The sequence below is a fragment of the Anomalospiza imberbis genome, chromosome 2, assembly GCF_031753505.1.
Source record: "Anomalospiza imberbis isolate Cuckoo-Finch-1a 21T00152 chromosome 2, ASM3175350v1, whole genome shotgun sequence".
Taxonomy (NCBI): Eukaryota; Metazoa; Chordata; class Aves; order Passeriformes; family Viduidae; genus Anomalospiza; species Anomalospiza imberbis.
This window is the reverse complement of record NC_089682.1, coordinates 40,725,899-40,951,361: the sequence shown is the minus strand read 5'-3', so window position 1 is coordinate 40,951,361 and position 225,463 is coordinate 40,725,899. Positions and strand designations below refer to the sequence as shown.

General features: G+C 40.0%; 2 protein-coding genes and 1 pseudogene across 13 annotated transcripts; 2 read left to right on the top strand and 1 right to left on the bottom strand.

Moving 5' to 3' along the window:
• Positions 1-11,685: 11,685 nt before the first annotated feature.
• SAMSN1 (SAM domain, SH3 domain and nuclear localization signals 1) lies at positions 11,686-172,904 on the top strand. 12 transcript variants are annotated; one of them, XM_068180622.1, is made up of 19 exons: positions 11,686-11,747; positions 19,331-19,570; positions 90,832-90,968; positions 99,569-99,706; positions 105,846-105,886; positions 106,609-106,674; positions 108,291-108,328; positions 109,792-109,878; positions 113,705-113,772; positions 117,257-117,325; positions 120,320-120,443; positions 121,695-122,071; positions 154,824-154,895; positions 155,478-155,633; positions 157,583-157,703; positions 159,101-159,252; positions 161,271-161,477; positions 163,010-163,160; positions 171,658-172,904. In XM_068180622.1, exons 3-19 carry the CDS (start codon positions 90,945-90,947, stop codon positions 171,861-171,863), a joined length of 2,097 nt encoding a protein of 698 aa, XP_068036723.1. In that variant the 5' UTR covers positions 11,686-11,747; positions 19,331-19,570; positions 90,832-90,944; the 3' UTR covers positions 171,864-172,904. The 12 variants fall into 12 exon arrangements, with proteins under 12 accessions (XP_068036723.1, XP_068036725.1, XP_068036722.1 ...); XM_068180624.1 differs by lacking the exons at positions 11,686-11,747; positions 19,331-19,570 and adding an exon at positions 30,944-31,094; XM_068180621.1 differs by lacking the exons at positions 11,686-11,747; positions 19,331-19,570 and adding an exon at positions 59,590-59,841.
• Positions 172,905-201,278: 28,374 nt separating this feature from the next.
• HSPA13 (heat shock protein family A (Hsp70) member 13) lies at positions 201,279-207,581 on the top strand. The gene is made up of 5 exons (XM_068180620.1): positions 201,279-201,386; positions 202,834-203,174; positions 204,832-205,045; positions 205,622-205,789; positions 206,738-207,581. The coding sequence occupies exons 1-5, from the start codon at positions 201,362-201,364 to the stop codon at positions 207,406-207,408; spliced, it is 1,419 nt and encodes a 472-aa protein (XP_068036721.1). The 5' UTR covers positions 201,279-201,361; the 3' UTR covers positions 207,409-207,581.
• Positions 207,582-211,893: 4,312 nt separating this feature from the next.
• Positions 211,894-224,613, bottom strand: LOC137468522 (uncharacterized; annotated as a pseudogene).
• Between the last annotated feature and the right edge of the window lie 850 nt (positions 224,614-225,463).

The following is a 225,463-nucleotide window of genomic DNA, read 5'->3' as shown; positions in this document are numbered from 1 at the left end:
TCAGGCATTCTTGTGATTAGCTCCTGGTTCTTGCATGTGGCTTTGCCAGGGCAGGGCCTGAGCCTGTGTCTCTGTTCCAGGGAAACCAGAGGTCTCTTGCAACTGTGGGCTTTTGAATCTGCCTATCTAAATCCAATGTATTCCCAATGAATCTGCATCATTTACCACTTGAGAGATCTTTTTTAAAGCCAAGTTAGTAGCACCTGCACCCGGGGTATGTAGAGAGCATGCAAGCTTTGCAAAGGAGGAGTAATATATCTTTTTATGCTTTTTTTAATCAGGCCATCATCTGGTTTTGTAGAAAAACAATTAGTTCCAGGACAGAAGACAATGATCCAGTGGAAGGCACAGCACCATGGTCTGTCTCTAGAGCCTGCAGCTGTCCAGTCCCATGCCTCATGGAGCCCTTTAGGGAAACCAGGTATCTGCAGGAGCAGTGTGCAAGCATTCATAACATGGATATTTTCAAACCTTTATGATTTGCTGAAGGAGCTTCTGTTTATGCTCCTATTAAAAAAAAAAAATTAAAAAAAAAAAGAGGACCCTTGTGCAGCAAGGGTTTGTACCTGACATGGTGTAACATGTAACAGCTACATTGCAGGGAGCAGGGATTTTACCAGGAGGGGGATTTTAAGTTAATTCATTAACTCCTACTGCAAGCACACGGGTGTAGCTTGAAGCAGAGGAGCAGGCTCTGTTGCTGTACCATATTTGTGTTGACCATCAGGTTGTGGGTCAGGATGAGTCCTTGCTGGTGCTAAATTTCCAGTATTTTCTTCTGCGAAGTTGTTTATTCAAAAATACATATAACCAGGGCTGTTGGAGTGTGTGTCAGGGCCCTGGCACCACGACAGGCTGTCACTGTCCCTTGCCTCCCTCATGGCAGAGCCGATGCTGCTCCTGGGCCGCCTCTGCCCCCTGTGGAGATGGTGGGACAGGACTGGCCATGAGGCCCTGCCATGTCCTGCTGTAGTGGCCCTGTGCCATGGTGGGAGTAGGAAAAATAATGTCTGTTGTGCACTCAGATGAGGCAATTCTCCTTGTTCAGGAGGAGCACACAGGAGGGGCCCAGGCAGGGCATTTGATGGTGGCATCTGAGAGCCATATATATTCCAAACATCTAGAAAATATATGGAATTTGCATGCAAGATGTGCACTATCCACTGACATACCTTTGTAAATCCAAAAGTGGAGGGGGGTGGGGGGAACAAGCCCAAGCTGAAGAAGAGGAACTTTCCAAACATTTCAAATGCATTTTTAAAAAGCAGACCTACTGTGTCTCCTGATGAGTTCTGACTCGCCTGAAGTCTCCTCATACAAATTGTGTCAGCTCTGCCAAGAGCTGAGATTATTTTGGGCCTGCCTGGATCATGTCAAAGCCGTTTGCAGCCTCTTACCCTGGCGCCAAGTGCACCGATGTGCTGCCCTGGCTGGGGCATGCCGCTGCCCTGACCCGGTCAGGTGTGATGCACTCACTAAAACCAAACAGGTGCTAGGTGTGGGCACTTCCTCCTGTCCTGGGAGAACAGAAGGACTGTGCCATGTCACAGGAGAGGGCTCTGGGAGCCAGGACTCTTGGGGGCACTTGGGCATTGCTCAGAAAGGAGGAGATGGGACGTGAGGAGAGTGCTTCTGCTGATGGCAGCTCTCCTCCGCCAATGACTCAATAAAATCTGGCAGCCAGCTGGATCACCACCAACACAGTGTCTTGAGGTATTGCTAGGACAAAGTAAAAATACTGTGACTGGTGTGGCATCTACACTGTGCCACATCTACGAGCTACTCAGAGTCAAGGTAGTCTAAGGAAATGTGAACCTGCTGGAGCTGTCATGGAGAAATTTGGAGTAAGATGCCAGCACAATACAGGAGACAGTGCATAAGCTCATGCTGGCTTCCAGCTAAGGGTTCCACAGCCCTTTCAGCAAGGTATGGCATGTCTGGAGAAATGGCAGCACAGCCATCAGTGTCACCCTCTGGGGGGGAACCTCAGCCACTCCACCAAGCAAGCACGTGACAGAGACGAAAGGCAGCAAAGGGAGCGGAGGTTTCTGAACGTCTGAAACTGCCGTTCTTTTTTCACGCTGGCGAAGCTGAAGCCTGCACAACTGCCTCTGCAGAGAAACACAGAAATCCCTCGCAAGGAAATCTTATGCTAAGAGTTGGCGTGTGCCGCGGAGCAGAGATGCCGACAGACAGCTCCCGGGAAGTGAATGGGAGCACCACACGGGAGCAGCAACATCTGCCCACCAGGATCCAAGATCTGGGGCCATGTTTTCCAGCAAATGACACAGACTGACACAGTTTGGGCAGCTGCCTCTGCGAATGGGGAGCCTTCAAAGATGCTCATCTCTCTCCTGCAATTGGACAGCCCAATCATGTGTGACTCCTAGTGGCTGATCTTTCCTCAAACACTTGGTTTCCATCCCTGCAAATGGACTTGGTGCTCTGATAGCCTGCCAGCTGTTCAGTTTTAAGGCAACAAGCACGTTGCAAGTAGTATTTTTTTACATGTGCTCGTTTCAATATGTTCAGATGTGAAAGTACTTAACTGCATAATGCCCCAGATGTCTGAAGGCCTCTTGGGGATGAGAGCATGCGCTGGTGATATTGTAGCCTGGAACAGTGTTTTTTGTGTGCATTAGGAATGGCTAAAATTAGCAATGAAAATTTAGGGCAGGAAACCACCTACCCAGAGAAGATATCGACTGCAGACAGACCCATGCACAATAATTCTGAAAATTGAGAAATATTTGACATCCAGATAAAATGAAGATAAGTCTGAAACTCAGCCACTCAAAAACCAAGTTAAAGTAGGTCAGTGAGTTTAGACCCAGCACTGCAGTTTGAACAACTCACAGAAAGTATCTGCATATTTTTCAAAACATAGGCACTGCCTAAAGCCATTGCTTTGCAGCAGATCCAGAGTCGACTGAACATCCAAAAGCCTAATCCAAGACCTTCCAATGCTGCAATAACATTGAAAATGAGACTAAATCATCATCCTTTTTTACGAATTGTTCAGTCAGGGGAAAAAATTTAAAAGGGTTAAGCTTCAGCTGACACATGCCCTACTTCTCATGTGAGCTTACTAGGAGCAGCAGCAGGAATACATCTCTGTGAGAGCAAGCCAAGCATGAAGCTTGGTTTTGGCCTTGGAGTCATACTGTTATGGGCCATTTTGGGGTTTGTGGAGTCCACAGTACTTCCCCCAGCTCAGTCCGCCCACCAGCTTCTTCCTTCAAGGGCAGAGCCTGCCCACAGCCAGGGCTACCACAAACCTGCCCTTTGACAAGGCTGATTTGCTGTTGGAGTGTGGAGAAGAAAAGGCAGCAAGTGTTGAGTGTCCCCTGGGCAGTGTAGCTTAGCTCCAGGGTGATAATGGCTCTCTCAGCAGGGCACCCAGAAATGCAGCAGGCTGGGACAATCCCATCAGAAACAACTGCACTGGTCACCTTTAGGAAAATGTGCAGCAGGAGTCCTGCTTCCTCACCCAGGTCCAATGCTAGTAATAAAAGTAGTTAATTTGTTACTGGGGAAGAGCAGCAGCATCGGCCAGTTATTGGGGCTGGCACATGACTTCTCACTTTTTGTGTCGGTATTTCCTCTCTCCTGAAAACACAGAAGCTTCTGGTTCTGGCATGCCATTTCTCTGCAGGTTTTCAACACATAATATGAGAGTTCACTTAAAAAAAAACTAATAATAATAATAAATACAAAAGACAGAAAAATCACCCCAGCCAGAATAAAGTAACATCAAGTAACTGGCTAGAATCCTTAATCTCTCTTGATAGCATGGGAAAGCTTGTACAGACTTTCACAGTGAGTGACTCAGGTTGGTATTTAAATTTATTTGAGAAGAAATCACCCTAAAAATATAAGTGAAGACTGATGCAGTTTTCTAGGTTAGGTCTGCCTTATTTAGTGAGCCTCATTACATGTTCAATGACATAAAACCAGGTGGCAGTTGACACACTAAACCAGTCTAAACAGGTCACAGTCTGCTCCAATGTCAATCATTTGCCTGGGGTCAGGAAGTAAAAGTAGGCCATGACTTCATTTCTAAAAGCATCAGATTCAGTTTTGTTCCTTGTTAGTTTTGCTCAGCTCCTGTGTTGAAGTGCAGTGGTCACATCCATCCTGGAGAAGTAGCTGAACCTGAGGCTGTGTCTTCCTAGGAATCCACTGCGTGGGTTTGCTGCCGCTCCTCACTGGGCAGTGTCCACCCCTGCCTTTTCTGGCTGCTGAGGGGGTGGTTCTTTGTTATCCCTCTTGCCTTGAGCAAAAATCATTGCAAATTTCACAGAGCAGCTCTCTCAAACAGCTCGTTCCATGTGTGCCAAAGGTACACAGATTCACGAAATGCAGTCACTGGGATAAAAGTCTTGGCTAATAGGCTGGCATCAAGATCTCTCCTTTGGTTCACATCAGCTGATTGATACCTCTGGTGCCTCTTTTTTCAGTTAGCAGAGTAACTACAATAACATATCTTTTTGCTAAAATAGTTTCCGAAAATATATTGTGTACAGCAGCAAGGAAAAGCTGGTGCTGTGGAAAACAACAGCTTTTGTAAAACTGCATTTTCTGTGGAAAAAAGGCACAGACTTATTTCAGTGGGCAATAGTTAACAGTGCAATCCTACCAGATCATTCCTTGCTTTCCTATCTCCAAGTAGAAGCTCCATAGGAAAAAAAAATAATCTTTGAAGTAGGAAAAACCAAAATACAACATTTTACTTTCTTTTCGCCTCCAATTCAGCTGTAAGGCCAGGAATTAGAGGGCAGGGTATTCAGTGCCATGCTGAAGTGCAGAGAGAGCAGTGGTAGGTCGACAGAGATCCAGCCCCAGAGTTCTGCACTGGGGACATACCCCAGTCTGAGATTCCTTTAGAGTGCAGCACCACTCACACTGTGAGATATTCCACCATGGCAGTGCTGCTTTTGCCAGGTGTTTTGGAGGCTTTAGTAATAAAAACATAGGCAACTGCTGAATCAAGTGAAAATTCATCACAATCCTTTTAGATAAGATGCTGTAGGACCCTTGACACAAGTCTTTCAGTGATAAATTTCTATTATGTGTTAAATAAAATTACTTAGAATCATATTCCAATTTTTAATTTCAGGCAGCTGTGTGGATCATCAACATTCCTAAAGGATCTGAGGTAAATTCAATTACTGAGAAATGTTTCACCTGATATAGAAAAGTTGAGTGGTGTGCATTACATTATTAGATGTTTTTTTATTGATTTCTGAGGGGCTATCCTATTAAAGTTTTTTAATCCTTCTAAAGACTGCCTCAGGTTTTTGAGAAGCACTTTGGGTCTGAACAGCTATGCTAAAGGAGTGATTTCTTTGGTCTTAGTATGAGAAAAAAAAAATCAGCATTTTAAAATTTGTCACCAGTTGGAAGCTGAGATTTAAATTTGAGAAGGGTCAGATCTGGATTAAATATTTTAGATGTACTTCTCAATAGAAAAGTGTGAACAAGCAGAAAAATTCTGAGACAGATCATGGATAGAAAAGAAAATATTGCTGTGCAAATATTAAGAGAGAAATGTGCTGAAAACTAAGATGGAAACTTTCTCGACTCTGATACTTACTGAAGCATAAACTGGACTTTAGTGGTATCTTCCATTAATTGTTGCCTGTACAATAATTCTGTGTGGACCAGTAATTTTGGTATAATATAATGCCACTTGTTTTAGCCATTCATATGGTGTCTTTTCTTGTGGCTGGTTCAAAGTACAACTTTACATACCAGACAAAAATTAATTCTCCAGTTCCATATGTCTGAATACAAACTTGAGACTGAATCAGAAGCAGTTAAAAGTAAAATTCAAGTCCTGAGATCTCAGAAAGAAACTTGTGCTTCACAGATTCATAGATGCATTCTAGTTTTGCCAAGTAATATAGTTCTAGTGCTTGCCATTGGGTGGTAAAATAAATATGTGATCTGTTTTGTTTGGTTTTGGTTTCATTATGATTTATTTATCTGTTTGTTTGGGTTTTTTAGGAGTACTTTTTAGACTTGTTTGTGAATCTCCAAAGCAGGCTAAAGTTGGCTGTGGGAATATTTGGTGGAGACTGCAGACTAAAGTGAGATTGTTTTCCCAGTGGAAATGTTGATTACTCATTTTTCTTGTTTTCCTTCCTAGGAGCTCTCTCCAAGGTTATGTATTTTAGGATCAGAAGTGTAATTGTATCCTCAGAGCATATCAGCTCAGTTTATGTAGGGAGCATCATGGCATGTGTCATATGAACTCACTGGTCAAATGCTGTCTAATGCTGGTCTGCTTTAGTTCAGATTATCAGTAGTTTGCAAGTATAAGACCATGATCTTTGCTGTCGTTCAATAGATATCTAAACCAGAGATCACCAAACCTGTTTCTTAGTTATCCTGCTGTGCACCACATAGGCTTCTTAGCAGCAGAAACAAAAAGTACTCAAATTTGTTGAGTTTGTTGTTTTGCAGAAATTAGCAGTGCTGTGTTTTAAGCTACAGAACAACTGGAAAATAACTAGTCATATTCTATTAACAGAAGCACATTTTCTAGGATAAAACTGAGAACTCAGCCTTGTAACCACAGCTTAGCATCTAACACTGAGAAATCAGGATAAGTTTAAATAAGTTCTTTAATAAAACTGAAAGTGTATATGAACAGAATGTCACAGCTTCTGGAAATATCACAGCTGTACATATTTTCAATGTAAAGCATTATTTTCTTAGAATAATATAATTAAAGTATAAGGAGGAAATATGTTCTACTGAAAAATCTATTTTTAGCTTCAAAGAAATTTAAATTGAAGAGGTAGAAAACATGATGTCACTGATGGCATTCTCCAGAGCCCTTACAATTCAACAGGAAGTTCTGGATTGAATACAGTCAACCACAGCAAATGTGAAAGCTTGGAATGAAAATGCCCCCATAAACAAAGAAATACGATGTCTGATACTTGTGCATGCCAGAAAATTACTGTCTGTGGGGATTTTGAAAAATATTACTTTTTAATTTTTTTATTACTATGTTTTATACCTATTTTTCAGGCTCCATGCTTTTAATTGCAGCCCAGTGATTCAATTAAGAGAGAGGAATTCTAATGTGTTCAAACATTTCATTAAAATCTGTTAACTCTTCACATAACTGAAAAAAAATACCTAAGTTGAAATTACTTTTATGTATTCAGGCAGTCTCCTGAAATGCATTGCCATTGTGGGCAAGTTCCTGTAACTGTTATTGAACCAGGTTACTCTTTATTTCAGTTCACATTGTGTTAATATTTCATTTCTAGAACTGGTTCAAACCTATGTATTTTGATGTATCTAGTAGTGAAATCTCCAGTTAAGCAGAGGGGCTGAAATAACCAATATTTACATTGACAGAGGAATGCAGGAAAGTTTCCTTGTAATACTGGCTGTCGTGAGTTTTATTAACCTTTACTTCCCTTTTGTAGCCAGGTGACACTGCTTATTCACTGCACAATCTAAATTAAACAGCAGCTGGTTGGCTCCCACCAGCTTATTCTGTATAAGCATTTCAAAACTCATCACTTTCCATATGTTTCACGCTGAATTTTAAGCACAGGAATGTCCGTCTCAGCCTAGATACTTCCAGTCACACCTTCCTGGTATAGAAAGTCCTGGTTAATAATTTAATCACAAATATACTTCTTCTACATCCCTATTTTCTGTTGTTCTTCTCAATTCCTTAGACAAAAAAAAACCAAACCAAAACAAACAAACAAACAAAAAAAACCCACAAAAAAACTCACAAAAAAAACCCACAAAACAAACCACCAAAATCAAACCAAACCAACAAAAAAGGGTGTTGGGGGCAAAAAATGTATTTGTCCTTATTTAAAAAAAATCTGTCAGAAGTAAGACCACAGCAGAAACATAAAATAGTCAGGTGTGTGCTAGGAGGAAATGCATTCTGTCTGTTTTTTTTTTCCTTAAAAAATGACATTTTTTGTGTTTACAGGTTACTCTTGCCCTGATTAGCCATATATCTTAGTGAACTCACTGAACATACATAGTAAGATCTCATTTATCTAGATTACAGGTGAAAGTTTAGAAAATTGAGACTTTTAATAGAGTCAGCAGCAAAAGGCCAGAAGTGTCTTTGTGCTCCCCAGGCAGTGGGATAGTGAGCCATGCTGTACAGGTGAGAGGGGCAAATACCTCTTCCCTGTTTGCTGTGCAGTGTGAACGCACTCGAATCTGCTCCTAAACCCACAGCTTCAGGTTTTTCTATTTCAGCAGAATATGTAGTTTAGCTGTGGCTGATATTTTCTCATGCTGTCTCATTGTTTTTGTGGGTTTTCAAGGCTATTCAGCAAGAGAGAAAGTAAATTAAGAAGCTTTTCCTAGAAGGGTGTTCCTTTTTCCCAGGGTTACCTGCATCAAATAGCAGATTAATTTGAAGAGGCAGTGGAGCCATAGTGGCTAATTTGCACAATCATGAGTGAACACTTTGATTGTTTCTTGTTCTTCTGATGAATCATTAAATTATTTAGGTTGGAAAGGACTTTAAGGATCACCTGGTTCCGAGCCCTTGCCAAGGGCAGGGACACCATTCACTAGACTAGGATGCTCAGAGCCCCATCCAACCTGGCCTTGGACACTCCCAGGGATGGCGCAGCCACAGCTCCTCTGGCCAAGCTTTGCCAGGGCCTCACCACCCTCACAGAGAACAATTTATTCGCAATATCAAATCTAAATCCATCCTCTTTCAGTTTGAAGCCATTGTCCCCTGTCCTGTCACCACAAGTTTTGTAAGAAGCCCCTCTCCATCTCTCCTGCGGGCTCCCTTCAGGCCCTGGGAGGTGCTTTAAGGTCTTGTCTTTATCAGGCTGAACAACCTGGGTTCTCTCAGCCTTTCCTCAGAGGAGAGAGGCTCCAGATGCTGACAGGGCTGTGGCTGTGCAGCCCAGCTGAAGAGAAGGTGCAGGGGCATGTTGTCAATGTATTTAAGTATCTGCAAAAAGGTACAAAGACAACAGCATCAGGTTCTTGTCAGTGATGCCCAGTACCAGGCCAAGAGGCAGCGTGCACAAATTGAAGCACAGGAGGTTTCCCTTCAAGAGTGTTGAAGCTTTTTTACTGTGAGGGTGACATAGCAATGGCACAGGTTACCCATTGAAGTTGTGGAATCGCCATTCTTGGAGATATTAAAAATTCTTCTGGGCACAGTGCTGGGGAGTCTGCTCTAGATAGACTTACTGTTTACCACCCTTTTATTGTTAAATTTTGGAAATTTGGGGTTGTTTTCCCACAACAGGTCCCATACAATAAAATAAAATAAGATATAGCTTTTTTTTTTTTTTTTTTTTCATTTCTAGAATGGGCTTTTCTGATTTTAGTTTTTCTCAGTTATTAAATTAAAAGTATTATGGTTGGTTTATCTCTCAGTCTATGACATTTCAGAAATGAAGATCATTCAGCTGCAGGTCTGTTACATCAGCAGAGACAATGGCAGTACAATAGTATCTCGTCTCAGGCTGTAACATGAATCCTGAGCTTGATCTGTAGCTCACTGAAGATAAATGGAGAATGCCTGCTGAGTATGCTCAGACCTGAATGGGAATCTGAATTAAATTCAATACACAGAGAAAGATAAGATAACTTCTTCTTCTGTTTTTTTTTTTTTTTTTTTTTAACAGCTTTGCCCACTGAGTAAAAGTCACTTTTCATTCACCAGCTTTTAGGTGCATAGCCTTAAAAAGAACATGACTTATTTTATCATCACCAATTAAATTACTTAGCTTATGATGCTCCTGAATGTGAATGTAGAGAGTCTAGTTGTTAACTTTCTCACAGTATTTAACAAAAATTTAGCATGTATTCCATGTGTCAGAGACACTTAGCCTGAATGCTGGGTTTTTTTTTACTGAGTAACTTCTGAGTAATTTGTAAGAAGAGATAAACACTGAAGTTAGGATCTGTAAAATACCATGGCATAAAAGAGCCAAGCTCCTCATTACGAAGAATATCAGCCCTATATTTTTGATACATGTCTAAGTTCTATAATGATTTCAGTCTACATTTGAAAATGCCTAGAAGACTTTATTAGCACCTTATCTGTTTCAGTGCATCCTAGGTTTTGCTTAAATATGTCTGCTTCTGTTGATACTCTGCTTAAAGGCCAATAGAGTAGTTTTTCATTTGAAACAAGTTCTAAAATTTAAATCAGGAAATGACCTCTTCTTCATTTTCTGTCAACTTTAGAAAAAGTCTATAGAAGAAATTATATAACCTAGATTCACAGTTACAAGAAGATTAATAGTAATATTTTGTATTCAAGGGAGGGTGGTGTTATATAATATTTCAAAGCTGCTGAACAAAGCAACTTGATAATGGAGGTAATATGAAGTGAAATAGCCAAGATTTAAAGAAACAGATGGAATGGTGCTGTTAAAGTCACCAGGAAGGCTGCATCTCTAGAGAGAGCCTTAGAAAGGAACTAGGCCATCAAACTGAAGCTCTCAGCTTCATCTTTAATAGATAAGAAGCTCCTTTTGCAAAAATCAGTGTAGCATAGTTAAATTTGGTCTCTGGTAATTATAGTGGCTGAAGTTCCCTCTGTTAGGGATCTCTTCCATGCTTTCTCCTATTTATGCTTGTGCTGCCCTGCTCTCATGCCCTTCTGCCTTTATCCTTCCACCCTCCAAAACAACACCTGAGTTGACTGGTTAGATATGGTGCCCAAGGAAGACCAATAAGGGGCATAATGGTCATATTTAATATCTAGAACAATAACAGCTAAGGTGTATGGAGGAACTATCAAGAGCAGCCTCAGGTTTTGCAAAGGTTTTTTTTTTTTTTTTTTTTTTTTTACTGTTTTTCCAAACAGTATTTGATAATTTACATGTAGCTTATGGGATCTGAGTTTTTAAGCCTAGTCTGGTCAGGAAGCACTGATAAGCTTTTGGGACCCACCTACAGTACTAAAAACTCTGCAGGTCCTTACAAAAGAGCGACTAGGTATCATAACACTTACTGAGCCCAGAAGAACACAAAGCAGAGACTGTAGAAGAATTACAAGGGAAGATCAGTGCAAAAGTGAAATACTGAAAATCAAAGATAGAAAATAGGTGGAAAAAATCCCCAGAGAAGGAACAGGCATACTGCTTCTGTTGCTGCCTTTTCCAATAAAAAAGAGTAATAACCATTTTTTACTTGATTTCCACCTGACAAGATGACAAAAGAGCACTTGGAATGACTGTGACAAGAGCCTATGTGCCCCAAACCCTTACTAATTCATGTATTGATTTTTTTTAGAAAAAAAAAGTCTAGACTTTCATATGTCTGGTAAATGTTAATCAGTGACTTGAATTAGCAGCTGCTTACTCTTATATGCATACAGAGATGTGATAGTCTTAACTAGAGGGATTTGCAGCCTTATTACTTTTTATCTCTTTTGGAAAATTTTAAATTGGGTGTTGAAACTGCAGTGAACCTTATTAAATACCTTCCCTATCCCCATTGGATGCCTTAAGTGCACAGTAGTTCTTTTGTGCTGCTGCAAGAGGGATGAAAGATTTAGAAGCCCCAAACCTGTCCAGAAGGCAGCAGGCACATGCAGATCTGGAGAGGGTGCTTTCTCATTTGTAACAATGCCAACGCTTTATTGTGGTGCCTTGGAAGCATCTCTAGGTATTGATTCTGAAAAAGGTTGGCATAGGTTCAGCCCCAGTGAAAGCAACAGAGTCAGCTTATCCAGCTTGCTTTTGAGGACTTCAGCCATCTATCAAGTAAGCAGGTTTTGTATATCTAAATGAATAATTCCTGTACAGCAAACTGTACAGCAACGCTTAGCTTAATCCCAGAGCTGTTAATCTAACATATATTTCACAGTTAACACTTTTTTTCTTTTTTTCCTCCTTCAAAATGGATGTTCAGTGACTTCTTGCTTTGGGATTCGGGTTCTAACTTTAAGCAACTGATTTTTATTTTCAGAGAAGCTGTCAGCCCATTCATTATCAGTCACATGCCCCCTGCCATTGCGCCTGTGGATCTTTTCCCTTCTCTGGCTCACGCTGCGTAACCTCCTTTCCCTCCTACGTCACAGGCACTGCAATCCTTTTCCTTTTCTGGTCCATGCCCTGCAATAATCCCCTGCTAACGCACCAGCTCTCACTAAGAGAATAAGCCCTGCCACCCCCAAGCTCAAGCAGCTGCCTCAATAATACCACATGATGGGAGATTACACGCTTAAAATATAGTTCAGTCTTAGCTTTTTCTTGCTCATTCTAATTCAAGCCCTTCCTTGTGAGTTGTGACATGTCCCAAATCCCTGCCTCAGGCCTACAACCCTTTGGCCTGTTTTTTAGGGTGATCTGACTCCATACTGGACTTCCCACAAGTCCCCAGGTTGCTGGGAGGCACACGCCTCCTGATGTGCCCTCAGCTGCCGCATTACCACGTCCTTTGCTGAGGTACAGCCTTCAAAATAAGGCTGTGCCTTGGTGCAGCACTTAGAGCCCCCCAAAAGTGCAAAACAATAATCAAAACAAGTTGCATTTTCCTGTCCTGCAGTCCCAAAATGCAGCTGGTTATTAACCTTCTTGTTTACCTCTGAAGAGTTGAGTGTGTGCATCTGTGTGTCCATGTTTATCTAGCTGGGAAACTCACAGCGTTTTCAGTAAGTTTGGGAAGCATAAATCTTTGCATAATGTTTCTATTGGACCTGAAATACAGCAAGCAGGTTGATATATGTGATTGTCTTGGTAAGAAATGGGGTCCCTGAACAGCTGTGACACAAAAACTCTAAGTTCATGTGCACGTACTGGGGTAGATTGGTGCTGTTTCATAAATTCTTTTAGTACTGAAACAATTTTAGAAATTTGATAAAATGCTTCTTTTCATCTCTTAATTTTTAAACTGTTACTTTTCCTTGGACTCTGAAGCTTGGCAAGCAGATACTTTAGGTTGCAGAATTGTGTAGTGAGGCTTTGATTCATCATGCAGTCAGAGATCCATAAAACACTATTTTTTTCCTTCTGCAAAGAATCTAATATGGTTTTTTGGGGGTTGTTTGTTTGTTTGTTTGGGGGGTTTTGGTTGTTGGTTCTTTGTTTTTGGTAGGTTTTGTTTTGATTGGTTGGTTGTTTTTGTGTTTTTAACTGAAATAGAGTTATATAATAAAAGCAAAGTTATGCAGGATGCCTGAATCCACTATGTGTTCTCCTATACAACATTGAGAGGGATATTTTGCTCTGCGATATGCTAACTGTAAAATGAGAGTATTAGTTCTTGCCTTCTTTAGTAAGTCTATTTGAGGCAAGATAAATGTGAAGGGATAATTATACATTATTACTGTGATAACACTGTTCTTTTTAATGTATGTTTTCATGAAAGACTTCCTAAAAATCTCATTGTTATTCCACTGAATCATTCACTAGCCTTTTCTCTGTTAAAATATGGGGGTCTTTTCATTTTTTTACAAGACAGTATGATTTTACTCCCCACTTTCTGGTGGGGACTTTCCACCACTGCTGAACTGAAGGGGAGAAAGAACAGATTTCTTTCTGAGCATGCTTTTCTTGGCAGGCTCAGGTGGATACAATCTGGAATAACAGAGAAGAGTCTTAGGGTGGAATTAATTTTCTTTTTATTTGGCTATCTAAAAATTTGCTGTCCAAAGTTAATTGTACAGCTAAATACTTTCTAGTGAGTATTGAAGTCAGCTGTCAGTCTTCCTCATAGTCTGGTTATGCTTTTGGAGTCTGTTATAGAAACATTTTCAGAGATCCAACATAATGTGTGTTTTTCACATATGAAAAGAATGAGTTTTCTTTCTACTGCAGGGTTGTGATTTTTAGTTTTTTTAACTTGGGTGTACAAGTTTCTGTCTTTAAAAAGCATAAGTGGTTTTAGAGGTAGTAGAAATAATTCATCACAAATAGTAATGTAAGGGAGGGCTAGAGCATAAAATTATTTCTTCTTGTGATTTCATTTTGTTGGAACCAAAAGTATGGCTAGCCAAGAGACAGTTATTCCCTCCCCACTTGATAGCTACAAACAACTGAAAATTCAGTGGCATTTATTCACAGACATGGACAGAATATTGGGAAGTTTTGTTTGGATGGATTTTCTGAGATGTAAAAGCTTTTAGCTGGATTTTGCTCTAAGTTTGAGCTGGGGTGAGTTAATTTTAAGGGCATCAGGTGACAAAAGGTCAAAAAGTGAGGTCTGTTCTGTTTGTTGGTGTCTCTAGACTAGAACATGGCACAATTTAGGACCAGGGTTAAGTTCTAATGTCAGAAGGCAAAAGCTGGACTGTGATCTTTATGCATTGCTGGGTTTTATTACCCTGAATGGGACTATATGTGAAATACCATGGCTTGTTTAAGCCTGGCTGACTCCTTTGAAGCATTAGTAGAACACCAACTGTGCTTCTTTCAGGGTGCTACATGAGCTTGCAGTTGAATTTTATGGACTGTTGGGTGCAGAAGCTTGATCATCCACTCTGACAGCTGTATGGAAACTCCACAGGTCCAACATAATTTCTTCCTCATTTTAGATGGCAAAATATGTGGCACAGGAAAGGGCTGCATGGTTGAATGAATCATAACCACAAGAAGTTTCTAACTGAGATCTATTTTTCCTGACTCCTACTCCATGGCCATGTCTTCCCTTACTCCACTGCCATGCTGTCATAATGTGCCATGTAGGCTTTGTTATTAAGACAATGCTATTATGAAAGAAATCCAATTAGAAAATGGAAATCCTCCCCTTTAACCCTGTTAGAAATTCATATGAAAGGTAGCGAGAGGCACTGTAACCCCTATACTGTAAGTTTTTAAAAATACGCTTTATTCCTGGATTTATTGACAAATGCTATCAAGTAGATTTGAGATGGACAAGAGAAAAAGTAAGAAATTATCAATATAATATCAGGCCAGTCAGTTCTTAAGACCGTGATTTGCTGAAAGACATCTGTAATGTTACTTGAAGTCTCAGTTTTTAAACCAGATATTTAAGATTTTAGATTTAAAATGAGCCTGAGGCTGTGCTTAGCCAGGGGCTGCAAACACCACCATGCATGTTTAAGATGCTGCTGCCCACTGCACCCAAGCTGAATCAGAGAGCAGAGCTTCCTCAGAAGGGGTATGAATTCTCTCAAATTGCCTGGGTATAAAGCTAGCTGGATTGGCTTAAACTGCAGTTAAAAGCAGCTAATGCATTAGATAATTGTGTTTATGTTACTGTGGTGCAAGTCATGGGAGACAGTTTAATGTTTATGAGACAGCTGAAATATTTTAGGCAAATCAATAAAAGCAATAACAATAGTCATTAAACTTCTTACCAAGTATGCAGAGACTTCAAAAATTCTCAGAATTATTTTGTGCTGAAATATTCAGTCAGGATTGGCAGGAACAGAAAACTACTGCTGGATTGCAATGGAACTTCTACAAACATGTATATGGCATCTAGATTAATACCAAATAAGTCCTTCATTATTAATGCTACCATGATGAACACCAAAGTTATTAATAAAGTTTAGAACAACTCTCAGACAGTGCCAGCAAAAGGATGACAGTTCAATACAAAAAGATGATTTTCAATATGAAAAAAATCTATGTCAGATTAAAATTCATATTAGAAAGAACAGAAGGATATGACTAAAACTGAAAACCCCCACTGTTCTCTAAAAGGTGCTGCAGCCTGCTCCTTTCTGGTGAGGGTGACATACATGTTTGTGCAGTTCAAGGGGCAGTCTGCATGGACAGAGGTGGGAGCTGTACACTGTATTCAGCAGGACCAAATTTGGATCCACCCAGGGATCACTGGCAGCATCGCTATGTACAAGGAATGCATTTCTAAATTCTGCCAAATATGGTTCCTTATAACTCAAATAACAGAAAAAAAGAAACCAGCTCAGACCTTGAATCAATAACTGTGCAGATGGCACGTGGGGGTAGTACTTGAGAAAGTTTTTCTTACAAGTTTCTTTGCGTATCATACCCCCATAGACTTTCTTTTACCTCAGTAGCCTTCTCACCTTTGCCTCTAATTTGCCGCAGTTTATTTAAAGGATTAAATTTAATTGGAATAAGAGATTATCTGAGGATTTGTTTTAAACTATAACCTAGGAAAGTTTGTGTGAAAATGAAGTGCGTTTTGAAAATACAGTCACATATTTAAATTGCTGACAAAGGTTATTAGAATTTGGTGGAGTCATGTGGCAGATAATTGATCAGCTGATCAATGACAACAATGAACTGGTGGAGCTGCCACAAACCAGGCATATCCACTGGGCTGTAAGAGAAAAGACAATGTTTGGATGTTTGTTATTTGCAAGTAGAGAAGTGCAAGGATACAAGAGAGTTTGATCCAGCACACCGAGGGGATTCTTACAGGTAAAGAGATATGGAAGAGGCCACAGAATCTGAGTCACTTTTCCTGCCCTGCATTTGAAAACATGTCCTCTGCAGTGGCACCCAGAGCCAGGGGGAGGGGAGGCTGGCTCAGAGCCTAGGGCTTGGCTCAGCATGTGCTATCTCATCCCAGTTCCGAGTGAACATCCTGCCACTGCTGATCCTCAGGTCACCGTGACCCCAGCCTCTATTTATTGCCATGCTGTTTGGTTGGCTCTTGGAACCACGTGGCCATGATGTATGTGATCTGCTGTTAAAAGGAAAGATTGTATGGGTTGGGCCCTGTTATGTCCTGGCTGGGCACTGACCCAATCATCCACTTTTTCCCTGCCATCCTCTGCATGGTTATTTGGGCTCCTCACAGCCATCAGAGTGTGGATCTGTAATCAATAAACTCATAGCTACCCTGTTGTGCTCCCACATTTTACGTGACAGTGTGGAACTGCACAACTTTTTCTGGGAATCTTTTCACCTATATCCAACCTTCTCAGAATACAGTACTCCTGACAAATTTTTCCCATTTTTCTAATCACCAGTGAAAACTTAGTTGCCTCTGTGTGATGAGTGTTGGGAGCTAAGCCTCTCCCCAAAGGGAGCTGCCAGGCTGGGAAAGCATAAGCGACAAGTGGATGAACTGCAGTAAAATAAACACCATGATCCAATTATAGTCCTATTCTAGGAATATGTACTTAAACATTTTTAACTATGTTACTGGAAAATGAAGGTGAATATCCAGAGACAGTAGAACTTAACATGCAATGAGTACTTTATTTAATGGATGTAAATTTTCTATGTCCATGGAATAGCTCAGTGAAATCTGTGATGTCCTTTAAAGCATTCATTGTTCAGAATTATTTGACAAAGCATAAGTTACATGTTTCTCATTTAAATAAAGCTTTCAATGAGATTTTTCAGTACTTTTTTCTGAACACCTATTACTTAAATGTGAAAGGTAAATTATGCTATATTGAATTATCCTCTGATCAGACAGCTGTTGCAGGCAAGACACTCCCCCATGATTGTAATTTCTTTTTTTTATCTATAAGACTGCTTTTCAAGCTATTTAAACACAATTTCATATGTATCTGTACAGTTTACACTGCACAGAAATTGAATTGGAATAAATTTTAAAACATTTTTAAATAGTTGCAGGTTTAACCCCTGTCCAACAAATGTCCTAAGCTTCACCCTGTATAATAGGAAATACAATCTGGGGCACAGAGGAGAAGCAAGATATGAGAGAGATCATTATGAGCTCCCATAAACAGCTCACGAGATAACTCCTGTGACCCATTGCTGCAGTTCAGCCAGATGGGCAATGTTAGTGCAGTGGAACTATTTCTGAACCAGCAAACAACTTTTCAGCAAAATCCAAATTCTCTCTATGTATTATTTTGTTTTTTTTTTTTTAAAGTTTCCTTTCTTTTGAGAAACTGGAAACATGGCTTGCATCTGCATTTTTATCAAAGGTGATGTCTTTCCATGGAAGAAAACTGGCTTCATGGTCATGGTGATAGGGCCTTCCTTATGTAGACTACAGGAAAAAAAGAGGCATTAACTGAGTTTTTAAAGTTCCAAAGCTGCTCTATAAAATCCTTCTTCTTTTCAAACTGGTATTGAACCCAAATAGCCTAATTGTCTCAGCAAATATGCAGCTGAAAGTGGTCTGCTGATGGTGTAAAGACCTAAAAAGCTTGGCTTTGCCACTTGAGCTAGTTCTGACTCCCTGGGTGAAATCTACCAACAAAATTAAATCTCTAAGGAAAAAGAATAATTTATGTTATTTGCACCAGAGATTCTACTGCAAAATATTCATGTAATGAAATTTTTTCTCTGTGTTACATGAGAGATCTTTTTTTAGACTATAGTCTTTGAGAATCAGCAATGAAGTTTTATTAAATTGAAGGGTGAAGCCTTTTAAAAGCAAATTTCAGTCCAGAAAGGAGCTTAAAGAGCTTGCTTTTTGTTGGGATAGCTGAATCACAGGATACCAAGCTCAGGACAGCAAACCCTGCTGTGAGAGAAGATGTATTGGATCAGGGTTGGATTTATGGCACTGTGGTTTGTGCCCCTCCTAATTCACCTGTATCATGGACAGAGCAAACTCACCTTTGTCTAAAAAGTGGTATGTGGGCATAGAGTGAGATGCAGCTGCAGCAATATACTTTTGTTTAAGTAAAAGTACTAGCAGCAGAAATGTTCCAAGAGAAATACTGGAGTAGAAGTTATGACTGCAAACAATGGCAGATGGGATGATAACACAGCCACTTTGAATTCCTATGTTTAGTGGTCTACAAGGAAATAATTTGACTTTAAAAAAATCCAATGTCAGTGGAGTTTTTTCCAAGTCACCACATTCACTGACCTTTGCACTGAGTGTTGTCTGTGAGCCTCTGAGATGGGGCACATGCAGCATGTGGAGTCCCATGTCATTTTGGTCATCATTCTCTGCTTGACATTCCTTATGTTCCTAAGTATGCCCCAGATTAATGAGGCATTTGTTCTCAATCAAGAAGCTATTTAAGAATACATTTTTAATTATAATGAGTTGTGTATGATTAATTATTTCTACATGGCTTACTCATATTTTGGATAATTCAAAGCAGAATTTTTTTTTCCACTGGGCACTCCCAAATCTTATCAGAATTCGTATTAGTTATCACCCTTTATTTATCGAAGTGAATTGTCTCCATGAGATGCTGTGAACTTTGAGAAATTTGCCTGGAGCTCTTTGCTATAATGACCTTCAGCGTTCTTTGTAAAAGGAAAGAGAGGACTAACACACAAACTGGTTTCAAAAGAAGTGTGTTTAAGTTAATTTGCAGGGGGTTTTGAAAGACCCCATTGTTTTAGGACTGCTCATCCCACAGATGTTTCTGATGGGAGTATGTAATAATTTTTATATTGTTCTGTCCTCATCCTTCCCTTGTTCTGTGCTCATTCTTCTCTTTTAGGTCACATGTGTCTTTAGAAGAAACTGTGTTTCAATGGCCAGTACATTCCAAGCTGGACCAAGTTGTTCCCTCCATGTGTGCTCCCTGCATGAGGGATGAGAGTCGGGCCATGTGTTTTCATTTGCAAAGCTTGCTCCAGACTTTTTTCACACTCTGAAAAATTTCCATTTGTTGCTGTTCTTGAAAGGACAAATGTTTAGTACTTTAGGGGCCTGGGACTTGAGGGATTACTTGAAAACTGTGAGTTTTATGACCTTTCATTTCTCTTGGTGTCATAGGACATAATTTTGGCATGCAACTGTGAGCCTAATGGTGGTCAGTACACCAGATTCAAAGCTCAGGCAATTCTGTACTCATAAGGGGAGAAGGGATTTTCTCTCCTCTGAATTAGTAAATCATCAAATTAAAATGAGTCCTACCATTCATATAAGATTTGTTGTTTGTGGCTGCAGAGATTGCAAATGAATCACCTACTGAAGGATTTGGGTGCAGAAGGGGAGGCTCTTTCCCTTTTCACATCACCTTTGTCTGCAGCTATCAGAGAGATAATCTGATCATCTCCTTACAAGACACATCATCCTTTTAATGAGTCCATCCCAGTAAAATAATAGACATGAAAATGCTACAATAAAAGAATAGTAAGACCCCAAAGTGCTTGTTAGAGCTTTCTGTAGATGCTTTGCTCTTCACTGTGACTGAGTTTTTTCACAAGTTTTGTGTGAAATGTACTGTGGGCAGCTGGCATCCAGCTATTTTTCTTGGCTCTTTCCATTTTAGATGAGCAGGAGCTGCATTATGAGGCAAGATCCATTTGTTCAAAAGGACCCATTAGGTCTAATCTTAGGGGCTATAGCATCAGATTATGTGCTGTCTGTGGGTGGCTTTCTTGTAGCATATGGTGATTGAATCTATGTTCTCTCCTTCTCTTCTCATACTGAATATGTCATGAGGAGCAGCAAATCCAGAAGAGCTTTCTCTGTTGGAAAGACATTCAAATTACTTTGATTTTTCCTAATATCTATCATGGCAGCATGTTCCCGCAGGGCAAGGGACAGTGCTTTGTCAGTTGGGCTTACAGTAAAAGGGCACAAGTGGTGCAGAATGACTTAGCAGAGAATGAGAAGGAGGAAAAGCAAATGAAACAAACCATACTAGAGTCACGACAAAGTGCAGAGATGATGAAAACATCCAGTACCTGCCCCCTGCCCCACCCCTCAGTACAGTGTGTCATTCAGGGCTCTTCTCACCAGTGCCAGTGACTCATTTTGGAGAAATTTCAAAAGTTAGCATCTTTCCCTGTTCCTCAGTGGGGAGGTCACCACCCTAGATGCAAAGGTAACAGAACTGAATGTGTCATTGCATATAAGCTACCAAAGATTGTTGCTGATTGGTTTTAATTTAAACTTCTGCATAGTACATTAATACACAGGGCAGGAGAATGAGGCAGCAGGAGGGTGGAAACACTTGGCTGTATTGCCAGCCAGGAGAGCAGGTGGGAAGTGTAACCCTCTAATCCTCCCAGTGCAACTTGATGGCACTCTTGGGTCAGAGCTCTTGTTCTAGAAAGCACTTCTCCTACCCTGGTCAGAGGGTGAATTTTGCATTCAGAAGTGCTTCTGTATAGATGCATGCCTGGGAAGGGGGTGGCATGATGGCAAGAATGAGTAAAGAAATACTTTGAAGTACTGGTTTTGGACTCTGTGGCTACAAATGCACTAGCAAAAAACCCCCAACAACCCAGTTTCAAAAGAGTACAGTATGTGTTAGCAGTTTTGTATGGGAAGTTTCTTTTGCTGCAAAGAAAAAGAATATTTTAGCCTGAAGGTTAAGACACAGCAAAAGCCTGTTTTAGTTAGTCCATAGAAACATGGAGTAGCTACAGTTAAAACAAAAGGGTATATGTGGAGACTGATAGAGAAGCAAAAGTGAACTAGAATAGTTCATATCTCACTGAGTCTGAAAGTGTATGCTCCATTTAAAATGGTAATTTATGGATGTCTGATTGCCAGGTATTCAATTTGGTCCTGGAATCACTTGAACTCACATTATATTTATGAAACAGTCATGCTTCACACAAATATTGTCAGTGTCAGCTGTATTGAACAGTCTGTGCTTTTTTTTTTTTTTCTGTATTAAGCATAATTATAATTAGTTGAGTAAAATGGCAATTATGTCCAAAAGGGACCTCTTCCAATAAAAAATTACGCAATGCTACCTATTGCAAGTCTCATAAGTGGCTCCATAATCAGATTCAGTCATCCTTTCCTCTGTCTCGATGGCCTGTAACCTACAGAATCTGTTGTTAATTTGTGAGTTTGTGGTCTGAATGGAGCTTGCTGAGAGGGTCATGCAGAGTTAAAGCCAAGCACCCTCTTCAGAGGGCCTGGTAAAAACACAGCAGGGCTGGCCTGACTAGACCCTTGCCTAAGGTCAGCATCTTTAGCTGAACTTTGGAACTGTTGGACCTAGTAAAGTAGTTCTGCCAGAATAGCAAATATTTCCTGCTGAACTGAACTTGAAAGAGCTCAAGAGTTGGTCACGTAAAGGAGGGAGAAAACGTTTATCAGAATAATCAAGAAAAGCTTATCTTTGTTCTGGTCTTCATCTGACAGTGTAAACAAGGGACCAAAATGATAAAAAAGAGATGCTTGTATTTATGCTTGATGAATGATAGGTTAAATGGAATATCAGGTCATGCAAAGTCTGTAGTAAAATTCAAAACTGAAAGAGTAATTTAGAAACCTGCAGGTTCATTGCAAAGTGCATTTTACAAACACAGTGGTGAATATTGGTCTCTGAGAAAGATCTGGAAATGCGAAGTGTGGGTTACATCCCAGTTAAAGAAATTTCAGAGTGGACCTAACTTTAAAAGCTAATTTTTCAAAACTGAGTAGTCCTCCCAAGCATGGGTCAGGTGGGGTAGAATGATCTTGAGTTCTCTTCTGAGAGTGAGATGGGCAGACCTAAAGCTTTCCAAGTGTATTGGTTTTGCTGAGGTTTGTATCAAAGAACAGAGTCACAGGTATTGGTCAGAGCAACTCTTTCAGGTACACAGTGAGGGGCTTTCTGCTTGTGGGTACAGCAAGCCTGAAATGCTGAGATTCAACTTCTTCATAAATGAAGCAGGACTGGGAAATGAGCTGTTCTGGGAATATTTGAACTTTAATAAGCTGATCTTCAATAAAAACGCCGCTCACACCATTGCAATCCAAAACTCACATTATAAGAGATTCCCTAAGGAAGGCCCAAATTAGAATGTGTTGTTTTTCAAGATTTTCAAATTCATGCATAGCAATCTACTATCTTCCAAGCCAAGGGCATTTCCTATTTCAGTTGCATAAATACTTATCCTAGCCATTAGACACGGGACAAATACTAAAAACAAAAGTAACCTTTTTGTTGGCTTTTCCTCTTTTTGGAAACCTTCGACCCACACCAATTAATATCAGATGCTTTGCACCTATTGAATACCCCCCAGGGAACTCCCATAGCTCAAATCTCAACTGTGTTATACAAAACCAGATATATTTCAGATTAGCTGGTTTTTAGATTTTCTAGCAGCATAGATTCCAAAGGGTCAGCAGGGGGATCTTTGTTTTAGAGAGTGAAGATAGTAAGAACACCTATGCTTGACACATTCCCTGTTGTCAGAAGTGTGAACTTGAGCTTGTGTGAAATACACTGTGCAAAAAGTCCTGCTGGAGAAACATCTGCCACAAATGCTTCAGTAGGGAAAAGATACTGCCTGTCTGAAAAATGTAGAACAAATTCTCAAATGCAGCATGTTGCTGTTTAACAGATATACGTGGCCTTAGGGACCCATGTGGCTCCATTACTCGTCCAAAGTTCAAAATAAAGAGAAAAATAAGTTTTGACAGTCACTTCTGAGGGAAGTGATAACAGATCAAAGGACTTGCTTTTATTGCGATATTTTCATCATTGTGGAAAAGAATCACTTTGGACTTTAGCTGCTGTTTGAAATCTTTACCTTTTAATAAGTGAACTCTGTAAATGTAGCTCAGAGAACAAAGGTTCCTCTTTTACAGTTAAACTTTTAACCCTTGAGGTTGAATTGGTGGAGACCAGAGGGAAAATCCACTGTGTTTTCACTGAACTTTTTACCCTTTGAAAAAAGCTGAACAAGTTTAAAGTTCATACACTGAGCAAGAGGTCTCTACTGGGGATTTCTGGTATTATTAACTTCCTGACCTCAGATAATTAAAAGGGAAGAGTGGAGGCAGTACAGACTTTGACTCAACTTTGAACTTTTAACCTCTTGAGGAACGTTTTTAGTGTTCAAGTGGTACACACAGTAAACTGTCTTATTAACTTTCTTTAACCCACGGACACGAAAACTGTCAACAGGCCAAAATTATCCTTTGTCCTTTATGTCATATTTCTATTTGTGCAGCAGTTAAAACTCTAGGGGGATATTGTTTAGATACAAAAAGTGACAGAGACAACTCCTTCCCAGGAACTGGCAAGTACAGTAGGCAAGCAAAGGGAGAAGCAGCCATGAATCTGTGGGCGCTGCAGCAGGGTTGGTAATTCAGACTCTGCTGGGTTTTACCTTTAGGACATACACTAGTGTTTTAGTGTTGCCCTTCAGCAAAATTTTCCTTACACTCTGTAAGGTGTTTCATGTCTCTTTCCAACTGGGCTTTGCTTCCTCAAGCATTGAAAACAGTGATACTCAGCAGCCCAGGAGATGATGGATTTATTGACTAGGAAATAATCAAATAAGTAGCATTGTGAATTCTGTATTTAAGAACACAAATTTTACTTCCTTGTGGCTACAATATAAATAAAAGAAAAAAAATCTTTACTTCTTGTCTTAGCAAGATGGAGATTATCTGTGATCAGTTTTTTGTCAGGGATACTATTTACTAAGAACTAGTCTGGGGAAAAATGTGAGCAGATGTAAAATTTTCACTTTAAATTCCTAGCATTAGTGTTATTGGGGTGTAAAATAGAATTGTGAATCCATGTAGTCAGAGGTAAAAGAACTTAGCTGAAAGAAACTACAGAGAATATTGGATGAAATTATTTCCTGAAAGAGAAAGCTGTAAGCTTCTGGGACAAAATGTCAATATCCTCTCAATTTTTAACCACAAGAATGAAAGAACACAAGTGAGTTTATGTCTTAAAGTTCTCTAAACATTTATTGAATACTATGGTGTGTCCAATCATAACCATTTTTTGTTATCTCCACTAGGAACTCAACAGTGTTCAGTGTAAATTGTAGCATTCATTTCTGGTTTTTTTAGCTGCAAAAACACAATCAGAAAAATAGTGCAAAATGTCTTTTGGAAGCAGATGTGCCAGAGCATGAAATTGCTTTATTAAGATTATTAGATTAACAGAAAAATCTTGGGGCTGGCTAGATGTTGTGGCAAGTATGGATGCATGCACCTTGAAAGTGTTGAATGTGGAAGATTTTTTAAACCTCTTGTTTAAAGTCAGCCAAACACTGAAAAAAACCCACACAAATTAATTTGTTGTGTACGGCATCATCCTGTATGTCCCAGAGAAAAATTGAAAATTTAGGCAAAAATGTTCTTCTACTTGGAAAGGCACTGATTAGCCTGGTTTTCTATGCTTTTGCATTGCTTTTCTACTGTTTAAAAATATTGTCTACATTACCAGGTAATGTGACACAGTTCAAATAGGTCTGTGAAGTGAAACTGTGAATTGGCTAAAACCTGATGTTTGTGCTGTATTAGTCAAAAACCATAGTGAAAGGAAAAATACTTGAGTTACTACACATAAGAAAATTAATTTCTGTTTCTCAAATGTAGATTTAAACATAAATTTTCTCATGTCCTGGATGGGGACATGACCACCTCTTCAGGGCACAGTGGACAGGAGATAGAGACCTGCATATGAAATCCAGCTTTCTTCTGTTCCACTTGCAGAGTAAAGTGAATCCTTTCCTTGTGCCTTGGCCTCAGAGGAGAGCATGAAAACCATGGCAAAGTCTCATCCTTGGCTGGGCTGGTCCATCCCCTGCTGCACCAGCAGCATTGAGCAATCCACATGCTGTGCGGGATCTCCCTGCTCCCTTTGCAACTTTTAGCTCTGAAGGTCTTCCAGTTTTTCAGCTGCAAGGTAGGAGGCTTTAAAGTCTGGTCACCAGGCCAAAGTGATAATTTTTTCATGTGGATTGCAAAAATCACTCCTAGAACAAAGTCTCAAGTCCTCCAGACAAGCTTAAATCCATGATAAAAATTATGAGGTTAGTAAGAACATGTATCCTAGCAGGTTACCCAGATTTTATTTGTTTTTCAGCACAGACACAACAGTGTGATTTTCCCTGATCCAGATCACTGAACTGCTCTAGTGCAGTTTTTCCCAAAAGCATTCAGCTTGTGGTATGGGCTTGGCACGGAAAATTTCAGCTGGAGCTAGACAGGAGAAGTTTGGCAAAGTTACAGGCAATTGATAGCAGGGTGTTCATCATAACAAGCATTGGGAAACCTTGCTAGCAGCCCCTCCTGCAATCTCACAGTTCCCACACGGAGACAGAACATGTAAAATCAGCGTGAGTGTATTTGCATGTGAGCGTGGGGATGGATGGAAAGTGTCCACGTGCACATGAGCTTGTGTGTACTGCACACAGAGAGCTCTCAGGAGGTAATTATATAATACAGGAAGATATCATTGGGACTAAATTACACTGGGGATTTTTTTTTTTCCTGAATGGAGAATACAGATATTATAGAAAGAGATAAAATATAAGCCAAATAATTATTATCATCTTTATTTAAGTGGAGAGCAGAAGTTGGATGGTTTCAGTATGACAATATGTCAGGATAAAATTTTCAAAGTAGAAGTGTTGTCAGTCCTGCACTCAACCCATAGGTCAGTACCTTTATCCCATGCTGAATGAATGTAGCTCTTCTTTTCACTGCTTTCTGCATGGGTGTGTGATGTACAGAGTTTATAAAAATTGGAAAGCAAAATTCTCACCTGGCCCTGCACATTGAAACAAGAATGAAAGAGGAATCCTGGCAAATGTCACATCCCACACATTCTGCCCTTGAGTCCTTCAAAGCCAAATGTCCAAGGCTCAAATGTATTGCGTGGAAGGAAGGAAGAGGAATTAAAAAACCTGCCCTAGCCTGCAAAGGGATTCTTACAGCCTAATTCTGGTCAAGGTGAAGGACAGAAAGGAGATATAACTGAATTAAAAACCCTGGTTAGGCATTCGGGGGGGATAGCACACTACTTACTAGAGCCAAATGGGAAGGCCACCCCTAGCTCTGGGCAGGTTAGTCAGGGTGTGAGTAAGGGCAGTGACAACTGGCAGTGACACTTCTGTCCTTTCCTGGCACAGTTCTGCCCCGCCTGCAGCTGCCCTTGGCTGCTTCAAGGGATGCCTTAAGGAGCTGGAACAGAGGCTAGACGAAGTTAAGGGGAATAAAGAGGATGTTTATTGAAGAGCCTTCAAAGGCCACACCCTGGCTGTACCGGAGCCACAGTCGTGGCTCTGCCCGGATGGCTCCAAGATGAAAGCAAAAGAGGGCTTGGTCACAAGATCTCACACTTTTATAAGTTTTGGTCCATTAGCATATTGGAGCTACTTGTCCAATTACAGCTTTAGCACATGAAGTCCCATCCTTCTTGTCTTTCTCTCTTCAGTCCACTGTTGTTTATGCTCTTGGGCTTGAGATCTGGATCAGTTGTCCTTGGGTCCCCATCGAGAGAAGGAATTGTTTTGTCTACCTATTCTGTGAAGAGAGCTTACTGTCCCTTAATATGGAGCTCAGACCCACATACCAAAGCAGCACAGAATCTGGAAAAAAAAAAGCTAAAACCCAGGCAGCACAAGCATGGCTCAGAGGGGCTGTCTGATAGTTGAAGGCCAAACCCCAAGTCTGTAGTAGTACTTGATCCTATTAAAACTTTCTTCTGCAAGATTCTTTCACTGATGGCCTGTGGTACCTGCTTTACCTCTGCAGCCTTGGGAAGACCCTGATTTACAGTGCCAACAGGAGGAGTGATTTCAAGGAGTGCAAAGGAAAAAGCTTTGGCAATAAAAAGGAGCTATTCAGGAAACTGAGGAAGTGATTCCTTGGCACCCAGAAATCTTCTGAAGGTGTGGGTTTCATCTCCTCATTGTGTTTCTCAAAGGCAAGCTTAGAAAATCTCACCTTGGCTCATTTTTATTCCTCAGCTGTTGCTCTCTTAGATTACATGTAAGTCCAATAACATGCAAAGATTTGTCTGTAGTGACTACTATTTATGCCAGGTTAGCTGATGGATGTGTGTGTGTCTGTTTTTATTAGTTTATGACTCTGCAGAGCAGACATCTGAATGTCCACAGGGATGAAGAAGACATGATCCCTGATGAAAACTGCTTGCAATCAAATTTGGGAATTGATCATGAAGGATGACAGGACACACTGGTGAATAGATGTATGCTGAGTAGGAGTTTTATTAGAAAAACAGACTCCATGCTTATTAAAGCCTTCTTTCTTTATGGTGTGCTGGAAAAAGGTTTCTGTTTGGTTGGGGTTTGTTCCCATGTCAGTAGGTCTGTGGGATTGATCCATTGCTACAGGCATTAAAAATGATGTGCCTTAAGTTTGTGAAGTAGCCAAGCAGATACTGGTGTACAAATCAAAGGAAACTTTAAATTTAAGATTGAAGGCCATCCTACAAAGCTGAACTTCTCATAAGCCAACACCACATTGAAAAAGTTCTCTCCTGTTACTCCTTCTCTTCTGTGCCATGGTTGTATGCCCAACAGTTTAACAGAAGAGCATTCCAATCAGGTTACCAACTACATTTCAGACCTTGTTGGCTAAGCTGCCTTCTGGCAGAGGAATCTTCCTCCCTTGAATGGTATTTTCTTGCCAGGAAAGGAGAGCATATTACACTCCACTGCGTAAACTACAGAACCATACAGAGGAGGAACCCATTAATGGTCTTTTTTGTCTTCATGTCCAAATTTCTTATAATTTGCTTTTTTTTTTTCTCATAGCAGTGGGACTTCTTACACAGAATAAAGATCAAAGTATATTTTTGTATCATGCCTTGTGCCTAACCAAAGCCAGATAATGAAATGTATTACTTCTTGTGTTCTTTGGTGAAGTTCCTTAGGTGGGCCAAAAGACAGGTGACTTTATTTTAGAAGAATATAGTGGTTAAATCAGAGGTGCTAGTGAATAGGAAAACAAATAGCAAAAGAAGTGTTCAGGCTTCAAAGAAAGATATTTTTAATAGAAAATGAACAAATCACAGCTGATCAGATTTTTGTTCTTATAAAAAATTGATTTGTTTCACAGTCTCGTATTTTTTTTTAAAGCGTCTTAAGGCATAAGTGCATAGCCTAATTCATACGATAAAATGCTAAAATCTGAGCCTAAAATCCTACCTTACTGGCTATAGGATCATCAGCTTTATTAAGATTATTTGCTGGATGTTGCACTAAAGGAATACCTGTTTGGATGTGTGGGATTTCTGATGTTTATTACTATTCCCAAGGTTTCATTTTTTGACCTCCCACAAAAGTCAAATCAAAGTACAAAACAGTTGTCTGTGACCATGGTGAGGATACCACAAAATCAATGGTCACAAGTAGTACAGAAAAGATTATATCAATTCTATGCTACTGGAAAATTGCTGCTAGTAGCTCAGAAATATGTGCTTTATTTCCTCTTGTAAAGGACCCTTTTTATATTCCAGAAATACATAATTATAATGAATTAATATTTATCTAGCATCACACATTGTCAAAGTCAGAGAAGAAGCAAATGAAATAATTGATGTTTTGTAAGTTCTCACTATTTAAGGAAATTAAGGTAAATGGTAGTAAAAGAGAAAGTTCAACAAAATCAAAAAGAGGAGCTGTGAGTCTGAGCCAGTGAAAGAACATCAGGAGTCATCATTTGGCTGGAATTCTGGCTGTATCCCAGCTTTCCCTCCCAAGAAATGCAGATTCACTCTCCTTTTAAAGCACATTACTACCTAAGCAAAAAAATCCTCTCATCTCTGCTAGTCACAGTTGTAAATTTGACATGCTTGCTTTGCTGGCGGATACACACCACGTTTAGCATTTAACAAAGTGCATTCATGTTGGGCCATAAGGTGTTTTTGTAAACAAGCACCCTGTCCACTGAAGAATGGTCATTTCAGTGCTATAAGGGAATTCATGTTTTGTTTCTAAGCACTGATACACCTAATGTAAACAGCCTTCCCCAAGGAAGAAAGAGGAAAAGGAATACAGAAAGCACTGTATGAAAACTTTGTTAGGATCACCCCAAGCCTGCCTTTTCTCCCAGAGGTGATGGGCCCAGCCTTGCACCCTCCTGAGTGTGCTGCCATTTTCTCCTTTTAGGGTAGCAAACCCTGATCTGTAAAGTTCAGGGTGGCACAGGAGCCGCAGCCGGTTCCAGGAATCTGCTGCCACTCCCCGGGTCAGCTCAATGTTGCTTTCATCAGAAGTGTCACTGCAATGGGGAGAACTTGTTATAACGAGTTTCAGGAGGCACTGACATAATCAGGTCAGCTGGAGGTGCATAAACAAGGGAGAAGGGAACAAAACCCATTGAGAAATGTATATGTTTCTATCCTGTTCCTGGGAGACATGAAGTAAAAAGCCTTTGCTCTCACCTGCTGGCATGGCATCCATGCTTCTACCTTTTCTCTTTCTGGCTGTAAGGCATTTTCATCACTGCAACCTGACAATCCAAGGATGTTTTCATCCATTGCTTGGATCTCAGGCAAATCTTCCCTCTCTTCTTGTTGTTATCATGGCAGGCAGATTTTTTTAATAGTCTGCTTAATGGTGATATACCCCCCACTGTGGGGATATCCATCAGTGAGACAGAGAGAGGACAGGCTCTCTCCAGAGGCTGCGAGGCCGCTGGGAGGGAAGAAGAGGGAATTTAAGGGAATATTGTATGTCACAGGAATATCTAGAAAGCTTGTGTCTCTGATGATGAAAATATTACTAGGCTTTTGTATATTTCTCCTCTTGTGAGCCAGTTGACAGTTATTCATGACAACCACAATCTGAAGAGAACCAGAGAAAAATACCATGTTATGTAATTTGCAAATGGAGATGACACATGTTAATCTGAACTTTGGTTGATTATAGAACACTCTGCTATTAAAAATAAGGCAGAAAAATACTTTTTCATTTAAAAAATAGTCTAAAGGCATTGAAATTTCTGAAGAATCTTCTTTCCTGTTGTGACATAACAGGTATCAGAAGCAGGGCCTGCAGTCTTGGCTGGAAGACGAAGCACTCTGGATTTATGGGACATTTAGAGTACATACATGGAAACATGCATGGCAATGTTTAACACAGTCTCTTGCTATATTACTATAAGGTAAGTGATTGAATGAAGAAGAAAGATGGCAGATTCTGTCCCTTATGCTGCCACTCTTTCTGAGCAAATAATTTTTCCTCCGGATGGAAAGAGCTTGGAAAATACAAAAAGGAGTCTTCATCAGTCCCATCTCCTTTAGAAATCCAAGTTAACAAACAAAGGAAGAGGCTTGTTGTAAGAGGAAAATGGAAAACACATTTTGTTCATGAGAAAGCTGCTTTTTTGTGACCTACTGCAGCACCTGTGAGAACTCCTGGTTTAAAGGGACCAGTTTTAGGCAGCCCTCTTGGGGAAAGCTCGTGATGCTCTGCAAAGAAGGTGCAGTTGCCAGGCTGGGTACTGTGGCCTTCTATTTACAGCTGGAGACTGTCTTTGACAGTAGTGGGTGAAGATCTGCAGGGGTTTTGGATAAGACTGATGTCCTTGTAAGTACAATCTCCTGCTTCTGGCAAGAGAGTGGCAGTATATCACTCTCTGTATTTGGATTATTACCATGCTTTCTACCTACTTACACTTCACTTGCAATTTTGGATAAATAGAGCCATCATGTTCATTTTATGCCCCAAGGTTTTGTCTGGTACAGCTGTGTAGTATTAACAGCTGCTGGTTTTTGTGACAGAAGTGGCTGCATTTTAGGAATAGGCAGTGAGATTTTTGCTGTACTGTTTGTTCAGCCAGTTTGTGCAGCACTCTGTAGATCCAGGTGTGTAAAATAGTACTTAATATTATTTATCTTACAATTATGGTAATAATAGTTTGATAAAAAAAAGATTATGATGTATGTTTTGATGTGCAGTTCATTACTGGTTTCTTATACAATATGAAGAAAATCTCAGGCTCATGTTGCTGAGCCTCATTGAACAAAACTGCAGATCTAAAAATTAGATTTCTATTCTGCAGCTTAGTCATTAAAATAAAAAAAAAATGCTCTATTACTTGTATTTACATTCTTGCTGCAAAACAGGTCACCTTGCCCTTTGAGTTGTTTTCCACAGAATGGGCCAAATCTGTTCCCAGGGTGACTCCTTTGACTCCAGCAGGGTTGCACAAGAGATGACTGTAGTTCATAATTCTGCAAAATAACTCTATTTTGATTGGAGATATAAAGTTAGTATTTGGGTGGAGTCTTATTCTTGCTTTCTTCTTTTTTTTTTTCTTTTTTTTTTTTTTCTTTTTCTTTTTTTCCCACTGACATTAACTGGAGCTGGAATAGACATTGTTTAGTTGAAAAAAAAGGAAAAAAATGTATTTGATCTGCTTTCTAGCTATTTTACAGTACACATAAGACTGTAAATGACAGCAAAATCAGAAGATAAAATAAATATAGTGTGTTAGCTGTGCCTTCCTCTGTGATATCGTTCCATGCTGAAAACTCAAATACAATTCTGCTACAAACACAGGAAAGGAATAGGGTTCCTTTGGCTTACTCCTTGTCTGAGAACACTGGGAAACTGGGCAAGGATTGGCAGTGGGAGGGGACATGAGCATCCCTCAGAGCAGGCATGAAGAGAGCCTGGTGTGAGTTTGAGCACCCACAGGAGCCTGCTGGGAGAGGCTGAGGGCAGCAGAAACCCTTTTCTGCCTCGCACAGTGGGACACTGTGGCAGGGAACTGGCAACTTTCGGTGCAGGAGGGCAGTAGAAAAAGGCACGAAGGAGAGGGATAGAACAAATGAGAACACAAATATGATGAATTAGAGACTTTCTAGAGATTATGGGATTGAGAGAAAGGTCCGAGGTGCCTGAGGATGAGACAGTGCAACTTCTTTTGTACAGAGATTGGAAGAGATGACTGGAGCCACCCATCCAGTGCTGCAGGACCACTTTCTGTGGACAACTGATTTAATCCCACTGCCTCTGCATGAGAGAAACTCGCCAAGACAGTCATCTTCCCATTGTCTTGTCTCCAATTACTTTGCCATAGACAGGGACCTGCAGTGCCCCAGACTGTGTCTGGTGGCAAATAAATAAATCTGATTGACTAGTGCTGTGAACATTAATTCTCTGGGAGTAGCAACAGCGTGGCATTGCCCTTTGTACATGCAAGGACCAGTAAAAAATATGCTATAGCACTTTTCTTCCTGATGTTTAGCTGGAAGTAACATTAAAGACCTCAGCTCCTCCCAGCAGGTCATTAAGCCCCAGGAAATACCCTGTCCCTCTATGGTTATTGCTTCATTATTTTCAGCTCTGTAATCTAATTTGCAGTTAGACTCTGTGTTGATTCTAGCTGCCATATCATAACATTTGCAGCACAGGAAACGTGACGCAGGGCTGCCTCTGCTGACGTCTAAACCTTTTGGTGAAAAGGACCTTTTTACAAGCCTGCAGCTTCAGGAAATCACTCATTTTCTAGAAAGCCTGAAACCTTTAATGTTCTGGAGAATTCACTTTCTCCTGTTTTCTTGCAAAAACGTTTGATGGAGTTTGCAGTGCACAACCGAGTAATGGAGGATCTTTCATTATGTATGTGCCATTCCTCTTTCGTTTTAAAGCAGGATGTTAGAGAAATATGTCACACAGATGAGCTGTTAACATATTCATTCTATTTTAATTAATTATAACATATGCTTCAGGTGTTCTAGAAAACAAGGAAATAAACCCATAGCTATGAAGGGAAGCTATCTGAATATAGGAATTGCAAATGAGATAAATTAACAGTTGAAGCATTTAAAGCTTGAAATATTATTAAATAAGGGCATAAATCAGGTAGTTTTATTTCAAAAAGAAATAACAGGTTTTTTGCAACATCTACTACCTAATTGGTTTCTCCAAAAATCTCCAAAATCTAACAGGAAATTAGAGCCACAGGGAGCTGTCTGCTCGAGGTATGTCTCATCAAGACTCTCATTTTTATGTCTGGAATTGTTTGACAAAATGCAGGGACAACACATACAGTTCATAGTATGTGATGCTTTTGAGCTCAAAGGTTCATATGGATGCATATTAGTCATGAGAGCCTGTGGGAGGGCACTCAATCTGAAAAAAAGCAAAAAGGGAAAGAATGTGAAGGGGTCCCTGAAGTGTAAGTCTCCAGGAAAAGCCCTCAGAAAAGGCACTGGAGGAAATAATCTAGACAATGAGATGAGACTGTGGGAAACATGTAGAAATCAGTGATCGGCAGTCTAGAGAATACATTTTGGGCTAATATCCTTAATAAGTAGAAAGTATTGCAAGCAAAGTTTTATTATGGTTTTCTTGTGGCCCTTTTTTTTCCAGCCCTTTCATGAATACCTCTGAACCTTGGCTTCAAACCAGGTTAAATAAACCTTCCTATTGTTTTGCTACAGGTCTGTCTTGTGTCAAGGTGCACTGGGACTAAGGTGAGGGCCTGAGCCTGCAGCTGGCGGGGGTCAGGGTTCATAGGGGCAGAGGAGGGGTGGGGGCCCTGTTCTGTGTGTACCGAGGGGCTCTGGAAGTTTTGTGCAGATGCTCTGAAGCTTGGATTGCCACATGCTGGGGTCTGAGGCATTGTTCATGGCTGGGGAGGGAAAAGCTCCTTCACTGCAGCGTGTGAGGGTACAGGGGACAGTGGAATGTGTGGAACAGAGGGTTCTGGGCTGCTGGACTCAGCTGAGCAGGACAACCCCCAAACTCTGTGTACCCTTCAGCCTACCTCGTCCTAGGGATATGGATTATGGCAATGTGTGGAAGAGTTATTCCTGCTCTCTCCTGTCCTTCTTTGTCACATAGCTCTGCAGAGCTTTGTGAGCCTGCAAGCCACAGCAGCCCTTCTGCCAGGAGGATTGTGGTCATCCCCATAGCAGGGAATTCCAGGGGCTGGTGTAATTTCACCAAAGTGGTGTGAGCTAGCGAACTGTCACAATGAAAAACATAATAGCTGTCTTGAATTTTCTCAGAGCTGTTGTACAAATGCATGTGTGTAGAGGGGAGAAAAGAAAAATTTCTATTAGCCTCCATATCCCCTCCACAGGAAAATGATTGCTGTGATGTCCAGATCACCTCCTCTCTCTGCTCCCCAGCCCCTGGCCAATGATTTTGGTGGGTCCACAATAGTATGAAGTAGTCATGGCATTGTAGTTGCTAAGCCTTTCCCAAGCAGTGCTGTGACAACAAGGCCAGCGCTTTGATTTAAACATTTTTTTTCCTTGTAATAGAGCTAAGTGAACTAATTCAGTGTAAATGAGACTGAAATGGATGTGTAAATATAACTCCATTGTTGCATAGAAATATTGCATTATTTCAAGTCCACTCTTGTTTGTACAAGTTCTTCTCTTAGGGGAAAATATTTTTCTGACAAATATCTCAAATATCTAACTCCGCTTGGCTGACTCAAATGAATAGGCAGATTTATGGTCTCCGTCTGGATTCATTCTTAGACTTAGAAACTCTGACTGAAGTCACTGGGAGACCTTTGATCCATTAGTAATGCAGGATCAGATCCTTCTCCATGGAAAGGATATAACAAAGGGTGAGGAAATGGCAGCCTCCCCTTATTTCATCACACAGCATGGTGACTCTTTTCTGTGATCAGACACAAACGTGGTGATTCAGGAAGAAGGGCCGGAATGCTTAGAAGAAAGGTTGCAAACAGAAGATATTCAAATGACAGCTGGAAGAAGGGGACAATGCTGATATAATTGGAGTAGACAAAGGATGTTCACTTTGTGACACATTTTGAGAAACATCCAGGAAAATTTGTTATGCCAAAGCGGGTTCATGGTTCAGTGGAAATGCCATCTTCCGATGGGGAAGTAAGCAGAACAGGCAGTGTGCTCTGATCAGACAAAGGAACAAAAATAGTTCAGGGTTCCACAGCAGATAGATGTATACAGGTTCAGATAAATTATTAGGATAAAAGCCCTGCTAAGTATGCACAGTGCTTTCCTTTGGTGGTTGTTCCACTGAGAAATGACTACACACTACTGCTGGTTTGCTCTTGGAGGGGTCTTAATTCCCTCCACAAGCAGCAATATTCAGATGATCTGCCTCCAGAAGTTGGCTCTTACAATCTAGAGACTCTCTGTGTTTATTTTGGTATTTAAAATCCATGGTAAGAAGGCATGGTGAAGCCTGTTCATGCTTTGAGCAGCGTCTGGTGACATGGGAGCTATTGGGATTTATATACTCAAATACTGTTAGTTCTGCCATGGCAGTCTCATATAACAGTATGCTATCACAAATGCAGTCCTTGGTTTAAGGAAAAGAGGTTTGCACAAGAGGATATTTTTTTTTAATTTTAAGCTTTTTATTAGAAAAAATATGTATTTCCTCACTCAAGCTGCAACGACTTCCACAAGGTTTTGAGGGCTTGAATAACATATTTGAGATGGCTTATCTGTTTGTTGGTGATCAAAGGTGTGTATGCTGACATGTATGTCTGCACACACACACTCACATATATAAATTAGTGTATGAGCTCTACAAGTAGTCTCATGTCATATATGTGTGTGTCTGTTCATGAGTGCAGGCATATCTGTATGTATTTTACTTTGTTCAAAGGTGGGTTATGTTCCTTTAATTGTCTGGACTGAAATCCTGGGAGAAAGGATATGTTTGTTATTGGTGGTATGAGTAGCTGAACCTGCCCAGGGGTGCACAGTCCCAGGGAGAGGCTGGAGAGGAAGTATTCACAAAGCTCTCTTCAGAGGAATAAAAACATTATTCCGTGCAAGAGCAGGAATTTTCAGTGCTCAAAAAATCACTGAGTACCTGAAATAAAGACTGAAAGCAGGACCTACCTTTAAGGATGGCCCAGGTAGAAGAGGGAGAACTTGGTACACTTGGTAAACAGCCTTCTTATGGCTAAGATTGTTTTCTGTCTAAAACGTTAATGGTTCTATTTTAATAACACCTGGTGGAGTTGAGCATTTTTAGGTTTTAGGGTACCTGAATAGGTCTAGGCACATTGACCTCAATTCTGCTGTCCAGCTTGGGCCACACAGTACTTCTTAGATACGAGTCCAGTAGTTTGTATTAAATGATTAATAACTTTCATGTGGGTATTGAACGTGTTCTGAAAGGCATCAGAAGGAGGAAAATCTGCCACAGGCCTGCACAGAGTACTGACTGATGTCACTTTCAACACTCTGTTCTTTATTCCTGACTGGCATTAGATGTTATTAAGATCTCAGCCTTTAGTTTGGTTTTTTTTTTTATTATTTTTTATACTTTTATTTGCTAAATTGATGAACCTCTATGTTAAAAGTACCTTCTTTCCAGTAAAGTGGCTTAAAGTGTATTCAGATCTGCTCCTTATCTCGTCCAAAAGAGAGATAAAATAGTCTCTTAGTGTAAGGCGTCTTCTCTTGCTGTTGCTTGATGTAAACCTGGTTTTTTTAAAAGAGTTATAGATGTAATTTCCATTATTTTTATGGCACAGCATAGACTCTGGTGGTTTGATTTGCCAGATCTCAGCCAGCCCTAGAAGTGTGTGCTGGTTGTTCACTCATCTAAGTGGATTCTTCCATGAGGTGATCCTCTATGTCAGCTTGCCCTCTGAGATGTGTAGCACATTTGTTTTACAGCTGAACCAGCAAGGCTTTGTGTTTTGAGCAAAGGAATACCCTTAGCCATGGCACTAAAAGTTTTGAATGATGATGCTTTTACCCTGGAATGTGTTCTTATGCAAACTCTTTCCAGGAGCTTCTTCTCTTCCTTTTAAATAGGAAAGTAACTCCTTCTGAACATGCCATCTTTCACACAAAATCTTAAGCTGGCTCACAAGTAACACAAAGAGGCTTCAGTGTCCTGACTGAGGTATCCATTTAAGTGCTGCTTTATCCTTTAATAAACAGTCCAATATCCACTGGCTCCTTTGTTAGACTGGAGAAAAATATATTCTTTACACTTCCCTTCTCTTTTATAAAGTAGCTGTTGCTGGCATCACTTTGAGTATTTTGAACTTTCCATTGTGACAGACTACTGAAGTTTTCAGTGGAGGTACCTGCAGCACAGATTGAGGCAGATTTGGCTGAATAAATTGTCTCGTGCGACACACATCTGGTAGAAGCTGCAATCTAATTTGCAGTGTTATTAAAGTGATATTAGGTGTGTCAGAAAACAGCACACAATATATCTAATTTGGGGAAAAGCTATCCCTTTAATTTCTTTAATGCAATTGGTCTGTGCAGGTGCATAAGATGCTTCTGTGCATGTCACCCTCACAGAATTGATCTCTTGGTATTAAATATTTGGCTCCAAGTGGCTTAGGGTTGAAAAACCAAGTAAATCACTAGCTAAAACAAGAAGTAACAGTTTGAAAACAGCATTTGTTCCTTCTAATCTGCACATTTGACCTTGAATATGCCTCTAAGTCAAGCAACATTCTTAAGAGATGGTGGCAGGATGTAGGTTTATTTCTTATGATGACATTCTAGGCTGCTCTGAACCGTGTTTCTGTGTGGTAAGCCAAACTTATTCTTGGAGTAACACCATTTTAGTCAATGGATGCATTTGGCCCATTAACTTTAGCCTGCCATAAAGTCAAGGTCAAAAGGATACTCTTATGCAAAGCAGAATCACTGTAGGTGTGCTACTAATCACTGAGGATTTGGATGAAGATATTCCTGACTTCAGTGAACCTTCATATGGCTTTTCAGCTTTATTTTTTTTTAATAGCAAAATTATAATGATTTCATTCTCCTATTTCTACAGAGAAATCATAGTTTAATCTATTAGCATGAAGTGGTGAAACTTCATTGGAAATGCAGTTGTTTCTTAAGTGTTTTAGTAATTCTGAGTGTGTGATTGCTAAGCAATGATAGTTCCAATTACAGTATCATAAACTGCCTATGGGCAAAATGGTAGATTGTATGTGAACTTTCCAGTATTACTGTTTGGGCTTGGAAATTCTTTTAAACCTTTATGTTTCAAAGTAAAATAAGTTCAAAATATCTATGTAGGACTGGACCCCATTCACCCTATTCCTGTAAGTAGATGACAGGGAGTCAGTGGGAGCACTTGGTGGAATATGATGACATCAGTTATCCTCAGGGTCCTGAATCTAATTTTAAGTGGCATTTTAAAATTACTATTTTTATAATATGTTATGTTATGTCTGAACAAAATTACTAATATACTTCCAGTATTCTGATGACCCCATGACATGGGTAAATAAAAGGGGTTTTCTCCTTCAAAATTAACACTTCTTACTTTTCTTTTATTTTGCTTAGACTCAACATTATTGGATTTTATCTGTAAATACTTTATAGTCTGTTTTTTATATACCTACATATATATAAATAAATGAAAGCAAATTATTTCATTCATAAAGCAATGCAGCTCATCACTATATTTAATTACAATGTTCTGAACTGAAATACATAGCCAGTGGGAATAGGTCTATTGATTAAAAACCAGGGTAGCTTCTGTTTAGTCTGTTGGAGTCTCTTCCTTTTTTTCCTAATTACTGTGTGTAGGAGAGGTCAGTCTGATTGCATTATAAAATTAGGTTAAGAGACAGTATTTCTGTCACTGAATTGTATGTGATCCATTTCTTAAGAAAAGACACAGTAGAATAATTTAACTCTAAATTCAGAGCACTTTGCTGTGCCTGGCATTAAGAGTTTTTATTCTGTCCTTCAGATTCCTCGTTGCAAACCCAAGGATGCCTGAGAAACCAAGAACACAAGAAACTAATATTCATATGAGTGTAAATAGTCTGGTTTGTGTGATGCACTGGCCTTCCATTTGAGGGAAATTTGCTATGGAAATTAAAATGGATGTTTTGAGATCATAAAGAAGCAGGAGGAACATCATGAGGATTTTATAGGAGTGGATCTCATAATAGTATTTGAAAATTATATATCTTCTTGAGGACAACGTCTCTTATCTAACAGCCTGGTTGTGCTCTCTGAGCATCCCCAGCAGGGAGAAAAGTGGACTGAGAGTTGCTGAACTCCATGGACATGGATTGCTGCAAGTTCATCAAAAAGGTGACTCCTTTGTGGCTACTGTTTTTGTTTTGTACTGCAGTCAGGTTTATACTTGTCTGATGAAATATGCTAACTAATGAAACACAACAGTGTTGGTAGATTAATAAATAGGATAGTAAGATTTCCCAAGAAGACTTTACTTATTGCTGGTTCTCAATAATTTATAAATTGATAAAAAATAGCTGGAAAGGATCTTGAAGGGTCTTTCCCTCTGTCCTGAGCCTGGGTCACTCCTACTTAAAGCACTCTAAGAGATGCTTTCTCAGGTCTGTTCTTAAAAATTGCCAGCATGAGGACTTAGTGGCCCATCCAGAGAATGTGCCTTTACACTTGGAAAAAAGAAGCTTTCCCTGGGAGCCAAAATTTACTTGGTGCAATTTAAGCCCATTATTTTTGTCCTCTCCAAAATGGATAAGAAGAACAGTTTATTCCCCTCTTTTTTCATAGCAACTTTTGACCTAAGAGAAAGCTGTTATCATGTCACCTCTTAGTCCTCAGTTCTCTAGGCTAAACTAACCTGGTTCTTTCTGGACTCTCCCAAGGGTCATGCTTGCCAGAATTCCAATTATTCAAGAAGTGTTAGGTGAAATTTCTACTGGCTTTGGGAACTGAGTTACATCTGCGCTGCAAAAACCTTATATTTGCAAAGCATCTAGACTTAAACCAGCTATTTTTACATAAATGCCTTGTAATCCATGTCCATGTCTAGATGTGTTTGCTTAAAAGTAACAGTGGTACATCTTAGCCATGACCCTGTGTATCCACACTGGTGGGAGCACTCAGCCTTTGACCTGTGTGCTTTAGAAATGTGCATGGGACAGATGGGTATCTGGAATACACACGTGACATAACATCTGCTGGTGAATAAAGATTGTTATAAAGACAGAAGATAAGGCTGGGAATGTGTTTGCAAGTACTCAACCAGTGCTGCATATATGGCAGTGCACCAAGTAAAAAAAGGCCTTGAAAACAGTACCGAAACAATTTTTAAAAAAGTGTCCCTATTCTCCTTGAGCAATTAAGAGAATGTAAATGTTTCTGCCATCTCTGCTAGGATATGAAGAGCTGAAGGAAAGAGCATGAAATACGATCACTCATCTAGAAGACAAAATATCGATGACACTGGTAGATCTTCTCTTTGGGTTATTTTGCCATTCCTTTAATTCCTCTGCAGTATTGAAGTATTCATCTAAGCCAGCCACTGTACAGTGCCTTTTTGAGTAGTAAATAAGAGCTTTTAGAGTTCAAATCACCTAATCATATTTAGATATCTATTTCTGGATGAAATGAATTGCTGCTGAACCACTTTTTTCCGCTCCATTAAATTTAACTGAGTCTAGGTGACTAATTCAAATGAGTAGACTGCCTAAGTTTCCAATTATGCTCCTTAATGGGATTTTCTTTAGATCCTCTAGGATCTAGGGCAGAAAGTCCATGTTGTGGCCTCTTTAAAAGAAAGCACTGAAAAGATGACGAGCAATCACTGGGAATTGAGTTGTGTGGCTCCATTGCTCAGCAGATGGAAGATCTGACACTGGCATGACTCCAAGGGGAAGTCTGCCATGGGTGAAACATAGTTCAGGACAGGGGAATTGTACTGTCTCTTTCCAAAGAGAAAGGGAGCAGGAGTCAAAAGCAAATATAAGGGAGACCTTCAAAGACTCTTCAGGAGAGGACAGAAAAATAAAGGACGGCTTAAGGAACATCTTTGGTGGAGACAGCAGGAGAGAAGCCAGATGTTTAGGAAAGACCACTGGGAAGACAATCAGAAAATTGCTCCTATTTTACCAAGTTCCTCAGGCAGAGAAGTCCTAAAGAGGAGTATGCAGGAATGAAGAGGAATAGGTAGGAATTTCCTCTGAACTTCTACTGACTTCAGAAGTATTGACAGCTGCTGGAGAGGAAGAACTGGAACAGAGATTGCAAATGAGGTATACACACAGTGTTCTTTGTTCTTGTTAGGGAGAAATGGACTCTTGAGGTTGTGCTTAAGTGACTGCAAAGTGTGAGAGATGGGAACTCTGTGCAAGAGATGGAGGACTAATTGATTCGAGTTCAGCTGAAAGCTTGAAAATTACCTGGATAGCTAGAAGAAAATTGAAACTGTGCTACAGAAGGGGAAACAGCCTACAATAATACCTTTGTCCTAAAGCCTGAGTTCCATAAATCATCCTCCCTCAGGAGCAGCTTTGGAGAGTAGTGGTTGCTGAGAGCTGGCTCTAAGGTGCAACTCTTTCCATGTCACTTTTTTCCTTCCTGTTTCTGTGGCACTGTTTACCTGTATCTTTAGCCAGTTGCATTGTACTTTTTCTGGGCTCAAATATGTGTTCAGACATTATGAACTGAAGTCAGGGCCCTGAAGCCCATTCCTTCTTGCTGTTATTATCTGGAGATAGAGCAAGTTCAAGAGCAGTTGTACATCTAGATAGGTAATTCTGACTCAAGACAAGTGTTCTTGAACTCCTACTAACTACAACTGATAACTTTTTTACCAACAAAAATGGAGTAGGTCCCACTTATCTACATCACTTTTTGGTAAGTACAAAAGTATAGCTTTATTCAAATCTTATGTGTGACTCTGAAGAAAAGTTTGTTCTGGTTCTGGCTTGTCATTCCATTTTGATTGGTAAGGGTATGATACAGAAATTTCTCTAAGTTTTGGATTGCTACCTTTCTCAACCTAATAATTGGGTAATAATATCTAATCTTCAGCTAAGTATGAAATCAAAGTACAGATTAACAGATTCATCAATGATAATCTCAGTCCAGGGAATCTTCACAGAGTAGGAGTTTGTGGTTTATACCAAAAGATGCTTCAAGCTACAGAAGCAGTTAAGTAATAGCCTGTGTCATGTCAGGATTGACTTACAGAGGGACTTTCCTGTCTGAGTCAAACACTGAGCAGAGATCAGTATCCAGAGCTACCCAGTACTGTGTTAACCTAACCCTGTCCTTGGCTCAGGAAATCTCTGAGTATTCTGTACAAAATGGACAAGTGAGACTGACAACAATCTGTCTAAAAATAAGCGAAGGTCAGTGGTGATGTCATTGTCATCGAGATCATCGAGTATACAATCCCTGCTCCAGACAAAGACAAGCTTTGAACAGGGCTTTCCCACATTGCACAGATGTATTCCAGTAAAACTAACTGAGGCAAAGAGAAATAAGGACTAATTCCTACTCTTCCTGGCAAAACAACTAGGAGTGTGGAACATTCCTGAAAAGAAGCGGGGCAGGATGCTTATGTCCCTGCTTGTTTTCAGGAATATTTCCTTCTTCAGTATGTCTAACAGCCTACTGCCAACATCTGCTAGATTCAGGTTTTAGGTTGAATCTTGTTTTAGTTGCCTCTTAAATCTGAGCTGACACCTGTTAGGTGGAAGTTCTTTGTTGTCCAGACTTTTGTGACCAATATTGGCCTGTTGATGCTTATGGTGCAGCTTCATAGATACAGTTTGAGCTCAACAAATCCCTGCCTTTCCCTGGCTCTGCCTTACTACTGACCCCTCAGTACAGCTGGGAGTGATGCTGAATTTCCTCAGGACCAAGTGAAATGACCTGTTCTATTCTGGGTCAGAAGGGTGATCAAAACATGCTCATGTATCAGCACATTTAGGTAACTAAGTAATGCATAGGGACTGGAGATGAGAACAGAGCTGGTGGAAAGTGTGGAGGGAGTGGCAGGTCTATAAACTCTCCTTGTCACTCATGTATAAATGTAATGGGTGTCCAAATGTCACAAAACCACACTTTTAAGTGCAGGGTGTTTTTATGTTGCTATGGGCATTGAAAAAAATTGGTGTAGATCAAGGTGTTTTTACTTCATGGTTTCATTTTCATACTTCCTTTCCTGACTCTTCTGGTGCACATATCTTTCCACAGATTTTCCTTTCCTTCATCTCCAATTAAAAATATTTCCAAACTAATTAAATCACCATACTTCTATTTTATGTTTTAGTGATGTGAAGCAGAGCTGATTAAAGGATAGGTAGGCAAGGACAGCACAAAATTTCTCCATGTATCTATCCTGCAATCTCCTCTCTAGCAAGTTTCCCTTCAGATGTTTTACACAGTTCACTGATGCACATGGAAAATTATGGTGCTGTAGTTAATAACCTTATTTTTTCTATTAAATTTATAACCCTTACTGGGAATTAAATGTGAATAACTCACTTGATGTTTTTGCTCTGATTATAAAATCCATATGTTTCCTGAGGTCTCCAAGTGTTGCCATTTAATCTGGCTATAGTGATAATCGGTTTTGGGTAAAACAGCTACCTGGTGAATAACCAAGAAATTTATTACTGCCTAAAACTACAGAGGACATACTTGTTTTTGTTGAAAGCTTAGCATTTGTTGAGATAAAAAAGACATGCCCACATGCTTGTACTCAGTATTTTTCGCACAATCCTTTTACGTCTTTTCCTTTTTTTTTTCCCAACAAATTCTGACATTGTTGTTTATGTTTAACATGCCTGATTTAAGTGATATTTGAGGGCATTACATTCAGGTCTTTTGCAGAAATAATGACTGGAAAAACCAAGTGTCTTTCAGAATTGCTTCCTAAGTATCATCAGTTTTCCAATGCTGACTATGATACCTACCCTTGTTTACTGGTGTGTTCTTCTTTCATGTAATCAGTGGTGCAAAGTCCAGCTGGAGGTCAGTCCTTAGTGGTGTATTCCAGGGGTCAGTCCTGGTCCAATACTATTTAACATCTTCATTATAACCTGGATTCATGGGGGCAAAATCTCTATCTGTTCTCAAAGCTGACTCTATTAATGCATTTTTCCTTGTTCCAGCAAACTTATTTGTGTTTCCAGATGGTCACTGTTTTATTTTCCAAGTTTAATCCTATTGTAGGAATCAATTATTTCTATGTTCTCTTTGCTCTACTTAATTTGCAAAATGATTTCCTGAGACCATTAAAAATTGTGCAATATAAAAATTAAGGGTTTTCACATCCAAGACTTTGCCTAATGTATCCCATGGTACTGGGTTCAGCAGGACATTCTTATAACCTGTAGACAAAACACAAACTGAAGTTAGGTGTGCTTGCAAAAGATGAGCTTGGATCTCTCAAACACAACAGAGCATCTTGGCTAAAGGTCAAGGTAGTTTCGGTATGTTACTGTATGTATGTTTGTTAACCAGGGTACAGCTCTGGGTAAACAGCTTATTCTTTAAGCTCCTGTCCTCGTGTGTTTCCAAGAGAAGAGTCATGTGAGGGCATTGGGGTTGGTGGACCAAACGTTCAGTTAATTCTGGTGGAGCAGCCTCATGCCATCTTGTGTGCAGTTTTTAAACTGCATCTCTGTTGTTGCTTTCATGCACGGCTCCAAAATGACTGGTGAGTGCAGCTACTAATCCCAACTAATTCTTTTTACCTTCTGTTGTTAATTGATTACTCTAATGCAGGGAAAGTCTCTTAAGTCTAAAGCCCTGCTAAATGCTTTTATAATTTAAACAATGATGCTTTCCTTCTCTCCCTTCCTTTCCTAGTCTGGTTAATTTAGAACAGTTTTAGAACAGGACATTCTCTTGCTGATATTCCTTCAAACCTGACTCATTTTGGAACTGGTTGATTAACCTGATAAGCTTTATAGGCACTTTGTCTCAGCCTACTTCTGTTGGGAGAGAGGTGCCTTTGGGTTGCATGGTGAAGAAAGCCTGTCACTACTTGGCTTTGGCAGGACTCTTATCAGCTACTGATGAAGGCAGTGTGCACTGAAGATACTTGTCAAATCTGTTCTTAAAAATCTCTGTAATAATTTCTGGCTCTTCTTGAGCTACCCATATTTCGCCGAAATCCTTTTCGTGTTGTACATACCCTTGACTTGCCTTGAATCTTGTCCACCTCTTGGCAAGTTTTGCTTTAGATGTCTTGTAGCTGTTTTTCATATCTCTGTTTCAGGATTTAGCCAGTCAAGGCAAAAATATTTCCTCTGCTACCTCAAGCAGAGGCTGCTTTCATGTGTCATTTTCATAGTATTTGAGCACTCATTGAATTATTCTCATTATTTACCACTAGTAGCATCATTGTGGTGCTTATGGAATGTTATGATCATTGTTAATCAGTATAGATTCACTCACTGAAGGACCAGGCCTATGTTATTCTCCTAACAAAAAAGTGGGAATTTGGAGTTTTCAAGGTGACAGTTCCTGTAGTTGATTCTTATCCCAGCTGAGCTGTAGATGGGAGGGTAGGGGAAAAGGGAATTCACAGTAGTGAAAATAGGAAAAGTTAGGATGATAAAGCAAATCCCTTTGGCAGAATGTATTCCCTCTGCTGCACTCCTCCAGTTCATCTGCTCTTTTGTCCTGTGTATTAGCATGCACAGAGTTTCTAAGAGGCAAATCCAGCCACTTCTTTTTCTGAAATTCATCTAATTCATACTGTGACCTATTATCCCTAATAACCCCTGCTGAGCTGAGTGTTCACCACCTTTAACTAGGTTTTATATTAATATAAGTCAAATGGAGGAAGGTATCACAAACTTTCAGTTCAGGAAGTGTTGTTTTTTTTTTTTTTTTCCTCTATGTCTTGCAGTTAGAAAGAGATCAAGTTATCATGCCAAGATCTGGCATCTACCCTTTATCAAGAAGGCTGTTTCTGCTAAAGGCCTCTGTCATGAACTGGCTGCCATGGGAAGTTTACTTCTGTAAACATCTGAAAGTAGGGTGGTGGTGGAGGTTGTTTGGCAATGTTAAACCAAGGAAACTAGATAGCAAATATCACACTGGCTGAACACTCTCACCAACTGAAAAAGAGAGGAAGGGAAGTACATGAAAAAGGAAAGAGGGTATTTGTAACACCCAGTTTAGCAGAAATGCAGCAGTGCATTCTCCTTTCAATCTGTAATGCTGTGAGTCAGCCGTGCTCTCACATTCACTGTGAATGGAGTTTTAAATAAAGTGATTGCCTCACAAATCAGCAAGACTCCCAGGGCAAAATCCAGAGCAACTCTTTAAAAATATATTTCAAAGTGATCAAAGATGCATGTGTCTTACATTGTTCACCAGGGAGGTGTCTTTCAATAGAAGCCAGAGTTAATGCAGCCATGAACTTGAGAATCTTTCAGTAACTGTCTCACATTTTGCTGAGATTATCGTCCCATGGAACCTCTTTCTGAGCAATTCCTTAACCAAGCTCAGTAGCTGAAAAGCAGCCATTACATCTTCATCCTTCACCTGGTAGAGCAGCAGAACATTTACCCGTGTATACACAGCTGAGAAATGCAATTTGACTGGTACATTAAAGGTATTTGGTGATCTTTAGTCTTAGCATAACTGCTGCCCATCAGGGGTGCAGTAATGTGCTTCACAAAGCACACAGGGAAGACAAGGCCCTTAATGAGTTTTGGCTGAGCTGGGCACGTTCTGCACAGTGTTGTTCAAATTGTCTCAGGCTTCCTGCCAAGTAATGCACAAGAAAATGCCTTAGAGTATGCTAGCTGTCTATCAACCTCGCAGAAAGTTTTCTCAAAGACAGTCTTTGATTTGTGAGTCAACCACTATTAAGTTAGTGTCAAAACCTTCTCTGGAGGCAACAAAATGGAGCACAGTTCTGCTGTTACTTCTAGCATCAAAAAATTCATCTTGAACTTAATGCTCTAGGTTATTTTTAATGTGCTCTGTCTCTGGAAGCCAGAAAGGATTTGTGGGGTGAGTTACATGGCTTAGTTTCTGAAATGATGGGAACAAAAGCTGGGGAATGAACACGGGGAAGGGTTGTGACCGTTTTGTAACTGACCTTATTTAAGGAAATAAGAGGGGCTCTGTCTTTGTGAGGCAAACCTCACACTGTAGGCTTCTAACTTGACTCACTTGCACATACCGGCACATTCCTCTAGTGTGCATGGTAAGTTTACGGGGAAGTGCTATGACCCTGCTCTGGTTCCACTAGTCTGGGTGCTACACGTGGCAGGTGGGACTGGCTGGAGCAGCTGGTGATGGCATTTTGGCTCCCTGTGGGGCCCAGGGACTTTGTGCTTTGCCTTTGAGAAGGGGACACTAATATTTAGGGAAAATGCCAGGGAACCACTGCAATAGCTGCCCAGAACAGCCCCCACATAGGGGCTAAGTAGTCATGACAACTGTAGTTATCAAACATTAGCATGGGACAGCATTCAAAAACCATTTGCAGGCTTTAAATAACTTATCAAGCTGCAGGCTGGCAACTGTGGAGCTAGTACATGATAAAAATACACCTTCTGACTTTGAGGAACTGACAAAAAGGACACTGAGCCACAGGTGATCACTAAAGATTCAGCCTAATTGCAAAGGATATGCATAACAATGTTATATGCAGTAGGTGACTGCTCAGGAAATTCAGTTACTCTGCAGAGTAATCTGGTTCTCTGGGTAGTATATCAATAAATACCTGCTTGAGATCTTCAGCAAGCCAAGCTAGAGACTAAGGATTTGTAATGATACCAGCAGGATAGAGACTCTCAAAAAGGCCTTCACACAGCAGCCTGATAAATTTATATCTGAATTTCCAAAAAGGATTTTAGAGCTTTACCTCATTTCAGTTTGCATTGTTGGAAGAATTTAAGCATTCATATGGTTTGAAGTAATGGATTTGGAAATGAAGACAGGAATTGAATACTGTGATTAAATTTGTAGGGCAAAAAGAAACAGAAAGCATACCTCCAGTGATGGAGAACTCCTTGGATATTGCTTCAGAGTGGGCTCATATGCACTTGCTGGGAAGTTTTCATCTCTTACCTCCATCACTTTTCTGACATGGTGTTCTTAATTTCTTACCTTTCCTCATTCACCCCTGATTTCTCTTCTCAAGCTTGTACATCTTTCCTTCCACTGCAGTTTTCCTTTTTTCTCCACACTCCCTACAGTGCAAACACATGACGGAGTTACTGTGCTTGACAAATTACATGGCACCAGCTGTGCCACCACTGTGCATTCCTGGCTGATGGCAAATACAAAGATAGACCTCTGCCACACAGAGAACACAGAACCAGCAGTTGCATCAGCACAGCTAGAACGAAGTCAGAAATCTGGAGTCCTGGGTTACTGTGCGGCAGCCTCAGCTCACACGGTGCAGTTGGAAGTCAGCTTAGCCAACATAAAGCTGTAGCTGTAGTAGCCCACACATAATAAGAGCTGCTGAAGTGGCTGTAGCTATTATACTCTCTAAGGTGGTGGCCCCAGGTGGCACAGGTTTTGTAAGCATACCGGAGGAGAAGCCTGACCTCCCAGTGAATGCTCCTTGTGCAGAAGTGTTGGGTATGAGTGCAGAAGTGTTCAAAATGCTCACACATACTCGTGTTGCCATACGGCACCCACAAGCTGCAGAACTGGAGCTCCACACTCTTTAAAGCCTATGCCAGCATTTCACAGCCACCTTGGAGGGATGGGGCTCCTCACTGGGCCAGCCTGGTCCCAGGAACGCTCAGGCTTGCCTGGCAGTGCTCTGCAGAATGGGGATTTGCCGACTGTGCAAACCGGCCCGGTGGAATGCTGCGTTAACACATTTATACTGCTCCTGGAAACCGAGCTGGCTTGCTCAGGTCTGATTTTAATCTTTCACAGTACACTGCCTTCTGTCAGTGGGGAGATCCTCTCAGTGTGTTTAGTCTCACTGTGAGACCCTCCCATTTTCAGCACAGGGGGATTTATTCACAAACTATGAATGCCACAGTGTCTGAGAGGTTTGGGATGAGCTCTTTGCAATTTCATATCTCCTCTGACATACAGAGTAAACCTACTGAACCTGCTTTAGGCAGCTGCAATCTAGTGCCATATCCAAGGCTGTAAGAAATTTGCTGTAATTTTTCATCCTCTTCTTGAAAATCTTATTCTAGGCTTCTAGTGCAATGAGAGACATAAACTCATGCATATCCAGTCCAGTCCCTGTTTCAGTGGTTCACTTGGAAGTCAGCTCCTTCAAGAGTACTGGAAACAATATTTTTCCAGCTATGGGTTTTTCTTAAAGGGAAAAAAAAAAAAAAAGAGAAACAAGGCGAATCTTCTTTCAGGATTTTTCATTGTTGCTTCCTAGGGTGAGCAGGACAGCTCCAGGACTCTTGTTTTCTCCTTGTCTTGAAGTGATTAAAGTGGAGTGGCAGAGTGTTTCCAGAGGACTGGAGAACGTTATGAAGATTGTGCTAGCAAGGGACTGTCAGTGTCACGTTGAGGTGAGTCTGTGACACAATGAATGTCTCATGCGCTGCATGGGACAGAGTGCCTTATTTTTATTTTAGTTAAATTTGGTACCCCACTGAGAAAACTTGGTGTGTGCTTGTGAAATGGAGCTTCTGAATTGCTCCTTGAAAATGCCCCCAAACTATTGGGAATCCCTTTTTCAGATGCAGTCATTCCCAGCCTCTCCCTGTATTTACTATTTCAATGCTTTTTGAATTTGGCCTCAGGGTTTCATATCAGCATGCACCCTAGCTATGTCCACATAAGGTTTTCAATCCTTTCCATTCCCCATCACTTGTGACTTCAAGAAATTTTAAATGTGCATTTGGTGTGCTTTCTGACCTTGACTTTTGAGCATTCAGGCCAAGCACTCAATCATTACCATATAAGTTCCTACCCTTGACATACCATGAGTAATTGATCTCAACTCTCAATTATTATGTTAAGCTTATATGGATTTAGAAGGATGAGATCCTTCCTAATTAACCTCAAGTTTTTTGATAAGATTACACTCAAGATTGACACTGACAGCTCATAATTTATCTGAATTTTAAGGAAGCTCTTCATAAATTGCCAAGCCAGGTCTTCAGTGTTATTACAGAAATAGATTTCAAAATGCACTGAAAATGCTGAAAATGGGAACGAGTTTTGTAAGCAACTCTAACAGGGGGGAAGTTGTGTTATGCACACAAGGGACAATGTTTCAAAGAACCCAAAGGAAAAACCCAAATGGAAGGCTGTTTTTCATGGTAACTAACCTGAGCTAAATTTTATTGATCAAACCAAGTAATGAAAAGGTAACATAAGAGGCACATCTGCAGATGATAAAGCTCACGGAACCTGACTCTAGTGGGCTTGGTTCCTGGTGGTTGGATTCACTTGGACCTAAGCAGGTCTTTAATGAAAGCCTTGCTCTGGGGTGCATCTTGTGGTGCTTCTGATGGGAGCTCTGCTGCAGCCTAACAGGTAAATTCTTTTATGGCCATCCCACTGAGCAGTCCTCTCTCCAACCTGCTGCTGTGCCTTTGTTTATTTTAAACTTTAAGTCTTTCTGAGTGCTGTCCTTTTTTCTAGTGTGGTTCTGTAGCTTCCAGAGGATCAGCTGCTCAGGGTCAGTCACCAGTTAACATCATTCTATTAAGGCCAGTGAGGGTTGAATTAACACAAAGTCAATCAATCCTTGCTAATTCACACCAGCTAAGAGTTAGCTGTAAAAATGTAACAGTTTTTTTAATGCATGTTTAAATGAATTGATCTTGTTACTGTTCTGAGTAACTATTTTACTAAAAGTATGAGGAGCTGTGGGCTGCCTGGCTGCTATACACCAACAGGATCATATTCCTGCATGACTTTGTACTTACATGCATTCCAAAACAGGAGAAAATGTTGTTAGCAATGTGACTGAAATAGATGATGCTGTGTGACACTGCAAGGAATGCAGCATTTTGTATGGAATGGGATGAATGAGTACAGGCACTGAATAAATTAAGGGGAAATTTCAGCAGCTGATTATGGAAGAGCTGCAAGTACTGTCCTACAAACAGTGATGAAACTTTCTTTGTGAAGCAGGACATCAGTGTTCTGATAGGAGGAATTAATATGGACTCAGGTAAAATGGGAATTGTCACGTAGTGTCATTTTTATTTGAGATTGATTAGTCTGACCTTCACTATCTTTCTAAAGAGAGTGCAGTAAGTTTTGTTGGCTTTTTCCCCTCTGGTCTCACTGAGATTAGAGCATGGATTGGCAGATAGACCAGCCCCATGTGCTGCAGAAAATGCAGCAGAGAATATTAGCTCAGAAGCACTGGGAGAAGACATTTAAACCCTTCCACATCAATGTTGATAAGCAGAGCTGTTGATGGACAGCTGCTTGCAAAGTTATGGTCATATATTTGTAGACCTAAGGGAATCAGATACCAATGTCCTCATAACTGCTGGCCTGGTAATTAAATATGACAGTCTTATCATACAGTATTATCAGCATTTTGAAAGTATGTCTCGACAACAGAGATACAATAGTCCTCTACAGTTCAGCACCAGATAGCAAAACATGTTTAGCATGAAAGATAGAATTTGAGATTCCAAATATATAGGGTTGAGACCTCGATAATGGAAGGTGAAATAATTTAAAAGCAATTTGTATTCGGAGAAAGATAAATGTGTTAGAACTGTTACAATGACCCTGCAATAGACCCAGAAGGATAGAACTCTTACAGTGATGCCATTCCCTTTAAGGGCTGGTTGCAGTTCTCCATAGTTTTACTGATTAGTATCTGCATTACTGAAGACTTCCACTGAAATTAATAGGATTAAATGTGTTGCCATACCTAACCCTTGAAATTATAAGAATATCTACAACATTACCAGTTTCTTACTCTGCAGGTCCATTTTGCTGTCATATTTGAGTGCATCACTGCTCTTTTCTTTCCTTTTCTTTCCTTTCCTTTTCTTTCCTTTTCTCTCCTTTTCTTTCCCTTTTTATTTTCTTTTTTTTTCTTTTTTTCTTTTTTTTCTTTTTTTTTTTTTTTTTTTAAGCCAGTTCTGGTTTTATCACTACAGAGTCTCAGTAAAAGCAGTTTTGAAAACCAAATATGTCATGTAAGTGAACAAAAAATCAATTGCATACAAAATTCTGGGAAACCCATTCTCCAGGAAACATACATCTATATTTTATCTTCTTGACTTCAATTATCAGCTTTGCCAACTTCTGCTAGAGACACTTTTCTGGCTCTTCAACTCATTCCTCATCAATCCCTGATGCTCTCTATTTTAAATGACTTTGTAGCTCCTCTCCCTCCTACTTTTCAGCTGATACTACCCACTTAGATTTTGACACCCATTCTTATCCTTAGTTTTACTCTGCTTATGAAGTGTTGCTCCTGATTTTGATGGCAAAATACTGTGATTATTTCTGTATATGTTGAATAGGTAACAATCTTCCCCATCAGAAGTAAGATAGCTTTAGTAGAGCAAAGATATTGTTGCCTTACTGATTAAACTGCTGTGATCAAAACCTATGTGTAAAAGCAGCTTCTTGTCTACATGTGAACAAGAGCTGGATTTCAGCAAATTCTCTTCCTCTGGAGCTGTGCTTTATGATTTTAATGCCATTTATTCATGTAGCGAAAGTGTCACTCTTCACCCAGTATTGAAGACAGCTGTAGGAAAACCAGTGTCATTTATACCTTCCAGTTTATTTAACTGAATTGGCTAATCTGAGAACATAATTGTTACAATTGCAAGGGAATAAAAGCCTAAATCCTTTCTGGAATAGGACGTCAAGTGGTGTAAAAAACCACTGTGCCTCCCTTGTCTATAATAGACTTGCAAAAACTGGCATCTGCACATGTTCTGTTTTGTTGCTTGTGTGGATGGTGAAATTTCTTGGGAGGAAAAAATCAAGTTACCAGTTGAACTGCACAAATGTTCTGCTGGGCAAGAGCTAGAGGCTGTGGTTAAGTTGAAAATATTTTAAAATGTCACTTCATTGTTGTTTTATTAAAAGGTCATCCGGCATCTTAAATAACAGGTGATTTCTAAAGGCAGTATGTGGAGATGAAATGGATACTGGACATGGAACGTGCACACCTAAGTGTTATCTTATTTCCCTGCGTGGAGCCATTAAAATATTTGTGAAATGAGTATTCTCCCTAGATTTTTATCATAATTTGCCCAGCTTAATTAAGCTTTTTAAAATCAATAAGTGGCATTCTTGGCATGCTCAGGAAAGCCCTGACACCAACCCTGTCAGAGTAGTAGGTCTGTATCTTTTCAAGCCAGCAACCCAGGTATCTACAGCAGATAGACAAAGGCTTCTCAACTGTTCAGAGGCTGATGTGATCTTAAAAAGTAACTGCCTGAACTACCTTCTTCTTTCATTTTCTGTAATGAGTTTCTGATTTTAATTTAGCAGAAACATAAAATTCAGCTGACGGGCCACATCTAAGACCCTTGACACTGACATTTTCTTTATCTCCCTCAGTTTTGGAGTTGTTCATTTCCTCCTCAGAATTACAAGCCCTCCTTACAGAAGGGGTCTTGGAAAAGGCAATAAGTCTTATCAAAGATTTACCTGAAGAATAATATACTATACTGGCCTCAATTAGAGAATAGGCATGAGTCTAGTTCTCTTCACAAGAAGCATTTCTTCCACCCCTTACTTATGAGCAGGAACAAAATTGCTGCTTCATCTCCCTCTTGGAATCTGTGATATATAAAGCACCTCAAAGGAAATTTACATCAGCCTGTTATGACTTTATACCTCCCCCATCAAATAGTGGCCTTGAGCATGGAACAGAGACCTGAGGGAAATATGACAGAGAAGGAAGAGAGCCAAGCAATTAATAATATTTATAATACTTCCTACATGCAATAACCTATGATAAGGTTAGTTCCTTTTCTTTTCCTTCATTATTTCTCTGCATAAAAGTTTCTGCATGAAGTCAGTACAAATATGTGTATGAAAAAGACTTTTTTCATGCTCTGTGTGTGTGTGTGTTCTGATTTTGGTAGAAGTTTAGGTGTTTCTGAAGTAGAATCAATTTAATTTATACTGTACACTATGAATACCCAGGGAATCCTTGTGCTTAGAGATATCTAGGTCCTGCACAGCTAAAAGTATACAACAGACAACTTGGGTATTTTACTGGGATGAGATCACTTTGCTTAAATAAGCTCAAATAATTGAAAGAGAGATGTAATTACTCTGAAATCTATGTATGACAAAAAGAACTGTGTGAAAAAATATTTTGTGTGTTCACTGAGGGGTAATTTGCTCAGGTGTAATTAGTGAGTTACCTGACCATCTCACACATAATACTGAAAGAAAGAGATGGTAGGAAAAATAAGAGGGATCACAAGAGTGTATTACTTTGGTTGATATCAGTTAAGGAAGGTGCTAGTCAGCATAGCAGGGCCAGAGGCTGGCTTAGAGGACAGAGCTGCTGATGGAAAAAGTCAACATGTCAAGTTACACTCCTAAGTGGAGCTGATTTTATGGTGGGCTTTTCACACAGGTGACATTACCTAGTTTTTAATTACTGCAGACAGAACGTCTTAACATAGATTCACTGGAGCACATATCAGTTGTCATTTTGCTGGTTCCAGTAAGCGCTCCGAGGTCCCAGTTGTTACTGTCTGTGAAATATGCTTTGTAAATCTTATCCTATGTGAATATCCTTGGCTATTGATTCTTCTGTGAACTTGGCAGTCTTGTCAATAAAGGGAAAAAAAAAAAAAAAGCATTAAAGGAAAATCAGTGTCCTTGCCTTACGCAGTAACCTGAACAGTTCTTGGGAAAGAGTCCAGTACAGGCACAGTAGCATGGTTAATTAAAGCAGTAACATCATTAGTATACTAATTTGGGAGTGTGTGGATGTTGGATCTGTGTATATCAGGGACACAGTGTAATTGTTGCCCTTCTGTTCTTGGTTTATAGTTTTCTGGAATTATGTGCAAGCTGAGGTAAAAGTAGAATTGCTAAACCAGTCAACCAATACCTGAATTAAAAGACATATAATTTTAGGGAAGGCTTTTTAGTGCCAGAAAGAGCACAATATTATCAGGTTATTTGGGCACTAGAAACCTGAGGAAGCTGTTCTGAGAAGGCTAATGCATGGGTCTGGACTCCTGCCAAGGAGCCATGGGGATCTATAACAACACAAGGGATTTTGAAAACTCCTTGTTCTCCTGGACCCATACACACAGATTATTGTGTGTGGGTCAGGTTTCTCTCTAGTTTGACACTGCACCCTGGTTTATTACCTTACACTATAACTCCAGCAGGGCAGTGCCACGCTCTTGTCTGTTGCAAACTGGAAATGTTTTGAAGAAAAAAAGATTTTTATTTTCCCCCACACCTTCATTTGGATTTCATTAGCTAATTGGATGGATGAGGTACTGCATAGAGCTACAGAATTATGCTGAACTTCTCCAGTCTCTGTCCTTATTTGTATGGAGCAAATTCTACTTAGAGGTCAAAGAAAAAAAATGACATGACATTCATTTTCCAACACTATTAAAAACTGGAATAATGAAAATTTCAACACCTCTCCCACTACTAGTGTAAATAAAATATCATTCAGTGTGTCTCACACTAAGTACATTTAAGAGAAGGATTTGAACTGTAATGTGCACATTAAATAGAAAGAGGCAGAATGTGCCCTCATGTGCATACACTGACTGCTGAAAGACTCACAACCAAATAAGAGCAAATTTTAGCCCCTGTTAAATCACAATAGAACTTAATACAGTGCCTGCAAGAATTCAAAGCAGCTCACTCAGCAAATTGTTATCTTGTGTTTGGAAAGCAAACCGCGTGTAGGATCACACTTGCAATCCATGATTTAATACATGTTTTCTCACACAGGACAGTATTGTCATGACTCATTCATGGAGAACACAAAAATAGCCATTGGCACTGCAAACATACTGTGAGCTCACCTTACTGCTTCAATAATATTATACTCATTAAGAGTTTACAGAAGGAAAAGAACTTTTGGATTTGCTTATGAAAACATTGCAAAAATACCAATTAAACCAAAATCCTAAGTGCACTGGCACTTTACCTTTCAGAACTGAGACTGGCTTAGAAATTCTGCTGATCTGCAAAGAGCCCAGAGGCTGTTGAAGAGGCTGATCATATGCTGTCTGAAAGGGATAAAAATCACCAAGCTCCAATCATCCATGCCAATGAAAATGGGTGTTTTTATTAAAATTTTCAGCTTTCTCAGAGATGCTATCCAGTCCCACACACCTCATGGGCTATCTTCAGAATCCTGGTCTTCTGAATCCTGATATCTTGCATGTGGATACAGGGACGTGGAAGGACTTTCCCTGCCTCAGTCAGATGTTAGCTCCGTGTTTTACCCCCACCAACAAGTAAAAGCTTGTGAGCATTTTTCATATTCCACTCTTTTCAGAGAATCCCTGCTGCTTAGAAATTCATGTTACTTCTCTCTCAGAGAAGAAGATGTTACTGGCTATTACTTCTTACTAGAAATGGAAACCTGATTGGGCAGTTCCATAAGGAGACCATGCATTTCCCAGCTGTTCTTTATTTATGTATTTTCCACTGTGAAGCCTCCAGCGCTTGGGACTGACACTTCCAGACACTGAAGTGTTCGTTGTGAAACTAAATAGCGTCAAGCAAAAATGTTTTTCAAGGCGTTTGTCCAAGTCTTATAGTCGGGCTGTTCCCCAGAGGTCACCCGGCGTGTCCCCAGCGCAGAGCTGCGGCAGGACAGCAGAGGGAGGCAGCGCTCAAAGCAGGGGGACAGGCTCGGGCTCTGCCGGGACACCAGGGCCAGCAGCAGCAGAGCCAGCAGCCCTCCATCACGAGCAATCATTGCCTTTCAGCCGCTCTGCCGGCCCGTGGCGGAGCCCTGGCGCGGGGCGGTGGCCGCAGCTCCCTCGCTGCCCTGCCCTGCCCAGCCCCCGGCGGCCCGAGCGCGTCCCGCCCCTGTCCCGCTGTCCTGGCCGGGCGCCAGGGGCTCCTTGGCCATTCCTCGCAGGCACTGACCTTGCTGGGTCACAGCAGCACAATGTACTGACTTTATTAAGGCGTGCCCTTTAGCGAGAGTGTGTTTGGTGAATATGTTGGGTCTGTAATTAAAATGCTAAAATACGGTTCCGGGAGAAAGTTTAACAGATTATTATCTTTCCTGCGCAGAAGAAAGAGAGTGCTAGGACATATCTGTTTAAAGTGACTGTGCAAATGACATTTTGATGTTCCATATTTATAGTGCTCTCCCCCAGTCACTTGCATATAAAGGGCTGGATTATACCAGCCCGCCCCAGGAAGATGTCGGAGAATGAACCTGAGTCACAACCGCTCCCAAGGGCCACACAGCCTTCCCCCTACGCAGAACCACACAGAATCATTTAGGTTGGAAAAGACCTCCAAGAACATTCAGTCCAACCTTTTCCCCTGCTTCCCGTGGCTAGGATGCCACTTTGATCAGGATAACATCAAAGCCTTATTCTTCCACGCTGAGCTGTATCTTGGTGGTGGTGTGACTCCTAGCCTCTGCTTTCAAGGAAAGCCAGAGAAGGATCGATAATGTCTCATCTGAAATCCAAGCTCCAGTTTTAACTCACCTGTCCCACTACGACTTTCACTTTGTTAATGAGAACACCTCCTGCTCCCTTCCACTGCAGTGCCTGACAGTGTTGGGAGTAATACACTTCTGGGTTTGCCAGCAGAACTAATTTGAGTGTCCCTGCACAATTTATTCTGGTTGGTTTTTCCCTATTTATCTTCTTTAGGGAGATCTTTGGAAAGCAAACAAACAAAACAACAACAACAAACACCAAAACAAAAAAAAAACAAAACCAAAACCAAAAAAAAACCCCAAAAAAACCCCAAACCAAAATGGAAGGGCTCCTGTAAGTTTTAATCCAACTGCAATTACAGAGTTCCAGTCAGCTGACAATGGAAGGGTAACTGATGGTGCAAAATGTCCCATTGGCTTTCTGGAAATGTTTTCTGTGGGCTCAAATATTTGTGTTTAATGAATTCAATGTACTTGGCTGAAGCTGAGTCAAAACCCATGGCAGGCTTAGACCCATACACCTTATGGGCTTTGCAGGAAAGACAGTAATCAAAAAATAGTTGAGTGGAAAGACAATTTTTTTTTATTCCTTTGCCATGTGGATCTTCTGACAACATGGACTTGTTGCATCAGCTTAATTAAAGCTGTGGAAGTTGGAAAAATCTCTGGTTTGCATTACAAGATCCAGTTGGGTTCAGGGTGGCAATTCAGAGACCCAAAGACATTAATTTGCAAGCAGATGCCTTCAGGAAACAGCTCCAGAGGGAGTCTTGTAATGAAACCTATATTTTTTGCCCTGTTTCTCTTCCTCACTTGGAAAAAGGTATAAAGTTCTTCTTCCTTGAGCAAAAGTGTAGTGCACCAATGTTCAACCCCCAGAGAACAGGGTCCTGGCCAGAAAGGCTACAAAAGGGATTCTGTTCCCTGAACGAACCTCCAGAATTTTAGATCTCTCTCCATATGCTTCCCTATCCCACCAGTGGCACAGGGTTCTTCTTCTGGGTTGTTAGATTTCATCTCCTAAAAGAAATAGGGAAAAAAGAGATTAATGGTGCCCTTATCTACCTGTGAGTTCATCATCAACATTAAGATGTTAGGCACAGTATCTTTAAAACATTTTCTGACTGTTTCAGGTTTTGCATAGTTCATGCTATTTTTTACTAGAAAGGATATTTTAAAATTTGAAGAGTGCCTGTAACACTTGATTGTAAATTTTAAATACTTATTTAAATGAAACAATAAGTCTTCACTGATTTCACCAGGAGAACAATTTCTTCCTTTATTTCCTCTAATTTCTTCCTCTATTTCAGAATACATCTGCAGTGCCTGGAGAGAAAAATGTGGAAGGTAAGCTAGAAATTTGACAGCAATAAGGCAGCAACTAGGAGTCAACAAGGTACTACTCTAGTAGTTAAATTTCTAAATCCTGTGGTTACTGAATACTCCTCAATATTTATAAGACCTCCACCTTCCTATGGCTCTGGCATACTTTTATTAAAACTTCAGAAAGTGCACTTCTACTAGGAAGGCTTCCATGTGTTTCTGCAGCAGAAAAAACACAGCTGACTTCTGTTTAAAGATCAAATTGACTTACAGTTGGGAAAGGTTTAGTGCTCCAATCTCTTTTTTAATAATACCATTTCTCTTTGTTGAAATCTTATCTCTATCTGTTTGGGGTTTTTTAGTGGAAATATTTATTTGAAGAGGTCAGTGAGAGTGTTGTTGGGAAGCAGTGGGGAATGTTGTTTTAGTGGGACTCCTGCTTTGGTTAACAGCCTCTCAATGTGGATGCTTGTCTTCACACACAGCTTCTGGGAGCTCATTCAGCCCTGGATAATTATTCAATGGGACACATCTGGTTCTTCCAGAGTCAGCACTCCCACTGGCTTCACTGGGACTGCTGCTGCAGGGTTCAGCCCCACAAGAGCTAAATAGAGAAAAGAGATGAAGCTGCTTTGCTGAGGCAAAGAACAATCATTGACAAAATAAATCCACGGAAGGAAGGAAAGGAAATATTACTGCAGCATTTTGTTGACCTTTGGGAAACTACTCCAAGGTATTTTGCCACTGCAGCTGGGAGGGGGCCTTAGGAAGAGTTAGGATACATGGGGCAAGTAGAGTTCCTTGGGGTTTTTTGTCCTTTTTTGTTTGTTTGGGTTTTTGTTTGTTTTGTTTGTTTGCTAAGGTTGTTGTTGTTTTCTTTCTGTTGTTTTGGGGGTTTTTTTTTATGTTTCTAACTAAGCAGGGGTTTGTCTGCTTTATTTTCTGGTTTTTTGCTGCTGTGACTTCTGTCTCATTTGGTGTCTGTTGGGGTAACTTTCTACTAGGACATCTATATCCAGACTAGCAGTGATGAGAAAAGTGAGAAAAAGAGAGTACTTTCAGGTCATAGGAAGGGGAACGAAAGTGAAAGTTTCCCTGATGTCAAAGGGAAGTGGAAAACATGCTTAGGTTTACAGCTGAGATAGTACATTTAAAGAAAAATATAAATACATTGCATGCTTCAGAATATAATTTCTCATTGGAAATGGTGTTGTTGAATAGAACTGAGGCCATTGAAATATGAATAGTACAGGTAAATTATACCAACACCAACTATTCCTTAAAGAAAACTGAAATTACAGGAGCTAGCAGGACTTTAAGGAGTGTTTCAGTAAGACTGATAATTTTGAAGATCACTACAGAAAAAAAAGAAATAAAGAAGAATTTAGAGGACAAATAGTTCTGATGGATAAAGTGAGCATCTGATGGTGCACACAGTTTGGGAAGAGGAAATACAGGTTGTTGAAACTGATTAGGGATAAAGTGAAAGGAGCTGCGGGTCATATGTTGAAGAAGTTCATGAAGGAAGCAAATCCATGTGAAAACTCACAGCAGTTCATGGCACTTGCTGGGGGAAGGGGAAAGACATGGGGAGAAGGAAGAAAGATGAGTCTTGAGTGTGAGGAAAGCTGACAGTGGCCTAAAGCATACCAGGCTAAGCTGAAATCTAGTACTGGAGAGGGCTTTCAGAGAGAAATGGAGCTGCTGAAGGCAGCATGAGAGGGGAAGGAAGCAGATTGTAGAACAAACCAGGGGTGAGGCCAATGGAAGGAGCCAGAGGAAATGAGATAAAATGATAAAGGGATTTGGAGAAGAGAAATATTATCTGAAAAGTCAGAAAACGTGGGAGAGCTTTAAGGAGATAGTGTCCTTAATTTTCATCCTGCAACGCTGCAGCAAGTGTTATAAAGGGGACATACCCCAAATCTTTATTCATTGATGATATCTGTCCTAATGGCTCCTTGAAGTATTGGAAGACTCCAATTTAAAATAGCTCTGAGATACATTGACATTAAAAAAGGCAGTTTAGCTTCAAGGGGTCTTAAAACTGCCCCAGCTCAATGAGGAGCCTTCACCTGCAACTCAGGGTCTGGAGCTCAGCTTTGTATTTCAGTTTCTCCAAGCAGCTCCTGGTTTTATAACCTGTTAATCCAGTGATCCTCTTCCCTGAGCAATATCACCAAAGGTAATGCTGGATGGATGGGGACAGATGGGGGTAACTTAGTGCTTTTTTGACAAATGTGTTGATGAGGGGGCTCATTACATGGATTGCTTAGTGACAGGGATGGTTATCTGACCGAAGCAGGGCTTTGCCTCTTTAGTGTAGCTTTTCCTTTTGGCCTGACAATTTATGAACATGAATCTCTAGTCCTCCTGCTATCTGTGGCTTTCTTGTTACTGCAGGTTCATAAGGACAGGCTGTTTTCAGAGGCTCCCAGAAGTGTATGATTCCCTCAAGAGAGTTAGATAAAAGACCTATTTCTCATTGTGATGCTTATTAGGAGGTTTTACACACCTCAGTGAGGAGGAAGGGAACCGAAGGTTGCAGGTGAAGTATGTCTGGAGCTCAGCTGAAAGCAGCTGTCAGCATTGTACAGGTTTGAACCCAGGCTACTGTGCTTCTCTGCGGCCAGGTGGCAACCAGTGATGTGGGTCTGAATGACACTTTGGAAATGAAAAGGAAGACTGTAATTGAAGTCATATCAGAAATCTGACTCAGAGAGCCTAAACAGGTAACTTTTACTTACCCTGGTGAATAATTCAGGTGGATTGTACATGTGAGTCAACTAATGCTTTATGCAGTTTGTTGAATTAAAAAGACAGAGAAGTAGAGCTGGAGGTCCTGGTTGGTGTAACACACATAGCTGAACTCAGTGAGACATGTCTAGTTGCACTGGTTGCAAAACTGACAACACTTCTGAAGAGCACAAGAGATAAAAATATTAAACAAGAGAAAAAACTAGTGGTTGTGGTTATGGCATGTCCCTCCCTGGCAGTGTATGGACAGAGAAGAGAACTGAAAAAGTAATTATTTATGAGTTATGTAAATGGTGGATGTTTATTTTTCTGTTAATTCCTTCATGAATTTTCTGTGGAAGAGGTCAGAGTTTTCTCAGCTCTTACTTACTTTAAATTGTTTATCACATTCTTCCTGCAAATGCTTCACATTTATCTCATATGCAAGGGGCATTGTGGAAGAATTCCGAGCAGATGCGTGGGTGTTTTAGGGTCTGTGAATTGTCTTCTTTTCTTCTCTCCCATTGACTTTACAAGGATTAGGTCACCAGCATGAATGATGGATGCACATCAAAAAAATTGCGCTTTAATAGCCATGAGCTACACTTGCTTTTTTGATTTCATAGAAACAGATCCAGTTCCAGCTGGGAAATGTCAGGTTCTGAAAGGCAACATTTTTTCCAAGAGAAGTAGACTCTGGAGGCTCTTGTCCCAGCTGAGTTCAGTGAAATGTTTATGAAGCAAGTAGGGACTGAGAAATATTCTTGTCTCTCTAAGAAGGTGTTTCTCCATAACCAGCTTTCAGTGCTGGAACCTCTTTCACTGCAGTCAGTGAGATCAATAGTCAATTCAAAGGTGAAGAAAAAAAAAGTGTCATTGCTAGTTTTCAATCTCACTTTAATATTTGAAACTGAGCCACTTCAGACAGTCGGGGGCTGGTTTCCACCCACTGAAGTTACAGGTAAATCAAGCAGCTGACATAGGTTTCATAGATGCTCCCAAACTGGGAGCATCTTTAAAAACCTGCATGCAGCTTGTTTACAGCACTCGTAGGAGGTCAGAGCCTGCCCTTTCAACAGAAACAGCTAAATCAAGAGGGTATAATAAAAGCACTGAAGGCTTCCTTAAGCCAAAAGAGGATAGTTTAAAACTTAGCAGCCCTTCTCTCACATGGAAATTGCTGTGTCTCACAATAACATTTACAGTTCTGTCTGTCTAGTTATGTCAGCAGGGAAAACACCACTTGAGCAGACACTGGAACACATTCTGATGTTGACCAGGAATAGAAACACAGACACTGGTGCCTCTGGAAAGTGATGACCCAGATATTTTTCCACTCTGAAATTATCAGTCAAACATATAAATGCAAGACTTTTAACACCTTGATATGAATTCTTACGGCATTTACTGTCACAAGCTGGGGTGATGTCATGACACAAAAGATGCAGTCTGATGAAAGACCAGACTTTTCACAAGTTAAGAATGAGCTGTTCCAAACCAGAAATTTTATATGTGCTGTTAATACACAATGAGTATTAGAAAGAAAAAAAAATGGGCTGCTAAAGCACCGATGACATGCAGAATATTGAAATAAATAGCTGATGAATCAAAAAGTGCTGAGAGAGGAGTTTACTCAAGCGCAGCAACGTTGTGTGTTTGTATCATTTTTTGAGCTGTGTCACACTGGCTACCACTGTTACAGTCCCAACTATAGTATATGTAGAACATCAAGGACAGTTTTTCTGCCATGCTGAGAGGATATTAATTGAAAACACCAAGCTGTGTATATTTAAGTGTGAAAAGAACGGCATGTTCACCCACCTGAAAGTTGTTACTTTCTGAATGTCTGTCTTCAGCAGGCCTCATTCCCCAGATGCCTGATACAGCCTAGCATTGGGAATTATCTCTAAAATTATTTTATGTGATTCATATCAGAAAAAAAAATCTCCATATCATAATAAATCATTAAAACCCCCATAATGCAAAACATGAAAATGTCAACATTTACATAAAATCTTCCACCCAAAAGTCTCGAACTTGTTCAGTCTAAATATCCTTTGTTTGTATTTTTAGTTTTTAGTCGCTATAAATACTAAAGGATTTTTGCTACATATTGCAACAGATACTTAAAAATCACTGATTTTACCACATCCTCTGATGTGTATGTATTTTTATTCTCCTTCCAACACCAAAATTCCTGTACTTTGAAGGTTAATGGTTGCTGCTACTGAAAAATATTCAGTATGATCTCAGAACAGCTTGTCACAGGACGTGAGCTAGAAACCCCCAGTTGGTGAAATAAGGATATAGTTGGGTGATATAGAGTTACATAAGCAGAAACTCTCCAAGGACACTTTGATGAAGTCCTTTATTGCTGTGAAAAGCTGTACAAGATTATAAATGATCACAAGTGGTCAGAATGTTTTGCGTGCTCAGAAATGGGATAAAAATAACGCACCATTTTTATTTTAACAGTGTGGTAGTGTGGAAACATGCTTCGTGTTATAGTCCCATCCTTGGTGTGATAGATCACAAATCTATTGATCTATTGGTTCTTGTACAAGCAAGTGAAGTGCAATGTCCAGGGAACTGTGCATCCATCGCTCTGAGCTTGAGAAGCAGTCTATGACACTCTAGAATATACCTAAAAAAAGAACAGATTTCTTAGGGGAAGTAACTGCAGTTCTCTGTAGAGAATAAAGGGTGTGTGATAATCAGAATCCAGAACACAATGAGGGAAAGCCAGAAATGGGAATCACATTCTTCTTGGTGTGGTATTTTCCTAATCACAGGCTCTTAATGAAAATTATGTGGCAGGGTCACTGAAAATCAGATTAACCATATGGCGAGCACAGTGCTTGCTTCGTAATGCACTGGTTTGCCGAGGATTAGAAATCTATTAGAGAGCAGATTTGGAATTCCATTGAAGAAAGTAATGAACTGCATTTCGGTGGAGAGAAAGTAATCTCAGATAAGGAGAGAGCACAGTCAGTTTGACAGTGTGTTGAAGAGGTTCAAGAGGTGAAGTAAAAGTCAAGCAAAGCCACCAAGGAGATACACTGAGGTGAAGTTCTTTTATTTATTTATTGTGCTGTAGGTTTCTTGAGGAGGAGGTCTGTAGATGAAGTGCATGCAAGAGCAGGTCTATTAAAGGCAGCTCTCAAAATACTGAACACATGGGGCTGAAGAAGCACTTAGTTAAGAAGCAGATAAAAAGTCTCAAAAATCTTTCAAATAAGAAATTAGAAGATAGTGAGTTATGTTGTTTCTAAATGTTCAGTGAGCTACTGATAGATCAAAACTTTATGTGAAATGGGTTTACAGGATGCACAGAATCTCTAAAATTAGATGGGGAGATATTTTATATCTCAAAAATCTGAAAGGAGACCAAGAGGCTATCCCTAATTTTCATTTTGCAAAACAGAATACAAACCCTAAAACCTTAGAATGAATTTCTGTATAGTGATTGTTCTGTAAACAAACTCGTGATTGTGGTTGGATTTTCTCATTTATTTGAATATGGTACTTCTGTTCCCAGTGAAACTGTATAAATATGTTTTTTCAAAACAAAGAGTGGTATCACAGAAATCAGTATGCAAACAGTGTGTTGCTTCAATATCATTGCCAGGCTTCCTTGGATTCCAGACTTGACATGTCATAAGAATTTATTTTCTTTGCATAGCATGTATATTGGGCCTAAATTAGCTGTCAGCACAGGTAGGTGTTCGCGAGTAGTGAATTTTTACTTTTTACTCCTCTGAGCTATGGGGAGCATTAGCTCCCCAACTCTATGATGTGATGGGGTGTAGTTTGATTTCCCCCTCTGCCCAACTGTCAGCAGATAAAGTGAGCCATTTCTGGGTGTGCCTTTGTTCCTACAATTTCAAAGTTCATACTGCTTACAGAACACTGAGAATGTGAAAATATTTGGAGACATAACTTGCACCTCACAAGATGCTCTTCCACTAGTAGACCTATAAAGAGAGGCTCTGCAGAGAGCAGGGGGATATCAGACTTCAGTCTGTACCTCAGAGACAGTTCTTAGCTCACAAACTGTCTGACCTGGGGTCTTGGGGTCAACGTTTGGCTCTGATTTCTGTGTCACCTCGCACAAATCATTTGATCATTGCACATGCTTGTTCTGCATTAATAGAATTCATCTGCAGTGTGGAATTTATCCTCCCTGGAGGATGCATGGAAAGAAAGTATTTTTTCTCAAGATACTGAGATCAGCCACCCACAGGGCTTCCTGACTGATCTTTTCCCCCATCATTTCTTACAGGCAATTGCAGACAATTTTTCATCCACCCTCAGGCTTTTCTTTCTGGTTTGGTATAGATTTTGTTTCTTTTGGAGGCTGTGCGTGGATCTGGTTTGCTGCTTGTTCTTTTTAACTTGTAGATTAATGCACTATTTTAATTTCACTCCCTTTTGCCATTATTTCCTTCAATGTGTTTTTTAATTGCATGATCTGCCCAACTAAGCTGCAGCTTAGAACCACTTTTGGTGCTTACCCCGCAGCACTTGGGTCTATACACTGCAGAGTTAAAATGAATTCTGCTTCTCCATGCTTGTCTCCTCCTGCTGCAAAATACTTTCCTTCCTATTTCCATTCCACCATCTTCCTGACCAAACAGTTTTCCTCTTCCAGCTGAAATTCCATGCTTATAATCCCAGTCACATTTTTTCCAGCTTGCATCCAGTTTCAAAACCTTCCACACCTTTTTTCTTGACTTCTCTGTACAAGTTTCAGCAATTTATTCCAGTGAAAACCGGAATAATAGTCCACTGGAATAATATTCTAATGACAACTTCCCCCCTGAAAAGCCCATTTGAGCTTCCCATTCCCTCCCAGATTGCTTTGAAGTCTTTGTAGAGATTCTGTGTTATCATCTCCCCTGATTCAAGTGGAAGTTCCCAAAGTCATGCTGCTTCTCTAATCATCTCCATGTGCTTCAGTGCCATCCTGTTTTGTCTTCAGTTAGTATCTATGTTTTCCCTCCTTTCCTTCCTTTCTCCTATGATGCTCCAGGTTTTACCTGCACACTACAGTCATGCTTCAGTCTTTCATAATACAAATTTCATACCTTTATCTTCAATGTGCCTTTATGTGTTCTCCTTTGTCTTTCTCCTTTTCATTTATGTGTGACTGAAGGTGCAATTTAGAATTTGAAGGTCTACTTTTCAGTTATATCCTTACTTTTCTTCCCCTTTTGCTTCATCAAACATATCCCACTGAGATCACTAAAACCCTTCCTCTCAGAAATGGCCAGGACTGTTATTCAGGGCTTATTCTTCTTGACCCATCAATAACACCCATATCAACTATCAAGCATATCAAACCTTTCTCATGATGGCCCTTGTTCTTGGGCAATGGTCCCAATAAATACCTGCAAATTGTCGTGTTTATTGCCTTATCATGTTTCAAATCTTCTTTAAAATTGTCAATGAAGGCATCAGTGATGCAACTTCTCTGCCATTCTCACCAACACTCTTTCAGTTTTCCACATATAGATCCATGTTAACTCTTAATGCTACTCATACTGCTCTTGTGAGACTACCTGTCTTTCACTCTGGATCTGGGTATCCTGTGGTTCAGTCAAATCTTGCTCCATAATTGCTGCTCTAAGTTCTTCAGCAATAGTATTCATTTTATGAGTAGACAGCACATTGACATTCAGCACTGTAATCAGCGCCTTCAAAAATGCTTATAAATAGTACAGGGAAATTATTGGAAGGAAGGTCAGATGTTTCCTAGGTTGCTTAAATAACAGAAAACAAAATTAAATTCCTCTTAATGAGTGTGGCTTGAGACTGATTTTCATGGATTAAAACAGATTAACCCACTAAACATAGCTTCAGGTCCTGATTCAGTTTTTTCTTTTCCCAAAGCTAAAAGACATTTAAATTCTTCTATTGACTCAGTCTTTTATTCTTTTATGTCTTTGGACAAAAAACAAAACAAAACCAAGGATATAAATGAAAAATTTGGCAAAGAAAGGGTTATAGGATAGGTTGCAGCCACCTGTTCTTAGTGTTCACTGAGAAGGATAATCAGATGTGACGAGCTGACTAATACAGATGTGGGCTGAACTGTTAAAAAACAAGAAGTCTTTCAGAAGAGGATTCCCAAGAGACAAGGATGGAAATGTGTTTTTTTCTGGTGTGTGGCCAAAGATTTTAGTGTGAATATTGGGTTATGACAAGCTGTTATTTATGTATGGCAAAGGAACAATCAAGACCTTCCGCTGTCCCATAAAGACAATAACATTCGTAAATCTCTCAAAAGTTATTTAAGCCTTGCATGTATTTGCAGCCTCCTCTCCTGCCTTGCTTTGAAGGGCTTCTCTCTTCAGCTAGATCATCATCGCATCATTAAGAAAAAGGGTTCTTTCTCTCAGGCTCAGTAAAGCCTTTACCAAAACAGTGTTCTTCTCTGACTATATTTCACATTCAGCTTCTCATCTCAGCCTTGCTGACTACAAATTGGCCTTGGATACTCTCTATTTCTTATGCAGCGATCTCCAGTTCTTTTTAGTGGTTGTCTTGTCAACAAAACCTCTTCATTTCCCAGCTCTCAACTATTTTTCACTTCTCAACTAGGCAGTCTCACAGACTATCTTAACATAAGTGTCAAACTTAAAATAATCATCTCTTCATCAAACTTCTAATTTGCAAAACTCTGACCCAATACATGTGTTTTCAAAGACCTTTAAGATCGAGTCTGGGTGTTAACACTGTCAAATCCTCCACTAAACTATGTCCTTAAGTGCCATATCTGAATGTCTTCTAAACGCTTCCAGTGTTTGTGACTCCCCCACTTCCCTGGGCAGCCTGTGCCAGTGCTTAACAATATTTCCACAAATAATTTTTTTCTAATACCTGACCTAAATTCCTGCTAGAACAACTTAAGGCCATTTCCTCTTGTCCAGTTCTTGTTACTTGGAAGAAGAGACCAACCCCCACCTGGCCACACTCTCCTTTCAGGCGGTTGTAGAGAGTGACAGTGTTATCCCGGAGCCTCCTTTCCTCCTTCAAACACCCCCAGCTCCCTTAGCTGCTCCTCATCAGACTTGTGCTCCAGACCCTTCACTGTCTCTGTTCTCTTCTCTGGACATGCTCCAGCCCCTCAATGTCCTTCTTGCAGTGAGGAGCCCAAAACTGAACACAGGATTGAGGTGTGGCCTCACCAGTGCCCAGCGTGGGGGACAATCACTGCCCTGGTCCTGCTGCCACACCACTGCTGATCCAGGTCAGGTGCCATTGGCCTTCTTGGCCCCCTGGGCAGAGCTGGCTCATGTTCAGTCACTGCTGACCAGCACCCTCTGGTCCTTTTTTACCAATAATCTTTCCAGCCACACTGTCCCCAGCCTGTAGCACTGCCTAGGGCTGCTGTGACCCAAGTGCAAGACCAGGCACTTGGCCTTGTTGAACCTCAGACCACTGGCCCCAGCCCATGAATCCAGCCTGTCCAGATACCTCTGTAGTGCCTTGCTGCCTTCCAGCAGATAAACACACCAGCCCAAATTTGTTTAATCTGCAAACAGACTGAGGATGCACTTGATCCCGCCACTCAGATCACCAATAAAGATGTGAAATAGAATTGGCCCAAATACTGAGCTCTTAGGAATACCTCTAGTGACTGGCCACCAGCTGATTAAACTCCACTCATCACCATTCTCTGGGCCCAGCCATCCAGCCATTTTTTTAATTCAGGAATTCAATCTCCTGTGTCTCCCTATTACCATCTATTTGTATTTTCAGTTTGCATTTTTGCTTTCCAAGGTAAGTAGAACACAATTTAAGGGACGACTGAAGTGTTTGCATGGTTATTGCCAGCTTTCTTCTTTAAGGCTATTACAGTGTATTGATTATCAGAATTTAATGTTGGATGGAGTTTTGGGAAATTAAAAATTTATTTGTAGCCTCTGATCTCAATGCAAGTGTAAGATTAGGGGGATATTGTCCATGTAACAAGGGAAAATTAAAGAGAAATTCTGCCTTGAAAGGTTTCCACTGTCCAATCTCCCAAGACTTATTTTCCTTGTATTTTGCCAGACAAGTAAACAAATTTTCCCTTCCTCATTTTTTTTCAATGTTTATGGGAGAATCAGGGAGAAATTGAAAGGACTTGAAGTTAACCTCACCTAGGGGGCTGAAGTACCCTTCCTAACCTTTCACATCCATCTGGTTTTGCTTTTAGGAAGGAAACAGGCAGAAGCCATCTTTTTTTTTTTTCTTTTTTTTTTTTTTTTTTTTTTGTAGGAAAGGACTGACACATTTGTACCCTTCCAGGTACATTCCTCTGGCCTGCAGTTTGCACACACTCTTTGTTCCCTCAGTATAGGGAAGTTGGAGCTTTCAGGATGCTTCACTGCCAGCCAGACCCCTCTGGTAAAGAGTTGGCTTTATCTATGCATCCTTCAAAAATACAGGATTTGGGCTAAATGGCAAAAGGATAATCACAATCGTTAAGGAGTCACTAAAAGCCCCCTTGAATTTCTACAAAGCCTTTTCTGCAGAGAAGGCTGCGACTCAAGGGTTATGGTAATTCTTGGGGTGGAATTTTCGAAATCTGGTGGGTCATATAATCACAAAGTGGTACAAATGTGAAGACTTGATAGGAGGAAGGATGCCATTTCCATGTACAGCATCTTGCTACTGAGAATGGACTGTCTTGGGATTTTTCACTTCTTCAGACACTGAAAATGGACTTTCGTCCCTAATATCCATCGTTGGGTCTCCATCTCCAATGATCAGTTCCTTCAGGCAAGATTTAATTGAGTAGTACAGTAATTTTGTGATCAAGATATAAATTTATTACAGACTAGATTGTGACTGACAAACTCATTTCACCTATGACCTAAACTGCATATGAACTCAACTCTTCTCAGGTAGGAAACTGATGTATAAAATTGTTTTCAACTCATTGCCAGGGGATTTACAGTGCACGTTTTTAGTAGTTTAATCTGGGATTTAAACCTGAAACCAGTTAGTAGAAGGGTTGGCCACACCCAAGATAAACAGATAAGGCACAATTTTTTCCAAAGTAGGATCACCTTATAGAATCTTAGTGTTACCAGAACTTTGGTGGGAAAGACAAAATCCCTAGTATTTATTTTAGCATTGAAATACACTGATGTACTATTTCTCAGAAACACGTCTATATATTATGTTCTTGACTATACACTAAAAGTACAAAAGTTAAATAATTATTGCGGTGTTCACAATGTGTGTTTTTGTAAGTTTTTGCTAATGATGATAGATATAACACAGTTTTAAAAGATACTTTCTGTAAAATGGCATGCAGACTATGCTAATGCAGATGTTGGTCAGCATCTTTTTTTAAAATAAATCCCTAAAAATTTACCACAGCCAGAAGAAAAGGGAATTTCTTTCTCAGACATTTTAATATGCTGAAATTAAACAAAGCAAAAATTATGTTTATGCTATACAGTTAATTGCTTTTAATAATCATCAAAATTCTCTTTTTCTTAAAAGAAATTAAGGACTTTCTAGCTTTAAGGCTGGGAACAAAAGGCCTTTCAAGAACATTTTCCTGTAGTTCTGTAGGTTTATTATCTAAATAGATATTCTCCTTGATCACTGTTTGCTTTACATATTTTTTCACTTAATATTTAAAATTGCAATATATTTGAATACTTGCTATTATATGGTCAGTGGAGCTATTCATTTAATAGGTCAAATAATCATTATATTTCACTAGGATGCTGGGGTTTAATTCATTTAACATTTTAATCTTCCATCAATTTTTTTCTTGAAGAGGATTTCAGTGCATATACAGGATTTGTATAAATCTGTGGAGTAAATTTATTCTTTTAACAGTTTTATTATTTCATCAGAAATTCATTTAAATGGATTCTACTATATATCACATTCACTGCCAGTGTGGCTTTAGGTCAGGCTGTAATTGATGCAAAAGCAATGAGGTATTAAAAGAGAAAGGAAATATCTGAAATTGGAAAGGGTTCAAAAAGTGTGCCATTGTAAGGCCATGACATTCCTCGGATATGATGGGGGCGGGGGACGGACCACGCATAAACCATTTTTGTCCAAAGCCTGGAATAGTTGCTGATTTCAGGTTCTGCTAAAGCCAGAATCTGTGCTAAGAGGGCGAGGTTTGAAGGAGCACATCAACACAAGAATCCCACATCAGGGTGTAAATATGGTGCCCTCTATTTGAGACAATTCTAGAAACATCAAACCAGAAAAAATTGGGGGAAGTGCTTTCTTCTTCTTCAGTTTTTTATGGAAAGCGTTTGGCATATTCAGGATTTTGTGGTGTTGCTTGTTTTGCTTGTTAATGTAGGCTCTGTTGGTATGGGATGCACAGAGCAGTGACTAGAATATGTTCCTTGTCCCGGGTTCTGAGGTAGATTGGTAATGGCCAAGCTTAACAGAAAAGAGAGAAGTTAAAACTACTAGGGGTTTTCATGTGCACAGGCACGAACAAAGAGAAGAGGATTTATGGGGAAAAGGAGAATGGTGCAGATAATGTAAATGTGTTAAGATTTCCTACATATAAAAAAAAAAAGCAGTAAAAAAAAATTCTACATTTCTACATGTCACCTACTACCATTTAATACATGCAGCATAAGGACAGACTTTTAAAAACATTAATCAAAGTTAATTAATGACTTACCTAGGTTGTTATACTGCAAGAGCTATAGGCTGTGGGTTCATACCTCTGTCCAGATCCAGCCCCATGCTGTCTGTGGGTGACCTTGCTGACAAAAGCTCCTTGGCCGTGTGTGTGTGGAAGTCGAAGACCATCCAAAATGCACCTGGCTGCATGATGTCTTCATTGGTATTTGCTGCAGGAGCTGATGGAGCTTCCCAGTCTATATGGGGTAGCCTGTGGACCTCTGATAATGCTGCTGCACTCAAACAGCCAACTTGCATAACCTCGAAGTAAATAGAAGAAAACAGTGGTTTAAAGCTGACAATAGACAAGGAAAAATTGTAAAATAGCTGACGAAAATTCAGAAATTCTGTGGAATATGCTAGAGGGATAGAATTTGTAATAGTTATGTGTGTGTAAGGAAGACTACGTATCTTTATTCAATTAAATAATATCAGTAACATTAATGGAAAAAAATTGCCAAGAAAATAAATTTATCGTAACATCACTATTTTTAAAGGAAAAACATAAACCTGGATAATTTTTTTTACATGTAAGACACATACAGTATATCTTAGTCAATTAAAAAATTGTTCTTTTGCTAGAATTGCCAATAGTTGGAAGGAAGTTTGGAATATAAGTAGCATTTCAGCACTGATGAGGAATTGTTGATTAGATCAATGAAGAACGATATAATGAAGGGTCTGTTGAACATGTACTGTGCTTCTGATTTTAATTCAGCAAATAAGCTATAAAAATCAATTATTTATATGTAAAACTGAAATGCCATCTCAGATATTACAATAATTGTACATAATTTTCTTAGTTTTCACAGAGACCTTTTAGATGGTATCATGTAATTATTTATTTTATAGTAACTTTTTCATCTCAAACATATACTGGGGACCCAGGCTATGGCTGAGAGCACAACTCATTTAGGCTTATGGTTAAAAGTACAGTAAAGAGAAGTTTTAGTATTAGGAGAGGCACAATGCTTAAATCTCCAGCAGTTGTGGGTGTGCAAAAGGGTTGGCACAAGGAGCAATATCCTATGGAACATTTTCTCTGCTGACATTTTTTTCATCTGGGTGATGGCTTTTGAGTGTGGGCCAAGTCTCAGCCCATCCTGATGGTTGGGGTTAAGGTTAGGAGAGAGAGAGTTTGCACTTTCTTCACTCAACTTGATAATTGGTTTTTCATTTTCCTCTCTATGAGAGCTCTGTATTTATAGGATACCCTTCCATCACACTTGAAGTTGCACCCTTAGAGTGGTGTGATGGCTTTGTATGCTAGGAATCTGGTGCCTTCAGCTTGCTGCAGTCAATTTACTTTTGACAACCAAGAAATTTGATTTTTATAATGAGGCGTAAATCACAGGAAAGAGTTGTCTATAATAGACTTAGTAGAGTTAGGAGCAAGAGTGCATCAGTTCATATCAAGATGATTTTACAATAGCTGCACAGTAAAGGACATAATTTTCATGGAGAAAGAGTATTTGAAGAAATTTGGGACAGCCAGTTAATAGTTACACAGCTTGGAGGTTCAAAAGCTGTTGTTGACATGGTATGGTCCATTGTGGCTCTGGTGAGGTACTTGGTTTGATATATAAGAATACCAGGAGCCAGGAGGCTGGCAGAGAACAGAAAGATGGGGTGAAATGCAGCATGCCTGAAACAGCTGCAGTGTCTCACTGCTCAGTACACTGAGCTGCATGTTTATTAAATTGAATTATACCTTTAAATTAATTCAATTGAATGTGAGACGAATTAATTACAGATCATTCTGGGTGAGACTATAAATATGGCTTGATAGAACCCGGCACCACAAATAGGAAAAGCCTACAATAATGTATTTGTGTGTTTACATATCACTCCCCTGTGGTGGCTTAGCAAGCAGAAACAAGTCTAAAACCACAGGGGGAAGGTTTAAATAGGATGATGCAGACATTAGTGAATGATTAACTTTAATTTCACAAAGGTGGAGGGTAAGCTGTTCATTTTGCAGAATCTCACAAATGTGTTTTGAACGATTAACTAAATTTGCTTGGCAAAAGTTTAATTAAGGCTGCCACTGATTAACGGCAATTATTTAACCCAGTGTATAGGCTACTACTCACACTGTGTGGAGAGCACAGCAGTAATGATAGGAAGGTGTTCAGGGATTCTTGGGACTGTGTGTGCTAGCCACCTGCAAGGAGCAGAGGGAATCAGACAACATTCCACAGCTCTCCTGAAAGGCCCCGCGTAGCCCCGGCGAAGTCTCCCTAATGGAGTGCACGGGCGCAGCATCCACACACAGCCAGCTCTGTGGGCCAGTGCACCAGGGAGCAGGGTCAGAGCCCTGTCCTCCTTGGTGAAAGGATGGATGCTGCTCTCAACGCCTTTGACATTTCTACAAAGCTGCCAAACCAGACTGGGCCTTGTGTCTGCAAGGAAACTCCAGGCAGGGAATGAATGGAGCTCTCTTGTGTTCTCCTTTGCTCCTTCTTCCTCCAACAGTCCACCCTCCCCTTCCTTTTTGTTGCTCTTCTTCTGTGTGAGAATGAATGTAATCTGTTCCTGGCTGGTTACACCAATATTTTCAAATGCTGCTTATGGGTAATTCTATTTAATGACATCTGTTTCACATTTTTTTTTTTTTTCTTTTCAGAAGGGAAAAAAAAACCAAAAACTAGTGCTCTTAATAATAACTTATGACTAAGCTGATTAGGAAATAAGTATTTCCTTGAAAGCATTTTAAGAGGAAGCACAAATATTCCTTTAAGAAAGCACAAATTTTCTTCACAAGTTTATCACAGCCTTCTTACTTGTAGTTTTACTCAGTTGTTAAACATGTCAGCTTTTCATGACAGAGATCCTGGTTTCACACTGAGGTTCTGTTGCCTGTGTCTCAAGACCCAGTGAGGAGGTGTTGGTTGTCAGATAATGGCAGACCAGGTGAATCTCTGTGATAGATACTGGATGCAGCTCTGCTTTCTGAACAGCTCCATGAATGTTACTATAAATTAGGAAATGTGGTACACTTGGATGATTGACACAGCAACATACAAGTTAAACACTGTTTATTATTAGTTTTCTTTATAATTGAGAAAACCTGTGCAATCCAGGCAGGATTTCAATGTCTTCCCAAGATTTGACAAAGATATAATCCTCCCGTAACTGAAATGTCTGCTGCTTTTATGCCTAAATCATGCAGTTTACTGGTGTTCCATCTGTTTGCTCCACAACTTACTGTGAATACTTCTTATTTTGGAGACACTGAATATTTCATTTATATCTCTCCTACATTGTGATGTTTGCAATCACAGTGTTATTCAAGCAGTAACTTCACGCATTTCAGAAGTTCCAGCATTACTTCATTAGCAGTTTATATGAATGCTCAGTTCCAAAATATCTGTTACCTTGTTTACAATGATTTTCAAGCTCACACACAAATTTACTAAAAGGTGAACTCATGTTACTGTTCCATTAAGAAAGCCGTATGTCTTGCTCTATATTTGCACCTAAGACCTAAACTTAATATCTACTTTACCAAATATGGTATTTCTATTTTTCTATCAGCAAACTATAAATCTAGCTAATTTTAGCCTGCTTGCTTTCTGTCTCACTGCTGTGTATCATTACTACCTACAGCAGTACAATAAACAGCATATAGTCAAGAAGTATCATAGCCACAAAATTAAAAAAAAAAACCAAACAACCAGAAATCATGAATTATCTTTGGATCTGGTTATTAAGGGTGTTCCTATCAATCTACTTCTGTGCTTTGTTTGTCCTTTGAATACTCATAAATAATTAGCTTATCTCCTTCTATCAGTGTTTAAAATAAAGGACTAATGATGTCAGGACAGCTTGCTTTGACATTTATGAAATATGCTATGATCTACCTGTAACTGATTGTAGGGGTAGCTGGAAGAGCATATTTTTAGATTGCTTCTTTTTCTGTTATCAGAAAATCTGTCAGCCTTAGCTGGAAGGCTTAAGCTGTTCCCCTACTTCAAGGAGGCCTCTACATGTCATGCCCTTGGGAAGCATCTGTTGTTTATTTTTGTGAACCAATGTTCAGGTTAAACTGCAGAAGATTAGCCAGATCCTCCTCCTTTTTTTGTTGCACCTGCTGTTCCCCAGAGCCTCCCAGGGCACGGAGGGGGCTGAATGCTGTCACTGGGGACCAGGGTTGTGCAGGAGGCAGACCCTGGGGGCTGCTGTTGGGGTTCCCAAGGAAAGCGTAGGGAGCGAGGAGGGGAGAGCAGTGGGGGGAGGATGTTGCCAGCAGGTCCCTCTATCCCTCGACTTTCTCAGGTTCAAGGTAACCCATTCTCTTGCCTCTTGAGGCACCAGCTTTGAAGTGAGCTTTCCTTCCCTCCCAGAGGCAGGACCCTGTCCTTGCTTCTCCTACATGATCCCTTGGATTACTGTCTTTATTGATAACATCACACCAGGTACCCAAAGGGGCAAAGTTAAGACCACATGAATCCCTTATACCCAGGTATTGTTATTTTTTCAAGAGCTTTCTGAAACTTCCATCTTCACAGTAGCATAGCCCTGCCACTTCACTATTACTTCAGCAATATACAATTACAATTTAGCCACAATGGGTAGCTCATTACCAAGCTTTCATCATTACCATGTGTCACTTCTCCCACTGGTGAGCACAATCCAGGTTAGCCCACTGAGGTGCTCTTCGCTCAACACCCACCCCACACCACACTGGAGGAGCAGATGTGTGTGGGTCAGGTGATGGAGATGGGGCCCTGTTCCTTTGCAATCCGAGCAGCCAGCACTTGGCAAGTGCCTAAAGAAAACAGAACAAAAAAGAGGAGTTTCTTCTGGGCATAGACAGGGTGAAGCAGCTCTGTTTCAATGTCAGCAGGGTCCCCTCTGCAGAACTGGATTACCTGCCCCCACAGAAAAATCCACAGTCCCTTTTCCCCACCCAGAATTAGGAGATTAAACTCAGGTTTGACATCAGTCTTAGAAGCAATTGACAGGTTTTAGAGAAAGTACTGGATTGCCATAATCTGGTTGTAGGGTAGCAGATGTTTGCTTAGCTGGGTTTGGGTCACCAGGTGGGATGGCCTCTGTTCTTCAGGTTAGTCCCAGGACACAGGATAGGTAGCAAGATGATGTTTTGAAATTCAAAGTAACAAAGGGTTACAGAAGAACTCTGTCAGAGTGTTTTGATGATTTGTGGCAGGCTGCTTTAGATGCTGCACTGTGGCTGCAGATTCTTCAAAGTATTTGCTGCTTCCTCTAAGTATAATCTCAATTTTGTGAAGGTTTAGCATGAACCAGCTATTCTACAACCATATGGTGACCTGAGCAAGACACTGAACTGACTAGGTTTTTTTCAGTTTTACTAAGTGTGGGGTTTTATGTGGATACAGAAAAATGCAAGATAGGGAAGTTTATAAAATATCTCTCACTGCATTCACTTCTACTCATGGAGCAGCTGCTTATGCTCAGCCTCTGAACTGAGTCAGTCAATTTACTCCAATAGATACTAAATCAGTCCCTTTATCCTTAATGATTAGACAGCAGCAAAAGGAACATCTGATAAAACATGGAGAAATCCAACACAAAACTTAAGCTTTCCTCATGGAAAAAGAAATGAGCCCTAACTGTGACTGAGCAGGTTAATGGCAAAACTGTACCAAGAAAAATCATTCTGCAAAATGAAAGCAGGATCAAAGACATTAGACACAGGCAATAGCGCGTTTAAGGTACAAAAAAGAGTGCCTCAAGCCATATTTGTCAGCTACTATTCCTGTCTTATAATTAACAGCTGATTACATTTGAATTAAATCTTAACACTTCACATTGCAGATTTTTTGTAAACAAAGTAATTTGTTTGGCTTAATTCTGTGCTCAAAGTAACCCTTATAAAAGGGTTACTTCTCTGAAAACTACCATCCATCTCTTAAATTCAACAGTTTTATCAGATGTGGCTTCCTTAAATGTTTTACTTTTTTTTACAAAGATTAAAAAATACACTGTGGAGTAAAATTATCTCAGCTTTGAAAATATGAAATTTCATCTGAAGCAGTCCTTCAGTATGTAGTAATTTACTGTGGTGGCTCTAAAGCACAGATGGGAGAGTATAGAAAGAGGATTAAGCTGCTTTCCATATCCTAAACTTTATCAGGGATAACACAGAAAACTGTGTCATTCATTACTGCCTGGGGAGTTCTTAAGTGTTAACAATTTATCCAGCTGATACAGTAGAAAAGCTAGGAAGTATTTTTTTTTCATTAGCAATAACAGACTGCAACTAAAATGAAAGTCAAAGTTGCATTGCAAGAGTTTTGTTCACCTGCCAAACAGGGGAAATTAATTGCTTCACCTTACATCTAAGCCAAAGTCTAAATGCGTGGACTCAAGAAAAGCACTGCTCAAAAATCTGTTTTCTGGAGTCATTATTTCTGAAAAGGCTATTTTTGCTACATTAAAAATAAAGAATAATGAGACACTGGTTTTGATACTTAATGCCTTGCAAGGTTTATGTTCATACACCATGCTTCGCATCACACAACTAAAATGGTTTAGGATTTAGTTGAGAACCTATTAAAATCAGAAGGAATACCCTCATTAACATTTAGCAGTCTTTGGATCAGACCTACACAAAGATTCGACTGATAATACCAATACATGCAAGAGATTACAACCAAAGTCTTGTTATCCCTTGTAATTATATCTCCCTCATGTTTGTTTTCACATGGATGCTTTAGCAATTTTTATAGACACTTCTGTTTAATCTGTGCACTTGGATTTAACAGAATTTTATGACTGCAGTAGTTTTTCAATGATTTTTGAGTTTCTACAAATCCAAAGTTGTAATGCTTAAGTGACAAGGGTACTGTGGTTTTTCTGTAAAGATGCCATTGCAGAGTAGTTCTTCATTTTGTAAATAGAAGCTCATTAATAATCATGTATTTTAATTTAAAAGAAAAAAAAAAGAGAAAAGGTCTGTACTTGCAGGTTTTGTAGATGTTGTCACAAACCAGTTTATGGAACCCAATGGGGGTGTGTGTGTGTGTATGTACATATATATATATACATATATATATATATACACACATATATATATATATATAGATATATATATATATATATATGCACAAAGATTTCTCTGCCACGACAGTATGCATTTAATCCTGAAAGTGGTAAGTAGATTAAAATTTTTCCATTACATTTTTCTGTCAAATTCTGTAGGATTTCTGCATGAAAGCCTGGACCACTCAGACAGCTGCATTGCATCTCTTTTTACACAGTATTTTTGTCTCAGTTTCCACTGAAAACTCTTGCTACAGATCCATGTCTCTTCTCCTAGCTTTTGTTCTATTAGTGTCTGGTCCCAGTTTCTTTTTGTAGGCTGGACTTTATCTTCTGTTACTACAGTTAGTACAAAAACTACAGGTAACATGGAGATGTAGGATACCATTTGAAAATGGGAAAACGTCTCTGGAGTCCTTAAGATCACACAAGCAGAGACATTGCACTGAGATGTTTGGTCAAGAACAGATGAGTATCCCATCCCTGGCAGTGACTGAAATTTTTATTAGTCATATTCAGAAATGTAATTCCAGCTCTCACATTGTGTTTTTTTTGTTTTTTCTTTTTGACTACCTAATCCCTTAATAATATGTTTTGCCTTTCTTAGTGTTTGTGAGATAAATAATATGCTTTCTTTAAGGAATTGTAAACTGACACCCAGCAAAACTGTGGCTGTGGCTGACACCACTTGCAGGAGCAGTGTAAGTTTCCAGACCAGGCTAGGATATGTGCACAAACACTTTTCCTCTCCTATTCAGTTTTCACATAGTGCCATCATTTTTTTGAGTGGATACATTCCTTGTATCCACTCAATCCAACTGGGTTTTTCCAGCAAGGTAATGATGACAAAATGGACTGACTTCCCTGTGGTTAGTGCTACACACAGCAGCAAGCTACTAAAAATCAGCCCATAGCATTTGGCTTTGCCACTGTCTTTTTGGAATGGCTCCTTCCTTACCCTCACTGTTTCTCTCCTGGAAATTCCCAGAGACTGGTGGAAAGAATGCAGTGGTGAGCAGAGGGAGATGACAGAGTAAGATGCCTGCCAGCCTTTGTTCCTCAAGTGGTCACGCAGAAGTAATAAAGAAAAAAAGATTGGCAATTGTATTAAATATACTGCACAGTTTATAAACTAACTGCAGAATTAGACTGTTTCCAGTTTCATTCAGAGGATGAACAAGTATCTTTGCTAGATGTTTAGTACACAAATCTGGTTTGTGGTTAAAATTTTGGTTTTCTGCAGACTTCTTCCCTGAGCACACATAGCCAGCCCTCCAAAACATTCTATTTTAGTTGCTGCAACAATTTTCATTTCTACTCAAGTGAAATCAATATTTAATGTTTATTGGCACTCCGACTGGGGAATCCACTTGTTTTCCCTGTCAAGTGACTGCTCTGGCAACCAGGCCAAAAAGTCATGCACAAGCTCTTACACATTAATACACACCTCTCCTTAGCTCAACTGGTATCTAATTAATCTGCATAAAGCAGAACAGCTGATTCAAGGTTCTGGAGAAGGAGAAAGTCACCTGGTGTGGTGAAATCACATAGAAAAGAACAGAAAACAAGAAAAAAATGGAACCCTAGAGAGAAAGGTTGCTGCGACTGGTAGGTTACATCAGGAAGGGCAAGCCCTGTCCGCTCCTCTACCCCATTCTCTACAAAGCTTCCTTGCGTAACGTTGCCCTGAAGAAAGCAGTCAGATTCATTGCAGAGATACCATAGGAACATGAATGCATAAATTATAGATCCTGATTTAGCTTTAATGTAGGGTAGCTGTCTAGCTGCTAAATATTGTCAAGAAATCTACAGTGTCTGAATTTTTGCATAGACAGACTTTACATTTCTAAGTGTCTTTAAATATCTTAAGAGTGAGGAAGCAACTGAAACCACAGATTTGAAAATCAGCATTTTGACTTCAGACATTCCCTCATCAGTGACTGCTAGGTGACATGTATATGGTTTTGATTTTTAGTGATACAGACAATAAATTCAACTGTATCACACCATTGGTGTAGTGCTACATTCCCTGCCATGGGGACACTGAAAGGATAACTGTGCTAAAGATTGTGAAGTTTTAGATCTGATACCATGTGAGTGCTTGTGATGAAGGTGGGAAGGGATGGCCAGCAGTGCCACCTCTGGAGTCCCACCCACCCACTATCCTGGGTAAAACTGCTTCTAGACGTTTGTAGCACTAAACCAATATGTGTGAGATTCACTAAACTGTTCCTGATGGATATTTGGAGTTTATTTGTGAACATTTCTTTCTGCATACAGCAGTGTTTTCCTTTTGGTGTTTTTAGGGTAACAGGGTTTTGAACTACATGTGGATTCAATAGAGTTAGAGTAAATCTTGGCTGTTCCATGGTTATCCAGGATAAAAAACCAGTCATCTATTCTACTGAATCCCACTTGGAAGAATTTGATGAAATAAGAGCAGGGAGAGTCACAGGGGAATGGGTCCCTCTTTGATGTACAAGCCTTTGAACTGTAACTGTGCCTGTTGTCCATACCCTTTTTGCAGATTGCTGGGTGCCAGTCTTCCACAAGAACTGTCCCAGTTGTTCCTTGCTCTCATAAATTAAAAGAAGTTAGCCTATCCTGGTAGAAATTCCTATTCAAACACAGAAACACTGCTTTTGGTTTTTCCCTGTTTCCCCTCTGAATCTTCTATCTGTAATTCAGTAGGGTGATGTTAATTGTCCTGCTGAAAGACTCTGTTCTACTTAATGTAGAGCAACACTGAAATTTCCTCAGCAGCAGGTTTTTTGGTTTTTTCTTTTTCTTTTTTTTTTTTTTTTTTTTTTTTTTGTCTACTTCTACTTTTTTTTTTTCATGTATGTTCCAGTTTTCAAGTTATCCATCACGGGCTTTTGGTCAGTTGCCTGAGGTAATCATGTTCTGCTAAATCAGGACGTGGGGGCAAGACAGGTTACTCTGCTCAACCTTTATAAAGTTTCTGGAACTGCCAACTCCGAGCATCTTGTTTAACCACGATGATTAAAAGAGTGGTGATAATATCCAGTTACTAGCTCTGAGACAATTTGGCCATCTGAGGTACCATGAGGACTCAGCTACAGCAAGCAAGGCTGTTCTCCACAGAAATGAATATGTGCTGGTGTGCTGCCAAGATTATTCTAGGGCTGCAGATGGCATCTACTGTTCCCACTGTATAAGCCTGGTTTAATGCGACTGGTGCAGACAGTGTGTAGCCGATGGAATTTTTTTACTGATGAGATGTGATAATCAAATTTAAATTTTGTTTTCCCTAAATATTTTAGAACACACCAGCCATGTGTTGTTCTTACAACATGTCCTGACTGTAGTGTATGAACTTCTTCCCCTTGACATCAGCCTCTTCTGCATATTTCATTACTTTAATAAAACCCATAATAGCTGGTACAGACAGGCCCTGTTTTGGAGGTACATGAAGTCATGAGTTGCCACTGGGCATGAGAACTGCCATTTTTTAAAAGGGGCCATAAAAGGCAAATACAGTTTGTCTCTCACATGGCATAGTATGTTTGTAGAAGTGATGGAAAGTGCTATAACACATGGAGAGGCATTAAGACAGTGTAGCAGGGTTGTGAATAGTCAAAAAAAGAGGACACTCCAAGCTGGAGGCTCTGCAATCACATGCACAGGGATGTAAACAGCTCAGATTGCCAGTGTGTCAGTTGATGCCTCCTTGCCTCTAAAAAATAACACTGTCCTAAGGATTAGCTACCCGGGTGTGGCTGCTTGGAGACACTGGATCAGCTGGCACAGCTCAGACAAGAAACACGAAGCTTTGCTAATACCCACCAGCTCAGGATCTATCCAGAGCACCTTCCATGAATATAAATGTTCCATCCAAACAGTGTGGAGCTGTTAAGCTGTATAAAACAGCAAGGTGGGAGGAAATGCTCTGTGGGCAGCATCTATTGCTTGCTGAAGCATGAACTATTTTATGTGGTCTATTCCAGCTCACGACTATTTTTGCAGCCCTTAAGTGTTTAGACCGTTGTCTTTCAAGCAGATTTTGTGCTTGGGTGCATTAGTACTCACACTTCAGAAGTGGTCTAGGATATTAGAATCTTATTGGATTTTTCTAAGTAGAGATTGAAATCCAAGTTGCAGAGATTTAGAGAAAAGCTTTATTTGACACAACAGCAACATTGTTGTACCCCTTAATGTATAACTGCTATGGATTGCTGGTCTTCTCAGGCTGTATAAAAGAACTGGTTTTTTTATCAGAAAAATGGTTTTATACAGCCCCTGAATCTACTTTAGAATTAACGTAATCAAAATGTGTTTCTTGTACAGCAGAATTTGTTGGGAACAACATATAAAAGAACCGGCTGCAGGCAGCAGGTACATCTCTAAATCAGCTAAGAATCCATGGGATAGGTAAATGAAAACTAAGTGGAGAATTTCTGACTTCCTAATTTGATTTCCAAAATGGGGAATCTCACAGAAACCTGATAAGAAAATGAGAACATGAGACAGGAGCTCACCAGTGTAATTGTTAGGCTTTATTTATTTTTTTATCCTAGATGCTGCTGCAGCCTCACTGTCTGCCAGTGAGTTCCTCTGGATTTGATGAGAGCATCAAAGAGTGTCAGGAAAGATTCCTGAGGACAGGAGAATAATTTTAATTTGGTGTTGCGTCTACAAATTTAGGCAGATGCAAATCTTAACTGGCTGGCTAAGAGCCAGGTCCAGCCCCCAAAACAGCAGAAAATGTGGTGGTATGGACAAAATAGTACATTCTGCTGAGAGGCTACTCATGGAAGTGCAGGGGTGGAGGGTGGGCTGTGAGAAGCAGCTGGCTCCTGTTTCACTCAGAGCCGGGTGCTGTCAGCAGCCATCTGTGGGTATGTCCTGAAGATAAGGCAGTGCTTGGGAGCAGGAATAGGTGTCTGTGGCCACAGGAGCTGGGGGCAAGTTAGGACAGACTGTCCTAGAATCAGAATCACAGAGTGGTTTGGGTTGGAAGGGATCATCTCATTCCAAAACCACTGCCATGGGCAGGGACACTTTCCCTTATCCCAGGTTGCTCAGGGCCCCATCCAGCCTGGCCTTGAACACTTCCAGGGATGGGGCAGTCACAGCTTCTTTAGGCAACCTGTGCCAGTGCCTCACCCCTCTCAGAGGGAAGAATTTCTTCCTAACAGTGAATCTAAACCATTCTCTGTCAGTTCAAAGCCATTTCCCCTTGTCCTGTCACCACATGCTCTTGTAAATTCTCTACCTGTCTTGTAGGTTCCCTTCAGGTACTGGGAGGAGCTCTAAGGTCTCCTCTGAACTTTTTCTTCTCTAGGAAGAACAACCCCAGTTCTCTCAGCCCTTCCTCACAGCAGAGTTGCTCCATCCCTCTGATCACCTTGGTGCCTCCTCTGGCCTGGCTCCAGCAGGTCCCTGTCCTTCCTGTGCTGGGAGCCCAGAGCTGGATGCAGCCCTGCAGGTGGGGTCTCAGCAGAGCGGGGCAGAGGGGCAGAAGCCCCTCCCTGCCCTGCTGCCCACGGGGCTCTGGGTGCAGCCCAGCACACGGGGGGTTCTGGGCTCCCAATGGCCAGGGCATGTCCAGACTCTCACCCACCAGCACCCCCAGGTCCTTCTCCCAGGGCTGCTGTGGGTCCATTCTCATCCTAGCCTGTCTGTGTGCTTGGGATTACCTTGATCCAGGTGTAGGACTTTGCACTTGGCTTTGTTGAACTTCATGAAGTTCACACAGACCCACCTCTCAAGCTTGCCAAGGCCTATCTGGATGGCATCCCTTCCCTCCAGCATGTTCAGAGCTCCACACAGCTTGGTGTCCTCAGCAAATCTGCTGAGGGGGAACTCAGTCCCACTGTCCTGCCACCCACAGCCACCCACCTGTGTCCTACAGAGTGTATAAATTGGTAGAGGAACTCTGAATTAAATTGCCAGAAATGCTAAGATCGATAGATGGATTCTTTTTGGCTTCATTTAGCTTTGGATCATGCTCTCAATGAAGAAATAGATGACTAAAGGCCTTAACCTGAATTCTCATAGGCAAGAGTGCAGAGGTAATCTTTCTTGCAGAGTGGATTGGAAAAACTCTGCTAGCCTTTCCAGATTCTGTTCTAACTGCTCCCACCAGACCTGGGTGGCTGCAAACTTAGAGCACAGCACTGATTGACTGATTGTTTGGAGCTCTTTCCAGCAGGGTGCTGTCATCTTGATTAAAAAAAAAAAAAAAAAAAAAGCCATCAAAGTAAAAGGGAAGTGGGGTGATGGAAAACTGAATGTTTGCAAAACAGTTCTTTGAATTTCCCAATCCATTACATAACAAAAAAAGCATGAACTCTGTGATTAAGAATACTAAGTAGTAAGGACAGAAATCAATTCTGTTTAGTGAGGATTCAAATCCCCTTGAGGATTTAAAATGTTTTTTAAAGTCTAAGGAGGTGTGTGGGGGTGACATCTTTTCTATAAATGCATAGAATTACTAAGCACAAGGGATTTATTTAACCAGGAAACTTACATTACTGAGATTAGACATCTCGTTTTCAAGGTGCTCTGGGAAGATAATGACTCCTATACCCATAATTCACTGTAGACATCAGTTTTGTCTGATAATACATAAATTGACCTGATGATAGAAGTTAGCAGTTTTCACTCTAAATTGCAGTATAGTGCTAGATAGCAATAAAGAATGTGTGGGGGTGATTCATTGAGTTTCTGTAAATTATAGAGCAGAGGATTTGGCCCTCCTGTTTAGGAAATATACATTTCCTCTCTAAAACAGAGATGCAGTTTTTCCTTTCATTAAAATATAAATGCTCCGAAAAACAAAATCAAATCTTTTGGATCATGGGAAAGAGCAATGTGGTTATTTAACCTGAAAAGGAGGTTAGTCTCAAGGAATAGCTGGATGTTACAATGAATCACATGGAAAACACCATGGGCTTTTATGATGCTGTGATTAAATGTGATCAGTTAGCAGGAGAAGGTGCATGAAATTCTGATTGCAGAGAATTTGATGGGAATTTTGCCAGTGACTTTAATATGCACAGAGTTTCCCTTGGATCCTGGAAACTGTGAAAGCATTTTACTTGCCTATTTGATTTTGAGTTAAGGAATATTGGCTCTTCCTGTCTTTATTTGCTTGATTTTCTGGGGTGAAGTAAATGTTATAGCAATTTATGTTGAGTAAGATTAAAATAATCACCAACTGAGCTAAACTCTGTTGAAAATTCTTGTTGCAAAGGTGTAAAAACTGCTGTATTGAATTGATCCCTGCATCTGTAACATTTCCTTTTCAGAGGAGGAGCAGACTATTGCAATTTGGCAGAGGTGAGAAGGATTGGGAAGCTTTTCCCTTACCAATTTTTAATTAGCTGCTGAATGTAAAAGGAGGAAATGAAGAAGCTGCCTCTAAATTGAAGGAGATTCTAAAAGAAAAAAAAAATCAATACCATTTAAGGAATCAGATTTTTAGTTGGCACTTCATGGGTCCTTTCCAAACTATTAAGTAGATGTAATTTAGATCCACTGATTGGAACATCTGATTCAGGAATATCAAATGTTAGTAGCTCTGTCTTAGAGACTCTGCTGTGTTTGTGGTCTGAAATGGAGCTTTCTACCATTCAGAGTGTCTTCAGGAGATGTGCATGACAGAAAATGTTAAACTTGTCTTACAGTAGAAGTCTCCCAGGTTCAGACAGGGGCTTCTCATGGCGCACTTGGCCCTGGGTTGTATCACAAAGCTCTGCACAGAACTGCTTTGTCATCTGCCTGTTGGAAGGGAACAGGAGGACCTGTAAGGAGGCAGGGGTTTTATCCAGTGTGCACCGATGGAATTGCCCTCACATGTCAGGGAGTAAGTGGGGTGTGGAGTAGGCACTGGCTAAAAGGAAGTGCTGAAATTCTTCTCTCCAAAGAGACAGGACAGCAAGAGGGAAGCCTCTGACTTAATTTCTGAACTTCCCACTAAGATAATACCAATGCACTATGTTTACTTTGAAATTATAATAAAGTAATAATTCAGCCTTTTATGTGGAGTGAGTATAGAAATGTGACTACTCAGCCTACAAGCAGCAGTAGCCTTCTTGCTTTTAATTTTAAACCTGTATGAAAACATTCAGATGACAAATAAATGATGATCAGAAGACAACTAGATGTAAAATTTAATTAAGGATTGATATGCTATAAGAGGAAAAACTGGAGGAGGAAGAAAATAGGAGTAAATATTATTTCCATATTTACTGAAATGTGTCCAAGTTAACAACTACTAATACATTATCTTTGTCCATCACACAAAGAAATCTGTGAAACACACAGCCCTGCTGAGTTCTTCCAGTGGCACATGAAACTGCACCAGTAGAGTGGCTGTCATTAGAAGGGGAGCCTGGAGCTAGGGCTCAGTTGAGAGTACCTGCACCATAGCTCGACCTTTACTGCTCGTATGCCATGTTAGATTATGGACTGGCACTTACTGTGAGCACACAGCTGAAATCCAGTCTCCTGAAAAAGCCAAGGATGCCTTGAGATCTCAGCTATGAAGTCTATTCATTGTGCAGGAATAGACAACTCAATATACGAAAGTCTCAATTTGTGTGACATTTTTTTTCTTTTTTTTTTTGAGGATACATCCCCAAGCATACAGAAATCATGGAGCAGTGATGAAAGAGAATTAAATCCTAACTGTAATGCAAGATTAAAACTGGGAAGTGAAGGTTCAACTATTTGATATAAAACTTTTTCATGTCCCCTTAATTATAGTGGGTTTGCTGTTCTGTTATGCTACTGCTGCAGAAAAATGCACTATTTATAACAGATAAAATATACATAGAGGTCACAACACTGATATTACTTTCAAATTTGATCTATTTAGTTACTGTTTTTTAATTATTCTCAAAGCTCAAATTCTTTCCACAGAGAGCTGTGGTGTCAAATGGCATTATGAACTCTTGCTGAGTATTTTATTTTTATTATTCATCCTGATAATAATCTGTTGCTTCTTATTTTAATTATTCTGGTGGGTGTTTCCTTACAGTTTGTGATTTATCTAGTAGTCTAATGTCATCTCTAGTTTAGGCCTATCAACAAACTTGACCCTTACAGAAAGTTGTATCAGTGAATAATAAACATCCGAAGTGCTACTTTTTCATAAGAAGAGTTTTACTACTGACAGTACCCAAAACCATGTCATAATGTGCATTTTTGCCTTCCTACACAGTTTCCTTGCCATATATGTGTATCTGTAACTGTAGGTACAGGCTGCTTTTTCTATTTTAATGTTTATTCTTAAATTATTCTCTGTTCTGCATGTCTACAAATATAGGCAAAATGAAAACTTAATAGCTTAGTTTAAGGTCTGTCCTTTTGGTAACTCTTACCTTGAGAATCTGCAGTATAAAATCAAGCAACTTCTTCCTTAATGTTTTAGAGTAAATAGCCAAATCACCTCTAAAGCTACATCCCAAAATCAAGAAATTAAATCAGTCTGAATGGAAGACACATTCCCCCTGAGTTACTTATTTTCATTTTACTAGCTCTTCAGTCTTTCTGGAGTTTTCCAGATAGCTATTACTGTAAATAGGCATTAAAAAAAAAGTAATTAATTCTTTGTAGCTGGAAAGGGTGCTTTTGGTCATTACTTTCATAGTGCTCTGCACATGAGGTTTCTGCTGGTAGCTTCATTTTTCCAGCTGGAGAACCTGAGGCACAGGAAGGATGAGTACTTGCTCCCTCACAAGAAAACTAGCAAGTGAGCCATAAAGCAAATGCAAGCCCATCTGTGGCAAGCTTGTCTCTCAAATGTCTATTTTTGTGTCACTAGGTGGTAATTGACAAAATCTGTTACTAGTCCTCAAGTTTATAGAAGGAGTAAATGAGAAATCTCTCATTAATTTGCTTCTAAATGATAACATTTATCATAAAGCTCTACTTTACTAATATATGAAACCAACATGAAAATATAACTGAAAAGGAGGCCTGAGAAAAACCTCCAAGAAAACTTTTACATACTTTACAGCAAATTGGAAAAGTGTAAGTTAAAGATTTTTCCTTTTAAAATCCTGAATCTTACTTGCATTTGTTTGTGTGAGCCTTGTTTGGGTTTTGCTCTTGATAGAAATTAACTTGTGTTAAAATGTATTTATCCTGTCAAAGTGCAGACATTTCAGATTTGCTGGGATGCAGATTCAGACTACAAAATTACTAGAATAAACTGAAACAGTGAGAAGTGGGAGTAATGAAAGAGCTGCCTCTCCTTTACAAATATGAAGCTGTGGGCCCAAAGAAAGGAAATCAGGATCATGGTCACCAAATGACACTGCCTCTCCATTTGTGATGAATTTCAGCTTCTCTCTTCAGTACCAATTGCTCCTTGTTCATGTAATCAAATTTCATACCATTCACATAAAAGCTGTCGGAAATTAATTTATGGGAAATTAATTGTGGGTTGGTGGGCAATATTATTCCAAACACAGTCAAATTTCAGGTATTTCGTAATCTGTAAAAAATGAGACTGACAGTACTTTTTCAGCATCAATTCTTTGTTAGACTGTTCTACTCCGCCATGGGTGATGGAATTTTCCTGGTTTATACCAGCTAATGACATAGACAAGGGTTTTTCCCTACAATCACTTCTCCTTTGTTTGCTTGTCTGTATACATTATAATACCTCTCACTATAACCCATAGATCAGCTTTAACCACTCCCAATATTTTTATTTTCCATATTTGCCAAGTTTTCAAATGGCAAAATTGATTTAATCCTAATCTTCATCATCAAGCAATCAACATGTTAGGTAGCAGTTTGGTAACTATATTTTAGAGTACAAGTGTACAATTTGAGGTTTTTGCTTGCTTTTTGATTGGTTGGTTGTGAGTATTTTCAGTAATTTGTTTGGGACTCACAAGGTTTGTTTTTTTTTCCCAAGAACTGTAAGTAAGAAGGTTCCATTCATAATGTAATCATTAATAATTGCTGAATTTTGTATATTAATTCATGTGTATAGGAAACCAGCATTTATTGAGAATTTCTGCCTTTTGATAATCTCAGTAAATTGAGAAGATTTGCCTTGGAGTTGGTTGCATGTGCCAATAGTCTCAGACAGAAAAAGTTTTATTCCTCTTAGATGATAAACTTTAATAGAAAAACAGCCTGCAAGAGAGCATTTTCTGAGTTCATGAAAATCATTCAGACCGTGCTTTTGTTTTGCTAGTAAACACTGCTCTTTAATTCAGAAAACAGTTTGTATTGGCCTGGGGAAGCCTGTCTCATTTGATAATGGGCTCTGAATCCAGTGGATTATTGCAGGGATTTTATCTTGCAGTAATCTCCAGGGAGAAATGTACAAACAGCTGGGAGAGCAAGAAGGAACTGCATTGTGCAGCAGGAGTTTGTGGAGCAGAATTTTAGGGTGCTGGAGTGGATCTCAATACCAACATGAATCTTTTCTGTTTTTCTCTGGTAAGTGTGCACACACGTTTTTGTTTTTGTTTTTGTTTTGTTTTTTTTAAGTGGGTTACTGAGTTTATAAACTGAGCTGGTGGGTGTGCTTTTATGAAAAATAATGAAGGGTTTATATCACAAACAATGCAAGGGTTGTATAACAACAGTGAGTCTCTCTAGCCTAGATAAAGGAGTTTTTGTATAGGAAATTGTATGTAGCAAAATATGATTCAGTAAAAATATAAAGCAGAGAATGTATAATAAATGTGCCATGCACTATCTGGGACTATTGCAAAAACATGCCAGTTTAGTCATGGGCATTTAATCCAAATATGGTAAAACACCTCAGAAGTAAGATAAAATTACTAAATAGATGTATGTTATAATTTGTTTTATACTAGGCTTTTTTTTTTTTTTTTTTTTTAGATAATAGTATCCTTTTTTCCTTCTTCAGTAGTATGGGAGAACAGCTAGAACTTTTCAAGCAATAGTTCTATTAGCCAAACATGAGAACATAGTCATCAGGGATAATTTAGTCATGGCACTATTTGCACACAGATGAGGACTTAAGACCCTCTTTTAGTTGGTTTTGCTTTTTTGCACTTTCTGCTTGTTTGTTTTGGTTGGTTGGTTTTTGGGATTTTTTTTCTTTTCTTTTCCCCCTTCTCTTTCCTTGCCCCAAGGCAACTGCTCAGAATGAACAGGTAAATCAGGATAGATAATCCACAGAAACTGTTTCTGTTTTAAGAGCTTAACCATCTGCCAATAACAATGCCCAGTATTAGCAATGGTAATTAGCTGAGTATATTTGCTGTATTTATGCAGCACAGTAGATCTGTTTGCCCATTTTTCATCTTTTGTCCTGATGTTTAGTGTATCTTTCCCATACATTTGGAAAGAACAATAAAAATCAATATTCAAGCTGCACTAATACAAACTCAAATAGGGCAACTGCTTTGTGTAAATCGTTGCTCCTGCTTGCTAATACTATCTTAGTGCATAGTCCTGGTATTTTCCAGATCATAAGGATTAAAAGCTGGCTTGTACTTAAAGTAAAATGCACTGGTATTTCAGGAATCTGTGACAAGAGTCACTCAAAAAAAAAATTTCCTGGGAACTCAGTGACAATTTTGATCATAGTTTATTGTGAATGCCTATGTATTTGTACAAAGTTAACAATGGCTTTGTGGTACAATCTGTAACAGCTTGAAAATACTCATTTCAGAAGTTCTTTGGGAAAGAACTGCTCTATCAGTATTTTACTGTTCTGTTGGAGCAGCTTCTTGTTTTCTAAGTAGTTCACTTTTAAAAAAAGGTGTTGAGCCTTGTATTGGTAGAGAAACCAACATTTAGATGAAATGTCAGGTAGATTGTGTGGGTGACAGTAGGTCAAGTTCCAGTTTCCCTGTTAAACTCGGTATGCAGCACCCAGGGTTTCTGTGGGAGAGGCAATGACTGCTGATAATGGATGGTTCAGACAAGTGAAAGCTGGTGCTATGATAGTTTCTGTAATGAAATAATTAGTTCTGTTTAAAGATTGCTGCTAAGAAGATAACCTCCCTTCTTTGCAAGCTTTACACGGGAGCTATTCTGTCTGCTTTGGTAATCTTCTGCTCACCCAGCAAAACACCACACAAGTTATCAATATCTAAAGATAATTTATAGGTCATTAATGGGTTTCATAAAAGGAAGAGCCCTGTGCAGTCCTCCTTGTGCCTGTGACATGGGGCAGTTGCTTTCAGCAATCAGATTGTCTAGCCAGGAAATGAGCTGGGGATCCAAGTATGTGCACGGGCCACTTTTACCCTGTGGCCATGGAGAGGCTGGCTACAAAGTAGTTGTAGTATCAATATAAGGGTATTTTTCCTTTCAAGGGAGTCAAGCCAGAAATAATGAACAGCAACAACATAATTAGGATTCAAAGGCAATGTTTAAATGTGCTAGGGGAGAGAGTTCCTCAGTAGAAGCAAATAGCCACCAAGGAATAGAAATCATGGTTGATTTACATTGAGTGAACATCTGGAGCAACTAAACCTGCAACTGTGGAAGAGAAATTCAGACTATTGACAGAACAAAAAGAGCTGTACAAAAGAATTAATATTCTCATGGAAGTATTTATCTCCTGTAGACTGACTGACAAGATTTCAGACTGCAAAAGTGTGTGCCTGTGTGTACTTATGTGTGCATATGCATATGTTAAAATACACTGGTTTATAGCTCAGAAAATGCCTTTCTACCCTATAGTAGGGGTAGAGTATAGGAGTATAGTGGTTGAAGTTATCTACAACCTACGAGAACGACTGTAATATTCTGTTTAACCAGACTTCTGGCTGATCCAAAGTGGTGGAACAGCCAGGTCGTTAGAGGAACATCTGTTCATACGATTGAATTTTAATTTGTGTTTGCTTTCATACCTGTCCATAAAACTGAGACATAGTTCTAGCATGAGACACAGTGTTATGGGCCAGTCTAGCAAGTGGTGATGTGGAGGCTGGAGACACATAATAATCGCAATATGAGTGTGATGAGGCTTCAGAGCCTGAACTGGAGTCTCCCTTTCCCAGTGAGACAAACAGGAATTATTCCAATCTGTCACCACCTGGGAGTCCTCTGATCTTCTAGTATGAGTGCTCCAGCATGAGGTGTTTCCTCAGGAGTACTTTGTGTCCTCAGTTGACTTAAGAATTATTCGGTTTCTCAACTGAGATTATTTTTCTCATCAGACTCATTGCCTTGTTCTCAAGAGATTTGCAGGCAAATTAGGTTTTCCTTCAAAACCTTGTGTCCCTTTTGTCCCTTTTCCATTTACAAAATGATCAACAGGGTAAATGTCTCTTCTTTTTTTTTTTTTTTTTTTTTTGTAGATATATTATGTTAAAAGGTCAACCGTAGACCCTAAATTTGTAGTGTCTTTTCCATCTCATGGTGTTTAGCATGTCAGACAATTGAATCAGAACAATACTCTTTGTATTGCAGACAATATACAGAGAAAGTCCCAAATAAAGCACTGCTTTTGTATGAATTGCAAGAAATTATGTTGCCAAACCACCTGTTTTGATACACTGCCTAATAAATATCAGAATCCTACAAGTCTGATAAATGAAATTTATTATTGAACTGTGAATTCCTTTAGTTGAGGTAGAATTTTTTCCTGCATTATTTTCCTAAATTGGCTCTCTAATATCAAGGATATGAGTGTTAGCGTTAGCACCAATTCACCTGGAAGAGTATCTATTAAACCTATCCTGACTTATGCTCACAACCCCTGCCCTTCAGTAAAGTTTTCATAAGAAAGCACAGCAGAAACCTGTATAAGAAGGCCAGTAGAGAAAGGCTGCGACACTCCTATTTACAGCATGGTTCAGATCAATTATTCAAGTTGAGCACTGGTCTTAGGATTTAAGCCAAACAAGATCCCTTTCATTTGTCTATTTCTTTCACATATGGTGCCTTTCTAACCACCACTTTTGTTAGTAAAATGTGTAGTTAAATACTGAGTGAAAGTCTAATCCTCTTAGTGATTTTTCAGTAGCATTGGACTAGTTATGTTTTATTTTGATTGTTGGTTTAAAGATGTGCTGACAGCACAATGTAAAACGTATTACATCTAATGTTATAAACTGAAAAAGCCCTTGGCACTTAAAGCTAATGTTTCTATAGTGCAAAATGCAGAGAGAATAAGTATTAATAAAAGTGATGTAGTGGATGAATTGTGAATTAGATGGAGCCTCTATGTTAAAGAAACCATAGAAAGGTGCTAATGCTGCTATGACTAGTGGGACATGATGGTACTTAGGAATGGACTGGACTTAAAAATATGTTTTACCAAAGAAGGATTGGCTGAATGTGGAAAGACCTTCCTCTAAAGTGGCATGTGATTAGAAGAGCGCTAAGTGGTTGAACTTTGTAGTGCTTCCCATGTAATCATCTCTATATAGCCCTTGTTCCTTTTAGCTGGATTGCTATCATCCCACCATACACAGGGTTCCACCTCTAAACCTGGGATAGAAAATTACCTGGCTGCATTACTAAATGCTCTTTCTCTACCTTATGATCAACCTAGTCTCTGCATGCCATGATGATAATAATATCATGAAAAGCAAAGAGCTGTAGGCAGTTATTTTCCTCTAGATCTGAACTGGAATATTTTGGATGTTTTTCCCCTAAAACTCCTGAAGCAAAGAGCTTCAGAAAGCTTTCTTATTCTATGTAGGATAAAGAAAATGTGCTAACTACTCCAGAATTAAGTTCATATTTCATTCTGCTATCTCTCATTTTCATCTGTGATGTTTACTATGTTCAGGACTACTAAAAGAATTAACATATGAAATGAAAAAACTTTACTGACTTGGCAGGTTTTGGTATAAAAGTAGACATAACTGTAAAATAAAAAAAATAGAAAGGAGCAAGAATATTTCAATTTCAGTTAAATACTTTGAGTTGCCCTCAAAGAAAGGCAATTACTACAAGGAAAATATACTCTTATAAAGTATAGAAAGCAATTTTGAAAACTGAAGATGTATTTTCTATTTTTTGGGTGCTCTCCTTTTCACTTTTCTGTTTTTTTGTGTGAGTTTTCTTTCCTGCACTTGCTTTCCTGGTTGTCCTCTTTCACATCCTTTCCCTATCTGTTATATTTTCTTATTCTTTCTTGTGTCTGTGCTTAGCTGAGCCCACAAAAGCCTCCCTTCCTCTCTTTACTCCATCTTCTTTTGTGTCCCTTTCTTATCTTTTAATTCTCCCCCCACTCTCTCCTTTCACCATTCCTTGCCTTTTCTCTCCCTTTTTATCTTCTTCATGCTTCTCTTTCATATGAGCTCTCTTTATGCTTCTCCCTTACTTCAACAAAGCCACGTATTATTCCCTGTTGAGGGAGAAGTACATGGTTACATTTTACATTGCATCCTGGAAAGGTTTTAAACTCATCCTTTTTGTCTAGAACCTGTGATTCTGCTCTCTCACCCATTTTCTCTCTTCATGTGACCTCACTCTCTTTACTGCACCATCATGCCCTTTCTCCCTTGCTTAATACTTCATGGCCACTCAATCTCATGCCCTGGCACTCACTTTCTTGCACCCTTTCTCCTTCTTTCCTGAGAGCTCTGTTTGTCACAAGGATTTCTTGTCCACCATTTCTCACATATTCACTCTTTCTCACAAGCTGTCCTGCTCTTTCTCATCCCCTTCCTCACAGCCCCTCTTTCTCGTGGCCTTGCACTGTCTCCTCCCTTCTCATGACCTCACCTCTTCCCTCACAACCTCATTCTCACTGTCTCTCCTGCCTGCACTCTCCCTTCTTGCACATGCCTTCTCTTTCTTGAACAATTTCTCTTTTGCTCACCATCTTTTCATCACTCTTCTTCTCTATTCTATTCGCACTCCCTTCTTCTCATGCCCCCACTCTTGCTTCCTTGTGTTTGCTGGGGTTTTTTTTGCCTGCCATATTTTCCCAGCACACTCTCTTTCTCATGTTCTTTCTCCTTTTTTCTCACACTCTCTTTCTGGTCTTTCTCGCACACGTGCACTTTCTTGCAGCCTTGTTTGTGTGTGCTTGTGCTTCATTGCACACTTCCTTTCCCAAGCACTTGCCCTTTCTCATGATGGTGCTTTTCTTGCACCCTTGCTCTACCCTTTGTGCTTTCCTTCGTGTGCTGTCCTGCTCTCCTGCCTTCAACCCTGGCCTTTCTTGCACGACTCTTTCCGGTGCCCTCCTGCTTTCTCACGAGTGAAAAAGCACTCGTGAGAAAGTGAGCATTCCCTCTGATGTGGGCTTGCTCTTTTTTATTTGCTTTCTTAATCTATCTTGTGAACACGTGTGAACACGTCCTTTCTCACATCTCACTCTTTCTTTCATGCAGGGATACTTTCTCATGCCCTCTCTTTTTCTCACACCTTGATTTCACTTACATTCCCTTTCTTGTGCCCTCACACTCTTTCTCATGACCTTGTGCTTAACCATTTTCAAACCTTGATGCTTGCTTTCCCACTCAGTTTCTCTGCCCTTCTCCTTGTGCTTGCTCCCTCTTTATTTCTTGCACATTCCCTTTCTGGAGTGCTCCCCATTTTTGTGGCCTCACTTCTCTTGTGACTTCCCTCTTTCCAGCACCCTCCTTGCACATGCTGGCAGTTTCCCCTGCAACCATGCTCCCACACACCATGGGCTTTATCTTTTGCTTTCCTTTCTTGTGGCCACCCTTTCCCACACGTCTGCTTTCCTTTGTCACACCCTTGCTCATTTCCCTGCACTTGATCTTTGTGGTGCCCTCCCTCTCATGTGCTCACTCTTTCTCATTCCCTGGCTCTTCACCTTCACTTGCTGTTTCCCATGTGCTTACTGTCCACACACTCCTGTGCTTCCTGCTGCACTCACAACCTTTCAAGTCCCTTATGATCATTCTTCCTCAGGAAAGCTTTACTTCTCATCCAATATCTGTCTCATGCTCTCTTTCTTGTCCTCTCCCGCTCTTGTTCACAGCTCCTCTCACTTTCACACATTCCCTGGCTCTCCCTTGCTACCTCATCTCTTTCTTTCTCCTCCCCTCGCTCCCTGTTTTGTGTGCTGGCTCTTCCTTGTGCACTTTATTTTTCTTGAGTTCTTTCTTACAGCAGTTGTGCTTTCCCATGTGCTCCACTTGCATGCATCCTCTTCCTCATGCCCTGGCAATTCTTCATGCACATCCTACTCCTTGTGCCCTCACTCTTTCACATGGACCTGCTGTTTTTTCTGAACACTTTTTTTTTTGTCTTTTTCTTATGTGCTCACCCTTTCTCACACCCTTGAACTCCATCTTTCTCACACAAGAGCTCTTTCTTGCTTGGGCTCGTTCTCATATTTTTCCTCTTTCAAGCACTAATTCTCACATGCTCCCCATTACACTCTTTCTCCATTTCTCTAGTTACTTCTCTCCTCCCTCTCTTATGCTTGCTCTCTTCCCCACTTCTCCCCCACCTCTTTCTGTATCCTTTTGGTGTATTTTCTTACCCTTTTCCTTCCCCCCACCACTCGCTCTTTTCACTGCTTCCTATCCTATCTTGTCTCTCCCTTTTTAGCTCTCTCATACTCTCTCTTTCACATGAGTTCTATTCTATGCTTCCATCTCTTCATTAAATAGTCTTTTCACCAAAGTTGTGTTTTATTCCCTATTGAGGGGGAAGTAGATGTTTGCATTTCACATTGCAGAACTCTGGAAGTGTGCAACAAGTTTTTAAACCCATCACTTTTGTCTAGAAGTGCTCCATCCACAACTTCAGATGGGGAGGCTGAGCCATCATTGCTATACAGCAAAATACTTACAGTGATAAAAAATAAATGTAGTAATAAAAAAAAAATGCAGTTGCTGTCAAAACCCAGGCTCAGCTGGATGTTCAGCATTTCCATGTGTTTCATAAACTAGGCACCAATTTCCCAGGAAGCATTAACTCATTAGTTCCTAGAATAGGCTCAAGTATATAACTTGAGTATTTTCAAGAAGTTCACCATGAAATATTTCTCCAAAAATATTTATTTTGGTTTATCAAGATTCTAGCAGACTGAGGCAAATAAATATCCATTGATAAACATTGTGCTTGCAAAAATTAGTCATGTCTTTGAACTGCTGCTCCACCACTCAAAAATATTGCCTGTAAAGCTTTATATATTAATAATATAATTTCAAATATACATCTGTGTTTATCTTCTGTACTAAAGGAACAAATGCCTTTAAATAATAATATACTATGTTAATTTCAATGGTGTTGCTCTGCTGAAAGTCACACTGCTATAGATTTGATTTATTCCTTAATTAATGCAGTTAAAATTACTAATCAAAATTCATTGGGAAAATATTCAGTGCAGATCAAAATGGCAACATCTAAAATTTAGGATCATCAGTTAGAGTGTCTTTAGTTTTGCCATCTGCTTTCACTTTACTCTTGAATTATGAAATGGCAGTGTGTATATGTAATCCTAGCTCTTGGAGTCATGGGATAAATGTGAAAATCTTAGTTTTTATTAAAATGTTTATATTCCTGGTGGTTGGGTAGAAAGAAGCTTACATGTGCATTAAAACACAGAGTTCAAAAATTTGAGTGCAAATAAAATTTTTAATTCTAGCCATTATCATTATTTTGGGGGCCTAAACCATAATTGTCCAATTCGGGGTGCTGGCAACATTGTTCCTCTCAATTTTGAAGTAATGCAGTTATCTTTTTGCATGAAATTAACTTTTTTTTTTTCCTATGTAGAAGTACTAGCTAGAAAACATTTTTAGGATTCATATAAAAGTTTTCATGGTATATGGTTTTCATAGTTTTCACAGGAATTTTCATGTACTGTTCAGTAGGAGATATGCACTTGGTTTTATTCCTTCTGAGCAAATAATATTAATTTTTACTATACCCTCAGCTTTAACATGGCAATCTGTGGTGTCTAAGTCATGATACTGTGAACTCCAGCATTTGGTGCTTACTAAACTTAACATCTATATGCCTTTTTAGAGAAAAAATCTAAGTAAAGGATTTCAAAAGACGGGGGAGGTAAAACACATTCCATTATGCAAATCACGCAAACATCTTCCTTTTTAAATTACAGTTAATTGAATATATTTGCAAGTGTTCATCTCTGTTTAAATGTATTTTAGGAGGGCTCGATGGACAGCTTGTATGAGCCTGTCCCAGAACATCAGGAAGCCAAGGATACAACTACTCTTGAAAGCCAGGCTAGCACTCCAGTGAGCACACATGGAAACTGTGGGCCACCTGACAGGGCTATGTCTTTGGTAAGTAACATTTCATTGCAAAGCATGCAATGCATTTTGCAAAAAAAACTATTGCTGTGTACGTGGGCACGTGTGTGTTCTGCTGGCTTATCTGCCAGTTTGAACTATTTAGGCTCCTCAGAGCCACTGTTCACATCTCATCTCTGTAGCCAATGACCTGATTCCTGTCCAGCACACTTGAAAAGCAGGTCATGAGTTTCTCTGCAGCAAGCAGCAAAGGGAGGTTAGTGCAGCTGCACTGGACAGGGGAATTTCTCTTTGCAAGTAACAGTGTATGAAGCTCTGGTTACAGTTATTGGTATGGTTTGTTTCTAAAGAATATACTAACACTGTCTTTGGTTGTCCTTTTTGTTAATACAAAAAAATGCATTTCTAAAGTGTGAGTTGAATGAATTTTGTAACTGATGGCCTCTGGAATAAACTTGACATTTTACAAAACCTCATTAGGCAAACATGTGAAGAAGGTTGTCTTCTGGGCTTTTTTTCCCCTTCCTAAATGATGTTACCCTAGTTAATCCTTTCTTATTTGCATGTCATTGGTATAATAGATGATGCTATGACAAATACTTTAACATGGTATATTGAATTTCATAATCTTATTTATTTCAGATTCTCTGTTCTCTGCTTTGCAATGTGCCTTTGCTTATAATTACTGTTTCTATTTCAATGTAAGATGCAGTCTGGTGATTGAATGAAGGGGAAAACAGGATGTTCATCATTCAGAGGAGACTTCCCTTCAGATATTGTGCCAAGTTTCACCCACATGCACTCTGGGTTAGGTACCTTGTACCTATGAGTCTGCTGGCCCTTTGGTGTTGCAATATCACACAGCAGCTTTGCACACAGGATTTGCTTGGAGAAAGTGCTGGAGCTGGTGGGATGGGAGAATGCCTGGGGGAATTGTGGCATGCACTTGTTAAATTCCTAAAGGACTGAAAACAACTTGTTCTCAGACCCATCTGCTGTAACTATCTCACTCTGTGCATGTCCCTCTCTTCCACATAATCACCTTGGGACTGTAAATAATGGTCCTGGTTTTGAAAGTGTAGCAGTGCAGAGATCTCAAGATGATTCCTCACAGCATCATCAAAGATCTATGAGCCTGGGCTCTGAAATGTCCCTGTGTTCTAATTTTCCTGCAATAGGTGGGAGATGCTCTCTTGAGTGACAGGGTTTTCCCCATTACCAGGCTGTGGCCTTGTCACTGTAAGAATGAGCTACCTCTACAATGTTCCAGTTAAGAGTGCACAATTGTGGTTGTGAAATATGGCCGGAACCTCATCCTAGCTTGACTGGATGCTCACTGTGGGAAGCTCTAGTTATTTGTATTTGTGTAATGCATGCCATTCTACATGCCCAAAGATGAACATCAGAGTACAGTTCCTACTTGTATTCAGTCTTTTCCCCCTTTGCCGTGGCTCCAAACCAACTTAATATTCAATGACTGCTACACTAATATTTCCCTGGCCAATAGATGTTCATCTGTTAGAAGCAGTATTTAGGCAACATAAAATGAAAATTAAAAGGGCAGGTTTGTTTTTTGGTTTGTAGCCAGAATAGGACATATGATATCCTAATGTACTTTACAATAGAAATCTAGGAGAAATTGTCCTTTATTTTCTCAAGGTATGGTAAAGAAACGCCCATAGGACTGTGCTCAGCTATGGTTTTCACAATGTGTAAAACTAAGACTTAAAACTGCAGTGGTTGTTTACATCAGCTGTTTCTTGCTTTTTCTTGCTTTATTCTGCTTTTTATGTGTCATCATCTTCAGAATTTTTATTGTATTGGGTTAGACATAGGCTTCATAAATTATTTAGCTGAAGAAAAATAATCAACATATCCAGTAAAGAATTTTGTTTTCCTTGAGCCAGTCTGCAGAAGCAGATTTGCTACTGGTGTAGGATAGAAAATCCCATACATTAATCTGAACAAAATGTAGCAAAACATCTTTCACATTGCTTAGTTTTTTGTGGGGTAGCACTGCATGGTCCATGAAGGTACATGTATCACACCAAATAGAAGAAACACTTTGATTTCTGCTACCTCTTATCATGTATTTTTGTTTTCTTAAAGGAGATATTATGGTGATGGCACATTTGTTCATCATTAGCTAAAAAGTTCATTCTCAATAAAAACAACACTAAATGGCGTAGGCACACTTGGCTCATTAGATGCTAACAAAAAGCTTCCCAAGGCTGGTTCCAGGTTTTATTTTCTGCTTTAAGAGAAAATAAAAGTTTTAAGCTGAGCACTTAACTAAAAATAATGTCTGGATGCTGCGTCACTGTGCTGGCTGTAGAATCAACATGATTATTTATAAAATACTTTCTAGAAACAGAAAACAAGATTAGTGATGACGTGTTGGCAGTAAGACATGTGGAAAAATGTGGCTAAGGCCAGAGGCCTGTGTGTAATCTTATCTGCTATTTCTGGCCTGTGAGTTATTACAGCTACACCTTGGATGAAGCCGTTAAGCTTATTAAGTGAGCCCATTTGTACTTCTCTCCCATTTTTAATTCCGTCACTCGGTTCCAGGCTGCAGGGCAGCCCCCGCAGCATGATAAATTCAGGACATTATTGGCTCCATTTAGCCATCCATCATTATCCAGTAATGCACGTATATAAGTGCACTGCTAAGTAGGTATGGACTCGAGCTAATCTTTAAATGGTTGGCTGAAGCACGGCAGGTTCCACAGAGCTGTTAAATCTCCAAAGGGTGGAGCAGCCTGGCACGGCACACTTCCTCCTCAGGAGGCTTTGACCTTTCCTTTTTCCTATATAACTTCAAAATCAACAGGGCAGGCATCCAGGATCAGCTCCCCTCACTTTTATGAAGGCTGATCAGGGCTAGAGAAAATTCTTCCTTGTAAGGCAACAAGGTAGCGATTTTCTTGCAGTGAACTCATCTGTTGTGATTTGTCCTAATCAGAGCTGGGCCCTGAAGCTCTTCTGGAAATGTGGGAAACACAGGGTAGTGTGGTCACTGAAGCTGTGCAGGACATCATTCACTGAACACAGTGACACTCCTTTTTGAACCATGGCTCTGGCCAAACATCTGCCCAAATGACACATCCTGTATGAAGAAAAAGCTGTCTTTCATGTACGCTGTTCTTCTGCTTCACATAACTCCAGAGACCTGTTTAGTATCCAGAATTATTTGCCAGGGATATTTCCACTCTGGGCTCCTGTGGTACTATCGTGAACCTGTTGTGCACACTTGCCTTTTGATTTTAATCCTCCTGGAGAATTGGCCTGTTAACTTTGTGATTACTTTGCCTGTTGTTCAGCTTCAGTGATATTCTCAGAAAGAAAGAAAACCGTAGATTTATGGAGTTGTTTTTGTACTTAATGCATAGCAAATCTGAATTGGACTTTCCTCAGAAACAGCTGAATCACAGGGGTACTCTTTGCCTGTATCAATGCTATTAACTGGGAAACTGAATTTCTACCTCTTGTAACCTGGTGTTACAGTCTTCTGCCTCAAGAGCTGTCTCCAGCTTCTCAGGGAAAGAACCTTCAGTATTAAAACCATTTTGACATATATCCTGTCAGACTGAAATCACCAAATATCATAAGAACCACATATTTTTGACTTGCTGACTGTGATTAACTGCCCTGTATATCAGAAGAGTGCCAAAATATTTATCAGTCATTCTAAGCAGTTGCCAGGAACATCAAAATCATTTGTGATACCTGCCTTAATCTGCAGTGTTATAATTGGCCTTTGATCCCAGTGAGGGCAAGAAGAGGGCTGGTTATCTGAAATGGTCATTTCCCTGCTTGCAAGTCCTAACACACATGGGAGCCCTAGCTTTTCTCAGCCAGCTAGGAAACACCAGAGAGTTTAATTCAATTCCTTAATTCAGAGTTATTTGATAACATCAGGAAGAAAAGGACTTTGTCAATAATTTCATCATGCAGGGTTTCTCCATATGCGTTTGTTTTTTTTTTTTTCTAGGGAACATTTGGGATAAGGAAGGAAAGAATTGGTCCCATAAGCAAGATAATTATGCACTTTAGAGAATGTGGAGAGTAGAGTCAAGGTGAACCTTTATTTACATTCTAAGATAAAATATGTTTTAAGAAACTAGTTTCATTTTAAAGTTACATATAAGTTTAAACATAGTCAGTACCAAAAAGATACTTTGAAAAAGTACAAACCAGAGTAATTTATTCTTGTACCCCAGTTTAGCCACCTGATTCAGAAACAGCAAGAAGAATGTGTTGAATGAAAGGTGCCATTTTAAAATGACCATTTAAGTCCACTACCTATTTCATTTTGGCACTGCATCCCATGATATCCTGTGAACTCACATTAGGCATCACCTCAATATATGATGTACTCTCATCAGTGCAAATTTGCTGGACTTTAGGAATTGGTTTCAAGTGATGGAGCAAAGGATTAAACCCTGCTTCATGGTCTACACCAGCTGTTTGGTGTGTGAAGATACGAATCAAATCTTTTTAGGTATATTGCCACAATGGGGCCTGTCTCCAATTTTTTCCCTGGAGCTTATACAGATTTTAAATTACAATATCCATTGGTCTCTGACCTCCATGGATAATGTTTCCTTTAACAAACCTGTTTGAAATAAAATATTTAATATTTTCCAATGAAATTTGACACTACACTTTTAAAGAAGCCTTTAAATCATTTTAAAAATTCTTTTAACTTCTCAGTTAGTAATTTCTTTTGAGTTATTGAAAATATTTGTCCCAAGACTAAAATGCTGACTTTTTTTTTCAGCAAGAAATTTGTCTTACATTGCCTATATTATCTCAAAGTGAGTGATAAACTTTGTATACTCTTTTGATCTATATACAGCATCTGTGAGCAAATCAACACAGACAAAAAAAACAGATGTGGAAACTGCATACAGTTGTTAACATTCACAAATATCCATGCTTAAAGGACCTCTTACACTCAGCTAAAATAACTTAGCACAGGAAAACAGCCTTTTCTTAATGCATTGCCTGAAAAAGCTTTAAAAAATCTATGATGAGTTTTACTGAGAAGAGGGGGAGAAGTATAAAATGGTCAATTATGCACTTAACATGGTTTTATGTAGTACAGGTTTTGGTTTTTTATCATGCAACCTGATGGCATTTTTTAATTACTTTGGTCAGAGTCAAGCAGATGTAGTTAGTGCTACAAGAAGGAAATAAATGAAACATAATGTTATAAGAAATAGGTCCAGTTAGACTAAATTTACTAGATTTATAAAATAATGAATGGTTATATTATTTTTAATGCCTCTTGTTGCACAACAGATTGAAGTGGTATCCTTATGGACATTTTTAACCCAGTTCCTGCTTTTCAGGCTGGAAGAAATAAATAAGAAGAAAGTGATACAGTGCTTTGATATCCTGCCTCAGGAGATATCACAATAATATAGGGACAGAGATCTCTTGTGTCCTAGCATGACATCCTTAGGTTTTCCTACAGTTAAAATTAAGTCCATGGTTAACTGCAGAGCAAACATGCATTAAAATGTTTTGGTATCATTTGCCCAGCAAGGCACCTTTTTGTTCTCTCTTTCAACAGCTACATCACTTCTCCTCCCTTTCACACTTGTCAGGGTATAAATATTTATTGTCTGGGCCCTGGGGGCTGTGTGATCTTGCTTCCAGGCCAGTGTTTGATTCTGATTTGGTCCCCTTCAGAGCTTTCAGTTTTATTTGCAGTTTCCTGCCCTCTTCCACATTCCCCTGCACGTTTGGGTTTACAGAGTCTGTGTCCTGTGTCCGTCAGGAAACCACATCCCATTGCAACGATTGGGTATTTTAATCCTCATAAAGTTTCCAAGAGTCATACTATGGAGGAAATATGATATTCATTCCTGGGGTATGAGCATGGTTCTCTGATTTTTCAGGGGTATTATGGTTGTCAGCTTCCTGGGAGCCATGGATAACTGAAGCCTCCTGAAATCAGGACACAAAATTACATATATTCTCTGCTGCACTGTGTCCTCCACAGCTTCAGATGTTGGAAAAAGGAAGACTAGAAATGTTAGTGGGTATTAAAAAACACACATCAAAACTATATAATTCATTGTCTTTTCAGTGACAAAAATAATAGATTTGGGATTAAACATTTTTGATTTTCATAGACCTTTTTTCTCTATCTTTTTAAAAGGAGTTTCCTGACTTTGAGAACACACTGACCAAAAAAAGAAAGTAAGTTGAGACCAGTTCAAGGTCTACACAGTGTCACTCTATTTGTCTGTACCTTTCATCCTTATTGTTTTATTAAGGTTTGCCAATGTTGCTTTCATTTTCATAAAGTACATGTATTAATGTTGCAGTTGAAGAGCACATAACAAGCTTATAATGCATTCCTAAGGCTCTTTTGCCATGACATTTTCATATCCACACAGCTTTCTTCCGAAATATCAGAACCAGGACAGCTAAAATCAAATGCAGTTAATCTGAGCTTAGTTTAACCATATGTCTGCTTTTCTGAGAGATTGAAGTGGTAACCTATTTTATAGCATGTTTGCACCATTGACCTCCTAATCTCCTGAAGTGGTTTTTTTTTTGTTTGTTTGTGTTTTAATCCAAGTAAAAAATTGTTTGCAAAATAATTCGGATAAAACAGGTCAGACATAATTTTATGAATCATTTTTGTGATAGCAACATGTTTTGAATCCATTCATGGACACAGTGCTATGCTTTGAGCTAATGATCAATATTTATTAGCAAACAGAGGAATGTATTTTGAAAATTCTTTTTTTTTTTTTTTGCTTCATGGTGAAGTCTATTACATTACTGAAGTGGATCCCTTCAAATTAAATCTGAAATCCTGCCTAATGGAATGATACAGACAGATCTTATCTGTCTGCTGTGACAGACATGAAAATCCCTGGAGTTTTGTTGGTTTTTATTTTTTTCATCTATAGGTTGGGCCCCACTAGACTCAGAACATCAATGTCATCTGTGTCTGCTGCTGAAAAATCTCAAAATGGGTAAAGATTTCTAAGAAAATGAAGAGCTCTTTTGTCTTAAATAAGAGTTTTAATCTATTTCTCATCATCTGATAAAAACACTAGTAACTTATCAGCTTCAAACACAGAGACATGTGCACTCATCTGTGAGATCTCAACTATATGTCACCAGTCAGGACTCTCTGAAACTCCTCCCAAAATTTCATTAATTAAAATGTGGACATAACTCTATTTCTCATGGATTTCTCATCATTCTCTTACACTTTGAAGTCAAACTATTGTGTAGGCCTTACCAAGCTCTACCAAATATGATGAAATCACCTGGGTGCCTACAATTGTTCTGCTTAGATCAGGACTAGGTCTGCCCCAGGAAAAAAATAGCAGTCTATAGCTAAAATGTTAAATTTTACAGTGCAAATTGAACTATTCGCTTTGAAACCTAATCCTAGTCTAAAATAATTATCAGAATTTTGAAACATCATTGCAATAATTTGACTGATCAATTAAAAAAAAACAATAAAAAAAGAGTGAGCTGGAAGAAAATAGTTTGAACCAACATGAAAATATTTTGTAGTGAAAATTATTTCATTGTGTCCAGCCATCACTGTCCTGGCATGGCACTCCCAGTGATAATGAGGAAGTTTCCCCTTTGATCTTTCATGTAGATATGGATGAAGTCAACGAGGAGTTAATCATTCTCTGTTCCCTACAATGGGGCAACAAGGAAGCACCAAGTTATATGGAGCAGCAGAAATAACATACGTATTGCTTGTTTAGACAGTAAGAATTGAACTGTGGAATTCTGGATTCACAAAATCCAATCATTTTAAAAAGAACAAGTAGGTACAGACTAGTTCCTTAAAAATCCCACAAATGTTTAGCAGCACCCTCTTCCTCAGGAAACCCTTCAGCACCTGCACGACTGAGGGTGGGAGAGGGGTCCCAGACTTTGTGCTCTTTCCCTTCTGCTGATCATTGTCACAGATTAGACAGTCCCTGCTCTCACCTACTATAACCACTGCTCATAAACTACTCTCCACTGGGTTTTTAATGTATAAAATAAAACAAATTAACCTTTGTTAAAAGAATTTTTTCCCCTCTGTTATCTATTCTTCAAGGTGTCCTCTATGAACTACTGACCACAGATGGAAGCATGAATTAGGAGTCATCCTTGATGTAAATGTGCAAAAAGCTAAATAAAATTTCACGCAGGGTTCTGGGGATGGTATGCTCACATGTAGCTCTTTGTTTCAATCCCTTATCATGTCACCAAACTTAAGGCAATAATTCTAAAAGTTGTAGGACACTTCAGATCATGTCTAAAGGAAAGTATATCTTCTTTTCTTCCTGATGGGTTCTCCAGATTCCAACATGAATTCTTTATTTCAAGAAGCAACTTAAGTCACATATTCTTGCAGAATGGAACCTCAGATGCTTTCAGCTGTGTGTGGCGTATGGGAGTAGATGATTGTGTGAATGAGACAAATAACTCCAATTAAAGCCAGTGGGAATAACAGAGCTAAATCCCTGTGCCCTGCTTTGAAGAATTAGTTTGAAAATACCCATATTTGATTAAAAACACTTTAATTTTTTCATTCTGACTTTCAGCTAATGGTAAATTCTTTTAATTCTTTTAGATCCATCCAGAAGTCCATGTCTGAAAATGAAGCATTTGGTTAGTAGCTGCTTAAATCATCTACTGTTTACTTGCTAATCTCAGAGAGCCAACTTTAATTGAGGGTCTTATTTGTTTTACAGCTGTTGGAGCAAATGCAAAGGAAAGACAAAAAAATAGAATTAAGCTATCAATATATTCTCCCCTCTTCCTTGCTTTCCACACACACACGTGTAGGTAGATATTGAAAACAAACTAGTTAAATATAGAAACCCCACTGAGATGAAGAACCTGTTATGGGACAACATTAGAAATACTCAGCATGTCCAGTGTGTCTTTTAATCATTTCAGTAAACCCCTGAAATATCTCTGATCTAAGAAAATTCAGGTCCCTGCCCTTTCCCATTTGAAACTACTTTGTGAGAACTTTCACAAACAAGATCACCAAGAAGGAACTTCAGGGGTTTTGTTAAACCCATCCTGACACAGTGTATTGTTATCTACACTTGTATTTCAATGGGTTCTATCTTGTAATACTCTATAGGAAATAATCAGCAGCTTCTTGAAAGTAAAATTTCCTGGATTTTTTTTTTCAGTGAGAGCTTCCTGTTATCATGCTTTCATTTATTCTTTGGAGTTTTGGTTCAGTTGTTGTATCTAGTCCTTGCTGAGTATAAAAGGTATTGTATGTGGCTGTAATGATATGGCTCTTTATCACAATGTGTCTCAGATAGATGAAAGCTCCCCTGTGTTAAGGCTTCACTCTGCAGCCCTGCATGGGGAACACTTTCATGCAGGACAGTGTCATTTGGTCTACAGCAAACAGGCTGTAATGAATTCCCAGCACCTGACAGGATCAACAAGAGCTTTCACAAAGAAGATTTTCTGAGTGAAACCCAGCATTAAATAAAACCCAACAAAACAAAACCAAACAAACCCAGAAAGCACAAATCCCGAATAGCTGTCTACATGTTGTGAAGCACGAGCACTCTGAAGTTCACTGGAGGAGCAGGAGAATGGCCATCTCCTTCTCAAAGCCAGCCTAGTTCAGCCATCCAGGCTGAGACAGTCCAAGCCTTGGAGTCCACAGGGCATCCCTGTGGGCATCTTTGATGCTATTCCTTACAAACACTCTAGTTCGGTAATGATAGACTTAAATAATAATTATAATAGTTATACAATTCCTGGAAGCAAAACAAATGCATAGATGGGATCCTAGGTCTTTAAATCCAGGGTTAAGGTAACAATCATTATGATCATGTGTTAACAGCGTTAAATGAGGTATTAGACCACAGCAAAAGATGATAAAACTTGAAGTCTGACCATACTAAATACCATCCATCCATCCATCCATCCATCTTCCTATATTGCAAAATCATCAGTTCATTTCCATGTCTGAGCAGACGCTCCAGTGTTCTGCAAGCTTATTTGATTTGCATTCTGATGCTATCTTTATAGAATTTTCTGTTATTTCACAGGTTTGCTATGAATTCAGGTGACTGCTCTCTGTGCTTTAACTTTAGACAGGAAAAATGTGAATGGCACACTTTGGCAGGGTTCCAGGAAGCCAGAGAATGATTCGTACATCAGAAGGCACTGCCAGCTTGAAGGTAATTGCTAAACATATTTCAGCTGATTTTGCATTTTATACAAAGTATTTAAAAGGGCACCTTGGAAAATTTCTCCTTTTCCACCAATAATTCAGCTAAATAATTTGTCAGGTCTTTAAGAGATTTATTTTTTCCTCAAGGGGTCTAAAAGTTATTAAAATAAGGCTTATCCTAAGACTGGAAAGCTAAGAACACACTCTGTGACAAATTCACTCTGTAGTCCATGGGCCAAAATAGACTTTCCCTACAGTAAATTGCCATAGTTGTGTTGTAGAGGGCTTGCCAGCTGTAGTAATCCATATTTCCTGGATATTTTACACAGCTCCAGATATCCAACAGAGAAAGGGTGCAACTTTTCTCAGAAGAAACTTTTGGTGGCAGGTGCAAAAGAGAGCCAAATTTTAGATGCAAGTACTTTGTCTGATCCTCTTTCTAAACCTGTTCTGAATAACTTTATGAAGACAACCTTACAGCTAATGTTAGGAAGTTGCTTATGACACTGCTTAAGAGTGTACCAATATCAATTCATTAAAACAAAATTGAATATTAACAAGTGAGCAACTATTTAAACAAAAACTGGACTCTAAAAATCAAAATACTTTTAATAATCTGCTTGATGTTGCTTCCAGGAATGGCATTTATATTTGTACTTTTCAAAGTTAAGGTAGATCTCTTACTGTTGCTTAATCAGACCAAACCAGACAAGGCTCAGCAGAAGCAGGAACCAAGATATGTGAGATTAAAGTGAAAGTATGTCCTGTTCTCAATTTAAACTAAAAAAGAGGGAATATCTCCTGCACAAATGGTCTAGAGATCATTCACTGATAGGAGATTCCACTATTACCTGGATATGTCAAAGAAAGCAAAGGACAGGGTGCCAACTTTCCTTCTGAATTTAGTTCAGTTCACTATTTGGAGTTAAACTCTTAAATGTTTGGAAATAGATCTGAAATTGCAATAGATATTGCATTTGCCCATCCATGTGCAAATTTGGTTTCTTGAACCAGAACCAGAAATAAGAGATGACAGGAAGATTTAGAGGAATTCTTGTACTGAACTAGTGAGGGGAAAAGGGACCTTCAGTAAATGTCATTGGCTTGCAAGGAACGGGTTCTAATGATAGGTGAAAGAAATATTAGGCATTTCTCTCCTGACAAGTCTTACTTTTAACCAAAACCCTTTTGGAATGATTCTTCCAATGATACTCCAGAGGTTGCCAGATTGGAAGTGGGGAGAGGCTGAATGAGAAAGCAGATCTTTTTGACCTTCCTCCAAAGTATTTTCTACTCCAGGCATTTTTTACCCTTTTAAATATCCAAAGCATGCAAAAGAAGCAGTGCACATTTTAAAAGCTGACAAGTGTTGTAATTGAAGGGCAGGGGCCCAGAGGGAACAGGAAGCAAAGCTGGCAGCTAAATAAAAATCTCCCTTTCCCCTACTGCAGTAAAATTATTTCAAGGGAAGTTCCCTTCACGCAGTGGTGAAAACCTTTGCAAGGAGATTTACAGTGTACCACTATCGATCAAGATAATTCGTCACTATTGATCAAACTTTTCTCTTAGCAGAGATAATCCTTCAAGGTCTGCAAGTCTATTGCATGAAATGAATTTCCGTTAGATTTAAAAAGCTGTGTATGGCGGTCACCATAGGCTTCTCTGCTTACTTCTGAGCTGTATCCACAAACCTGTCTCAAATCTCACTGAAATAATTGTAGAGACATCCACAGACACTGGTAGCCTTTGGATGAAGCCCTTGATGACAGCATGTGTATTATTACATCTACAAACCCAAGTTTTCCAAGATGAAAATGCAGCGAACATATACATATCCCACAGACACAATAGTGGAAGCACCTGCCTTTGCTCACAAGGCCAAACCCAAATCATCAGCACAAGATCTGCCAGCCTAAAAGCATCATTGTTGAAAAGTTGACTGTGGAAGTCACAGTCACAGGGGCTTCCATGAAAGATTATAGAGACAAACAGGGAAGAACCAACATCTCTCAGAGCCAGTGGATGCAATTCTCCACTGCTCCTAATTCGTTCCACAGGTGGGTGACTGGTATCTGTTGGCAGACTAGGAAGACAAGAACACCACAGCTCTATTTGAAGTTTATTTATATATTTTGCATGGAGATTTTTGTTTGTTTGTTGGGATTTTTGGTGGGGTTTTTTTGTTTGTTTGTTTTGTTGTTATTGTTGTTTGGTTGGTTTTTACACAAATACCTTATTCCATAATTCAGTGGGCTGGAGAGCTGATCTAAGCAAGATGTAAGAGCACTGTGGGTGCAGGTTTTTATGGCTAAAAAAAGGCATTGTGGTTTGGGGGGACCACTACGGTTTACTTTAATAACTTGCTGTTTTAATTTGGGTTTGAACAATATTACATCAAAAGCAGTGTCACTGTATGTAGTCTGTCAGGTTAAGGGCATTCTGTGTTGCCCCACAATTGTTTGTGATTCAACTGCAAACAGCTACTCAATAACAGTCTTTTGGATTAGACTGAAGGAAGACTTTGGGGCAAAGAGCTGAACACTGCAGGATTTAATTTCCAGAGCAAGCTCACAGAGCGTAGGGATGTAGTGTACAGAGATGCCTGCAGGAGATGAAAACACATTACCCTGAGGACCAGAAAGAACCCAGTTACGTTCATCTGGTGTTGCATGAGCCCTGCTTAACATGAGTTATGGTGCTCCTGGAAGTCCAGCTAGCTATATAATGAAATAAACAACCAGATTGTCAGACACCAGGCCCTCAGTGACTCCAGGGAGATTTGTAGGTGCTTAAGACAAAATCTGGATCAGGATCTTATGTGCCTCTTTGAATATAAATTTTAATGATCACATTCAGACACTTTTTCCATGTGATAGCTAAAGAATCTGAGTCACTCAGAATTATACCCTGAATTACTCTTTCTTTTCCTGTTAATAGTAGGGAATGCAATCAGTCTTGCCTGCATACAGTTAGTTTTTGTGGATCTCTATGTTAAGTAAGCTGTCCTTTTGCAAACAGGAGAACTACAGATGCTGTAAGGTATTCCACAGAAGCAATAAAAACACCAAATTAGGATTAATGAGGAACAAAATGCCAAAACATTCCTGCTGTTTTCTAGTGACTTTAGAAAATGTGGTGTGATTAGGACATATTATTCTTCATGTTTTTTCTCCCTGCAATGTCCGAGTGATCCTGATATCTGTTCTGATGGAATCTCATCGCTAGGGCTGTCCTACAGTTGCACAGTGGTGGGTGCTTTGCCTTAAGACTGGGAGTAAAAGTAGATCTTTCAAAGTAAGCTTGCTTAAAATGATTTTTTCAGACTTGTTTGACCTATTATTGCTCATTGTTGTAGTGAAAGTTAATACTCTTCCCATCCAAACATTCATTTATTGCAAAAGAAGGAAGGATGTTCATCCTTTGAAAGCAATTTCTAATCTAAGTTAAACAGATTTCAGTTGAAAAGATCATTTTTGGCCTTCATTTTTTGAATGAATATTCTAGACTTTGCTGCTGTAAATAGCAGGGCAAGAGGATAGTCACAGTGGGGTTCTGGGTAACTGGTTCCTCAGTAAACCGAGGACTGAGTACAGAAGACGAAATAAGCACGAATGAGTTTTCTTTCTGTCAGTTCAGTCATTTTGCCAATTTGTTCTGCAGTCTCACTTCAAAGCAGTTTAAGATAAAATGTATGCTTAAATGATATAAGATTAACTTCAGAGAGTCAAAATGTCAGCTCAAAACATCAAGTGCAATTCAAATGATATTCCTCATTAAAACATAAAGCAGGACATTTTAAAGCATGTTTTCTCTTTTTTGGTCATAATTCACAGAAGATAATATTATTGCTGATGGAATACATTTGCTCCAAGGAAAGAAGATAGAAGAAACAACATGTCAGGTGAAACAACTACTCTTTTTTTTCAGAATCTAAATTTTCATTCAAATAAAATTTCATTTCTTGTTTCCATTCAGCATTTGTCTAGCCTAAACTTCATACTCAGCATGCCTCTGTATTTTAGAAGCTGATTTTAAAAGAAGACTCTGGTGACTTCCAAAGTTGTTCATGATTATTCTTATGCAGGCCATATGGATTTCATTGCCTAGAAAACCTTTTCCTTCCCCGAGTGAATACATTTCTGCTAAATTGATGTGCTAGAACTGTGTCTGGCAAGATCTATACTGAGTGTTTAGGTCTGTCTTGCATGATCCATATTGGCATATGGATCCTAATGCTTTCTGAATTTCTATAAACATATACAATATCTCTTCTTACTAAATCTGTACTAGTCATCCCACTGGCGTGAGGAATTAATGAATTCTGACCCCTGGATTTGCATAATCATGGCAACAACATAAAAATAGGTAACAACCCATCAGCTGGTGAACAGCAGAGGTGAGGAGAAAGACTTGTAGCTTGAATTGGAATTGGACTGGTGTTTGGGTTTTATTTCACTTCCAGTCCAATGTTTGCTCTGCTAATGTTTTACTTCCATTCCTATCTGTGGGAAACCATCTTAGCTCTGCTGATTTCACAGGACATAACAGTTTATCCAGTTTGGGACTAAAAATGTGTAACACACCTATATATATGTGTGTGTTCTAAATGAGGAATGAATACAATAAAATTATTTAAAAGCTGAAAATCTATTGAATTTTCCTTTGCAGAAAAGTTTTAAATTCAAGGTGAGCATTAAACTTTAGAAAAAGCTCTGAGCTGAACTTCCCCTGTTTCTGTACTATGTCAGGAGTAATTTTAGATGTTTAGGTTCGAAACAAGAAAGAAAAATATTCATTACCCTCAAGACATCGGAGATAAGACAAAGAAGACCCAATGTTTAGGCAGTGCTCAGCTCCAGTGTAGGTCAAAGTGGAGATGGGGGTTAAAAGGAGAGTCAAATGATCTGCATGTGGGGGACAGACAACTGTATTGGAAACTGGTGCCTGGAAAGTCACTGTGTCCCAGGTTCCTCCTGCTTTCCCTCAGAGTTTTATCTGTCTCTGCACTCTTAGTTTGTTCTCATGATTATCTCCTTTCCCAGCTGACAAAAGAGTATCTGAGGAGGAAGGAAAGGAGAAAAGAATTCTTTTTCTTTTTGCATCTCTCATTGTCTTTCTCTGATTTCTTTCTCTCATTCTCTAAGTATTGTGGAGAAAGATTATTCTTTGATTTCCTACAATAGTTCTTCCCTTAGTGTGAGGGATCTCTGGCTCTGCCCCTATCCTGCCATGACAGCTTTTGGACTGGCTCCTGGTGAAGCTCCTGGAGGTCATTCCTCAGATATGACAGACTATGGAGGGGAAAAGGGAAAAAGGCCTATGTTTGCTTTAAGTATAAGTCCCATAAAATCCCTTAAAACATTTCCCCATTAACTATTTTCCCCATTTTAGAAGCAAAGTCCTTTTTTTTGACTTCTCAAAGCATTGGAAGTTTTTTTTTTTTTTTTTCAGGTGCATGAATGATTAACTATAGGGACTTTGGTCCCTCCAAACTTTGATATCAGTTTAACATCTATTGCACTTGCTTTATAAAAAATTCAAGTTTAATGGAATTCTTTTGAATTTTAGTAATTGTTACCTCATGTCTTCATTATCATATATCGTCATTGATATAATTCTCTTCTTAGCTTCCAAAATAGTCTGATTATATCTGTTTTCATTTGCTGCCCTACATTGTGCACACAAACAAGGAAATGCTGAGCGAACAGCATTATGGGGGAAGCTCTTTTTCTGAAAAATCAGCACAAATGAGTGTCCTTATGAAGTGCCTGATGCACACAGCATGGGGAACAGACAGGCGGAATTAGAAGTCTGCATGCAATTGCACAACTGCAGCCTCAGCATCACAAAACTGGGTGGGATAGCTCACACAACTCAGCTGTCCCAGAAAATCCAGGGAATTACAGGCTGCTACTCCCAGGAATGTGATGGAGCAATGGGCACAAACTGAATACAGGAAATTTCACTTAACATAAAGAAAGCACTCTTCTAGTATAAAAGGTGGTGAGACATTGATAAGCTTCCTAGAGAGGACATGAGAAGTTCATCTTTAGTGACATTCCTATCAGGAGATGGACCTATGCAACTTGCTCTGGTGGCCAGTTCTGAGCAGGAAGCTAAACTAGACAATCTCCAAAAGTGCATTCCTACCTCAGCTTGTCTGAGGGAATTTGTGATTCTGTGTGCCATGGAAAAGGCACATTTACAAGCAGGAGTAAATAGCACAGATGAACACCTTAGAATTTTTTTCCTCTAGTTGAAGGAAAACAAAAATAGTGAAAGCAAATAAGTTTCCCTGAGAGCCTCACAAAAAGCTTTAATCCTTTTCCATTTCCTAAATTGACGTTCATTCATTCCATTCATTCTGTAAGTGCTGGAAAATGGGGCTTAAAACAGAAGTACAGGTTGAGGGATATAGCATGAGCACTGCTGCAATAATTGTACCTTACCATAAAAGATGCCTTTATTTTCTGCATTTATTTTTTGTACCTTTGTTCTTATTTACTCATGTCTAGTAGGGCTCCCTTGATGGCTCGAGGCCTTTGTAGCATATTGGGAAGGACATAAAATATCAAATAACGCAGTCTTTGGGCTAATACATTTTCAAAAATGTTTCATGCCTCATTTCTCACGTAAATTCTTAGGTTGCATTCAGCCTTCAACATGTCATTCATATTCATGAAGGGAAAAGGCCAGTGCTCCTCACTTTCCTGCTGAGCTGTAGGCACTGCCAGGCTTGCCCCCTAGGGACTGCAGCAGTGCCCCAAGGAAGGCGCATTCCCCTGGTGTTCCTCTCCTGAGGACACTGTGGCCAACTAATGGCTTATGGGCAGATGATCAAAGTGTAAATAGTCTTGTCTTAGTTCTGAGGAACCATTTTCTCCACATGGTCCCATTTTCTCCACATTGCTAACCCAGTTCAAACTCACACCCTCGGTGCTCAACATCCCAGGAGAAATTAGGTGAATTAAAGCAAGACCCTTTTTAGAACTGCATCAGTGATGCTCCTCAGCTGCTGAGGGGAGTTGCTGCTGAGGGAAGTCTTCCCTGGCTTTCCTGTTCATTGAGCAAGGAAAGCCAAGATATAGGATGAGATCCAAGGATTCCACACTATAATGCACAGCTCTGCCCTGGTACTGCTTTCACTGTGATGTCTCCAAGACATTACTGAGTCCCATATAACTGAGGAAATCAAGACAGCTCAATACCAAAACAATTTCAATGGGTGGTTGTTGGTGTATGTCAGTCTTTTACTTCCATATCCACACAGTGCCAGCCTGAAAAACTGCTGAGCTCTTGTCTATATTTAATTATATGATGCTAATTATGCTTATTCATCTTATGTAAGTTGTAATTTTTTTTATATTACTTTTCTTACTATCTAGGTGATAAACTATGAGCAATGGATCCCACCACAAGTTCACAATCCAGCTGTGCCTGGTAAAAGTGAAATGGTGAGTTGCCATGAAAATTGTTTATTTTTTTCACCAGCAGCTGGGAATAACAGACTTGTTTTTCCTGTGTATAAGTTCCTTCTCCAAAAGCCGAAAGATCTTTATGCATATCCATGTTATTAATCATGCTATCTCTTTGTCTTCTGTAGAATACTTTATTATTGCTCTGCTATTAATAATTGTATTTCTTTATCATTTATAGAATATTGTATTATTGCTGTGATTCCCAGGACAGAACCTGCCTGTTATCGTAGGCTGCTTAGTCTGCTTTGCACTCATTTTAAGCTAGTTGGAGTACCAGACCAACATCATGGGAATATTTAAAGGTCAGATATACATGGGTAGGAGCACATGAAAGTCTACACAGTGCTTCTCTATACACTGGCTGACCATGGCTTTATTGACATGTTTAAACAGAAAATTTATCAAAATTTGGTCTTACAGAACTCTTTTAAACAGACCAAGAAGTTGTCTATCATCACACACTATTTTAATATTAATTATGTGCAGCCATGTTATTACTGAAGCTTCTCAAACATTTTTAAGGTGCCATAACAATTAGCACTATTGACCCAGTAAGCACACACTAGTATTTGTCTTCACACTATTGCACTGTACTCTGAATTTAAGTGCATTGGTAATCATGATTAAATCATTGCACTTCTTCGGGAAAGGCAAAGCAGTTGAAGAAAAATCACAGAGATTAGACTGTGCCAGGACTAAATTCCTTATGCTGAGAGGTGACATGCTGTGCAAGTAGTTTTATTGAAATGAATGCACTTACACACAGGAAAGAGAGTGCTCAACAGGACTGAGATTGCAGGAATCTGACCAGCAGTGTTTTACACTTAGCTTCCAAATTGCTGTATTGCTGTCACCAGGTTAATCCTCATAACTTCTCACCGTGCAAATATTTTTAAGGTATATAAAATACCTTTGTAAAACTGGAAACAGTTTATCAGACACAATTTAGGTCTTTCTTCTGTAATGCATTTTAGAATGCATTTTTAAAATGTATATTTTTTTGTGCTTGAGTATTCCTGCGCACTTCCTGCAAATTATTTGCAAGTAAAAGGCAGCCTGTGATTTATTTTTTTATACAATTCATTTTGATTTGTGAGGTGACATGATTTTTTCATTACTAAAACCCATTAAGCAGGGAAATCAATAATATTCTTGGTTCTTGTTCATGCAGGAATTCTTTCCTTATAGATAGCTTTGCTTATAGACTGGGGCAAAGCACAGTTCACCTGATTGTCTAGTTTCTACACCAAATAATATTTGGATAGGCAGATAAAAATCCATATCTGAATGCTTAGGTAAGGCAAAATAAAATACTGTAAATTTAAAAGCTGTCTCACCACCAGCTGATACTGCATGAGCTTTTTTCTCTGTGAAAGAGAATTATTGCATTTATTATTTAAGCACTTATGACTTTTCCCTAACAATAGACTCTATGAAATGAGTGCTTTCAAGGAAAAGAGGATTAGAGTTTGCCATTAATGAAATTATCGGAATAGATTATTTTCCATTTATCTTGATGTCTCCATGATGAAAATCCCAGATCATAAATCAAAGTCATCATGTTGCTTTTGTGTCGTTACTTATAAGTGAACAAATTATTATTGCTACAAGAGATCTAATGTGAGAGCAATATTAGCATTTTAAACCACTGTGATTTATTTTGCAAAGACATCTCACAATGAGAGACTGAAAAATTGCACCTCAGTTTTTCTTATTAGCTAAGGTAAAAATGCACTCCTGCTATCTTAAATTTGGAAGAGGAAAGAAATCCACACACAGGTGAAGGACAGAAAAAGCGCAGCAGAACAGTGGGTGCTGATGAGCTGATGTCCACACCGTGTCCTATGGGGGGTCTATCTGTGCTCACATCCTCTCTGTTGGACACCAACCAGAAGCTGGAGGTCACCAGCTGAATTTCTGGAAAGTGTTTTTTGTTTTAATTTCATCTGTAACGAGTTCAGTTTGTGGCACTTTGAGGCCGAAGTGCAGCTTTCAGGGATAGCTGTGAAATTCACTGCCAAACTAAGACACTAATGAAGCCATGACTTACAAGAGACACTGCAGACATGAAAAGGTGTCAGCTCCCTGGCTTCCTGCTCTGCTCCTGTGGTTGATTCCCAGTTTCCACAACACTGCAGATTTCATGGAATATAGTTTGCTGCTGAGAAGGAGGCAGTCTAAACCCAAGTGCTATCCACTGTGGGAACTTTTGCACTATTGTGATTAAAGAAGGAGGACTCCTAGGGTCCAATCCTTAAGGAAAGAACTCAGCATAGGCTCCATCAGCAGCAGTGTGATTTATACCACCCATGAAGGTAGCCCTGAAAGGTGTATCTAGACACATAATAAAAATAACAACAACAACAACAATAGCAATAATAACAGCAATAATAACATTAATAATATAATAACACCACCAATAATAACAACAATAATAACACTAACAACCAATAACAACAATAATAATAATAATGATAATAATAATAATAATAATAATAATAATAATAATATTTTGCATAACTAAGAGTATTTATCAGAACAGTGCCTGAAAGAATAAAGCAGTTTCAGATTTTTCTGGGGTGTGGGTATATGTTTATTTCACCAGGTCCTGCTTGCATTCAGTAATGCTCAGGTAATCAAGAAAAGTAATATGGAAACAGCAATACGAACACTGGACTAAGCTTGGTGTTTCCTGTGACTTGCCTTTTCCCCTTTTTTTCCCCTTTTTTTTACCTATTAGTCCAAAGCAAGGAAAAGCCTAACTTTCAAAGCATTGTGTCAATGATCCGTTCTTTGAATCCAACACTTTTTTATTCTCAAGATAAGCACCATGTTGCCCTTAGATTTTATTTTTAGGGTTTGAATGATTTTAATGTCTTTCTTGTTTTGTTTTGTTTTTTGGTTTGGTTTGGTTTTTTTTTGGGTTTTTTTTGGTTGGTTTTTTTTTTTTTTTTTTTTTTTTTTTGGCAGGGTACAGAGCCAGACAATAAAGCTGAATCCAGGGGAACATTAAAAAGATTGCAGAAATTGGTCCGAATAAAGAAAACAAGTGCACAAAGCTTGGAAGATGTCAAGCACGTTCTGGTTCCCCTCAGTAAGTACAGCATCACATCAGCATTCTTTCCAACATTTGGCAAATGACACTGGATTGAACATAACTGTAAACAATCCTGTCCTGGTCTGTCATTCACCACCCACGATTTTCAACCCCCAACTGAGATGTTACTGTGATACCACTCCAGCGCTGACTTCCTCATAGTGTGAAAACCTGTTTCCTGTCACACTAGCTGGAGTTTTGTAACAGTATATCTCGCAAGTGGGGATTCTAGATAAATAAAATTGTATAACAGCAGGGCCTCCATGCTGGGGACACTTTGGGTTTCCTAGTTTTGTATCACATTTTGGGTCAGAAAGGCAAAATTCACAAATGGGAAGGTAACTTCCAGTGCTAATCCGTGGGTCAGTAGCATCTGCGAATGCAGGAAGGTCTGAGGTATGATAAGCAAGTCGGTCTCTCATCATACCTGAGTGCCCAGGGCTGTAAGACACAGGAATTCTGAACTGATTCTGGCTTCAGCTGGTTTTCTGGAGTCTCCTATAGATCTCTGATCTGACTGTGCAACACTTCTTCCTCTGAACTTGTTTTGCCAACATTGTTTTAACAGCGCCTGCTTTGGTTGTACAATGCACTTGATTGTATGATTATTTATAATCCTGTATTAGCAAAATGAGTTTAAACTGTCTGTTGAACTACTGCTCCAGCCAAATCACTGCTTGGGCAGAAACACATGAGGAAATCGGGATTTTAGCAACTAGTTTGTAACTGCAATATACATACAAGGGATGGGAGAGCAATTGTCCAGAAAGCTTCCTGAACTTTTCCAGCTCAACTCATGCTGTCTGAAACTATCAGCAATATGACATTCAGTTTGCAAATTTTCATGGGCAGAACTAATAAAATTTTCCACACCTTTGAGGGAACAAGAGGAATATACCAAATGGTGGATAAATCTCACTTTTGGCTCAGATGCCTGACCCAGTAAAAAATCCTTTCCATCTCCCTAATTATCATAATTATTTGGTTTTGGTTTTGTTGGATTTTTTTTGTTTGTTTGTTGGGTTGATTTTTTGTGTGTGTGTGTGCATGTGTGGGTTTTGTTTATTTTTTTTAATCTTTTTTTTTAATTTGATTTTGTTCTTTTATGGGAGTTTTTTCTTGTTAATTTTTTTTAATAGAGTCTTTGGCTTTTTCATTATATAGAGTGAAAGCTATTAAATTAAAAAAAAACATGCTACTTTCTCTATGAATTGCAACATACTATAACAAGTGTTTGCATTTTTAAAGATACCTTAGAAGATGCTTATCTCCCTGAAGAGGATGAAGAAGCGCTAACTTCTTGCATGAAGCTGACAAAGCCTCAGGAAAAGAAGACATGGAAAGATAACACAAGAAGAAAAGAAGAGACTGAGACCAGGACAGATTTTATTTCTGCGTCTCTGGGCCGCTCATACACTACCAGACTTAATAACTTAGGAACTATTTCAATTCATTCTGAAACAGAATTTCACTTGTGGAGTGACTGGAAGCCTTTTCCTGACAACCAGCTCTGTCCTTGTGACTTTTTAATTTCAAAAATAGAAGAATGGGAAAACTGTACCTGCTCTTCTCATCAGCCACATCTTACACATTCCCTAACAGATATGGATCTACAGTACTCCTGGGTAAGTGGAAGTGGTTTCTTTTGTGCTGATATGCATAAAAATTGGAAACTTTTTGCTCTGATTCAGCATTAAAGAGATACTGTCATTTTCTGTGTGGTTATGAAATGCTATAAACCAAATTTAGATTTCAGGTAAATGGATGTGAATCCATTGCTCAGGCTAACACCAGGGCTTCGTATAGCCCTAGGTAGTTCATTTTTAACCATGCAGACATCAGCAGCTTAGAGATAGAAGGCTCTAGGCTATTCTGTTTCTCATCAGCACACTCATGTTTTTTGGGTTTTTTCATCTGTAAAAATGTAACTCATCTGTAAAAAAAACCTCATCCTTTCAGGCTTAGAAAACTTTCTGGAAGTCTGGGCTAAGTCAGTAAGAGACAATGAAGCCAATGGACTTGGAGCAGGCTCCTAGAGGTCACTGCAACACTAGTAAAGGACACTAGAGTTATTTAGGCAAATGTCAGAGGTTGCAGAGGTATCTGTGTTTCTGTCTTCTTGGTCAGCTTTGCTGGGGGAGCCTATTTTTGCAATTACCCATGTGGCAGCAAGATTCTAGGGACAGAAACAAAGAAGCAGATTTTAATCTTATTCTGAAATTATCTTCCTGGATAGATCTCTGGAGGAGGTTTTCGTGTTTTAATTGCAGGCTTTTTTAAAAAGGGATATTCAAAACTAGAAGAACAAAACCAAGAGAAACTCTTTTTGGTGAGATATACAAAATATAGACATTGAAACAAGGCAGAGCAGGTCTTCTGGCACTCGACATAGGGGTGAGCACATAGAGGGTGACTGGTAGAGTGAAGTACATCAGGGAAGCAGTAAAAAGTAGCCACTTTTCCCTTTCTGCCTGTTCCCTCTACAGTGCTCCAGGGACAGAGCTGTCTCTCACTGTGGAATAAGACCAGCTCCCAGGAAAGTACACCTAAACTACAGGAGATGAGACACCTGCTGAAACCTGAGCCAGCTGAGAGTTCAAATGTAGGCCTGAGCAACCACAGCCTTAGATCAGTGTCCTGGTGAGAGCAACATGATCTCAGAGTGCCCATATAGCATTAGAAAGGTAATAGATGGGGGTCTGTACAACAGCCATATTTCTGAATTCATGGAGGAGGTAACTCAGTTCCTTTTCAATGACACAGTAGCTGACATACCAGGCAGGACCTGAAATGTGGGATTTATCTAGCTGTAGATTTTCCTGGGGTTTGACATAGAAAACAGAGTCTGAAACTTTGACTGATGGATAATTAGGAAAAGAACGAAAGGAAACTACCCCTAAAAAAAGCTGAGGGAGGTGCAGCACTGAAACCCTGGACAGCCTCAGCCCTGCACACTCCCAGGGAGAGCACCTGCAGACAGATCTGCAGGACAGAGTTGGCAGAAATGGGCTGGGAGCCATGAACAAAGGCTGTGGTCTGTCAGGGGAGTCCCCGTGCATGCCAGGAAATAGAAGTCTCTGCAGGAAGTGAATTGTGTCAGGGATGCTGGCCTCCATCATGTGCCTGGCTCCTTTATGCAAGCAGCTGTCAGCATCCCAAGTGAAAGCTGAAGTCCCAGGTAAAAACAGTAATAGAGGTGTTGGCCAGATTTATGAGAATATAAGTGTCAATTCAAATAATTTTATTTAATTTTGTCACAAACAGGCTGTTAATGTTCCCTTCCCTGATGAGATTTGTCCTACCCATGTTACTATTTAGTGCCAGCAAGAGGTTTAGTGCTTTTTTTTCCTCAATGGTTTATTTTGCCATCTGCCTTCCTGATGGGCTTTCTGACTTTAATGTATCTCTGTGGGCTTAGTGTCTTTAGATTTAGATTACAGCCAATGGCAAGATATCTCATTCTTTGCATCTGCATTCTACCAACTGGCTCAACTGAAGATTACAAAGGCTGGATTTTCAGTTTCGCTGTTTAAGGATCAAAAAGCGGACACTGGTGGTTTTGCTATGAGAGGATCAGACAGAGGGGGTGGTACAGATGTTCTTTCTAATGTTGATTTACTTATTAAAGTAAAACAAATATATTCCATAATACTCTTCCCTATTGTGTGAGAAAGAAGGTATGGTTTCATTTTCTTGACTTGGTAACTTCTCCATTGCCTCTGCTGCAGCAAGTTTTGGAGGAGATAGCTGGAGATGAACTATCAAAATGCTTGTTGGTATGTCCCAAATTGAGACTAAAGCAGTAGATGCAAGACAAAAATCCAAGACTCTGCTATTCCAACAGCAAACTGCTTCTGATCTGGCTTGGGGGACAGACAAATATCTAGATCAGACAAATATTATCCAGACGTATCTCAGCAATGCATGCAAAGCTGATCAGGCCTGGCCTTTATTAAAGCTTGAATGGCAGATAGTGAATTAAGCAGTGCTCTCCTGTAATCACAAGGAAAGACATGATGGATTGCTGTTTAGAGAGACAAAATATGAGTAATCCTAATTCCCTTCCTCCAATTTCTTCCCTTGACACCTTTCTTCCCTTGACTCCTTCTTCCTTTCTTCTGCCTCAGCACTTTACACAGCCTCCCTTATGGTGCTTCTTATTGCCAGTTTTTGTCACCTAAACCAGTAAAAAGGCTGACAGAGGTCACCTAGGCAAGGGCTGTGAGAACAAACTCCAAAAACCATATCCAACTTCAGCTCCAACAGGCTCCTCCAACAGCCACTCTTCCTTCAGCCTCCCCCAGTTAAGCCCTCAGTAACCACCTACATTAGCTGGACAGCCTCTGGCACAGGGATATTGCAGACCACCCACATTTCACCCATGCTGCCATGGTGCCACCATTAGATTCTTTGTGCAAAGTTAACTTTACCACAGGTGTTTTATATATATATATATATATATATATATATATATATATATATATATATATATGTATATATATATAATTATTATTATTCAGCTTTTTAAAATATAATTAGTGGTTGGCCAAAATTTTGCTAGGGGCAGCATAAAGCATTGCTTTTTTTGGTGTGTCAAACTTACCTTATGGAATTATTGTTACTGGTATTCTTTCCAGAGACATGTAATTTATAAATATTTCTTCCTTAGAAAGTGGAAGAGTATATTTAAAAAAATACGGAGTACTTGGGGGGAAAAAAAAGAAAAATATTCTTGCATGCTTGGATAAAGTAACTACTATGCTGCATACTTTTCTATTATCACAAAGTATATTGGGGATATCTGGGCTGATGTTTGTGATGTTATGAATCAGCTGAAAAGCAGACAGAGATTAGAAGAAAAGATTGTCCAGACACCACTTTAACAACCACTTGACCCCAATGGGAAAGGTTATTGGGTTTTTATACTTCTTTTTATTCCTCAGGCTTAGCCCTGCAGAAAACAGTTAAGCTGTCTGTCTCGGACTAGTTTTTTTCTTTTTTTTTTTTTTTTTTTTCTTTTGTGTTTACTAAATGCTGCTTTTCTGTCATTTGTATGTTAAGATACTCACTACTCTAACAAAGTAGTATACTTAGAAGTGCCATGTCCGTATGACTTACAGAAGCTCTTTCAGCCTTCTGTTGCTTTTTATCAATCTTTGCAATTGCATAAGACTTTTGCAACCACATAAGGCAGGAAAAATCTACAGTCAGAAGGCTGTAAACTGCAGGAGCTTGCTAGGCTTGAATGGACCTGAAAGGCACAGTGGAGCACAGTGAGGTCACAGCTGAAGTCCTCTTCACAAAAGGGTTCCCAGACTATCCTGGACAGTCTGAGACAAAGAGAAGAAAAGCAGATGAGTCCTTTTCTCCTCTCCCTCAATACTTTAATATGCTGCATCACTGGCTGACCCATCCACTCTCCCAATATCTGTGAAATATGGAAGATGCATTTGTAGAATCACACAGGCTTCCTTTACAGGAAAAGTAGAGGAGACAACATCCTCTGTTGGAGACAAACCAGCAGAGAGTTACTGGAAGTGGGTTTCTCTTCTTCACACATTTTAGCAGCATGGTTAAGTTTTGCAGAAGGATTTAGTCATTGATACCATGAGAATATTTATCTGGTGCAACCTGTGTTTGGCATTCAGTGAGAATGAAGTATAAGGGACATTTCCCAAGACTAAAAAGGCCTGGGATTTTGATGAGGAGAAAGAAAAAAAAATCTAAAGCTACTGCAGAGGAAGATACATTTTCTGTCCCATTTTCAGGTTAAAAGGAGATTAGAAAGCTTCAAAAGATTGGTTTCTATCTGATATAATGTATTGCATTGTGGTGGAATGAACAATAAGTTTGGGGAAACTACAAAAGACTTTATGCCAATTCCTGTGTTCATTCTCTCCATATTCCTCTCAGGAAAGCATTGTGGTCTTATCACAATTATGTTTGCCCTGCTGTTACCTGCCATGGTTCTCTGCCATTTCAGTGACCTTGTGCCTTTTTCCTTTCCTCCTGGTCTGGCTGCTTCCTAATCAGACAAGCCATATCTCAGCAACTGCCTTTGACCCCTAGAAGACATGGCTAGTTTGGCACTCATTTTTTTTATGAAGAAACACTCTAATTATCAACCCTGGTTTTGTACATTTCCTTACTCCAACTTTTCCTGACACGTTATGCATAATAGGTTTTGGTTACTGGTTGCCCCATCACAGCCTTGCTTCCTCACTGTGGTTGCTCTTACCCTGCTCTCTGCACGTCCTCTGCTGTGCCTTTTTGCTTCTCAAAAACCTGCTGCATATTGCCTGGAGGTTTATGCAGGTGTGGGGTGTCTGTGATGCCAGGGACAGACCACTGCTCCCTGGACTAGTGGAGTGGGGAGGAAGGGTACGGACAGCCAGTAATGAACAAACAGGGCAGAGCGTTCTTCTCTAGCAAAATGTGCTCCAAAGCTGAAAGTTGTATTTGCACTGCCCAGAGAATTGCTGTGGGAAGATTTCTGCTCCATTTCAGCCAGCAGTTTCTGCTGCACACCAGAATGCTGTGGGCTTAATGGACTTTCTGACTGCTCAATTTTCTTAAGCAATTTGACTGTTTTCTGCAGTTTTTCCTTTCTTCAGCTAATGTCTTTTTGTTGAGAGACACCTGAACATGCCTTAGAAGAGCTTTCTCAATTGCATTTTGAATCCTCATTTGGCACAAATATAGCACTAAAAAGAATGCCTGGAAATCCCCAAATTGCTTTTCTGAGACACCAATTTTCAACTGCTCCGGTCACTCTGGTTGCTTCACTGTCAGTAATAAGAGATCCTTTTAAAAGCTATGGCTCTTGTTCCTATTTCAGTGACAAGGTAGGAAGCCAGATCCTCACCAAGTATAAATGTATTTTCTATGGGTGTTAGAGAGTCCTGCTCAGCTGTAGCCAAGCTGAAGCCCGAATTCTTTGCCCAGGGAAGAGATAAAGAGCAGCTGAAAGGCAGTAAACAAAACCAACCAAGACCATGATATGCATGTTCAGGTGAAAAGCTGTGGCTACGACACAAAAACAGGATTTGTTTCCTAAGATATGAAACTGTCCCCAGCTGCTTCTCTTTCATCTTGTTATATCTTCATTTACAAGGCCCTCAGCAGGTTTCCTGTTGCTTTTTATAACATTCTAGCTAATTTTTGTGCTCTCCCCATTAGTCCACCAGCTCAGCCCATCTCCCTCTGCATTCAGAACCCCTCTTGCAAGGTAAAGAGACAGCTAGAAACACCCCCATGCTCCCCAGACTGCAGACATGAGATATACAAGAACTGACAGACAAAAAGGAACAGTGCTACAAAGGCACTCATCTTTCCCCCGTTCAAACCCCGTTCCAGAACTCTGTGAAAACTTATTTTGAATTTTAAGATTTGTGAGTGGGTAGGGATTGAGATTTATGCAAATCTATTGTAGTAAAGTGCTGGTGACATTTGAATGGTTTTGTTTTTTAAACTGATGAAAAGCCAAGAGCCACAACTAAATTTTCAGTGTTTACTTTTCCTGGAAATATGAAGAAAAATACAGACTCAGAAATAAAAGACACAAATACTAGTGAACTTATGAACACTCATTTTCTTGATGCTTCCCCGTCTGTAGAGTTTTAGTTTTTCTACTGTCACAGGGACCTTTATTCAAGAAGCAGTTACAGCAACAAGCTGGTAAACATTATAGGTCCTGCTTCAGTTAAATGCAAAAAGTGAGAGAAAATCACCCCTTAAAGCGCAAGGCTTCTCACAGGTTTTGTGCTGGGAAGACAGGAAACAGGGAGGGTGTCCAGCCTCTCTGAAGATGCACCATTGCACTGTGCTGATAGCAAATATCTGCCACTACCATTCTACTTCCTACAGTGATTTTTGCTATTTCTTGCATAGTAATGTGAAAAATTTGGTGTCCTCATCTGTGATGACTTTGACCATGCAGTCTTAAAGCAAGTTTTAAAAAACTGTGAAAAATCTGATGCTGTTATTCTTCACTATGGTAACACTTGTCCTATTTTTTTGTTTTTAATACCTGACTAGAATTTTCATAGCTCTATAGGGATTGATATAATACTTTCCATTAATCTTAAGGGCATGTATAACTAACTCTACCAAAAAGCTTCCAAGACTTTTTCTGCCACAAATTTCTGAGCTGTTTTGTGAAGTTGGATTGCTGGTATATATGAGGCAGAACGATAATGAAGTGAATTTATTTGCACTAAAAGATATTTTAGAATACCACAACATTTTTAATATCATTACAGATAACTGCAGAAGAACATTGCAATTCACCTCAGCAGATTTTATGGGTTTGCTTCTGACATAGCTGCTAGGTCTTGCAGAGCTACAGCTAGATAGAGAAATGAAAGATTTTGGATGACTGTAGTGAATGTAGTATGAAGGGCAATGTGATCATTGAAATTGCAGGGAAAACTCTGCATTTCCTAGACTTATTCTTTGTAAATGGCATGTGACTTCTCAATAGAAAAAGAAGAGTGCTACCTGCTTCATGAAACATGATTAAGAGTCAAAATATAATTAAGCTAAGTGAAGTCGTTGGTAACAAACTGTCTAGTGAAAGGACAACTTCCTGCTTGCCTACTTTAAAATTGCCAAAATGATGCACTTTTGCATACTGAAGGAAATAGATTGCATTGCCTGTCTGCTGCTTTATTAACCTACTCTGTGACCTATCATCCTTATGTGGATCTGCTATCAGTCCAGTATTAAAGACATTCTTCTTGTTGTTTTTTATTTAAATTAAGGCTATAATTTCTTCCCATACACCATACAAAGAAAAAAAAAAAAAAAAGAAAAAAAAAAAGAAGAGAGCATATTACTCTGCTTGATCAGTGCTCCTGCTGAATGAACCAGCTAATACAGGCTGTGTTTTCATGCTGTGTTGTGCTAATGCATTAGCTCCTGGTGCTGGCAGGGATATCTTGACCAATGAAACCAACAGGCAACTTTTAAAATTTTTACAGTGCAGTTTATCTCCTTACACAAAGAAATGCAGTTTCACCTCTGTGTAAATTCACTTTTAAAACATAAATATTTTCTAGATCTTGTGCTTGTTGATTGGGTGACAAGCTTCCCATTTGTAGCCAAAATGTTTAATCTTCACTGTGCTTGCAGTAGCTCAGTGCACTCTTGTGTGTGTGCTCACCTTCATGCAGGAGAATGAGCAAACAGCTTCAGGTTTCCTCAGAATCCCTGATGAAACTAAAATTAAAGTGCTAATTAGGTAAGGATTTTGAGGCTTTGGTGAGGAAGCCACAGCTGAACATGACTCAAGGATCCTCATTGACCTTAAATTACAAGAATAGCTGAGTGGTGGCTAGCAGTGCACGCCACAATGCCTGATACTCCTTGTCTCCTCCTCTAGCTGATTCACACGGATCTTCTTTTGGGGACAGAAATTTTCTGGAAGTTCTGAGATGGCTCAGAACCTGGTTGTTAGCTTGCTTCTTTTGTGAGTGTAGACTAAGCTTGTTATTCTCTTTGGTAAGTCACTTTTGTATACTTTAAAGTGCTCCCTAAAGCCTAATTTTGAAATAAGCCTTTCATAAATCAGAAGAAATTAGTTCTGTTTACATCTCCCTCACACAGAAGTGAAGGGAAAGTCACGACATCAGTGCTCAGCAACGGCACAAGTGGAAGAGTGAGGATTTTCAGTGCCAGAAAGCTACTAAGGTTTCCAGGGCTGCAGCATTATTATAATGAATGTGTTTCAAAGCCCTTTAGAAGAAGCACTTCTGTTGTGACATTCTCCAAAAGCAAAGCATGTCTTGCATAATTCCAAATTTGTTTTTAGAAATTAAAAATTTAATGTCAAAACTGTATGTTCATGCAACTTGGACAAAATACTTGTGGGTGAAATTAACAAGAACAGGGCCTGAAAAATAAGACTGGAAATGAAACAATGAACACAGAATGGACACATCTGTAATTCTGCTATTTAAATACTTTCAGATAAATGGACAGATCATTGGAAGATAAAGGCCAAGGCTTTCCAGAAAAAAAAATGGACAGTGACTTGTATCTGAGTATTTGCTTTTATTTTGAAAGGAATTAACCTATGGTAATCAAATTTCTGGACCGTTTTTCTGTAGACATTTAATTGATTGAAGAAGTTCACCTTCCCTAATACATAAGGAAAGCAAATTGGAAACTTGAACCTAACATAATTCTTGCTGGAAGTGCTTACACTCCAATCCATTTGAAAAAATCTGGCTGAATAATTTTTGCAGAAGAACCAAATTAATTAGGTTAAATGACGTGAAACTTCTTGTTCGCTTCTACTTGCAACTTACCTTTGGTAGCATCGCACAAGAAATGATGACAAACAGTGCGTGGGAAGTAAAAAAATCAAGAGTTCAGATAGTTTAAGATCATGAGACAGAAATCTTTGCAGATATCTTGAGGGTTTCTATATTTAGTTCTAGATTGTGTGTTTTAATACCTAGATTTCCTTCTTCACATTTATGCTTCAACATAATTCCCCTAAGAATTACGGCAGTATAGTATTCAGATTTTCCAATCTGAAAGACTGAAATCAAACTCCCCCAACTTTGCTTGCAGCTATATTTGCTCAAATTTTCTGCACACCTAACCACAGGGTCACACCCTGAGAATTACATGCAGTCAATGATCAATTGCAAAGTAAATAACTTTTAACCCAATTTCTTAGTGCTCCCCTGAACTAGAAGGCCAAAATAAATCCTTACTCCACTTCCTTATAGCAGCATAGGTTATTTAAACCAATGAATCATGATCCAGTGATTAAGGCTGTAGATAATGCAGATTCAACTCCCTGCACTACTAGAGACCTCTTGTGTGAAATTAGACAAATCTCTTTGTCTGCCTCAGGCTTCATTTGCAAAACGGGGATGGTTGTTACACGAGCAAGGATACACATTCCAGCCTGTGCCCCAGCAGGGCAGCAGTTCAAACACTTTATTTGCAGGTTCTGACACTGTCATTCAGATTCATAGTTTGCACTAAATTAGACAGACACTCAGTAGAGAAAATGTGGTAAATGTTAAAACTGTCTTATTAAAACTGCCCCACGAAACACACATGTAGGGGTGAAAATCAGTTATCACAGATAGCAATAATTCTGTCCTTCCTTGGCTTCAAAAGTTTGTTTTCTTCCTCTAATGAGTTTGGGTGTGCATTGTACATAAGGGTGCTGATTTTTAGGGGTTTAGGTATTATTCTTTCCACCTGTAGGGGTGTTTGAACCCAAAGATATTTCAAAGGTTCTTGTGAACTTTCCCCTCACAAACCAGAGGAGCATAATATCAATGTTTCTCTCCACCAGTTTCTACATATATTTAAAAAACCCCAAAAAACTTGCAAACTAGAAGGCCTAAATCTAGCTTTCACAGTTTCCTCATAGAATAAGGATCCTCTCCTTCACTATCTGTAGCTCAGCAGAACATTTAGCAGATCATGGAGCTGTTTGCAGGAAAGGTTTTGTTGCCTTTTCATCAACTTCAGCTTTCTGTAGCAGCAGTAAGGCAACGGAAACAGAAACCACACAAAATAATATATGTGATAGAAGAAAAAAAAAACACATAAATGAGAATAGATGGTAAAAAAAGTTCTCCAGAGAAGAGGTATGGAAGGTGTGAGTCAAATCCTCACACACTGTGGGAAGTGAGAGGGGAAGGAGTTGGATAATAGAATGGAAAAAGGTAAAGATTGGTGGAAAGAATATGGAAGGAAAGGGGGATGTTTGAGAAGAGGCAAAGCATTACTGTCCTTCTACAAAGCACAGCTTTGGAGACAGCTTTCCATTTCCATTCCCTTGTCTCCCCAAAGACAAGTTACTGACACATAAGTAATTGCCTTAAACATACTGAGCACTGTGACTGTCCCTGTGAGTGTCTTTAGCCTACAGCCCGAGATAAAGTGTGCTATCTAAAACCCTTAATGAAATAAATTTATGTGACTGTGCTTCACTTCATCTTGTTGACGGGCTAAGAGCAAGTCCCCACCCTGTTAGTGATGCTCAGCTAACCTGGGGCAGCTTAGTCAGTTGTGACTACTCAGCCACAGCCTGAAGCATCCCATGAAATCCTGAGTGAGGCAAGAGGAGCACTGGCCACGACCAGCACAGGGTGCAGCAATCACCTTGCCAGTCCTTGGTGCCAAAATCCAGCAGGAAAAGCATCTCTCCTCTTTGTCAGGGAGCTCAGCATGGCTATAGCTTGCCCACCCTCCCTCACTCCTGCCCTGGAGCAAGCAGCTGAGGGATCCAGGTGATTTCCTACACCTGCCAGACCAGCACAGAGCATGAGCCAGGCCGCCCTACACTGAGGTTCAGACCTGGAAGAAAGAGAAAAACCAGCCTCTCAAGTCTCATTCCCAGTGTGTGTGATTTGGCAGGTGTGATGATGGAGCTATTTGGACTCACATCCTGCCAGATTTTGAAGGAATTGCCATTAATGTTAGCACCTGAATTAAGTTTTACTACAGTAAGCCTGCAGCTCTGGTACAGAGCACGGGGAGGAGAGGAGGGAAGGGAAGATGAAGGTTGCAAATGATCACCTTTTCTCAATGATGAAGTCTCTTTGTGTTTCTGCTGCCTATCAGTCAGGTATCACATCATTTAAATAGGTAGAAATAGATTTTTAAAACCAGTTACAAATAAAACTGTCCTGTCCCTCTCTGTCACTTCCAAATTACATTTTTCATCCACTTTAAACCATGTTAAAGAAGAAAGAAAAACATTTTCCTCTAGAATCAGTATGAAATCCAAGCCCTGTAAGTGAATGGATGTGCAGTGTGCTGTGTTATTCCTTTTCCTGTTAGCCTTTGCATAGCAGTCCTAACACTGTGATGGCACAGCAATGTGACACTCTGACACCACTGAAGAAATTCAGCAGGAGATGTTTACTGGGAAAAGATGGTTCCAACTGCAGAGTGTTCTGACAGCAGGCTGGCATTAGAGTTAATCAGAATTTACTTCTGTTGATCTTGATTCTAATCAGAGACAGGCTGGCAGACATCATGTACATACCTTGAAAAAAGCCCCTGCTGCACTGTCAGTGCTCCTGTGTTAAGCTGGACTTTTAAATACCAAATTAAGCATGTCTTGTTTTGTGTATGAGATTAAAACAGAGGGCCTAAATTTATTTTTATATCAGTTTCCTTTATGGAAAATCTCATATCTGAGTTTTTTAAATAGATGTACAAGGCAACTGTCACTATTTATGTGTAAATGCATTTCTGGGAGGCTGAGCTTCAGCTGCATGACTATAAAACAAGTCACCCAAACCTGCAAATTCCATGGGATAAAATGTCCTTGGAGCTGATCAGTAATCACAGCGTTCACTAACGGAATCCACTGAGATGTTCTAGGTATAAACACTGCAGTGGATTTTAACATTGATTTTAACATTCACTCTGAGAAACAGTGTGGCTGCTCCCCTGCATGTCACAGCAGCAGCATCCTGCCAGATGCTTTCTGCTGCTCATCACAAACTGGAAAGTGCACTCTGCTTGCAGAGTACAGGAATTGTACAGGAAAACCACCAGTGACGCACATTTCTGTAGTGAATTTTACACAGATGCTGGATAAGTCTGTGGCTTCTGCTTTACAAGACATCAACCTTGCTGACTCTGAGTTTTCTCAATAGGAACACCTAGAAGATTTAGACACAACTTTGGCTCTTAGTCTTTGAGCTAATAAGAAAGGGATTTGTTCAATAGGTGAAAGCCAATCTCCTTGAGAATCCTTATGACACAGTAGTATAGATTTTTATTAGTGTTAGGGCTAACCTGACATAGTGTAGGCATGACTGATCTGTTCATCTGCTGCTAATGCAAGAGAATGTGCTGGGATCAAAGCTTGAGATAAGTTCCTGGTACTTCAATTTCCCTTTAGGCCAGGTGGTGTTGGGAACATGCCAAGGACACAGTCTGAGGGCCTGGCAATGAGCCACTTTTTCTTACTCACAGAGCATCAACCACTCTCTTGGACCAGACACCTCTTTAAACTCTGGTAGTAGTGTTCTATAGCTTGTCCCTGCCATAATTCTTCATGACTCCATTGGCCTTAAAGGCAAAGGGTTAGCATAAAAGAAGGAAGAATCACAGTAACATTTTTTTCAGGAAGAGAAGGAAGCCCAATAGTCTGAGAGGCCAAAATCCCATTTCCTGGGACCCAGCATGATGAGGGCATTCCTGCTGCTCTGCACCCTTATGGTTGCTTAAACAAGCTTTGACTCCCACTCTTTGTGGTGTCTTATGCCTTTACATTTTATGTATGTCATTAAAGATCCACCCAATGTAAATGATTTAACAAAAATTAAGTTTTTGAAGCACAATTTTGGTGTTAGTTATTCCCTTGGCTGCATAGCCAGGTTTCATAACTATTATGCTTTGTATGGGATAGAAGTCTTCTTGATATAGGATCAACACAGCCATAAATCTAAACTGTAAGCTTAAAATATTCTGTAATCATGTCCTGTCTCTCTAAGACTCTGTGGTTCTGTAGCTTCTCCATTTTCTATTCCTGATGAGAATAGTACATGGGAGCCTATTCAACAGGAAATCATGCACCTTGTTGTGTGAAGCCCCAAAATATTTTGGACCAATTTTCAGTACTAAGTTCTGGATGAGGAGTTTCCAGAGCATGTGGGAGTCTTAAAGATGAGACTTTAAGCATCCAGTTCCATTCCCCAGCATCCCAGTGGAAAATCACAGCCTTGATCTTTGTCATTAAAATTAAAGTGAATATGTTGTTTAAATAATTACAGCCCAGCCCTCAACCTCTGTCTTCTTTCATGGGTTGTCAGTGGAGAGAGGGCTTGATTTCAATTTTCCACACTTTTTCCTTTTAGTTTCTGAAGAGTCTTTGCTGTGGTAGTTTATGGAGAGAGCTCTGCTGAGGATTAGCAGTGACTGTAGCTGTGGCTGGCTCAAATCAGACCAGGAGAGGGAAGTATCTAGCTAAATTCTGGCCCATAATTAATACATTTGAGGAAATTGTGTTCTGCTCATGAACATTCCTTGAGGAAATAAAGATTAAATTTGTTGAGTAAATTATTCACTGCAAATTATTCACTCAGCTTCACTTGCTATTCTGAGATTTCTGCAATATCTAAGTGAGTTAGATGGCACAGGGAGACACACGGCCGTAAAATCACAGGCTGAAGGCAAGATTCCTTTCTTGTTCAAGATATGTCTTCTTTTAATTAAAATAAACAGACTAAGACACTCTAGGCTTGTTTAGTGTTAGTGAAAGCAATGTAGAGCCCCAAGGTATCTTTGAGTCTCAGTTAAACTTGGGCCAGTTTTGTCTGACAGACAATGAAAAATGAGCTGCTAATACAGAGAAAGTCTCATTTCATTTGCTTTTTGACAGGTGGCCAGTGTGCTGAACACTTCAATCTACTTCACGCCCTACTTTCTAGTTTTATCAAAATAATCAGGTATTGAAAGGATAAGTTTACTCTTGCAGTTTAGTCTGGAAGTGATCTCTCCTCTCAGGGAAGGTAACTGGATGGAGCCCCTGAGGGAATATGATACCATGTGGGAGGGAGGCACATAAAGCACTTGAACATCCAGGACCATTCATCACGGTCCATTCATTAAAAGTGAGTAATGATAATAATAAGCTGTAAGGGATGTTGCCTTTTATAAATATAATGACAGTGAGAATCATTCTCATGGGGTCATCTTAATTATTTTTAAGTGGATAGCCTTTTTGCCTGTAAGACTTTCCAGATAAAAGAGTGACATTGCCTGGTTGTTTCGGGATAGAGGAGTCAGTCCAAGCCCCATAAAAATTACCTGAAAAACGTCTATTGATTTCACTGGGATTTGGATCAGATTCAAAGTCCAGCAAGGAAATGGAATAACTTACATGCAGTCCTGTCCAACAGAATACTAAGTATAAGAATTTTTCTTTAAATTTTACACATGTACTCATTCCCCTTTGAAAAATTAGCTTCAAATACAGAGGATATAAGCACAAAGCTTATTATTAATTTTTAATTCAAAAGAGCTTCTTTTGAAACTTAATGGTTAACTAATTTAAATGAACTTAATGTTATGTATGTTTGATTTTCTTCACTTTGTTACTTTTTAAAACTGGTGGGTCAACCTTCCAAGGGCAAGAACATAATCAGGTCAGCCTTCAAGCTGCTATAATTTTTCTGATATGTGGATGAGGAAAGGAAATAGATATGGGTGGGTACTATATCTCTTGAAATAGCCTCTTTCTTCCTGTTTAACAATAAATATTCTACAGAAAGGAAGCTCATATATTACTCTTCAGCTGAGTTCCCATTTTATTAATCATGAAGATTTTAACAGTGGCCTGAGACAGGAAATCACAGTCTAATGATCAGCAGAGTCTGATTTAATCCTCACATTTGAATCAGATTAAAAAGAAAACCAATATACTGCAATGTAAATCTATGGAGATAATAATCAAGTTTAATTACTGCTCAACATACATGCAGCTTTTGTAACAACTTATGGCCCTACTGAATTGCTAAGGCTGATTAAATATCCATGGTAAAACCTCCTTCTGCTTAGAAACTTAAACTGATGTTTCAGGTGGTCTTTTCAAATGTAGGGAAGAAATATCTCTGAGTTAACCACTATTATTAATTAATTAATTATTAAGAATCTCAATAATAAGGAACTCTAATAGATACGTTATTTCAATAATAAAACCCTCACGTTCAACTTTGGTTTAAATTAGTGTTGTTCTGATTAAAATGTGAAGTGAAGCTTCATGGGCTGAGGTTCAAAACATAGTCCACTGCAGCCCACTAACCCAGAGAGTTTTGGGCCTGCATTTGACAGAATTTTGGTACCTTAACCCCTGTTCCTCCTCCCCTTCTTACCAACCCCTGTCTTAGAAGGCCTGGAAAGGAAAACCTCATAATACAATTAATGCATAACAATTATTCCTTCATCAGTCAGTCGCGGTCCATCCAGCTGCCCATCCATTAGAACCCAAAAAACCCTCCAAAACTTCTTTTAAACATTGAAAGAGAAGTCCAAATAGCAAGCCAAAATGGGAATTCATCTGATGAGCATGTCTTATCCCTTCTTGGAATATTCATATGGTAGAAGAGAAAGAAGAGTATTTTTAAAAGAGCTTTTATTTATGCCAAAATTATGAGTTAAGGCTGCTTAGAAAAAAAATCATTTTGAAAAAATAACAACATTTTGAAGAAAAAATTACCTTTTTTTTTCTTGACAGTTACTCCTGAACCTTTTTCTTGCAACTTACTAAGATATTTCTTTTACATATGTAGTAGTCTTAAATTAAGATTTAATTGAAGCTCTGTGAGGAGCCTGAAAATTTGGGGGTTGAAACTGAGAATTTGCCTTCATTGCTTAGCAAAATGTTGGGAATATTTCCTAGTTTCAAGCTTTGTAACCCATGATTCACAACAAATCAGTTTTACTTAGAATGCTGAAAACTTTTGGATTTTTTCTCTAAGATAAAAAAAAAATCAAGCAAAATGAAGCAGGAATTTATACTCTTTTAATAGCTCCACTTTATTTTAGCTTTTAGAATGGTTTTCAAGAGGTTGTAGAAGACCTCTGCCATTTCCCTCAGCCTCTTTGTTTAAAGTCTTCTGTAAGACTTGCCTTTTCTCCCAGTGACTTTTTCAGCAAATCAAAGAAAATGGAGGGTTGAAAAGTACTGTTTCAGGGAGTCCCAGTTCTGTGATGAATGGCAAAAAAATTATTCCACCATGCAAAATAAAAAGATGGTTTTAGATAAATCCCTTCTCTACCAAACAGCAACCTTTAATCTCTTTGCTTTTATAGCATTGCTGGGGAGCCAAGAGAGGATTGGAGAAGTTAGGGGCCAATTACACCCACAGTGTAGCTCACATCTGATATCAATAATATTTCTTGGTCCTCTGAATATCAGCATGCCTTCTTCACACACAAGTCCCAGCACAGGTGGAAATAAAGGTGCACTTAGTCCCATAAGGCTGAGAGGGAAAAATTGAGAGAGAAAAAGAGAATTATTTTCTTGAGGTTGTCCAAAATCTTACTAAGGCCTGATGGTGGCACAGCAGCAGATAAGTGTTAAAGCATTTCTAATTTGACCCTTCCCCTAATTTTCAACTCATCTCCTTGGTGCACCTCTCTCTTTCTTGTCCCCGTCACTTCCTCCCTTCCTTCCTCACCCCCTCCCCAAAGGAAGAATTCAGTTTGCTCCCCCATGCCACAAGGCAGCCGTGTGAAGTCACATCCTGATAGAATAAGGAACTGCATAACCCATGCACACGTCCGGAGTGCCCTCCCTTGCACTTAGTTTGGTTACAAATTCATAGCAGTTGCACGTCTAGTGGATTAACCTGAGTTAAACATGCTGAAGAGAAAACCATCTAATGCATCTGATAAGGAGAAAAGTCAAAAGCCAAAGGTAAGAATGTATAGTTTTTTGTCACCAATTAATAATAGTAACAGGAATTCTTAGCAATTTTTAATATGAGGATTTCCTCTTAAATCCTAGCTTCAGGAGTTTCTTATGTGCTTGCAAGTACCTCGGTGCTATAATCTCAGGAATCTTTTTGCATATACTGACTTTATAATAGTAAAGATCCAATTCAAGGAATCCTCATTGTGAAGCTGCTATAGCTGTGCTAAAGAATTCTGGTGCTGGACTTTGTTGTTTTATGCTCTGCATCAGTCTTTTAGCAGATGAGCACACAGAATCCCCTTTCTCCATTTCATCTATGATAAACAAATGATGTCCCAGAAAGGAGTGTGAGAATCAGTGAAGAATTAGAAAAGCTATTAAATTTGTTCCTTATTTTAATAAATTTGCTTTTGCATCACTGTAACCACAGGAGAAGAGGGAACTTGGCAATCAGTGCTTGTCGTTTTAATTTCTCTGGGAATCATTACAATATCAGCCTGAAAGAAATACTCTAAATGAATTGACTGTGTGCTACACTGGACACTTTCCACAATCTGGAATTATAAGAAAAGAACTGAGTTTTGTAAGATGCATGAAGATGCGTCCAATGCTTAAAATTTATTTTCAGTCCCTGGACTGAGTGCAAAATGACCTCTATGTATTGTATTGTACAACTATTGTAGAGTATTGCAAGGCTGCAGTGCAACAGCTACTGCTCAGCCTGTGTACTTCAGTCTCCATTTCTTCCTCATTTTATCAGCGCTGAAAATTTAACAAAGAGATTAGAAAAGCCTTTTAGGATTTCTCTGCTCGCAACAACTGGTGTTTCCCAATTTACAGATCCACCTTCTTATTGTTTGGGAATAGACATCCCTTAGTGACTTCTGTGTCCTAAGAGATTACTGCAGACACTGTTTCAGCAAGGAGGCCTTCTGATTTACACAGCATTGGCTTTTGTAGATTGTGCTTGCAATTTTAGACCGTGACTCATTAACAGTTGAAATTAATGACTTTTTCCATAGATTTGAAGTGATTTTGATACCATTTTGCCCCACATTTTAATTTTTTTAAGCATTGCACTGGTTGGTTTGGTATGCATTTTTTTCTGCTCATTTATTATACTGTATTTTAAGGGCAAGGAAGAAGTATAATGAATATCTAATTACATTATTGATTAAAAAAGTAATGACCATGAAAGACTCTGGGGATGGGCTTTGTTTCCCTGTCTGTAAAATATTTTCAAAAGCCAGTTTTGGCCACTCTCTTCTTCCGAAAAAAAGCATTCCTTAACAATTGCCTGATTTTTATTTTTAAAGGCCCACTTTTGTACAGAACTGTGTAAACTTTCCACAGGGAGAAAGCCTTTGTTGAATGTGCTGCTCACAATCAGGGCAGGGAAGCAGACAGCCCCATGTTGCATACAATAGGAATCTTGGCATATTTCAAAACTTGTCCCAGGGAAGCAACGTAAATACTCAAGTTGCTTAATGTTGAGTTGGGTAAGATGGGACACAAATCCTCACCTCTTGGAGAAGTTCCAGGATTTCACAAGTGACCTCTGTAGGTCATGTTCTGGCTGGCCCTGCTCTGTGCTGGCCACATTTGGTACCTCCTCATGCTCACACGGCATGATACCATTGCCACTGGACAGGTCTTGGGCTACCTCACCTTGCCTTTAGGCCACTTAGACATCCCAACACATCCACACAGACCTGTGAGAGAGCCAAAAGGCCTGTTTTTCATTTTAAGTGAAAATCAGGTTTGCAGTCTTAGACCCTCAAAGAGGACACCAAAAAGATCTTTTTAGGTTGTTGAATCTTAACCATGGTGACCTCTTGTCTTTATCACAACTGTACGAATTACTGTGTGTTAATTAGTGTGTTTCACCAATATTTTCATTTTAAGCCTTTTGGTTTTATTACTTTCTGATGTGAAGAATACTGGCATGAATTGATGCCTTTGAATAAAGATGAATGAATATCACAGAGGGCTGGTGTTAAAGCCTTTCTCAAGGCAACTTGCTGTCCTTGTATAAAACCCCTCATGGAAGTGGGTAATTCACTGACCAATGCAAGAGTAATAGAGGTTCAGTATCTCACTGTTCACTATGTGCAGTGCATTTACCTTATTTGTTATTGTGGTGCTTAAGGGACTTCTGCAGATGTGTTAGATGCTGCATAGACAAAAATCTATTTTAACACTCTCAGTGTACACTATGAAAAAGTTAATCTATGCCACAAAAGAATAGCTTTGCAGGGGTTTTTTGCCATGCAGCAAGATTTCAGTAGTGCTGCAGCCATGCTAATAACTTCTTTGAATGTCTGGCAGCTCTTGTGTATTCATGGATATGCATATATACTGAGTGCATTTATATAAATAAACATTCATTGTTAGGCAAAAATACATCTAAACCAGGTGTTATTCCAGAGAAAACTGGGAGAGAAATGAGGTAGAAATGCATTCAAAAGAGATAGTGGAAGGATTCTGATCCTTTGAAAATGTTTATCATTGTAGCTGTTCATACTAGTGCATATTTATACCTTGTATAACAGCTTAGGAAGCTGAATTATAAAGGAAAAGTCTAAAGGGTTAAAAATACCCTGCTTAATGTTGAAGAAATTCAACCAATTAAAGAGCTAAGCTCTCTATTCCAAGCCTATCTCGTCTAACCTATCTGCCTATCCAGGACCTTAAATGACTTTCTATCACAACAGAACGTGTGCATCTCCCATCCCTCCCTTTAGGGAGTCCTTACCTGCCCTCCTTTCATTTCTGCCAGATGAGACACGGCTTGGTTTACTCAGTGTAGCTGCTCAGAGCTGCAGAATTATTTGTGGGCAGGTGAGGTCAGACAAAGTAGGTCTTGCACAAAGCCCTGAGGTCCATGGTCACGCCGATGGCTGGAGTGGCTCACTGCAGGGACGGCGTGTGGCTCCTGCACTCCTGGAGCACGGCAGAGAGGGAAAGCAAGTGAGAAAGGAAGTGTGTCCTAAATGTGCTTCAGCTATGGGTCTGTGCAGTCTGTCCCACCACCCCTCAGAGAGCTGGGGAGGAGGAGAGCAGTCGATTTGGAGGATGAAGGAAAGAGCCCTGAAGTCACCTGGATTTCAGCCTCTCTGAGCCTTATGATGTTACAGATGTCAGTGCATCTGGGGACTGGAATGAAGCAGATTTAGAATGATGGTAAGAAAAAAATATTCCAACAAATTACACAGGTTCTAGTCTTCTCTTTTGTACACCCTTCAGGCAGTACCATACAGATAAAACCCCATTAAAGCACTTCACAGCTATTCTGCATTCCACTTCACACTGTTTTACACATTTGTCCAGGTGAAAATAATCCGTAAAACATCCCTGCATTTTCTTGCCTGCTTGCCAGCACATGTAATGTGCTGGGCAGAACCAACTCCTTTCTGTTTCTCTCTCTTCCCCATTCCTCTGGACACAGCAAACTTGAGAACTGCCTGATGACTCTTGGCTTTACTTCAGCATGAAGCAAAGATGACTTTGTGCCATTTTTTCTGGCTTGACTGAAGAAAGTCTTGTGTCATTATTCTACATGACAGTTGATCTATGTTTATGCTAAAGGTTTGAGACGTTTTTGTTTCCTTATTCTGCTTCCAAATGCACTTGGTGCTTTTAACTCAGCTTACTTCTGGTGTGTAAGACAATTCAGGGTCAATGCCTCTGCATTTTGTTTAGACAAAATGATGTCTAAGCTTCTAATTAAATCAATATTCGCTTACTGAGGTGATAAACCATTATTTGTTTTCAGTGTTATGAGAAAAGAGTGGCAAATCCAATGGGAGGAAACATTTTAATATGCAAATTTGTTCCCCAGTACAATTTCATACCAGTAATTTTACTTTTTATAAGCTTAAAATGAAACCCTGACATTGCAGAAATCAATGCACATTTTTGCCATATTCTTGAGGCCAGAATTTCACCTTTTTATATTTTCTTCACAGAAAGTCTGATCCTGATTCTGACTTAAATGAATAAATTAGCTGTTATCCCATTGATTTCAGCAGGATTATCTGAGTAAAGTTTATTGCTTGCCTAAGTGTTTGGAGCCTGTAATGCAGACAGATGCTATAAGCAAGTTTTTTGGTGATGCATTTTTCTCGGATGGTGGCTCGTGCCTCTCCAATGGGGAATACTTATTAAAGAAAAGAAAATAGAAAATAGGTATAGCAAACCTAAACACCAAAAATAATTCAAGACATAATTAGAACTTCTGTAGAACAATATCTGCAGTGAAGAAATTGCTCGGTGTTAATGAATATTAACTAGGATTTATCCTTGAGTGGGAAAAGCTGAAGGTTTTAATTTTATTTCAAAGGTAAAGATTGGTAGAGTTATGAAGTTTTACAATCTTTTCTTTCCCCCTCAAATTTTGAGTGCATAATAAATGAGCCACTGCTAATGTCACAGATGCTAATTTTCACAACCATGACTGAAGTGATGTTCGTTTCCATTTGCATTTCATTCTAACAATGATGAGAGGTGATGAGTTGATGATAAGCTGTTTTCACCGTACTGCCCGCTGTGCAAATTTATGCTTATAGGCAAAGATGACACATAGTTCTGTCATTCAGGGGCTTTACTGCATTGCCTTTTGAGCAAAGACTGTTTGTCAAAATCCATTTGAACTCTGGTAAATAAGCAGGAACAGATGACAACATCTGGGAAGTATTTTTAAGAACCTGGTTTATGGTGTAAATACCTCTGGGCCTTTAGTGGGGGGGTTCAGAGAAAAATAATGATACTTGTAAAAACCATGTGTGTGTGGATGGGGAAAGGAGGGATTGTAGGTGACACTTCAAAAGGTGTTTTCTGTCTCCCCTAGGCTTCATAAAATACTGGAACAAGGTTAGAGTAAACCTTGGGTTATTTTTCTTGTGTGAGTGGGCTGTTCTACTATCACATTACTGTTTCTTTCACTTGTGCTATTTTTTTTTATTTATATTATCATCATGCTTCTCAGTCATCGGCTAATTATTCTTTATTTTCATGAGCAGCGTCAGAAAGTTGTGTCTTAATATGAATGTTAACATATTCTTCTAGAAAGCTATTGAAATTTGAGGAATTTTGTTTTCTCAGGGGGAAGTAAAAGTCCAGAGTGTGGGGAAAGAACAGTCATCTCTCACCTGGCCCTGGGCAGGAGGCTGATTAGGATGACCACACTCCCCATTTTGATGTTCACATTAAGACATAGTCTCATTGAGGACTCTCATAACTCTCGGCTAGCTTTTGTTACAAAGGAAAAATTATATCTGTGGCCTGTTCCAGTACTGATGTAATTTGTGTGTTCCCTTGATTAAAGCATTTTTTGACATTTTTGTCAACTTTGCACAATACTAATTTAATTTCTTGTTTCTTCCCTATCTTGGTTTCCTTTACTAGCCAGGCTTAAGTCCTTAAGAGCAGGATATTTTAAAACAAGTGAGAGCAACCTTCTAAAGGGAATATTTACACATTAATATTCATTTTGCTTACAGTAACAAATCCAGGGTTTTGTTTGTTTTCTTAAGCAAGTAGGAACATTTCAAGAAGTCTGCCTGAACCACCTTATCCAGGCATTTTTAGAAATCAGACTATCAGCCACAGCATTTTTAACTGCGCTCTCTGATAAATACCATAGCACTACTACCAAGGTCACATAAATCAGCATTAGTTGCCTCCTAATTCTTTAAGAGTTGTTTAAGAGCAGTTGACTTACTCACTGAGTTTTTAGAAAACCAAAATACCTCAAAGTAAACATTGGTCAGGATACCTGTCATTGCTGGGAAAAAAGCAGGACTGGCAGAGGATGTGGCCTACAGTTTCCTGTATTTCCATATTCATCTAGTAATCTATGTCATGGCATAAATTCAGACAAATGCTGTTACAAAGCCATCACTTGGCAGCTGTAAAAGCACCTTCTGGGCAGCTACAAACACTTCAGCCAGAAGAATCAACCCCTTGCTATGTGGGTAGAACCTGCTGGGAATACCCAATCCTCAGAAGGGGAAAAATGTCTTCTGGGCCTCTGTAATCACAATATCCTTTAAGCTTTCTCTTCTGAAAGGCTGCAACAAAGACAGCAGAGTTACTCCAGTTGTTAGAAACAGTTATACTCTGTTCCACAAATTGGCAGTGTCAGTGGTTTTGCTCAATATTTGCTGCTTGGCACCAGGCTACAGATTATATATGCTCTGCATATTTAGCATATCATATATCCTTTAAACTAATGGAAAACTGTTTCATGAATCAGAGGTCTGTTGTATGTGTGTTGTTTTCCACAGGAAGATGAAAGATCATTTATATTTTTTTCTAAGTGAAATCTCTTCTGTATTCATGCTTACTCAAACCCTTGTAGCTTTTTAAAAAAATGTATTCCACTTACAGTGCACCCAAGACCATGTTCTCACTATTTTTCTTCTTCTTAAACCTGAGAGTGAAATTCAGGCCTGTGAAAAAGTTCAGAGACTTCTTAAGGGAAGCTGCTTCTTTGACTATGCACAATATATACCTTTCTGCCACTTTTCCTCTCCATACTTTCTTTAGTTTATTCCATGGATACACAGCAATCTGGATAATGACTCCACCAGTACAGAGTCTTCAGGCTGCTTAAATTGCCAGTCATACCATCTTCTGGCCCCTTTCTGGAAAGCTGAATGTCAAGAGCAAAGGGTCTTCTATCTCATCACCCAGCACTGAAGCTGACAAGTGTTCTCTGGCAAGAAGCTCTAGTGACCTGCTGGTTTGCACCATTATGTCTTCTGGAAGGAGTTTTAGCCCTTTTCCTACCCTTCTATGTCTTCATCTCTTTTATCACCTTCACAAGAACAGCCAAGTCATCTAACACTGCTGAACTTGATTTCCATGAGGTGCTGAACGGTCACTTCCCTGAGAACTGTAAGAAGTGAGAGTTCCTCCACTTGTCCATGCTGACCTCATCAGAAGGTGTGGTAGGTTTGCTGCTCTTCCAGGTATATTGAAGGACAAATGGGACATGAGTCCCTGAATACTTGAGTACTTGGCTTTAGGTTTTTCTGCAGTGTTCCTCATGGCTTTTTCAGGGACAGGAGCTCTGCTCAACCAGAAAACATTCTGCAGTTTCATTCCTCTACCATTATGTTTGAGACAGAGATGGAGATGTGTCACTGACAGGCTGCAGCCATGAGATAAAGAAATCAGCTTCACTTAGTAACAGCACAGCCCAAAGCAGATGTGTAAAGAGGGGACAACACAGTGGCCAAGCCAGCGGTGAGCTCACGTGGCTTCTCTGCTGCCTGCACCTGTGCAAAGGGGATGCTCGGCTCTACTGCTCCTGAACAGTTTCACTGGCCACAGCTGTGCTGTTTTGCTCTTACATTTCTGCCTCTCTTCCTCCTTCTTTAAGATCAGATGGAATGTTCAGAAACCACTTCAAAAAGCTGGAAAGGGGACAGGGTTCATTGATGGTTAAGCTCAGAACCTGTGGAGAGGATGCATGAAATGACTGATGATGGTAGAGCAGGCATTCAGCTCTAGCACAAGCATGTGGCAGGGCTCTTCTGATGTTGGCTATTGCCATGTTTAAATTATTTTCTGCCTGTCTCTGTAATGGAGTTTACATTTTCTTGACTAATATATATTGGTAATTGTGGTAAAATGTTTGAAAATGTCTTTGTGTCTGCAATTTTAGCCAGTATCTGAAGGAATGGGAAGAGGCAACATCTTCCTACCCCTTCATGACAGCTTAAAAAAATGTAGTTGGTAGAGTTCCCTTTGCAGTGGTAGGGCTGATTTCAGTAGGATTTGGAGGATGTCCTTAAATCAGTGGCTCAAAGAACACCTCAAAGCCCTCGCTGCTGTCGCTGCCGCAGGAGCAGCACCTCACTGGTGAGCGTCTCTCCACTGCATGTGGTTCTTGTGGAGGCTGCGGGAGCAGGGGAGGGGGAAAATGCTCAGTCTCACTCTTCTCATGTGTCAGAATGAAAACACACTTCAGGCACCTGGTACATTTGTTTTTCATGAAATGAAGATGTAGTTTTCCACTGAGCTGTGATCACAACAACCCATGCCACAGAGATATTCAAATGGAGAGAGTGGAATTGATTACTGGGTACCTTACTGGTACCTCCGTGAGCTGTTAATTGTATTCATTCCTTTTCTGGAGTGACCTCAACAGAATCAGAAAGATATCTTCAAATTCCTAGATTTTTTTTTCCCTAGGATTGCAATTATAGAGCTTACACTACAAAGCAAACATTGAATTTAATACATTATAACTTGTGCACTAAGAAGGATTCTTACACACTCACAAATCATATGGAAACCCTGAGCTGGCAACCTACTTTCAGCTTCCATACAAAACCAAAAACTTGCCAAAATTATGAGTTCAAAATTCCCAGGAGCATATTTAGGATTCTCAGGCATACATTGTGTGAGCATGTCCAGTTTTTGAAGCCTGAGAAGGTGCAATGAAGTGCCACGTGTGCTTTCTTCAACTGGACAATAAGGATAACTTTGGCCTGTGGATGACAATAAGCCAATGCTGGAACACAGCCATTTGACAAGGGAGGACACAAGGAAGAGCAAAAATGGTGACCGAGTCTACATTTCAAAGGAGTCAAAAGTTAACGCACTCTAATGAACAGAGTATTTTATTTCTTTGTTGGTTTATTTTGCTTTGTTTTCTAGTATAAATGTGATTTAAATAAATGGACAGATAGATCTGATGAAGCACTCAAATTCACAGTGACTGATGATAGATACTGCACCAAATTTTGCTTCTCTACTGTACTGCATCTCCATTAAGGCAATTTCAGTTAATCTCACTATGGATTCATTAATCAAGTGTAGTCAGGATGTCTGAAGGGAGATAATGAGGGGGAAAAATGGCCTATTGTTTGGATCTTATTCTTCAGCAAGTTATTTTGTTTATCATGTCCCATAACATTTGTACCCCGATAAATAAGTTCCTGTTGCAATTAGTTATCATAACAGATGACTAGGACATCTTTACTTACAAATTCAAAATCATTCCATATATAGATCAATTCATTTTGTGCTTTCTTTACATCACATGCCTATACAGTATCAGTTAGCAGTGAAATGGAAACAAGGTGGACCTGTGCATTTTAAAATTTCCTCCCTTTATCCAAAGATGCAAGCATCCACGGAGATAAAGTCCCTAATCCCACATCTTTTTCTCTAAGCACTAACATCCTGCAGTATCAGCAGTCCTTAGTGTCTTCCAAAATTTCTCCTCTAAAATGCCCAAGAAAAGATTTGTTAATTTTTTACTTACTTTTTACTCATTTAAGATTACATACTGTATATCTGCCCCACATAAAGCTGTCACTATATTACTTAAAAAAAAAAAAAAGTTGAGGTTCTAAGAGCCCGGTGGGTTTGGAGACTGCTGAAGATGGGAATGTTTATAAGCTCTGTGATATTAACTGCAGCACTCAACCTCAGGTGACATAAAGCATGCAAAAAAGAACTTTCTGTCAGTTTTATTATTTCTAAAAAGGTTCCCCTTGAAAGAGAAGAGTGACCTTGCTCTGCTGAGCTGACATATGCCACTGAATTAATGGCTAGGCTTTGCTGTAGGGAAGCTTGCAGAAACATTACAACTCCAATGGCTGAGTTTGCTGCGAACATTAATCAGAGGAACCAAGATGATGTATCAAACACTCATTTAAAAGTAATAAAAACTAACTCTCTTTCTGCCCCCCTCCCCCAAGTTTCTTAGAATTAGCTTATTGTTGGTCATTACCTGTTGTCAAGGGTAAGACTGCAGTAGGGCAGTGAAACTCATGTAAGGGCTTTCTGAAGTTTGCTTACTCTTCAGAAACAGAACAAACGAGCTTTTGGGACAGTCAGACTTGACCGTGGCTTAGAGGTTATTCTTTTAATCTTGTTTTTATCTGGAAAGTCGTTTGAAGGAACACCTTCCACTTAACAGCCACATTCCCACCTCCTCTGCCAGGGCACACTGGTTGCCCCACTTGTGGCTGTGCTGGCCAGGCATGGGGGTCCCTGTAAAACTGAACCTTTGGGGCTGGATTCTTCTCAGCTCCTCTTCAGACATATGTATTTTTCTCTTCACTTAAGGCAAAAATGTTTGTGAGTAATTTCTCACACACAGGAAATCCAGCAAAACCCTGCAAGGTCAGGACCTAGATAACACACAGCATTATTAAAATCATGCTGTTTAAGTAAGCAGGAAAGGACTTTAATTGAAGCTGCTAGGTGCTTTGGTTTTAGAATGTGAGAATTCGTCTGTGAATTCAGCAGGTTTGAAGAGGAGGAAGTTTCAGGAGAGCAAAGATGTTGGTATTTAAGGGATTAAAGATCAAAGCCCGCAATGCTTATGTAGTGTTTAACCAGCCTTTACTCAGGCAGCGCTCCCCTCTACTGCAGTGATGGTTTTGTGGAGGGTGGATTTTAAGACTCATCCCTCGTGTTTCTGCCCGTGTGTAAATGAAGGGTAGAAAAAGGATGGCAGGGAGGTGGAAGCACACATCATGCCAAATCCTTAACTGTCATTTTCATGGCTCCTCTGAGTTTGTCACACATCCTTAACCTTCTTTTAAAGTCATTTTCTTTTCATGGTTTTGTGTGCCACTGAAAGTCACTTTTAATTAAATGTCATATAAATAATAAAGTCTTAATTACATAATTATTGCAAATACCTATGTGCACACTCCCAGAATTGGACAGACTGCCAGAAGAGCACTAGGAGTGACTTTTCTCACTGGCAACTGAGAGTGCTCTGCAGCAACTGGGCAGGAACAATGGTGCTCAAAATTCAGGGTCAATGTGCATTTAAAGAAAGTGGAGTCAGGTCCCTTCCCCTCCTTGCACATTTTGCAATACTCACTTGCACAAAACTTTCCGAGTGTTAAGACTGGCGTTTCCTAAATTGCTTCCTTACTTAGTCCCTCACAAAATTGTTTAATCAACAGAGCACATTTTTTTGCCAGACCCATCTGCCTCATTGCTCAGATGTCCTACATGGTTGCCTCCTCCAGAGGAAGACTTACAGACTTTGCAAAAAATTCCACCCTCGTTTGACTTGAAGAACAGCAGCTGTGCCCTTCTCTCAGCTGCCCCGGTGCCTGCCCAGGGCAAGGTGCCCCTGGAAAGCACTGGAGACTGGGTTTCTAGTGGTGACTCTAGCTGGGTTATTGGGAACTACGTGCCTCGTGTCAGCGGGGATTTAGGGCTGAGAGACCGAGGCTGGTACCACCTAAAGGCACTGATAAAACAGCTGCTCAGTGTTTACTTTGGAGAGCGCAGTTTGTTCACCTGGAGGAGTGTTAGTTATGATTACCTCATTTTTTAAATTCAGCTTTGCTTTCCCAGTCCTTTTCCACTGTTACATTTAGGGTGTTTGATCTGAGGCCTCATGGTGGCAGTTCTGTTCCAAGTCCACTTTGCTCCCCTCTCTCCCCCACCTCCATGCAGCTACTGAACATGAGGCCATGATAACAACCAGTCTTTTATAGAGTCATTTTTAAGCCAGTTAAAAATGCCATTTTAGTAGATTGCTCTATTTGAGTTAGCAGGAACAAGCTGTATCTTTTTTATTGCTTTTGACTGGTGAAGTGCAAGGTTTAGGCTGTGTTTCATGTGGGCTATAAAGTTATATTAATGTGTTGGTTAGTGGTCAGAAGTTCTGTATGTGTAACTAATGTGTAAATAGGAAAAATTCCCTGTGGTACAGAGGTCATGATGTTTTCTCTTTTGTTGCTTCCCTTACCCTTTGGAGAGTCGCTTAATCTTTTACGCAAATTCTCATTTTTTATACATAAGTGAGGGTTTTTTTGGTGGTGTTTGGTTTGTGGTTTTTTTTCCACAGAACATCCAAAAAGCTATAAATTGCTATCTTGCCATCTGGGAAAGTAGGAGACAATTCTTTTGATTATCTATGCAAGAAGATAAGCTAGCAGAGTGGAAATATTCATTCCTACTTGGTAACTCTTTCATTCTCAGAGTGATCTCCTCCTTCTGAAGGGACTAGAACCATCAGGGAATAGAACAAATGAATCAAATCCTGATCTCCACTTATCTCCATCAATCAGAGCAGCAAGAACAGGCTGTTCTCTTGAGGGCTGCTGTGTCTGCTTTCAAAAAAGAGGGAAGAAGACAAGTGTCTGTAACAGGCAAGGAAATTGAGCAACATGCTGAGCTCCCTTTTTATTACTTCCAGTGTCCACATTCGCCCCTATACAGCTTTACAGGGTTTGGGTAGTCTAAGCATGAATGGAAGGTAAAAATTAAAATGCATGGAGGAATTTGAAGAGATTCACATGTGAGAGGGTCAGTACAAAGCCTTTGACACATGCAAGACTGAAAAAATGTTTTGAATAGGACTTGAAGCAAAATATAATGGGCCAGAATTTATGACAGCAGGCAACCACATTGCTGAGCAATGTAAATTGTCCAAAGAAAAATATGGGATGAATATCTCCCATAATGATTATTTATCGGGATAACTGCAGTCAGTTTTGGCTCAAAGGTTGTTTTTTAGACACAGGGAAGCTCTGACTTGCTTGTCAGAAACAAGAACTTCTCCTATGATATGTCCTACAAGGGAAGGATGTTTCATAAGAGAAAGATATGGATTGCAGAAGCTGTTGTTGTCTTATTATTTGCATACCATACCATATTATTTTCTAGGGAAAATGATACGCTATTTACAGCCTAAATCAGACAATCAACTGCAGACTGTCCAAATTAAAATAAACAACAATTACATAGGACTTATCCCTTTAAAAGGATTTTTTAAAGTTCCTGGATTTCAGGGAATAAATGATATAGGAGAAGGAAGAAGGTTTTCAAATACTTAAAAGTATCTTTGATATTTTCTATTATGTTAGTTTGGAATACTGAATGGGAAGAGATGAAAGTTAATGCGTTGATTTATAGAAATTATTTGATCAGTCCTTGTTCGGGAAAACACAGTGGTTTTTCCCTCTGCCCATGCCTCCATTAGATTTTACTAAGCAAATTTGTATTTGCTTAACATATCCCTGGGTAGCTCTTGCATGAATTGAGCCAGAAAAACCACTTAACTTTATAGGATGCTGAATCCTGGTATCAAAAGTCAATAGCATATTTTCTCTTAGTAGCTTTGCATTTACTTTAAAAGCTTCCCTTCACCTGGAAATAAGGCCTGTCCATATCTTCACAAAGTAGGTGTTCCCTGACACTAATGCAGTGACTGACACTACTGAAAGTAATAGTCCCATTCCCTTTGCAGCCAGGAGCTCCTAAATCTGCTTTTCGTTATCAGCATAATGGGGTTGGATACATTTTTAAAAGGTGGTGCCTATTGATTACTTAATGGAAAAAGTTAGTATAGAGAACTGCTGAAGCAGCCCTATTCAGCGCTCTCCAGTGCAGCAACACCATTATCTAGAACAGTGGAAATCATCCTGTAACCCTTATTAATATTTAATAAGGATGAAGCAACACTAAAATACACTACCAAATAGCCCCAAGCTCCTGCACATGTAGGATATAAGGTTGTTTCGAGGGTCAAAAAAGAATAACTGCTCAAGCTGTTTATAGGTAAGACCAACACTAAACAATGTTTTCCCTCTTGTTCCTTTTAAACTATTTCCAACACATCTGCACTTTAATATACACTTATTCCTACTAGACATATTGAAGTGTTGGAATGCAACAGAAAGGTCAGTGTTTGTTTAGAGATTGCTGGGACAATTTTATACTTTCTCTTCCCGGTATTGCTTTGAATCTCTTGCTCCCTTCTCCCTTCTGCTCTATGCTGCAGGGCACATTTGACTGGGCTGACAAGCTAGTCAAAGGTGTTAATCCTGTCTAATAGAACCATAATCCTCAGGGCTGTGTTTTTATATCATACTATTAAGCTAACCCCTTGTCACAGGATGTTCTTCCTCTACTTAATAGCAAAGCTCTTTATGGTAATTTTAGATAAACTTCAATGTGCAATACAAATTGTAATTTTCAGTTTCACAATGTAAAAACAAACAAATAAACCATAATGTTTAGACAACAGAGATTTTACAATCAATTAAAAGGAGAGCTGTGTGATTTTTATATTTTCTTTTTTTTTTCCCTCGGTGAATAGTAAATGTCATTATAATTGTCCAAAAATATTCACAAATCTGGGTCAGTTTCTTCAAATAACCTTTGGCTGGAAATATTTTTCAGGTTAGATGTGCCCAGAAATATAGTGGGAGGTTGTGGGGAGAAAAGAAGATGCTATTCTTTTAAGCTGCACTGCTTAGAATATGGAGCCAAAATATGTGTAGACTTTTCCATCTGACTCTGCTCAGGCTCCCACTGCTATGTCCACATTCATTTTTTGAGGGAGGTGGCAGAACTGGTTAATAAATAAGTTTGTGGAAGCAGGGAAATACATCAAGGAGGGATTTCCCCTTAACATCTCTGGAAGCAGGTCCATGCCAGCATTAAGCGTGCCTGCAGTGTGAAGGCAGGCAAAGGCACTGGCTCCCAAACCAGTCCTTTGCTCCTCCTCTTTTGTTGCCCAAAGGATGTTCTACCTCTGTTGCTTCTGAGGTGAAGAGTGCACAGTGGGTGCTTTAGAAATCTGGGGGAGATGAAAATATGACTCATGTGGCTGGGGGTGGGGGAAGAAAGCAATGGAACAAGGAACTAGTTTGGCTGAAATCACATGGGCAAGGTAAAAGGATGAATAACTACAGGAAAAGCTGTAGCCCAGATTTCAAATACTCTGAAATCACTTATTAAATCAGACAGAATGTATTTATTTTGTGGTTTACTATTTTAGTTCAGTGTTTTTTTTTTCATCCAGAGGGGATTTTGAATACTCAAATAGACTGAGGTTTTATTGCCTCATGTATAATAGTGAACCCTGCTCCAGAACTCTCATACTGCATTAAAGATTTTCATTTAGTATGGAAGAGGGAAGTACTTTAAAAACCTGAAGTCATTCTAGAGCTAGCTGTGAGTATTGGTGAAGACATAAAAGCAAGCTTTTAAAAACACTGTAGAATGGATAGATGCCCAAATTCTGGCTGTTTCTAGGGCCACACTTAAAGGGACTCCCAACTTGGCATCAATGCTGATTTTATGCATTTTGCCTCCATGGGCAGTGCAGTGTCAGGCTGCTCTGCCTGGGCATGTCTGACAAGTATTTCTGTATGACCCCACTCCTCAAAATCTGCTGTTCCACTTCCCTCCTTTCCATATCATTTATCCACATGCAGAAAGAGTACAAACTAGAAGGAAGTCAGAGCAATCCATTCACTGTCTCTTAATGCACAGCTCAGGTGATGCAGCTTTGTTAAGCCAAGTAAAACTGTGGCATGGCAGAAAATTGTACCCATTTATGTTTAAAAATTGAAATTTCTAATTGGAAAATTGAGAAGAAAAGCACAAGGCCTGCCTCATTATTCTGTTACTTACTTCCTCTGCAATGTGTGCATTTTGGACAAGATGTATTCATAATCCTCATTCATAATCCTGAGTCCTTGCTCATTCCTGATGGTAAAGAACCATAAATTGTCTTCCCAGCTGAAAAAATACATTGTATAAATTGCCACAATTTACATGACCAAAACCAAGTCTATTGCTTGTATCATATTTATGATGACACCTTTTTTTTTGAAACTCATAAATAAGTCTTTCTTACCTGCAAATAAAGCACGGTTATTTACATACATATATAATGTGAAACGGATGTAGAAGAACTCATAATCATATCCATTACCTAATTAGTATTTGAAGCAGTTTGTTTCTCTTACTTATTTTTCTACTTCTACCTGTACAGTCATAATTTTTTCCCCTACAGTCACCTCATATTTTTTTTTCTAGCTGGATGTAGCAGTTCATGGTCCACCAATATGGGAGGGATTTTTAACACCAACAGGTGGCTTGATAGTTTTATTTAAGTCTTAATAACAGAACAAATTAAAACAGCACCAGTGAGTCAAGGTTTGTCTTCTCTTCTTTTACAGCGCACGAGCAGCTTTGGGAGCTTTGACCGTTTCAGGCATCACTCAATATCAAAGACAGATGATTCAGCTGAGGTCTGTAGAGTTTGAATTTCTGCAGTTCACTTTCCTGTGACAGCTATGCAAAAACATTGGAAAGCTATTGTGTAAATTTTGCAGTGCTGAGAACTTTACTTGTATACCTGCATCTGTTCACTGATTGAGGCCTTGACAAAAAAAAACCTAGAGAATCACACCTAAACTAAAGTGCTAAACTTTGGCGCTTTGATGTGAGAATAGAAACAATTAAAAAATAAAAAAGTGCACTTCACATTGGTGCATGCCCAAAGTACCCAGCACTTTACAAGTAACCCACAGATGTCTCACTTCTGTTTTTTAGACCTCTGCAAAAATTCCCTCAATTCTTACTGATCTTAGGGATAATAAATAATGGGAAATAACATTACCTACCATAAAATATATTTTTTTCTGTCATTTATACATAGAGTATTGTGCTGCAAACCTGTTTAGGTACACAGTTTTCAAGGAAAATTCCCATGACTGAATATTGTCATGCTAACTGTGTTAGTGCCCCTAATTTTCCCCATAATTTCTGCTTCAGATTGCTGTGTTTTATTTTCATGGTGAGTTATTGCTTACTTTTTGATTTCAAAACAGATATCTGAGCTGGAGACTATAAGTGACATTGGGGAAGCAGTACAAATCAAAGCAGCAAACAATGGAGGAAGTCTGAGTAAGAAAATGAGAGCCATTTCACTTACCATGAAGAAAAAGATGGGTAAAAAATACATCAAGGCACTCTCTGAGGAGATGGTAAATACAGCCTAAGAGTCTTGTGTTTGTTGGAAATACATGTGGAGTAAAAACATTATGTGCATTTTTTCTGTTCATGTTTCAACTGTCCTCAGCTGTGACAAACCATAAAACCAGGGTAACAACACATACTGAATTAAGCCAGCTTTTGGTATGTGCCTGTTCTTTCATGTGCATTTTAGTGCACATGCAAATCACACAGTAAGGGCCCTAGAGAGTCATAAGACTCTTACTTCATTTAATTTTGCTTTTTCATCAGGGAACATTTGTATGAGCATGTGTGTATGAGCACAAAAAAGATCCTCATGTGTGGACACAAGAGAGTGTTGGTTGAACCCAATCATCAGTCTGATGCTCAGTTTCTTCATTAGAAGAATTTATCTCCCAATACAATAATTATTTCTGAAGTCTACTTTGTAAAGGTCAGCCAGCATCCTAGAGAATTCCAACTCATACACCTTATCTCCTTTTACCTTATCTAATCTTAGTGAAACTATCTTTATTAAACATAAAAAACATAATCTTGCACATACTGCAAACCCTGTTTTCTCAGTACTTTGTATCAGTGAGTTCCAAAATTTAAAACCATAGGGAAAAAAACTTGTCATGCTTAACAATCCTAAAAAATCTAGCTAGTCTGCATCCTATCTCACATGTCAATATCAGCTAAGTAAGGAAAATCAATGAGGAACATCACAAGTAGAAAATAATTTTTCACAGGATACCTTTAAATACCTTTTGGAGGACCAAGACAAGGATCTTGTATTTCATTAGTTTAGTTTTCTTTTATTTTTTTTTTTCTAAAGTGCAATCAATGATCTTTATATTATATTTTTATATTTCCTTTCTGCACATTTAAAGCAACAATTCCCATGACAGAAATTCAATGGATTATCTGGTTGGACACACATGTAGCATGATCTTCCTTCCTGCAGGAGATGATGACAATCAATACCAGCATCCTGATTAATCTGTTATGCTGCTGGCTGGTGTAACAAGCACAATTCTTGTTGAAAACCAGTATAGTTCTTCATTTCAGTGCTCTGCCTGACATGTATGGATCTCTACTTCACACATGCACTGTCATCTTTGCTTCATCACCTCACAAGTGAATAACTAATTTTTCCCCAAATACAATGTGCTGAAGGAAGTTTTGGTTGCATCAGGATATCACATGCACTGGCAAAATGATGAATTCTACTGAAAATCCCTCCCTTTTAAAGATCTATTTCATTTATCTGTTACATTGTCTCTAACTTAACTGTGACTGAAATATGGATCTTATTGTTTTGAACAGGCTGTGATTCCTGAGGTGTGATTTATTGGGATAAACTCAAGGGGCCAATTTCATACACCATTAGATTTTGTGGGAGAAACATGTACTTGTTAATTCTGAAATGCCCTGGATTTCGAGGACAGGGTGAATGCTGGGCAGTGTGGTGAGCACGGTGCTAGAACACGCCAGTGCCCTACATGTGTGCAAGCTGTCCCCAGCCTGCCACCAAGCAACCACCATCTTCAGAAGTTCAGTGTAAAACACAGCTGTGTCAGCCAGCTCTTCACCACCTGCTTTCCGAACTGAGCTTTATATTTCCTTCTCTGAGACAAGCAGACAAAATCTTCTCAGGCTGCCCACAAATTTCCCGTTCCAAGCTTTCAGCTCTGCCATGGTATGTTGTAGTCACCCTAGCTTAGCTGTTTGAGCAGGGAGGGGATGAAGTGAGTGGGGCAGAACCAAGAGGGAATTTCTCTAGGATCATAAAATACTCAGGGTGATTGTTGGGCATGGTTAGTACCAGGAATCAACTTCTAAAATGCCTTCTCTCACAAAGGAGTTCTTCATAAAGTGCAGTGATGAGCTGATCTCCATTGATGCTTCAAAACAAACAAACAAAAAAATTCTCTAAAATACATTTCTTGGAGGTTAACATTTGATTTTTGTGTTAAAGAATGAAGAGGGAAAAGATGACAGTGATCCTGGTGGTGGAGCACACACTGAGAAGGTCTCCCTAAAAACCAGTGACTCTTTGGAAAGTCTCTATAGTCTGAACAGTGGCCAGAGCTCATCTAGTAAGTACAAGACACCTATTCTTCTTATTCAGTCCCTGGATCAATACAGTTATTGCTTATGTCTGTGGAATCAGAGCTGGTGATCAAAAATGTGATGGTAGAGAGCTCTTCATTCTGGCAGACAAAAGTGTAATTTGGTTAAATGGGTAGCAGCTAGGGTAGCTATACATCTATCCAGAAACAAGTGGAGTGTTTTTAAGAGTGGAAATAGTAACAGAAGAAAAAAATTAGCATGAATTATAGGGCATAGTGCTGGTATATATGCCATACATTTTTGGGGGGTTATCACTGCCTTAGTGCTGGGTTTGCAATCACTGGGTGCAGCCACACAAGCATCCTCTCCTGGTGGACTGGCTGTGAGTTCATCCTTTGCCCCGGAGATGGGAGGCAGACAAAGTCTCTCTGAGTTGGTGGGAGATGTGGGTCTGACCTGGCAGCTTTGGGATATGATGCAGAGAGACACAGCCCACCTGAAACCGACTGAAAACCCTCCCCCATCACGGTAGTCTTGGTTGGAGAGCAGAGAAGTCTCTGATGAGAAATGTGCCTCCACCTCTCTCTGTGTTGCCCTGCTGTGGATATCTGCTGGGTGGCAAGCCACAGCTATCCCTGGTTACACTGTTGTGCCACCCTGCAGGCACTGCCCGAGCCCTGAGTGGAGACTGGAGCTGCAGTCCAGACCATTTGCACTTAGAGTTAATCTGGCCCTGAGATGGAACTGTGCACTTAAGCAATCACCTCAAACAAAACCATTTTTATGATCATTTTCTGTGACGTGATTTGTGAAAATCGTATATGGGAGTTTACTTCCAATACACTGCTGCTCTTATCTAAAAACATATTTGGATGGGATATTGCAGAGCTTGCTCAAATTTGCTTGAATTACTCTGCTGATATTTTATTGCTCAACTTGGATAAAATGACAGGCAGAAATGTTGATAAGATTAAAATTTCCCTCTGCAATGCAGGTTCCTTTGATGTTTCGGCTAGCTCTGGAATTAAATAAAATAACTTCTACAGTACTTGTTTTCATTTCTCTGAATAAACAGGAGAAGTTCAGCAGAATTAATTCCCCAAATTGCACTTTTAGGGTGCATTTTATTAATCTGCAGAGGTAATATTTCAAAAAGTCTGTAAATAAAATGCATAATCTATTAGTATCATCACCAGAAAACGATTACTTTAGGGAGATATTAATGAAAGATGTCCTACCCATTTTGTTCTGTCTCTTGTAGCATGATTTTTATTGAATGTAGTTATCCTGGAACGTGTCAAACCCACACAGAATACGCTCTGTCTCTGATTCTGTGGTTTTGAACACTTTCCTTTGGGCTGCTGTGCAGAGCTGCATGTCTGGGCATTTGGTGCAGGGCTCTCTCAAGCTGCCTCTCTCCCAGGTGGGGTGACCAGCTGCTCCGATGGCACAAGCAACAGGGACAGCCTCCGGTTTGACGACGAGGTCCCCTACAACGGCCCCTTCTGCGGCCGAGCCAAAGTCCACACCGACTTCACACCCAGTCCTTACGACACCGACTCGCTGAAAATCAAGGTGAGACAACCACCAGGATTCCTTCACTCCTACTAGCAATGCCAGGGGGACCGACCATTTTTTGCATGTAAATAATGCATTTAATAATGAATTTTTAACTACTTAAGCGTGTGGAACACTCTAAAAGCAAGGCTGATCTGGTTTCGCAATGCTTCTTATAAGGATTTAGTTCAGACAAGGCTGCAAAGCCAAGTGCTGCTAAAGGCTTTTTAAGGCACAGATTCCAGGTAGGAACTCTTCATGGTATTTCCCTACCCACCCCAGCCTTCCTGAGAGTAAAACAACGTGTTGCTTCCCACATACATGGTCTGGAGTAAGAAAGAGTAAAGTCTCATGGGATGTGAAGTTGTCTCCCCAAGCTTTCCCAGTCACAACTAGGATATATCCAAAGCTCAGTGGCACCCATTGCCTTTAATAAAACCAGTTTGCCTTTACATTAAAACTTTCTTTAAGCCTATGTTTGAGCTGTGAACATTCTTCAGCCCAGACATGGCAAGGAGTGTCCAGGCTGTGTGAGTGAGGAGGAAGAGCAACAAACAGGGACCCAGTTAAACATTACTTAAAAAAAAACAGCCCTTCAGACTCTTTTCTTCTTCACATCTTCTTAATTTTGCCAAATCCTGTATCTCACACAGACTCCCTCTCCTCGTCTCTGGCCTACATGAAAGCTGGTGCTCTGCTGGTACTTGCAGTCTTCAGCGCTTGCCCTCCACTTCCATCGACATACAGGGCATTTCTTTGAATGCAGTTTAATAGTTTTAACTGTTTAACTGGTCACGAAATGGCAAATATCTGCTGGCTCATATAGGTTTCCTTTTTAGTCATTAGGGTGGTGTATTTTGGAATGATAAGCTAATACTTAGGGTTGAAATCCCCTGTATTTATCACACAAAATTTCAGTACCCTGAATCTGAATTCAAAGTGCATCTGCAGCTTGGCTTGGAGCCACTGCCTAATCCTGACCTGCAACCACATCTGAAGCTCCTGAGCCTGCACGAGTTTGTAGAATAACATGTGCTTCTAGAGCTTTAAAGAAATGTTTGTTTAGTTTCCATTTCAAATGTGCTCATAGCTCTGAGCCCCATGTTCTAACTAAACCAGGTCACCAGCTCACAGTCAGTTCTGCACTTGGGTTTGTACCAAAACTACACATGGGTGACTACTTGACTTGCTGTTTCTTGACCAAACCGAAAAGATGTACCTCATGGAGCTGTGAGTTTGATTTCTAACTTTGTAACAGAATCCCAAACAAAGCAGGTATTTGTTGGATAACTCTTCAAAGGCTTTCAACATTTTTCTGTGATACATGCCAAGAAGAGAGGGCTCATTTTTGAGGTCCTTGGGAGCAAATTGTGTAGGGTGCATGACTTTGTAAGAGCCTTTTTACTATGGGTATTACTCAGAATGACTGTGTTCCTGAGCTCAGACCTTGGTTCCCACAGTGTGGCTGTGAACACCTTTACCAAAAAGCCCTCTTGAAATAGCTGTGTTGTCACCCTTTTAGGCACTCATATTTGTTAAGGGAGTTAAATGTTCTTTATTATCTTTGAGAAATGCAGACACTGATTATTCCTGTAAAATGGGTAGGAGTCCACCTTTCACATAGATCAGCTGTTTTTGAAGACCCTTGAGAGGCTAGATAATAAGATTATTTTGTAAATGCTATGGCACATATTTTGAAAATAACCTTACAGTAAATCCCTTGCTTTTTTTACCAAAACTATGCCCACTCCCCATGACAAAAGTTAATTGCTGATGCAACCCCATCCCTTTTCAGGGACCAACTGGAGCACAAAAATAGTTAGAGGGGCTGCTTATGCTCACCTCTCCTTCACAAGGTTTGGAGATAAGGACTAGCTCCACTTTCTGTAATTATTTTCCAGGGATTTTATAAAAGGAAAGGCACTAAATCTAGGTAATAAAAAAAAAGTTACTTCACACTGACTAGTGCTGGTTTTGGTCCACAGAGGAAAAGCTACATATAACAAACCAGAGGTGTGCTTTTTTTATTGTTCTAGAAAGGAGACATCATAGATATCATCTGCAAAACTCCCATGGGCATATGGACAGGCATGCTGAATAACAAAGTAGGAAATTTCAAGTTCATTTATGTGGATATTATCTTGGAAGAAGAAGCTGCACCCCGAAAGATAAACCCACACAGAGGAAGCAAAAGGACCAAGCCTAAAACATTGCAAGAGCTCCTGGAATGTGTCCACCTGCAGGTCAGCCAAGGCATTTCCCATTTCTATTTGAAACGTTCCCTTTCTGTGCATTCAGGTTTGAATGTCATTTACAGGCAGGAGGAGAAAGGCAGGTTACAGCAGTTTTGATGTCAGCAAAGCAAAGCAAAGCAAAGCAATCTCGTGTCTGTCTTTTATCTGATGTGAGTGATGCCAAGATGATTTTTTTCCTTTTCTTTTATATACCTTTTATATAACTTCCATGTAACCTCAGTATTCTTAGCATGCATAATTGTAATTCCTTAAGTCTAATAACTTAGCATGGTCCTGGTATTCTGTTAGGCCAGGAGACCAAACATCCTAACGACCTCGCAGTAGGAGGCCAGAAAACCCTACTCTATTTTGGGAAACCAAGGTCCCCTCTAGAAAATATCTTGTAAACTAGAGATTTGGCCCATTCAGGGGGAATTCCATGGACTGGGGAATATCACACCATTCATCCAGGCCTCTCACTGGGGCATCCTTGTTAGATATGCTAATTTGTAAGGTCTATAAATTGTTTACACAATCAATGGTGTGTGTGCATTGTGGCACATTCCACCTTGGCAAAGTGGTGCACCAAAAAGGATCTTTATTAAATACCGAGGTAAAAACCCCTTATCCCTTAACCATGTCTGGCTCCCAACTTTTAAGACCAGGAAAGGCATCATGAGTGGCTTATAGAACTGAATTTTACCTCATCATGTGGCTGGGCTAGGTGACTGCACTCAGAGAGGGACACTGGTGACTTGTCAGGTCAGCCTGACTGCAGTTGTGTCCCTGAGTATAGGAGATCTGTGGCTGTGGACATTTCAGGGACTGGGCTGCAGTCTGACTCCAGCGCCAAAACTGAGAATTTGTGGTTTTAATTTCTTGTGATCTTTAGGGAGCAATAGTATTTTTGCACTGTGCTCATGTTGCGCCTCTCTCCCTCTCTGCAACCCTAGATCTTGACTGAGTGTCAAAGTGTAATAAGGTCATGATTTACAAGTAACATTTTTAATAAGGGTAATTGCTTTGCTGCTGATGCAAACACTCCTTTCCCTGGAGCATGCACAGAATTTTGTACTGAGTCAACACACAGCTCAAGAGGGACCTTGTGTGACACAGCAGGGCCAAGGGCTCCCTCCGCTTCTCCCCTTGCTTGTATCGAGGGGTTCCTCCCATGAAAAGGAAGAGCACTCCTTTCCTCAGAGGCCCTGCTGGGCTCAGCGTGGGAGACACTCATGGAGTGACCCACAGAAGTCCAGACACTCAGCAGATTAAATAATTTCTGACACAGCTCTGCCCTGGTCCTGTTTGCTGCTGGGCTGTGCTAGGGAGTTCAGGCACAGATGCTGGCATGGCCAAGAGGACTCCCAGGCATCCCTGCCTCTGTTCTCTCTCGCTGTCCACCTCTACCAAAGGTAAGTCAATTGCACTGGAGAACAGAGCCCATTTCAACCTGGCCAAAAAGAAAAAGTGAAACTGTGCCTATTCCTCTGCTAAACAAAGTGCTTGTTTCCATGAGAGGATTTGCTTGTTTCCTTTCATAGGAATATGCCTCAACCCTCCTGCTGAACGGCTATGAAACTCTAGAGGACTTAAAGGATCTACAGGAAAGCCATCTTATTGAATTAAATATTTCGAACCCAGAAGACAGGGCAAGATTGTTATCAGCAATTGAAAATCTCCAGGACTGTGACAGTAAGTGTTTAAAATTTAACAAGAGTATGTGCAATAGTATCTTAAGCAAAACAGAGCTTAGGTCAAACACCTCCAGTAAAGAATTTTCTTTAATTTTTTTAAACAACATTCTGCAGATAATTACAATTCTTTTCTTCCCTTGCTTCATCCCACACTTAAATCCTTATCCAAATTAGCTTTTTTTTTGGTAGGAAAGTATTGTAAAAAAATTCAAAATGTACACTAATAGCTGGTTTGCATTCTTCTCTCAAAATTAATCTAACTTGTGTTTCTGGTGAGTTTCTAAGAGTGAACATATGGGGTGTATATATGCACGTGTATTGATCACCATTTTGTCTTCTTCACTTGTTCCTTTTGTGGGGAGTGGAAAAGCTGGGATATGGAACAGGAAAAACTTTTCTCATGATATTTTAATGATACTTCCAGTCTGACTTCAAATTGTAAATAATTTATGTCAATTTTGTAGAAACTACAGTTAGGCATCTACTTCATTAGACACTCAGCCAAAACAGGAGGGGTTTTCATCTTCATTAATATTTGTGCATACTCCCCCTATGCTGAGCAGTCATGTCAGCAAATGTGCACTTCCGATTGAGAAGCATAGGAAAGAGAGAGAAGGCTAAACAATGTCTTCCTGGGATATCTTCATATCAGCTTTTGTCAAGCATCCACTGACTATCTCCGCAGGCAGATTTCCATTTTTTTTTTTTTTTTCTGAATGTTTGGGCTTTTTTAAGAACCCCATTTGTACATTAAGTTGTTCCTGTTCTTATTCAGCTTCCCATGAAAGGCTCTTGCAAATATCTTGGAGTGCCATTAGAAAGGTTTTCTTTGCCCTCCAGGTTCAGAAGTTCTTTCTGGTCTATAGCTTTGTGAGATGACAGGTTTGAAAAGAACTCTTGAAGGGCTGTCTATGTAGAAGCAACAAGTGAAAGAGCAAATCCAGAAAAAAAAAGGGTTACATTTTGCACAAGTCTTATTGCAGGGATCTGCTAGGAAGTCACCTGAAAATGTATATACTGCATATAGTGTGTTTGCTGTGGGAACCAGCCTTGCTGTGCTTTCTGCACCTAGTACTGTGAATGTTCTTCCACATTTAACACCAGAAAAATAGCAAAGAAAAATGCTATATTTTAATTTTGCAGTTTTTCATCAGTGTGAAAGCCAAAATGAAACATAATGGTTTCTAACAGACCACACGAGTGTCGAACTTTTCTGTAGTAGTGAGAGTATGGTTTGCTATTTGTATTTGCTGGGTAACAAAAAGCAGAGCAAGCAGCTTTCGATACTGAATGTGTCTTAATGTTCTACATGCACCGGAGCAAGAACCAAACCTAAGAAAGTCCTTACATGTCCCATGTTCTGAAAATTAGTATATTCACCCTTATTATCCAAATTGAGTTCTTCCTACATTGGCAGCATAGGATTAAGTCATTTCTCCAGGCAAAACAGTGTCCCTGATGTTATCTGCATGGTTTAATAGTTCAAATTCTTGTAACAGCTCTGAGAATAATAACATTAAATCTTATAAAGGGGTCCATGCTTCAGTGATGACACTGTAGTCTTATTTCAAGAGATGAAATGAATATTTGTTTCATATGCACTTTAGATAGGTATAGCAAAATTCAATCAAATAATTTCCGTATAATTTATGAATGCTCACAGGGACTAGAACCACAACATCTTTTTGTGTCATACCAGCTATAAGCATTCATTTAAGTCTAGTTAAATTTGGTAACACTTGTGTATATTTTAAGGTAAGCCATGAATAAATACTGTCCTAGTTTGATTCTTGAATCCTTGACGTGTCTGGTTGCAAAGGGATCAGAGCATTTGTCACATGACTGGTGGGGACAGAACTGAACAACCTGTTCCAGAAAGGATGATACTAAAGACCAAAATGGAGAGAAGCTATCTGTTAAGTTGTTATAACAAAAGACAGGGTGTCAAGATGATCTTGGGGATAAGCTCCGCACGAGTCTGACGTTGTACGAATCATTTGACCTCTTTGTCCTTCTGTCAATCAGATTGGGAAATTGGGTTGAAAGAGCTGGGTGCTACTGTGAAAGTGAATTCTGCATCTGGACTGAACTTTCCTGGGTCAATTTTTTTTTTTTCCTAAATGGGCATGGCTCAGTCCAGCATAAATGATTTTTTAATTAAAATTGATTTTGTGCATTGCTTAGAAGTGAGCTGCATAATTACCCACAGCTACAATGTAATCTGTTTACTGGCACCTAGAATTCTAGATAGAATTTCAGCACTTTCCAGGCAAAAAGTTCACTTTTCAAAAATAAGCCTTATGAAAAAGTAAGCTAAGGCCATAGACTGTATTTACTGTTCTAGGCCCATCTTTCTCACAGAGCTTGGAAGACTTCCATGTCTCTGCATTCCATTCATGCTTCCATGAAGCACATGTTTGATTAATGATGGAGAGGCAGGTATGGCCCAGAGTTGAAATACAAGGGTTTCTGAGTTTTTGTGACACTGCTATTACTCAAAACAACCAAGTGTACTGGAACATAGCCTAATTTTACTAGACCCTCCTATAAATGCAGTAAAAAAAGATTTCATTTTTTTTAATGTGAAATCTGATCTTGTGAGATGTCCAGAGGTTTTTACAAGGCTTTTAATTTCTTTGTCATTCCTTGGCTTTTTCTTGACATTTATTGTATGTTATGCTAAGTAATTTCTTCATGACACATACTCGTGGTGTATAATTCATCTCATAGAATAAGCATTTATTGAGTTTTCGAACCAAAAGTTCTGCAGCAGTAATTTCTACATTATATGCTACTTAAAGCCATGCAAAATATAGGATTTTTGGCAGTGACATTTTTTAAACTTATGTTTGATTTAGACCTGAATGAATTTGGAAGAATAAATTTTACCCATCTTATACCACAAATTTTAAATAGTAAGGTTTATTTAGCAATTGCTGCCACACAGTGTTTTTAAAGCAGATTTTTTTTTTTTTCTATTACTGCACTATCTTCTTTCTCCCTTTCCTGGGAGTCCAGGCCCAAATTCATCATCTTCAAGTACTTCATGTAGCAAGGCTATCCTAGAACTGCAAGGATCTGTAAGCTCCTCATGACCTTCCCCCTTCTCAGACATTTTTTTAGATTTTCTATAAGTTGGTCAGACCAATATATCTGGGGCAAAAGTCTTGGTTTCCATGAATTCATGGCTGTGAGGAAAAAAAAAAGGCTTTTTCATAAAGTATTTCTTAATAGCTTTCCATTCTTCTCCTAGATGGCTTCTAGACAGGAGATGGATGTCTGTGCTTTTGTAGGATGCTATTTTTAAAGTGAAGCAGTTGCTGGATGGTTAATGAATAAAGTAATAAAAGAAGTTTGGAACTTCGTTTCTTGACCACTTCCCAGGACACACGTTTCTGTTCTGTGCAAAATAGGCTTGATTCTCTTCTCACATAGATGATTTAAATCAAGAGGTTCATCCCTGAAATCCATTGGGTTACACTAGTCCAAAGCTATTCTGAGCTAAAGAAAAATTAGACTTCATTGGATATGTGCATACAGGTCATTTTATGGAAAAACCCAAAAAGGTGAATATGTGCAATTTGGGGAATAAGATTTTACACTTATCTCCCCAAATCCATTTCCTTAGCTTACCTTTCATATTTAAGTGCAGATCATACTTTAAATTCCACTACTAATACCAAATAAGGTTTACTCTTTATTTATTGTTCTTGGACAGCAAGATAGGAGGTAGATAAGGACACGACTTTCAGTTCTCAGTCACATCCCTTACATGACAATCAGAGACCAAGAGTTCCATTTTACACTGGGCAGTGCTTTTCAACACACGGGATCATACAGCATCTTGTCAAGGTCAAATAGTGCTCAAAGACAATCTCCCCTTCTGTACTGTGGTACAGCACATTGGCCTGAACATAATACTTCCAGATTTCCCAAGGAAGCTCATCCTTGCATGAGTATTAGTATTTTTCACCTTTTTTTTTTTTCAGGCACATCTGTTTGCTTCCAGATTTTAAAAAAGAAGCTTCTCATTTCTGTTTTCACCACAAGTTCTCACATCAGTTCAATAACTTTTTACTCCCACAAAAGCTGTGCCACTTATTGCAGTGAATGCAATATTTTGAATTGCGTATCTGTAAATATCCACAAAATATTTAGTCTTTTGAATGCCCAAACTATTGCACAAACCACTTCAGGTTTCTCTGCATCTTTTCCAAAAATTACTGCCCTTTACTGCTTCAAAAGGATCTTTTCTGAGTTTGATGCATTGTGAGTTCTCCTTTCATTCTCACACTTAGATGATCTAACTGGTACAGGTGATACATGGCCTGTGTACATATGTAGGAGGTCTGGCTTCATCCTCCAAAACTCACTTTGTTCAGTGGGGCCCAGTGACAGGGCAAGGAGCAATGGCCATAAACTAAAACACAAGAAGTTTCATCTCACCATGAAGAACTTCTTTACATTGAGGGAGGCAGAGCACTGGAGCAGCCGCCTAGAGAGGGTGCAGAGTCTCCCTCTCTGGAGACATTCCAAAGCCACCTGGACACATTCCTGTGTCCCCGCTCCTGGTGACCGTACCTTGGCGGGGGGTTGCACCAGATGATCTCCAGAGGTCTGTTCCAAGTATTCTGTGATTCTGTGATTTTGAGCCTTTAGTTATTGAAAGGTGCTGCTCAGTACGGCACTGCTGCACCTCCCAGGAGGGCAGATGAGTGACTCAGCCTAAACCACAGTGCTCCTAGCCCATCTGACAAAACTCACAAAGGCAAACTCTCAGAGACCACACTCATGAAGTTTGGTTTCCTCTTGGGTAACCTTCTTTTTGCCCAAGACAAAATCTAAGCCCCCTGCCACTCATCTGGTTTAAACTGACATAACTGCACAGGAGTCAGAGTGACCTCTGTGCATTCTTGAGTTGAATTCCTTTAAACCCAAGCTTAAAGTGCTTCCCTAATTAGGACTTTAACCTCATTAGGAAGGGGAAAAGTGCTGGTGAAGGAAAAAAGAAATCTATCCTCGCACATGTCGTGCACATCTAAGTCATTGAATAACAAAAACTCATTTTAAAGATCTAAGTAGTGAGGAAGATAAGGGATGCATCACACATCTCTTACCAAGGCTAAAGGCTTCACATTTTTTTCAGAAGTCTGAATATAATCCTACTGTCTAAAAGAGTACTGGAATATATGTGTCAAAATGATGCATATCTTGGGCTCTTCTGGCCATATCATAGACAACAGTGACTGAGAGCCATTTATCTTATGTGAAACTGCTTTACTGTAGAAAAATGATAGGACTTCCATTTGTTGATAAGATAGTTATTTCTGATGATTCCGCAACATCTAACAGCAATTTAATTTTATCAATTCCTGTTTTCTGTGCAGCGTGGCTTTCTTCTGATGTCCAAAAGATTAAGGCAGCAAACCTACCTTTCCTAATATAGAATTTGAGCATGAAAATGTTAGAGAAAGGACTTAAGTAGAATGGAATAAAAGAGCCAAAAATTGTAAAAAAAAAAAAAGAAAAAGAAAAGAGCAAAATTTGCTGTGCGCTTCTTATAAAGCCACTTCTAAAACTGCATGCTATGTATTTTTATAATACTCAGGATCCTGTTCAAGTGGTTTAGTAGTTACTGCATGATATTTAAGACTGCTTTAAAGAGAAAAAAGGAACCAAAGTTTGCTTTCAGTCTTTTCTTCATAAAAATGGAGGGGGAGAGGTGTTCTTCCAACTTTTTCTACTTAGAATGAAAAATAGAATATATAAACATTTTTCCTGTCTCAAACACATGAATATTTTTGGTTTTCAGTTTTTCATGTGAGAAAATTCAACTAGTTTTACAGGAAGCTTTACATATATGTATGTCTTCTAAACAGAAATGTCTCATTTTCCTAATTGACCTAAATTCAGATTAAAAAAAAAAAAAAAAAAAAAAAAAAGAAATCTCTGTTCCAGGCTTCTCTGTGAATTTTTCCCTGAAAAACACTATGGAGACATTGATAAAAAATTAGGATCTGTTGTTCACATAGGAACTGCTCAGATTATATAGACAACCAGTTACAAGGCACTAATACAGTGACTGAGACTGCATTTTCCTTTTAATCCACTGGTTACTCGGTCTTCTTTCCATTGTAAAACAAACAAAGTGGATAGAGGCTCCTCTCTGACCTTGAACATGTAAACAGGATTAGCACTTTTTAGGTCAGTGCTTGCCAGGGCAGCAGAGGATCTGGAGCAGCAGATGAAAGGGCAGCGAGCAGCATTAGGCAGCCGAGGGGATTAGGGGGAGGCAGCAGGGCAGGAGGGCTCCCAGTGCTGCACAAGCCTTGGTTCTCCTTGCCCGGTGGGATGGTGCTGCGGGGAGCTGAGCACTCCCTCGGGACAAGGCTTTGCTGGGGCATCGCTGTTACTTGTGCTGAACCACTTCTGTCGCTGCCAACGGCAGCGGGAATGCCTTCACCGGTGCGATGCCTTTGTAATTCCTTCCTGACTTCAATCAGAAATCAATTGGACCCTACATGATCAAATATTTTCCCTGCAAAGAGAGAGATAACATTTGACATGACAAACTGTGTTCTGTAAAGTGAGAAGGAGATCAAACAGTTACAGATATCAATTAAATCTGCTGCGACGTGTGCTCTTTCACGCAAGTGCAATTAACAATTAATTTACTTGGGAACAAGGTGGAACTTTTATTCCTTGAAAAATATCTAAAGTAATTTTTTTAATTATTCTTCGAAATACATCTAATTATGCCTATGCCCTCAGAATTTTTTGAAAAAATAACTAAGTTGAGACTTTGAATTCTTTAAAAAAATCAGCTTAGTTTTTTGATTTATTAGGCAATTGGAAGTTAGAAGATATTAGGCAGATTTAATCAGGCCAAACAAATTTACAACACTTCCATCAAGACCTCAAAATGCTTCTCAGTAAATCAAAATGCTTTTTGAAATAAACTTGTTGAAATCTCACACAATGAAAAAGGTCTCCAAAGAAACTCTCCTGCTGTTCCATTTCACTGTAAAGGAGTGAAAAATTTCAGTTTTTCATTTCTAATTTAATCTATGTTATTCAATACAAGATAGAAAAAAAAATCTTTCCCATTTTACCAAATCTTATAATTTCCAACAATTAAAATAAAAGCCAATATGAATGTTCTTTGTGGGAATTTTAAAATTCTAGGAACTAAAATAGATTTAGATTTTGACACAGCATTAAATCCTTCCTATCTTTGGACTACCATTCTGCCTGAACTTGAATTGAGACAGTTTGAATATCCAGAATGTAGAAGAAGATCCAGAACTGACTGTTTAACCAAGAAGTAACAAAGCAAGTGGAAGAAGGGAAGTTTCTTTGCAAAAGCAAAAAGGTACCATTTTCCTGAAGGGCTGGAAAATCTGGAGCGAAACCATCTGTTTCCTCTGAGATGTGCTCCCTATACTTTGTTCAGAAAGCCAAATACAGTGTGAAGTAAAACTACAGCTACAGGTGGTTGGTAACAGCGCATGAAAAAAAGCAGGAAATGGAAAGATTTATATTTTATAGCTTATTTTCTTAAAAAATTTACTGTGAGTAAACATGTGCTTCACAGCTAGAGAACAGGAAGAGGAAATTTAAAACCAGTACATATAGGAGTCATTATATACTTGCATGTCCTCTCTTGTTGAACTTTTGTGGAGAGGTCTGTTGATACTGCCACTGAGTTCCAGATTTCTGAATTTGAGCAGATTAGTCATGCAGCAGCTAAACAAGGGCAAATTATTCGCAAGATTATTTGTTTCTACTTAGTTTTAGAACGGCATTCAAAAACCTTACAGCAGAAATTAGGTACCTTAGCTTCCTCTGAGGTTTCTGTGTTTTGGAAAATAACCTTCTGGATATCAAGCTAAGCTTGATGGAAGTTTCCATGAGCCACCCACTCCTGCTGAAAAGCTCGGTGCTTTAGAAAAGCTGGTTACCGCGCCTTCGTGCCAAGCACTTCTGAAGGGCAGCGCATTCTCTCTCCTGCAGAGAGCACATCAGGAGGTGGGGGCTGCACTCAAAATCTGGAGTGCAGTGTGTTATAAACAAGGACAGTGGGCTCTGTGGTTAATTTAGTGTCCCACTCTGCAATGCACAAGCTCGGGAAGGGGAAAGGCTCCATCTCTGCTGTGGGCACGATGACCACGCTTGGTGACTTGCACTCTGCACAGCCTGAAGGACCTCAGCATAAAGGATCAGGCCAAAGCCCCCAGCATTCATCTCTGAGAAACATCCATAAGGAAAAGACCAACCTCATTCTCAACTCAGATGTTGTTACACTCGTGTAATAATACTTTTAATTCTCTGATGCTGAGGTTTCCGTTTCTGATGGACAAAATATATTGATGTAGTCATGTGTAGATTACCAGTTCTGTTTCCAAAGTCCTTCAAGATCAGTCATGCTGCTAGCTCAGCTCTTTCCCAAGGTACTTGTATTGACAATTCTTTCTTTCTTTTTCTGTTCTTTCTAGTTGAAGAACAGCAGAAAAGTGAGGGTGGTCAGGAGACACAGAACTTAAGCCCTCACCAGAATTTTGACAAATCACAGTTAAATGACTGTCCAAGAGATTCTGGCTGTTACATCTCATCGGAAAATTCAGATAATGGTAAAGAAGAGGCAGACCCAGAAGCCCTGTCAGACATGGTGCAGTCAATAACAATCAGTGAGTCAAACTGATTTGGTCCTGCTGCTTTTCTGCAGATTTTCAGAAGAGACAATCACATTTGTCAGTGTGATGGCACAGAAGCAGAACACAAAATATTATCAACACTGAAAATCTACTTTTTTCTGATTCATGATGCTCTAAGCTGTTTCATATGTGGGCAATTGATAGCTAAATGTTAGTTGATAATAAGAATTTCTCATGTTTTACTTTTCAATGAATCCACAGGTATTTCCCGGAAAAAGTTTATACAGAAGTATTTATAAATATTTGTACAGCCAATGCATTTTCTATAATAGTAGAGAAATTTTTTTTAGGTCATGGTTCATAATCTGGAAATGTTAATTTCTGGAACTGTCCAAAATGTAAATATTGTACATATTTATTTTAAAAATATATGGATTAATCACACTGTCTCTATTTTCAGCTGTGTTTGGCTGATTTGTGTACAGAATGTATTTTCATTGATATATCATCATCATCATAAAAAGGTGGATACAGTCACACCCTACTTTGAAAAGTACCAAGCCAATTCTCACTAATATTAAAGCTGTTTCACACCACTTTTCTCCAAAATGAGCTCTAAAGTAGACTGTCATTTCCTGTACTTTTTCCTGGAGGCATGAGAGAACTGGGGTGAGTCTGAATTCAGTTCTCTGTGGTCCTTATTTTGTGGAAGAACAGAGCCATCCAAATGGCTTATGCAGTGGCAATTTTTTTATGCTTCTTTTCACACCTTTCTCATTTGTCCCAAGCATTATACAGAGAATTCAAACTCAGAGGAAAAAGCCATCAGGATCAATGCTATGCTTTTATGGTAATGTTTTGTGAAGATGTTGCCTTTTGTGTGTGGTGTGAAGTTTGTTAATAGAGTATGTGTTTGTATACAGAACTCGGAAGCTAACATTGTTATTGTACATGGCTGTCTTTCATATGAGATTTTATTGTCTTTTCCCAGCATATTTCACACTGGAATACACATTTTATCTTCCTGTCTTCTTTTAGAGTACTTCCTTCAATAATAAACAGAATCATGCATTTAAGCCATTTAAAAATACTTGATTTTTAATGTGGTCATTACATTTCAAACACTGCTCTCTTCTAGGACTAACACAGTAAATAGTAATTCCACTGAGCATTTTTAGCATGCATAAGAATCTGTGTATCAAGTCAACAGGGTGACATTTTGCTCAGTCATTAGCCACAAAATTTTCATAATTAAAGGAATTTTGCATTTATGTTAAAGAGTTTCCACATATTGCAGACAGTTTGAAAGACAATCCCCTTCAGAAGAGATGGAACACAAAAATTCCACCCCAAAAAGAGTATTTCTGAAGAAGCTATAAACAAATGGAAAGCTTTTTCTCCCTTTCTTTTTATTTTCCCCAATGCAAGTGCTTTCTGTACTTTTCATGACTTCTCAAAAGACTGCTGCTGTCAGACTCCTAACACACAGGCCTGCTTTGAAGGCTGTAGTATAAAATTGCAATTTTAGAAAATTGCATTAACAAGATTTCAAAGATTTGGAGTAAATAAACTCTGTTTAGAAGAAAAAAAAAAAAAAAAAAAAAAAACAAAACAAAAAAAAACCACCAGAAAGGGAGCTACTATGATTTGTTTCTGGTTTTAACTTACTTTTCATACCAGCAGCAAATGTCATCATTTAGCAGCAATGACCCCACACTGCCAGGCGTGGTGGGGATGCAGAACCCTTGGTAGAATGAAGGATGTGAGAGCTTGCATCAAGCAGCTATATTTGTTTTCTAACGCTTTTCCAGCCAGTAGTGCATCATGACATGCAGTACTGACATTACTTAATATGACTTAGCTTCTGAAATAATGGATTTGAATTGGCTTCTATCATCTCCTCATTCTAGAGAAGGACTAAATTCAGCTTGCATTCCTCTCAGAGGGGCTTATCTTTTGGCTTTTGTGGCAGATGCACTTAGTCTTCGGGTTCTGAAGACATCTGCAAAATTGCTGAACCTATAAAAGTATGTTAAGGTGAGCTTAAATATGATTGTGACTGTCAAGAAGCAGTTAAGTTAGCTGGGTCAAGGACTAACAGCCACAGAGACCAGAGCTGTGCCCTAATAGAAATGTTCTGAGAAATGTTAATTTGCACAGGTTTGCAAATGAAAATAGGCCTCCCTAACCAGTTGCAGTGAGACTGGCAGAGCTTTCAACAGAGCAAAATACCCAACAGCTGCTATATTTTACAGGAATTAAACTCTGCCTATTGGGCTGATGGCAAGGGGATGCAGGTGTAAGGTTAAGTAGCTGGGAACGAAGGGCATGAGCTGCAACTGCTTTGATCTCTAATTAGTAAGGCTTTGTCCAAAGGGCTTCTTATTTAGAAAAATATATCAACTGAAAGCTTGTTTGAGACTTTTGTAGCTTCCTGCAAAGGCAGAGCAGATTAGATCTCAAACTGAGACACTTCCGCTCTCTCACACTGTTCTGAGAAAAAGAATGAGGAAATTTTGTGCCACACAGAAAAAACTTTGTTTCCTACAAGCAGAAGACTCAACTTGCTTTCTTCTCTTGGTGGTCTCATTAATCACACTGATCATGGATTAAACTGTTTGGAATAGCAGAAGCATTTCTCCAGCTGGTTTAAGTACTAGGTAATCTGAATAAAAGGTTATTGTAGGAACTCTTGGAAAAAGTCTGGTGGAGATCTGAATGACTTTCAAGTAAGCCTTAAAATGTCCCTGAGATAGAGAAGAGAAGAAAGCAGTAGAGGTTTTATTCCTCTCTGTCACTTGCTCAAGAGTGTCATGTCCCTTTTCATTTTTATTAACCTTCCTCTACATTTAACGAGGATTAAAACAGCTGCAAGTCTCTTATTTGGAGCCTGTTCCCTGCAGTTACAAAGAGATGCAAAACCAGTCAGTAAGAGCAGAAGCAAAGCTAACGAGGGCAGCCCTGCTAGCCTTTAGGCAGTGGGGATTTCCTGGCTGCACAGGGCTGTGGTGCAGGTACAGCAGGCTCCCCCAGAGCTGACTACTGACACATGTGCTGCTGCTGCCCACAGCTGAAAGCCACAACTCAGAAAGACTTGGGTGACCCCCACAAAAATGCAGGTGGTGGCAGGCCTCCTCCTTCCCAAAGCAAAACCATCTCTGGTCAAAGTTAGCAGAGTTTAACTGAGTGCTGCCCCATGCTCAGCCCCATGTGACTGCCATCCACAGCTGGCATCACATTAAAGGAGGGCTGCTCTACCACCAAAGAGAGGAGCTGAGTGCCAGACCACACATGATCCATGTGGACTAGCCTGCAGATCCCGGGAGGCAGCATCCTCTTCTCCAGAATTTGTAACAACACCTCTGAAAGTCAAGAGCGTGTGAATGCAGCAGCACAGGGGCTACCAGCAAGGAAGGGTTTGCTTTCATTTTGCTGAGATGCCCATAAGCACAGGAGGCACAAAGAAGAATTTGGGCAGTTCTGTGGAAATTCTGGAGAAGATTCATCTCTGAGGGACTGAACTAACTACAGGCTGCCAGTTGGACTTCATAGCACTCACACAACCCTGCCAATTGGCCCAGCCAATTTTCCACCCACCTTACCACTCAGTCTTCCATCCCATACCTCACCAATTCTACCCCTGAGCGTCTGGTCTGTGAAGTGCAGAAGCCCACAGCTCATCAGCTGTGATATAAAGGGTGCCTTTGTACCATAGCACTTTCTCCCACATAGTGGCAATTGAAATAATTTCTGGCATTGTCATGGAGCTGCATCACACTGGTAGACCAATTTGTAAAGAAGGCTGGTGCACAGATAACAAAGCAATATTGAAAGAATAAATGGGTGCTGTGAAACAGACAGGCCAGTTTGTAGATGTCACAGCGTTCATGGGATGAGTACAACCTGCCCCTTGCCTGGAAATCAGTTTTTCCATCAAGTCAAGCCAAATTCTTTCTGCCCACACAAACATGCACAGATCTGTGGACAGCACATAAGGGAAGTCATGCCACAGACTGACCTGGGTCACAATGGCAGTTTGGTATCTGTCCTAAGACAGCTTTGATGGCAGTCGTGCAACTGAGTCACAGTGTCACAGAAGCCTGAGCTTTTGGTCATGTCAGAGAGAAGCAGTCTCAACATACCTAGTAACAGCATGGCAAACACTCTGCCTTTTACACAGCTCAAAGACGAGGTTTTGGGCTATGTTAGCTTTTGAATAGATTATTGGCATCATGCTCTGTCTGCTGGCTGCATATGTTGTAGCACTGCTTTGTGCAATGACACTCATTGTGCAGGTCCAGGAAAAGGTGACATAGGATGGTACAAGTATATCCCTTTGGTTTAAGAGTTCCTGCATGGCATGTTCATTTGTGTCCCTGATCCTCGGTTCCTGGGAGGCAATGAGCAGATCTTTGCCTACAACTGAGGAGAATGTGGATGAGGCTATAACATGGCTGTATGGAGCATTCAGTTTATATGTACCCAGTATTACCTGAAGAACCCACCAGCCTGTAGCTCCTCATCTGTCCGTGATTTCCTGAGGATTGGCCAGAGGACTGACACAGGCAGGAATCCTTGCTACAGGCACAGGCTGGAATCTTTGCTGCAGGTTGACAGCCCTTAAACTGAACCCAGCTCTGGGGTCCCAGCACAGGAAGGACGGGACCTGTTGGAGCCAGTCCAGGGGAGGCACCAAGGTGATCAGAGGGATGGAGCAGCTCTGCTGTGAGGAAAGGCTGAGAGAATTTTCAGCCTGGAGAAGAGCAAGCTTCAGGGTGATCTAATTGTGGCCTTTCAGTACCTGAAGGGAGCCCACAGGAAAGATGGAGAGGGACTATTTACAAGGGCTTGGAGTGACAGGTGAATGGTGAATAACTTCAAACTGTCAGAAAGCAAGTTTAGATCAGAGCTTAGGGAAAAAATTCTTTGCAGTCAGGGTGGTGAGGCACTGGAACAGGTTGCTTAGAGAAATTGAGGATGTCCCATGCCTGGAAGTGTTTAAAGCCAGATTGGATGGAGCTCTGAGCAACCTGGTCCTCTGAAAGGTGTCACTTCCCAGGACAGAGGGTTGGAATAGATGACCTGCTAGGTTCCTTTCAACCCAAAGCATTCTGTGGTTCTATAATTCTGTGATTCTACGATTAACTGATCCTAGAGGAAGGGCTGGTCTGTTCACTGCAAAACAAACCAGTAAAAGTGGTTTTAAACCTTTTATTTTCTCCTGGCTAGGAAAGGCCAACAAATGCCACTACAGACACATGGGCAAAAGGGGCTGGAGAAGAGTAATAAATTCAGGGAAACTCAGCTGTTAAATCTACAGAGTTGCATCATGTATGCATAAACAGCAGTCATTGCAATGAACATGAATTATGTATTCAGGGAAATACGTATTCTCTAGAAGGAAGACACAGGTGGGAGGAGGTCCATGATAGGCTTGGAGGGTCTGAGAGAGTAATTTTATTTTTGTGGCTAGGCAGAATTAGGTCTGACTTGCTCAGAAATCACTGCTAGGCAAGAGAACCGTCTGCTGACAGTAAGAGCACAGAAAATCTGCCAGTACCAAGAAGTCATACACAAATGAGGGACAAGAGGGCTGAAGAGCAAGTGGTGTTCCTTAACAGCTCACATATCCCAAAAGTGCATGTTTCCTGGGCAAAGCACACGTGTCCTCAGCTCCTAAGGCCCTTTCCCCATGCCAATCCAGAATATTTCTCTGGAGGACCTTTTGTGCTGTGTGCCATACACAGGTTTTTAGAGTGGAACATCAGAGATGTAGCCATGTAGTGCAACTCAGCATGGAGACAGGTCAGGACTGTGCAGGGCCATCAGGCAATTTTGACAGACTGTGGCCAAGGTGGTTGACACCCTTTGCCTACCAGTCATGTCCATATAGCTGAGGGAGGGAGGGAGGGCATGGGAGAGCTTCAACCTGAATCATTCCCAAGCCTCAGCTTTCCTGCAGAAGGAACCAAACTGTGTGAATTGAAGATAGCCTGAATGTAGACAAACATAAAAGTGTTGAGGGTTCCTCAGTGACTTGGGGTGGAGTTTGCATGCAGTGTATACTCTGCCACCAGGACAGACAGCCTGTGCTGCTTCTATTCCCATCTCCTGAAGCACCTCATCCAGACACTACTGACCTCTTTGCTCTGATGCCCAGTACCCAGTGCAGGTCTCAGTGACTGCTCCTGCAGCTAGTTAGCTCAGCCAGAGCTGAAAATCAGGCCCCAGCCTTTTGCCACTTTTCTTTGAAAAGAAACAAGGTCTTTATGCCTGTGATGCACATTATATCACAAATCTCTCTAAAATGTTCAACATCGTATTTGAGAGCAGTCCCTTGCTGCCTATCAAAAATAAAAAAATCCTCCAGGGAAGGCAGTTCTCAAAATACTGTTGGCAATAACCTTAGACTTTAGAGAGTGCAAATGAAAAAGAAATGGAAATAGAAAGCCGCTCATGTGGGGAAAAAACACTTTAGAGAAAAATGAATACAGCAAACCCGAGGAACTTGCACTCTTTTAAAGAAATCTCTCTGTATATAATTACCTAACTACTTTGCCTCCTAAGTTTGCTCTCATCTCCAACATAAGAGGTGAATGTCTATCATTATTTACCCGAGCATATTAAAATAAAATGTAACTTACTCAAGAGCAGTTATTTCTCTTTAAATGTCTCTTTGGTAAAAATATACAGCAAATACTTCCTTATTGATGTTTTGAGCTACAAGGATATTTAAAGAGGGTGCTGAAGTATCAGAAGGAGCTAGAAGATCATAACAGCTAACTAATAGCTGTGCACCACTCAATTGTATGCACATGCCTGCATGACATCTACCTTAGTTCTGCTTCACTTTTCAGCCAAAATGTAATAGCAGTCTTTTTTATTTTAACTTGGTTAAGAAAAGCGTTCTTTGTGACCTATAAAAAGCTTTGGAGGGGCTGCTTTTTCATTTTGCTTGCAGAGTGGAGGGAAAGCCATCATAAGTGGAAGGGGCTGTGTGACCAGTGACTTTGCCAGCTACAGTTTCATTTTGTTAGAGAAAAAAAATGGGAAAATTGACTGGTTTGGACTGAATTTGTAGATATATTTAACAATTAGTTGAGGTATGAGAAACTTTGTGTGTTGTGAAAAGCATGAAGACTGTAGCTAAGTGGATCAGTCCTACAGCTGTTTAGTGAGGTCTGTGAACAGAAAACAATGGCTGAGTGTCCAGCAGAACAGGAGCTGTGCATGAGCATAGGCACACCAGTCACCTATAGTTCTTGCACAAATTCAGTCTCTCCAACACTGTAATTTTGTTGTTTACTCTGGCAAAAGACCTAAATCTTGCCCAACTGGCAGAAAAATTAGGCATTATTTGACAAAAAATAAACAAATTTGTGTGAGACATGATTCAACAATATAAGATCCTAGATAAGAGGTTCAGGTACATACTGTACAGTACTTCATAGTTTCAAAATTGAATACAGGGGATCTTTTAATTAAAACCTATTCAACTGAAAATCCTATTTATCTGAAACAAATGTTTGTCCTATATATAATATCAACAAACTATTCACATGAGCAACTAGCAATAAACAACAGAAAGATGCACAATGAATGTCAATTAACACAATTTGCTATCAAATAAACTTGCAGTTTATGTATACAGCTTTAGCACTGTCCTGTGTATCCATTATAAAGGTCAATTAACCTCAATTGCAGCTAGTCAGCTTGTTCTAAAACAAAATCAACATAAGATACCTTTCATTTTTTTTTTAAATCAGCATCTCAGCAATTCAGTTGCCTGGCACTGAAGAACTTCTAAATTGCTAGAAGTCTTTGCAAAAAAGTTTTATGTTAGCAAATGTCAAAAAAAAAAAAAAAAAGAGAGTGAGATTGGCTGAAATTGTCAAGGTATCACAGTGTGGCTGCATAAGGCTTTTAAAAATATTCATTATTCAGCACATAATCATGGATTCAAAACAACAAAGAGCTTTGGTATGTGTTTCTCAAAGGATGAAAATCTTCCTAAGTAAAGCTTTCGATGCATACACTAATCCAAGACTACACTAACAAATCTCTTGAAATGGAAATCCTTGCTGAAAATGGCCGGTGTGTTTTAAACACTATCAAAAAGGGTCCCCCCCACTTTGGCTGCAGAATGTCAGCATTTATGGTAAAAGTCAATCAGGTGCTCACTTGTTCTGCTTAATCAGGAAGAAGTGGTACCACGTGAGTACTGGGAGCTCTCATTTGGAATTGCACAAGCATCACTAACTCAAAGGACCATCAATGTTGTGGAAAGCAAAGGCAAGTGGTTAGAAGTGTGACATATTGGTCTGTAAAAAAAGCATTAAATATTTGAAATCACACTTGAAAATACAGATGAATCTCTGGACTTATGCTGGTTTTCTCAAAGTTAATAATTACACTGTTAATTAAAACAAAACAAAACAAAACAAAACAAAACAAAAAAAAAAAAAAAAAAAAAACAAAAACAAACAAAAAACAGCACACACAAAAATAAACCCCAAACCCCAAAAACCTGATATGGATTATTGATCACTTTGCAGGCCATTCTCCAGTGGCCGTTCCAGCCACCAGCCATTGAGTTAGGCTTCTATCCAACCTGTCAGTGTTTGAGAGGCTGTTTAACTCAATTCTTAAAAAATAAAGGGCAAGGTGGTGGCTGAATGATGAATCACAATTCTAGCCTCGCCAGATGCTTCTACAGTCTTTTTAAAGCTGATGATAGTTACAAAATTACTACAGTGGTGTCTTCTCTCTTTAGAAGAAATCATAGGAGACTGTACAAAAACCTAAGGCAAAAAAAGATTGCTTTCTCGGCGCATACAAACACACCTTCCTTCTCAGAAGGTTAACAGGGGCTCTGTGCTTTCAGTGTCCTTTATGAACTTTGCCTTTGCTGTAGGCAGTGTTCAGTGCTATAGAGCAATTTTTCCAGTGCTACTGCTACTGAGGCTCACAGAATATTAAAAAAAAAAAAAAAACCAAAAAAACTGTAACTTTAGAACATAATTATACCAGACATAAACCTGTGAGAAAAAGCTTTGTTTTCTGGGTAAAAGTCAACTGTGTCCCTAAGGCCTGTGCAATACTTGCCTACAATTGTAGTCTTAAAACTACAGTCTCTTAACTACTTTAGAGTATCCTGACTCAGTGCTTCATTCTACTTCAGTGCTTAATTCTTCCTAGAGGTGATTTTTACTTACCCCTTCATTGCTACAGCAAACATCAAACTGCATTACACTGGTTAGCTCATCAGGATTACAGCAGTAAAAAGAACAACTAGCATTCATAAAAAAGGAAGAGTCACTTCCCTGGCTGATGAGTGCATGCTTTCAAAGCTCAGCTACAAACATGAACACAGTTCATGACTAAAGAAGCAGCAAGAAGTCTTCTTTGCATTTTTTTCACATTGCTAAAAGAAGCCCTCCTAAAAACAAGTCAGTTTCTGAATCTTAGCATTATGGTTTCAGCATGAGATAGAGTGAAAACAGATGCTTGGCTTGTCTAGCTAAAGATGAATGGGTGATCTGTACAGACCTGGCAGAAATCTTCAGATACTGCTTAAGTTTTATGTACAAAGAAAAAAATGTTCAGTTATTGATAAGTGGGGATTTTGCAGTTCCTTCAACTCAAAAAAAAAAAATCATATTTACTATGATTCTCTCTAGCTGATAGACTTTTAAATCAAACTGTTCTGGAAGTTGCTAGAGGAAAGCATGCCTCATAAATCATGGGGTTTGGTCTAGTAACATTATAAGAAAAAGACCATCTGAGTCAGCCAGCTTGGTGTAAGGTAATACCTCCTAAAAGGCCTACTAAACATCATCAGGGTCTTGTGAAACAACATTTTGATTAGCTAAGTGAAAATGAATCACAAGTGTTGGCATACAGCTATGCTATCATTTTATTCAAAGAATCATCAATTGGTGGCAGAGTGATGAAACATTAAACAGACAGATCAATTCAAGACATTATATTCTTACAAGTCTCCTAGATCCTATACTCAAGACCTGATAGTTTCCACAAGACTTACCAGACAGGGATGATAATTACAAAGATATGGTAATTGAGGGCATTATATCAAGCATGTGAGCTGGATCTGCTGTCACAGCAAGAACTTCTTCACTGAGAACTGGCAGAGAAGGATTTTCTCCCTCTATGATGGCACAGTGGGATCCTCATCCAGCCACTGGCACAATAACAGGTTCCACTTTAAATCTATCCTATCTACACCCTGTTGAAGTAATTCAGTTAATTGTGTGCATCAGTCTAGGGAGATATCTTTCATACTGCTAGTTATGTCCTTGGATGAGTAGGGGAGCAATCAAACTCTGAGGGGGCACTGCTGCCTGCTAGACCTGGAGCCACTGCCTCAGAGCCAAGAGTCCACTTAAGCACCAAGGAACCGAGCAGCCCACAAGATCAACTAAGCTTTTAAATGCTATAAATTACTCAAGAAGGGACGTGGTGTAAGCATAAATGTTCACTGTGGTGCACAGCATGGGGGAAAAGCTAGCCAGAGTATGACTTGGCAATTTAGAGAATTTGATGCTAATGTTAGTTTATTAAATTTATTTTTTTAGTTTTAGGGGGAAAAAAAAAGTAAAAGGGAAGAAAGACTGAGTAAAACTAAAAGAATTGCAATGAAGTCCAGACAAAACATTCACCCTGACAGCTGAGACAGAGTTCTTCCCCGTACTGTGCCAATATTGACTTCCACATAAAGTCCTATTTTTTTATAGAAGAGGTTAACCTTTCACAATTTACTTACTCATGAAATATAAGGTGAACAGAGACACTAATGCAAATGATCCAGTATATTAAAAAATGCATTGAGCCAGGAAACATTCAAAGTTCTGTTATAAATTATCTTTTAAGGTCTGGAATAGTAGACATAGTAGCTGTGCCAAGCCCTATTAACTGGAATAGATGGATTTAGAAAGAATCTTCTTTTAGGGCCGGTCTCTAAAAGATATGGGGGCTTTCTGTCCCACTTATCCTTCAAAGATTTTTTTAAAAAGGGTTATAGATAGCCCATCATGTTGTTAGGACCTGAGTAGCAAAGTATATATGGGCAACTAGGAGTATATATTTCAAAGGAGCAAGGTATAATAACAACAGTTTGATCCCTTCCTATCCTATCCCATAAAAGTTATCACTATCATTTATAAGAGTGGGGGAGAAAGAGGCTGCTTTGGCTTGGTCAGCTTTTGATATGAGCTGCAAATGATAGGTTGTGCTGTTCTCCTTCCCCTACTGCCCTCAGACTGTAGTCAGAGCAGTAACCAAAGACAAGCAGCTGATCTGAATAACACAGTTTTTCAGCTTCTCTCTCCAGCCTGGGACACCAGAGAGATAAGTTCACACACAACTACTTTACTTTTACTACAATTCCACTGACTCAGAGACTTTTTTGGTAATGCTGGGAGTTTGAAAGAGCAGGACACTATGAGGAAATTCCTCTAATTTTCCTGCTGTGTGGGGAGCTGAAAGGCCTGTAGATGTTACCTAAATCTTGATCACATGAAATGGCAAATGTGGGGTAGCAATACTGTGCTAGGTCTCTGTGCAGACAATTTTATGCGGCTGTAGCAATTTTTTCCTCTTTATGAGGAAACTAGGGTTTTAGGGGAAGTTTTTGTACAGTTCAGTTCCAATTAAACCCCAGTTACAAACCCCTTGCACATATTTCTTGGTGGAGGCAAATCTTCACTAAGAGAAAATCGCTAAAGCCCAGAATCAGAGAGCTTAGAGATGGGATGAATCCTTTTCCCTATGGATCTGTCCTTTAGTAGTCAGGTTTACAACTTGCCAACATCTGCTGAGATAAATGGAAAGGTTTTTATACAGACTGGGATGGGACAGTCTTCAAAATGAACTGTACTTTTCCTTTAAGTATGACTAATATGCTAGTTGGTGAGAAGTAAAAGGGACAAAAATAGAAAGATGAAAAAAAAATCTTTCCTTGGGTACAAGATTTGATTGGGAGATTTTTGCTATGTAGTCTGAGCTGAAAACCCTCTAACACTTGGGAGGGACCATTCTGGAGGTAAACTATGGAGGGACCATAGTTTACCTGCTGTGAATGAGACAGAACAGGGTTAGTGTTGAGGCAGCAAGAGAAAAGGATTTCCTCTGGCAGGTGTATTGACCTAGCTAACAAGAAATGCCAAAGAGATGCTGGATGTGATAAGAAATTCAAGGATACCTTGCTCCGGTGTCTCCAGCTTCAGTCAGTTTATGTGAATCCAGTGTTGCATACCTTAGCAAAGCCAAAAGAGACAGCAGACTATGCATTCAGCTGGGGCTGGGTTTCACAGTTCTTTACTCAATATGTGAAGCTTTTGTGAGGGCCATTCAAGTTCAGCAGTCAAGCATGGAGCAACCCAGACACCATGTCCTCACATGTTCAGGTACTCTTTGCAAGCTGCAGTATTGTAGTACTGCATGAAGTGCTACTTGGAGCCAAAACTGGTTCCTCCACCTGCCAGAAGGTAAATTAGCAATAGTGGCTTTTCACAACTACAGTTTCTCAGTTGTTTTAAAGTCAGTCAGTAACTCACGTGGTTACATTCTTAGCAAGAAATGTGCTCGTGCAGTATCTGCCCAAGGTGCTTGAACTATCTGGCATTTAATCATTCTTTTTAATTTAACGGAGAAAGATAACTCCTCTTGTGTCTAGTCTCTTCAGGAGGTGACTTACTTCCTGTGTAATTTCCCTTCGTGCGGCATGAAAAACAGCTATGCTGTTCATCTCTTCCTGTCTCCTCATTTTTAGCTATAAGGTACAGAGCTGGGTACTGTTGCACATTATGCCAGAGGTCTATTAAGCAGCATACTGGTGCACCGAGGTGGAAAAATGTAGCAGGCAGTGATGCTGGCTGCATTCAGCACGAGCCTCGTAAATCCTGGGCACATTCTCTGCATTGCCTAAGAGGTGCTGAGGTAAAAGAGAAAAACTGTGCTACCTGCATACATGATTGATTGCCAGCACTGAAATGTTCCCTCACACTGCGCCGCTGCTCCTTTGCCACCTTTGTTCCAAGGCCCATGTCAGCAGGGGAGGCAGAGACAAGAAAGGGAAGGAAGGGCAAGGGGATGTGCCCAGGTTATACCATCCGTAATGCATTGGGACTAAGGCCTCGGACAGGCTGTTAGATGCTACACGGGAGCAAATCCGCGGCTTCCCCAGCCTGGTGTGGGCTGGCAGCCAGACACAGAGCTAGGAAGTCATAACCAGTTCCTCACTCTGCGTCAACAAATGTGGACTCAGCAAAGCTGAAGCTCTGGCCCAGCGCCTTTGCTGAACACGGAGCCTGAGATGTGGTTGTATTTTTACCACTCACATTCTCCCTTGAAGTCTGACTGGAACATTTATGCAGAATTCATTCACTGTGTTTTTAATTCTTTGCAGGCAAAACAATGTGTCAGCAGGTATCATCTTGCTCTCTGAAAGAAGTAATCATCTTCAGCAGCACTTCCAGTCAGAGGGTCTCCAGGGTCGACTCCAAGCTCTGCAAAGTCAAAGGAGATGTTTGAAAGAGAGGGCTCTGGATTTAGCTCTAAAGCTTGTCAAACATTTTAAGTGTCACATGGCACTTATTGGAAGTTATCGCTATCCCTGTGTTTTGGGTGTAAATTGTAACATAAAGTGACACATGTTTTGCTACAGGCTCCTACAAAGTGGTGGTGGCCGATAGTAAGAGTGATATCCCATGTTTGCCAATGTTCTCTTTGGATGATGTACGTCTGAGGGTATCAGCACCTCAGCTCTCACAGGTGTGAGCCAGCACAGAATTGGAAATAACCTCTTAGCTTCCATCTCAAGGGAGCTTTGAATCAGTGCCTGCCTGTAACCAGCACTGAGCCACCCCTGTGAAGCCATGCTGCCCCTGCAGTTCTCATGCTCCTGCAGGTCTCATGCATCCCTGCAGTTCCCATGGACATCCTCACCCTCTCAAGCCTTAAAAACTAAGTGCCCAAACAAATATCAGAAATGACACTCCAGCAAATTGTTCCTGCTACGGGCATGAAAATGTAATAAAACCCCTTGCTTTGATAACTCTTTTTTAAGTTATCCTCCACTCACAGAATGAGACTAAAAAAACTAATGTGCTCTTCCTCCTCTGACCCTGCTATTTCTGGTGGCAGTCACCCCCCACTCCCCAGACCTCTCCTTCCCACCTACACAAGGCTCCTGTGCAGGCCTCCAGAGCTACAGTGGACTGGGAAAACGCAATGGCTGAGTCACAAGGCTTGGCCAAGAGTTTAGCAGTGCACCCACACTAAAAATGATGGGGTGCATCTCAGCCAAAGGTGAGCCCTGGGTCAGCACGGCTCAAACACAGCTCTGTGCCGTGCGCCTGCAGCCGCCACCCCAGGCTCGGCACTTGGGTTTATCTGAGAGCCAACAGAGAACTGTGGGGAGACAGCAGAGACACTGCCAGCCCCTCCATGCTGTGAGCAGATGAAGAGGGGAGCACCTCTCCTTTGGAACAGGGAATAATTATGACGTCAGGACTTAATTTATGTATTTTTATCCTAAAAACATTGTGTTAGAAAGCTCCTGTTTTCTGCAGGGTTGCAGAGGATAACAAATGGGTGGCAAGGCCAGGGGACAGAGCCGTGGCAGCTGAGGCAAGAGACATGCTGAGGAATACCTCATGTTAAACAAGCAGGATAATTATTCTGCTCTACTTAGCACCAGCTAGGCCTCATTCGGAGAACAACGCTCATTTTGGGGCACTGCATTTTAAAACAGACAGAGACGCTGGAGAGAGTTCAGATGAGAGCAACAAAAATGATTTAAGAGTTAGTAAATAAGACCTCTGAGAAAAGGTTATGAGAGCAGGGGCTGCTCAGTCTGGAGGAAAGAGGACTGAGGGGAAGCATTACTGTCTACAGATATGCAAAGGGCTGTTACAGAGATGACATAGACCAATTATTCTCATTAGAGAACAAGAACAGAACAAGAAGCAATGGGTTTAAGATGCAGCAAGGGGGAATTTAGATTAAATAATAGGCAAATGTTATAACTATTGGAAAAGTTAGGTTACAGAACAAGTTTACACTAAAGTTTGCAGAATCACCTTTACTGGAGAAATATGTGGCTGAGATGAGAGACCTGTCTGTCAGGGCTAGGCTAAGACTAAGGACATACAGAGCTCTTCTCCACTGCAGAGCCTTCACAGGCAGACAAGGATGGCTCCTAATCAACAGAAAGGAAAATGAGGGGTTTGTGTATATGCACGTGAATGCATGTATTCATGGATACTGCTGTAATTAACACTATACAACTAAAGAAACACTATCAGTAGCCACAGCGCTGATTGTTATTCCATGTTTTGTCCCAAAACACCACCTCTTCACATCAGTCTTTCTCAACACTAGGGAAGTCATGACTAGGACATCAGTAAAACCGTACATACATATTTGGGTTCCAGTCCTACATTATTTGTCCCACAAGATGTTGAGATTGGCAGGAAGCTCATGGAGCTTGATTTACAACCAAAATGACACAAAATGTGCAAGTGCAATGAATGGCCAACCATGCTACTGCCATGAAGGCTTACTGTGACAGCTCCATCATTTCACCTCTATGCCTAGTTCAGATACAACTACACACCACCAGGCCCTTTGTACTCAATGGTTACCTTAACTACAAGCCAGAAATCAACAAAGGCACAGGTGGGGAACCACAGATGGAAATGGAAGCACTGAGTCACTCCCACAGCTACCTGCAGTTTTAGAACAGTGCTAAGCCTGAGAAATGCCACTATGAATATAGAGTGCAAACAGAGAAATAGCTGGGTCTGAAGCTCAAATATTACCTTGAATTCATATTATCCCTATCATTTCTGTAAAGTCCTAAATGCTTTGAAAATTACTCTTGCAAGTAAGCACTGCACTAGCAATACATTTGGGTTTTTTTTCCTAAAATATTAACTTCACCTTTTGTCATTAAAAGAATGTCCAGCCCAAACTAAAAAGTCTCCCACACTAGGTCCACTCTGAGTCTTCAAAAGCTAATCAGAATTTTGAAAATTTTGGACTAAATAATATGATTAAATTTGACATACATTTAACCTGGTGTGAGGCTTCCTGCTGAAGTTTTCTAAATATATTTGAAACAGAAAAAAAAAAAAAAAAGAAAAAGTGGGCATAGACACAGTGTTAATCCAAATGTGAACACTGAGAAGAGTGACAGTGTAGCCAAGTACAAACTACTTATTTGCTACTATACTATAGCTGCTCAGAAACACTCCTCTCCTTGCTGTAGGTCACTGCTTTGGAGAGGTTATCACCACTGACCAAGCTCTTTGCAACATTTTTTTGAGGCTATCGTAAAGGCAAGCAAGAAGCATGTGCTGATAAAGAACTGATTTGAAATGTCAGCCTTATGGGAGGAGGTGCCAGTACAGCTGGCTGGCTTTTTTATTTTTTTCTTTTTCTCAAGTACAAGAGGATTAAAACCTTCCTGGTCAGGAAGAAAACCCAGAGGAAAAGAAGCCAAAAGTCTGACAGGGCTATGAACCTCATAGCTATAGCAATAATTTTGCAAATGACTAATAATAAGGAGTCGATAATCCAAAGGATGATCTCTGAAGTGAAGAGCACCAAATTACTTTGGGGAGAAAATCAATTATCTCCTTTTGTGGCTGCACAGCCTACAATATGCAAATGCACAGAAGTTACCATAGTCACAGAAACCTGAATATCAACTTAGATGAGAAAAAACCATGGAATTTTACAAGAATTGCTCAAAAATATCCTCTTCATGAATGGATGCGTATCTGCTTTATTGACACAGCTGCAATGTTATTCTGATACTCCTCATCACAAAGGCTGACAGCCGTCTAGAGATGTCAGCATCTATGAAAGAGATGCTGCACTATGGTGAAAGCAGAATGGGGCAACTGGGTCTGGAAGGCAGTAGAGAAATCAAATTATCATCAAATATTGTGGACAGATTTTTAACATCTCCTCTCTTGCTGAGTGGTGTCTTACTCCATAACTGGGTCACTGAAATTAATGGAACTACTTGCAAGTAAAACAGTACTCAGCGTGCCTTAGAGCATCAGAGTCTGACCCACAGCACATATTCAAATGTCACCTTGTATTTTAATGTATCTCAGACTTGAGGGGTTTTAAAATATATTATTAATTTAGAAATAGACTCCTTATTGGGATCAGGCTCTTTTTTTCACTAGAAACACAAATGTCTTTAGAAGAGATGTCTGAACATTTGGCCACTTGTTACTAAAAATCCCATTTCCATGCCTGTGTAATCCACATTTCCTGAAGGTTTTGGGACCAAGGAGCTTATTGTTGGATGAAAAGGGAGAAGTGCAGCCTAAGGGCTGCTTGGGAACTCCAGATGGATGGAGGTCTCCAAGGGGAGGGGTGCATTCCTCAAGCATCTGCTAGTAAGCCAGGAAGACTGTATGGGACAGACCTCATACACGTTCCAGTTAAGCATCGGGTTTGGGGACTTTGGTTAAAACGTATTTAACCTCTGGATTTAAGGATAAAATGCCATTATCCCTACTGGGGGACAACTGACAAAAGCACTGTATCAATTGTGCTTGGAACGATGAGTTTCCCTAATTACAAGCTCCGCCTTTATGACCACACTAGGGAAGCCTCTGAAAAGACTCAGAAATGAGACAAGGAAAGTTTTATCCAGAACAGCTTATTTAGGAGCAAGGATTTTTTTCAGCCTCAGCATATCCCTGGTATTTTCTAAAAATGGGAACAGAATGGTGTCACATCTGAGATGTTGAAAAGAGCTGAAAGTACTTGGACTCAAGCCATGGAGAGAGAGCAGCCCAACTGAGGGACATAGGTAAGGACCTCCTAGCCTTATTACACGATTTGAGAGAAGGCACAGACCCTTCTCTCAGTGTTGAGAAAAGGAAAGCAAAGCAGTGAGAGATCTTTGTGCTCCACAGGTGAATTTCCCCGGTTCTGAACAAAAAATTCTTAGACTTAACACAGAATATGGAAAAAGTATTTGTGAATTGCCTCACTACTTATGTCTCTGAGAGACAGACTGGGGTTAAGACCTCACTAGGAGGGGAAAGTCTCACCTAATACCATTTCACTGTTTCTCAAGCTTATTCTGTGACACTTTTTATATCTGCTTTTATACCTGCTCTTCAGAGACACATGGGGTGATTAACACCATCATAGATAACTTCATTTCGTGTCCCAAGCTACTGGGAGAAGGCACTAGGCTAGAGCTATTTAAAATTTTTTAAAGGTAACTCCTAAAGCCTGAATACAGAACTTATTAATACCTGTAGTGTTTCACTGAAAGCATGATGACGTCAAGAAGTTGCAAACTTGTCCAGTCCAAGGTCCACCAAAACATTTGTACTCCACAGGCCACCTGCCATGAAACCAAAGATTGCCTCCAAGGATGGTTGAGGTCAGGCCATGAAGTTTCTGGGCTGCCAGCCTCCCTCTCTGCTGGGGTGTTGCTGCTGAGTTAATTTTCAGTCCTGAAGGAAACTGACACTGCACCTGCATAAGAACCAAACTTTCAGTGAGGGAACTGTTTACATTGGGTGAAAACTACAGCTGAGTGGCCCACAAAATCAACATTTATGGCAAAAAAAAAGAAGTCAGTCGCAGCTGAGAAAGCTGGGAAAGATCTACTGTGCATGTGGTGCCTCAACTATACTTTTCACTCTTTTGGAGCAGAACTGAATTATGACCTCTTGCCAGCTGTAGGATATGATGTGCTCTAATATCAAAAATATGTATTTGGAAATAAATAGTAACAGCAAAATGTACAGGCTGCATACCACCTCCATGCCACTGGGCATTGCTTTGCTTAGGCTCATTCCTTACAGGAATTACCATAGAAATACACTGGTCTGCCTAACACAGCAAGTTACAAGAGCTGCCTCTGAAGAAGGTGCTATGAAATATTTACATACATAAATTCTCTGGAGTCACTTATGGCATGCATAGGCCTTAGAAAAAGTTTTGTCCTACCACCATTTTGTACGAGTTGGTCATAACTCTGCAGCTTGAAAATCATTATCCTCTCCATCAGCTTCTGTTCTTGCTTTTATTATCAACCTGAAAGTCCAGTCTGAGACACCCACAACATGTAGCCTTTTACAAGACAGACTTCATCAAGAATTCAGTTCAGCAAATCTCGACAAGAATTTTTCTTTGCAAGAAGCAGACAGACTATGTATATATATTTAAGGATAACATGGGAGTTGGTTGCCTTAGTAACAGGATCTTTCAGCCATTGCATTTAGTATTTACTCAGCACTGGAAATGTACACTGTTTTGAGAAAAAATACAGTATTTTTATTAGTCTGCCCCTGTGTATATGCCCATCAGCAGCAAATATACACTGTGTAGTCTGACTTTCCATTTCTGAGTTATGTGAAACCTCTGAGAAGGGAGCATGCAGAAATGAAACCAGGGCACCTGGTGCAATGTATTTTTGTTACAAGTGTTTTGAGAAAGAAAAAAAAAAAAACTGTTGTGAGAGTTTAAAGCTCTGCACTAAAGATATTCCTTGTCTCTCAAAAATACATCCAGATGCAGAAAACTACAAAAGCGTTTCTATCCCATGGTTTCATATTCTCCTGAAAACAAACATACAGAAAACAGATATGAAAGAGGATATTTGTAAAGTGGCAGTTTCCACAACTGCATTATTTGCAGTACCAGTTAACAAGAAGTATTAAAAGCCTGTTTTACTTGGCATTTGGGGGGATGGAGAGGAGTGTTTATACATTTAAAGTGCTGTTTCAAATTCTGCTTCACTCTGGGTGAAACAAGGCGCCAGTTACAGCTGCATCAATTAAAATGCAGGAAAAATTAAACAGAAACAAGCCATTGAATTTTGGGACCAGTCAGGATGCCAAAAGGTTTACAACTCTTCCAGTGCAAACATGGAATGAGATTTTTCATCCTCCCAGCAAGACAAAGTTGCCTTCAGGTGCTAAGCACAAACCCACCACCTCCAGCTGCCCTGTGCCTCCTGTCAGGGCACGAGGCTGCCTGGGAACAAAGTGGATGTACCATGGCACTGAGTCCCTCCTGCCCCTGGGAAGTGCAGAGCAGGCAATTGCTTTGCTCCAAACCAACAGGCAAAGACCCACTAGGTTTTCACAGATTTTTTTTCAAGACCCAAGAAAAGAACCAGGCTCTTCTGCTTGGAAGCATGAGAGCAGGTCACACAGGACCTTATGGTCCCAAACGTCCAGGGCTCAGGCTGGACAAGGTTTAGGCATGTGAACCAGCCTGGCAGACTGTTTCTTTTAATAGTCTGCACATTACCTCTTGCTCTTATGGTAACCCAGCTCTTGCACTGATAAGAAATCCACTCCTGCACTGCTCTTTCTCATTATAATTTAAGAAAGTGTAAAACACTTCTGTATTATAGCAATTTAATATCTGATATGGCCTCTGTCACAGTGTTATATCACACCCTTACAGTATGATGGACTCCGGTCTAATATGGCTTTTCCTTCTCTAACTACTGCAATCTTATATCCATTTTGCAATTCAGATGGAACAGACCCTGCTCAGACAGGAAAGCAGAATGTTATAATCTCATAGAATAACTTAAATGCAATTACAGACAAAACGTTTATTCTATATTAAAAAAATAAGAGCTGGAGAATAGATGTGGAAAAGGCCTAACAGAAGAGAGAGCAGGCTGAACCAGACAGTTCCACTGGTTTAAAGCACTACCCAAAAATGCAGGCTTTTTCTTTTATCATGAACAGTTCTCTCCCCAGTCCTGACTTTCTCAGGTTTTTTTAGCACCATGTATTGTTGCATAGATGGGTTTGCAATGGACTTTTGAGTTAACAGCTGAAAAGGAGACCTGAAGACTCTGCTACCAGACAGCATTACTGGGCTTTGCACTCCCCCCAGAGGGGCAGGAGTGTGAGTCACTGTGTTCATGTGCAGGGCTATGCTGATGCTCCACCAGATGGAAAAGCCAGCGGTGCCACATCATGTCAGTGCAAAGGAGGCTACAAAGCACCCAGCTGGATGGAGATCAGCAGCAGGAGGAAGAGAGAGGTGGATCCATTACCCAAGAGAAATCACGTCCCCCAGGTCGATTAAAATGTTTGTGTTTAAAAAGAAAAGTGCTTTTTTTCCCCATTTCTGTTGCCATCCTTCAGTGTAATATAGAGAAAGCTTAGTATTTCTGTAAAATGAAGAGGAGAAAAAAAAAGTTGAAAATACACATTTGTTTAAAAATGGCATAGAGATGGCAAGCTGCTTTTCCTGACAGGACTTCCATGAGTTACCTCATTATCGCAGGCTGCAAACTAAGCTGCATTTTCTCAGGACTGTCTTTTACAGGAACACCTCTGCTGCTGTTTATCACACACTTGAACTAAAGTCTATCAATTTGCAGTAAAAAAAAAGGAGTTCTGAGAATTGAGAAAAGGTTTTAGCTAGTGGAGCTTTTTGTCTAATTAAAAAAAAAAATCTTTGCTTGTCTTCATCAGGTTTTAGGGACACAGAATTCAAAACTAAAATATGTAGAAGTCACACAGAAAGAGGCTTACCAGCAGAATTCTTACCCACACAAAAATCAGAAAGAAGAAACAAAATGGCAGTGAATTACTAACTCACAGTGACTGCAGATAACAGACAACTCAATATTATTTTATGGCAGATCCCCTGTACAAAATCAAATTACCAAAGAGTTTTAACTATTTGGCTCCCAATCCCATGCACTTTGAACTATCCAGACATGCCATATTTTCCATATATTGACCCAGAATGTGTAATCCAACTTCAAAAAGCTGTGTATTTGTAGCTGTGACCATACAGAGCACGATATACAACTATTGTTTTGATCTCAATTAATGTAGTAGCAACAAGGATACAGACAAGACTTGCAATTTGCATTATTCATTACCACTGAAATTGCAACACCTTTTTTTCCATTTGTTCTATCTTGCTGATAAGCATACTACAGGTTTTTTTAACTGTCTTTTTTTTTGATTGGCACAGCATTGTATATCTGTGTCTATCCTAAAGTGCTTCTGTCATACCTAACTGCTTCTGAAATGAAAGCACAGACAATGGTGACTGCAATAAACAGCAGACAGAAAAGGACAGGTAGTTTGTTGGACTGTTCCTTGGATCCTTTTCAGCAAAGTAAGTGCAAAGTATTGATGTTGCATGATGTGAACTGAATCTACGTCTCTTCATGAGAGAGAGGACAGCTACAGTGGGAGTAAACAGGTAAGGAAAAGAAAAAAGGTAAGTTTGTTGTTCAGCAGCTGAAGCTGTCAAGGTCCTTGGGAAAGGGAAAATCTGGAAGAATCGAGATCTGTCAGCTCTGCTCACTTTGGGACTGACTGACAGCAAGTGAAGAGCCTTATACTGAGATGGGAAACATTTGGGACTTCTCCAGACCATAAGAAGAGAGGCATTCTCTGTCCCAACAATTCAGCAGAAATTGATATACTTCTGCCACCTCTTCCTGAGCTTGTGATATCCCTCCCTCACACTGTTTAATTGCAGCTGTGGGTGCTGTGGGAGCACCTTAGTGTGATCGCAGCCACAGAGCCCTCTGTGCTATGTACTGCAAACAGGAAAAAAAAAAAAAAAAAAAAAAGGGCAGTCTACCCCAATGAAACTGTTTGCACATAGTCAGAAATTTTTCTTAGAACCACGACATAAACATACTGTTGCATTTTTATCAGTATTTTGTATTTGGTAAAAATATTCTGAAGCTTAAGGGCTCAGCGCCCACAAATATGCTGGCACACAGATTTTGAATATCTTGTAAAGTCTCTGCCTGTGCTTAAGCGTGCATAAGCAGTAGCTGATTTTTCAAACATTTCATATATGAGCTGCAGGACCGAGCCAGAAGCATGGCAATGAATTATGGGCTGCACGAAGGTGTTGATAAAGTCCAGCAGACCTACACACAGTGCAATCATTCAAGAAAGAGAGAGGAAACTGGTGTGGGACTTTTATTTTATTGTGATTGCACAGAAAGGCCAATCTCTGCTTCTGTGGATGGATCGTTTTCCCTAGCTGTACACACTTCTTCTGGAATGGCTCTAACTTCACAGGATCTGCTTCCAACAAACTTCTCTCCAGGCTAAACAGACAGTTGCTACTCACACGACAGTGCATGGGGGAGTGATGCTGAAAAAAGAAGACATGGTGTGGCTGACATCTTTGCTTGTCTTGTAAGAGTAATCTGAGTAATGTCGGAACGATTCCATCAGTACTGTCAGAAACAGGTTTAAGAGCCCTCCAGGTAGGTTGCAAGCCTTGGCACAGGGAACAACTAAAGCAAAGTGGTTGCCAATTGACCAGAGGTTCTAGGAAGGTACAAAGCAACACTAAAGACCTTGACTTAGGCTGATGACACAGTTTTTGTCTTCTGTGTTCTCAACATTTCTCTCCTTATTTCAGAGGGTCTGGAGTATGAAAGAAGCATGGTGAGCTATGCTGTCAAGTGCTATTGGTTTTACATATGGCACTCAGGAATGACACCAAACAGAGTTTGCATAATGCCGGACGAGCTTGCTCACATCTCAGCTGTATCTGAACCATGTATCCACTAAACTGAAGCATGCTGGGCATTTACACAATAATGGCAACTCTGGTTCCTGCAGGACAGATGTGTACTGTAAAGATCATTAGGAAATGCCACTACCACCTTGCCCAACGAGCAATCCCATCAAATCTTTGATGACACTGCTTAATAGAGAATCCTAAAAATAATAGAAGAGGGTTGATGCTGTTGTGAGATCTCTAGTGTGTTTGAGACATCTTTTCTCAAACTGTATTGGGCCTCCAGGCTTGTTATTTATTCTTGAGTCTCTGACCTTCAGTGTTCCTTTGCTTCACACAGTGTAAAGAGGAATATATGCTCTTACCTATTATTTCTTCCTGGATTGGAAAAAATATGGGCCAGGAAGCTAGGTCTTCTAGGAAAATAGGCAGAGCATAGTTGCTCCTGGAGTACCATAACACTACTTCTAAGTGATGACTGAAATAGACCTTCTGTGCCAGTCAAAAGATTCACAGTAAAGGCCCAAAAGTTCTTATCCAGTGTACAAACCCACTGAGGTACTGTAGGTGACACCTGGATACCTGCAGGAAAAGAACAAATGTAAAACAGATACTCTGATACTTGTGCCTTAGTACTCCACAAAAAAAAATAAAAAAAGAAAAAAAAAAAGAAGAAGAAAAAAGAGAACAGAACAGAACTTTTCTCTATCCACACATACTGCAAACTTCTCCTCTGCCTGGGGAGCTCACTGTTCAAGCAGCTATATATGAGTGCATTCTTGTGTTTATCCTTTTGTTGTCATTTACAATAGACTGAATTGACAAGCCTGACTGACATCTGTATGGATTTCATATACACAGCAACAACATGAATGAGGTAAAATGGCCTCTTGGGAGACTGCTGGAACTCTTATTCATTATCTTTATCACCATGATGATTGGTGCAGATGATGAGCCTCCCAGCCATCCTTGAGCTCTGCAGCCCTTCATACAGTGAGGTGCTGCAAGCACTGCTATGAGCAATCGCTTTTCCTGTCACCCCATGCAGCCCCACTCTGCCTGCTCCCACCCAGGACACCCAAGCTGAGCAGAAGGTAGATGATGTGTTCCAGGCACCAGCACAAATCCAAGCCAAGCCACGATTCAGGCCCACTACCCCAGGCTGCTGTGGCTGGGGAGTATTCAGCCAAGTTCACAGCTGCCTTTTGGCCTTGCAACACCGGCCCATGATGCTGTTGAGCCAGGGACAGGTGAAATGACTCACACGATTTCAGAAGGCAAAATGAGCCTTTATTCAAAGGCACTTCTCTCTTGGAATATTGTGAACATTAATTCCATTGGTCATCGAGGAAAAACATTTCACCTGCTTGGTCCACTGGAATTAGGTCAGTGTGGTAGAACGTATCTATAAACAATATGAACAGAAAACAAGATAACAGATGGTTTACATTCCTCCCAGACTTTTTCCCAGGCTTAGCCTGGCAGAAATCTTTCTCTTTTTCTCTCTGACTGAACTGAGAATATCCACAGGCCCACTTCACCATGGTCAAGCAGGAAGAGAAACTCTCAGTTACCAGACCAGTAAGTGCCAAACTGCTTTCCCTCATCAATAAAATGGCTCTGGTTTTTATTTTTCACACTACAAAAAGCTGCATCAGCATTCAGACCAAGTGAAATTCAGGAAGAAAAGTGGGACAGATAAAAAAATCAGTGAAAATCTCTTTTCTCTTCCAAATTGTTTTTCCTAGACACCTACTGGGTTCCATTATACTGGTATCACTGCAACTGTATTCATGAAAGGGGAAATAGTAATTTCGTTGTTAACCTCAAAATTATTTCATGAGGGTTTGGTGAAAGGGGTATGTTAAAGCAATTAAAGAAACTGTAATGAAAATGTGGCACCGTCTTCATGACTTATGCCTTTACAAGACTTTGGATAACTACTGCTAAAGGTTAATATGCTTTATATGAATCTGCAGGTATCTGTCAGACACCAAAAGCAATCTGGGGAAGGAATGCTGCATGGCAGAGACATCTGCTGGGAGCTTCTTGCACTCCTCCCACACCTCGTGCTTCAGTTCTCCAGGTTGTGGGTTCTGGGAGAAGCCCCGAGCTGCTTCTACTGCCTCCAGCTGGGGAGTGAGTTTGTGACTAATGGAAAATTCAGCACACCCCTGCCCAGCCAGTCAGCCACTCAACAGGAGCCAGAAATCTTTAGGCTACGTGCTGGAATTTTAATGGAAACTTTTGCATCTAAATTGAAGGCTATGCTATTCTATCCAGCTGTCTGACATTGAATTGTCAGAGGAAGGCTGGTGAAATTCATCCCTTTCCCAAGCATATACAGCAGGAGTAGATCAGTGTTTTAATTAGGGAAAGGAACTATCAGGAACCTCTGCAATTTTGACAATGTGCTTGCACTAAGTTAAAAACTGAAAATGAGGTTTCAGATTCTAGCATCTCCTAAATACCTTGCATCAATCACCTCCCTTCTCAGAGAGACACTGATACTACTCTCCACCTACAAAGTGGATCTCAATCCTTCTCCCCCTTCCTCCTTCATAGTGGGAAAACACGGATTGATCATCCTGGATTGACAGGATCACATTGTGCTTTGACCATATGCCAGCATCCTGTGATTCAGTTTTAGACACTGACTTTAAAATGACTAAGACAATGCAGAAAGCACTCACTGAGTACACCCTAGAAAACCAAAATCCTGTTCTGTACAACAGCAGAAAAGAGGATGCTTTGCAAACTCAATTTCCTTTTCTCCAAATGCAAGGATACAGCTGATGCAAAGCATCCTGCAAATGAAAACAAGCTGTATTTGATTCCACGCACACCGAATGCTTGAACTGTGTTTAGCACATCACAGGTGTAGGGTTTGAGTGATAATCCCCAGTGTAGCAGGATTTTTCCTGCAGACACCAGTTCACATCTGATGGGACACTGTTTTAAAACCAGCCTCTGCTCTTACATTGTACGAACAATTCTCTCCCTCAAGCTACTTGCAGACAAAAACATGTTTACCACCACCTATCAAAGCATCAGGGGAAAAGAACAGCCCCTTGAAGGAAATTAATCCCTGAAAAGCATTTGAAATGTTACAAACAGCTTACTACCAGAGTGAACAGATGCACTAAGAAGAATAAACAAGCATTTGCCCAGCCCCTTGGGGGGAGTTGCCTGCACACCCCCTTTACAGTCACGCCAGAGGCAGGCGGGTGTCGGGGTCCTGGTGTGCGGCGGCCAAGGGCCACTTGATGTGGCCCAGCACAGGTATCCCAGGCAAGCAGGTCAGGACTAGCAGCCCCGGCACCGCAGCCCCTCACGCCCCCTCACTCAGGAGCACCCAGAGAAGCTTTATCACAGCTCTTGCAAAGCAGTTGTGTAGGTCTGAACTTGCACTGCCCACCCTTAGGTGAGGGTGCTCACCACGGAGTATGTGCCCTGCCTGCTGCTGCAAGAAAGTGGCAAAAGCACAGCATTCCAGGCAAACAAAGACCAGCCTTCCAGTGTCTGCCCCAAACACATTTATGCTTTCCCCATGAGGCACTCTGTGGCACAGAGGCTCCATAGATTTCTCTCCCAGTCATATAAGCCTCTCCCTCTGTTGCCCAGTGAATACTGAATTATTCCGTGCAAAATCAAGCAGTCTTCTCCAGAAACACTGAATGTTCCCTTCTGCTCCTGAACAACCCATTCCTGAATGTAGCGCTCCCTGAAATAATGGAGGAAAATGGAGACAGGCCTCCCTCTCACAAACGAAAGTAGGTAAAAAAAGGTGATACTGAAAACACAGTGGTAATGCCCAAAAACACAAGGGCAAGATCATCAGGATTAGTTCAGCCTGTTTTGGAGATGCAAGGCAAGTCTGGCATCGCTGTGCCGAGTCCAGGAGTATCCATGAGTAGGTCCTAACAGGTCATGGAGAAGATGTGCAGGGAAATAATTAGGCACTTGTGGACTTTTAAGCTGAAGAGCGTGTGTTCAAGGGACTGCAAAATATGTGTGGTGGACCGAGCCTTCAACCTCTGCAGCAGCCCAAACCAGCTACAGGGGAGCCAGTGGCTCCTGCAGAAGCTTCTGGCATGGCAGAGCCTTGCTGCCGGGCAGAAAGCCTGCTGAGATGCTCCCCTTGACTTGACTCCCAGGCAGGTGGCCTGTGCTGTGTAATCCTGCAGGGAACAGCCAGGCCTTCAGGGAGTCAGTCAGGTGGGGAGGCCTTGAGTGACACACTGAATGCATTAAACTGCTTTGCTAAAGAGAAATAGAACGGAAATTATATAGAAAAGGGCATCTGAGTTCTGTCCTTGGGCAGGTATGGTAACAAGCGATCCCAAAGTCTCTTAGAGGTTTAACCTCAAGTACAAAAACCAAAGCCTGGCCTCTGCTTCAGAAAAGGAAAAAAAATCTCTGAAATGAGGGGCTTGTATCAGTATTTTTTAAAAACACATCCCTACATAGCTGCACTCTGCAGTGTCATATTTCAGATGGTCCCTATGTATCAAAAAAAGCTGCTATTAAATATCAAAATCATGAGCAAAATCCAGTTTGATTGTATGCCCTGCTTGTGCTAAACTTTTTTTTTCTGCTCACCATCCACTCACACTGGCATAAAACACAAAGTGCCCACTCATGAGTTACATGGATGAAGAAATACTGTAAACAACGATTATGAGTTTCCCCCCACTTACAAATGAGCACAATTACAATGGTCCCACTTCAAGAAAAATGATTAAAGAATCCAAAAGAAATTAAGAAAAGAAAACCTAAGAAAACTAAGAAAAAAATAAGACATTAAGAAAAGTTACCTAAGTAATTAGAAAACAGGCAGATCATGAGTCATTAAGGAGGCTGAATGCTTTAACCTTTTCTTCCCTTTCCAAAGAGTTTCCACCTTCTCGTGCTGAGAATGAAGCACAACACTGTATGTTAACCAGAAGTGGAAGATGAATGCATTTTTTACTATTAAGTTAAAGCAGTGTCACTTTCTTTGCATAGAGAAGAAGCTTTTAAGAAGTGGGCTCCTGGGAATTACTTTTTGGGTTATGTGAAACAGAGATGCTGGAAATGATAACTGCAATAAGACTTAGTCTAACTTTTCTTCCACTATGCTATTTGCTACCAGCCACTCATTTATGAATATTTTCTATTTAAAAAATCTTCCATCTTAAACTTCTGCCTGAAACGGAAACCTGCTCTGCAAGAACCTTGACATCCATTACTCCTTATGAGAGTGGAGCAGAGCAGAGGAGAGGCAGAGCTGATGAGAAGCAAACCCACCGAGTACTTCACTCTGCATTTCTTAGAGACGTTACCAATTCTGCCCCTCCAGGATGCATTTCAGGGGCAGGTTTCACCTGCATTCTCCTTGCTTCTCTAAATGCCAGCTGGGCAAGAAGGAAATCTCCCCTCACCATTAAAAAAGAGAACTAGGTAACTTGTAGGCGGTGCACTGTGATTTATTTGCTGAAATGCTTATTTATTGTCAAGTCTTGAGAATCTCTGTGCTTGATTTGCGGAAAGCTTCTACTTTGCACCCTGCGCAGATTAAACAGCGTCTCCTTTCCGAACCTGGCTCTTGGCCGTGTGAAAGACCGAGGGGGATGAAGGAAGATGTCCTGCCCCGGCACCCACAGCCGCGGTCTCTGACGCCTCACGCCGGCGGGAGGCCGTAGAGCACCATGGCGCCGGGGCCTGGGACTACCGCTCCCAGCAGCCATCACGACTCCCTCCTGCCCGAGCCCGCGCATGCGCCTGTGAAAGGGCGCACACCGCCTCTCCTGCTAACGGATAAGGCACCGGCACCTCCCCGCCCATTGGCTGGTACCCGCCGGAACCGGCCGCGCCGCGATGCCCGCTGGGAGTTGTAGTTTTCTCGCCCGCAGCAGCAGCTGACGCGGGCGGGGCGGGCGGGATACGCGTACTACCGTTCCCTAAATACCCCGCGCGGCCCGGAAAGAGCCGTCAGCGGCCGGAGCCACCGGCCGACATGGCGGGGCAGATGGCTGTGCTGGGTGAGGCGGTGGCGCGGCTGGGCTGCGGGGTTTGGGCAGTTTTGCTTCCGCTCTCGCGTCTTTCTGCCACGGATGTCGCCCCGGGCTGGCTCTCTAGGGTGGCACGAGCTTCCCGTGCTCGCTGTGTTGTGCTGTGTCCAAATCTGGGCTCCTCTGTACAGGAGAGACATGGGACTCCTCGAGCGGGTCCAGCGGAGGGCAGCAAAGATGTTGAGGGGACTGGACCTTTTAGAAGCAAAGGCTAAGGGGATGGGCTTTTGAGCCTCGAGAAGAGACTTGAGAGGGGACCTCATCAGTGTCTGTCAGTGCCTGCAAGGAGGGGTCAGAGCAGGGAGCAGGCTCTGCTCAGTGGTGCCCAGCAGTGGGACAAGGGGCAACGGGCAAGAATTGATGCACAGGAAGTTTCACCTGAACATGGGGAAGAACTTCTTCACTGTGCAGTGACCAAACACGGGAACAGATCACCCAGAGAGGCTGTGGAGTATCCCTCGCTGGAGATACTCCAGAGTGTCTGGACACAGTCCTGTGCCATGTGCTCTGGGATGACCCTCTGTGGTCCCTTCCAACCTGACCCACTGTGGGATTCCTTGAAAAGCAGAGTACTCAGTGGCACATTGCTCAGAAATGTCTGGGAAGATTGCCAGCCCAGAGCAAGCCAGAGCTTTCCCACCAGTCTGTTTGAAGCACTACAATGGCCACCCTTCCCTGCTGGGAAAAAAAGAGGTCACTCACTCTTTGAAATTTAACTTATTTACATTTCTTGTTGAGATTTTGTTTGTTGGTGCTTTTTTTTGGTAATCATCTGAGACATTTCTTGATGCTAGACTTTTTGGTTTCCTGTCTCTGTTGATTATAAGTAAAATTAAAATAAACTAAACAACAAACTCTTCTGCATATAAACTGGTGTTCCCTTGGGTTTCAAGGTACAGGAAAGATTCAGAGGTATGGGAAGATGTTTTTTTGGAAGCTATGGCTGAAACAGGACGAGGTACTATGGGTTTCCCTCTCCCTATTTTTAGACTTTTGGTGAAGCTGGAGGTGTTAGAATTGGGAGTTTGTAGTGTCAGTGTGATTTTGGGTGGCCCCATTAACTCAGTGTCCTTTTAGTGTCATTCATAGGCAGCTCCTGCAGAAGTACTAATTAGCCCATGTTATTGCAGTAACGTGCAGAGAGAAATAGAATTATTACAGTGTGATGGTATTTTTGGCTTGGCTGTCTCTTGGGCTTTTTTTCCTTAATCAGTTTAATATTTAATGCCTTAAATTCTTGACTTCTAGCCACTCTCTGTTGAGAAGGAAATTAAAAACTATTTAGGTAGCTCCCCAGGCTCCGGAGTGTGAAATAAAGCTGCGGGAGGTGCAGTGTGTCACACCGTGTCATTTGCATCGACTTGGAGGCTTGCGGAGTTGCTCCCCTAACCCTGCTGTTCCCAACTGTGTGTTTCAGGCTCTGCTGTGCTGGCCCTGCTCTTGGCCAGCTACCTGGCACAGCAGTATCTGCCCATGCCCACCCCCAGGGTGATCGGGATCGACCTCGGCACCACCTACTGCTCCGTCGGCGTCTTCCTGCCCGGCAGCGGGGACGTGAGGGTCATTGCGGATGAGCACGGGCACAGCAGCATCCCCAGCGTCGTCTCCTTCACCGACACCGGCGTGCATGTGGGCTATGAAGGCCTGGAGCTGGCCGATGCCAATCCTCAGAACACCATATATGATGCCAAGAGATTCATTGGGAAAGTCTTCACTTCGGAAGAACTGCAGGGTGAAAGCAGCAGGTATCCCTTTAAGGTAAGCAGCCACCACCTTCAGTTCCCTCCAAGCAGTAAGGGACGTCCTGCAGCACGCAATCCAGGCTGAGCATGAACAGATCCAGAGCAGCCCTGGGGGTGTTGGTGGGTGAGAGGCTGGACATGCCCTGGCCATTGGTTGCCCAGAACCCCCCATGTGCTGGGCTCATCCAAAGCCCCGTGGGCAGCAGGGCAGGGAGGGGATTCTGCCCCTCTGCCCCGCTCTGCTGAGACCCCACCTGCAGGGCTGCATCCAGCTCTGGGCTCCCAGCACAGGAAGGACAGGGACCTGCTGGAGCCAAGCCAGAGGAGGCACCAAGGTGATCAGAGGGATGGAGCAGCTCTGCTTTAGAGAAAGGCTGGGAGAATTGGGATTGGAGAAGGCTTTGGGGTGAACTAATTGTGGCCTTCCAACACCTTAAGGAAGCTTGCAAAAACGATGGAAAGAGATTATTTACAAGGGCCTGGAGTGACAGGACAAGGGGAAAGAGCTTCAAGCTGATAGAGAGGAGGTTTAGATTAGAGATTAGGAAAAATGTTCTTTACTGTGAGGGTGCTGAGTCCCTGGCACAGGTTTCCCAGAGAAGTTGCAGATGCCCCATCCTCGGAATGTTCAAGGGACAGGTTGGATGGGGCTCTGAGCAACCTGGTCTAGTGGAAGGTGTCTCTGCCACTGGCAGGGGGTTGGAAGGAGATGAGCTATAAGGTCCCTCCAACCCTATTCTATGACACTTGAAATGTGGTTGATCATCTTGTCAGACCTTGAGTCATTTGGCCCAGTCTGATGTGCCTGAAAACCGTAAGAGGTATCCAGAGAGCAGAAGGAAATGATTGTGGAAGTAGCGTACCTCTGCATGAGAGCTGATAATGATTTTCCAGAGGACGCTGTGTTTCCCTACTGAGAAATGTGTTTCTGGGTAACCTTCCAGTCCCATCTCTGAAAGGATAAATTTAAACTTGAAATGCTAACTGTGCTGTGCTGAAACTTTACTTCTCCATGAATTTGTAAAATAAAACCACCAACAAACAAAAATCAACAAACCTCTCCCCCAAAAAAACCCAAGAAACCAAAACCCAGAAAAGTTTTAAAGCCACATCTTCTCCCACATCCCAGTGTGTTTTTTCCTACAGCACATTACTACTTACTTGACCAGCAGTAGAACTTGAAAGTTGCTTTAAAAAAAACTAACCTGCATTATATGAGCATGGTGCAGAATTGGTTGAAAAAAAATGTGTACTGCAAGTGGTCTTTGAAGTCTTGTTAATTTTTTAATATTGTTATGAGAAGCTGTTTCACTACCAAGCTGTTTGTTTCCTTTCAGAAACCTGAAAGGTAAGCTAATGATTAAAAAACCATCCTTTCTGTCTTTGAATGTGGTGTTGGAAGTTGACTCCACAGTTTCTAAGTCTTAACTTTTTTTAATATGTTTTACTAGGGCATAGTGGGTGTTATTTGTTTGGATATACTTTGACCCCTTAAGTGGCACGTTTTGCATAATCCTCCTAATCAAGGAATAAAAGTAGCGCAGAAATGGCTAAGCACATTTAAACTTTTCCTGAATAAAGAGACTACATTCAAATAAAATATTTGGTGGGAACAGGGTGGAGGAGCATAGGAAGATTTCTCACTCAGGGGTTGTGTTGCTTTATCCTTCTAGATTGTCAACAACAATGGATTAGCTGAATTTTCTGTGACAACTAATGAAACCTTTCACATCACTCCAGAGCGCATTGGCTCTAAGCTGCTGCTGAAACTGAAGAAAATGGCAGAAGCCAACCTTGGCGTGTCCATTTCCAAGGCAGTCATCTCCGTGCCAGCAGAGTTTGATGAAAGGCAGCGGAATTCTACTATTAAGGCAGCTAACCTTGCAGGTGATGCCTCTCTATTCCAGAGTTTTTCTTGGAGAGCTTGAAGTCTGTTTCACTAACAGTAAGGTCTTTGTGGAGGATATAGAAACAGTGAATCAGGGACAGAGAAGCTTAGAATGGATTTATTGTGAGGAACAGCTGAGAACTTCTGAGTACCGACAGGTGCAGCTGGCTAATGCAGACATAGATGGCTGAAAGTAAGTTTTACTTCAGGGAAAATAGTCTTTCTTATAATCTCCAAATAGGGAGACTATATAGAGCACCCTTGGATAATCATTTAAACAGAAATAGAATGCATGAAATAAATCTTCTTAGCAAGGTTTCTCTGGAAGTAGTGTGTTTGGGCACATTATGATTCATGATTTCACCTTGATGCTGAAGCAGTGCTATTTTAGGATTAAGTAAGGAAAAGAGTTCATTGGATATTACTGCTTAGGAAACTACTTCCTTTAGATCTGACACTTAACTTGAGTGTGGTTAAAAAAACCCCAACAAGTAGTGGCAAATGTCATCCTGATGTAAGAACTGCAGTTTTCTGAGGTGTACCTGAGTGTTGCTTGTTGTCTCTGCTCGTCACAGGGCTCAGCGTTTTGCGAGTAATCAATGAGCCCACAGCTGCTGCTATGGCTTATGGCCTCCACAAAGCTGATGTGTTTAATGTTCTGGTGGTGGATTTGGGTGGAGGAACTTTGGACGTGTCTCTGTTGAACAAGATAGGAGGGATGTTCATCACACGAGCCATGGCAGGTGAGAAAAATGCTTTTGTTTCTCAAGGAGTGGGAGGCAAGGTGCACCTGAAGTCACTGTTGGAGGGGCTTTTAAAACATATCAGCCATGTCACAAGAGTGTTTTCTCAATGCATTCTCAGCTGATTTTCATGCAAAATTAGGTTTGTGGCTGATTTCAGCAATTAAGACCACAGAGTCAGGTTTTGGCTGACCCAGAGGGGTAAGTTGTGGTTTCATTTTATCCATGTCTGTTAACTTTTGTGCCCACTAATAAAGTGCTGGTGCGTGTAACACTGACTGTGACTGAACTTTTGGGGGGTTGGGATTGTTTAAAATCTTTCTGTCACCTTTGCCCAAACTGGGAATATTGGCTGATCATTGACCAGTGCTTTGGTGCATCCTTGCCTGGAATTTGGTGCCAGTTGAGTTGAGCAGAGTTTGGGAATACGTGGGCTGTTAACCCAGAAGTTTTGTGATTGGTGTATGAACGATTCATCCCTGGGCACTGAGCTCTGGCAGCAGTGTTTGGTCAGACTGTAGTGAGGAGACAGCCGTGCTTCAGCTGGCCTGCATGCACACAGCTCTGAGGTCCAGTGCCAGCTGCCTGTGTTGCCTTCAGCAAGCAAGTTCTGATGTGAGCTGCTGCTGCTCAGTCCAGTTAGAGTGGAACAGCAAGAAAGATTCAGCAGCTTCACCCTGATTTAGTTAGAGGTCACTAAGTGAGTTACTGTTTTCAGTCAAAACAAAACAGTTTTGTTTTGTCTGAACAAAACAGTGGAAATTATTATCCATCATGTGGGCAGTGGACAACCATTTTGTCTTTTGTTACAGCTCTGTGAGCTCATGTGCTTGTGGTCCTTCTGTGTTCTTGCCCTTGAGCACCATCTCTCAGTGAAAGAGAAGCAGTGTGCTGCTTTCTGGGGCTTTGAAGGTGCTCCGTCTGATGCCTTCTATTCTGATCTTCCAGGTAACAACAAACTTGGAGGACAGGATTTCAATCAGAGGTTGATGGTGTATCTATATGATCAGCTCCGTCAAACGTACGGTTCTCTGCCAACACAAAAAGAGGAGATTCACCGCCTCAGACAGGCCGTGGAAGCTGTTAAGTTAAACCTGACTGTCCATGAGGCAGCTACACTGAGGGTGCTGTTAACTCTGCCAGCAAACGAGCTTACAAGAGAACTTGCAAAAAGCCAGGTGAAAACAAACACTGCGCTAAAGGGCAAGGCCTCACAAAACACAAACTGCCTGAAAAATCTTGGAGATGCTTCCAAAGTAGAGGACAACTTTGTGGAAGTTGTGTTTGAAACAGAAATCTCTCGGAAGCTGTTTGAGATGTTAAATGAGGACCTTTTTGAGAAGATTCTTGTGCCCATTGAAAAAGTGTTGCAGGAAGGGCACTTGCACAAAGCAGAAGTGGATGAAATTGTGTTAGTCGGAGGCTCCACGCGGATTCCCAAAATACGTGAAGTTATTCGGGACTTCTTTGGAAAGGAACCCAACACCTCTGTAGATCCTGACCTGGCCGTTGTGACAGGCGTAGCCATCCAGGCAGGAATTCTTGCTGGGTCCTGGCCTCTCCAAGTCAGTGCTATAGAAATCCCTAACAAACATTTACGGAAGACTAATTTTAACTGAAAAGAAACTCTTCTCAATTGCATTCCAGCTCTCCAAAAGGATCTACACTTATCTGACTGCCGATGGAACCTAATCTTAGCTTCATTCTATTCAATTTTCTCCTGTTCCCATTAGGTGTTACTGGACACCTACCTGTGCTAAAGCTTGATGTTACTTTAAAGGTACAAATGAGTTCTGAAGTGTGCTGTGTTTACTTGGAGAGAGGATATTGGATGAAAATGCCAGTGATGACACACCCACATTTTCTTGCTAAATTTTATTAGCAAATCCTGGAGTGGTGTGTATTTAAAGTATAAAGGGAGTGTGACCAAAGGTTTGAGATGATGTGGTACTGAGGTATTCCTGCATCCATGTATTTACTTGGAAGGACTGTGAAGCAGCGTTAATGCACAGAGCACTGGCAGTGTTCAGCTTGCACTTACTTATTAGATTGAGCCATTTGAGCATTTAAGCTTCTTCCCTAAAGGCATCTTGCAGCTTAAATGAGACTGAGGCACTCACTTGATTCTTCTGCTGTTCATAACAGCATAATGATATGCTGAGGCTCTGTGGCAAATTGTCCCACGATTAGGAAACTTTATTGAAAACGTAGCTCTTGCCAGTGCAGTTTCTTGGTCTCCAAGGGCTTCATTCCTGACCTGGCTGTGATGGTTAAACACAGGTGCTGCTGTTTTACCACTGATGTTCTCCACAGAGAACAAGGGTATATTGCCAAATATTCATACCTGCCCCTGCCTTATTTTAAAACTACAGAGATTTTATGTATCTCGAAGCCACACCTGCCTGTCTCCCTTGAATTTGACCAACAGGAATTTCATCATTCTGCATTTACAAGTGTGTGACATCTTCTCCCTGAAGTACCCCAAGCCATACTCTCCTCGTGAAGAAAGTGTAGGACAGAAGGGATGGCCTGAATGAAATGTAGTTCCTCTAGCCCTAGTAAATGAAAATTGACCCAACTGCTTTGTGCTTTTTAGCTCTTATGTGGTTTAAGTTTTTTCATATCCCTACTTTAAACTGAACAGAGGTTTTAGCTGTCTTGTTGGGAAAGAAACAGTGTTGTGTGTAACTTGGGGTTTGAGGTGGCACTTCTTAGGACTCTCTTTAGGCAAATAGATCACTATCTAGGTACCTTGAAAATGTGTTGTGAGGATAACAAAGTTACTGATCTGAAAAAAAAAAACAGAATTACTGACAGTTCTCTCTTTGGAGGGATTAAGCAATAATCAAGCACCAGCTGAATTCTATTATCTGCTTGGAACTTCCTACCAAAAAAACATGTCACTCAGCTAAGACTGGTTTCAACATCCATCAGCCCAGTCTTCATCAGGTAAGCTCTAGTAACAGGTGTTTTAAGGATGTTCTTGTCTTCTCCAGAATAATTTTGTATTAACCTTGCTAAGATAATGTGTGGGGCTTAGATTTATTGTTTTAACCTATGACTATATTAAAATAGGCTTATTACTCTCCTGGCAGTAGGCCTGATTTATGGCACTGCCATAAATCAGTTGTGCTGATTCAGCTGTTTGCATAGCTGTTGTCTAAATGCATCTTTGAAGTAATCAAATTAAAAACCTCTTAAATTGAATCAGTTGCACACAGCCATTCCATCAGCATTGTTTAACTTGACAGAGGATTCCCAAAGTACTGCTGACATCTGCTTAATTTTCCTGAGTTGAAAACCAGGATTTTTTTTTTTAATTTGAGGATTCTTTTTTTCCTTTGTGCCTCTTTGAAAGTGACCCCAACTAAGTCTGTATGGAGCTTCCAGTAAGTGAAACTCCTGCAGTGAAAGAAGTGCCTCTTCAGTGACACCATGGATGAATGCAGTACAGTCCTCAGTTGCTGCTGGGAGCCTTTGCTTTGCAGATGTAAATGTGTGTGTTCAACATCTGTACCAACTCTTTAGAGTCATTCTGGCCTTTCCTTCTGCCCTGCTGTAAATTCATCTCAAAATCCACTGGAGTTACAGTAGGACTTTGGTCTTCATGTCCTTAATGCAATGTGTAAAACAAGCAGACCTATATAGAAACAGAACCACATCACAGAGAAGTTAAACTATTAAAAGCTTTTGCAGTTTTGGGACAAGTTAGGTAGGAGCTGTTAAAACTCTCAAAGCAAATAAATGAAGTACTTTTTTCTTTCACATCCTCCTTCACCCTGGGGGAGTTAAATCTCCTTCAGTGTTAATCTGGGAACTGGAAGGGAAGGGCAGGTTGTTTACTTGTAAAAATGAAATTCACAAAAGGATATTTATTCAGAGATCTATACAGGTTGGATTTTTTAGAAGAGAAGTTACTATACACTGGATATCACAATGCATCCTTATTTATTAAATTTTCTGAATTATTTATTTAGTATCTTTTAATACTGTATTTTGGCACAAACAATTGAATTTTAAAGACGAGTCCACTGAACTAGGTGGATATTTCCAGGTATGCACATGGGCTGCTTACCAGAAGTCTCTCTGTAAAAAAGTTGATACTTGAAGACTGAAATCTTTCTGTAATCCTTTTGATTGCCTGTGGTGGTAGGTATGTAACCAATTTTTCTAGCTATGGCTTGTTTGGCGAGTTGAAATTCTGAAAGCATCAAGAGGCCTCAACAATTGTGTGTTCCGTAATTGTTTTCCAGTGCATATGATGAAATGCATTTTATAAATAACATTTTAGATTTTTTAATAAAAGCAATTTCTACACCCCTTGGATCTGTCTTCTTTCTCTTTCTCAAGGAAATTCTGTCTTCTTCAAATTCCTTTGAAGTGTAGAAGATGAGGTTGTGTCAACTGTGAGAGAGTTTGTTCATCTGCCTTGTCTTGGGGAGCTGCAGAGCCTGAACAATTGCAATGTTTCATAAATGTTTCAAAGCTGGCAAAAAGCAGAACTGTGTTTCTCTTCCTGTGAGGAAAAGTGAGAGTTCCTCCTCGACTTCTTTCTAGTTCCTCCTGTGATACTGCCGGGAAACTGTAGAGCAAGGGCAACAAGCAGGGCTGAGGGAAGCAGCTGCTGAGAGGGTGGTGCATGTGGGATTTTTGAATGCTGTGAGGAATGAAGTGGGAGCAGGACATAAGCAGGGTCTGCTCTGGTCCCCTGCTTGTCCCACTCTTCCTATGAGCAGTCCCACAGGACAAGACTGGAACCCAATTCCCAGATACAAAGGAAGCTCAGGGAAGTCCTGTTTGGAGGAGGAAGGTCAGGGTTGTGTGCCAAGCTGTAGAGCTAGCACATGGCTTTGTGCTGGCTGGTGCCCTGGTGTTTGGTGGGATGAGTCAGTTCTGAACTCGGCCAAGTGGCCCTTCAATGGTTTCCTGGAGTGAGTCTCCCAACATCAGGTGTGTAAAGAGAGGCTGCAGACCCTGGCTGATGTGCTTAAGGCAAAAGTGCCTTTCCCTGCCCACCCTAAGCCTGTTAGGGGGTTTGCTTTGGTAAGCTGTTGCTGCATGGAAACACAGCAGGAGCATTTCCTGCTGCTTCTGCCTCCACTGCACCCCCTTTTCAGAAGTTATAGTCAAATATGAGGGGTACAGCTTGCTGAAGGAAAAGGAATGGCTTTGCTGACACTAGTCCAGCATTTTCTTTTCTCTCAGGCTTTGCCATTGTTCAGTCTGCAGCTCTTCCAGCTGCATTCTGAAGGTAGCTGGAAGTGAAAGGTTTTGTCAGCCTGGCAGTAAGCACAGAAAGCTTTCCCCACAAATAAAAATAAATAAATTAAAAATTGCCATGCATTGATGCCTTATTCAGACTGTTTTCTCTTGCAAAAGGGATTGGTTCCTGAGGTACTGATGGCTTCCTCCCTTAGCCTATGTGCCCAAAACTTTCTCTTGGGGCAGTAATTAAGAATGTACTTGATACACCAGGTGTTAGTGTTAAACTGATATAACAGGGGTGTACCCAGGAACTTTATTCAGTTTGTTGGGTTTTTTTTTTTTAAGCAGTTCATGGGGATCTTATCTTAAGAGAAGATTGATTACATGTTGGTATTAAATTTCAAGAACTTCAGGATCTGCAATAAAAATGGAAATGACTATTTATGTGGCCTACCAGAAGCAGATACATTTAGCTGACACTTCAAGTAAGTGTACATAACCTGTCCTGCTTCTTTAATTAGTATGGAGGTTTACATTAATATTTACCAGCAAAGTGGCAACTCCACCTGACTGCATTTTTTGGGATTCTTTCACAATGGGATTTTGTAATGCTCAATTAGATATGTAAGATGTGGTTTTCAGTTTTTCAGAGATCACAAGAGGAAAACTGACTTAACGGGGCACATTTATTGCCTCAAGAACTACTATCCACAAGGGGGGATGTGCATATCCTAAAAATCAGCCCCAAGTGATATCTTTCTCTGTGTCCACACAACAATCAGTTTTGGTTTTTCCTGAATGCATAATCATAATAAGAATTAGTAACTAAATGACGATAATGTCAGAGCAACTTAGTTCAAATTAAGACCAGCATGTCAACAGCAAGATTTATTTTTCAATCAGTCTTTACTAATGCAACAGTTTTAACATATGCCATGAAAATCCCTGCTTCATTCTGTTGTCCCAGTGCCAGTATGATAAAAACAAGTGATTTGTATAAAATCTGAATTTTAAGAAACCTGATCAATATATACAGATTGTATCTGTAGTAAACAGCAATGCTGCAAGGAGCTCTTGAATAAGTCAGTTGTTTTATATGGAATATAAAATATTGCACCTATATATATGGAATACCAGAGATCCTTTGAGCGTTCCTTCAGACTTCACTCATTAGTTTTCTTTATCTTCTTATCCCGTCCTCTGCAACCATTTCAGAAAAGGCACTTTTTCATTGTAACAAAGTCTGTAGTGTATCATATTCTAGAATCTTTCCTCCATCCAGAACGAGCACTCTACAATACAAAAGCAGAAAGATTACAGAAGAAAAATCAGCTCTTCAGCCACATTTTCCAGTCCCAGTACAGATATCTCTGGATTATGGGAATGCATTTCAAGGAAGTAATTTATTTTTCAAATGGCTTATCAAAACTTGCCTCTCTGAATCCATGACTGTGTGTAACCTGTGGGCTGTAGTTAACACCATGCAGTTTGTAAAACAAATCTTTTGATGGTGGACTGCACAAAGTTACCTGTTTCCACGTCAATAGAAGCTGTCACCTCATCTAGGACCAGATTTTTGTCTTCCACAGTAAATCACAGGCCAGACAGACCAGCTGTCTTTGCCCAACACTGTTAAAAATATATTTGAAAGGGCAAGTCAGGCACATGGAGGAAAAGGAGTACAAGATAAAGCTGAGATTACTGTGGAGCATGTCTGTACTTCTTTTCTAACAATACTTTATGTTTCTGAAATGTGCTTACCACACTGAAAAGACTACTAAAATATGTTGTTCCTGCTTTGGAATTTTATTTCTTCTTGCTCAGCATATCAGTAGTAGTTAAGGTAGGACTCTTCAACACCCATGGCTGAACTTAGAATCTTAAACCCAGTCTTCAGTTTTATATTCACATTATAGTGGGCACTAGGAATGAGCCAGATTGAATGCTAAACCACTTTTTAATAATGTAAAAGTTTGGATACTTCTATACGTTAGCTGTAGTATGCACCTTCCAGAAATTTCCTCCTGAAAATGATCTGTCAGAAAAATTCCAGCTGATATTCAGTACACTATTTAAGACCTGTCCCTTTGCAGCTGAAAACTTCAATATTCGTCTCCTCAGTTTGGTTCTTTTATTTCAAGTGTCACCCTCCTTGCATAATGATGGGTTAATGTTTCAAAGTTAAAACTGAGTTGTTTTGCCTAAGCAAATAGAAAAAAAAGAATAAGCTCTCTGCACTTTGGTAGGTTTCTAATTTATTGGGGTTTTTTGGTTTGTTGTTTTTTGTTGTTTTTTTTTCTGGTTTGATTTATTTTTTCAATTTAAATAAATGAGCGTTTTTCTACCCAAATCTAATGAGGTGCTGCATGAATTGCAACACCACGCCTCCCCTTCTTTACACTTACGTATATACTTGAGCTGAAAATAGTCTACTCCTTTGGCTTCCCATACAGCACAGGCCATCAGAACTTATACCACTGTGACCAGTTGGTCACCTCAAAGAAACTTGCACTACCAGAATAGTTCTACTAAGAATGACAGGAGATGTGTCATTTCCATCCTGATACCTTCTGAAGTAAATTCTCTGGAAGGATCACATAGTTTTGCAGTACTGTAAAATAACGGCATTAGCACTCACTTGATTATGTACCTGAGATTTTCACCACCTTCTGAAATCTCATGGAGGAGCTTCTTTGGCAGTGACTGGACAAAATCTTTTAAGTCATATAGCTCCAGCACCTCCTACAGTTCAAGATCAGAGTGTTTTCCAAGTAGATCCAGATTTGACTGCAGTGTCCCAGAAAACAAGATGGGGTCCCAAACAGCAGCAGAATGTGAATACACAATTCCGACATGATCCTAAAACAGGCTGTCATAAATCCTTACGTTAACAGAAGGAACTGAGACAAATAATCTTGGGAATGGATCTTTGCAAGGCAAATTGTAACAGTTTGAAGCTGGTGAACAGGAGGACAAAAATTGCATGCAGTCTCTGTGAGCTCAGTTCTTCATTGAGGTGAAACATAAAGGGCAAGAGATTTCTTGTGCATGCTCTGTGCACTGAAACTCTGTGTCAGTTTTGGGGCTGACTAGAGACCTGCCCAGCACCTGGCAACTACCACAACATGTGAATTATTATTAAGGTTTGTGAAGTACTGGAGACTACATTCATGAGCACTGTTAAGAAAAATTAGAAGGCTATGACTCTAAGTTAGATATCCTTAATTTCTTATAGGAAAGATGATATATTCAGCAACAAGAATACCTGCAGAGATTTATAGACTGAACTAATGCTCCTAGAGATGGTGAACAGACACCTTGACCAAGTGCAGTCACAGTAGCTGTGACCCAACGAGCGTAAGAGGCCAACAACAGTCACTGGCAAGTTACATGCAAACAGAACAGTGACAATTTTGAGGGAGCTCAGTGACCAAACAGGACAGTTGAAGTGGTTGCAGAGCTTGTGTCTGTTCTTCATTTAAACTTCATGTTACTTGCACTAAAACAGCATTAAAGTAATTTGCTGTACTTTAATGTGATTCTTAAAAGCTGTTTGTATGAGGTGTATTTGGCTGATCTGAAGAAGTTATGTGCATACTGTCAGCTTTGGTATTTGCCATGCCCTTGTTCCTTTCCCAGATTTTGACCTTCATCCACTCTCCTGACCTACGCAGTTTAACACTCCAGACTCCACCTACTCTTCACAAGCTTCAGTCTCCCTTTTTTTCACCTTTCAGTTCTATTCTGAACCCAGCCTGTAAGTTCACTGCACTGTTGGGTTCCTCTCAGTTCAGTTGTCTGGCTGTAGATCCAATATACTCCAGCCACAGTAAATCAGACTCGCAACTGCAGTTGAGAAAACACTGTGTAATTCACAACTGTCAGATATTGTTCAGATTTGTAGAGCATTAGCTGCTTAAAGCAAGACAAATTTTACAACCAAATATGTATGAATTGTGTTCTGAAGACCTGTGGCATAATCAATTTTGGTCTTATATTCTCATTTTTGAGAATATAGTTACATCAAAAAAGCTGTATCAAAATTAGAAATTATGATAAAAAATGGTGAATTTGCCATTCCCCTAACTAAGTACAGTTCTCAGAGGAAAAGCGGCCAAGAATTTGTAGGAATCTTTAGGTATTTTCTTTTAATCGTCTCTTTATTGGAAATCCCAATCTATTTTGGTTTGAATTTTAGCATCATCTCTATGCATGGTCTGTGGGTAGATACACACAGGAAATATTACCAATGTTAAAGCTCCGAAAAGGCTAGGAAAAAACTAAAGCCTCCCTTTGAAAAACACCAGATAAATTAATTGCAAGTGTGATCATCCATTCACAAAAATGTTTGTATGAATGGCATTCAGGGAATGTGCAGAAAGACTTCAGGTGACCATTAAATTTGTGTCCTAGATTTTACTTTTTATGAGAGCATTTCAACATAAATCAGTTTACCAGCATGAAGATAGAAGATAATCCTAATAATACATGACCTAATCTTGACTTTCCTGCCTTCTTTTGAAGTGAAAAGTAAGCTCTACATGACAGACCACAGCAGACTGGCTTAAATACATAATACATGACTTGTGTATACATCACTTTATTCCCTAAAGGCTTCAAACATAGTTGGACCTATTTTAAAATATTTTTGCCCTCAGGTGGAACTTGAAAACACCATATGTAGCTATTCTACATTCTTATGTAGACTGTCAAACTAAACACAGCATATAAAACCTAAAGTCATACTTGCAGTCTCCATGTTTTGAAGCTTCTTCCATGTAATTGCCAAAATTCCACTGGTACCTCTGTTTCTGGGCAGCCTGTGGACTTTGAGGTTATCATTTCTCCCAAAAACTGGATGTCTTATTTTAGTCAAAGAAGAAAAAATAGTTACCTCTAAACCACATCTCACCTGCTGAATGATGTTAAGATTCCCATGTAGGTCATGGAGTCCAATAGTTGATATATCAATTCCATCAAGAATTAGTTTGCCTTCACTCCAGAAATCTAAATAAGCAATTTGTGAGTGTTGATTTACCAGCTCCTGTTCTTCCAACAATTCCAACCTGAAGCAGAAAGTTTTATGATAGAGACTGTAACTTTCCATGCTACACATTCTAAATGAAAAATGATACAGATATAGGGAATTACAGAATATAGTGAATTCAGTTTCACAGCTCCCAGTCCAGTTCACTCAGAAGCTGTACAGCTCATGCCTGGTTCAGCGGGAATCCTTTCCATTTCCTCTCCCTTTTGTCCAGCACTCCTCAGCTCAAACCAATAGCTTAAAATAGGTCTCAACTGGTGTTCCTTGATCCCATGCCTGATGTTGACCAGCCCTAACCTGCAGCCTATTTCTCTGCACAAACATTCAGCAAAGTGGACAAGAGGTTTAACTTAAAATTTGGATCTTCTTCCTTAGAACTGCAAATTTCATAAAGCACTACCTCAGTATTTTACAGGGATAAGAATTTCTACATATTTCTTTAAGATACTTTTCTCATTTGTCTTTTCTTTACTCTCTTCTCCACTTAACATCTTCCCTGTTCAACATCATCTTCCTGCATTTAGTATTGGAGTCTCCTTATCTGAAGTATTTTTGAAGGAGGAAGTTGGGAATCAGAATTTTATACCCCTGATTTATTTCTTATTGCATAGAGTACCTTCTCTTTACTCTGTGTCTGGAAGGAAACACCAATCAGGGCTAAATCAAGATTCTTCCAGTAATGAGCCTTGTAGTTAACAAACTCTGTAATTCCTTTATTAGGCCTGGTGGTCTTTTCAACAATATCCATGGTTCTTGGAATTAAAACATAAGCATGGGAGAAGAGTAAAAGAGAATAAAGAAATAGAAGAGTCCTGCTCCCAAGGGCTTTTATGCCTCTGTGCTTGACACAGGCACTACTTTCACAAAAGCACAATAGCCAACGCAAAGTGATTTGAAACAAATGTCTGCCCAGGCATGAGATGAGAAAGAGTTATGGCTCAGACAGGCCTCTCTTCCACTCTTCCCTTTTTCAAATGCTCCTCTTGGTTGCACACAGCACAGAGAGTTCACCTGAGCTGCAGCTGCATTAGTCTGACTATAAAATCCACTGCTACAAACGATGACAAAAAATTTACTGGTCAAAATAGGAATAAAACTGTTGTGAAACTACTATAAATGTAATGAAGAAGCTACATATTATACTCAAATAAAAATCCCACCAGAAAATATTTAATAACTATTAACTGCTACCACCACTCACCAATATTAAAGTCAATCTAAGTGGTCATTTTCTATGCACAGAAATGAAATATTCAAAATGAATGCTCATTATTCAGGATGAATGCTCAGTTCTTCATTGACTTGCCTATTCAAAAATTCTTTCAATTGAAACTGTATTGGTCTCAATTTCACATGCTCTACGCACCCAAACAGTTAGAATCTGAATCACCTGGAGAAATATATACAAAAATAGGAACAAAAAAATTGACTCTACTAGAATACAGCACATTAATTCAAAAACTTACCCTGATCTTAAACAACTCACAAGCTGCATGCTTAATCACAGAAGCAAAAAAATGACAGAACATATTGGCACATCACCTGAACCAATGGTTAGAAAATCACTGATCTCAGTGTTTCTCTGAGCAGTTCTTGTCTACTCTAAAACTGCCCAATGGTTGTTGCAATTTGCACTGACATAAAAGCTCCAACTATTGGAAACTACTTCAGGATCATCAGCAAGTGTGCTGTATGAAATGTTGAAAGGAAAACCATATATGGCTCATGTGTGCACAATTATTGCACTGTTCCCTAGGTAAAGCAAGCCAGCAAGGTAGAACATTGCATTTGTAATGGAGGTATCTATTGTCTCTGCCAAATTTGTCACCTTCAAGCCCTGGGGATGCTTCTGCACACAGAATCATATAAAATGGCCTGGGTTGGAAGACACCCCTAAGATCACCTAGTTCCAAACCCCCATGGTACCAACTCCATGGTTAAATATTCCCACTTCTATAGGAAAAGAGTGAGCCAAACCAATTCTGAAGGTCAGCCTTTTAGAAATGTTGTGAGCTTTTCTAGAATGACTGTACCAAGCAGTTTGTACAATTTGAAAGGAAGCCATCCTACATTACCTTGATTTTTAGGAGATCTGAAGGGCCAATTATCTTCTCAAAAAGATGTTTTCCAACATGTACATCTACAGAAGAAGAGTGTCATCCAGGGGACACAAGTCAGCATTGCTGTACACAGCTCTAGTGTAGAAGCTCTGCTTCTGCCCTCCACTTTTATTGACACCCTAAGGAAAGAAAGCCAAAAGAATCCACTTTTGAATAGGAAATACTAAAAAAGGCCTGGGTATTATACTCAGTCTTGACAAAACTTGGGCTCTGCTGATTATTCCCACTCCAAAATGGGCAAATGCAAGGCTACTTTGTAAAAGTAAAAAAAACCCTTTTATTTACAATCATACAGGCATTTTTACAGTATAGAAGAAACACCTGGAGAACAGGACAGAGCAGATGCAAAATTCTATACAGAAAAGAGCCATTTCCAAAATTTTTAAGAGTTCAGAACTCTAACAAAATTTAAGTTCAAAGTAAGTAACTGAAGTAAGAAGATGGGCAGGATGTACTTGTCTGAGCCCTGAGTAGTCATCAGTGTTAATTATCAAATAGGTAATCAAAAACCATAGAATCCATAACTTATCTTATTGTTTAATTTCTGACACCTCAAACTCTCACCCCTTCTCCAGTCTCTCTTTGGTCTCCATTAAGTAACTGTTCCAAATCAGACAGTAAAGCACAAGACTCTAAAACAAGTTTGTAGTATGGCCTGTTTAGATTGGAACCAAAGAGAATATTTTCCCGTAAACTGTCATTCTGAATCCAGGCCTGCTGAGAAACATATGCCACAGAACCCTAAAAAGAATTGGAAACAATTATGTTTTATTTGGGCTTTCTGAACATATAAAACAGCATTTAAAAATAAATTCGAAACTCCAGCTTTGCCTCAAAGTAACACCAGTAATTCCTTCAAAAACCTGATCACTATTGAAATTTACCATCAATGAATTGAATATTGCTAAAAGTTTTATTACATCAGGTAATAAAAACAATCTGCTGAATATTACACTATAACAGCTTTCCTATAAAAAAACACCTATGACTTTGAATAAAACTGGCAGAGCTGGGATATATATGGAACAAAGTCTTCCAGGGAAAGATCACAGTGACAAATTGTGATATTTCACTGCATACAGATATTACATCCATTGTAATATCTATATGCAGGAAACTGGGTCTTCTTAGACATCAAAACACAGTTTGATGGTCTGTATTTTTACATAAAATATGGAATGTGTCAGCTTTAGAACTTAAGATTACAGGATAGGAACAAAGATGGAAGTACTTTTAAATATTTTCTTACATTAATCTGCATGCCCTCTGAAAATCTCTTCATTAGCTCTGCTGAACTGGGGTATTGAGGAGTGGAAAGGACAGGGGAAGATGGACAATCTTACTCTTCTCTGAACCATTCCTTCAAGTTTCTCCATTTCTCCAAGAACAGCAGAAAGAAAAGATGACTTTCCAGATCCAACCTGCTCCACAACAGCAACTAAAGAGCCTTCAGGAATGCTGACATGATTACCCTTTTGTAGATCAGGCCAACAACTGCAGTCTTGATTTTAACTCTGTAAGAATGGTGCTCCAATGCTTTAACTGATGGAGAAGAGTTTGTGAGAGAACCACAAAAAACAGGGCAATAGCACAGCCACTCCCACATGAACTAGGCTGGGTTTCACTGGCCACAATCATGGCTCTGAAAATAAAAGAAAATTAATTTTAAATTCCATCCATTAAATCAACAGCCAATGACAAACATTTCACAAACTAAGACACTGAAAACTTGTTTAACTGAGTCCATTTTGGATCTAGATATGGCTAAAGATCACAACAAATTATGATGTTAAAAATGGCAGGTTTTATCTGTGTTTTCCAATCCCTTGCAATTCTCAAATACAAATCTCAACATGAATGTGCTATTGCTGACTTCTCTGACAATGGAGTATGAATAAGGAATAAAAGAAAATAATTTTATAAAATAATTTTTTTAAATTAGGTATTTGTACTTAAAAATGTTGTAACTATAAGCCACAAGAGCAAGAGCAGAAAAAAAATCTATAGGAAAATTCTGACTTTTGGTGTTAATAAAACATAATCTTAAGTAACCATCAGCCATGATGTCTTCAAACAAATTTTATAGTTAACTGTTTTGATCAGGATTACATTGATTCAGAGCATATTTTGGAGGTAACTAATAATTCTGTTCATAATCTCTTTTCTTTATAAACACTCAAGTATTTGATCATCTCTTTACATATCTGTGGTAAGCACAATTTCTAAAAACCATTTCTATCAATGTCATGGTACCAGCAGCGCAATAACAGAGTCACTGCATTTTCCCATGAAATGCCATTAAATATTATATATTTATGTGAGTTTTTTTAAAAGTAGGGATGGAAAAAAGTTGACAAAATGGAAGGAAAGTTAAGTATCTTTTTTAGTCCATTTTTCTTAGCATTTGATTTATCTTTGTATATTAGATACTTAATACTGTGAAACTTTTACTAATTTTGTCTCAGTCCTTTAGCTATGAAATTCCTGATCTCTCTGAGCTTTCCTTCATTAGATCATTTGCAAATAATCATATGGAGGGAGGTTTAGAAACTGGTAACCCTTTAGGTTTACTATTGATATTGCTCTTTGAACAAAAAATGAAACACATTAAAAACTTACTTAATTACTTGTGGACTCATAAAAACCAGAATGTCAGCTATAACTTTCAGAAATGCAACTTTAATCAATAAACACTTAAATGTTTGCCATAGTGGCAAAATCAAAGATGGCTTGTGGAAACTTGTTTTCTTAAATAGCACTCTGTCGATGCAAGAAGCCTGCAAGATTGCAAAATGATAGAGATTAATCAGAGAAAAAAAAATTTGAACTTCAACCACATTTACAGTATAAAATATGCAATATTGGAGTGTCCATCTAAAGCCATCAGTTTTATCTGAAAATGAACATTTCCTACAGATAAAAGAAAAGCTTTGGAGTAAGAAATTAAGTCTGTTTTTTTTTGGCCGAGCTAATAGTTAATCAGGAAAGGATAAATGCAATTCCTAGGGTTGCCCCTATCATCCAAGAATATAATTACAATATACTTTAATCTTCAAATTATTATCACAGGTCAAAACAAAATGTATCTGAATAAACAGAGATAAGCTTCAATATAAATGCATTCTCATTTATAGCAGGCTTGCAGCAACTTTATATTTAAGGCTGTATAACCTTTCTATTATTTCAGAGTATTTTCAGTTGTCAAGCAACAATTTTCAGTTTGAATTTTGTTCAAACAATTACAAAGATTCTTGACAGGGCTTAAAAAAAATAGAGACTTTCCTAATTATCATAGTGATGATGGACAGCAAACTGATAACAAAGTTCTATACCTACATGAAATAGAGATGCAAAGAAAAGACACAGGGAAACAAACAAATTCAGAGAGAAGTGTTGAACAGTTTTTGACAACATGGTAATTCATGACCAAGTAAAAGTCACTGTAGATTCTGTACCAGGCACAGCAGGCATCTCATCACTTGAAATGCTGAAAAGTAACCAGGGATCTCTCTAACAGGTAAGTTTGAATTTGAACAATTAGAAAAATCCTATAGCCATACTACAGATCACTGATCTCAACACTGAGGGGCCTCTGTGTCCTACAAAATATAGGCTGTTCAATAAATGAGTGGATTTTTAAAATCTTCTCCAGCTTCTAGACTCAGCTTCAGACAAGGATATTGCCTATTGTCAGAATTATAGCTACCATTAATCCTGGGGCAGATGTCTGGACTTCCTTTTCTCCACTGCTTTTCAAAGTTAGGACACATGCTGTATGGTGAATCACCTTCATTGAGTTCAAACAGGTCATCCCTTTCCAATGGCTTCTTGTAGCCTAGAGATACCACTCTGAAAGAAAGAAATTCATTTGGACAGCCTGAGACACAACTGGCAAAAAAAGCAGGACTGCTAATTCAAAATCTAATTATATAATCTAGTGCATATAAATAAACTGTGATCCAAGTAACAGATATAACCCCATAAAAGCTACAGACTAAGCTGTGGAACATACAGTTACCTTCAGTACACTGAAATTTCCTGGGGTAAGGAGAGCCCATGGAGATTGTCACACCTGAACAGAGAGTTCTGAGGAACTTTTATACCTCAGAATCTGTCTATATTTCTGATTCCATACTTCTTTACAGAAAAATATACTATTTCATAAAAAGACGTGTGGTATCATTATCCACTTACTATTTTGATCTGGAATAAAACACCTTTTTATCACAGGAGTGCACTATCATTGAATCCTAGATTCATTTAGGTTGGAAAAGACCCTTAAGATGATACAACACTACCAAATTTACCATTAAGGATATCCCTGAGTGCCATGTCTACACATCTTTTAAATACCTCCAGGGATGGTGACTCATTACATTGCAACTCATCTTCAAGCAAGGTAAACCATATTACACTGCTGGGTTTCAGCACAAATAAAATGAAAATTTCCTTACAGCAGACCTCCATCTGTTAAATTTTTATTCAAATGAAGTGCTTTTATCCACTTCAGTGTCAACAAAAACTAAACCTGGTCTTAAAAATGGCAGAACAGGGCTGACAAATACACTGAGTTTAAAGAAACCATGACAGAAACAGGTATTTGGAATTTTTGATAAGCATGTCAGCTTTGTAACAATTCAAAACAAACTGTGCAATACCATTTTTGAGGTGGGGAAAATGCAAAAGGATTCATGTTGACAATGCAGTTTGACTTAAATGCCATCCCAAACATCTGGAGCTCTACCAGAGACACATGCATTGACATTGGGGCATGCATCCACAATCTCCCTGTAGTTACTTCATAGCTAAATAACTGAAATTTTTTTGGTTTTGTTTGGTTTTTTTTTTTCCTTCTCTTATTTTGTTAGATATTGTAGAATTAGTTAAGAGATACAAAGTGTAGCCTGACTTGAAAATTTTGGTGAATACTATGACACAGAGAATGCATCAATGTCATACAGAAACAGTGTACTGCAGAACTTTCCAGAAAAACTGAACATTTGTATTTATGGTCTAAAATGTAAGGACTGGTAAATACAAAGGTGAACTCCTAACTTCAGCAGGGCCAGAGTTTAACTGAGTTCTCTGAATCCTTGAAACAATCTGATTGTTTTGAGTTAGCTGAGTAATAGTAAATACTTGTTTCAATTATCTATAGAATTAAGAATATTGAATAAAGCAAGAAACAGCTCTAACACTTTTCACATGATTTTCCCACTTTGAGATTTCTGAAGTGTGTGTATCATCTGCCCCAAATAATTTTTCAAATAAAAAAATGTTAAAAATCAGTAATGGTCACAGGCCATAACATACACAATTGTTTGGAGTAAAACTGAACATATTAAGTGACAGGAAGTTGCAAGACTTGATAGAGTTGAACTTTCAGTTCCTATTTTTGGTGGAAAATTTCCCAAGGAGCAGTGACAATAACACCTTTGTGGCCTGCCACAAAAGAGGCAGGAAAATAAGCATGAAATTGGCTACCTGGAAAATACCTTACATGTACTACAGAATATTCGTTCCTGGAGATTTTGAAAGTTGCTTTATTGCCATTGTTACATAAAGCCATTAGATAATGTATAAAAGGACTGTTACTATGTATAAACAATACCCCACCAAATAGCTGAATGTGATCTCTAAATGTGGCAAACTTTGATTTTTGTGCAAAAATCTAACAGCAGTCTCAAGGTCAGGCTCAAGCCGGAATGATGGTGTGGAATCTAAGTGCACAGTCTACAGTTCTGTGAGCATCAATGAACAGCAACAACCAGTTTAATAAATTCTCACCTGCTAAACCAGGAACATGTTAATTAACTGAAGAAAGAAGCATTCTTTTCAGTGTTTCAGTTCTGTTTAAAAGTGAACAAAGGAGAAAGTATCAATGATACTTGAAAGAATGATGTTCTTGGTGTTTTTGTTTTCTTCTTTACTAAACATGTAGTTTTAGAAGATATTTAATTCTGAGCTATCAAAAGGCCTATACCTATACAAACTATTTTTTTTTTTGTCTGTTACCTTCTTCTACCAATACACTCTAACACAAGGTATGAAGAATGAGAGAGGTCTACAGCCTCATGAATTAATAGAACAACTTAACTGGCTTCCTTAAATCTTTGACAATTAAAATCTTGCAGGGTTTATTTTTCCCCCCCTATTTGATAATATAGCTATTGGGAGTTAGCAACAGCTAATACTTAAAGAACAGGAGGGTCCTTTCAGGACACCCTTAGAAATAAAGCACTGCTAACATGTATCATATGCACATAAATGAGACAAGTATGAGGCTTGTGCACTGCCGCGAATTTCATAAGGCATTGGAGATAAGAGTAACAGAGGCAAACAAACAGGACCTCTCCCGTAGTGCCCGAGGAATGTGCGTGTATCCAGGCCCAGGAGCGACTGCAGCACACCGAAGGAGTGAACTGTGTCCCTCGGTCACTGGGACATACCATTATACCTCGCTGTAATAATCCCAGCCCAGGACGCAGTTGCAGCCTTTTCCAGCAGGTGCCGTGAAACACCCACCCACACGACCGGCGCTCCTCTGTCGTTTCCCGCAATAATTTCTGTTGTGCTTTCAGTAAAATGCCGAATGGTTACACGATAATGCGACAAATGACTGGAAACAGGCGATAAATATGTATGTCCCCCCTTCCCTGGGCAAACACACCCGCTCCTGCACCTACATACCCTCAACAGCAAGGTGCGCTTGGCTGTGGAGGAACACCCATGGCCCCTGCTTAACCCCCGCTCCTGTCTGCGGCCTGAAGATTATTCTCTCCTTTTCCATGCAAAGGACATATCCCAGGCCACATCAACTGCGCTTTCAGGGGAAAGACTACCAAGCCTCCAAGCCGGCATCCCGGCGGGTTTCAGGCGGCCGTGGCAGGAAGCGGGCACGGCTCGGGGTGCCGCAGCCGCCCGGAGCCCCACCGAGAGCCCTCCTCCCTCCGCCTCCCTCGTCCTCCCTCCTCCCCGGGCCCGTCACCGCTGTGCCGGGACCCAGCGGCTCGTAGCGGCCCCGCCACGGCCCTCGGGCAGCGCCCGCCGGGGCGGGGCGGGGCGGGGCAGGGCAGGGCAGGGCAGGGCAGGGAAGGGAAGGGAAGGGAAGGGAAGGGAAGGGAAGGGAAGGGAAGGGAAGGGAAGGGAAGGGAAGGGAAGGGCGGGGCGGGGCAGGGCAGGGCAGGGAAGGGCAGGGCAGGGCAGGGCAGGGCAGGGCAGGGCAGGGAAGGGCAGGGCAGGGCAGGGCAGGGAAGGGAAGGGCAGGGAAGGGCAGGGAAGGGAAGGGAAGGGAAGGGAAGG

Coding starts and splice junctions, on each gene's coding strand:
- SAMSN1 (XM_068180622.1), top strand. CDS start 90,945: ATGAATCTTTTCTGTTTTTCTCTG. Junction 108,329..109,791: donor GTCTGAAAATGAAGCATTTG/GTTAGTAGCTGC, acceptor CTTTAACTTTAG/ACAGGAAAAATGTGAATGGC. Junction 113,773..117,256: donor TAGAAGAAACAACATGTCAG/GTGAAACAACTA, acceptor CTTACTATCTAG/GTGATAAACTATGAGCAATG.
- HSPA13 (XM_068180620.1), top strand. CDS start 201,362: ATGGCGGGGCAGATGGCTGTGCTGG. Junction 201,387..202,833: donor GGGGCAGATGGCTGTGCTGG/GTGAGGCGGTGG, acceptor TGTGTGTTTCAG/GCTCTGCTGTGCTGGCCCTG. Junction 203,175..204,831: donor GCAGCAGGTATCCCTTTAAG/GTAAGCAGCCAC, acceptor TTATCCTTCTAG/ATTGTCAACAACAATGGATT.